Genomic DNA, 288358 nt, shown 5'->3' on the forward strand with positions numbered 1-288358 from the left:
GAAAAATGGACGTCTGCAAAACGACCTAAGTGCGGAAGTTATCATTGCACATGCGGAATTTATCATCGCATCACAGAATAGCAAATAAGTAGCAGATGACCATCGAGTTTAAGTGTTACAACTCAAAGAACCAAATGTATCAAAAAGCGAGAGTTGTAAGCACTTGGCAAAAGTAGCAAAAAGTAAAGCAACCACCCATATGGACCCGCTTGAAGACTATCAACTCATATGCTTCTCCCCCTTTTGCCAGTAATGACCAAAAAGGTTTGAAGACATAGAGCTTCTACTCGTTCCCATGAGGTGCAGCTGAAGCAGTAGGGTCGTCGTTGAGGTCCGTGCAGTGTCGACATGCGCTGAAGTTGGAGGAGGTGAAGTGACATCATCTTGGTCATCGATGACTCTGGCATTCACCGTCGCAGCTGAGGACGAATAGTCAGAGTCTTTAAGGGAGGGAGTCCGACGCAAGTGAGCATTCCTTGGAGGAGTTGAGTCAAACTTGAATCTTTCTGTGAAGCCATCATCTTGCAGATCAGCTTCAGCACTAAGCAATGTCAAACTCCTCCAAGACCTCTGACAGGTTTCATGTGTAACAAAGGCATTCTTGGTGGCAAGATTGCGAATGCGATTGATGTCCACCAAGAGGATTTGCATCTGACGCTTAAGCCAGCTATGATGCTTATCCTATTTCTGATGTAGCGCGACGAGAAGCTCTCGGTCATTGAGAACACGAGATCGCTTCTGAGGCCTTTGGGAAATGGTGCTTCCAGTGGCGTCATTTTGAGCGCGAGGTCACATGTGTTACCAGCCAAGGGATAAACACGAGAGACTGCCTGAACTCCTTCAATGGGCTGGGTGAAGCTTTGACGATCAACATTCTGAAGATAAATTGGATCCTTAGCAGGCTCTGGGTAAATAGCTTCAATAGACAGATCAACCTGTGGCAAGAATACAAGATGATTGCGCGCAGACGGCTGATAATTGAAGGCAGAGTGCAGCTTGATAAGACGCATTACCCATGGAGCATAGAACTTCAAACCAAAAATGTCGGAGCCAGATGCAGCCAATTGCCTGATGAAGAAGTCTTGAGCATTGAAGCTGATGCCATTGAAGATATAGAAAACCAAAAGTCTTCATTGCTCCTTCAAGCTTCACTGCAGATGAATGTCCTTTGACAGGCCATAGAGTTTTTCTGATGATATGGTAAATAGTGTGAGGAAGATACTCTAGGTCTTCAACAAAGAATTCAGATGGGTAGTCAGCGTCGTGAGGCAAAGGCTTCATCATGCTCAACATTTGGCTCATGTTGGGTTCTGGCTTCTGAAAAATGCTCTCCAAAGCATTCTGGTGTTGTTGACAACCTGGTTCATAGTATTCACCAGGAGTGGGCAGGGCTGTGAGCTCAATTATATCAAGAGCTTTGGCTTCATGATGGACATTGCCTGTCATCCACTCAAGGACCCAAGTCTTTGGATCCCTGTTGTATCCTCGAATGTGAAGAGTTGCATAAAACTGTAATAGAAGCTCTTCATTCCAGTGTTCCTTGTCTGTGACAAATTGCAGGAGTCCAGCGGACCCAAGTCTTTGGATCCCTGTTGTATCCTCGAATGTGAAGAGTTGCATAAAACTTTAATAGAAGCTCTTCATTCCAGTGTTCCTTGTCTGTGACAAATTGCAGGAGTCCAGCATCTCTGAAGCAATCCAACGCTTCTTCTAGCTAGGGCAGGCCAGCTATAGCTTTAGTGTCGAGACGCATATGTGGAAATATGCGCCCTTGATTGTATAAGACGCATGAATAGTAGCTGCGCTGCTGATAGCTCCAGAACCGATCCGATGAAATGCGAGGTTTGGAGTAAGGGTTCTTGGCACTGTTGAAGAAGGTGTTATGTGCCACGAAGCCATTCACATTGAAGACCCCAGGTGAGGTTGCAGTGCCTGGGAATCTTGGAAGTCTTGGCTTGGGCTTCTGGACTTGAGGCCTGTGCTCGACATGAAAGTCAAATTGTGGACCCGCAGCAGGTGGAGGAACCAGAATGGGCCATCGGACCATAACAGGCTGACCACGATCAAATGCCAGCTCAACAGTATGAGGTCTTGGAGGGGGTACATGAGCATTGGCATTGTCGTTGACATGGGCTGCAAGTGGCACAATAGCTTCAGGAGGAATGATTACGTCTGGTGCAGCATTGGCTTCAGGGGCCACATTGGCTTCAGGTGCTTCATTATTGGCTTCGGGCATGATGACATCAGTGTCGTCAGCAGTGTTGTTGGTGGTGGTGACGTTAGCTTCAGGCGCCACATTAGCTTCAGCCATGACAACGTCATTGGCCTCAGTGTTGATGTTGGTGGCCGCCTCAGTATTGGTAACCTCCACTTCAGGAGCTGGAGGGTCGGACACGTTCTCCTCGAGAACAACTTCAGGAATGGTTGGTGGTGTAGCAACTCTTTCATCATCACGTGGTGCTTCTTCTTCATCGGCTGATGCAGCCGGAATATCTTCAGCCGTTTTGTCTTCAGACTCAGAGGCGTTCACACTTGGAGTGGCTTCTGGAAACACTTGACGTGCAACAGATTGGTGGGGCACTTCTCCTTCTAGAATGCTTGGAAGAGTGACTTGGGGCCTTGGTCCTTTGCGAAGCCTGCGTAACGCTGGCGACGCCTGTGGAGATGGAGTTGGCTGAACCTCAAAGTCATTGTCATCTTGCACTGGTGAGGTGACTTGTGGTTGGGGAGAACTTGGGGTGTCTTGTTGTTGTGGGTGATCAGCCCACGATGCATCCTGAGCAGTTGGCGTCAGAGGACGACCAATGCTGATGAGCTCGCTGTGCGTGAGCACAGGCACTGATACCAAATTGTGATCGATTTGAGGAAGGACTTCATCATCTTCAACATTGTCATGAGGACCAATGTCTTCAGCTGCGGTGGGGTCAACAGCTGGATTGTCTTCAGCTTCAGGAGCCTCTGTGGAAGCAGGCTCATGAACTATCAACTGGCGCTCTCGATGTTCAGACACAGGACGAGCAACAGAAATTGGCTCGACAATAAGGGGCTCTGTGGTAGCAGCCCGGTCTCTCTTCTTTGTTTTCCTTTTCTTGGTTGGGGGAGCATCATCAGTGGTGGCTTTGGTCTTGCGCTTTCTGGCTTCGGCTTTAGCTGCTCTAGTTTTCTTGAATCCTGAAGCCACTGTGGGGACCTTAGGCTTTGAGCCTGTCATACTGGCTGGGAAGACAATGCGAGGTTCTTCCTGCCTTGATGCTTCTGGTTCTGCCACAGCTGGCTTCTTCTTCTTCTTGGCAGCCATTCTGGGGTCGATGCCTGGTCGCCCCAAGGCCTTGGGCTTTTCAGCTTCATTGTAGCCTTGAACACATTTGGCAGCAAGATCCTTCATGCGCTCATGAGAACCTTTTGCATCTTCTCGTTTCTTGTGGAATGCCTCCTTGAGCTCATGCATCATGACCTTGAAGTTTTGAATGTCTTCAACATTGAGCTTGGCCATGTGCTTCTTGAACTGAGCCTTTTCATAGTCGATCTTATGCTTCAGCTCAACAATTTTCTGAGCTAGAGCCAGCTCAGGAGCAATGGCTCCGTGGAAGGCAACGCTGAGGCCAATGGGAAGCTGAAGATCATCAAAGCTGACATCTGGGCTGTCAAACCACTCATCGATGAACTTGTTTAAGATTTCCACATCAAAGAGAGGAAGATCATTGAAGATTTCCACCTCTTGCTTGCTCTTGATCAACTGCTCAAGAGCGTCATCGCCAAGATCGTCATCGTTGGACAGATCAATGGTGTCATACTCCTTTCTCAAAACAGCAGCAGGGGTCAGTGCTTGACCAGTGGGTTGCATGGGCTTTTTCGACTTGGAGATGCGTGAGAGATCTTCAGACTGCACACTGGCTTCAGGAGGTGCAGTGGCCAGAGGCTTCGCCCGTGAGACCTTTGGTGCAGATGAGGGCTTTGAAGCCTTTGGTACTGAAGAGGGCTTTGAAGCCTTGGGTTTCATTTGCTTCACAGGCTTCGGTGGTGCAGGCGCTTCGTCAGAATCAGCGTCGTCTGCAGGTTGATCCACGTCTGCCCCTTGAACCATTATGTGAGTGATGAGACCTTCTAAGTTGTAGAAGGGCCCAACAAGATTGGGTTCAGCTTCTCGTGTGCCGTCGGCACGTGGTGCAGAGGAGCCTGGGTTGAAGTCTAATCCCAAAGACTTCTTGTTTTCCTTGGCCGAGTTCTATGCAAACTGATAGTTGCGCTTGAAGAGATTATCTTCTCGACACCATAACAGAGAGGATGGGTCGGCATTAGCAGGCTGAGGTCCACGAATCATGCGGGGGTAGAAGCCTTGAGCAATAGCTTCGGACTTCGACTTGGGCTGAAGACCTTTGTATATTATTTCTCCCAGGGGCCCTTGATGGCACTCTTCTCAGCATATTCGTCGGTGACGAATCTGTACTTGAACCATTCCTCTGCCCAATGTCTTCGAATCCATTGGATTCAGTTCTTGCGTTCTCCATAGGTCTCTTCTGGATCTGACTTGTATAGCTCATAGAGATCTGGTGGCAGGTCCTTAGGAGTGTTTCCACGGCGCTGTCGGCGGCCCTTCCTGACTGATTTTTCCGTTGCCATGAAATTTAGACTGAAAGGCTTCAACACTGTCAAAGTCTTCCATCTACTGGTAAGACAAGAACTGGCTTCAGGAGAATTTATATGATGATGTAAGAACTCTGCAAATGAATGCAGACTATGAGAACCAAGGGATTCTCCCACGGACATGTACCTGTGACAGCATTAAAGGTGCGGGGGAAGGGGAAGAGGTCATATGCATTCTCAGAAGATTTTGAAGATAAATCAGTTTAGAAGACATTGACCTCATAGTGTGAAGACATTCACTCATATGTAGAGAGTTGGTTCCAGATTTGTACGAATCCACGAATAAGTACAAGTGAGGAATCTAACTACTTTGTGAAGCATAAGTGAACATTCTAGGCATGCTATGAGATGCAGAATGAGATAGATCCAACTTGTGGGAACAGAGACCACTTGTGGTTGAAAAGGATGAATCTATCGGATCAAAAAGACTGTAAAAAGAGGTTTTATTTACCACACAAGGAACTGCTAGACGGAGTGGGAGAGGAGGCCAAGCAGTTCGATATTTCGTGCCCTAACTTGGCGACGCAGGACACCTACGGTGACGGCGGAGAAGACGATGTCCGCGGCCGGCGTGAGGACGGCGTTGGTGAGGTCGCGGCAGCTAAGCACTTTGTCGTCGGCGTCGTCGAGGGCTAGCGGTGGCGCTAGGGTTTGTGCGAGAGTGGAAGAAGAGATAATGACTGGGGTGAGGCGTGTATTTATAGAGACAGGGACGGCACAGCGTTATTACGCAGGTGCCCGTGGCGGTTCACATCTGAAGGACACGTGGCGATCATGCAACACATTGGAGGTTGTTCCATGTTCCCACGCACGCCTGGATTGTCGGGTGGTCGTTCCCGCTTCTCCGGGTTTCAGGTAAAAAGGATTGAGCATTTAAAAACAGATTTAATGTTTATCTCTGTATCTTCTGCTGACAACGACACAGCGAAGACATTCGACAGTTTCAATAGAATGCATATGGTTTGGATAGATAGACTTGAGACAGGAGCATAGAGAGGTTAGGGTCCGATCACATTCACTTAGTTCAAAAGATTCAACGTGAAGACATAGCTATAAGTGAATGCTGTAGAAGACAGAAACTAAATCAGTACATTGAAGATAAACATGAGGCCATGTTAACATTGAAGACAAACAAAATGCGAAGACTTTGCAAATGTAACGCCATGAGAAAACACTTCTAAGGGAAGAATTTGGTGGTGGCGTTACCCACCATATAGGAAGTATTAGACCTAGACATGGCGCACAATTATCGTGGCGCTCCAAAGTCAAATTCCATGTTAATGTATTCACACTCAGAATGTAAGTCTTCATTGATTGAAGATATACTTTACTTCGTGTGTTGCACATCTAAGTCATCAACATGCATAAGTGTTAGGATGTGTGCCTGATCACAGGACATTTGAGGATTCCAAGATATTTAGCTCACACCGTAACTTGCAAAACCTTTTCTCATCCAAGGGCTTTGTGAAGATACTTGTCAGTTGCTCTTTAGTGTTGATGTGTATGATATCAATATCTTCCTTCATGACATGATCTCTAAGAAAGTGATGACGAATTTCAATGTGCTTTGTCTTCGAGTGCTGAACTGGGTTGTTAGCAATCTTGATGGCGCTTTCATTGTCGCAGTAGAGTGGCACTTGCTTCATATGAATGTCATAGTCTTTGAGTGTTTGCTTCATCCATAGAAGCTGAGCGCAGCAAGATCCAGCAGCAATGTATTCAGATTCAGCAGTGGAGAGAGATACACAGTTTTGCTTCTTTGAAGACCAACATACAAGTGATCATCCCAGAAAGTGACATGTGCCTGATGTAGACTTGCGATCCACCTTGTCACCAGCATAATCAGCATCCGAGAATCCAACTAGATCAAACTCTGAGCCCTTTGGATACCATAATCCTAGTGTTGGGGTGTGAGCCAAATATCAAAGAATTCGCTTCACAGCTAAGTGATGTGATTCCTTTGGTGCCGCTTGGAATCAGGCAGACATGCAAACACTAAGCATGATATCTGGCCTAGATGCACATAAATAAAGCAAAGAACCGATCATGGAGCGGTATACCTTTTGATCAAACTCTTTACCATTGTCGTCGGGACCCAGATGGTGTTTAGCTGGCACTGGCGTCGTGTAACCTTTGCAGTCTTGCATTCCAAACTTCTTGAGGCAATCTTTGAGGTATTTCTCTTGAGATATGAAGATGTCATTGTGTTGCTGTCGTATTTGAAGACCAAGGAAGAACTTCAACTCTCCCATCATGGACATCTGATATTGTTCTTGCATCATGTATCCAAACTCATCATTGTATTTCTGATTAGTGCAGCCAAAGATAATGTCATCCACATATATTTGGCACACAAATAGTTCACCATCATATGTCTTCGTGAAGAGTGTGGGATCTAGGGAACCAGGTTTGAAGCCTTTGCTCTTCAGGAAGTCTTTGAGTGTGTCATACCAAGCACGAGGGTCTTGTTTGAGGCCATACAGTGCCTTGTTGAGCTTATACACCATGTCAGGATGTTTTGGACCTTCAAAGTCAGGCGGTTGTGCAACATACACTTCTTCTTCAATCTTGCCATTGGGAAAAGCGCTCTTCACATCCATTTGATACAGAAGAATGTTATGATGATTTGCATAGGCCAGCAGTATGCGTATAGCTTCAAGCCTAGCCACAGGAGCAAATGTTTCATCGAAGTCAATTCCTTCAACTTGAGTGTATCCTTGAGCAACGAGACGAGCTTTGTTTCTGACAACTTGACCATGCTCATCTTGCTTGTTGCGATATATCCATTTAGTGCCTATGATATTGTGCTTACGAGGATTGGGACGCTTGACCAGTTCCCATACATTATTCAGCTCAAATTGTTGAAGCTCTTCTTGCATATTTTGAATCCATTCAGGTTCCATGAAGGCTTCATCAACTTTCTTGGGTTCAGATATTGAGACGAATGCGAAGTGCCCACAGAAATTTGCTAGTTGTGTTGCCCTTGAATGAGTGAGTGGACCAGGTGCATTGATGCTATCAATTATTTTCTCAATCTGTACTTCATTTGCAACACGAGGATGAACAGGACGAATATTTTGCTCTTGCTGATCATTGTCATCGTTAGAAGGATTGTCTTCAGGCTGAGCATTGTCTTCAGGTTGATCAGGTGCAGAGATGATGAGTTCCTCTTCGGGCTGTGCTTCAGACGGTATGATTTCTCCAGTTCCCATAAGCTTGATGGATTCACTAGATGGAACTTCATCTAGCACATTTGGAAGGTGCTCTCTTTGCGAGCCGTTAGTCTCATCGAACCTCACATCCATAGTTTCAACCACTTTATAGTGAAAGTGGTTGAAGGCTCTGTAGGAGTGCGAATCCTTTCCGTATCCAAGCATAAAACCTTGATGTGCTTTCGGTGCAAATTTTGAAGTGTGGTGTGGATCCTTGATCCAGCACCTGGCACCAAATACTCTGAAGTAACTGACATTTGGCTTCTTACCAGTGGGAAGCTCATAGGATGTTTTGTTCAGAAGCTTGTGAAGATAAACACAGTTGATGATATGGCATGCAGTATCAATGGCTTCAGGCCAGAACTTTCTTGGAGTCTTGTATTCATCGAGCATCGTCCGGGCCATCTCAATGAGTGTTCTGTTCTTGCGTTCCACGATGCCATTCTGCTGCGGCGTGTATGGAGCTGAGAACTCATGAGTGATTCCCAAAGTATCAAGATAAGTGTCGAGGCCGGTGTTCTTGAATTCAGTGCCATTGTCACTTCTGATGTGCTTGATCTTGACGCCATAGTTGTTCATGGCTCGATTGGCGAGACGTCTGAATTCATCCTGCACTTCAGTCTTGTAGAGAACTATATGCACCCATGTATATCTTGAATAATCATCAACAATGACGAAGCCATAGAGACAAGCAGTAGTAGTAAGAGTTGAGTAGTGAGTGGGACCGAAGAGGTCCATGTGTAGCAGTTCGAAGGGTTGAGTCGTTGTCATGATTGTCTTCGAGGGATGCTTGGCCCTCGTCATCTTTCCAGCTTCGCAGGCACGGCATAAGTGATCCTTCTTGAACTTGACGCCCTCGATGCCTATGATATGCTTCTTCTTTGCAAGAGTGTGCAAGTTCCTCATGCCAGCATGCCCTAGCCTCCGATGCCAGAGCCAACATTCTAAAGCTTTTGCAAGAAGACATACGGCAAGTTGTGGTCCTGCTGAGAAATCTACCATGTACAAATCATCTTTCTGATACCCTTCAAAGACTAGAGACTTGTCAGATTCCATTAGAACAAGGCAACGATATTTTCCAAACATCACAATCATGTTTAAATCGCAAAGCATTGAGACAGCCATTAAGTTGAAACCAAGGGATTCAACAAGCATCACTTTATCCATGTGTTGATCCCTTGAGATTGCAACTCTACCTAGACCCAATACCTTGCTTTTACCAGTATCAGCAAATGTGATGTGACTCTTGTCAGATGGACGTAAGGTCGAGTCCATGAGAAGACTTCGCTTGCCAGTCATGTGATTAGTACATCCACTATCAATAATCCATTCTGAAGCAGCTGGTGTCATACCCTACAGTGCAGTTAGGGGGATAGGCTTCACGAAGAGAATTGAGAAGCATAAACATTTGACGAGTAAGTGGATTATGAAAGCTTAGATCGAGGTTAGGACTGATAGGGCAAGTAGCAAGCGACTCAGGAACAAAATACATAATAAGACCATTTGGGCATTTGATCTTGCGCCCTACAAGATGTTTAAGGTCCCCGGCAATAGCTTCAGACGCATTTGATTTTTGGCTGGAGACCCTTCCCTGCAGGAAAAAGTTAAGCTTTCTTAGCCACCCACATCTTCAAGGGTGGCTTCGAAGCAATGAGTCTAAGTGCAGCATTTGAGAACTTCGGCTTTGGGGCCCTAGCAAATAGTCTTGCAGGTGGACAATAGTACTCATAAGAATAAGTGGAGTAGTTCTTGGTCTTATGAACATGGCGGTTTGATGAAATGCGCTCATATTCATAGGCCTGAGTATGGTTTCCCTTCAAAACATTTGCGTTAGTGCGACTCAAATGAGTCCTCTGTCTGCATGAAGCCTTTGGACCATATGAAGCCCGTGGTCTCGGGTTTGTCTTCTTCACTTGTGGTGTCATGACGACATACACAGGAAGATTTTCCAGACACTTTTTCGGCACCCAGACCTTCTTCATAGGTGGCCCATACCTACAGTTAGTACCAATATACCTGGCAAACACTTCACCATTCTGATTCTTAAACAGTTTATTGTTTGCATCAAAGGATTCATCAATAACAATGGGATTAGCACAAGTGAAGCCACATAGGGTGGATGGATCCACTGAAGGTTCCTTTGCAGCAACCCATGTGGTTTTGGGGTACTGCTCAGGTTTCCAGTAAGAGCCATCAGCATTCATTTTCCTTTCGAACCCAACACCCTCTTTCCTAGGGTTTCGGTTCAGGATCTGCCCTTTGAGGACATCACATAGTGTCTGATGTCCTTTGAGACTTTTGTACATCCCTGTTTCAAGCAATGTCTTCAACCTAGCATTTTCATCAGCAATAGCAGTGGCATCCTCAGCAGAGGGGTTAGTTACCACATCAACAGTTGAAGATATTGCAACAGTAGCAGCAGTAGAACATCCAGCAATAGAAGTAGCATTGTCACGCTCAATGCATTTAAGACATGGTGGTTCAAATCCTTCCTGAGCGGAACTGGTCTGTTTGGCACGAAGTGACTCATTTTCCTTTTGAAGATCTTCATGAGCCGCTCTCAATTTCTCAAGATCTTGCTTCCTTTGAAGATCATCATAGGAAAGCTTTTCATGAGTCATTGAGAGCGTTTCATGACGACTTTGAAGTTCCTCATACTTAACATGAAGATTTTTTATGTCTTCAATTAAGGACTGAGATCGAGTCATTTCAGCATCTAACAGGTCATCGCTTTTGTCTAACAGTTTTTCAATATGTTCCATAGCTTTCTGTTGTTCAGTTGCAATTTTAGCAAGTGTTTTGTAGCTGGGTTTGGAACCACAATCAAAGTCATCTTCACTGGATGTTTGATAGTGAGTAGTGCATGAGTTTACCTTGGCACCGTGTGCCATGAAGCAGTAGGTGGGAGCGGAGTTGTCCTGGTCATTAGCATCGGCGTCAGTGATGAAGTCATTGTCTCCAATGTTGAAGATGGACTTGGCAACGTAAGCTGTAGCCAGACTTGCAACGCCAGAATCGGACTCCTCCTCAGACTCCACCTCCGCCTCCTCAGAAGTAGACTCCTCCTCTGAATCCATTTCCTTGCCAACAAATGCACGAGCCTTGCCAGATGAGCTCTTCTTGTGTGATGAAGACTTTGATGAAGACTTGGAAGAAGACTTTGAGTATTTCTTCTTCTTCTTGTCGTCAGAATCATATTCCTTGCTCTTCTTCTTCTTGTTGTTCTCATTGTCCCACTGCGGACACTCAGAGATGTAGTGACCAGGTTTCTTACACTTGTGGCATGTTCTCTTCTCGTACTCATGAGCAGAAGCTTCATCATTCCTTGAGCTGGATCGTGAGGACTTTCTAAAGCCTTTCTTCTTGGTGAATTTCTGGAACTTCTTCACAAGCATAGCAAGCTCCTTTCCAATGTCTTCAGGATCATCAGAACTGCAATCAGATTCTTCTTCAGATGAGGAAACAACTTTTGCCTTCACAGCACGAGTTCGTCCATAGTTGGGACCATAGATGTCTCTTTTCTTAGAAAGCTGAAACTCATGTGTGTTGAGCCTTTCAAGTATGTCAGACGGATCGAGTGTCTTGAAGTCAGGGCGTTCTTGTATCATCAGGGCTAGGGTGTCAAACGAGCTGTCAAGTGATCTCAGGAGTGTCTTGACGACTTCATGCTTGGTGATCTCAGTAGCGCCGAGGGCTTGAAGCTCATTTGTGATGTCAGTGAGTCGATCAAACGTGAGCTGAACATTCTCATTGTCGTTTCTCTTGAAGCGGTTGAAGAGGTTGCGAAGGACACTGATTCTTTGATCTCTCTGGGTTAAGATGCCTTCGTTGACCTTGGAGAGCCAGTCCCAGACTAGCTTGGATGTTTCCAGAGCACTCACACGGCCATACTGTCATTTGGTCAGATGACCACAGATGATGTTCTTGGCAGTGGAATCCAGTTGAACGAACTTCTTGACATCAGCAGCGGTGACACCTTCACCAGCCTTGGGAACGCCATTCTTGACGACATACCAGAGGTCGACATCAATGGCTTCCAGATGCATGCGCATCTTATTCTTCCAGTAGGGATATTCAGTTCCATCAAAGACTGGGCACGCAGCGAAGACTTTGATTATCCCTGCAGTCGACATAGCTAAAACTCCAGGTGGTTAAACCGAATCACACAGAACAAGGGAGTACCTTGCTCTGATACCAACTAAAAGTGCTAGTGATCGACTAGAGGGGGGTGAATAGGCGGTTTTTATGAAAGTCTTCAAAACATGGAAGTTTCAAAGACAAACAATAGAAATAAACCTATTACCATGCAGCGGAAGGTAGACTAAACTAAGCAAGCCATAGTCAAGTATTCAATGAAATGAAAGCATAAAGACTAATAGCAACTAGGTAGTGTAGATTAGGACGGAAGATTGTATGAAGCCAATCAGAACAAGCAGTCACACAGTGAAGACAAATAGATAATGCAAACGAGCAATGACTTCATAAGGACCCATCTGCAAATAAAGAGATGGGAAGGATAGAACCAGTGGCTCGTTGAAGACAATGATTTGTTGGACCAGTTCCAGTTGCTGTGACAACTGTACGTCTGGTTAGGGAGGCTGAGATTCAACTCAGAAGACCGCGTCTTCACCTTATTCCCCTTGAGCTAAGGACACCCAGTCCTCGCCCAATCACTCTGGTAAGTCTTCAAGGTAGACTTCCAAACCTTCACAGACTTCGTTCACCGGCGATCCACAATGACTCTTGGATGCTCAGAACGCGATGCCTAACCGGCTGGAGGATTCACAGTCCTCAAGTGTAATAAGTCTTCAGATCACACAGACAGGAAGACTTTAGTGATGCCTAACACTCTTTGGCTCTGGGTGTTTAGGGCTTTGTCCTCGCAAGGATTTCTCTCTCAAAGGCTTCGAGGTGGGTTGCTCTCAAACGACAAAGCCGTACACTAACTCTGAGCAGCCAACCAATTTATGGTGTAGGGGATAGGCTATTTATAGCCACTAGACAACCCGACCTGATTTGTCCGAAATGACCCTGGGTCACTAAGGAAATGACACGTGTTCCAACGGTCAGATTTCAAACACACACGGCAACTTTACTTGAGCTACAAGCAAAGCTGACTTATCCAGCTCTGGATAAGATTTGCTCTCATTGTCTTCGCTCGAAGACATAGGATTTTGGTTAAGCATCACTTCAATCATTCTGACTGGTTCACTTCGACCCCACTTAACAGTACGGTGGTTCCTATGACTCAACAAAGAAGAAAAAGAACGACAAAACAACTAAGTCTTTGCGCTCCATAGTCTTCACGCGATGTCTTCTCTTGTCACAGTCTTCAATGTGAATGTCTTCACATACCACCTTTGACTTCAATGTCATCATACATTTTTAGGGGTCATCTCTGGTAGGAAAACCGAATCAATGAGGGACTTCTACCTGTGTTATCCTGCAATTCTCACAAACACATTAGTCCCTCAACTAGGTTTGTCGTCAATACTCCAAAACCAACTAGGGGTGGCACTAGATGCACTTACAAAGGTGATAGTATTGAGTAGGATAATTAATTGAATATGCTATATCGTTCAAACGGGGGCCAACTCGCCCGACCATGGCCCTTCACGGGCCGTCGGATCCATGGGCCTTCTACGTCTCGTAGGATCCATGGGCCTTCTATGTCTCATAGGATCCATGGGCCTTCTACGTCTCATAGGATCCATGGGCCACCGACTCACTTATGGGTCTTGTACGGGCCTTTAATGGGCCGTAGATGGGCCTTTAATGGAAATCGTACGTTTTATGGGCTGACCATAACGGGCCGTTAATAGGCCGTATTTGGTGATGCTAGGAAAATGGCCCAACAGACTAACGGTCCACAAACGGGCCGAGTGTAACGACGGGCTGAATTTGGCCCACAAGCAGAAAATGACAGTAACGGGTCGTAAGTAACCGAATGCTGCAAATGAGCCCAAGAATAAATGGGCCCTCAGAAGGCCGAAAGTTAACTTGGGCTGGAAACGGCCCAACGGAATAACGGGCCGTTAATGGGTATAAAGTGATACACTGTTCATTACGGGTCAGTTTCACCACGGGCCGTTAATGGGTGTAAAGTAATACACTGTTCATTACGGGCCAGCTTCAGCACGGGCCGCTAATGGGCCAAGAGTTACAAAGGGCCTCATATGGGTCAAAAGACGTCATGGGCTATACATGGGCCAGAAGTGAAAACGGTCTGGAATCATATTGGATGGCCCAGATGATGCTACTAGGCCTAATTCGGATAGGGCATAACGGGCCTTGGGTTAGCGGGCTGTAAATGGGCTATATGCGAACAGGCCGTTAACAGGCTTTCCATGGGCCGGCCCGCCAGCTTTTGACCAAGTCAAACGGGCCGGCCTTTTCATAGGAATGGCCATTGTTGGGTCGTGCCACGTGTCGACGTATCATAGGCGCCTTCTGTCCAGTGAGTGGATGACATCTGTCCCAACGATGAGCCGACACGTGTTTCCTCTAGCCAATGATGATTTTACACGTGGAAAATCCCCATTGGTAGGGGTTGTTAACGGGTTATCGGATCCAAAGCCCGACCCGATAGCTTAACGGCGTTCCGTTATGGTGGATGCCACGTGTCGGTCACCCTTGACGAAAGCACTTCTGTGACGCGCGATTTATCGTCATGGAAGTGGACACTTCCGTGATGATAATTTTGGTAATGTCATGGAACACTTCTACGACAGCACAGGTATGACTATCTTGATTCTGTCATAAATTTGTCATGGATGTACATGCATGACAAAAAATGCGACCTACTGTGACAAACACGTATCATCACGGAAGTGTATTTTTTTTGTAGTGACTAGAGCTATAAGTATATGAAAGCTCAAAAAGAAACTAAGTGGGTGTGCATCCAACTTGCTTGCTCATGAAGACCTAGGGCATTTTGAGGAAGCCCATCACTGGAATATACAAGCCAAGTTCTATAATGAAAAATTCCCACTAGTATATGAAAGTGATAACATGAGAGACTCTCCACTATGAAGATCATGGTGCTACTTTGAAGCACAAGTGTGGTAAAAGGATAGTAACATTGTCCCTTCTCTCTTTTTCTCTCATTTTTTTTATTTGGGCCTTTCTCTTTTTTATGCCTCTTTTCTTTCTCCTTTTTATATTTATTTTTTTAATTTTCGTCCGGAGTCTCATCCCGACTTGTGGGGGAATCATGGTCTCCATCATCCTTTCCTCACTCGGACAATGCTCTAATAATGATGATCATCACACTTCTATTTTTCTTACAACTCAACAATTACAACTCGATACTTAGAACAAAATATGACTCTATATGAATGACTCCGACGGTGTACCGGGATATGCAATGACTCATGAGTGACATGTATGAAAGAATTATGAATAGTGGCTTTGCCACAAATACGATGTCAACTACATGATCATGCTAAGCAATATGACAATGATGGAGTGTGTCATAATAAACTGAACAGTGGAAAGTTGCATGGCAATATATCTCAGAATGTCTATGGAAATGCCATAATAGGTAGGTATGGTGGCTGTTTTGAAGAATATATATGGTGGGTGCATGATACCGACGAAAGGTGCGCGGTATTAGAGAGGCTAGCAAAGGTGGGAGGGTGAGAGTGCGTATAATCCATGGACTCAGCATTAGTCATAAAGAACTCATATACTTATTGCAAAAATCTACAAGTTATCAAAGAAAAGTATTACACGCATGCTCCTAGGAGGATAGATTGGTAGGAAAAGACCATCGCTCGTCCCCGGCCGCCACTCATAAGGAAGACAATCAATAAATAAATCATGCTCCGACTTCATCACATAACAGTTCACCATACGTGCATGCTACGGGAATCACAAACTTTAACACAAGTATTTCTCAAATTCACAACTACTCAACTAGCATGACTTTAATATCACCATCTCCATATCTCAAAACAATTGTCAAGTATCAAACTTATCATAGTATTCAACACACTCATAAGAAAGTTTTATTATTAATCTTGTACACCAAGCATATTAGGATTTTAAGCAAATTACCATGCTATTTAAGACTCTCAAAATAATCTAATTGAATCATGAGAGATCAATAGTTTCTATAAAACAAATCCACCACCGTGCTCTAAAATATATAAGTGGAGCACTAGAGCAAAATTATATAACTCAAAAGATATAAGCGAAGCACATAGAGTATTCTAAAAAATTCCAAATCATGTATGGCTCTCTCAAAAGGTGTTTATAGAAAGGATGATTGTGGTAAACTAAGAAATAAAGACTCAAATCATACAAGACGCTCCAAGCAAAACACATATCATGTGGCGAATAAAAATATAGCTCCAAGTAAAGTTACCGATAGAAGTAGACGAAAGAGGGGATGCCTTCCGGGGCATCCCCAAGCTTTGGATTTTAGGTGTCCTTAGATTATCTTGGGGGTGCCATGGGCATCCCCAAGCTTAGGCTCTTGCCACTCCTTGTTCCATAATCCATCAAATCTTTACCCAAAACTTGAAAACTTCACAACACAAAACATAAAAGACCACTTCAAGGTACAGTAATGAACTCATTATTTATTTATATTGGTGTTATACCTACTGTATTCCAACTTATCTATGGTTTATAAACTATTTTACTAGCCATAGATTCATCAAAATAAGCAAACAACACACGAAAAACAGAATCTGTCAAAAACAGAACAGTCTGTAGTAATCTGTAGCTAGCGCAAGATCTGGAACCCCAAAAATTCTAAAATAAATTTCTGGACGTGAGGGATTTATCTATTAATCATCTGGAAAAATAATTAACTAAATATCACTTTGCAAATAAAAATGGCAGCAGTTCTCGTGAGCGCTAAAGTTTCTGTTTTTTACAGCAAGTTCAACAAGACTTTCCCCAAGTCTTCCCAACGGTTCTACAAACACTAATTAAACACAAAAAACACAACCAAAACAGAGTCTAGATAAATTATTTATTACTAAACAGGAGAAAAAAAGCAAGGAATAAAAATAAAATTGGGTTGCCTCCCAACAAGCGCTATCGTTTAACGCCCCTAGCTAGGCATAACAAGCAAGAATAGATGTAGGTATTGCCATCTTTGGTAGGCAATCCATAAGTGGATCTCATAATAGATTCATAAGGTAATTTAATTTTCTTTCTAGGAAAGTGTTCCATGCCTTTCCTTAATGGAAATTCGAATCTAATATTTCCTTCCTTCATATCAATAATTGCACCAATCGTTCTAAGGAAAGGTCTACCAAGAATAATAGGACATGAATGATTGCAATCTATGTCAAGAACAATAAAATCTATGGGCACATAATTACTATTTGCAACAATAATAACATCATTAATTCTTCCCGTAGGTTTCTTAATAGTGGAATCCGCGAGGTGCAAGTTTAGAGAGCAATCATCAAAATCACGGAAACCTAACAAATCACACAAAGTCTTTGGAATCGTGGAAACACTAGCACCAAAATCACATAAAGCATAGCATTAATGATCTTTCATTTTAATTTTAATAGTTGGTTCCCACTCATCATAAAGTTTTCTAGGAATAGAAACTTCTAACTCAAGTTTTTCTTCATAAGATTGCATCAAGGCATCAACGATATGTTTAGTGAACGCTTTATTTTGACTATAAGCGTGAGGAGAATTTAGCACGGATTGCAACAAGGAAATACAATAAATCAAAGAGCAATTTTCATAATTAAATTCCTTGAAATCCAAAATAGTGGGTTTAGCAACATCTAGGGTTTTAATTTCTTCGATCCCACTTTCATCAATTTTAGCATCAAGATCTAAAAACTCCGAATTCTTGGAACGTCTTCTAGGTAAAGGTGGGCCATATTCAGTCCCATCATTATTAAGATTCATATTGCAAAACAAAGATTTAATAGGGGACACATCAATTACTTTTAGATCTTCACCTTTATTTTCATAGGAACTAGAAGAACACGCTCTTATAAAGGCATCTTTCTTAGCACGCATCCTAGCGGTTCTTTCTTTGCACTCATCAATGGAAATTCTCATGGCTTTGAGAGACTCATTGATATCATGCTTAGGTGGAATAGATCTAAGTTTCAAAGAATCAACATCAAGAGAAATTCTATCAACGTTCCTAGCCAACTCATCAATCTTAAGCAATTTTTCTTCAATCAAAGCATTGAAATTCTTTTGCGAAGTAATAAATTCTTTAATATTAGATTCAAAATCATAGGGCATCTTATTATAATTTCCATAATAATTGTTGTAGGAATTACCATAATTATTAGAGGGATTACTAGGGTAAGGCCTAGGATTAAAATTTTCTCTATACGCGTTGTTACCAAAATTGTTCCTACCAACAAAATTCACATCCATAGATTCATAATTATTCTCAATCAAAGTAGACAAGGGCATATCATTAGGATTAGAAGAAACACTCTTATTAGCAAATAATTTCATAAGTTCATCCATCTTTTCACTCAAAACATTAATTTCTTCTATCGCATGCACCTTTTTATTAGTAGATCTTTCCGTATGCCATTGAGAATAATTAACCATAATATTATCTAGGAGTTTAGTAGCTTCTCCTAAAGTGATTTCCATAAAAGTGCCTCCCGCGGCCGAATCTAAAAGATTTCTAGAAGCAAAATTCAATCCGGCATAAAATTTTTGTATAATCATCCACAAATTTAAACCATGAGTAGGGCAATTACGTATCATTAATTTCATTCTCTCCTAAGCTTATGCAACATGTTCATGATCAAGTTGCTTAAAATTCATAATATCGTTTCTAAGAGAGATGATCTTAGCGGGAGGAAAATACATAGAGATAAAAGCATATTTGCACTTATTCCATGAATCAATACTATTTTTAGGCAAAGACGAAAACCAAGCTTTAGCACGATCTCTAAGCGAAAAAGGAAATAGCTTCAATTTAACAATATCATTATCCACATCTTTCTTCTTTTGCATATCACACAAATCAATGAAGCTATTTAGATGGGTAGCGGCATCTTCACTAGGAAGGCCAGAAAACGGATCTTTCATGACAAGATTTAGCAAAGCAGTATTAATTTCACAATATTCAGCATCGGTAAGAGGAGCAATTGGAGTGCGAATAAAATCATTGTTGTTGGTATTGGTGAAGTCACATAATTTAGTATTATCTTGAGCCATCGTGACAAGCAAGCAAACTAACACACAAGCAAACAAAAAGCAAGCGGGCAAAAAGAGGCAAATAGAGAAAGAGAGGGAGGATAGAGAGAGAGGGGGTGAATAAAATGGCAAGGGTGAAGTGGGGGAGAGGAAAACAAGAGGTAAATGGCAAATAATGTAATGCGGGAGATAAGGGTATGTGATGGGTAGTTGGTATGTTGACTTTTGCGTAGACCTTCCCGGCAACAGCGCCAGAAATCCTTCTTGCTACCTCTTGAGCACTGCGTTGGTTTTCCCCGAAGAGGAAGAGATGATGCAGCAAAGTAGCGTAAATATTTCCATCAGTTTTTGAGAACCAAGGTATCAATCCAGTAGGAGGCTACGCGTGAGTCCCTCGTACTTGCACAAAACAAATAAATCCTGCAACCAATGCAAATAGGGGTTGTCAGTCCCTATAAGGCCACTTACGAGAGTGAGATCTGATAGATATGATAAGATAATATTTTTGGTATTTTTATGATAAAGATGCAAAGTAAAATAAAGGCAAAGTAAATAGCAAAGGAAATAACTAAGTAGTAGGATATTAATATGATGAAGATAGACCCGGGGGCCATAGGTTTCACTAGTGGCTTCTCTCGAGAGCATAAGTATTCTATGGTGGGTGAACAAATTACTGTTGAGCAATTGATAGAATTGAGCATAGTTATGAGAACATCTAGGTATGATCATGTATATAGGCATCACGTCCGAGACAAGTAGACCGACTCCTGCCTGCATCTACTACTATTACTCCACTCATCGACCGCTATCCAGCATGCATCTAGAGTATTAAGTTAAAACAGTGTAACGCCTTAAGCAAGATGACATGATGTAGAGGGATAGACTCATGCAATATGAAGAAGACCCCATCTTGTTATCCTCGATGGCAACAATACAATACGTGCCTTGCTGCCCCTACTGTCACTGGGAAAGGACACCGCAAGATTGAACCCAAAGCTAAGCACTTCTCCCATTGCAAGAAAGATCAATCTAGTAGGCCAAACCAAACTGATAATCCGAAGAGACTTGCAAAGATAACCAATCATACATAAAACAATTCAGAGAAGATTCAAATATTATTCATAGATAGACTTGATCATAAACCCACAATTCATCGGTCTCAACAAACACACCGCAAAAAGAAGATTACATCGAATAGTTCTCCACAAGAGAGGGGAGAACATTGATTGAGATCCAAAAAGAGAGAAGAAGCCATCTAGCTACTAACTATGGACCCGTAGGTCTGAGGTAAACTACTCACACTTCATCGGAGGGGCTATGGTGTTGATGTAGAAGCCCTCCGTGATCGATGCCCCCTCCGGCGGAGCTCGGAACAGGCCCCAAGATGGGATCTCGTGGATACAGAAAGTTGCGGCAGTGGAATTAGGTTTTTGGCTCCGTATCTGATCGTTTGGGGGTACGTAGATATATATATATAGGAGGAAGGAGTACGTCGTTGGAGCAACAAGGAGCCCACGAGGGTGGAGGGCGCGCCTGGGGGGGTAGGCGTGCCCCCCTACCTCATGGCCTCCTGTTTCTTTTATTGACGTAGGGTCCAAGTCTCCCGGGTCTTGTTCATTGAGAAAATCACGTTCCCGAAGGTTTCATTTCGTTTGGACTCTGTTTGATATTCCTTTTCTTCGAAACCCTAAAATAGGCAAAAAAAACAGCAATTCTGGGTTGGGCCTCCGGTTAATAGGTTAGTCCCAAAAAATAATATAAAAGTGGATAATAAAGCCCAGTAATGTCCAAAACAGTAGATAATATAGCATGGAGCAATCAAAAATTATAGATACATTGGAGACGTATCAGGGCGGCAGGGCATGGTGTGCCAACTGGCCGATCCGTCTCCCGTGTTCTGCTCTTCCTCGCCGGAGACCGTACCTTTGTCTTGAACCCCGCCCCCGTACATGGAGATCGCAGATGGAGGACGTCGGTCGCCACCGTAGAATAGGTTTAGGGTCGGGTTTCTTTTATTTTTCTGTCCTATAAAAGTTCAAAATGTAATGAAAATCTGTCGTGTTTGCATTAATCTCGGCTGGTGTATATGAACTTTCACAATAATATAGTATATTGTAGGAGTACTAGCAAGATGCATGTGCGTTGCACGGAACATCAAGACCTTGTGGGAGAAAAGGATGAACGAGGGAAGGCCTTATCTGCAAATGTGGGTAGGAGTGCGGGTAAATTGTCATAGTTTCCTTCCTATCCGTTAGATATAGATCGGACGCCCTATATTGCAGGATGGCAGGCACACCATCATCAAAAACTCTGCTTTTTATTGAACCGAGACAAAGCTAACATGCGAAGTAAATAAACACATAGGGTCTACATACATAATTTATCTTAGGAACTCCAATAGTACATCCACTACACATTCACGCATTTCACATCTTTCTACATCTACGGGAACCTACGAAAGGGTTAACGTAAATTGCCTCTCTCTCCTCCCTGATTTTCATGGTGGTGGGCCCCTACCTCCCCCCAATCTACAATCAACAGATCACATGTTTCACATTATGTTAATTACGTAACTGGGATTATGTAGGTGTAGCATTACTCGTCCAAAAAAACCAACTGAGCCAACCTCCCAGCATATCGTGCGGGAAAAGACCCGGCTGCGCCGTTTTAGTCGGGATTATCGGATTACTAGTAGTAGTATCGATGGATCGCGCAAAGCACCAAGTCTTTTTTAGGGGGCGAAGGACCTAGTTTAAAAGGAAAAAGGGGGTACACTCACAGCACCCCTGTCGCGATCGCATTGCACCCCACACACGTTCGGTCCTGCACACGGCTCACGCAAACGGAACGCGCTTTGGCTTGCCTCTTCACTGACACGTGGGACTGCACTTGGAGAAATTGGCCATGCACCAAACTCCCCCCGCCCACCGCGCGAACCCCCCCCCCCCAAAAAAAATTCCCCCCAAATCCCAAATTCAACCGCCCTTCGGCCAACTAGCCAATAATATTCCCCAAACCCCCTCCCCTGTCCCCCTCCACTCCATTCTCTCCGCCAAAGCTGCCCTCCCCGCCGCGCCGATACGTCGGCGTCGCGGTTCGTCGAGGGGACGGACGGCGATCCTCTCGCTCCCATAGTACGCTCTCGTAGACTGTCGTCCTCGAACCGCGCCGCCACCGCTGGCAACGTTCTTGTGGAGGCACACGGCGGTCAGCGCCGCCACCGCTGGCGACGTTCGTGTGGAGACGCACGGCGGTCAGCTTCTCCCACAGTACGCGCATTCTAGACTGAGGCCCCGTGCATGTCCGTGTAGCGCTGAATGTTAGCTGATAGACGCTGTTAATCTCACTGTTTGCCGAACTAGTTTACAGTCAATATGCTCTGCTTAAGAAGCTTCCTTGCCCTGTTCTGCACTCAATCTGCTTAGCTGAGATGGCATGCCAAGCCCGATTAGTTGCTAAAATATCCTGCCATATATTTATTGTGACATAGATTGCCATGGTCTAGTAGCCAATCTGTTAGGTGAAATAGCTCTACATCGTTTTATACTCGATCTTTGTTGCTGCGATGGCCTTCGATAGTTCGATGGCTGTGTGCTCGGCCTCATTGACTGCTGAAACAGCCTACCATAATTTAGCACTCAATTTTTTTTGCTGAATTAGCTTTAAATATATTTCGTTACTTAGATATGCTCGTCCAAATATCTTGCCATAGCTTTAGACATCGACCTAGGTATTTTTTATGGACTTCATAAAAAAGCATATATGTTTTTCCTGTAATATCTAGTAGAAGAACTAATTTGTATGTCTAACAGATGGAAAGGACTTGGATAACTTCTGCTCGAAGATTCTCCGTTGCATATGTCGAGGGGGTTGAAAACTTCATGAACTTTATCGGAGCTGAGTACGGTGGTCTGAAATCAGATGTGCTCTGCCCGTGTAGCAGTTGTATGAATTCAGTTACAAGACCCTAGTCAACTATGCAAAATCATCTACACTTGTATGGGATGTCGGTCACATATACTAGGTGGGTTCATCATGGTGAAGCCATGGACATCAACGTTACTGACTACGTGGAAGCAGCAGATCACCATCTTGATCTGCCTGATGCTCAGGTGGAAGAGGAGGAGGAGGAGGTGGTGGTGGTGGTGGCGGCGGAGCCAGTGAGTTTGACCAACATTGAAACAATTCTATGAAATGCTCGTGCATTTCGTGAACTTTCACCTACAGAAGAAAAATAGTGGGCCCGCATGTTGGAACAATGCAACATGGCCGTCACCCTAGGAAATAAGCTCTCAGTATTCTCAGCTATGGTCACCTTTCTTCACGTGAAGACATCTGAGCGGATGACCAACAAATCATTCAATGCGATGTTGGCTTCTTTCCGCAAAGCTTTCCCAGATGCATCTGAGCTGCCACACACCTATAGTAAAATGAAGAATTTCCTTCGTGCAGTTGGAATTGGATATGATATGATCCATGTTTGTAAGAATAATTGTGTTATGTTCCGGAAGGATTATGCCAACTTAAGTGAATGCCCAAAATGCAAATCATCAAGATGGAAAGATGGCGATGTTTTAGAGAGGATTCCTCATAATGTTCTGAGACATTTTCCAATTACACCAAGCTTGCAGAGGTTGTTTCGTGATGCTAAAACAAGAGATGATGTACTGTGGCATTCTAGGAACTAGGAGTATAGAGATCAGAATGTAATGAGCCATCCATCACATGGTAGTGAGTGGAAAAGCTTCAATCAGAAACACAAAAAGTTTGCTGCTGACCCAAGAAACATTAGACTTGGCTTAGCCTCAGATGGATTTAACCCATTTGGCCACCAGAGCGCCACATATAGCATGTGGCCAGTGAAGGAAATATGCCCTAGAGGCAATAATAAAGTTATTATTTATTTCCTTATTTCATGATAAATATTTATTATTCATGCTAGAATTGTATTAACCGGAAACATGATACATGTGTGAATACATAGACAAACAGAGTGTCACTAGTATGCCTCTACTTGACTAGCTCGTTGATTAAAGATGGTTATGTTTCCTAACCATAGACATGAGTTGTCATTTGATAAACGGGATCACATCATTAGGAGAATGATGTGATTGACTTGACCCATTCCGTTAGCTTAGCACTTGATCGTTTTAGTTTACTGCTATTGCTTTCTTCATGACTTATACATGTTCCTATAACTATGAGATTATGTAACTCCCGATTACCGGAGGAACACTTTGTGTGCTACCAAACGTCACAACGTAACTGGGTGATTATAAAGGTGCTCTACAGGTGTCTCCGATGGTACTTGTTGAGTTGGCATAGATCGAGATGAGGGTTTGTCACTCCGATTGTCGGAGAGGTATCTTTAGGCCCTCTTGGTAGTCCACATCACTATAAGCCTTGCAAGCAATGCAACTAATGAGTTAGTTGCGAGATGATGCATTATGGAAACGAGTAAAGAGACTTGCCGGTAACGAGATTGAACTAGGTATTGAGATACCGACGATCGAATCTCGGGCAAGTAACATACCGATGACAAAGGGAACAACGTAGGTTGTTATGCGGTTTGACCGATAAAGATCTTTGTAGAATATGTAGGAGCCAATATGAACATCTAGGTTCCACTATTGGTTATTGACCAGAGACGTGTCTCGGTCATGTCTACATAGTTCTTGAACCCGTAGGGTCCGCACGCTTAACGTTCGGTGACGATCGGTATTATGAGTTTATGTGATTTGATGTACTGAAGGTAGTCCGGAGTCCCGGATGAGATCGGGGACATGACGAGGAGTCTCGAAGTGGTCGAGACGTAAAGATTGTCACATCCCTAGTTCTAGTATGCTCTGACCTAGCTAGTCATGTGTTGCATCATGTTTAAATTCTTATGAATTTGAATTGGGGACTGTTGAAACCCTAGCACAGATGAATCTAACTAGGTTCAAATAAAAAAATATCATTTTCAATGATCCCAAAATTCCTTTGGAAAAGTTCATCATTTTTGAATTGGTCTAGAACCTCTGCCAAAAATGGTGCACATTTTCCTAGGTCACTTTGGATTTTTTGAATGAATTCATAAAGTATTTGAATTTGGGCATTTTTAATTGCTATAAATAATTAAAATGCCCAAATAATTCTGAAAGTGGTTGAGGGCTATTGGAAATATTTTCAAAAGTGCCCACAATTATTTTTAGGGTTTTTGAAAATGCCTTAGCATTTTATTTAAGTCAAAAACAATTACAGAAAATTAGAAAAGAGAACAGAAAAATAAAACAGAACACAAACTTACATGGCCTTACCTGAGAGGCCCAGCAGCAGCCAGCCCACCAGAGCCCAGCTGCCAATCGTCGCCCTCCTTGCGGCAGAAGGACGCGGGCGCGTGCCCGCCGCGCGTGGCCACACGCCGGCCACCTCCAGGCTGCCTGCCTGTGCGACGACCCCCTGGAGACGCCACGCACCCCCCAGGCCCTCTCACTCCTCCCCCCTTGCTCATCCCCTCCCCTGTCCCTCTCGCGCGCACCCACCCGAGCGCAGCCGTCGCCGCCGCTCGTTCCTGCTGTGCCCTGAGCCTCCCCCTCACCTCTCTGACATGCCCAGGGGCTCCGCCACCATCGCCTACACCCCCCTGTTGACTCACGCGACTCCAAACGCCACCGAACGCCGTCTTCGCCTTCGTCTTCAACCTCGGGCACCCGAGCCTGTCTCCGGTCGATTCGGCACCGCTAGGACCTCCCCGAGCTGGCTGACCCCCTCTTCGGCACCGCTGTGAGCTCCTACGCCCCTCTCCCCGTCGATGCGTCCATCCTCTAGTCGTGTTTACCACCTCGGCCGAAGCTCGCTGCCGCCGTCCATGGCACCGCCGTGGCCACAGCTGCTGCCACCCGCGTCCGAGCTCATCAGCACGCTCAACGCACCCATAGGAGCATGATGCACCCACCAACTCCTCCCCTAGTGCTCCATAGCCCCGTTTCCATCGATGGCCGAACCACGGTCGCCGCAAACCTCGTCGCCGGCGTTGATTTCGGCGACCATCTGGTCCAGCTCCACCACCCACACACGCGGCTAAGCCCCAGCTCTCCATAGAACCCAACCACGCCCCAAACCGTGGTCTATAGCGCGATCCCGACGCGCTCCGCCGCGTCTGGACTCGCCGGCGGCTAAACACCGGCGACCCCTGACCCGTTGACCGGCGTGGGTTGACCCCACTACCCGGTTTGACCTCCCCCTCTCTCTCACTGACTTGCGGGCCCCGCCCGACTAATTACCCTAGTTAGCACTAATTAACTAGCTAGGTTAGTTATTACAGTCACTGACTAGTGGGCCCTGCCCAGTTAGTTAGGGCTAACTAACTTAGTTAGTTGACTGGGTCACTGACTAGTGGGTCCCACTGGTCAGGATTGACCTGGTCGACGCCTGTTGACTGCCGACATCACCCTGACGTAGTGCTGACGCAATAATGTAATTTCTAGATTAAAAACAATTCTGGAAATTCCTGAAATTGCTTTAAACTTCCAAAAAGCATAGAAATTCAACCGTAGCTCAGAATGAAATAAATTATATATGAAAAATTATCAGAAAAATCCAATCTATCCATATGTACCATTTTCATGCATGTTAGAACAACTTGAGGCCACTGTTTAGGACAAATCAAATGAATGGTATTTAAATAACCACATGTGGAGTTTGAATTTGAACTTTGGGTTCAAAGCAACTTCATTTAATTGTGTTGCTAGTTGCATTAGCTCAATCAACAACATATTGCCATGTCATTGCCATGCATCATGTTGTGCATCGCATTGATTGTGTTCCTTCTCTGTTGCCGATGGTTGTCCCCTCTCGATAGACGTTGTACCGACGTTGTGATCATTGACACTGATGAAGACCCAATGATATCTTCAGAAGTGCCAGGCAAGCAAAACCCCTTTGCTCATTACGATACAATCCCACTCTCTCGCTCCTGCTCTCTTTTACTGCATTAGGACAACAACGATTCATCTGTTACTTGTTGCGGTAGTTGAACCCCTTATCCTCTGCATGACCTGTCATTGCCACAGTAAATAGATGAAACCCACTAGCATGAGTAGGAGTTGTTTGAGCCCTGATGTGCCTACTCATTCATGCTTGTTTGTCATGCCTGCTATTGCATAGAGTTGTGTCAGGTCTGATTCATCGGGGATGAATCGGAGGTGTGTGAACATGTCCTACTGTTGAGAGCTAAGTGTGTGAACATGATTTGGTAAAGGTATCGATGAGAGGCCATGTAGGAGTACATGGTGGGTTGTTTCATTGAAGCCGTCCTCAGGAACTGAGTTCTGTGTTTGTGATCCATGAAACAGCTACTACCACACATTGGGCCCTGAAATATAACCCCACTCGACTTACTAACCCCTCTCGTCCTCTGTCCGGGAGTTGCAACTAGTTTCTGGTGTTTGTAGGTTATGTGTTGGTGGCCGTGCGTAGCACTGACCCTAGGGATGGGCTATGATGCGGTAGATACACTGTGGCCGGGTATGCCGGGCACCCGTTTGGCGTCTCGGGACCCTGTACACATCGTTTGGGGCCGTTGAGGACACCCCGGCCGGATTTCCTTGCGGATGGAACCCGAATAGGCGATAAACCTGGACTAGAGACTTGTGTGGTTAGTCAGGTCGTGGTCTACACCCACGTCGGCTTTCTCTTGAAGTCTGCCGAGCACATGTCGTGTGCAGATGGTAAGTGGTGGAAACATGTGTGACGAAGTACACCCCTGCAGGGTATAAAACTATTCGAATAGCCGCGTCCGCGGTAAAGGACTTCTGGGTTGCCTATAACAGTTCATAGACAAGTGAAAGTGGATTCTCTAAAATGCGCAAGATAAGCGTGAGTGCTATGGATGGCATTCTCGTAGGGAGACGGGAGCGAATCCATAGTGGTGTATTGATATGGTGAATATGTGGACTCGTGTGCGCCACCTCAAAAGAGTTACTTGCAGTCGTAGTTTAAGATAGCCACCGAGTCAAAGCTGGCTTGCTGCAGTTAAACTCCACCACCCCCCTTTGTTCATACCAATGCATATGTAGCTAGTTCTGATGTAAGTCTTGTTGAGTACATTTGTACTCACGTTTGCCTATTTTATGTTTTGCAGAGAGACGTCAGTCTTGCTAGTAGTTTCGTGTGGACTTTGATGTTTAGCTTGATACCTCAGCTACGATCTTGTGCCCTCGGTAGGATCGGGTAGATAGTCAGGCTTCTCAGCCTTTTTCATTTGTAGATGTCTGTACTCATACATGCTAAGCTTCTGCATGTGCTTTGATTTGTATGCTATGATTGTTGGGTCATGAGACCCATGTTTGTAATATCTCACTCCTCGGAGCCTAATGAATAAATACTTGAGTCGTAGAGTTATGTTGTGATGCCATGTTGTATTTACACATATCGAGCATATTGTGTGTATGATTGAAATGCTTGGTATGTGTGGGATCCGACAATCTAGTTGTTTATCCTTGGTAGTCTCTCTTATGGGGAAATGTAGTCTAGTGCTTCCATGAGCCATAGTAGTCCGCTACAGCCCGGTTCACCGGAGTCCTGCTAGCCCAGCACTACTACTCAGGACACTTGACTGGCCGGCATGTGTTTCACTTTGTTCCTGTGTCTGTCCCTTCGGGGAAATGTCACGCGGTGACATCCGTAGTCCTGCCTAGCCTGCTACAGCCCGGGTTCCCGGAGTCCTATTAGCCCAGTGCTACAGCCGGATTCACACGCTGCTGACCGACATGCTTGATGTGATTCATGTATGCCTGTCCCCATAGGTTGGTGCCGCTTTGGGTTCACGACTAGACATGTCGGCCCGGGTTCTCTATCATATGGATGCTAGCGACATTATCATATACGTGAGCCAAAAGGCGCAAACGGTCCCAGGCCAGGTAAAGTAGCACCCGTGGGAATACCGTGCGTGAGGCCGGAAAGTGATATGAAGTGTTACATGCTAGATCGGTGTGACTTAGGATTGGGGTCTTGACAGCTTTGGTATCAGAGCCTGACTGCCTGTAGGATTACCAAGCCAAACTGGTCGAAGTTGAGTCTAGAAATGCTTTAGTTATATAAGGGAATTGATTGTGGATGGGAACGTAAGGCTCTTTTTACTCCTTTACCTTATGCCCTTCTGCTCTGAGTCAACCTCTTCTTTTCTACGGGGGTTAAGAACTAGGTTTCTCTTCTATCTCTCAGGATGACGTGTTACTAAACCGTAGTTGCCTAGGATTGTTGAGTTCAAGCCTTAGTTCAGTTCCTACTACTTCCATATGTTCATAGCTGGCCTCAGAACTTTGATATTGTGATGTTGAGTGGTTATGCCACCATTTGCAGGATGTCTCAAATCATTTTGAGCATTTACAGCCGTTATGCTGTCCGAGTCATCCTAGGTTTCTAAATAGTCTGATGCACTTGCAAATCTTTCCTCCATGTTCCCGTTGTATTTTTGGGCCAGATTAAGCACACTAATCGGTGTGTTGAGGTACTCTGTTGCCTTGACGTGTATGTTGGAGTTAGTATCACGACCCTAGGTATCCTCTAGATTTTAGCAATGCCTCCGTATCCCCAGTGTGATGATTCTGGCCATCATTCTTGAAAGCATCCCGTGATGCCATTCAGTAGTAGGTATTCTACTCCTGGGTTTTGAACCTGAGATTCACCCTACTTCATGTTGTTAGTATTGCTAGTTCCCTGAAGATATTAGTAACCTTGTGATAGTCCTCGAGGTCCGTGGTATTTCCTTCTTCCAAATACCATGAACCATTAAGGCGGAAGTTCTTTGAACCAAAAGATCACCATTAGAGTACTCTTGAGGAGTTCTCCATTCATAATTGTGATTCTGCCAGTTCTACCTTTCTGCATGGGTTATCTAGAAGAAATATGCTGAACTCGTTCGACATACTAATCTATGCATCCACGACTCAGAAAGTTATATGTTCCTTTGAGTTGCCCCCCTTCAGTTATATTCCGACCTTCATCTATCAGTTGATAGTCAAGAGTATGTGAGCATTCGTTCATCGGTGCCTATCATTCTTGTGGTCCATCAAGTCATTCCAGTTCAGAATGACTAGGAGAAACAAACTCCCGTACCTCATCCATTTCTAGGATTGGGTCAAAGTAGTTGTATTTCGCAGATCAAATGCAATCAAGCTATTGGTCTGTTCTACCCTGAAGTATTAATGTCACGAGAATTGCACTTTCCCTTATGAATTCTTGATGTAGTGATACTTCTCGCCATCATTATTCATTCCTCGGTGTCGTGTTGTCGCAACCGGAATACCGACCGGTGAATTGTGATGTGTGAAATCAATACTCCTAGCAACCATGTTGCTTGGTAGTTAATGGACATTAATATCATTCTTAGTGTGTTGGTTATCGAATCACTATTCTAGGATTGCTCGTGTTATCTTGTCCTTATTTCTGGTGCACTCTTCGATCTTTGAGTTAGAATTGAATCCCTTACTCTTCTGATCATGTCGTCTTGCCTTGAAAATCAAGATTGTTCTCGAGGTTAAAGTCATATCGATGGTTCGTGATTTTCCGGATATCTTCACGGAAGTATTACCAGGTTGTCACCTGACCACTATGTTAAGTCCGTGATCATATTGGTTTCCTCCAAACCACCCATTCTCCAAGATTCTGTTTTGGGTACCCTGAACTAGTCCGTTGAGCTAAACAACAACTTGCAGAGTTGGAAGATGAAAGCTTTTCCTACTTAGTTCATTTCAGAAGGGATATCCTTGTGTTGTGTGTGTGTTGAAGAAAGATGATATCTTCATCGATTGATCCTCGTGGTCAGTTCTTGAATCTATCGTCTTGTCCAACCTTGATTTGAGTGTGGGCTATCCTCAAATCAAATCAGAACCAACGATATTCATAATGTTGTCTACTCCTGGTTGACTCCTCGAGCATACACCATTACATCTTTGGTCTGACCAATACTATCACATTGTTCACATAATGGTGGAAGTCCAGTGATATGGAAATTCCGATGAGTTGCTATTGAGCCCATCAACAGCATTTTGTCTCCTCCATGATTTGTGTTGAACATCCAGCTAGTGTTGGAAACTTGTGTAAGAATTTTCTTCATGCCCCGTTCATGAAGTATATGTTTGGATGAAAGAAGTGACTTCCTTTGATTCACGTGCATTTGATGTAAGTTGCCGCCGTGAATTCGAGAAAGTTTGTTTTGCTTCCTATGGAATCATCCCAAGTCAGTCATGCATGTGCGAAGTATTCTATGGTCTGATAGACTAATCATCTTCATTCTATACGTATCCCTAGCACACCAAGCCACTGATTGATTTGTTCAAGGAGAAGAAGTCTCTTCTTAAGAGCAAGACTTATGCAAGGACTTCGATATCCTTGATGATGGCTCCCCACCTGGACTCGGTAGTGTTTTATTATAAGACTACTACGTGGTCATGCTTGTCTGGGATAGCATTTCACATGTTGTAGCAGAACCAGCTCATGTTCTGGAGCTTGCTATCGTAGTTCATCTCCCGAGAATCTCGCAATGTCATCTCGTCGATTTGTGTTGTAAACTTTCATTTCTCTTTCTAGACTCGATGAGTCTAGAATATCCTGACACCAACCAGATCTGAATCTCAGGCAGTTGTGATGGTTGGGACATTCTACCAAGAGCTATAATATTGGTCTCTCAGTAACCGGTAAAGTGGATGACGTGGCCAACACACCCAACCGGAAGACCTATTATTGTAGTATCTTGTTTGAAGGAGTTGGCCACCTCCCCATAAGGATCTCGTAGAATTTATTCCAATAGTAGTTCCTTATGGATTTTTGAGTTCCCGAAGTCCGACCTTTTACTTGATGTCCTAGATACCAAACCATATCAATAAATGGGTTATGCTAGCACATCAAGGAGAACATTAGAAGCAGAGTGCTAAATGTCTCTCGGTCGATCATCGAGATTTTGATCCCTTGGCCTCGCTAAGGTGAAATCTGAGAAGGTGTTATCTCCCTTTACATATGCATCGTCCATCACTATTCGTCATGGTAGTATGTTGTGTTGCGAGGATCCTTGACACAGATAGTGGTAAAACTTGATGATTATGGAATGCTCAAGTTCTTGAGAGCACGCGCAAGCACTAGGATTATCGTCAGCATTAATTGGGATCTCCTCTCAGTTTCTTCGATTATGCCATAACCTTTCTAACAGTGGAATCACTCTCTACTGTTGAGTTTCTCCCTAGTTACTAGAATCATTCCTAGCATTTGCATTTTGTTCCTAGCTTGCACCACCATTGTGCCATTCAACCTTGGACTACCCTTCTCGGTAATTCCTGAAAGTGCGTTATATCGACTAGAGGGGGGGTGAATAGGCGATTTTTATGGAAGTCTTCAAAACGTGGAAGTTATGAAGACAAACGATAGAAATAAACCTATTACCCTGCAGCGGAAGGTAGACTACACTAGGCAAGCCATAGTCAAGTATTCAATGGAGTGAAAGCACAATGACTAATAGCAGCAATGTAGTAAGGATCAGGTAGGAAGATATTATGAAGCCAAACAGAAAGCGCAGTCACTCAGTGAAGATAAAAGATAGTGCAATCATACAATGATTTCACAAGGACCAACAGTGAGTAAAGGGAAGGGAAGGATGAAACCAGTGACACGTTGAAGACAATGATTTGTTGGACCAGTTCCAGTTGCTATGACAACTGTACGTCTGGTTAGGGCGGCTAGGTATTTAAACCTGAGGACACACAGTCCCGGACACCCAGTCCTGAACACGCAGCTCAGGACACCCAGTCCTCACCGTATTCCCCTTGAGCTAAGGTCACACAAACCTCGCCCAATCACTCTGGTAAGTCTTCAAGGTAGACTCCCAAACCTTCACAGACTTCGTTCACCGGCAATCCACAATGTCTCTTGGATGCTCAGAACGCGACGCCTAACCGGCTGGAGGATTCACGGTCCTCAAGTGTAATAAGTCTTCAGATCACACAGACAAGAAGACTTAAGTGATGCCTAATTCTCTTTGGCTCTGGGTGGTTAGGGCTTTATCCTCGCAAGGAATTCTCTCTCAAAGGCTTCGAGGTGGGTTGCTCTCAAACGACAAAAGCCGTACTCTGAATCTGAGCAGCCAACCGTTTATGGTTGTAGGGGGTGGGCTATTTATAGCCACTTGGCAACCCGACCTGATTTGTCTGAAATGACCCTAGGTCACTAAGGAACTGACACGTGTTCCAGCGGTCAGATTTCAAATTCACACGGCAACTTTACTTGGGCTACAAGCAAAGCTGACTTGTCCGACTCTGGACAAGATTCGCTCTCAAAGTATTCACTCGAAGACATAGGTTTTGTTTAAGCATCACTTCAGTCATTCTGACTGGTTCTCTTGGACCCCACTTAACAGTACGGTGGTTCCTATGACTCAACAAAGAGGAAGAAAAAGACCTACGAAAGATCTAAGTCTTCGAGCTCCATAGGTTTCATGCGATGTCTTCTCTTGTCATAGTCTTCAATGTGAATATCTTCATATACCACCTTTGACTTCAATGTCTTCATACATTTTTAGGGGTCATCTCTGGTAGGAAAAACGAATCAATGAGGGACTTCTACCTGTGTTATCCTGCAATTCTCACAAACACATTAGTCCCTCAACTAGGTTTGTCGTCAATACTCCAAAACCAACTAGGGGTGGCACTAGATGCACTTACAATCTCCCCCTTTTTGGTGATTGATGACAAACTAGTTGAAGTTTTCAACGGGGAATATAGTCTGTGAAATTGTAAAGGATAAGGAATTGTCTTCATAAGTTGCAAGGGCTCCCCCTGAAGATGTGCATATAAGTAATTTGCTTTTGGAATGCAAATGCACATGGCAGGTTGTACTTGTGGAGATCCACTTCAACTTATGATGACAATCCACTATGCATGAGAAAGTATGTGAAGATAATGACATGCATAATGGAAAATGGACGTTTGCAGAATGATCTAAGTGCAGAATTTATCGTCGCACATGCGGAATTTATCATCGCAACACAAGGTGGCAAATAAGTAGCAGACGACCATCGAGTTTAAGTGTTACAACTCAAAGAACCAAATGTAGCAAAACGAGAGTTGTAAGCACGAAGCAAAATATAAAGCGCTCGCCCATATGGACCCGCTTGAAGACTATAAAACTCATATGCTTCTCCCCCTTTTGTCAGTAAGGACCAAAAAGGTTTGAAGACATAGAGCATCTACTCGTTCCCATGAAGAGTAGGTGAAGCAGCAAGGTCGTTGGTGGTGTTTGGCGGTGCAGAAGAGCTTGGAGCAGAGTCGAAGCATGCTGAAGGAGGTGACGGTGAAGTAGCATCGTCTTCATCCTCGATCACTCTCGCATTCACAGTTGCAGCAGAGGAAGAGAACTCAGAGTCTTCAAGGGATGGAGTTCGTCGCCGCACTGCCCTTCGAGGAGGTGTGGAGTCAAACTTGAATCGCTCAGAGAAGCCATCCTCTTGAAGATCATCTTCAGAACACATCAGCATCAGCCCTTTCCATGTGCGGCGAGAGGTTTCATGGGCAACAAAAGCATTCTTGGTGGCAAGATTGCGAATGCGATTAACATCCACCAAGAGGCTTTGAATTTGACGCTTCAGCCAGTCATGATGCCTATCCTGTTTCTGATGAAGAGCCACAAGAAGCTCTCGGTCGTTGAGAACACGGGTGCGCTTCTTGGGTTGTGGAGCAGTTGTACTGTCAGTGGCTTCAGTGAGAGCAGGATGCGGTGCACGTGTAGTGCCAGCCAAAGGATACACACGAGTTACGATTTCAATGCCTTCAACGTTCTGAGGAAAACTTTGATGCTCTGCATTCTGAAGACTTAGAGGTTCCTTGGCAGGCTCAGGATAGATGGCTTCAATAGACATATCCACATCAGGCAAAAAGATCTGATGATTGCGGGCAGAGGGCTGATATGAGATAGCGGAGTGAAGTTTGATCAGCTGCATCACCCAAGGGGCGTAGAACTTCAAACCAAACAGATCAGAGCCAGATGCAGCAAGTTGGCGAATGAAGAAATCCTGTGTATTGAAGCATTTTCCATGAAGAATGTAGAAGACCAAAGTCTTCATTGCACCTTCCAGCTTGGCATGGGGAGAATGTCCTTTGATTGGCCAGAGAGTTTGCCTTATGATGTGATAAATGGTTCTTGGCAGATACTCAAGGTCTTCAACGAAGAACTCCGTGGGATAAGCAGCATCTTGGGGCAATGGCTTCATCATACTGAGCATCTGACTCATATTAGGTTCAGTCTTCTGAAAGATGCTCTCAATAGCTTCACTATGAAGCTGACAGCCATGCTCGTAGAGATCGCCAGGAGTGGGCAAACCAGTGAGCTCAATGATGTCAAAGGCTTTGGCTTCGTGATGAACGTTTCCTGTCATCCACTCCAGGACCCAAGTCTTCGAATCTCTGCTATACCCGCGGATGTGAAGTGTGGCATAGAATTGGAGCAGCAACTCTTCATTCCAATGCTCTTGGTCAGTGACGAACGGCAGTAGTCCAACCTCTTTGAAGCAATCCAGAGCTTCTTCCAGACAGGGCAGACCAGCTATTGCTTCAATGTCAAGGCGCTTGTGTGGGAAGATGCGACCTTGGTTGTAAAGAACGCATGAGTAATAGCTTCGCTGCGGATAACTCCAGAACCAATCAGATGATATTCTTTCCCTTGAGTAGGGGTTCCTGGAGCTATTGAAGAATGTGTTGTCTGCTCTGAAGACATTGATATTGAAGGAGCCAGGTGTTGATGCAGGACCTGGGAACCTTGGCAATCTTGGGATTGGCTTCTGCACCTGAGGCCTGTGCTCAACATGATAGTTGAACTGGGGACCGACAGCAGACGCAGGAACAGAAGCGGCGGGATCAGTGGCTTCACTGACTTCTGGTGCTTTTGTTGGTGAGGGCTCCACATTAGCTTCAGCCATGACAGTGTCAGTGGCTTCAGTGGTGTTGGTGGTGGCAGCCTCAAGATGTTCAACCTCCACTTGACGAGCAGGAGGGTCGGTCACGATCACGTTCTCCTCGAGAACCGCTTCTTGGTGAGACAGGGGAGTGGCAACTTGTGGGACTTCTTCTTCAGCGGCTGATGCAGCCGGATTGTCTTCATCAGAGACTTGAGGCCTTGGACCTTTGCGAAGCCTGCGCAACGCGGGTGACGCCTGTGGAGTTGCTGTTGGCTGGGCCTCAAAGTCTTCTTCCTCTTGTGGGCGATCTGCCCATGAAGCATCCTGTGCAATTGGCGTCAGTGGACGACCAATGCTGATGAGTTCGTTGTGCGTGAGCACAGGCGATGATACCTGTTGGTGCTCTAGCTGAGGAAGGGTTGCATCATCTTCAACATGGTCATGGTGACCAATGTCTTCAGCAGCGATGGGATCAGCTGTTGGAAAGTCTTTAGCTTCATGAGCCTCTGTGAAAGCAGGCTTATGGACAGTCAGTTGACGTTCTTGTGGATCGGCGTCGGGGTGAACCATGGAAATGGGTTCAACAATCAAGGGCTCTGTGGGAGCAGCCCGTTCCTTCTTGGTCTTTCTTTTCTTCTTGGCGGGGGCAGTAGCAGAGGCTTCAGGATGTTTTCTCTTCCTTGCTTCAGCCTCAGCAGTCCTGGTCTTCTTCAGTTCTGAAGCGGTTGACCTGGCCTTTGGCTTCGGGCCAGTCATACTAGTTGGGAAGACAAGGGGATCTGCTTCCTGCCTTGGTGCTTCGGGTTCAGCCATAGCGGGCTTCTTCGTCTTCTTGGCAGCCATCCTGGGGTCGATGCCAGGACGCCCAAGGGCCTTGCGCTTCTCAGCCTCATTGTAGGCTTGCACACACCTATCAGCCAAGACCTTCATGCGCTCACAAGAACCCTGAGCTTCTGCACGTTTCTTTAGAAAGGCTTCCTTGAGCTCGTGCAGCATAATCTTGAAGTTCTTCACGTCTTGCACGCTGAGCTTGGCCATATGCTTCTTGAACTGAGATTTCTCAAAGTCAATCTTCTACTTCAGTTCAACAATGCGCTGGGCGATGGCTAACTCTGAAGCAATGGCGCCATGGAAGGCGACACTGAGGCCAATGGGTAGTTGCAGATCGTCAAAGCTGATGTTTGGCGTGCCAAACCATTCATCAATGAAGTTGTGGATGATTGTTACATCAAAGAGAGGCAGATCATTGAAGATTTCTGCTTCTTCTTTGCTCTTGATGAGTTGCTCAAGAGCGTCATCTGCAAGATCTTCATCACTTGACAGATCAATGGCATCATTGCGCAGAATGGCAGCAGCAGTTAGCTCTTGGCCGGTGTGTGGCAGAGGCATCTTGACCTTCTGGGGCTTGGAGATGCGTGACAAATCTTCAGACTGCACACTGTCTTCAGGAGGTGCAGTTGCCAGTGGCTTCGCTCATGAGATTTTTGGTGAAGTGGCAGGCTTTGAAGCTTTAGGCTTCTTCAACTTCTTTGGCTTCGGCGCTGCAGGCGCTTCATCTGATTCAGCATCAGCTGCAGGCTCATTCACGGTTGTCCCTTGAACCAAGATATGGGTGATGAGACCTTCAAGGTTGTAGAAAGGACCGACGACATTGGGTTATGCATCACGGGTGCCGTCAGCCCTTGGAGCAGAAGGACCAGGGTTGAAGTCTAGTCCCAATGTCTTCTTGTTCTGCTTCGCTGAGTTCTGGGCAAACTGAAAGTTGCGCTTGAACAGAATGTCGTCACGACACCATAGCAGTGACGATGGGTCAGCATCCGCAGGCTGTGGTCCACGGACCATGCAGGGATAGAAGCCTTGTTCAATGGCTTCATCTCTGGTCCTGGGTTGAAGATTTTTGTAGAGGATGTCTCCCCATGGTCGCTTGATGGCATTCTTTTCAGCATATTCCTTTGTCACAAATCTGTACTTGAACCACTGTTCTGCCCAATAGCGTCGAATCCATTGGATTCGTGTTTTGCGCTGATTGTAATCCTCTTCAGGATCTGTCTTGTACAGTTCTGAGAGGTCATCTGGCAGATCTCTTGATGTTTCTCCACGACGCTTTCTGCCACCTTTCCTTGCTGATTTCTCTGAAGCCATGAACTTTAAACTGAAAGGCTTCAATACGTTCAAAGGCTTCAAGGGCTTTCGCTTGCTGGACAGACAGGAACTGGCTTCGGGAGAATTGATATGATGCTATAAGATTTCTGCAAATGAATGTAAACTATGAGAACCAAGGGATTCTCCCACGGACATGTACCTGTGACAGCATTAAGGTGCGAGGGAAGGGGAAGAGGTCATATGCATTCTCAGAAGATTTTGAATATAAATCAGTTTAGAAGACATTGACCTCATCGTGCGAAGACATTCACTCATAGATAAGGAGTTGGTTCCAGATTTGTATGAATCCAGAGATCAGTACAAGTGAGGAATATAACTACTTTGTGAAGTACAAGTGAATATACTAGGCATGTTATGAGATGCAGTATGAGAGAGATCTAACTTGTGTGAATAGAAACTGCTTGTGGTAGAAAGTGACAAAGCCATAGGATCAATGGTGCCGTAAAAAGGAAGTTTTATTTACCACACTAGGAACTGCTAGACGGAGTGGAAGAGGAGGCCGAGCAGTTCGATCTTCCGTGCCCTAACTTGGCGACGGAGGACACCTACGGCGACGGCGTAGAGGACGATGTCCGCAGTCGGTGTGTAGACGGCGTCGGAGAGGTTGCGGCAGCGAAGCGCTTCGTCGTCGGCGTCGTCAAGGGCTAGCGGTGGCGCTAGGGTTCGTGCGAGAGTGGAAGAAGAGATAATGACCGCTGTGAAGTGTGTATTTATAGGTACAGGGGCGGCACTGCTTTATTACACAGGTGCCCCTAGCGATTCGCATCTGAGGAACACGTGGCCATCATGCAGAATTTTGGGGTTTGTTCCACGTCCCACGCATGCCTGGATTGTCGGGTGGACGTTCCTACTTCTCCAGGTTTCATGTGGAGGAATGAGCATTGAAAGCGGACTTAAGGTTTGTCTCTGTATCTTCTGCTGACAAGGACGCAGAGAAGACATTCGACAGTTTCAATAGAATGCATATGATTTGGAGAGATAGAGTTTGAGATAGAAAGCACAGAGAGGTTAGGGTCTGATCACATTCACTTAGTTCAAAAGATTCAACAAGAAGACATATCTATAAGTGAATGCTGTAGAGGACAGAACACTAGTGTATATGTATATAATCAACATAGTGAAGATAATCATGAAAACATGTTGAGATTGAAGCCAAACCAAATGTGAAGACATAGCAAGGTAACGCCATGAGTGAAACACTTCAAATAGAACATTTGGTGGTGGCGTTACCCACCGTATAGGAAGTATTAGACCCAGACACGGCGCACAATTATCGTGGCGCTCCGAAGTCAAATTCCACATTAATGTATTCACACTTAGAATGTATGTCTTTATTGATTGAAGATATACTTTACTTCGTGTGTTGCACATCTAAGTCATCAATATGCATAAGGGTTAGGATGTGTGCCTGATCACAGGACATTTGAGGATTCCAGGATATTTAGCTCACACCGTAACTTGCAAAATCTCTTCTCATCCAAGGGCTTGGTGAAGATATCTGCCAATTGCTCTTCAGTGTTGACGTGTATGATATCAATATCTTCCTTCACAACATGATCTCTGAGAAAGTGATGACGAATTTCAATGTGCTTTGTCTTCGAGTGCTGAACTGGGTTGTTGGCAATCTTGATGGCGCTTTCGTTGTCGCAGTAGAGTGGCACTTGCTTCAGATGAATGCCATAGTCCTTGAGTGTTTGCTTCATCCACAGAAGCTGAGCGCAGCAAGATCCAGCAGCAATGTATTCAGATTCAGCAGTGGAGAGAGATACACAGTTCTGCTTCTTTGAAGACCAACATACAAGTGATCGTCCCAGAAAATGACATGTGCCTGATGTAGACTTGCGATCCACTTTGTCACCAGCATAATCAGCATCCAAGAATCCAACCAGATCAAACTCTGAGCCCTTTGGATACCATAATCCTAGAGTTGGGGTGTGAGCCAAATATCGAAGAATTCGCTTCACAGCTAAGTGATGCGACTCCTTTCATGCCGCTTGGAATCGAGCACACATGCAAACAGTAAGCATAATATCTGGCCTAGATGCACATAGATAAAGTAAAGAACCAATCATGGAGCGGTATACCTTTTGATCGAACTCTTTACCATTGTCGTCAGGACCCAGATGATGCTTGGCTGGCATTGGCGTCGTGAAGCCTTTGCAGTCTTGCATACCGAACTTCTTCAGGCAATCTTTGAGATACTTCTCTTGAGATATGAAGATGCCGTTGCGTTGCTGTCGTATTTGAAGACCGAGAAAGAACTTCAGCTCTCCCATCATAGACATTTGATATTGCTCTTGCATCATAAATCCAAACTCTTCACTGTACTTCTGATTGGTGCACCCGAAGATAATGTCATCCACATATATTTGGCACATAAACAGTTCACCATCATATGTCTTCGTGAAGAGAGTGGGGTCGAGGGAACCAGGTATGAATCCTTTGCTCTTCAGGAAGTATTTGAGTGTGTCATACCAGGCCCGAGGGGCTTGTTTGAGGCCATACAGTGCCTTGTTGAGCTTGTATACCATGTCAGGATGTTTTGGATCTTCAAAACCAGGTGGTTGTGCAACATACACTTCTTCTTCAATCTTGCCATTGAGAAAGCCGCTCTTCACATCCATTTAATAAAGGAGTATGTTGTGATGATTTGCATAGGCCAGCAGTATGCGTATGGCTTCAAGTCTAGCCACAGGAGCAAATGTTTCATCGAAGTCAATACCTTCCACTTGAGTATATCCTTGAGCAACGAGACGAGCTTTGTTTCTGACAACTTGACCTTGCTCATCTTGTTTGTTGTGGTATATCCATTTTGTGCCTATTATGTTGTGCTTCCGAGGATCGGGACGCTTAACCAGTTCCCATACATTATTCAGCTCAAACTGTTGAAGCTCTTCTTGCATAGCTTGAATCCATTCAGGTTCCATGAAGGCTTCTTCAACTTTCTTGGGTTTTGTTATTGAGACGAATGCGAAGTGCCCACAGAAATTTGCTAGCTGAGTTGCCCTTGAACGAGTGAGTGGACCGGGTGCATTGATGCTATCAATTATTCTTTCAATCTGCACTTCATTGGCAACACGAGGATGTACAGGGCGAAGATTTTGCTCTTGCTGATCATTGTCGTTGTTAGAGGGAATGTCTTCAGGCTGAGCATTGTCTTCAGGTTGATCAGGTGCTAAGATGATAAGTTCTTCTTCAGGATGAGCTTCAGAAGGTATAATTTCTCCAGTTCCCATTAGCTTGATTGATTCACTGGATGGAACTTCATCTAGCACATTTGGCAGGTGCTCTCTTTGTGAACCGTTGGTCTCATCGAACCGCACATCCACTGTTTCAACCACTTTATAATGAAAGAGATTGAAGACTCTGTAGGAGTGCGAATCCTTTCCATATCCAAGCATAAAACCCTCATGTGCTTTTGGTGCAAACTTTGAGGTGTGATGTGGGTCCTTGATCCAGCACCTGGCGCCAAATACTCTGAAGTAACTGACATTTGGCTTCTTGCCAGTAAGGAGCTCATAAGATGTCTTGTTCAGAAGCTTGTGAATATAAACACGATTGATTGTATGGCATGCAGTATCAATGGCTTCAGGCCAGAATTTTCTTGGGGTCTTGTATTCATCTAGCATCGTTCTGGCCATCTCAATGAGTGTTCTGTTCTTGCGTTCGACGACGCCATTCTGCTGTGGCGTGTACGGGGCTGAGAATTCATGTGTGATGCCCAAGGTATCAAGATATGTATCAAGGCCAGTGTTCTTGAATTCAGTGCCATTGTCACTTCTGATATGCTTTATCTTGGCACCATAGTTGTTCATTGCTCGATTGGCGAAGCGTCTGAAGACATCCTGCACTTCAGTCTTGTAAAGGATTATGTGCACCCAAGTATATCTAGAATAATCATCAACAATGACAAAGCCATAGATACAAGCAGTAGTAGTAAGAGTTGAGTAATGAGTGGGACCAAAAAGATCCATGTGAAGCAGTTCGAAGGGTCGAGTAGTAGTCATGATTGTCTTCGAGGGATGTTTGGCCCTCGTCATCTTTCCTGCCTCACAGGCACCGCATAAGTGATCTTTCTTGAACTTGACGCCCTTGATGCCTATGACATGCTTCTTCTTTGCCATGGTGTGGAGGTTCCTCATGCCAGCATGCCCAAGCCTCCGATGTCAGAGCCAGCATTCTGAAGCTTTTGCTAGAAGACATATGGCAAGTTGTGGTCCTGCTGAGAAATCTACCACGTACAAATCATCTTTTCGATACCCTTCAAATACTAGAGACTTGACAGATTCCATTAGAACAAGGCAACGATATTTTCCAAATATTACGATCATGTTTAAATCACAAAGCATTGAGACAAACATTAAGTTGAAGCTAAGGGATTCAACAAGCATGACTTTATCCATGTGTTGATCCCTTGAGATTGCAACTCTACCTAGACCCAATACCTTACTTTTACCAGTGTCAGCAAATGTGATGTGGCTCTTGTCGGATGGACGTAAGGTTGAGTCCATAAGAAGGCTTCTTTTGCCAGTCATGTGATTTGTACACCCACTATCAATAATCCATTCTGAAGACGCTGGTGTCATACCCTACAGTGCAGTTAGGGGGATAGGCTTCACGAAGAGACTTGTGAAGCAAAAACATTTGACGAACCAGTGGGTTATGAAAGCTTAGATCCAGATTAGGACTAATAGGGAGAGTAGCAAGCGATTCAGGAACGAAGTACATAGTAAGACCATTCGGGCATTTGATCTTGCGCCCTACAAGATGTTTAAGGTCCCCAGCAATAGCGTCAGACGATTTTGGTTTTTTGCTGGAGACCTTTCCCTGCAAAAGAGAATTAAGCTTTCTTAGCCACCCACATCTTCAAGGGTGGCTTAGAAGCAATAAGTCTAAGTGCAGCATCTGAGAACTTTGGCTTTGGAGCCCTAGCAAACAGTCTTGCAGGCGGACAATAGTACTCATAAGAATAAGCGGAATAGTTCTTGGTCTTATGAACATGGCGGTTTGATGAACCGCTCTCATATTCATAGGCCTGAGTATGGTTTCCCTGCAAAACATTTGCGTTAGTGCGACTCAGGTGAGTCCTCTGTCTGTATGAAGCCTTTGGACCGTATGAAGCCTTTGGTCTGAGGTTTATCTTCTTCACGTGAGGTGTCATGATGACATTCGCAGGAAGATTCTCCAGACACTTTTTCGGAACCCAGATCTTCTTCATAGGCGGTCCATTCCTGCAGTTAGTACCAATGTACCTGGCAAACACTTCACCATTCTGATTCTTAAACAGTTTATAGTTTGCATCAAAGGATTCATCAATGACAATGGGGTTTGCACAAGTGAACCCAGATAGAGTGGATGGATCTGCTGAAACTTCCTTTGCAGCAACCCATGTGGTTTTGGGGTACTGCTCAGGTTTCCAGTAAGAGCCATCAGCATTCATTTTCCTTAGAACCCAACACCCTCTTTCCTCGGGTTTCGGTTCAAGATCTGCTTTTTGAGGACATCACATAGTGTCTGATGCCCTTTAAGACTTTTGTACATCCCTGTTTCAAGCAATGTCTTCAACCTAGCATTCTCATCAGCAATAGCAGTGGAATCCTCAGCAGAGGGGTTAGTTCCCACATCAACAGTTGAAGATATTGCAACAGTAAAAGCAGTAGAACATTCAGCAACAGTAGTAGCATTATCACGCTCAATGCATTTAAGACGTGGTGGTTCAAATCCTTCCTGAGCGGAGCTGATCTGTTCGGCGCGAAGTGACTCGTTTTCCTTTTGAAGATCTTCATGAGCCGCTCTCAATTTCTCAAGATCTTGCTTCCTTTGAAGATAATCATAGGAAAGCTTTTCATGAGTTGTTGAGAGTGTTTCATGACGACTTTCAAGTTCCTCATACTTAACGTGAAGATTTTTTATGTCTTCAATTAAGGACTCAGATCGAGTCATTTCAGCACCTAACAGATCATCGCTTCTATCTAACAGTTTTTGAATATGTTCCATAGCTTTCTGTTGTTCAGTTGCAATTTTAGCAAGTGTTTTGTAGCTGGGTTTTGAACCACAATCAGAGTCATTGTCACTAGATGTTTGATAGTGAGTAGTGCGTGTGTTTACCTTGGCACCGCGTGCCATGAAGCAGTAGGTAGAAGCGGAGTAGTCCTTGTCATTTGCATCGGTGTCGGTGATGACGTCATTGTCTTCAGTGTTGAAGATGGACTTGGCAACGTAAGTTGTAGCCAGACTTGCGACGCCTGAATCAGACTCCTCCTCAGACTCCACCTCCGCCTCCTCAGAAGCGGACTCCTCCTCTGAATCCATTTCCTTGCCAACAAACGCACGTGCCTTGCCAGATGAGCTCTTCTTGTGTGATGAAGACTTTGAGGAAGACTTGGAAGAAGAATTTGAGTGTTTCTTCTTCTTCTTGTCGTCAGAGTCATATTCCTTTCTCTTCTTCTTCTTTTTGTTCTCATTGTCCCACTGCGGACACTCGGAGATGAAGTGGCTAGGTTTCTTGCACTTGTGACATGTTTTCTTCTTGTAGTCGTGAGCAGAAGCTTCATCATTCCTTGAGCTTGATCGGGAAGACTTTCTGAAACCTTTCTTCTTGGTGAATTTTTGGAACTTCTTCACAAGCATAGCAAGTTCCCTTCCAATGTCTTCAGGATCATCCGAACTGCTGTCAGATTCTTCTTCAGATGAGGAGACAGCTTTTGCCTTCAAAGCACGAGTTCGCCCATAGTTTGGACCGTAGATATCTCTTTTCTTAGAAAGCTGAAACTCATGTGTGTTGAGCCTCTCAAGTATGTCAGACAGATCGAGTGTCTTGAAATCAGGACGTTCTTGAATCATCAGGGCTAGGGTGTCAAACGAACTATCAAGTGATCTCAGTAGTGTCTTGACGACTTCATGCTTGGTGATCTCAATAGCGTCGATGGCTTGAAGCTCATTTGTGATGTCAGTGAGTCGGTCAAATGTGAGCTGGACATTCTCATTGTCATTTCGCTTGAAGCGGTTGAAGAGGTTGTGAAGGACACTGATTCTCTGATCTCTCTGGGTTGAGACGCCTTCATTGACCTTGGAGAGCCAGTCCCAGACCAACTTAGATGTTTCCAAAGCACTTACACGGCCATACTGTCCTTTGGTCAGATGACCACAGATGATATTCTTGGCAGTAGAGTCTAGTTGAACGAACTTCTTGACATCAGCAGCAGTGACACCTTCTCCAGCCTTGGGAACGCCGTTCTTGACGACATACCATAGGTCGACGTCAATGGCTTCAAGATGCATGCGCATCTTATTCTTCCAGTAGGGATATTCAGTTCCATCGAAGACGGGGCACGCAGCGGAGACTTTAATTATCCCTGCAGTCGACATAGCTAAAATCCAGGTGGTTAAACCGAATCACACAGAACAAGGGAGCACCTTGCTCTGATACCAATTGAAAGTGCGTTATATCGACTAGAGGGGGGGGTGAATAGGCGATTTTTATGAAAGTCTGCAAAACGTGGAAGTTATGAAGACAAATGATAGAAATAAACCTATTACCCTGCAGCGGAAGGTAGAATACACTAGGCAAGCCATAGTCAAGTATTCAATGGAGTGAAAGCACAATGACTAATAGCAGCAATGTAGTAAGGATCAAGTAGGAAGATATTATGAAGCCAAACAGAAAGCGCAGTCACTCAGTGAAGATAAAAGATAGTGCAATTATACAATGACTTCACAAGGACCAACAGTAAGTAAAGGGAAGGAAAGGATGAAACCAGTGACACGTTGAAGACAATGATTTGTTGGACCAGTTCCAGTTGCTGTGACAACTGTACGTCTGGTAAGGGCGGCTAGGTATTTAAACCTGAGGACACACAGTCCCGGACACCCAGTCCTGAACACGCAGCTCAGGACACCCAGTCCTCACCGTATTCCCCTTGAGCTAAGGTCACACAGATCTCGCCCAATCACTCTGGTAAGTCTTCAAGGTAGACTCCCAAACCTTCATAGACTTCGTTCACCGGCAATCCACAATGTCTCTTGGATGCTCAGAACGTGACGCCTAACCGGCTGGAGGATTCACAGTCCTCAAGTGTAATAAGTCTTCAGATCACACAGACAAGAAGACTTAAGTGATGCCTAATTCTCTTTGGCTCTAGGTGGTTAGGGCTTTATCCTCGCAAGGAATTCTCTCTCAAAGGCTTCGAGGTGGGTTGCTCTCAAACGACAAAAGCCGTACTCTGAATCTGAGCAGCCAACCGTTTATGGTTGTAGGGGGTGGGCTATTTATAGCCACTTGGCAACCCGACCTGATTTGTCCGAAATGACCCTGGGTCACTAAGGAACTGACACATGTTCCAACGGTCAGATTTCAAACTCACACGGCAACTTTACTTGGGCTACTAGCAAAGCTGACTTGTCCGACTCTGGACAAGATTTGCTCTCAAAGTCTTCACTCGAAGACATAGGTTTTGTTTAAGCATCACTTCAGTCATTCTGACTGGTTCTCTTGGACCCCACTTAACAGTACGGTGGTTCCTATGACTCAAAAAAGAGGAAGAAAAAGACCTACGAAAGATCTAAGTCTTCGAGCTCCATAGGCTTCATGCGATGTCTTCTCTTGTCATAGTCTTCAATGTGAATATCTTCATATACCACCTTTGACTTCAATGTCTTCATACATTTTTAGGGGTCATCTCTGGTAGGAAAAACGAATCAAGGAGGGACTTCTACCTGTGTTATCCCTCAACTAGGTTTGTCGTCAATACTCCAAAACCATTAGGGGTGGCACTAGATGCACTTACAATTCCTGGTCAGGATCACCTTCAAAATTGGTCCTACCATGGGTCCCATCCATTTCTGATGATAAGCAAAAATCATTCCTTGCGTTGTCTTCAACAAGGTAGTCCACATCATCCATTCGAATCCGGATATGCCATTCGTTTGAACTCCGTCAAACGATCGATTGTCATTGCCTTAGGCTGGTATAGAGAGTTCCAATGATCTCTGTATCAAAAGTAATTCTTTTTGCCACTTAAGGGAATAATTTTATGAGTCACCTCTCCCAAGGTGCCCCGCTATGGGATCATGGAAATTGTTTCTTAGCTACTTTGAAACCCTCGTCAAATTGTTTCTTCCGTTCCTCCTGATGCATGTTTTACCTTCCAGCTCCAGAGATGTTTCTACGTCTCATTCCGTGAGTTGATCTGGTGATCATTAAGATGATCCTAAGTTGCTCGAACCACAAGAAGATCGATTCTTCTAAATTTTCCCTTTCTTCTCGTTGTCATGTTGGATGTAGTTCTCAAAGCAAGACGTCAAGATCAATGTGATGCAATATATCGGTATCTTCAAGAAGGGCAGTTGGATCGAGAAGACTGTGATAGTTTTGTGACCCCTCTGTCTTCTTACTTCACTTCTTGAATCTCGGGACGAGATTCTTGTTTTAGTGGGGGTGAGTTGTCACATCCCTAGTTCTAGTATGCTCTGAGCTAGCTAGTCATGTGTTGCATCATGTTTAAATTCTTATGAATTTGAACTGGGGACTGTTGAAACCCTAGCACAGATGAATCCAACTAGGTTCAAATAAAAAATATCATTTTCAATGATCCCAAAATTCCTTTGGAAAAGTTCATCATTTTTGAATTGGTCTAGAACCTCTACCAAAAATGGTGCACATTTTCCTAGGTCACTTTGGATTTTTTGAATGAATTCATAAAGTATTTGAATTTGGGCATTTAATTGCTATAAATAATTAAAATTCCCAAATAATTCTGAAAGTGGTTGAGGGCTATTGGAAATATTTTCAAAAGTGCCCACAATTATTTTCAGGGTTTTTGAAAATGCCTTAGCATTTTATTTAAGTCAAAAACAATTACAAAAAAATAGAAAAGAGAACAGAAAAATAAAACAGAACACAAACTTACCTGGCCTTACCTGAGAGGCCCAGCAGCAGCCAGCCCACCAGAGCCCAGCTGCCAGTCGTCGTCCTCCTTGCGACAGAAGGACGCGGGCGCGTGCCCGCTGCGCGTGGCCACACGCCGGCCACCTCCAGGCTGCCTGCCTGTGCGACGACCCCCCTGGAGATGCCACGCACCCCCAGGCCCTCTCACTCCTCCCCTCATGCTCATCCCCTCCCCTGTCCCTCTCGCGCGCACCCACCCGAGCGCAGCCGTCGCCGCCGCTCGTTGCTGCCGTGCCCTGAGCCTCCCCCTCACTCTCCGACATGCCCAGGGGCTCCGCCACCGTCGCCTACGCCCCCCTGTTGACTCACGCGACTCCAAACGCCGCCGAACGCCGTCTTCGCCTTCGTCTTCAACCTCGGGCACCCGAGCCTGTCTCCGGTCGATTCGGCACCGCCAGGACCTCCCCGAGCTCGCTGACCCCCTCTTCGGCACCGCTGTGAGCTCCTACGCCCCTCGCCCCTCTCCCCGTTGATGCGTTCGTCCTCTAGTCGTATTTTCTGTTGGGGAACGTTGCAGAAAACAAAAATTTTCCTACGGTTTCACCAAGATCCATCTAGGAGTTCATCTAGCAACAAGTGATTAGATGCATCTACATACCTTGTAGATCGCGAGCGGAAGCGTTCAAAGAACGGGGATGATGTAGTCGAACACGACGTGATTCAAATCACCGATGATCAAGCACCGAACGGACGGTGCCTCCGCGTTCAACACACGTACGGAACGGATGACGTCTCCTCCTTTCTTGATCCATCAAGGGGGAAGGAGAGGTTGATGAAGATCCAGCAGCACGACGGCGTGGTGGTGGATGCAGGGCGTCACAGTAGCAGGGCTTCGCCTATACTACGAGAGAGAGACGTAACAGGGAGAGAGGAAGCACCAAAGGCTGTGGTATGAAATCCCTCCTCTCCTCAACTATATATAGGAGGACCAAGGGGGGTGGTGCGCCAGCCCAGGAGATCTAATCTCCTTGGTGCGGCGGCCAGGGGAGGTTTCCCTCCCCCCCAAGGCACTCAGGGGTGCCTTCCACCACTTGGACTCCTCCCCATGGAAACCCTAGGCGCATGGGCCTATAGGGGGTGGCGCCCCAGCCCACTATGGGCTGGGTTCCCTCCTATTTCGGCCCATGGGGCCCTCCGGGATAGGTGGCCCCACCCGGTGGGCCCCCGGGACCCCTCCGGTGGTCCCGGTACAATACCGATAACCCCGAAACTTGTCCCGATGGCCGAAACAGCACTTCCTATATATAATTCTTTACCTCCGGACCATTCCGGAACTCCTCGTGACGTCCGGGATCTCATCCGGGACTCCGAACAACATTCGGGTTACTGCATACACATATCTTCATAACCCTAGCGTCACCGAACCTTAAGTGTGTAGACCCTACGGGTTCGGGAGACAAGCAGACATGACCGAGACGACTCTCCAGTCAATAACCAACAGCGGGATCTGGATACCCATGATGGCTCCCACATGCTCCACGATGATCTCATCGGATGAACCACGATGTCGAGGATTAATCAACCCCGTATACAATTCCCTTTGTCAATCGGTATGTTACTTGCCCGAGACTCGATCGTCGGTATCCCAATACCTTGTTCAATCTCGTTACCGGCAAGTCACTTTACTCGTACCGTAATGCATGATCCCGTGATCAACCACTTGGTCACCTTGAGCTCATAATGATGATGCATTACCGAGTGGGCCCAGTGATACCTCTCCGTTATATGGAGTGACAAATCCCAGTCTCGATCCGTGTCAACCCAACAGACACTTTCGGAGATACCTGTAATGCACCTTTATAGTCACCCAGTTACGTTGTGACGTTTGATACACCCAAAGCACTCCTACGGTATCCGGGAGTTACACGATCTCATGGTCAAAGGAAAAGATACTTGACATTGGAAAAGCTCTAGCAAACGAACTACACGATCTTTGTGCTATGCTTAGGATTGGGTCTTGTCCATCACATCATTCTCCTAATGATGTGATCCCGTTATCAATGACATCCAATGTCCATAGCCAGGAAATCATGACTATCTGTTGATCAACGAGCTAGTCAACTAGAGGCTTACTAGGGACATATTATGGTCTATGTATTCACACGTGTATTACGATTTCCAGATAATACAGTTATAGCATGAATAAAGACAATTATCATGATCACAGAAATATAATAATAATACTTTTATTATTGCCTCTAGGGCATATTTCCAACATTTTCCACCTCGGCCGAAGCTCGCTGCCGCCGTCCATGGCGCCGCCGCGGCTACAGCTGCTGCCACCCGTGTCTGAGCTCATCAGCGTGCTCAGCGCACCCATAGGAGCACGATGCACCCACCAACTCCTCCCCTAGTGCTCTGTAGCCCCGTTTCCATCGATGGCCGAACCACGGCCGCCGCAAACCTCATCGCCGGCGTCGATTCCGGCGACCATCTGGTCCAGCTCCACCACCCACACACGCGGCTCAGCCCCAGCTCTCTATAGAACCCAACCACGCCCCAAACCGTGGTCTGTGGCACGATCCCGACGCGCTTCGCCGCGTCTGGACTCGCCGGCGGCTAAACGCCGGCGACCGCTGACCCGTTGACCGGCGTGGGTTGACCCCACTGCCCGGTTTGATCTCCCCCTCTCTCTCACTGACTTGCGGGCCCCGCCCGACTAATTACCCTAGTTAGCACTAATTAACTAGCTAGGTTAGTTATTATAGTCACTGACTAGTGGGCCCTGCCCAGTTAGTTAGGGCTAACTAACTTAGTTAGTTGACTGGGTCACTAACTAGTGGGTCCCACTGGTCAGGTTTGACCTGGTCGACGCCTATTGACTGCCGACATCACCCTGACGCAGTGCTGACGCAATAATGTAATTTCTGGATTAAAAACAATTCTGGAACAATTCTGGAAATTCCTGAAATTGCTTTAAACTTCCAAAAATCATAGAAATTCAACCGTAGCTCAGAATGAAATAAATTATATATGAAAAATTATCAGAAAAATCCAATCTATCCATCTGTACCATTTTCATGCATGTTAGAACAACTTAAGGCCACTGTTTAGGACAAATCAAATGAATGGTATTTAAATAACCACATGTGGAGTTTGAATTTGAACTTTGGGTTCAAACCAACTTCATTTAATTGTGTTGCTAGTTGCATTAGCTCAATCAACAACATATTGCCATGTCATTGTCATGCATCATGTTGTGCATCGCATTGTGTTCCTTCTCTGTTGCCGATGGTTGTCCCCTCTCAATAGACGTTGTACCGACGATGTGATCGTTGACACTGATGAAGACCCAATGATATCTTCAGAAGTGCCAGGCAAGCAAAACCCATTTGCTCATTCCGATACAATCCCACTCTCTCGCTCCTGCTCTCTTTTACTACATTAGGACAACAGCGATTCATCTGTTACTTGTTGCGGTAGCTGAACCCCTTATCCTCTGCATGACCTGTCATTGCCACAGTAAATAGATGAAACCCACTAGCATGAGTAGGAGTTGTTTGAGCCCTGATGTGCCTACTCATTCATGCTTGTTTGTCATGCCTGCTATTGCATAGAGTTGTGTCAGGTCTGATTCATCGGGGATGAATCGGAGGTGTGTGAACATGTCCTACTATTGAGAGCTAAGTGTGTGAACATGATTTGGTAAAGGTATCGATGAGAGGCCATGTAGGAGTACATGGTGGGTTGTTTCATTGAAGCCGTCCTCAGGAACTGAGTTCTGTGTTTGTGATCCATGAAACAGCTACTACCACACATTAGGCCCTGAAATATGACCCCGCTCGACTTACTGACCCCTCTCGTCCTCTGTCCAGGAGTTGCAACTAGTTTCTGGTGTTTGTAGGTTATGTGTTGGCGGCCATGCGTAGCGCTGACCCTAGGGGTGGGCTATGATGCGGTAGATACACTATGGCCGGGTATGCCGGGCGCCTGTTTGGTGTCTCGGGACCCTGTACACATCGTTTGGGGCCGTTGAGGACACCCCGGTCGGATTTCCTTGCGGATGGAACCCGAATAGGCGATAAACCTATACTAGAGACTTGTGCGGTTAGTAAGGTCGTGGTCTACACCCACGTCGGCTTTCGCTTGAAGTCTGCCGAGCACATGTCGTGTGCAGACGCTAAGTGGTGGAAACATGTGTGACGAAGTACACCCCTGCAGGGTATAAAACTATTTGAATAGCCGCGTCCACGGTAAAGGACTTTTGGGTTGCATATAACAGTTCATAGACAAGTGAAAGGGGATACTCTAAAATGCGCAAGATAAGCGTGAGTGCTATGGATGGCGTTATCGTAGGGAGACGGGAGCGGATCCATAGTGGTGTATTGATATGGTGAATATGTGGACTCATGTGCGCCACCTCAAAAGAGTTACTTGCAGTCGTAGTTTAAGATAGCCACCGAGTCAAAGCTGGCTTGCTGCAGTTAAACTCCACCACCCCCCTTTGTTGATACCGATGCATATGTAGCTAGTTCTGATGTAAGTCTTGCTAAGTACATTTGTACTCACGTTTTCCTATTTTATGTTTTGCAGAGAGACATCAGTCTCGCTAGTAGTTCCGTGTGGACTTTGATGTTTAGCTTGATACCTCAGCTACGATCCTGTGCCCTCGGCAGGATCAGGTAGATAGTCAGGCTTCTCAGCCTTTTTCACTTGTAGATGTTTGTACTCAGACATGCTAAGCTTCCGCACGTGATTTGATTTGTATGCTATGATTGTTGGGTCATGAGACCCATGTTTGTAATATCTCACTCCTCGGAGCCTAATGAATAAATACTTGAGTCGTAGAGTTATGTTGTGATGCCATGTTGTATTTACACATATCGAGCATATTGTGTGTATGATTGAAATGCTTGGTATGTGTGGGATCTGAGAATCTAGTTTATTATCCTTGGCAGTCTCTCTTATGGGGAAATGTAGTCTAGTGCTTCCATGAGCCATAGTAGTCCGCTCCAGCCCGGTTCACCGGAGTCCTGCTAGCCCAGCACTACTGCTCAGGACACTTGACTGGCCGGCATGTGTTTCACCTCGTTCATGTGTCTGTCCCTTCGGGGAAATGTCACGCGGTGACATCCGGAGTCCTGCCTAGCCTGCTATAGCCCGGGTTCCCGGAGTCCTGTTAGCCCAGTGCTACAGCCAGATTCACACGCTGCTGACCGACATGCTCGATGTGATTCATGTATGCCTGTCCCCATAGGTTGGTGCTGCTTTGGGTTCACGACTAGCCATGTCAGCCCGGGTTCTCTGCCATATGGATGCTAGCGACATTATCATATACGTGAGCCAAAAGGCGCAAACGGTCCCGGGCCAGGTAAGGTGGCACCCGTGGGAATACCGTGCGTGAGGCCGCAAAGTGATATGAAGTGTTACATGCTAGATCGGTGTGACTTAGGATCGGGGTCTTGACAAATATCAATATATTGGACGACTATATTCGGACATCGGAAAGGTTCCGAGTGATTCGGGTATTTTTCGGAGTACCAGGGAGTTACGGGAATACGAGGAAGAAGTAATGGGCCTCATGGGCCAAGTGGTGGAAGTGAGGAGGCAGGGCGCGCGGCCCCCCTAGCCCAAACAGAATTGGACTAGGGGACCGGCCCCCCTTTCCCCTTTTTCCTCCCTCTCCTTCCTTCTCCTCTTCCCCTTTCCTTTCCTCCTCCTAGTAGGAGTAGGAAAGGGGAGTCCTACTCCTACTAGGAGGAGGACTCCTCCTCCTAGCGCGCCCTAAAGGGGCCGGCCGGCCTCCCCCTTGCTCCTTTATATACGGGGGCAGGGGGCACCCTAGGACACACAAGTTGATCATTGATCCCTTAGCCGTGTGTGCTGCCCCTCCACCATAATCCACCTCGATCATATCGTAGCAGTGCTTAGATGAAGCCCTGCGTTGGTAGCAACATCATCACCGTCATCATGCTGTCGTGCTGAGGGAACTCTCCCGTGAAGCTCCGCTGGATCGGAGTTCATGGGACGTCATCGAGCTGAACGTGTGCTGAACTCAGAGGTGTCGTGTGTTCGGTACTTAGATCGGTCGGATCATGAAGACGTTTGACTACATCAACCGCGTTCTCATAACGCTCGCGCTTACGGTCTACGAGAGTACGTGGATGATACTCTTCCCTCTCATTGATATGCATCACCATGATCTTGCGTGTGTGTAGGATTTTTTTTGAAATTACTACGTTCCCCAACAGTGGCATCTGAGCCTGGTTTATGCATAGATGTCATATGCATGAGTAGAACACGAAGAAGTTGTGGGCGTGGGTATATACATATTGCTTGTCGTCACTACTTGATTCTTGATTCAACGGCATTGTTGGATGAAGCGGCCCAGACCGACATTACGCGTACGCTTACGTGAGACTGGTTCTACTGACGTGCTTCGCACACAGGTGGCTAGTGGGTGTCTGTTTCTCCAGCTTTAGTTGAATCGGATTCAATAAACAGGGTTCTTTCTGAAGATCAAAAAGCAATTACTATACCGCGTTGTGGTTTTTGATGCGTAGGTAAGAACGGTTCTTGCTCAGCCCGTAGCAGCCACGTAAAACTTGCAACAACAAAGTAGAGGACGTCTAACTTATTTTTGCAGGGCATGTTGTGATGTGATATGGTCAAGACATGATGCTAAATTTTATTGTATGAGATGATCATGTTTTGTAACACAGTTATCGGCAACTGGCAGGAGCCATATGGTTGTCACTTTATTGTATGAAATTCAATCACCATGTAGTTGCTTTACTTTATCACTAAGCGGTAGCGATAGTCATGGAGGCAATAGTTGGCGTGACGACAACGATGCTTCGATGGAGATCAAGGTGTCAAGCCGGTGACGATGGTGATCATGATGGTGCTTTGGAGATGGAGATCACAGGCACAAGATGATGATGGCCATCTCATATCACTTATATTGATTGCATGTGATGTTTATCCTTTATGCATCTTATTTTGCTTGATTGACGGTGGCATTATAAGATGATCTCTCACTAAATTTCAAGGTACAAGTGTTCTCCCTGAGTATGCACCATTGCCAAAGTTCGTCGTGCCGAGACACCATGTGATGATCGGGTGTGATAAGCTCTACGTTCACATACAATGGGTGCAAGCCAGTTTTGCACACGCAAAAATACTTGGGTTAAACTTGACGAGCCTAGCATATGCAGATATGGCCTCGGAACACTGAGACCGACAGGTCGAGCGTGAATCATATAGTAGATATGATCAACATAGTGATGTTCACCATTGAAAACTACTCCATTTCACGTGATGATCGGTCATGGTTTAGTTGATATGGATCACGCGATCACTTAGATGATTAGAGGGATGTCTATCTAAGTGGGAGTTCTTAAATATGATTAATTGAACTTTAATTTATCATGAACTTAGTAATTGATAGTATTTTGCTTGTCTATGTTGTTGTAGATAGATGGCCCGTCCTGTTGTTCCATTAAATTTTAATGCGTTCCTTGAGAAAGAAAAATTGAAAGATGATGGTAGCAATTACACGGACTGGGTCCGTAACTTTAGGATTATCCTCATTGCTGCACAGAAGAATTACATCCTGGAAGCACCGCTAGGTGCCAAACTCACTGCAGGAGCAACGCCAGATGTTATGAACGTGTGGCAGAGCAAAGCTGATGACTACTCGATAGTTCAGTGTGCCATGCTTTACGGCTTAGAACCGGGACTTCAATGATGTTTTGAACGTCATGGAGCATATGAGATGTTCCGGGAGTTGAAGTTAATATTTCAAACAAATGCCCGGATTGAGAGATATGAAGTCTCCAATAAGTTCTACAGCTGCAAGATGGAGGAGAATAGTTCTGTCAGTGAACATATACTCAGAATGTCTGGGTACCATAACCACTTGACTCAACTGGGAGTTAATCTTCCTATTGATGGTGTCATTGACAGAGTTCTTCAATCACTGCCACCAAACTATAAAAGCTTCGTGATGAACTATAATATGCAAGGGATGGATAAGACGATTCCCGAGCTCTTCGTAATGCTAAAGGCTCCGGAGGTAGAAATCAAGAAGGAGCATCAAGTGTTAATGGTCAACAAGACCACCAGTTTCAAGAAAAAAGGGTAAAGGGAAGAAGAAAGGGAACTTCAAGAAGAACGACAAACAAGTTGCTGCTCAAGAGAAGAAACCCAAGTCTGGACCTAAGCCTGAGACTGAGTGCTTCTACTGCAAAGGGACTGGTTACTGGAAGCGGAACTGCCCCAAGTATTTGGCGGATAAGAAGGATGGCAAGGTGAACAAAGGTATATGTGATATACATGTTATTGATGCGTAATATCTTTTATGGTCATGCACCCTTGAAGAGTGGTATATTTTTAATGAATCTCGATAGTAGTGATACACATATTCATAATGTTGGAGCCAAAAGATGCAGAGTTGATAATGATAGTGCAACATATTTGTGGCACTGCCGTTTAGGTCATATTGGTGTAAAGCGCATGAAGAAACTCCATTCTGATGGACTTTTGGAATCACTTGATTATGAATCACTTGGTACTTGCGAAGTATATCTACTTAATGAAACATAAGTCTGAAATAATTGAAAAGTTCAAAGAATTTTAGAGTGAAGTGGAAAATCATCGTAACAAGAAAATAAAGTTTCTACGATCTGATCGTGGAGGAGAATATTTGAGTGACGAGTTTGGTATTCATTTGAAACAATGCGGAATAGTTTCGCAACGCACGCCACCCGGAACACCACAGTGTAATGGTGTGTCCGAACGTTGTAATCATACTTTACTAGATATGGTGCGATCTATGATGTCTCTTATTGATTTACTGCTATCGTTTGGGGTTACGCTTTAGAGACAGCTGCATTCACATTAAATAGGGCACCATCTAAATCCGTTGATACGACGCCTTATGAACTATGGTTTGGCAAGAAACCAAAGTTATCGTTTCTTAAAGTTTGGGGCTACGATGCTTATGTGAAAAGGCTTCAACCTGATAAGCTCGAACCCAAATCGGAGAAATGTGTCTTCATAGGATACCCAAAGGACACTATTGGGTACACCTTCTATCACAGATCTGAAGGCAAGACATTTGTTGCTAAGAATGGATCCTTTATAGAGATGGAGTTTCTCTCGAAAGAAGTGAGTGGGAGGAAAGTAGAACTTGATGAGGTAAATGTACCTGCTCCCTTATTGGAAAGTAGTTCATCACAGAAACCGGTTCCTGTGACACCTACACCAATTAGTGAGAAAGCCAATGATGATGATGATCATGAAACTTTAGGTGAAGTTACTACCGAACCTCGTAGGTCAACCAGAGTAAGATCCGCACCAGAGTGGTATGGTAATCCTGTTCTGGAGGTCATGTTACTTGACCATGACGAACCTACGAACTATGAGGAAGAGATGATGAGCCCAAATTCCGCAAAATGGCTTGAGGCCATGAAATCTGAGATGGGATCCATGTATGAGAACAAAGTGTGGACTTTGGTTGACTTGCCCGATGATCGGCAAGCCATCGAGAATAAATGGATCTTCAGGAAGAAGACTGACGATGACAGTAATGTTATTGTCTACAAAGCTTGACTTGTTGCGAAAGGTTTTCGACAAGTTCAAGGAGTTGACTACGATGAGACTTTCTCACCCGTAGTGATGCTTAAGTCCGTCTGAATCATGTTAGCAATTGCCGCATTTGATGATTATGAAATTTGGCAAATGGATGTGAAGACTGCATTCCTGAATGGATTTCTGGAAGAAGAGTTGTTATGATGCAACCTGAAGGTTTTATCGATCCAAAGGGTGGTAACAAAGTGTGCAAGCCCCAGCGATCCATTTATGGACTGGTGCATGCCTCTCAGAGTTGGAATGAACGTTTTGTTAGTGTGATCAAAGCATATGGTTTTATACAGACTTTTGGAGAAGCATGTATTTACAAGAAAGTGAGTGGGAGCTCTGTAGCATTTCTAATATTATATGTGGATGACATATTGTTGATTGGAAATGATATAGAATTCCTGGATAGCATAAAAGGATACTCGAATAAGAGTTTTTCAATGAAAGACCTCGGTGAAGCTGCTTATATATTGGGCATCAAGATCTATAGAGATAGATCAAGACGCTTAATTGGACTTTCACAAAGCACATACCTTGATAAAGTTTTGAAAAAGTTCAAAATGGATCAAGCTAAGAAAGGGTTCTTGCCTGTGTTACAAGGTGTGAAGTTGAGTAAGACTCAATGCCCGACCACTGCAGAAGATAGAGAGAAAATGAAAAGTGTTCCCTATGCTTCAGCCATAGGCTCTATCATGTATGCAATGTTGTGTACTAGACCTGGTGTGTGCCTAGCTATTAGTTTAGCAGGGAGGTACCAAAGTAATCCAGGAGTGGATCACTGGACAACGTTAACAAGCCAGGAACGGGCCCACTCTTGCGATGGGCCGAATTTGGCCCATTAGGGGAACATGCCAGTAACGGGCCAGAAGTAATCGAGGGCCCGAAAGGAGCCCAAGAACGTATGGGCCGTCAGTAGGCCGAAAGCTAACACGGGCTGGAAATGGCCCATGTGAATCATGGGTCATTAACGGGCACAAAGAAATTTACTGTTCATTCTGGGCTAGAGTCACCGTGGGCCTTTAAAGGGCCTAAAGATACGAAGGCCTCAAATGGGCCGAAAGACATCGTGGGCCATACATGGGCCGAAAGTGAAATGGGATGGTGTTATATTCGACGGCCCACATGATGTTGTTGGGCCGATTTCGGGTAGGCCCTAACGGGCTGTGAGTTACCAGGCCGTAAAATGGGCTATCTGCGAAGAGACCGTTAACAAGCTTTTCATGGGCCAGCCCGCTAACTTTTGACCAAGTCAAACAAGCCAGCCTTTGTAAGGTAAATGGGCCGGTGGTGGGCCGTCGCACGCGTCAACATACCATAGGCGCCTATCTGACCCACTGATGAGCTGACACGTGTTTCCTCCGGCCAATCAGAATGTTACACGTGGAACTTTCCCATTGGTCCGGGATGTTAATGGGTTATCGGATCCAAAACCGGACCCGATAGCTTAACGGCGACCCGTTACGGTGGATGCCACGTGTCGGTCACCCTTGTCGAAAGCACTTCTGTGACGCGCGATTTATCATCATGGAAGTGGACACTTCCGTGATGATAATTTTGGTAATGTCATGGAACACTTCTACGACAGCACAGGTATGACTATCTTGATTCTGTCATAAAATCGTCATGGATGTACATGCATGACAAAAAACGTGACCTACTATGACAAACACGTATCATCACGGAAGTGTCTTTTTTTGTAGTGTTAGAACCGGGACTTCAACGACGTTTTGAACGTCATGGAGCATATGAGATGTTCTAGGAGTTGAAGTTAATATTTCAAGAAAATGCCCGGATTGAGAGATATGAAGTCTCCAGTAAGTTCTACAGCTGCAAAGTGGAGGAGAATAGTTCTGTCAGTGAACATATACTCAAAATGTTTGGGTACCACAGCCACTTGACTCAGCTGGGAGTTAATCTTCCTGATGATAGTGTCATTGACAGAGTTCTTCAATCACTGCCACCAAGCTACAAGAGCTTCGTGATGAACTATAATATGCAAGGGATGGATAAGACGATTCCCGAGCTCTTCGCAATGCTAAAGGCTGCGGAGGTCAAAATCAAGAAAGAGCATCAAGTGTTGATGGTCAACAAGACCACCAGTTTCAAGAAAAAACGGAAGAAGGGGAACTTCAAGAAGAACAGCAAGCCAGTTGCTGCTCAAGTGAAGAAACCCAAGTCTGGACCTAAGCCTGAGACTGAGTGCTTCTACTGGAAAGGGACTGGTCACTGGAAGCGGAACTGCCCCAAGTATTTGGCGGAGAAGAAGGATGGCAAAGTGAAAGGTATATTTGATATACATGTTATTGATGTGTACCTTACTAATGCTCACAGTAGCACCCGGGTATTTGATACTGGTTCAGTTGGTAACATTTGCAACTCGAAATAGGGGCTATAGATTAAGCGAAGATTGGCTAAGGACGAGGTGATGATGCGCGTGGGAAATGGTTCCAAAGTCGATGTGATCACCGTCGGCACGCTACCTCTACATCTACCTTTGGGATTAGTTTTAGACCTAAATAATTGTTATTTGGTGTCAGCGTTGAGCATGAACATTATATCTGGATCTTGTTTGATGCGAGACGGTTATTCATTTAAATCAGAGAATAATGGTTGTTCTATTTATATGAGTAATATCTTTTATGGTCATGCACCCTTGATGAGTGGTCTATTTTTACTAAATCTTGATAGTAGTGATACACATGTTCATAGTATTGAAGCCAAAAGATATAAGTTTAATAGTGATAGTGCAACTTATTTATGGCACTGCCATTTAGGTCATATTGGTGTAAAGTGGATGAAGAAACTCCATGTTGATGGGCTTTTGGAATCACTTGATGCTTGCGAACCATGCCTCATGGGCAAGATGACCAAGACTCCGTTCTCCAGAACAATGGAGCGAGCAACATACTTGTTGGAAATAATACATACTGATGTATGCGGTCCGATGAGTGTTGATGCTCGCGGCGGGTATCGTTATTTTCTTACCTTCACATATGATTTGAGCAGATATGGGTATATCTACTTGATGAAACATAAGTCTGAAACATTTGAAAAGTTCAAAGAATTTCAGAGTGAAGTGAAAATCATCGTAACAAGAAAATAAAGTTTCTATGATCTGATCGTGGAGGAGAATATTTGAGTTACGAGTTTGCTCTTCATTTGAAACAATGCGGAATAGTTTCGCAACTCACGCCACCCGGAACACCACAGCGTAATGGTGTGTCCGAACATCGTAACCGCACTTTATTAGATATGGTGCGATCTGTGATGTCTCTTGTTGATTTACCGCTATCATTTTGGGGTTATGCTTTAGAGACGGCTGCATTCACGTTAAATAGGGCACCATCGAAATCCGTTGAGATGACACCTTATGAACTGTGGTTTGGCAAGAAACCCAAGTTGTCATTTCTTAAAGTTTGGGGCTGCGATGCTTATGTGAAAAGGCTTCAACCTGATAAGCTCGAACCCAAATCGGAGAAATGTGTCTTCATAGGATACCCAAAGGAGACTGTTGGGTACACCTTCTATCACAGATCCGAAGGCAAGATATTCGTTGCTAAGAATGGATCCTTTCTAGAGAAGGAGTTTCTCTCGAAAGAAGTGAGTGGGAGGAAAGTAGAACTTGATGAGGTAATAGTACCTGCTCCCTTATTGGAAAGTAGTTCATCACAGAAATCAGTTCCAGTTATTCCTACACCAGTAAGTGAGGAAGCTAATGATAATGATCATGAAACTTCTGATCAAGTTACTACCGAACCTGTAGGTCAACCAAAGTAAGATCCGCACCAGAGTGGTACGGTAATCCTGTTCTGGAGGTCATGTTACTTGACCATGACGAACCTATGAACTATGAGGAAGCGATGATGAGCCCAGATTCCGCCAAATGGCTTGAGGCCATGAAATCTGAGATGGGGTCCATGTATGAGAACAAAGTGTGGACTTTGGTTGACTTGCCTGATGATCGGCAAGCCATAGAGAATAAATGGATCTTCAAGAACAAGACTGACGCTGACGGTAATGTTACTATCTTCAAAGCTCGACTTGTTGCAAAAGGTTTTCGACAAGTTCAAGGAGTTGACTATGATGAGACCTTCTCACTCGTAGCGATGCTTAAGTCTGTCCGAATCATGTTAGCAATTGCCGCATTTTATGATTATGAAATTTGGCAAATGTATGTTAAAACTACATTCCTTAATGGATATCTTAGAGAAGAGTTGTATATGATGCAACCAGAAGTTTTTGTCGATCCAAAAGGTGCTAACAAAGTGTGTAAGCTCCAACGATCCATTTATGGACTAGTGCAAGCATCTCGGAGTTGGAATATACGCTTTGATAGTGTGATCAAAGCATATGGTTTTATACAGACTTTTAGAGAAGCCTGTATTTACAAGAAAGTGAGTGGGAGCTCTGTAGCATTTCTGATATTATATGTGGATGACATATTGCTGATCGGAAATTATACTGAATTTCTGAATAGCATAAAAGGATACTTGAATAAGAATTTTTCAATGAAAGACCTCGGTGAAGCTGCTTATATATTGGGCATCAAGATCTATAGAGATAGATCAAGACGCTTAATTGGACTTTCACAAAGCACATACCTTGATAAAGTTTTGAAGAAGTTCAAAATGGATCAAGCAGAGAAAGGGTTCTTCCCTATGTTACAAGGTGTGAAGTTGAGTCAGACTCAATGCCCGACCACTTCAGAAGATAGAGAGAAAATGAAAGCCATTCCCTATGCTTCGGCCATAGGTTCTATCATGTATGCAATGTTGTGTACCAGACCTGATGTGTGCCTTGCTATTAGTTTAGTAGGGAGGTACCAAAGTAATCCAGGAGTGGATCACTGGACAACAGTCAAGAATATCCTGAAATACCTGAAAAAGACTAAGGATATGTTTCTCATTTATGGAGGTGATAAAGAGCTCGTCGTAAATGATTACGTCGATGCAAGCTTTGACACTGATCCGGACGATTCTAAAGCGCAAACCAGATACGTGTTTATATTAAACGGTGGAGTTGTCGGTTAGAGCAGTTCTAAACAAAGCATCATGGCGGGATCTACGTGTGAAGCGGAGTACATAGCTGCTTCGGGAGCAGCAAATGAAGGAGTCTCGATGAAGGAGTTCATATACAATCTAGGTGTCATACCTAGTGCATCGGGTCCAATGAAAATCTTTTGTGACAATACTGGTGTAATTGCCTTGGCAAAGGAATCCAGATTTCACAAGAGAACCAAACACATCAAGAGACGCTTCAATTCCATCCGTGATCAGGTCCAGGTGGGAGACATAGAGATTTTAAAGATACATGCGGATCTGAATGTTGCAGACCCATTGACTAAGCCTCTCTCACGAGCAAAACATGATCAGCACCAAGGTTCCATGGGTGTTAGAATCATTACTGTGTAATCTAGATTATTGACTCTGGTGCAAGTGGGAGACTGAAGTAAATATGCCCTAGAGGCAATAATAAAGTTATTATTTATTTCCTTATTTCATGATAAATATTTATTATTCATGCTAGAATTGTATTAACCGGAAACATGATACATGTGTGAATACATAGATAAACAAAGTGTCACTAGTATGCCTCTACTTGACTAGCTCGTTGATCAAAGATGGTTATGTTTCCTAACCATAGACATGAGTTGTCATTTGATAAACGGGATCACATCCTTAGGAGAATGATGTGATTGACTTGACCCATTCTGTTAGCTTAGCACTTGATCGTTTTAGTTTACTGCTATTGCTTTCTTCATGACTTATACATGTTCCTATAACTATGAGATTATGCAACTCCCGATTACCGGAGGAACACTTTGTGTGCTACCAAACGTCACAATGTAACTGGGTGATTATAAAGGTGCTCTACAGGTGTCTCCGATGGTACTTGTTGAGTTGGCATAGATCGAGATTAGGGTTTGTCATTCCGATTGTCGGAGAGGTATCCCTGGGCCCTCTCGGTAGTGCACATCACTATAAGCCTTGCAAGTAATGCAACTAATGAATTAGTTGCGGGATGATGCATTACGTAAACGATTAAAGAGACTTGCCGGTAACGAGATTGAACTAGGTATTGAGATACCGACGATCGAATCTCGGGCAAGTAACGTACCGATGACAAAGGGAACAACGTATGGTGTTATGTGGTTTGACTGATAAAGATCTTCGTAGAATATGTAGGAGCCAATATGAACATCCAGGTTCCGCTATTGGTTATTGACCGGAGACGTGTCTCGGTCATGTCTACATAGTTCTCGAACCCGTAGGGTCCGCACGCTTAACGTTCGGTGACGATCGGTATTATGAGTTTATGTGATTTGATGTACCAAAGGTAGTCCAGAGTCTCGGATGAGATCGGGGACATGACGAGGAGTCTCGAAATGGTCGAGACATAAAGATCGATATATTGGACGACTATATTCGGACATCGGAAAGGTTCCGAGTGATTCGGGTATTTTTCAGAGTACCGGGGAGTTACGGGAATACGAGGAAGAAGTAATGGGCCTCATGGGCCAAGTGGTGGAAGTGAGGAGGCAGGGCGCGCGGCCCCCCTAGCCCAAACTAAATTGGACTAGGGGGTCGGCCCCCCTTTCCCCCTTTTCCTCCCTCTCCTTCCTTCTCCTCTTCCCCCTTCCTTTCCTCCTCCTAGTAGGAGTAGGAAAGGGGAGTCCTACTCCTACTAGGAGGAGGACTCCTCCTCCTGGCGCGCCCTACAGGGGCCGGCCGGCCTCCCCCCTTGCTCCTTTATATACGAGGGCAGGGGGCACCCTAGGACACACAAGTTGATCATTGATCCCTTAGCCGTGTGCAGCCCCCCTCCACCATAATCCACCTCGATCATATCGTAGCGGTGCTTAGGCGAAGCCCTGCATCGGTAGCAACATCATCACTGTCATCACGTCGTCGTGCTGACGGAACTCTCCCGTGAAGCTCCGCTGGACCGGCGTTCGTGCGACGTCATCGAGCTGGACGTGTGCTGAACTCGGAGGTGTCGTGCGTCGGTACTTGGATCGGTCGGATCGTGAAGACGTTCGACTACATCAACCGCGTTCTCATAATGCTTCTGCTTACGGCCTACGAGGGTACGTGGACGATACTCTTCCCTCTCGTTGCTATGCATCACCATGATCTTGCGTGTGCGTAGGAATTTTTTTGAAATTACTACGTTCCCCAACAGCCAGTGCTTGTTATCCCTTACAACATGCCTCCAAATGTCTGCACCAAAGAATCAAACTACATGATGGCCTTGCTCATCCCAGGTCCAAAAAGTCCTGGAAAGGATTTCGATTTATTCATGGAGCCTCTTGTTGAGGAACTTCAATAGCTATGGAGGGGTGTTCTCACTCGAGACCTATATAGCAGCCCACCAGCTGATTTCTTTTGGTGTGCTGTTATAATTTGGTGCATCCATGATTATCCGGCTTTGGGCACTATGTCAGGGCGAATGACACATGGTTGCAATGCATGTGTTCGCTGTGACGGGAATCCGCTGTCATACGCAATACTTAGCAAAATCTGTTACATTGGACACCGTCGTTTCCTTGCCAAGGACAAGCTGCATCCTACAAAATACCGAAGACATGTGTTCAATGCAAAGCATGAAAACTGCGATGCGCCAAAGAGGCTCACCACCGATGAGTTGCAAGTGGAATTATAGAAGGTCAGGCATATTACACCAGGAAACCATCCTGATAATGGTAGCGGGAAAGGAAGCGTGGCAGGGCAGAAGAGAGATTATTGTTTACCCGCAGGTCCACTTTGTGGGACTTGGAGTATTGGAAAGATTTGGATCCGCAGCATAATCTTGACGTGATGCACATCGAGAAAAATATATGTGACAACATTATCGGCACACTTCTTAATATTGAAGGCAAGATGAAAGATACCTTAAAATCTAGGATTGATTTGACACACCTGGATATCAAAAAGGATTTGCGGGTGCAAGATGAAGGTAAACCACGGGATATGGCACCAGTTGTGTATGTCTTGGACAAGGCAAAAACAAAAGAATTCTGCAAGGTCCTGTCACGTGTGAGATTCCCACATGGATTTGCTTCCAACCCTGAAAGGAGAGTCAGTGCAGATGGAAACAAGGTACAAGGGTTGAAAACTCATGACTGCCACGTCCTACTTCAAAGGGTTTTACCTGTTATCCTTAGAGGATTGGGCCGCCCTGACTTATACAGAGCAGTTGCAGAGTTGGGACAATTCTTCAGGGAACTCTGTAGTAGAAATATCAGGGTAGATGCTTTGGAGCGTCTTAGAGACAAGATACCAACTATCCTATGCGACCTTGAGAAGATATATCCTCCAGCCTTCTTTGATGTGATGGTACATTTGGCTGTTCATCTACCTGATGAGGCACTACTTAGAGGTCCAGTACAGTATGGCTAGATGTACCCTATTGAAAGGCGGCTCAGCACTTTCAAGGGCTATGTTAAGAACAGAGCTAGACCCGAGGGTTCCATTGCAGAGGCCTACATTTCTACAAAAGCATTGACATTCTGCTCAAAATACATTGAAACAGCTGATCAGCTTAGCGAAGAGGTGGGTGAAGACAATCCCGGGCTCAATGTTTTTGATTATTCTGTTCGAGTTACAGGGAAGAGTCAACAAGAGGACAAACCTAAATATTTGGACAAAATGGTTTGGTATGTGTTGAATAACTGTCCTGAGATACTACCTTATATCAAGCAAGTGCTAAGTACTGCGGCTTGCTACCTCTTGAGCACTGCGTTGGTTTTCCCTTGAAGAGGAAAGGGTGATGCGGCAAACTAGTGTAAGTATTTCCCTCAGTTTTTGAGAACCAAGGTATCAATCCAGTAGGAGGCCACACGCAAGTCCCTCGTACCTACACAAACAAATAAGAACCTCGCAACCAACGCGATAAAGGGGTTGTCAATCCCTTCACGGTCACTTACGAGAGTGAGATCTGATAGGGATGATAAGATAATATTTTTGGTATTTTTATGATAAAGATTAAAAGTAAAGATAACAAAATAAACGGTGCCAGAAATAACTTGTTCACGTGAGATTAATATAATGGAGAATAGACCCGGGGGGCATAGGTTTCACTAGTGGCTTCTCTCAAGATAGCATAAGAATTACGGTGGGTGAACAAATTACTATCGAGCAATTGATAGAAAAGAGAATAATTATGAGAATATCTAGGCATGATCATGTATATAGGCATCACGACCGAGACAAGTAGACCGAAACAATTTTGCATCTACTACTATTACTCCACACATCGACCGCTATCCAGCATGCATCTAGAGTATTAAGTTCATAAGAACAGAGTTGACATGATGTAGAGGGGTAAACTCAAGCAATATGATATAAACCCCATCCTTTTATCTTCGATGGCAACAATACAATACGTGTCATTTCCCTTTCTGTCACTGGGATCGAGCAATACAAGATTGAACCCAAAACTAAGCACTTCTCCCATTTCAAGAAAGACCAATCTAGTAGGCCAAACCAAACCGATAATTCAAAGAGACTTGCAAAGATAACAAATCATACATAAAAGAATTCAGAGGAGATTCAAATACTGTTCATAGATAATCTTGATCATAAACCCACAATTCATCGAATCTCGACAAACACACGCAAAAAGAGTTACATCGAATAGATCTCCAAGAAGATCGAGGAGAACTTTGTATTGAGATCTAAAGAGAGAGAAGAAGCCATCTAGCTAATAACTATGGACCCGAAGGTCTGAGGTAAACTACTCACACATCATCGGAGAGGCTATGGTGTTGATGTAGAAGCCCTCCGTGATTGATGCCCCCTCCGACGGAGCGCCGGAAAAGGCCCCAAGATGGGATCTCACGGGTACAGAAGGTTGCGGCGGTGGAAATAGGATTCCTTGGTGCTCCTGGATGTTTTCAGGGTATATGAGTATATATAGGAGGAAGAAGTAGGTCGGTGGAGCCACGAGGGGCCCATGAGGGTGGGGGCACGCCTCCCTGCCTCAGGGCCTCCTCGGTTGTTTCTTGACGTCCACTCCAAGTCCTCTGGATCATGTTTGTTCCAAAAATCACGCTCCCGAAGGTTTCATTCTGTTTGGATTCCGTTTGATATTCCTTTTCTGCGAAACACTGAAATAGGCAAAAAAACCAGCAATTTGCACTGGGCCTTGGGTTAATAGGTTAGTCCCAAAAATAATATAAAAGTGTATAATAAAGCCCACTAAACATCCAAAACAGAATATATAATAACATGGAACAATCAAAAATTATAGATACGTTGGAGACGTATCAAGCATCCCCAAGCTTAATTCCTGCTCGTCCTCAAGTAGGTAAATGATAAAAACAGAATTTTTGATGTGGAATGCTTTCTAACATATTCTTCAATGTAATTTTCTTTATTGTGGCATGAATGTTCAGATCCGAAAGATTCAAGATAAAAGTTTAATGTTGACATAAAAATAATAATACTTCAAGCATGCTAACCAATCAATTATGTCTTATCAAAATAACACAGCCAAAGAAAGCTTATCCCTACAAAATCATATAGTTTGGCCATGCTTCATTTTCGTCACACAAAATGCTCTCATCATGCACAACCCCGGTGAAAAGCCAAGCAATTGTTTCATACTTAGCCTTTTCGAACTCTTTCAACTTTTACGCAATATATGAGCACGAGCCATGGACATATCACTATGGGTGGAATAGAGTATAATGGTTGAGGTTGTGTGAGAAGACATAAAGGAGAAAGTCTCACATTGACGTGACTAATCAATGGGCTATGGAGATGCCCACTGATTGATGTCAATGCAAGGAGTAGGGATTGCCATGCAATGGATGCACTAGAGCTATAAATATATGAAAGCTCATCAAAGAAACTAAGTGGGTGTGCATCCAACTTGCTTGCTCATGAAGACCTAGAGCATTTGAGGAATCCCATCATTGGAATATATAAGCCAAGTTCCATAATGAGAAATTCCCACTAGTATATGAAAGTGACAAAATAAGACTCTCTATCATGAAGATCGGATCTTTGATAGAAGGTGTACCCAACAGTCTCTTCTGGGTATCCTATGAAGACACATTTCTCCGATTTGGGTTCGAGTTTATCAGGTTGAAGCTTTTTCACATAAGCATCGCAACCCCAAACTTTAAGAAACGACAACTTAGGTTTCTTGCCAAACCACAGTTCATATGGTGTTGTCTCAACGGATTTAGATGATGCCCTATTTAACGTGAATGCAATCGTCTCTAAAGCATAACCCCAAAATGATAGCGGTAAATCGGTAAGAGACATCATAGATTGCACCATATCTAATAAAGTACGGTTATGACGTTCGGACACACCATTACGTTGTGGTTTTCCATGTGGCGTGAGTTGCGAAACTATTCCACATTGTTTCAAATGAAGACCAAACTCATAATTCAAATATTCACCTCCACAATCAGATCGTAGAAACTTTATTTTCTTGTTACGATGATTTTCCACTTCACTCTGAAATTCTTTGAACTTTTAAAATGTTTTAGACTTATGTTTCATTAAGTAGATATACCCATATCTAAATCATCTGTTAATATTAGAAAATAATGATACCCGCCGCGAGCCTCAACACTCATCGGACCGCACACATCAATATGTATTATTTCCGATAAGTCAGTTGCTCGCTCCATTATTCCGGAGAACGGAGTCTTAGTCATCTTGCCCATGAGGCATGGTTCACAAGCATCAAGTGATTCATAATTAAGTGATTCCAAAAGCCCATCGGCATGGAGTTTCTTCATGCGCTTTACACCAATATGACCTAAACGGCAGTGCCACAAATAAGTTGCACTATCATTATTAACTTTGCATCTTTTGGCTTTAATATTATGAATATGTGTATCACTACAATCGAGATTCAATAAAAATAGACCACTCATCAAGGGTGCATGACCATAAAAGATATTACTCATATAAATAGAACAACCATTATTCTCTGATTAAAATGAATAACCATCTCGCATCAAACAAGATCCAGATATAATGTTCATGCTCAACGCTGGCACCAAATAACAATTATTTAGGTCTAAAACTGATCCCGATGGTAGATGTAGAGGTAGCGTGCCGACGGCGGTCACATCGACTTTCGAACCATTTCCCACGCGCATCGTCACCTCGTCCTTAGCCAATCTTTATTTAATCTGTAGCCCCTGTTTCAAGTTGCAAATATGAGCAACAGAACCAGTATCAAATACCCAGGTGCTCCTACGAGCATTAATAAGGTACACATCAATAACATGTATATCAAATATACCTTTCACTTTGCCATCCTTCTTATCCGCCAAATACTTGGGGCAGTTCCACTTCCAGTGACTAGTCCCTTTGTAGTAGAAGCACTCAGTTTCAGGCTTAGGTACAGACTTGGGCTTCTTCCCTTGAGCAACAACTGGCTTACTGTTCTTCTTGAAGTTCCCCTTCTTCCCTTTTCCCTTTTTCTTGAAACTAGTGGTCTTGTTCACCATCAACACTTGTTGCTCCTTCTTGATTTCTACCTCCGCAGCCTTTAGCATCACGAAGAGCTCAGGAATTGTCTTTTCCATCCCTTACATATTATAGTTCATCGTGAAGCCTTTATAGCTTGGTGGCAGTGATTGAAGAACTCTGTCAATGACACTATCATCAGGAAGATTAACTCCGAGCTGAGTCAAGTGGTTATGGTACCCAGACATTCTGAGTATGTGTTCACTGACATAACTATTCTCCTCCATCTTGAAGCTATAGAACTTGTTGGAGACTTCATATCTCTCAACTCGGGCATTTGCTTGAAATATTAACTTCAACTCCTGGAACATCTCATATGCTCTATGACGTTCAAAACATCTTTGAAGTCCCGGTTCTAAGCCATAAATCATGGCACACTGAACTATCGAGTAGTCATCAGCTTTGCTCTGCCAGATGTTCATAACGTCCAGAGTTGCTCCTGCAGTGGGTCTTGCACCTAGCGGTGCTTCTAGGACATAATTCTTCTATGCACCAATGAGGATAATCCTCAAGTTACGGACCCAGTCTGTGCAATTGCTACCATCATCTTTCAACTTAGCTTTCTCTAGGAACGCATTAAAATTCAAGGGAACGGTAGCACGGGCCATTGGTCTACAACAACATAGATATGCAAAAACTATCAGGTACTAAGTTCATGATAAATTAAAGTTCAATTAATCATATTACTTAAGAACTCACACTTAGATAGACATCCCTCTAGTCATCTAAATGATCACGGATCCATATAAACTAAACCATGTCTGATCATCACGTGAGATGGAGTAGTTTTCAATGGTGAACATAACTATGTTGATCATATCTACTATATGATTCACGTTCGACCTTTTGGTATCAGTGTTCCGAGGCCATATCTGCATATGCTAGGCTCGTCAAGTTTAACCCGAGTATTCTGCACGTGCAAAACTGGCTTGCACTTGTTGTATGTGAACGTAGAGCTTATCACACCCGATCATCACGTGATGTCTCGACACGGCGAACTGTAGCAACGGTGCATACTCAGGGAGAACACTTGTACCTTGAAATTTAGTGAGGTATCATCTTATAATGCTACTGTCGTACAAAGCAAAATAAGATGCATAAAGGATAAACATCACATGCAAACAAAATATGCGACATGATATGGCCATCATCATTTTGTGCCTTTGATCTCCATCTCTAAAGCACCGTCATGATCTCCATCGTCACCGGCTTGACACCTTGACCTCCATCATAGCGTCATTGTCGTCTCACCAACTATTGCTTCTACGACTATCGCTACCGCTTAGTGATAAAGTAAAGCAATTACATGGCGATTGCATTACATACAATAAAGCGACAACCATAAGGCTCCTGCCAGTTGCCGATAACTTTTACAAAACATGATCATCTCATACAACAATTTATATCTCATCACGTCTTGACCATATCATATCACAACATGCCCTGCAAAAACAAGTTAGACATCCTCTACTTTGTTGTTGCAAGTTTTACGTGGCTGCTACGGGCTTCTAGCAAGAACCGTTCTTACCTATGCATCAAAACCACAACGATTTTTCGTCAAGTGTGTTGTTTTAACCTTCAACAAGGACCGGCCATAGTCAAACTCAATTCAACTAAAGTTGGAGAAACAGACACCCGCCAGCCACCTGTGTGCGAAGCACGTCGGTAGAACCAGTCTCATGAACACGGTCATGTAATGTCGGTCCAGGCCGCTTCATCCAACAATACCGCCGAATCAAAGTAAGACATTGGTGGTAAGCAGTATGACTATTATCGCCCACAACTCTTTGTGTTCTACTCGTGCATATCATCTACGCATAGACCTGGCTTGGATGCCACTGTTAGGGAACGTAGCATGCAATTTCAAAAATTGTCCTAAGATTACGCAAGATCTATCTAGGAGATACATAGTAACGAGACGGGGAGAATGTGTCCACGTACCCTCGTAGATCGAAAGCGGAAGCGTTAGGTTAACGTGGTTGATGTAGTCAAACGTCTTCACGATCCAACCGATCCAAGTACCGAACGTACGACACCACCGTGTTCAGCACATATTCAGCTCGATGACGTCCCTCAAGCTCTTGATCTAGTAGAGGGTCGAGAGAGAGAGTTCCGACAGCACAACGGCGTGGTAATGGTGATGGTGATGTCATTCGCGTAGGGCTTCGCCTAAGCACTACAACAATATGACCGGAGGAGTAAATTGTGGAGGGGGGCACCACACACGGCTAAGAGAAATCTTGGTGTGCCTTTGGGGTGCCCCTGCCCCCGTATATAAAGGGGGGAGGAGGAAGTGGCCGGCCCTAGGGGGTGCGCCAAGGGGGGGAGTCCTACTTGGACTCCTAGTCCAAGTAGGATTCGCCCCCTCCTTCCAATCAACGGAAAGGGGAAAGGGGAAAGGAGGGAGAGGGAGAAGGAAAGGGGGGTCGCGCCCCCACCCCTTGTCCAATTCGGATTGGGCTTGGGGGGTGGGCGCCACCTCCTGTGGCAGCCTCCCTCTCTCCACTATGGCCCAATAGGCCCATTAAATTTCTCGGGGGGTTCTGGTAGCCTCCCGGTACTTCGAAAAATCACCGAACCTTATCAGAACCATTCCGGTGTCCGTATATAACCTTTCAATATATCAATCTTTACATCTCGACCATTTTGAGACTCCTCGTCATGTCCGTGATCTCATCCGGGACTCCGAACAAACTTTCGGTCACCAAAACACATAACTCATAATACAAATCATCATCGAACGTTAAGCGTGCAGACCCTACGGGTTCGAGAACTATGTAGACATGACCGAGACACATCTCCGGTCAATAACCAATAGCGGAACCTGGCTGCTCATATTGGCTCCTACATATTCTATGAAGATCTTTATCGGTCAAACCGCATAACAACATACGTCATTCCCTTTGTCATCGGTATGTTACTTGCCCGAGATTTGATCGTCGGTATCATGATACCTAGTTCAATCTTGTTACCGGCAAGTCCCTTTACTCGTTCTGTAATGCATCATCCCGCAACTAACTCGGGGTGACAAATCCTAATCTTGATCTATGCCAACTCAACAAATACCTTCGGAGACACCTGTAGAGCATCTTTATAATCACCCAGTTACGTTGTGACGTTTGATAGCACACAAGGTGTTCCTCCGGTATTCGGGAGTTGCATAATCTCATAGTCAGAGGAATATGTATAAGTCATGAAGAAAGCAATAGAAATAAAACTAAACAACCATTATGCTAAGGTAACGGATGTGTCTTGTCCATCACATCATTCTCTAATGATGGGACCCCGTTCATCAAATGACAACACATGTCTATGGTCAGGAAACTTAGCCATCTTTGATCAACGATCTAGTCAAGTAGAGGCATACTAAGGACACTCTGTTTTTCTATGTATTCATACATGTACTAAGTTTTCGGTTAATATAATTCTAGCATGAATAATAAACATTTATCATGATATAAGGAAATAAAAATAACAACTTTATTATTGCCTCTAGGGCATATTTCCTTCACCACATCTCTAGTCCATGCCATGCCAATCATTGAGCATCCTGAAATATTTATCTTGGATGGATATTAGTTCAATGAGCTATATGTTGTTATGAATTACCAAAACCACCAGGAGATTAGTTGCACTTTCACATATGCTGCTCGTCTTCAAGCCACAGACGGCCACATCAGCATGCATCTCCAAGTTTGACATGGTGACACGTGGGCTCTGGCTCATGCAGAGCATCGGCACATTTGCCATCTTCGTCGGCCATCGGAGGTGCCTGGTTGTGGATGCCGATAAGTTCCCAGGTGTTTTGAGGCAAGTTACGTGTACTACATTGAACATCTGAGCACGTCCTCTTACATCTGTATGTGTAACAACGAGAGAGTAGAGAGGGTCTCTGACGCCGTCGATTTCGTGAAGCCGGGGGAGAAGTTTGTCCTCGTCGCTGACCAACCTTTCACCATCATCCATCTTCTCTCCGGCTACACCGTCAATGTCTCAGACTCTCAACTGGCCTTGCAACAGTTGTCATAGGGCGCCGGCAAATCTTGGTTCAGCTCTGGGGGCAGTGATCCCGATGACTGACAATGTTGTGCTTTTGTTGTGCAATTGTTCTTGTTTTCCTCTAGTCTTTATGTTTTGTTATTTTAGATATGCGGATAAGAAGTAGGTTGATTCTAGGTTAGATCACCTTGGTGGAACTATTGTTTGCTGCATTAGAGTATCTCTAACTGATCCTCGATAATTTAAAAGAGCAAATGACTGAGTATCTTCTAAAGGAGTATATTTGATCCTCTAAAAAGCAAAAATATCATATAGCGAATGTTCTCTAAGAGATGGATGGCAAACAAACGTTTTGTGGCATTTTTAGGTGGTAGCGGATGGCATTTTCTGCCTGTTTTTACCGCAAAATTTTCTTCTTTTCAGAAACTACCATGAGTCTCTAAAGAAATTGTCATGCATCCCTATAGAAATTGCCAGCAAAAACATTCGCAAATGCCGCCCCTCCAGCAAATGTTGAATGTTGGCTGGCTATTGGGGTCCTAAAAAGGTGTTGTTTCTAACCGATCCCCTAAATTAATGCAGTAAAACTTACATTTGGCACATACATTTTGTCGAACACTTGTTACGCACATTCACGACGAGGGCGACGATGATGACCACGTCGGAGTCACGAGTCATCGTCCGCTGCTGGACGCATCACACACATCACACGTCCCCGCCTCATCATGTTACTGCTCGCTGCCTCACGCGCCACTCGTGCTCCACGGGTGGACGTCGAGCCGCCCGAGTGGTGAGAGTTGCGGAGCAGCCCGGGGTACCCGGAGGCTCCCTTTGCTACATCCTTATGACACGCTTCCTCTGGTGGCCAGATCGGTGAATCCGCAGCCACCGACGTCAAAGCCAGCTTCGAGGCCAGCTCCGGTGCAACCGGTAGGTGGGCGTGGATGCCTTCGTGCGGCTCAAGAGTCGGTGGGCGTGCCTGCATAAGAGCACCGAGGTGAAGCTGAGGACCTTTATAATTTGTTCTTCATCTCGTACTACAATGTAGTCTCTATTTACTCTCTAAGGAAAGATCGTGTCCTTGTTGAATTCTTGTTAGCATATCAACTATTTTTTCTTTAAAATAATTTTAGTTCGTTTACTGTTCTTGCTGGAATTACCAGGTCCTTCACCTCTCTAAACTTGCCTTCCTTTTTATGGATCATTGCAATTGTTCTACCAAATTTGCTCTAGCTTAGAACAAATAAAAAATTGCCATGGCAATTGTTGTTTGTACTACTAACATGACATGGAATTATTTTATCCGCATGGCAATTTGTAGAATTGTTTATTATAGTATAAGTGATATGTTTCTTATAGTATGATGGCATTTTTATAGATTTTTTATTGTGGTCATAGGATTTTTTCTGTAAGTGATATGTTGCGATGGAAACTCAAAACATTGGGCCATGCCAACTCACCCCAAAATATCATATAAGTGTTTGACTCATGTGCATTTTTAGTAATCAGATCATGGCATTTTTACTATTCAGAACATGGTAGTTTTATTTTAGGTACCATGGCATTTTTACTAGTTAAGAGGATGACGATTTTTCAAAATTAGACCGTGGAAATTTTCAATTCATGCAACCATCGTAAAATTATGCTTTGATCATGGCAACTATTTTTTCATGGCACTTTTCCTGGTTTTTTTCACATGTCAAAGTGTGTATATCTTCTGTTCTTGGTGGTTGTGGTGGTGGTGGTGGTGTGTGTGTGTGTGGGGGGGGTAGTATGAGTATTTTCTGAAATGTTTTCACATGGCAATTTTTTGCAATAATGTCCTAAATGTTGCCATGGCAATTTGATTCTCATGACAATTATGTAGATAATCATCATAACATCATAAAATGTTCGACAAAAAAGGTTTGGATGCACTCGAATTGTTTTTTTAATAGTAAAAAAATAAAAAAGTGAAACTTTTGTCGGAACAAGCATTCTCTATTGTATTACTCACGTGTAAAGTATCGCGACAAAATGACTTTCATGGTTTTCGTAATGAATAAAAACAAAACGAATACTATATTAATCTTACTAGTCACATAGTTTGTACCTGCAATTTTGTCTTTTTACCAACAATTCCACACAAGTTATTTTGTCTTGAAACTTTACACGTGAGTAATACACTAGAGAATTTTCTAGTGTATTTTTGGAACCTGGGTGCCATGGCGGTTTTTTTAGTTGGAGGATGCCATTTAAAAAAAAATAAACCATGCCAATTTCAAGTTATGTACATAACATGGTAGTTTTATCTTAGGTACCATGACAAATTTTTTAGCTAGAGGATGGCATTTTTAAGATTAGATCATGGCAATTTCAAGTTATGTACCATGGAAAAATTATTCTTCAGATCATGGCAATTTCATTAGTGACACCATTGGCAAAAATATTTTTCACCATGTTATTTTTTTGTCAAGTGGCACAAAAGGTTTTTTAGACCAACGACTTTTTCATTAGGCCATGGTATTTTTGCTATTCAGACCATGTCAATTTTATTGTAGCATGGCATTTATTTGTGCACCATTTCAAATTTGTGACATGCTATATCGTATATGTTATACACCATGGCATTATTTCAGACCATGGCATTTCTTATCATTTTTATACCATATCAATTTCAATTTATGTCATATGGCATTTTTTAACCTTTTTCAGTACATGGTAGTTTTTTTTGTCATGGCAATAATCTTTAAAACTAGTTGCCATGTAATCAACAAATATTTCCCTCCAAATCATGACAATTTTGTAATTGTATCCTTTTTGTCACATGGTATTTTTTTTTAAATAATAGTGTTTCATATATTCTCATGGGAAATTCTCGTATTTTTTTCTCGTCTCCAAAACATGGCTCGTTTTTGCAAATTACTCATATCGTTTCTTTTTCACATGGCAATTTTGTATGTGTTATTTTAGAGATTTGGCAAATTTGATGCTATATTGCATGCCAAATTTATGTTTTTGTATGTCCTTGCTTTTCTGATTTTAAGGCATTTTTAATGATTTTTCTAACATGGAATCAATTGTCCCATGTTTCTTAACTAACCAAAATAAATAGTTATTTTCTTTGGTAATTCATTAAGTTCTAAGATGGCCGGTAATTCACGGCGATTGCATACAAAAACTTATATACTGAAAAAAGAAAGTAAGATTCCCATTTCACCTCTATTTTGTCCAACCTTTCTTATATATGTCTTCCTCTTTCCTTCTTCTTTTTGATTTTTTCCTTCATTGGTTTTTTGCCAACATGGAATCAATTGTCCCATGTTTACTAACTTACCAAAAACAGTTATTTTTTAGTAAGTCATTAAGTTATTACCAAATAAGATGGCCGGTAATTCATGGCGATCACATACAAAAACTTGCTAAAATTTTTGCACATCAATTTAATAGATGTGCAATCACGGACTAATCATGGAGTAGCAGAATGTAAGGCGCGGGCAATTATCTAATCTAGATCGAATTACGTTCGTTTCAGATTTCGAAGGATCGGTTCTCTCTCTCCTTAGGGTGGGGCCCGCATGTCGGGTCCCAGGCCCGGAAAGCAAGCGAGCGGCCCACGCGGCCGAGGAAGAGGCTAGCGTGTGGGTGCGGCTCTCGGGTCGCCACGGCGGAAGACGGGATGTCGCCCCGTTGCGCCGGCGCGGGCGACACGAGCTCCTTCTTCGTTGCGCCGCTGGTGCTGTGGGCCGTGTCGGTGGGGTTCGAGATCGGCGCCCGGGGCCGCCGCGAGCTGGTGGCCGTGGCCGCCGTCTTCGCCTTCTTCCAGGCCGCCAACACCGCCGTCCGCGCCGCCGTCTCCCGCGACCCGCTCTTCGTCAACGCTGCCGTCTCGCTCCTCCACTCCTCACTCACCTCCGCCTCAGGTCCGGCTTCCCCCCCTCCCCCCCCCTCCCCGAACCCCTCATTCGTTCCGTGCTTTTCCCGTACGCGTGCTTTGAGTAGAAGAAAGCGTACGCCTAGTTGACCTCCAGCGATTTACGAATTTGGGGATAGAGAGGGCACATCATGAGTTAAACTCGTTGACGCTCGATGCAATCTATTCGGCCCTGGACAAAAGGGAGCAGCATGAGCTATGCACTATTAGTGTTAGTCTTGTTAGTTACTGCGGCACTGCTTCCTTGTGCTGTTGAGAATTGTCTCCATTTGAGCTTTGGTTGGTTGAAATTGTGCAAGATTTCTCAGAGACCATACTGCTTGCTACCTTGCTGTTTATGGAGGCTGTATAGTTCCAGTTTCCAAATAAATGTGGCAACCATGCAATGGCCTTGCGTGCAAATACTTCCATGTTTTTTCATACAAAATTGCCAACCCTTCAAAGAGTGGTAATGGTATAGCGTGTGTTTATAGGAGTTCACTAGTTGGGTGGCTAATATCTCTATTTTGTCTGCTAGTTGGGCGGCAAATCAGCACCTAGTGCCTAAACGCCAATTAGGTGGGCCTAGGAGGGATAAATTGGCCAGCAGGAAGGGTGTCATCTAGTGCCTGGTGGCCCTCTAGGTGCACTAGGCGGCTGACTTTTAGAACACTACCTTTCTCACAACATTACTTTTCATGTACTTATTGTCAGTAAATCTGTCGCACAGAATTGACAATGGCTAAGCAAATTTTTTTTTTTGGATAGAAATGGAAATTTTATGTCCTAGATGGTCGGTTAGGTGCCATTAGATTTACAGGTGCTAAATCTTTCTCTCAAGATAGTTAGGAAGTTGTAGAACCTTCCCTCCGCAGTATGTAAAACTGTTGACCCTTCTTTTAAACATAATGGCTCGTAGGTGTAATGCATATTCTCGAAAGCTTACTCTGTCCTGTTTTGGTAAATTTTTATCTCTTCAGTATGTTCCATTGATGCTGCAATATGTTATTTTAATTAATTCTTATTAGGCTTGTTGACCGACTTTATTTCACTGCTATCTTGATGTGCAGTTATCTTTGTTCTGTTGTGCCAATGGTGTACCAAGGGCCTTGAGAACATGTTTCAGCATGAATAATTAGTTGATAACAGTTGGATACTTGGATTGCAGCATATTCTGCTAAGTGCTTTTCATGTGGCTACTTTGCTTATGACCAATTGGATATGATCCGCTACCAGCTATACAGTGGACGGATATTCCTGGAATTCTCCTGCATCACCTTATTCTGCTCATTTGCTTTACGCTGGCTCTGTATCGGAATGAGACAATCAACTACCTGATTCACACTCTTCTGTGCGAGGTACATATATATCTTCTCATATTTCCTGGCATTTTATTTTGTTGACAAAGTTGGTTTACTTGGTCACTTCATATAGTTTTGCCTTATCATTTGCCATGGGGTTACTGTTTGCCCAGTTTGCCTCGAGAGAATCCTTTCCTTGCACTTATAAGTTGCATTGCACCTAAATTGTGACTAACAGACCATCTTAGTGGCCTTTGATGTAAATCAGTAAACTAGCATTGCTTTCCAACTCAGGATTGCGAGCTGCTGGCACAAGCATGTCCATAGCCGGTAGATGGCCACATTAATAAGTTGCAGCCCAATATTGAAGTAAATGAGGATACAAAGAGAACGTACAGAAGACCTTGCACTTTATCAATTCATCACAATTTAGGACAAATAATATGGTCACTCCATTCAGTATGACCTTGTGAGGCTAACTGTTTTGATTGCCCAGCTGGGCTTTGAACCACTCAATAGTGGCCATTGCAGTTTCTTCTTTAAGTTCACTAACATTGCTAGAATACAATATTTGGAGGTCTTGCACGGGTCGACGCATCACATTGCTAGAATAGAATATTAATGAGGCATTGATGTCTCGTTTTAATAACATCGGTACTGTAATCAGTGGGCAAGGTGTACATTTGGTTGCAGCAACTAATCTGAAGTTAGTAGGTATACACTTTTCTTTCACTTGTGAGTATTTGTACTATGGAAGGTCTGGGTACATTGTACCAAGGAATTACTAAATGTCAGCAAAAATAGGAGTACATTTTACCCTGGAAGCACTAATGTCAGCTTAAAAATTGTGAGTCGATATTTTACCCGAACACTAAATTTCAGGAAAAAATGTGACTACATTGTACCATGGAAATACTAAAATGTCAGTTAAAAAAGTAGGTCTCGCCGGGATTTGAACCCAGGTTGCCAGATTCAAAGTCTGGAGTGCTAACCACTACACTACGAAACCATTTGTTGAGTGTGGTACACTGATTGTGATATTTCTGTCATTTGGTTTACAGCCAGAATATTTGCCTTAACTTGATGGTTCCTGTTAATTTTCCTTCCCTTTTTTGAACTTATTCCATTTGCCACTTGGCAGCTAAATGGAGCAAGGAACACCTGACGACTACCTTCTTGTTCCAATAAATTTTAGCCGAAGGCTCCATAGCATGGTCATTGAGCTGCTATTAGGATTTACTAGGTGTTTAGTGTTTGTTTGGTGTTTTCTCTTCATCATTAAGCTTCAAGGATATATATTATGCACTTAAGAACACACAACATATGAGAGGAGATGCATTGGGAGAACCATTCGATAACAAAATTTATCTAGCTTCATCATGATTAGTCAGTAGTGGGTTTTCCACAATTTGTTCTATGGACCTTAAAAAATAAGCACATGGAAAAACACTGTTACTATTAGCACCACCCTCGTTGTGGTAGGGTCGCCCTTTTTACACATCTCAGATATCTCACTTCTGTGGATCAGCAGTTCAGTTCAGCCTTCACTGTAAGCAGTGCGGAAGGGATACATTTGGTTGCAGCGTCCAGCGACTAATCTGAAGTTAGTAATATAGGTCCTGGATGTGCCTTTCTTGATAGTTTAATGTAAATTTTGTCAAGGTTATAGTCACACCAATGTAAATCAGAAGACGGAGGTATGTTTCAAGTGCTATTAGCCTCTAGACTGAGTATTTGTACCATGGAAGGTCTTGGTACATTGTACAAGGGAAATACTAAATGTCAGCAAAAGTAAAAGTACATTCTACCCTGGAAACACTAAATGTCAGCAAAAATTTCAAGTCAATATTTTTTCCTGAATACTAAATGTCATAAAAAATGTGAACCCAGGTATTGATACATTGTACAAGGGAAATACTAAAATGCCAGCTAAAAAAGTAGGTCTCGCCGGGATTTGAACCCAGGTCGCCAGATTCAAAGTCTGGAGTGCTAACCACTACACTACGAAACCATTTGTTGAGTGTGATCCACTGATGGTTATATTTCTGTAATTTGGGTTACAGACAAAATATTGTTTCTTTGCTCGATGATTCCTGTTAAATTTCCTTCCCTTTTTCCAGACTTGCTTCAGTTTGGCACTTGGCAGCTAAATGGAGAAAGGAATATCCGACGAAGAGGAGAGGAGGGGCTAGCCGGCTAGCGTGTGGACGGGTGCGGCTCTCGGCTCGCCATGACGGAAGACGGGATGCCGCCCCGTCGCGCCGGCGCGGGCGACACGAGCACCTTCTTCCGCTGCGACGCTAGTGCTGTGGGCCGTGTCGGTGGGGTTTGAGATCGGCGTGCGGGGCCGCCGTGGCCGCCGGCTTCGCCTTCTTCCAGGCCGCCAACACGGCCGTCCGCGCCACTCTTCGTGAACACTGCCTTCCCGCTCCTCCACTCCCCCCTCACTTCGGCCTCAGGTCTGGTCCCTCTCTCTGTTTCACCCCCTCTCCGAATCCTCACATTTCGCCCTGTAGCTTTTCCCATACATGCGCTTTGGGTTAATCGACTAGAAGAAAGCGTACGTCAGTTGACTTCAAGCATTTTGGCCAGTTGACTTCAAGCATTTCACGAATTTGGGGATAGATAGGGTGCGGCAGATTAATCAGTTGGTAAACTTGTTGATGCTTGATGGAATTTGTTCGACCCTGGAGTCCTGAACAAAAGGGAGCAGCATGAGTTATTTACTCAGAGTTAGTCTTGTTAGTTACTGCGATACTGCTTCATTGTGCTGTCGAGAATTGTCTCCATTTGAGCTTTGATTGGTTGAAATTGTGCAAGATTTCTCAAAGCCCATATTGTTTGCTAGTTTATAGCATGTTTGACTTCTAGAGGTTGTCGGTTCCAACTTCCAAGTAATGTGGCAACCATGCAATGGCCTTGCGTGCAGATACATCCATGTTTTTCATACAAAATTGCCAACCCTTCAAAAGAAAGGTAATGGTATAAAGTGTTTTAGAGCTTGGACGGCAAATATCTCCATTTTGTCTTCTAGTTGGCCCTAGTGCCTAAACACCAATTAGGTGGGCCTAGGAGGAACAAATGGCTAGCAGGAAGGGTGTCACCTAGTGCCTGGGGGCCCTCTAGGTGCACTAGGTGGGTGACTTTTAGAGCACTACCTTTCTCACAACATTACTTCTCATGTACCACTACTTCGCAGGTACTCACTCTGTCTCAAAATGTAAGACATTTTTTTGATACAAAGGGAGTATAAAAACATCTTATATTTTGAGACAGAGGGAGTACTTATTACCAGTAAATCTGTCGCACAGAATTGACAACGAATAAGCAAAAAGATAGAAATGGAAATTTTATGTCCTAGACGGTCGGATATGTGCCATTAGATTTAGAGGTGCTGTTCTTTCTCTCAAGATAGTTAGGAAGTTGTAGAGCCTTCCCTCCGCAGTATGTAAAATTGTTGATCCTTCTTTTAAATGGATGACTCGTAGGTGCACTGCATATTCTCGAAAGCTTACTATGTCTCTTTTTGGTAAACATTTATCTCTTTAGTTTGTTCCATTGATGCTGCCATATGTTATTAATTCTTAGGCTTGTTGATCGACTTTATCTCACTCCTATCTCGATTTGCAGTTATCTTTGTTCTGTTGTGCCAATGGCGTACAAGGGCCATGAGAAATGTTTCAGCATGAAGAATTAGTTGGTAGCAGTTGGATTGGAGCATATTCTGCTCTGTGCTTTTCGTGTGGCCACGTTGCTTATGGCCAATTGGATATGCTCCGCTACCGACTATACAGTGGATAGATTCCTGGAATTCTGCTGCATCACATTATTCTGCTCATTTGCTTTACGCTAGCTCTGTATCGGAATGTGACAATCAACTACTTAATTCTCACTCTTCTATGCGAGGTACATATGTCTCTTCTCATATCTTCTGGCATTTAATTTTGGTGACAAAGTTGGTTTACTTGGTCACTTCAAATAGTTTTTTGTCTTATCATTTGGCATGGGGCTATTATTTCCCCAGTTGTCATTTGAGGAATAGGTGTGTACTCAAGAGAGAATCCTTTTCTTGCACTTATAAATTGTGTTGCACCTAAATTGTGACCAATAGACCATCTTAGTGGTCTGTGATGTAAATCAGTACACTAGCATTGCCTTTCCAACTTAGGATTGCGAGCTGCTGTCACAAGCATGTCCATAATCGGTAGATGGCCACATGAACAAGTTGTAGCCCAAAATTTATTGCAGTAAACCTGTTACCGGAATGATTATACAAAGAGAACGTAGAGAAGACCTTTTCACTTATCATTACAATTTGGAGCAAATGACATGGGCGGTCCATTCAGTATGACCTTGAAGGTTAACTGTTTTGATAGCCCAGCTGGGCCTTAAACCACTCGATAATGGCCATTGCAGTTCCTTCTTCATGTTCACTAACATTGCTAGAATACAATATTTTGAGTTCTTGCACGGGTCGGCGCATCACATTGCTAGACTAGAATATTAATGAGGCATTCATGTCTCACTTTAATTACAACGGTATCGAAATAAGTAGTTCAGTTCAGTCTCCACTGTAATAAGTGGGGAAGGTGTACATTTGGTTGCAGCGACTAATCTGAAGTTAGTAGGTATACACTTCTCTTTCACTTGTGAGTATTTGTATGTTCTGGGTACATTCTACCAAGGAAATACTAAATGTCAGCAAAAATAGGAGTACATTCTACCCCGGAACACTAAATGTCAGCTGGAAAATCGTGAGTTGATATTTTTTCCGAATACTAAATGTCCAGAAAAAAATGTGAGTGCATTGTACCATGGAAATACTTAAATGTCAGCTAAAAAAGTAGGTCTCGCCGGGATTCGAACCCAGGTCGCCAGATTCAAAGTCTGGAGTGCTAACCACTACACTATGAAACCATTTGTTGAGTGTAGTACACTGATGGTTATATTTCTGTCATTTGGCATACAGCTAGAATATTTTCCTTTACTTGATGGTTCCTTTTAAATTTCCTTCCCCTTTTTTTGGACTTACTTCCATTTGCCACTTGGCAGCTAAATTTATCCGACAAATACCTTTTTTAAAAAAAATTTAGCCAAAAGCTCCATTGTGTGGGTACGATAATTTTGTCTCATTGAGCTGCTATTAGGTGTTTAGTGTTTGGTTGGTGTTTTTTCTCCTCTCTCTTTTTTTTTTTGACTGAAAGACTATAAGGGAGGCCCCTACAGTATAATTGGTGCAACAAACCCTGGGTGGGTGTGAAGGCATCAGCCCCTTCCCACCACTAGGCTATGCCTTAATCTGCTTATTAAGCTTCAAGGATATATATTATGCACTTAGCACACAACATATGAGAGGAGATGCATTGGGACAACCATTGGATAACAAAATGTATATAGCTTCAACATGATTAGCCAGTAGTGGATTTTCCACAACTTATTCTATAGCACCTTAAAAAATAAGCACATGGCAAAAGCATTGTTTCTATTAGCACTGTTGTCGTCGTGGTTGAGTCGCCCTTCTTAACGTCTCCGATATCTCACAACTATGGTCAGTAGTTGTAACCATACATTCCCCTGCACTTCTTCCATCTAGCTCACTGCCTGCCGCTATCATCTCATCTTACCGCTCTGACTATCCTAGGACTGAATCTGCGCTTAACTGGTCCACCCCCTTCGACAATTTTACGACAGAGGTAATGCCGACTTAGCAACGAAGTTGTAGCCCAAACTTTATTGCAATAAACCTCTTGCCGGAATGATGATACATGGAGAACATAGTGAAGACATTTCCTATCCTTAGTTCCTTACAATTTGGAACATGTGGTCGGCATTCAGTATGACCTTGAAGGTTAATTGTTTTGATTGTCCATCTTGGCTTTCCACCACTCACTATTGGCCTCTGCAGTTCATTTTCCATGTTCACACACACTGCTAGAATACAAGATTTTGAGCTCTTGTACATATCTGCATCAGATTGCTAGAATAGAATGTTTATGAGGCATTGATGTCCCATTTTAAGAACAAGGGTATGAGCATCTATTGAAATAAGTAGTTCAGTTCAGTTTCCACCATAAGCAGTGGGGAAGTGGCACATTGGGTTGCAGCGTCTAATCTGAAGTTAGCAAGCATAGGTACCGAATGTTCCTTTCTAGATAGTGTACTGTAAATTTTGGCGAGGTTATAGTCACACCAATGTAAATCAGAAGACAGAGGTATGTTTCAAGTTTTATTAGCCTCTAGACTGAGTATTTGTACCATGGAAGCTCTGAGTACATTGTATACCAGGGAAATACTAAATGTCAGCAAAAATAGGAGTGCATTCTACCCTGGAAGCACGAAATGTCAGCTAAAAATTGAGAGTCAATATCTTTCCCAAATACTAAATGTCATAAAAATGTGAGTATATTGTACCATGGAAACACTAAAATGCCAGCTCAAAAAGTAGGTCTCGCCGGGATTCGAACCCAGGTTGCCAGATTCAAAGTCTGGAGTGCTAACCACTACACTACGAAACCATTTGTTGAGTGTGACTCACTGATGGTTATATTTCTGTCATTTGGCTTGCAGACAAAATATTGTTTCTTTACTCGACGCTTACTCTTAAATTTCCTTCTGTTTTTTTGGATTTGCTTCCGGTTGCCACTTGGCAGCTAAATGGAGCAAGGAATATCCGATGAATGACTTCTCTTTTCTTTCAATTCATTTTAGCCAAAGGCTCCATTGCGTGGGTACGATCATTTTGTGCCGTTGAGTTGCTATTAGGATTTACCAGGTATGAGGTACAATAAGTTGGAAAAAGTAACATGGTCAATACATTCTGTGTGGCCTTGAAGGATAATTGTTTTGATTGCCAGATGTGCTTTCAACCACTCACTAGTGGCCATTGCAAAGTTCCTTCTTCATGTTCAGTCACATTGCTAGAATACAATATTTTGAGTTTTGGAATGGGACTGCAACACATTGCTAGAATAGAAAATTAATAAGCTATTGATGTTCCATCTTAAGACATGAGTATACAACATCTATGGAAATAAGTAGTTCAGTTCGGCCTCCGCCATAAGAAGTGGGCAAGGGATACGTTCGGTTGCAGTGATTAATCTGAAGTTTGTGGTTATAGGTCCTGACTGTGCCTTTATTGATAGTGTACTGTAAATTCTGGCAAGGTTATAGTCATACCAATATAAATCAGAAGACGGGTGTTTTAAGTGATATTAGCCTCTAGACTGAGTATTTGTACCATGGAAGGTCTGGGTACATTGTACCAGGGGAATACTAAATGTCGGGAGTGGAGTACATCCTACCGTGGAAACACTAAATGTCAGCAAACAAAATTGTGAGTCGATGTTTTTCCCCAATAATAAATGTCGTAAAAACATGTGAGTACATTGTACATGGAAATACTAAAATGCCACTAAAAAAGTAGGTCTCGCAGGGATTCGAACCCAGGTCGCCAGATTCAAAGTCTGGAGTGCTAACCACTACACTACGAAACCAATTGATGGGTGTGATCCACCGATGGTTATATTTCTGTCATTTGGCTTACAGGCGAAATATTGTTCTTTACTCGATGCTTCCTGTTATATTTCCTTCTGCCTTGTTGGACTAGTTCCAATCGCTACTTGGCAGCTCAATGGAGCAAGGAATATCTGATGAATGACTTATTTTCTCTTCTCTTTTCAATTCATTTTAGCTAAATACTTCATTGCATGGATATGTCATTTTGTCTCGTTGATTGCTATAGGATTTACTAGGTGCTTGAGGTATGATAGTTTGGAACAAGTAATATAGTCTGTCCATTCAGTATGACCTTGAGGGATAATTGTTTTGATTGTCCAGCTGTGCTTTCAACCACTCGCTAGTGGCCATTGCAGTTCCTTCTTCATGCTCATTTTGACTGTACGGGTCTGCATCACATTGCTAGAATAGAATATTAGTGAGGCATTGATGTCCCATTTTAAGAACAAGGGTACGTGCATCTAGGGAAATAAGTAGTTCAGTTCAGTCTCCAGCGTAAGTAGTTGGGAAGGGGTACGTTTGGTTGCAGCTACTAATCTGAAGTTAGTAACTACGGTTACTGAATTTGCCTTTCTTGATAAAAGTCAGCTCGGTGCACATAGCTCCCGCTTGCGCAGGGTCCGGGGAATTTGCCTTTCTTGATAGTGAAATGTAAATTTTGGCTATAGTCACACCAATGTAAATCAGAAGACAGAGGTATGTTTCAAGTGTTATTAGCCTCTATACTGTGAATATTTGTACCATGGAAGCTCTGAGTACATGTACCAGGAAAATACTAAATGTCAGCAAAAATAGGAGTACATTCTACACTGGAAACAATAAATGTCAGCAAAAAATGAGAGTCAATATTTTTTCCCAAATACTAAATGTCATAAAAAAATGTGAGTACATTGTATCATGGAAACACTAAAATGCCAGCTAAAAATGTAGGTCTCGCCGGGATTCGAACCCAGGTCGCCAGATTCAAAGTCTGGAGTGCTAACCACTACACTACGAAACCATTTGTTGAGTGTGACTCACTGATGGTTATATTTCTGTCATTTGGTTTGCAGACAAAATATTGTTTCTTTTTTTTTGAGGAAAAAAATTGTTTCTTTACTCGACGCTTCCTCTTAAATTTCCTTATGTTTTTTTTTTGGATTTGCTTCCGGTTGCAACTTGTTAGCTAAATGGAGTAAGGAATTTCTGATGAATGACTTACTTCTCTTTTCTTTTCAATTCATTTTAGCCAAAGGCTCCATTGCCTGGGTACGATCATTTTGTGTCAGTGAGTTGCTCTTAGGATTTACCAGGTGTATGCGGTACAATAATTTGGAAAAAGTAGTATGGTCGATACATTCTATATGGCCTTGAAGATAATTGTTTTGATTGCCAGATGTGCTTTCAACCACTCACTAGTGGCCATTGCAGTTCCTTCTTCATGTTCAATCACCTTGCTAGAATACAATATTTTGAGTTCTTGTATGAGTCTGCAACACATTGCTAGAATAGAATATTAATAAGCCATTGATGTTCCATCTTAAGAACATGGGTATGCACATCTATGGGAATAAGTAGTTCAGTTGGGTCTCCACCATAAGAGTGGGGAAGGGATACCTTCGGTTTGCAATGACCAATCTGAAGTTTGTGGCTATAGGTACTGAATGGGCCTTTATTGATAGTGTACTGTAAGGTTATAGTCACACTAATATAAATCATAAGACAGGGATGTTTTAAGTGTTATGAGCCTCTAGACCTGAGTATTTGTACCGTGGAAACACTAAATGTCAGCAAACAAAATTGTGAGTCGATATTTTTCCCCAATACTAAATGTCGTAAAAACATGTGAGTACATTGTACATGGAAATACTAAAATGCCACTAAAAAAGTAGGTCTCGCAGGGATTCGAACCCAGGTCGCCAGATTCAAAGTCTGGAGTGCTAACCACTACACTACGAAACCATTTGTTGAGTGTGATCCACGATGGTTATATATCTGTCATTTGGTTTACAGACAAAATATTGTTTTACTCGATGCTTCCTGTTAAATGTCCTTCTGCCTTTTTGGACTAGTTCTGGTTGCCACTTGGCAGCTAAATGGAGCAAGGAATATCCAATGAGTGACTTATTTTCTCTTTTCTTTTCAATTCATTTTCGTTAAATACTTCATTGCATGGGTACGTCATTTTGTCTCGTTGATTGCTATAGGATTTACTAGGTGTTTGAGGTATGATAATTTGGAACAAGTAATATAGTCGGTCCATTCAGTATGACCTTGAAGGATAATTGTTTTGATTGGCCAGGTGTGCTTTCAACTACTCGCTAGTGGCCATTGCAGTTCCTTCTTCATGCTCACTCACATTGCTAGAATACAAGTTTTTGAGTGTACGGATCTGTGTCACATTGCTAGAATAGAATATTAATGAGGCATTAATGTCCCATATTAAGAACAAGGGTACGCGCATTTAGGCAAATAAGTAGTTCAGTTCAGTCTCCAGCGTAAGTAGAGGGGAAGGGGTATGTTCGGTTGCAACTACTAATCTGAAGTTAGTGACTATAGGTATTGAATTTGCCTTTCTTGATAAAAGGGCAGCTCAGTGCACCTAACTCCTGCTTGTGCAGGGTCCAGGGAATTTGCCTTTCTTGATAGTGAATTGTAAATTTTGGCGAGGCTATAGTCACACCAATGTAAATCAGAAGACAGAGAGGTGTGTTTCAAGTGTTATTAGCCTCTAGACTGTGAGTATCTGTACCATGGATGGTCTGGGTACATTGTACCAGTGAAATACTAAATGTCGGCAAAAGCAGGAGTGCATTCTACTCTGGAAACACTAGATGTCAGCTAAAATATTGTGAGCAATATTTTTCTCCAGTACTAAATGGCATAAACATGTGAGTACATTGTACCATGGAAAAACTAAAATGCCAGCTAAAAATGTAGGTCTCGCCGGGATTCGAACCCAGGTCACCAGATTCAAAGTCTGGAGTGCTAACCACTACACTACGAAACCATTTGTTGAGCGTGATCCACTGATGATTATATATCTTTCATTTGGCTTACAGACAATATTGTTTCTTTACATCTATACCCAAAGGGGCAGATCCAGTTAATCTCGGCCATCAAATCATGTCAATCCAACGACCTAGACTGCTTCAATGTCGAGCGCTCGACACGTTTAGCGTGCAGTTAATTTCATGCCAAATATAGTGCTAATCACATAATAACACGCAAATAATATCCTACTCAATATCCGCATGCACTTAATATACTTTTAAATTAACGTGCATTGCACGTACACATTGACTAGTTCTTATTAAATGTCCTACTCTCTTTTTGGACTTGCTGCTGGTTGCCACTTGGCAGCTAAATGGCGCAAGGAATATCCGATGAATGACTTATTTACTTTTTTCTTTTCATTTTATTTTAGCCAAAGGCTCCATTGCGTGGGTACGATCTTTTTGTCTCATTGGGTTGCTATTAGGATTTACTAGGTGTTTGAGGCATGATAATTTGGAAAAAAGTAATGTGGTTGATCCATTCAGTATGACTTTGAAGGATTATTGTGTTGATGGGCCAGCTGTGCTTTCAACCACTCGCTAGTCACTGTAAGTGGGACGACCTGCGGGCGTCCCGTGTGACGCCGTATCTACCCACATAATTTATGTTGGATTAAGTAGGCTGCCCACATAATTTATGCAGCACTACGCGGGCTGCCGCATACCCACTTACTCCACAGCGATGTGAGCAGCAGTGGCAAGCTAGTCGCAGTACAGAACAGTGTCCATAGGCTATAACTTGAGTAGTACAAAGATGCACCGCCAGTGAGCTCTCCTGCCTGCTATGACTTATACTCTGCCGGTCCTAACTTTCCTCTGACAGACTCCAACTATCACCAGGACTACTTATCCATGTACTAATGGTAGATGACTTATGCACTAGGATTTTAACTGAACAAATCTATTCTGCAGGATGAATAGTGAGGAATAACATGGGAATAATTACTGCTATACTGTCTGCATTCAGTTCTAGGCCATGCCGTGGTTTCATACTGACAGACATAACTTTGTTTCGAGGATACAACTCACATCTGACAGGATTGATCCTTTTCTTCTATTCAGGCTCTCATATGTGGAAGTAGACGGCGGCCCAGTGGAGGCCACGGCGGAGGTAATGCGGCGCAGGCCATGGCAGAGGTAGACGCCAGCGCTGCAGCAGCCATGGCGGCGCTGGATGGCAACATTGCGACGGCCAACGCGGAGGTAGAAGGCGGCACTGCGGCAGCCATGGTGGAGCATTGGAGCTGGACCGAGGCGTTGCGGTCAGAGGTACACGGTTGCATCATCGTCGTGGCTGTGAAAAGCGGGTTCGATGCGGGCGCCCGCCGAACAGCCCACATATCCCACATCTTCGGGCGCTCAACCCGTGGGTGTCCACGCACACATTATGTGGGTTTGGACGTGGGCACCACGGACAGCCCACATCCACATGCAGCCTGACTCGCTAGTGGCCATTGCAGTTGCTTCTTCATGTTCACTCGCATTGCTAGAATAGAATATTAATGTGGCATTGTTGTCCCTTTTTAAGAACTAGGGTATACGGCTATACGCATCTATGGAAATAGGTAGTTCAGTTCAATCTCCACCGTAAGCAGTGGCAAAGGGGTACGTTTGGTTGGAGCTACTAATCTGAAATTAGTAACTGTAGGTCCTGAATGTGCCTTTTTGAAAGTGTACAATATTTTGAGTTCTTGCACAGTGGCTCCTTCAGTCTGAAGTTAGTAACTGTAGTTTCCTTCCAGTGCATTGCTCCTAAATCCTAATGTCTGATATAGGTACTTTGGTATTTCAGACCACGTACGAGAATCTCTGTCAGGTGGTAGGCCTAACGTCTATGATCAAGGATGCCTAAGTAACTTTCTAGAAGTCTTCTGCACCAAGGTACAGGCTTCCAAGCACAAGTTCCAGACATACATACAAGAGGAAGTGAGAGCTCCACCAGCCAACCGTGTTGGGGAGGTAGAAGATGAACCAGCTGGTGCTCGCCATGCAAAAGTGGAAGATGACTGGATACTGGTGTTGATATTATGAAGATCTCATTCTCACGTCGATATGATTATGAAGACATTGATATTGAAACGGGGGGCAGTGGCAGCGATGAGATGGAAGGGACAGCCTTCGTTTCTAGACAAACAGCGAATACAGATGGACAGGTTCCGGCAGTTAAGAGAAGTGGTATGGCACTAGAGTCGGGGCTGAAGACTCTAGTCTACACTAGAGTCAGGCCCAAAGAACTGCGAAATTGCATATCTCATTGTTAGACATTACAAGTGTGTCAGCTTTAAAATACGTACTGTCATCTCGTAGAGAAGCTCTCAGTAGTCAGTGTGTGATCAGATAGATGCTGGTAGTATTATGTGGATAGCTAAGCTGATGAGCTGATTAATTCAGACCAAATCTGGAGAGGCATGAACAAAATGCCTTTCATGCTTCTTGAGCTGAACTGCTTCCATCAGTGCTTTCCACCATTTTGTGTCTGCGGTTTTTTCTATTAATGAATTGGTGCGGCACCCTACCTCATCTGGAATTTTTTGGTGTTATTTGTTTCGGATAGATGCTACCGATATGGATACCTAAGCTGATGACTGATTAGTTCAGGCCAAATCTGGAGAGGCAGCAACTGACTGCTGCTTTCATGGGTGTTTTCCACCAATTTGTTCATGGGTGTCTCATTTGGGTTTCTTTTTGCTAGTCTTATGATGATGTTGGTATGATTCTTTTTGTAACTTGATGATGTGGAAAACTCCCTCCGTTCTGAATTACTCGTCATAGAAATGGATGTATCTAGATGTATTTTAGTTCTAGATACATTCACTTCTGCGAGTAATTTGGAACGGAGGGAGTACTTATGATGCGACCTGTAATTCCCATGCCCCTGCTTTCATGTTCTCCCGTGTTCATTTCAGTCACTGCTCACCATGACTTTCCGAGGACATTCAAATTTGACTTGGATGCAGATCTAACTCGTGCAATATTGGTCCTGAATATTGTTACTGCTGAATTTAATTCTCACATTTGTTTCGTAAAAGTAGTCAGGCCATGAAGCATTTTCTACCTCGACTGAGCACATTCAGTTGGTTTGCGCTGCCGACATGAACTTCTGTTGACGCCGGATGCATATCCGTGGTTGACTGCTGATCGTGTCTCTGTCAGCGTTCCTGGCCGGGCTTCTGGATTCGGAACTCTGCGCTGGACGTTGCGTCCCAGACTCTGAAGACCTCAAAATTGTCTGCTCTGAACTGAGTGGATTTGCATGGTCCAGCGAAAATCCGGTGTTGTATGGTGTCAGCATTTTCATGGTCGTCTGCGGTTTCGTGCAAGGGTGTTTGCCTTATCAGGCGAACGCGTGGCTATAGTCTTAAAAAAGGGGCCTCGAGGTGCCTAGCCTTGAGGACCCGTGATGTCTGTCGTTACGTCCGGATATCATACTGGTGTTAGCTTATTCTGCCGACTCTAGCAATCGTTGTAACCATAGCTGTGCCTGACCGCTGATTGTGGCGCTGTTTTACCGGGGGTTCAGCTTCCCGTTTTCAGTGTTATGTCAACGTTCCTGGTTGGCCACAGATTCAGAATTCTGCTTTGGACCTTATGTTCGGTTTCAGTCAGTAGACGCCAACGCTCACGGAGACCTCAGAATTGTCTGCTCTGAACGGAATAGACCTGCATGGCCCGGGGGAAAATGCGAAGTTGCATGGTCTCAGCATTTTCTTGGTTATCTACAATGCAATTTTCTCCTTAGCGTTTCGCCCTTTTTTTTTTCTTAAACACGGTACATACGCAAGCGCTCATATACACACGCATACATTCATCCTTATGAATGCAGACACACACATCCTATCCCTATGAGCACCTCTGAAAGGCTTAGCCAACATATCATCTTGAAATTTACGAAATTATCGTAGGCATCTCGTCGTCGACGAAAACGTCTCCTTCCATTGAATGCGCATCACCGAAAATAGTGAAATAATTCAGGAATAAATGCGGTGTTTTGCCTGCTATGACCTTCATGATATCGCTATCGAACAAGTAACAATGTGCGCTCGGAAACAAAACCATTTTCCGGCCCTAGCTAGACGCCGTAGGTTCGGAGCCCGACGACGGCGCCCTACGATGCCTCCGACGCCGACGGCAGAGCTCCCCGCGCGAGCCGTGGCCGTGCCAGGGCCTCAAAACGGCAGGCAGCTTTGACCCCCATCCGTGACCCGGGTGTGAACTGGCTGACCCGTCGTCGTCCTCCCATCCCCTATCACTCATCAGTCACCTCTCAAGTTGCAGTGATCATCCACCGCCCTTTTACCCGTCGCTTGTCTCGCTGCGCGGCTTCACGCGCTTGGGTCAGCCGTGACCCCTGCTGGGCCGTTGACAACCACACCACGCCGATGGACGACGGTGGTGGCGGCGGCCTGGGCAGCTTGCCATTGGCCGGGAAGATGCCATTTGACGGCGGTGATGAGCGTGAGCGTGAGCGCGATCGCCGGTCTTTGCAGGTCGGTTTCCATGCATGCACGGTCTGGTCTCCGTCCCCGGTCCGCTTTCAGGCGATCTTCGCCTGATCGGACGTCTCCAACTTGCCCCTAGCTAGCTCTCCATAGGGATTAGCTAGCTGATGGCTGCGGCTTCGTCATGCGTGCCGACTCATGTACTCGAGAGGAAGAGGATAAAATCCACCAGCAACAAACCATCTCCTTTCACCCCGTAAGGCACGCCTAGATCAGCAATTTAACTGACAAAATTTGTATTATATATTTATTTATTTATTTTGCCGGAAAACTTTCGATCATATGCCATATTTGAGATGGTATTTTTTTCGTGGTGTATTATATGCCACATTTTAACATTTTTTTAGTACGTGTACAACTTTTATAAATTATAACGCGTATTACTATTTGTTTCAGTTTTTATGGACAACACATAGTATGTCATGTGCAACAATTTTTGGCAACTGTTTATATGTTATAACATGTAGTATTAAGCGAATCAAATCGTGCTTGGATAGTTATGAGGACAGTGGTATGCCCTGCCCATTAGAGTTTAAGTCACAGACTTTGACATTGGTGCTCGTATTTTTCTGGATTTATACCAACCTTTTGGCGATATATGTGTTCAATGAGAGGAGTTGTTCCCGTCGACTACGAAGGCGTCTGTGGCGACTTCGTCAATTTCAAAATAATGTGCCGGCTCGGTCTCTCGAAAATGTTCATAGAGGCAGGATGTGCGTGCGTGCGTTCATAGAGAAGAGTATGTGCCATAGTAGTCCTGCCATGCTTCCACTTTTGTTTCCTAAATCATGTCAGTCATGCCTCTAAAACTAGGTGCATACTAGCACCATGATTCTGTTTACTCCTGCAGCCATCTGTCTTAAAATATAATGCATAATGAATTTTCTTTCATGATCAAACTCTGCAAAGTTTGTTCAAATTTATAGAAAAATGTGTTAACATTACATGTTGATAACTAGATTCATGGATATGTTTGAAACATAGTATCAAGTACTAGTAACTGGATGTTCGAGACCACTGCAAGCCAGCTCGCGGAGGCAAAAGCTTCAAGCCGACGCGTTGTTCAGCAACTCGTCGCTCCAAGCCAGCTCGCCGAGGAGTGGCGCGTTGCTCCAAGCCGGCACGTCGGGGAGCACGGCGGCGCGGCCGTCGTGGCTATTGTGGACGACGCCGTGTCGTACGCTCCTCCCGTGCCTGCAACCGCGCTGTTCGCCGTTAATATTCGCGTAATCGAGCCTTGCCGACGGAGAAAGAAGCCGGTTTTGCGGAGATTAACGAGGCGGCGGCCAGCACGTCCGCACCCGCCGCCATCATCGAGAAGAAGTAAAACATGGAAGGTTGCCGTCACTTGAGTCCCATGAAGTCCACCGCCGAGGCGACGCCGACGTACACAACCAGTGTCTTGCCCGGTCATAGGCCACTGTATTAGTATTGGTATATGTGATGTTACAGTAACTAGCTATGTTACCACATGCCTCTCTTTTCTCATTAATTACCAATGTTTTAAATAGCGGGCTATGGAAAATAGCGACGGGCCTCAAAATCAGCTATAGCGGGCTATTTATGAAGGCGACCATTTAGCGGCACCCTACTAAAAAGGCTATTTAAAACTATGTTAATTACTCGTCGCATCATCTGTTTTGCCTAGAGATGTGTGATGTTACCGCTTATGTTACTCCTACTATGGGTAGTCTTATATGTGAGATCGTCAAAACATCCATGGAATAATAATTCCTCCCAACGGAACACCGATAAAATCTAATGTTGATGTTGAGTATATGTCTTCCGCGCCATCATTTATTGATAACACTCCCACCGGTTTGAGTTAATGCGAGAAACTGAACCTGTTCATATTGCGGATCACATACATCGAATGATTATTCCGACAGCCGTGCGTTGATCAAACTAGCTTGGCATATGCATTGACCACGGATATAGGCGACGGCGCTAGCTTGGCGGCGCTGCAGGTCAGATCGATTGACCATCAGTTGAAGCAGTATGTTATCGTAGAGCTTAACCACTGCCTAATTAGCTAGCTAATTAAGTATCTACATGGACATGGTCATGCTGGTTAAATACCTGAGGTCACATGGACATGGCCAAGAAGAAAACGATATCTATGCACGTAGTGGATACGTTCAAAAAAATTATCGCTTGTTTATTAACTTGTTGTATTTCCATACATGTTTGTCCATAATGGAATACAAAGTAAATTTTACTTTGTCGATCTCAAGATTCATATATTCAACATCTCAAATGTGCTAGTAGAGGTACGGTGCGTGTGCGCATTTACAAGGGTTAGTGTATTTGCGTATATGCGAGCATCTTTGTTTGTACAGTGTTTCTAAAAAGGAAAACTCAAAGACTTCTGTAAGACAAACAATTTTCTCATAAAAATCTTAACAACATATATGTTATTTTGAGCTAATTTTATCAGTAAGCTCATTGCTTCATTTTCATACTTATATTTAACCATACTTATCTTTAACCATACGCATGTGTCACTATGTTTATTAACTTGTGTCAAAATGCATGTTTCTTAATAAGTACTCCATCCGTCCCACAATGTAAGATGAACATGGCTTGCAAAAACGTCTTACATTGTGGGACCGAATAGTACTTCCCTCGTTTTTTTAAATTCGCATATAAGTTTGTCTAAAGTGAACTTCATAAAGTTTGACGAACTTTGTAAAAAAAACACATCAACATTCACAATACAAAATTAATATTATTAGATGCATCATGAAATAATTTTTGCATTATGTAACTTTTGTAATGTATATGTTGATATTTCTAATATACATTTGATCGCATTTTACCAAGTTTGACTCCAGTCAAATCTTATATGGGAAGTAAAAAAGAAAGGGAGGGACCAAGGGACTAGTGCAAGTTCGTTTTCGTTTCCCAGATACTTGCTCTAGATGCTCTGAATGCATAACTGACCGTGTCAATTGTTGGAAATATGAGCAATTTACCAAATAATTTTATTAACAGAAATACTAGATAAAGCATGACTAATATAGTAGAGATAAAACAAGTCATGCGTTTTGACAGAGAGAAGGTAAATAGCTTCTGCATATATGAACCGTAGCCTATCATATCTAAAGCAGACAGTATAGCAAGTAGCATATATGAAGTAGAACCTATCATGTGTAGGACAATGACTAGAACAAGGAACTGCGGCAGAACCTTTAACAGGAAAGATAAGAACACGTACGGGACAGCAGCAGCAGAAGCGCTGGACTTGGGGTCGGTGTCCTCGCCTGCCATGTCGTCGAGGAGGTCGTGGACGTCGGGAAAGAAGTCGTCGTCGGGGAAGTAGTCGTCGGTGACCGGATCGTCCGTGATGAAGCAGCCAGTAGTCGCACTGAGCGCTCCCCAAAAACCTTATCACCCTTCTCCCGTACAGGACTCAAAATGTGCGGTTTCGGAAGCCTACTGTCCCGACCTGCGGTGCACGCCGCAAGACGGGATGGGGAAGAACGTAGCAGTAGCGCAGTGGTCGGAACTTTGTGGCGAGAGGAAGAGGAGCTTCTGTTGTGTCTCTCTGGAAAGGAGCGACCTCTCTTATATAGGCACAGGAGAAGGACGCGAAGAGGCTGCGGCAGGAGGTGAAGCAACGAAGGAAGACGAAGCGAACAGGCAGCGGCCGAAGAAGCGCGCCGTTCGAATTCAGTGTCCACTACAAAAAACGTTTCAACTCCCACATGACCTTTCGTATACCCGTCGTGCGTGGCAAAAATTTAGATATTGGCTCGGCTCATTCCCGCAACCCGCGGCGCGGCGCGTCGTGACGAGGCGGGCGGCGGAGGAGGAGCGCGCGTGGATATCCCTCTTGTTCTCATGCTCGTAGAAATGGGGAAAGAACCTCCCTTATAAGGAGGTCCAACTCCCACTAAACTAGCAATGTGGGACTAAACTTTAGTAGTATCTCTTGCCTTGCACAAATGGGCTAAGTGGGCCTCTAGAATTTATTAGGAATTTCTGAAATAGTTATTGGGCTGCCCAAAATAGACTAAATTCCAGCAATCCCCCACCAGATCCCAGAGGCACACAGAAATTTGCCTTTGGTTCCAAAACACTGTTTTATATACCAGTACTGCAGTGGAGACTGTTAAGTTGAACTTCCACCTAGAACTCTATGCTACACTAGTAAGCAACTTGAACAGTGGACTGGGCCTTGAACTGCAAGTTTTCTGCGAATCTATCTTCACATAAAGCCTTGACCGATACGTGGCTACCGTGGATCTTCCCCGCGGGTGGAGCTTATGCGTCATACTCCGTGACCTTTCATGAGTTTACTAAAGAGAACCCTACTCTCATAGATTGCGACGTTTGACAATCAGGCTCATATAGGTGTGTTCTTCAAAAGATGTTCTGCAGGATAACATCTCTACTTAAATAAGCCACTTAGAACACATTAAGATACACATCAACCTGCCATGCAGATTAGGAGAGTATTGCATCTTCATGGAGTGGTATTGTGAATAGTAAGGATACTCTCCTCTCAGTTGACCAACAACTTGTCTTCCACATCTAATTCACGGGATCTCCGATCACAAAGAATAGGTTACCACTGTGAACCAACTCATATTGTGGGTCTCATACCCATCCCCCTTAATGCATTATCTATCACATTACGTGATAGACCCTTGGTAAAAGGATCTGTCAGATTTTTAGACGTTTGGATATAATCCAACGCAATAACTCCGGAGTTTTTCATTTTCCTGACAGACTTTAACCTTCTCTGAACGTGTCTTGATGACTTCATGTTATCCTTTGAACTGCTCACTTTCGTGATCACAGTTTGATTGTCGCAGTTCATAAGGACACCCGGCACAGGTTTCTCAACAACCAGCAAGTCATTCAAGAGCCGGCGAAGCCAATCTGCTTCAACCGTAGCTGTATCTAGTGCTGTGAGTTCTGCTTCCATTGTTGACCTCGTTAAGATGGTCTGCTTGCAAGACTTCCAAGAAACAACGCCACCTCCATGAGTGAATACATAACCGCTCATGGCCTTTATCTCATCAGCATCTAAGATCCAGTTTGAGTCACTATACCCTTCAAGCATCTTTGGATGCCCGGTGTAGTGAATTTCATAATTTGCAGTGCCTTTCAAATAACGCAAAACTCTTTCTAGAGTTTTTCAATGCACACCTCCTGGTTTTGAAACAAACCGACTCAGTTTGCTAACAGCAAAAGAGATGTCAGGTCTTGTAGCACTGGCTAAGTACATAAGCGAGCCAATAATCTGAGAATACTTCAATTGGTCTCTAGCAATTTTTCGATTTTTTCGAAGCAACACACTAGCATCATATGGTGTTGGAGAGGGCTTGCAGTCACTATAGCCAAAGCGACTCAAGATCTTTTCCACATAGTGAGATTGAAGCAATGTAATCCCACCATCATCGTCTCTCAACAACTTGATGTTCAGAATGACATCAGCCACTCCTAAATCCTTCATATCAAAACAACGAGAGGGGAAATCCTTGACCTCCTTAATAACATTCAGATTGCTTCCCGAAAACCTCCGTGATGAAGCAGCCAGTAGTCACGCTGAGCGCTCCCAAAAACCTTATCACCCTTCTCCCGTACAGGACTCAAAATGTGCGGTTTCGAAAGCCTACTGTCCCGACCTGCGATGCACGCCGCAAGACGGGATGGGGAAGAACGTAGCAGCAGCGCAGTGGTCAGAACTTTGTGGCGAGAGGAAGAGGAGCTTCTGTTGTGTCTCTCTGGAGAGGAGCGACCTCTCTTATATAGGCACAAGAGAAGGACGCGAAGAGGCTGCGGCAGGAGGTGAAGCAACGAAGGGAGACGAAGCGAACAGGTCGTATACCCGTCGTGCGTGGCAAAAATTTAGATATCGGCTCGGCTCATTCCCGCCCCGCCCCGCCGGACGGCGGAGGAGGAGCGCGCGTGGATATCCCCTCTTATTCTCATGCTCGTACAAGTGGGGAAAGAACCTATCTTATAAGGAGGTCCAACTCCCACTAAACTAGCAATGTGGGACTAAACTTTAGTAGTATCCTTTGCCTTGCATAAATTGGCTAAGTGAGCCTTTAGAATTTATTAAAAATTTCTGAAATAGTTATTGGGCTGCCTAAAATAGACTAAATTCCAGCGTCAATGCGTGTTAACGAGGACAGCTCGAAACAATCCATTTCTTGCGGTGAAAGGAAAGGAGAAACTTGCAAGTGCATCGGGCAAGTTCTAGAATAGCAGACCGTCGTCCATCATGTCCCCAGGCTTCCAGTTGGCTAGTTCTAATATGAACGGGACATCTTTCCCGCCATTCTTGCAGGCGCGCATGCACCAACATGGCGCTCTGCCATGCCATGCCATGCCATGCCAGCCTCGAGCATGCACTCGAGTAGTCCTCCTATTGACCTGAGGCGTGGTGTTTTTCGTGCACACAAAGTCTTCGTTCCTGACAGGCGCACAGCAAACATGTACATGTGTCAGTGACAAGGCACGCCTGCAGTACTGTTTCAGAGGAAAGAACAGTATAAGATTCTTTCTTTTGACGGAAGAAAAAAACTTGTAGTACGTACTAGATTCGAGGACAAGCATGCGACGCAACAGGAGTCTTGGCAAAATGTCAAAAAGGAGACGTGTGTGCCATGCATGCAAAAAGGAGAAGACGAGGGAAAAACGGAGCATCGCTGTAGCAGCAAGCATCTCTGGCATGCATGCATGCAAGGGCTTTTGTCATTTCCGTTTCTTGGGACTTCAAATCCACCAGCATGGAACGTTGAAGTTTGAGGCACGGCCATGAACCCGAGCTTTCAACTCTCGAACCCCAACAGTAGTACTGGTGCTCACACGAATTAATAACTTAGTACTGACCAACAACACCCTCTTTGTCTCCCCTTTCATGGTGCCTCACGATCAGCGGATGATTTTGTAATGCGAGTGTGTGTGTTTGGCAGAAGGTTTGACGACCAAAAGGTTAGGAGTTTGACGACCAACGATTGCTTCAAAGTGTCAGGCCCCAGGCAGTATTTTATCAGCTTAGTTCAGCACAAGCTGCACTAATCAAACGGATTCATGTCTTTTCTTTTGGGTTCATACGTCGGCAATGTGTTTGGCCAAACCAAACTGTTGCCTTGTCTTTTGGAAACAACTCTTGAATTGTTCTCTCTCTTCATGTTTTACTAATGCCATGGCTTGCTCTGCACACGTTGGGTTGCATATTTATGTACCAGCATGGCCAGAAAATGTCAAACAGTTTTGACGAGGGTGGCTGCTTTGCAGGCATCCCCTGCCGGTTCCTCGGCAAAGGAGATTTGACCTTATGAGCTGAACTTCGCATCTGCCGAGGCGTTTGCTTGCCATGTCTTTCCTCTTGACCACACAGGCTTATCTACACTGTAGCAAAGTTGAATTCTCCACCCTCTCTTTTTCGAAAGCAGCACGATTTTTCAGTCGTCAAGGCCCTTGCTTGATTTTTTCGGAATCCTTTAGTTGAAGAAGAATAAGCTGGGATCCCTCTCACTGAAATGAGTGCTATAACTTAGAAAAAGTACTATCATATTTGAGGGTTAGTTTTGTTGGGCGGCTTAAGAAAATAAGCTGCCTCTCACATGCTTTAAATAAGCCGCCCTTTTAATTTATTGAGATTTATAAATTAGTTATCTCATAACTAATTTTTTTTTTGTTTGAGGGCCATAACTACTAGAGTTTTAGAGTTTAAAAGACTCATCGAATAAAAGATGCAGCTTATGAAATTTTTTTAGGAAAAGGCGGTTTATTTTTTAAGCTGCTGAAATAACTGACCTTTAAAAGGTTTGGGACCGGGGTATGGGCAGATTTGATCATTTCTGCCTGACTGGCTTTCGGGTCGGGCTTCACAAATCCTGACATGTAAACTCCAAGCCCGACCTAGCCATACTACATAAACATTACACATACTCCCTCCATCCGAAAATAGTTGTCATCAAAATAGATGGAAAGGGATGTATCTAGAACTAAAATACGTCTAGATACATCTCCTTTAATCCATTTTGATGACAAGTATTTCCGGACGGAGGAGTATTATTTAACTTAACTATTTTTATTTATATATAAACAGTGTTGTACCAATCATGATCAGCCGTGTTGTGTTGTTTGTTTCTCGCTATTTTTGGTGATGTAGAGTCATTTGCAAGGTGGACCCGTAAACCTCCTACAATGATCCGGACTGTAGAAGCCATCCAACATCGATCTGTATCGGTCCGCGGAGCGGTTCGGACATGATTTCTTCCGCAAATCCGAGACAAAACACGGGGGAGGTTTGCAGGAGTCCGGACCGATTCCAAATCTGCTTCTGACTGCCCCGGCCCACCAAAAAACCCCATCCGCCCGTCCCGCACTTTCCATTCTACGCATCGCGCCGCTTGCCGCGCCGCATTCATGCCACCCCAGAGCATGCAGCGGCCGACATTGATGCTGCTATTTGACCGGACAGGAAGGGTGGCGTAGACGGAAGCGACCTCTCGGGCGTCGCTGCCGCTTCAATGCAGACGCCGCGTCCCGAGAAACCAACTCCGACTGCTGCGCCGCATTGAAGCAGGCCGACCGCCCCTCCGCCTGCCCTGGCCGTGGCTATTTAAGCCACACTCTGGAATCGTCCAGATCCGCACCCTCTAGAGCACCGCACCGTCCTGCTCCTCCTCTCCGAGCCCTTCCTCCTCTCTGAGCCCGCGGCAATGCCGAAGTCCTGGTTCTCCATGCCAGCAGGCGACATCGATGGAAGTTCGTCCTCAGGCGGATGATGGCGTCGCCGCCCTCGCTCACCTGGACCATCCGCATCCACGATGGCGGGCTTTTCCGGCAAGCAGGAGATAGTCCTCTCCCCCGGCGACTAGGAGGACCAGTCGCAGTAGCGGCCACGTTTACTCTCGGAGGCGGCTCTGATGGACGAAGAATTCGTCTATCAGATGGAGATCATGACGGAGCGCTTGCTCCGTCAGATAGGTCCGGCGCTACCGTCGCCTGTGCGCATGGAGGAGCCACCCTCCTCACCGCGGGTCTGTGTTAAGTAGGAGCCGACATCCCCACTCCAACAGGTGACAGACGAGCCAACATCCCCACGCCGACAGGTGAAGGACAAGCCAGCGTCCCCACCACGCAACCGGGGCCTCCACATCAGCGGCCACGTGAAGCAAGAGCCGGCGTCCCCCCAGCACTTCCGCCGCGTGAAGGAGGAGCCACACGGCTGCTACGCGCGGATTGACGAGCCCTCATCACCACCACGGCGCCAACGCCGCGTGAAGGAGGAGCTTGTTGGGGAACGTAGTAATTTCAAAAAAATTCCTACGCACACGCAAGATCATGATGATGCACAACAACGAGAGGGGAGAGTATAGTCTACGTACCCTCGTAGACCGTAAGCTGAAGCGTCATGAGAACGCGGTTGATGTAGTCATACATCTTCATGATCCGACCGATCCAAGTACCGAACGCACAACACCTCCAAGTTCAGCACACGTTCAGCTCGATGACGTCCCATGAACTCCGATCCAGCAGAGCTTCACGGGAGAGTTCCGTCAGCAGACGGCGTGATGACGGTGATGATGTTGCTACCGACGCAGGGCTTCGCCTAAGCACCGCTACGATATGATCGAGGTGGATTATGGTGGAGGGGGGCACCGCACATGGCTTGGAACAATCAACTTGTGTGTCCTAGGGTGCCCCCTTCCCCCGTATATAAAGGAGTGGAGGAGGGGAGGGTCGTCCCTCTACTATGGCGCGCCCTGGGGAGTCCTACTCCCACCAAGAGTAGGATTCCCCCCTTCCATGTAGTAGGAGTAGGGGAGAAGGAAATGGAAAAGAGAAGAGAATGAAGGAGGGGGCGCAGCCCCTCCCCCTAGTCCAATTCGGACTAAGCCTTGGGGGGGGGGGTGCAGCCTCCCCTCTATCTTTCCCCTAAAGCCCAATAAGGCCCATATACTCCCCGGTGAATTCCCGTAACTCTCCGGTACTCCGAAAAATACCCGAATCACTCGGAACCTTTTCGATGTCCGAATATAGTCGTCCAATACATCGATCTTTACGTCTCGACCATTTTGAGACTCCACGTCATGTCCCCGATCTCATCCGGTACTCCGAACTACCTTCGGTACATCAAAACACATAAACTCGTATTACCGATCGTCACCGAACGTTAAGCGTGCGGACCCTACGGGTTCGATAACTGTGTAGACATGACCGAGACACGTCTCCGGTCAATAACCAATAGCGGAACCTAGACATATTCTACGAAGATCTTTATCGGTCAAACCGCATAACAACATACGTTGTTCCCTTTGTCATCGGTATGTTACTTGCCCGAGATTTGATCGTCGGTATCTCAATACCTAGCTCAATCTCGTTACCGGCAAGTCTCTTTACTCGTTCCGTAATGCATCATCCCGCAACTAACTCATTAGTTGCATTGCTTGCAAGGCTTATAGTGATGTGCATTACCGAGAGGGCCCAGAGATACCTCTCCGACAATCGGAGTGACAAATCCTAATCTCAATCTATGCCAACTCAACAAGTACCATCGGAGACACCTGTAGAGCACCTTTATAATCACCCAGTTACGTTTTGACATTTGATAGAACACAAAGTGTTCCTCCGGTAATCGGGAGTTCCATAATCTCATAGTCATAAGAACATGTATAAGTCATGAAGAAAGCAATAACAGTAAACTAAAACGATCAAGTGCTAAGATAACAGAATGGGTCAAGTCAATCACATCATTCTCCTAATGATGTGATCCCATTTATCAAATGACAACTCATGTCTATGGTTCGGAAACATAACCATCTTTGACCAACGAGCTAGTCAAGTAGAGGCATACTAGTGACATTCTGTTTGTCTATGTATTCACACATGTATTATGTTTTTGGTTAATACAATTCTAGCATGAATAATAAACATTTATCATGATATAAGGAAATAAAAAATAACTTTATTATTGACTCTAGGGAATATTTCCTTCAGTCTCCCACTTGCACTAGAGTCAATAATGTAGTTCACATCTTTATGTGAACAAGATTACCATACCACTCTGGTGCGGATGTCACTCTGGTTGACCTACGAGGTTCGGTAGTAACTTGATCTGAAGTTACATGATCATCATCGTTAGCTTCCTCACTAATTGGTGTAGGAGTCACAGGAACAGATTTCTATGATGAACTACTTTCCAATAAGGGAGCAGGTACAATTACCTCATCAAGTTCTAGTTTCCTCCCACTCACTTTTTTCGAGAGAAACTCCTTCTCTAGAAAGGATCCATTCTTAGCAAAGAATGTCTTGCCTTTGAATCTGTGATAGAAGGTGTACCCAACTGTCTCCTTTGGGTATCCTATGAAGACACATTTCTCCGATTTGGGTTTGAGCTTATCAGGATGAAACTTTTTCACATAAGCATCGCAACTCCAAACTTTAAGAAACGACAACTTTGGTTTCTTGCCAAACCACAGTTCATATGGCATCGTCTCAACGGATTTAGATGGTGCCCTATTTAACGTGAATGCAGCTGTCTCTAATGCATAACCCAAAAACAATAGTGGTAAATCGGTAAGAGACATCATAGATTGCACCATATCTAATAAAGTATGGTTACAATGTTCGGACACACCATTACGCTGTGGTGTTCCAGGTGGCGTGAGTTGCGAAACTATTCCGCATTGTTTCAAATGAATACCAAACTCATAACTCAAATATTCTCCTCCATGATTAGATCGTAGAAACTTTATTTTCTTGTTACGATGATTTTCCACTTCACTCTGAAATTATTTGAACTTTTCAAATGTTTCAGATTTATGTTTCATCAAGAAGATATACCCATATCTTACTCAAATCATGTGTGAAGGTCAGAAAATAACGATACCTGCCGCGAGCCTCAACACTCATCGGACTACATACATCAGTATGTATTATTTCCTGTTGGGGAACATAGTAATTTCAAAAAAATTCCTACGCACACGCAAGATCATGGTGATGCATAGCAACGAGAGGGGAGAGTGTGTCCACGTACCCTCGTATACCGAAAGCAGAAGCGTTAGCACAACACGGTTGATGTAGTCGTACGTCTTCACGATCCGACCGATCAAGCACCGAATGCATGGCACCTCCGAGTTCTGCACACGTTCAACTCGATTACGTCCCTCGAACTCCGATCCAGCCGAGCTTTGAGGGAGAGTTCCGACAGTATGACGGCGTGCTGACGATGATGATGTTCTACCGACGCAGGGCTTCGGCTAAGCACCGCTACAATATGACCGAGGTGGATTATGGTGGAGGGGGCACCGCACACGGCTAAAAGATCCAAGAGATCAATTGTTGTGTCTATGGGGTGCCACCCTCCTCCGTATATAAAGGGGGGGGGGGGAGGGGGCCGTCCAAGGGGAGGAGGCGTGCCCAAGGGGGGCAATCCTACTCCAAGTAGGTTTTGCCCCCCTTTCCTATTCCAACTAGGAGAAGGGGGAAGGAGGAGGTGGAGAGAAGGAAGGAGAAGGGGGCCACCGCCCCCTTCCCTTTCCCAATTCGGATTGGGGCAAGGGGGGCCGCGCGCCACCTCCTGCCGCCTCTCCTCTTCCACCACTTGGGCCCATGAGGCCCAATAACCCCCCGGGGGTTACCGGTAACCCCCGGGTACTCCGGTATATATCCGATAACCTCCGGAACCATTCCGGTGTCCGAATGTAGTCGTCCAATATATCAATCTTCATGTCTCGACCATTTCGAGACTCCTCGTCATGTCCGTGATCACATCCGGGAAACTACCTTCGGTACATCAAAACACACAAAGTCATAATATAACCGTCATCGAACTTTAAGCGTGCGGACCCTATGGGTTCGAGAACCATGTAGACATGACCGAGACACGTCTCCGGTTAATAACCAATAGCGGAAACTGGATGCTCATATTGGCTCCTACATATTCTACGAAGATCTTTATCAGTCAAACCGCATAACAACATACGTTGTTCCCTTTGTCATCGGTATGTTACTTGCCCGAGATTCGATCGTCGGTATCTCAATACCTAGTTCAATCTCGTTACCGGCAAGTCTCTTTACTCGTTCCGTAATACATCATCCCGCAACTAACTCATTAGTTACAATGCTTGCAAGGCTTGAGTGATATGTATTACCGAGTGGGCCCAGAGATACCTCTCTGACAATCGGAGTGACAAATCCTAATCTTGAAATCCGCCAACCCAACAAGTATCTTTGGAGACACTTGTAGAGCACCTTTATAATCACCCAGTTACATTGTGACGTTTGGTAGCACACAAAGTGTTCCTCTGGTAAACGGGAGTTGCATAATCTCATAGTCACAGGAACATGTATAAGTCATGAAGAAAGCAATAGCAACAAACTAAACGATCAAGTGCTAAGCTAACGGAATGGGTCAAGTCAATCACATCATTCTCCTAATGATGTGATCCCGTTAATCAAATGACAACTCTTTGTCTATGGTTAGGAAACATAACCATCTTTGATTCAACGAGCTAGTCAAGTAGAGGCATACTAGTGACACTCTGTTTTGTCTATGTATTCACACATGTATCATGTTTCCGGTTAATACAATTCTAGCATGAATAATAAACATTTATCATGATATAAGGAAATAATTAATAACTTTATTATTGCCTCTAGGGCATATTTCCTTCATTTCTAACAAGTCTATTGCTCGCTCCATTGTTCCGGAGAACGGAGTCTTAGTCATCTTGCCCATGAGGCATGGTTCGCAAGCATCAACTGATTCATAATCAAATGATTCATAATCAAATGATTCCAAAAGCCCATCAACATGGATTTTTTTCATGCGCTTTACACCAATATGACCTAAAAGGCAGTGCCACAAATAAGTTGCACTATCATTATTAACTTTGCATCTTTTGGCTTCAATATTATGAATATGTGTATCACTACGATCGAGATTCAATAAACCATTCACCTCGGGTGTATGACCATTGAAGGTTTTATTCATGTAAACAGAACAACAATTATTCCCTGACTTTAAATGAATAACCGTATTGCAATAAACATGATCAAATCATATTCATGCTTAACGCAAACACCAAATAACATTTATTTAGGTTCAACACTAATCCTGAAAGTATAGGGAGTGTGCGATAATGATCATATCAATCTTGGAACCACTTCCAACACACATCGTCACTTCACCCTTAACTAGTCTCTGTTCATTCTGCAACTCCTGTTTCGAGTTACTAATCTCAGCAACTGAACTAGTATCAAATACTAAGGGGTTGCTATAAACACTAGTAAAGTGCACATCAATAACATGTATATCAAATATACCTTTGTTCACTTTGCCATCCTTCTTATCCGCCAAATACTTGGGGCAGTTCTGCTTCCAGTGACCAGTCCCTTTGCAGTAGAAGCACTTAGTCTCAGGCTTAGGTCTTGACTTGGGCTTCTTCACCTGAGCAGCAACTTGCTTGCCGTTCTTCTTGAAGTGCCCCTTCTTCCCTTTGCCCTTTTCTTGAAACTAGTGGTCTTGTCAACCATCAACACTTGATGCTTTTATTGATTTCTACCTTCGTCAATTACCATATCACGAAGAGCTTGGGAATCGTTTCCGTTATCCCTTGCATATTATAGTTCATCACGAAGTTCTAGTAACTTGGTGATAGTGACTAGAGAATTGTGTCAATCACTATCTTATCTGGAAGATTAACTCCCACTTGATTCAAGTGATTGTAGCACTCAGATATTCTATGCTCACTAGCTGAGCTATTCTCCTCCATTTTGTAGGCAAAGTACTTGTCAAAGGTCTCATACCTTTCGACATGGGCATGAGTCTGAAATACTAATTTCAACTCTTGGAACATATTATATGTTCCGTGGCGTTCAAAACATTTTTGAAGTCCCGGTTCTAAGCCGTAAAGCATGGTGCACTAAACTATCAAGTAGTCATCATACCGAGCTTTGCCAAACGTTCGTAACGTCTGCATATGCTCCTGCAATCGGTCTGTCACCTAGCGGTGCATCAAGGACATAATTCTTCTCTGCAGCAATGAGGATAATCCTCAAATCACGGGTCCAATCTGCATCATTGCTACTAACATCTTTCAACTTAGTTTTTCTCTAGGAACATATCAAAATAAATGGGGAGCTACATCGTGAGCTATTGATCTACAACATAGTTATGCAAATACTATCAGGACTAAGTTCATGATAAATTAAAGTTCAATTAATCATATTACTTAAGAACTCCCACTTAGATAGACATCCTTCTAGTCATCTAAATGGTCACGTGATCCAAATCAACTAAACCATGTCCGATCACCACGTGAGATGGAGTAGTTTTCAATGGTGAACATCATTATGTTGATCATATCTACTATATGATTCACGCTCGACCTTTCGGTCTCCAGTGTTCTGAGGCCATAGCTGCATATGCTAGGCTCGTCAAGTTTAACCCGAGTATTTCTGCGTGTGCAAAACTGGCTTGCATCCGTTGTATGTGAATGTAGAGCTTATCACACCCGATCATCACGTGGTGTCTCAGCACGACAAACTTTGCCAACGGTGCATACTCAGGGAGAACACTTGTACCTTGAAATTTACAGTAAGGGATCATCTTATAAAGCTACCGCCGAACTAAGCAAAATAAGATGCATAAAGGATAAACTTCACATGCAATCAAAATATGTGGCATGATATGGCCATGATCATCTTGCGCCTTTGATCTCCATCTCCAAAGTATCGTCATGATCACTATCGTCACCGGCATGACACCATGATCTCCATCATCTTGATCTTTATCAATGTGTCGTCACATGGTCGTCTCGCCAACTATTGCTTTTGCAAGTATTGCTATCGCATAGCAATAAAGTAAAGCAATTACATGGCACTTACATCTTATGCAATAAAGAGACAACCATAAGGCTTCTGCCAGTTGCCGATAACTTTAACAAAACATGATCATCTCATACAACAATTTATATCTCATCACGTCTTGACCATATCACATCACAACATGCCCTGCAAAAACAAGTTAGACATCCTCTACTTTGTTGTTGCAAGTTTTACGTGGCTGCTACGGGCTGAGCAAGAACCGTTCTTACCTACGCATCAAAAACCACAACGCGGTATAGCGATTGCTTTTTGATCTTCAGAAAGAACCCAGTTCATTGAATCCGATTTAACTAAAACTGGAGAAACAGACACCCACTAGCCACCTGCGTGCGAAGCACGTCAGTAGAACCAGTGTCGCGTAAGCGTACGTGCAATGTCGGTCTGGGCCGCTTCATCCAACAAGCCGCTGAATCAAGAATCAACTAGTGACGACAAGCAATATGTATATACCCACGCCCACAACTCCTTTGTGTTCTACTCGTGTGAAAGATCATGGATGTCGCCTAGAAGGGGGGGTGAATAGGCGTTTTAAAATAATTACGGTTTAGGCTTGAACAAATGCGGAATAAACCTAGCAGTTAATTTGTCAAACACAAAACCTACAACAACTAGGCTCACCTATGTGCACCAACAACTTATATTAAGCAAGATAAACAACTATGTGATAGCAAGATATATGACAAGAAACAATATGGCTATCACAAAGTAAAGTGCATAAGTAAAGGGCTCGGGTAAGAGATAACCGAGGCGCGCGGAGACGACGATGTATCCCGAAGTTCACACCCTTGCGGATGCTAATCTCCGTTTGGAGCGGTGTGGAGGCACAATGCTCCCCAAGAAGCCACTAGGGCCACCGTAATCTCCTCACGCCCTCGCACAATGCAAGATGCCGTGATTCCACTAAGGGACCCTTGAGGGCGGTCACCGAACCCGTACAAATGGCAACCCTTGGGCGGTCACCGAACCCGTACACTTTGGCAACCCTTGGGGGCGGTCACCGGTACCCGTCAAACTGCTCGGGGTGATCTCCACAACCTAATTGGAGACCCCGACGCTTGCGCGGAGCTTTACACCACAATTATTGAGCTCCGAACACCACCAACCGTCTAGGGCGCCCAAGCACCCAAGAGGAACAAGCTCAAGGGTACCAAGCACCCAAGAGTAATAAGCTTCTCAACTTGTAACTTCCACGTATCACGTGGAGAACTCAAACCGATGCACCAAATGTAATGGCAAGGGCACACGGAGTGCCCAAGTCCTCTCTCAAATCCCACCGAAGCAACTAATGCTAGGGAGGAAAATGAGAGGAAGAACAAGAAGGAGAACACCAAGAACTCCACTATCTAGATCCAAGGGGTTCCCCTCACAAAGAGGAGAAAGTGATTGGTGAAAATGTGGATCTAAATCTCCTCTCTCTTTTCCCTCAAAAACTAGCAAGAACCCATGGAGGGATTGAGAGTTAGCAAGCTCAAAGAAAGTCAACAATGGGGGCAAAAACGAGCTCAAGAGATTGGGTTCATTGGGGAAGAAGACCCCCTTTTATAGGCGGGGAAAAATCCAACCGTTATGCTCACAGCCCGCACAGAGCGGTACTACCGCTAGGGCGGAAGTACCCCTTTGAAAAACAACATCGAGGAGGCAAAAGACCAGTAGAACCGCCGGAGCGGTACTACCGCTCGTCCTCACGGTACTACCTCTCGACCTCACGGTACTACCGCAAATGGTAGCGGTACTACTGCTTGCGAGCGGTACAAAAAAATTACTTCTGTGCCTACTTCCGCTGAGCAAAACACGAGATTTTGGTCCGGAGCGGTACTACCGCTTAGGAGCCGCGGTAGTACTGCTCTGGAGCGGTACTACCGCTCAGGAGCCGCGGTAGTACTGCTCTGGAGCGGTAGTAAAAAATTACATCCGCTCTAGCCACGGTAGTACAGCTGCAGCCTTTACAAAAACAGCCATAACTTCTGCAAACGGACTCCGAATTCGAGAAACCAAGTTTGTTGGAAAGCTAGCGACAAGGGATAACACAATCTTGATATAAATACCAATAAGAAGCAAATGAGAAAAGGCCCAAAAGAAAATGGTGAGAACCCTTCCTCGGATAAGACCGGTAAAACCTCCAACACCGAAAACATCATAGAAGACGCATGTAAACTCCGTTTTCGATGAACTCAAGCTTGTCATCAAGATGACCATAAGATCTAATACTCAAAAAGAGAACCAACCAAGAACCAAGAAAGATGATGCAAGGATGCAATGGTTTGAGCTCTCTACGAATGATACGATCAAGCTACTCATCGAGAGCCCCCCTTGATAGTACAGCAATCGATCCTATAACCTGGTCTCCCAACTACCATCATGAGACCGGTAAAATAGAAAACCTATCAAGGGCAAACCTTTGCCTTGCACATGATCCACTTGAGCTAGATGATGACGATCTTGACTCCCTCAAGTTGGACCACCTTTCTTGATTGCGTTGGCTCGATGAAGACTAGTTGATTGCTCCCCCATACTCCACTATGGGTGAGCCACTCTTCCGCACATCTTCACAAGTCCATTGTCACCACAATGGACGGCAAGCTTCAAGCATTTGATCTCTTCGTGATGCTTCACTTGAATTTGCACACCGCAACCTAACCCCCGAAAAAACTCTCACAAAGACCATGGGTTAGTACACAAAGCGTAATGGACAATGCTTACCATACCATGGGATCACTTGATTCCTCTGTACATCTTGTACGCGTTGTGTGTTGATCAAATTGATTCACTCTTGACTTAGTCTTGATTCCTTCCAACTCTCTTCATTTGGATGATGTCTTGAAGGTAAACATGAATGATCAAACAATCTTCTTCTTCAAGACACGCTTGCAATAAGCTCAACTCTCAAATGACCAATCTTTGGATAATTCCTTGAATAGCACCTTGGTCGACACAAACTCTCCTTGAAACCAACACATGTACTCCAAGAAAAGCCTATGGACAAAACCTTAAAATATAACTCAAGGCAACCATTAGTCCATAGAGATTGTCATCAATTACCAAAACCAAACATGGGGGCACCGCATGTTCTTTCAATCTCCCCCATTTTGGTAATTGATGACAATCACTTTCAAGAGAGTTTATATAAGGAATTATGCATCACCATGCAATGCAACAACCAATGATGCATGCGTATGAGATGCAAATGCTTAGGAACAAAACCAAAGCAAGGAGAAAACTCTAAAGACTTCTCCACAAAACTCTCTGAAACTTCTCCCCCATTGGCATCGATTGCCAAAATGGGCGAAAAGCTTAGAAGGCCACTATAGATTGAGTTCCTCCATAAGTTGTGTATTTCTCAACAAGAGAGTGGAATGCAGTACACATATCCAACGGTAAATACTTGGAGGAAGACAAACTATATTGAGGCCCAAAGATTGCAAAAGAAAGATATGCCACAAAGACATAACAAAGAGAGAAACAAGCAATCAAGCAATCAAAAGATACCAATTGAAGCAAGCATTCAATGGATATCAATTGAAACAACTAGACCAAAGATCCTACGAGCCACAAGAGTAAAGATATTATGATATGAGCAAAGGAGTGTTCTAAAGAAACTAGAGAAGCTCCCCATGATTTGTGCACACATAAGAATTTTTGTATTTGGATACAAAGTGCACAAAATAGGATCATAGCTCCCCCAAAATCAATAGAAACTTACAACAAGTGCAAGTGAACATATAGGAAACTAAGCCTAGTACATGTAACAAACACATGGTTGAGCAATAAGTGAAAGAGGCAACTTAAGAATGGGCTCAACCAAAATGATGTGTGTGAGTCAAGGCAATGCACTTGAGAAGACTAAAGTACGGATGAGCATTAAGCATCAATAAAGTCTTGAAAGAATGAGGCAACACAGTGCAAGGCCTATCATTCACACACACAACAAGTAAATGGGTTCACAAGCTTACTAATAAGCATATAAAGAACCTATGCTTGTGACAACCCATGGTGAAGATAGAAGATGAAAGCCTCATCAAGACGAGGGATACCAATTAAGATGGCAAAAGCCTCATAAAGATAAGCATGACGAAAATAATCTTCACCACACAAGATTGCATCAAGATGCAACGAGATAAGACACACACTCAAGGCAAAAGCTTTCATGGAGCCACCAAAGAAATAACATAAGAAATACAAGGTGGATGTGAAAGAAAGGATATCAACTAGATATGCAACTTCTCTCAAGTGTATAAGATTCTAGGTAGACGAAATCATGATGATATATATCTACAAAGAAAGATATACACACGAAATAGTTACAAAAGGAAAGAACAAGATATCCACAAGGAAATCATAAATATACCAATAAGATATTTGCTTGAAAGCATAGCACATGGCTAGATATGGTCTTATTGTATATAAATGAATTCCTACTACACAACCATCAAAGACATCACAACTAGTAATATGAGATCATCGTTGAGATGCTTTGAGAAAGGAAACAAGTATCACAACATGGAATGAATATCATGCTAAGATGCAACCTACACAAGGTTGAAAGCAAGGAAGAATGCATGAAGAGATGCTTGTTACTGAGATATCATTGGAAGGATGTAGTAGATACCAATTAAGGGTAGATAGTAGTTCATTGATCATCCTAGCTTGAATCCAATAAGTACATGGTGACACCATCTTCCTTGTGAGTGAGCCAAGCGTCCAATGCATCTCCAATTGTTCCTAGAACAACAACACAAACAAAATGGTACCCAAACTCATTGGGACCAAAGAGTTAGAGAACCAACAATACATAGGAAAAACTCCACATAAATATGTGCACATAGATATGAAAATGAATTACATGCACATCTCATCCAATTTGAGAGTTGGTGGAGTTTCCCCTATATATTGGGTCAAAGAAGGAAAGCATGCCAAAGAAACTACATGAAGTTAATATGCATGCTCAAGACTTTCAAGAACCGATACCAAAAGAAAAAGAAATGCCAAGTGAAGAAAGGATACCAAATGAATAAATCATCACTTGAAGGATATCATTAAACGATACATCAAGGAATGAGATATCCATTGATACACAAAAAGAAAGATGTCAAACTCCCAAAAGAGAGAATGGTTCCAAACAAACCAAGTGCTCTACAAAGTTTCATGATGGCACAAAGTACCAAAAGAAACGATTTGCATTCCACCAACACACACTTGAAAAGGATCACAAGGTGAGTGTTCTAAGAAAAATAGGATAGCTCCCCCAAGCATTGTGCATTGTGGAGAATTTGCATTTGAATACAAAAATCACAAGATGGGATCACCACTTTAACTATATCTATACAAACAATATACAAGCTCAAGGAAATAACAAGATCCACAAGTGGTATGGAATACAATGGGAGTTGACACAATCCTAGGCAAGAAATACGGCAAATAAAAGCAAAGGCTAATGTAAAGATGATCAATAATTTCTACCACACAAGTGAGTACCAATTGTTAAAAGACAATAAGTTTTTGGAAATAATTCCCGGTGGTAGATTGCAAGGATATCCAACATCCTCTTCACACCAAACACAAGCAAATAGCAACGTGTAGAGCTAACATGCCACCTAGGAACAAGATAATTTACAATATCAACACTAGGTGACAATATCTCAAATGTACACATTTTCTAGGCTAGGAATATACACATAGCATATTACTCCCCCATAATGTGATACCAATTAAGGATAAACAAGAGGCAAATAAAAGGATCCAACAAGAGATAATTAATGGACTATTTAGAATTTGAATTTCTCATGAGAAGACATACCACATAGTGACTAGATAATCTTGAAATATAAATACTAGATGGTATTACTCATGTACACACATTTATAGGATTGTGAGGTGCACAAAGCACATCACTCCCCCATAATGGGATATTCCATTAATCTCTCACAAGAGCCAACTAAGAAATAAACAAGATGCAAAAAGGCTCAACACACAACACACACGTACATGATGTGCAAACCAACATACACATACTTGATTTCTCTCAAGATAAGCAAATTGGAAGCACAACATATACAAGCACATGCAAGGTACAAAACCACAACATGCTAAGGGGCAAGTAATTTTCAAGTAAACAATTTAAGCACGAGTTACCGCAAGGAGGAAGACTGGATATAAGATAGAAACTTGATAACCCGAATGACTTGGCTTGAGACAATAAGAATGATGAAGTCCCCTTAATTCTTCATAATGTAGCCAAGTCTCCAAAGACCTCCAACAACACCTATTGATCAAGTATGAGCTAGTTGGTCCCCAACCAAGTTGGGTCCTAAGAGGTTAGTCACAATATGGTTCTTTTCTTGACACCACTTTGAGCACCAACAAATTTGGCAAACACATTACCAAACTTATCCTTCCCAAGAGAATAGATATCATCAATTAGAATAGGGTCGGATAAGGTACCATTTGTGCATGAAGAAGCGACGTGACCTTTTTCACGACATAGGTAGCAACGTCTACTCTTTACTTTCTTCTCACTTGATTTCTCAACTTGAGAAGCATTAGCTTGAGTTTTCTTGGGAAGAGGCCTTTCTTCAACTTGAGGTTGAGAATGAGAGTGAACTTGTGGCCGCTTCCCTTGTTGCTTGTCACTAATGGGCTTCTTCTTCAATGGGCAAGATCTAACATGATGCCCTTCTACTTTGCACTTGAAGCAAACAATCTTGGCCGAATTCTTGACTTGTTCTTGGCCCTTCCTTTTGTTAACTTTGGACTTTTTCTTATTGTTGGAGTTGAATCCAAGTCCACCTTTGTCATTGGGGGATTTTTGCACTCAAGATATTGTTGAGTGTGAATTTCCCTTCATGACTCTTTTCCAAGTCTTTCTTCAAAGAAGTGACTTGGGCCTTGAGCTCTTTGATTTCCTCTGCATGGTTAGTCTCAACACAAGTACTAGAGGAAGTATAAGCTTCATCGTTAGAGCAACAAGGCAAGGAAAGAAATTCATCACAAGATGTACCAATGTTATGCATGGATGAATCACGAGGACTAGCACAAGGCAATATAGCATTTTGACCAAAAGTACTGCTAGTATCCACATGAGGCTCACTAGATGTTACCTTAGCAAGCATGGCCTCATGAGCTATCTTTAGCACATTATGGGATACTAGAAGATCATCATGAGAACTTGTGAGCTTTACATGATTTTCTTCCAACATCCCATAATTGCTAGATAGCAACTCAAGTTGAGCCCTTAGCTCAACATTCTCCTTCAAAATGGATGCTTCACAAGTAATAGAGTTAGTAGCACAAGCATCATCATTAACAACAAGATGAGAGGACAACTTGGAAAGCTCTTTTAAATAAGAAGCTCCAAGTTGAGCATGAGACTCGGTGAGTTTGATGAGCTCACCCTTAATGACCCTTGAGCCATTTTCGAGGTGCTCAAAATCCTCAAGGAGTCTAGCATGAGCAACTTCAAGATTAGCATTTTTAGTTTCAAAATTATTGGCCACCAAAAGAGCTCTATCACGAGATTCCCTCACTCTAGATAATTCTAGAGCAAAAGTCTCCTCAAGAGATTCCTTGGTGGTTTGTTCAAGTTCAAGAGCTTGAGAGAGGTCCGCAATCTCATTAGCGTAATCACGCTCATGACCTTCCATTTTATCAATGGTGACCTCATGCTCCTCAAGACGAGATTCCAACTCATCAATATATTTCTTGCCCTCAGTAGCAATAGACATGATTTCCATGAAGTTGGAACGAGCAAATTTATTCTTAAGAAGAGCTTTAAAAATCATTTCCCCCTTAATTTTTAAGGAGGCAACATCATCATTCTCTTCATCATAATCAACATCATCATCACTCTTGCCATCATCAATATCATCACAAGATATATTGGGATTCAAAGTGGGAGATACCTTTGAAGCCTTGGCCATAAGGCAAAATGCAATAGACGATGATTTCAGATCCCTTGAAGCACCATCCAAGACCACATCTTGTTCCATGGAGTGTTGGGTTTCCTCTACATTGTTAGCACAACAACTCGAGGAAATACATGCATTTTCATCATGGCAACAAGATATAGCAAGCATATCATCATGAGATTTAGTCAAGCAATTTTTACATGATATGCAAGGACTATCAACACAAGCATGTGAAATATTTGGAGTGCTCGAAGTGTTAAAGCCCAAAGAAGGAGCATTGCAATAAGATAGAGATGAAGGATCATCCACAATAAACATACTATCATCATTGCAATGACCAACACTACTCACCATATCATTACCTTGTGGCAAACCACATGTAGGTGAAGTAGAAGAAGTTGAGAAGACTGTACGACCGGAAGTGGAGGGAGAACAATCATCCCCACAAATCTTGGACACACCATATTTATCTTGAAGCTTCGCCCACAACTCATGAGCATCCCGGAACGACATGAGTTGAAATAAAACTACATTGCTCAAAGCATCGAAAAGCAATTAGAAGCTTGAGCATTGAGATAAGAATTTTTCTCATCCTCTAAAGATAATCTTTGGGGATCCTTTGGAGGAGAAAAACCCATATCTACAATTCACTCTAAATTTGGGTCCATGACCCTAAAGAGATTAAGCATGCGAATTACCCAAACATCAAAATTTGTGCCATCGAAACTAAGAGTGTCAGAGAATCCTAAACCCCTAGTCGACATCCTTACTCTCTAGGCGGTAAAGCCTAATAAAGAGAGACGAGGCTCTGATACCAATTGAAAGATCGTGGATGTCGCCTAGAAGGGGGGTGAATAGGCGTTTTTAAAATAATTACGGTTTAGGCTTGAACAAATGCGGAATAAACCTAGCGGTTAATTTGTCAAACACAAAACCTACAACAACTAGGCTCACCTATGTGCACCAACAACTTATACTAAGCAAGATAAACAACTATGTGATAGCAAGATATATGACAAGAAACAATATGGCTATCACAAAGTAAAGTGCATAAGTAAAGGGCTCGGGTAAGAGATAACCGAGGCGCGCGGAGACGACGATGTATCCCGAAGTTCACACCCTTGCGGATGCTAATCTCCATTTGGAGCGGTGTGGAGGCACAATGCTCCCCAAGAAGCCACTAGGGCCACCGTAATCTCCTCACGCCCTCGCACAATGCAAGATGCCGTGATTCCACTAAGGGACCCTTAAGGACGGTCACCGAACCCGTACAAATGGCAACCCTTGGGGCGGTCACCGAACCCTTACACTTTGGCAACCCTTGGGGGCGGTCACCGGTACCCGTCAAACTGCTCGGGGCGATCTCCACAACCTAATTGGAGACTCCGACGCTTGCGCGGAGCTTTACACCACAATTATTGAGCTCCGAACACCACCAACCGTCTAGGGCGCCCAAGCACCCAAGAGGAACAAGCTCAAGGGTACCAAGCACCCAAGAGTAATAAGCTTCTCAACTTGTAACTTCCACGTATCACGTGGAGAACTCAAACCGATGCACCAAATGCAATGGCAAGGGCACACGGAGTGACCAAGTCCTCTCTCAAATCCCACCGAAGCAACTAATGCTAGGGAGGAAAATGAGAGGAAGAACAAGAAGGAGAACACCAAGAACTCCAAGATCTATATCCAAGGGGTTCCCCTCACAAAGAGGAGAAAGTGATTGGTGGAATGTGGATCTAGATCTCCTCTCTTTTTTCCCTCAAAAACTAGCAAGAATCCATGGAGGGATTGAGAGTTAGCAAGCCCAAAGAAGGTCAACAATGGGGGCAAAAACGAGCTCAAGAGATTGGGTTCATTGGGGAAGAAGACCCCCTTTTATAGGTGGGGAAAAATCCAACCGTTATGCTCATAGCCCGCACAGAGCGGTACTACCGCTCCAAGGAGCGGTACTACCGCTAGGGTGGAAGTACCCCTCTGAAAAACAACAGCGAGGAGGCAAAAGGCCAGTAGAACCACCGGAGTGGTACTACCGCTCGTCCTCATGGTACTACCGCTCGACCTCATGGTACTACCGCAAATGGTAGCGGTACTACTGCTTGCGAGCGGTACAAAAAAATTACTTCCGTGCCTACTTCCGCTGAGTAAAACACGAGATTTTGGTCCGGAGCGGTACTACCGCTTAGGAGCCGCGGTAGTACTGCTCTGGAGCGGTACTACCGCTCAGGAGCCACGGTAGTACTGCTCTGGAGCGGTGGTAAAAAATTACATCCGCTCTAGCCACGGTAGTACCGTTGCGGCCTTTACAAAAACAGCCATAACTTCTGCAAACGGACTCCGAATTCGACGAAACCAAGTTTGTTGGAAAGCTAGAGACAAGGGCTAACACAATCTTGATATAAATACCAATAATAAGCAAATGAGAAAAGGCCCAAAAGAAAATGGTGAGAACCCTTCCTCGGATAAGACCGGTAAAACCTCCAACACCGAAAACATCATAGAAGACGCATGTAAACTCCGTTTTCGATGAACTCAAGCTTGTCATCAAGATGGCCATAAGCTCTAAGACTCAAAAAGAGAACCAACCAAGAACCAAGAAAGATGATGTAAGGATGCAATGGTTTGAGGTCTCTACGAATGATACGATCAAGCTACTCATCGAGAGCCCCCCTTGATAGTACGGCAATCGATCCTATAACCCGGTCTCCCAACTACCATCATGAGACCGGTAAAATAGAAAACCTATCAAGGGCAAACCTTTGCCTTGCACATGATCCACTTGAGCTAGATGATGACGATCTTGACTCCCTCAAGTTGGATCACCTTTCTTGATTGCGTTGGCTCGATGAAGACTAGTTGATTGCTCCCCCATACTCCACTATGGGTGAGCCACTCTTCCGCACATCTTCACAAGTCCATTGTCACCACAATGGACGGCAAGCTTCAAGCATTTGATCTCTTCGTGATGCTTCACTTGAATTTGCACACCGCAACCTAACCCCACAAAGAACTCTCACGAAGACCATGGGTTAGTACACAAAGCGTAATGGACAATGCTTACCATACCATGGGATCACTTGATCCCTCTGTACATCTTGTACGCTTTGTGTGTTGATCAACTTGATTCACTCTTGACTTAGTCTTGATCAACCTTGATTCTTTCCAACTCTCTTCATTTGGATGATGTCTTGAAGGTAAACATGAATGATCAAACAATCTTCTTCTTCAAGACACGCTTGCAATAAGCTCAACTCTCAAATGACCAATCTTTGAATAATTCCTTGAATAGCACCTTGGTCGACACAAACTCTCCTTGAAACCAACACATGTACTCCAAGAAAAGCCTATGGACAAAACCTTCAAATATAACTCAAGGCAACCATTAGTCCATAAAGATTGTCATCAATTACCAAAACCAAACATGGGGGCACCGCATGTTCTTTCATCGTGCATATAATATCTACGCATAAACCTGGCTCGGATGCCACTGTTGGGGAACGTAGTAATTTCAAAAAAATTCCTTAGCACACGCAAGATCATGGTGATGCACAAGAACAAGAGGGGAGAGTATCGTCTACGTATCCTCGTAGACCGTAAGCGGAAGCATTATGAGAACACAGTTGATGTAGTCATACGTCTTCACGATCCGACCGATCCAAGTACCGAACGCACGACACCTCCGAGTTCAGCACACGTTCAGCTCAATGACGTCCCATGACCTCCGATCCAGCAGAGCTTCACGGGAGAGTTCCGTCAGCACGACGGCGTGATGACGGTGATGATGTTGCTACCAACGCAGGGCTTCGCCTAAGCACCGCTACGATATGATCGGGGTGGATTATGGTGAGGGGGCACCGCACACGGCTTGGAACAATCAACTTGTGTGTCCAAGGGTGCCCCCTTCCCCCATATATAAAGGTGTGGAGGAGGGGGAGGGCCGGCCCTCTACTATGGCGCACCCTGGGGAGTCCTACTCCCACCGGGAGTAGGATTCCCCCCTTCCATGTTGTAGGAGTAGGAGAGAAGGTAAGGGAAAAGAGAAGAGAAGGAAGGAGGGGGCGCAGCCCCTCCCCCCTAGTCCAATTCGAACTAAGCCTTGGGGGGAGCCTCCCCTCTATCTTTCCCCTAAAGCCCAATAAGGCCCATACACTCTCCGGCGAATTCCCGTAACTCTCCGGTACTCCGAAAAATACCCGAATCACTCGGAACCTTTCCGATGTCCGAATATAGTCGTCTAATATATCGATCTTTATGTCTCGATCATTTTGAGACTCCTCGTCATGTCCCCGATCTCATACGGGACTCCGAACTACCTTCGGTACATCGAAACACATAAACTCATATTACCGATCGTCACCGAACGTTAAGCGTGCAGACCCTACGGGTTCGAGAACTATGTAGACATGACCGAGACACGTCTCCGGTCAATAACCAATAGCGGAACCTGGATGCTCATATTGGCTCCTACATATTCTATGAAGATCTTTATCGGTCAAACCGCATAACAACATATGTTGTTCCCTTTGTCATCTCAATACCTAGCTCAATCTCGTTATCGGCAAGTCTCTTTACTCGTTCCGTAATGCATCATCCCGCAACTAACTTATTAGTTGCATTGCTTGCAAGGCTTATAGCGATGTGCATTACCGAGAGGGCCCAGAGATACCTCTCTGACAATCGGAGTGACAAATCCTAATCTTGATCTATGCCAACTCAACAAGTACCATCGGAGACACCTTTAGAGCACCTTTATAATCACCCAGTTACGTTGTGACGTTTGGTAGCACACAAAGTGTTCCTCCGATAATCGGGAGTTGCATAATCTCATAGTCATAGGAACATGTATAGGTCATGAAGAAAGCAATAGCAGTAAACTAAAACGATCAACTGCTAAGCTAACGGAATGGGTCAAGTCAGTCACATCATCCTCCTAATGATGTGATCCCATTTATCAAATGACAACTCATGTCTATGGTTAGGAAACATAATCATCTTTGACCAACGAGCTAGTCAAGTAGAGGCATACTAGTGACATTCTGTTTGTCTATGTATTCACACATGTATTATGTTTTCGGTTAATACAATTCTAGCATGAATAATAAACATTTATCATGATATAAGAAAATAAATAATATCTTTATTATTCGCTCTAGGGCATATTTCCTTCAGAGCTGCCGCCCGCGATCGCCAATGCGCGTGGACGCATCCTTCACTATCTTGGAGGCGGTGGTTACAACCATGCCTCCGTCTCTCGGGCCGTGGTATCCGAGGCAGAGCGCGCGGCACGACGGCAGGTGAGGTACAACCGGTATAATGCCGGTCACCGCTCCGAGTTCGCCAAGACGGACGTGGCGCTGGAGTGGGTTCGAACGACCCCGACCTCGGCGCCGCATGGGCGCTCGATCGCTCCATCACCACCACAGAGACGTTTGCCAGGCGCCGTCGCCGCCTTGACAGCGAGCTCGCCAAGATCAGTGAGGAGTGGCCACTCAGCGGCTGCTCTGCGAACGCCGGTCGCGGCAAGGGCACCGCTAGGGCTCTGCAGGACTCATTGGTAGTGGCCGCGGCTGCCCTCCGCACGGCGCAACAAGAGGTGGAGCAGCTCCTTTGCGAGCGATAGACAGCCGCCGGGCAAGGTTGTCGCGGCCCTTCGGCGTCGTTCCACCGCTGGAGGGACCACCATGATGATGATGACGGAGACGGTGATGTGGCAGGGCAGGGCGGCCACACATATGAGGTGGTCGTCCAGTATAGGGTTTAGGTTTAGTTTTTAGTTTTTAGTTAAACGGTCGAAATATCGATTTTTATGTAAATTATATCCGAACCTGAATGAAAACCATCGGTTTGCACGAATTTCGTCCAGTTAGTTTGAGTTGTTGTGAAAATGTATGCGGCGAGCGTTGGATGGCTGCCTCCCGCATCCGTGTCCGATAACTGGTCTCTCCTGTTTACGGATGGATGCGGAAGGATTTTTGCGGGTTGCCGTTGGAGATGCCCTAAGGGTCGTAGACTCGCAGTGTAATGGTGATGTCGTTTTCAACATTGCGCTCTCCTTCTTAGTGAATCACATGCAGTTCTCTTACATGGTTTGAAAGAAAAATCATTTTTAGATATAAAAATATGAGTATGCATACATTTCAAACTAATTTGCGTATTTCAAACTTCTGCAGAGTTTTTGGAAACAAAATTAATATCACAATTCAAAAACAATAACCTCTGAGGAAATCACTACCTGAATTTCAGTACAGTAAGTTACGCAACTTGTATCACAAGAGAATCTACAGCTGGGCGTCTCAAACCTATCTCAAACGTCCGATCGGGCAGATGGATCAGCGACTGGTCATAAAAAACCGTCCCACCTAGGCGCCTCAAATCGGCCTCAAACGTCCGGATTGTCTAGCGCCCTCATATCCAGCCCAAGTTTAGGGCGGATATGGGGCGGCCCGGGCGCGTCCGGGCACATCCCCCACATCAGGCCGACCCATCACCGACCCCGCACCGTCCCCATAAAAAACCCGATCCGTCCCCTCTCTGAACCCTAGCTCTCACTCCATTCTCCTTTCTCGCTCCGCCTTTCCTCCCCCTCTCCGATTTTGATTGAATCCGGCATGATGTCGAGCTCCGGCAGCCACTTCAGCTCCAACGTTAACGTCGAGGAGGAGTTGGGCCTCCGCATTGCATTGGAGTGGTCCAAGGTGGGCACGGGGGGCAGCTCCGGATCTGCACCGTCACCGCTCACGCGCCAGCGCAGCACGGATGCTGGAGCTGGCCCCTCCCGGCCCGCGCACAGCTTCGCGAGGGATGTGCAGTCCGCTCCGCCCCCATGCCTTTCCCTTCCCCACCGGCCGCTGCTCCACACGGGCTGTGGTGGGTGCTAGTGCCCGCTCCGCCCGCACGTGTGCGCCGAAATCGGGGACGCGCGCCATCCGCCGTGAGAGGCATCGGGCAAAGTAGAGGGACGCGGCGGAGCAATCCGTGTGCCACGGTCACGGGTTGCCGGTTGAGCCCAAACGAGGACAAGCAACTCCTCACGTGGGTCTGCCGCCGGTTGCTGACGATGACGGAGACAGACCTTCATTCGCTACGGAGGAAGAACGCTAAGGCGCTTCGGCTTGCCATTGAGCAGTCGGAGCGCGAGGCGTCGGAGGCAGCGGTGGAGGCGGCTCGGGTGGCCAAGCTCAAGCGGAAACAGGATACGGTGATCCGGCAGATGAAGGGAAACTTATTTGTGATTCTCGCACAGGCCGCAAATAATAATGTTTTCTTAACCAAAATTTACAAGGATAAGTTCTACCTGATAAAGACAAGCATGGTTTTTTCCTATACGTTTCAAAACTTTGATCTATTTTGCCCCCTAAGTTTTATAGAATCAGTCCATACGTGCCAATGTTCTAGAAATTCTCTTGGGCACCAAAAAAGAACTGAAAAACGAGACCTTCCCATACAAAGTATCTGCCCGTGCGAAAGTGACATCTTTGCCTGTGATGACTGAGATGGTGACTGGTGGGTTTAGCTTTGCCACCAAACGAAACAAGAATTGTATTTCCTAAGAAATCCACGTGCACGTTTCTTCTTTTTGATTGATGGAGGACTGAGAAATCCACATGTGATGATTAGGCAGTGCTCCTACTAATTAAAGAGGAAGTACTCTATGATTGTCCTAGTCCCACCTGTGAAGCCGTCTCTGACGCTCCACCAGCACCAATCTGTTTTTTCTCACACTCATGTGCTTCTCTCGTGCAGGTGCGAGCAGGTCCCATGCAATGCACGCATCACTTCTGAGATGGCGGCGGCGGGCGGGCGGGCGGGCGGGCGGCGGGCGGGGACGTCGCCGCACGCATGCCTTGTCAGACAGTTAAGATATGCGCCTTGCCGGTCGCCGTTGCGTTGATCCGAGGAGGCGAGGACGGTGGGCGTCGTTTGACTGTACGTCGCCACCGCCCCGTGCCCCATCACCGGTAGCGACCACTTCCCCATTGCTGTCCAAACAAATAAGGAAACGGGAGGAGAATTTGTCACGGATACTACATGCATAGTATACTCCTGCTCCAGCCAAGGGCATCTACACCGCCAAACCTCAAACCGACCGCACACGTCCGGACTATAGAGCTCATTCAACACGGGTCTGTATCAGTCCGCAGGTTGTTCAGACGCATTTTCTCTCGTAAACCGAAAAAAAACGTGGGGGCTTTGTGGTCGTCCAGACAGCTGTTGTGCCTGTGCCTGACCGCCGTCCACAAAAAACCACCCACCCGCTTCTCCCACGTTTTTCATCGAACGCCTGCGCTACATTCATGCCGGGCCAGAGCATGCAGCGGCCGACATTGATGCCATGATTTGACCGGACGGAAGGACGGCGCAGATAGGCACGACCTCTCACTGCCAGCATTGAAGCGGCGCGCTGGCCGAGAGAGCGCCGCCTGGCTGAACACACCTCCTCACCGCATACAAACGGCCACAGACTGCACGCCATCCACTCTTAAACCCTCACATGTGTGCCGAGAAACCTACTCCGGCCACACGTCCGTTCGTGAGCCGCCCGTCATTAAACGCAACCCCGGTTGGCTTCGGTCGTCCACCTGCTATTTAAACGATGCCATGCGCCGGTCAAAAATCGCACCACACTCCGCTCCCATCTCCTTCTTGCACCATTTCTCCACAATCTCCATAGCATCCAGCGAGCAGGAAGAGGAGTTCTCCGGCATCAAAGCCGACTGGGTGGCCCATCGAGCCTGTCGGATACGAGCCAGACAACGCTCTGCTCCACCACCCTCGACGATCTAGGCCGCTGCAGGCTAGCTCGTAGATGCAGAAACTCCAAGGCAGCGTGTCGTCCAACAACTTGCTGCTCCAAGCCAGCTCGCCGAGGAGTGGCGATTTGTTTCAGGCCGGCACGCGGGGAAGCATGGCGGCACGGGCATCGTGGCTGCCGTGGACAACTCCGTGTCGTGTTGTTGCCGTGGCCTTGCCGAACCCTAGCTAGTCCTCTCTCTCTCTGCACCTCTCTGTCTCTCTCTGAACTAGATTACCAGAGGAAGAAGAAGGGATGGAAGGAGTGGACACATGAGTTTTCCCGGGCGCTCGAACGCCCGCTGCCGCACATACGACATATATTTTCTCGAGCTCGTACTTGATACCCTAGACCACAAGTGATTACAATGATCATCACCAGGCTTTTAAACCTGGGCCGGCGCTGGGGCATGATCCCCACGCCCTCCACCCAGCCGCATGCCCCGATCGGCCCGCTCGGACCACGCCCTCGCCGCGCACATAGCGCTCACGTCGCCCGAGCCCGCAACGATCTCACGCGTTGCCTGCGGATCCTAACCACCTAGGCCTACAGCTACGCACTGGTGTGCACGCACGCACACACACGCACGGCCACGGACCCGGCACGCCCTGGCTCGCACCCGACGCGTCCCGAGGTGGCTTATGCCCAACACTCACCCCCCTAAGCCACGAACTCAGAGGAGACCGACGTCCTCGACACCGCCGTCCGCCAGCAGCACGCGCTCCGGCGCGCCGTCGACATCATCGTTGTTGTAGCCGCCACCGCCCTGACGTCGCTGCCACGCCTGCCACCGTGCCGCCGTGCCCTTCGCGCGTACTCCCCACGTCTCCGCGCTCCCGGCCCGCGCTCCCGCCGCGCACGTACGCGGCCTGCGCAACCAGGTCCAGCGCCTCGACGCGGTCCACTCCCGCGGTCCCGACGCGCCCAACGCGTCCGATGCGTACCCATAACACGCACCGGTCGCGTCCGGCTCGCCGCCGCGCTTATGCCCTGCTCCGCTGCGCCGTCAACCGCAGCGCAGCACCTCCACGGTCGTCGCGCCGAGCTGCCGCAGCCTCTGCGCCACCACGCAGGTCCTCCGCGGCCTCCTCGCCTCCGCGACCGCCGTGCTAGTCTCGAGCACGACATCACACCGCACGGCCGTGAACTCGCTGTGCGTCAAGGTCACCACGCGCTCCCCACGTGCCATGGCCTCCATATCCGCCGCGGTCACCTCGTGCGCCGCGGACGCCGCCGTGCGCCACGGCCGCCCCTCGAAACCTGTGGCTCTGAATACCAATTGTTGTTGCCGTGGCCTTGCCGAACCCTAGCTAGTCCTCTCTCTCTCTCTGCACCTCTCTGTCTCTCTCTAAACTAGATCACCAGAGGAAGAAGAGGGATGGAAGGAGTGGACACAGGAGTTTTCCCGGGCGCTCGAATGCCCGCTGCCGCACATACGGCATATATTTTCTCGAGCTCGTACTCGATACCCTAGACCACAAGTGATTACAATGATCATCACCAGGCTTTTAAACCTGGGCCGGCGCTGGGGCATGATCCCCACGCCCTCCACCCAGCCGCATGCCCCGATCGGCCCGCTCGGACCACGCCCTCGCCGCGCACATAGCGCTCACGTCGCCCGAGCCCGCAACGATCTCACGCGTTGCCTGCGGATCCTAACCACCTAGGCCTACAGCTACGCACTGGTGTGCACGCACGCACACACACGCACGGCCACGGACCCGGCACGCCCTGGCTCGCACCCGACGCGTCCTGAGGTGGCTTATGCCCAACATGTCGTACCGTTCCTCTCATGCCCGGGGCCGCGCCATCCGCCGTCAACGTACGTATGCCCGCACCCTGTGGGTCGAGAAGGAAACCGGCTTCGCATAGATGGACGAAATAGTGCCCATCACGTCTGTGGTAGCCGCCATCATTGAGAAGTACAACACGGGAGGCCGCCGCTGCTTGGGTCCCATGAAGGCCACCACCGAGGCGACGCCGGCGTACACAGTTGGTGTCTTGCCTAGTCACAGGCCATCGTCGTCCCTTTCCCCTCCGGTTGAAGTACATCACGGGGGTTCGACTCCGATGAGCGGCATCGCCGAACATAGGGAAACGAGCCGCCCTTTGCGCTGAAGCATATACTCAGAGACTCACGGTATTCCGGCGAGCGGGCTTCTGGACATGGAGAAGACAATGGAGATCCACTGTGGTCGGCCGCAGACTAGTCAAGGCTATCCGGGTCGTGCGCATGGATATCCGTCGGCGCCAGCGTAGACTAGTTTTACCTTAGTCCGTTATAGTTTTTAGTTAAAAATGTCTAAATTGTAATGAATATCATTCGGTTTATTTGAAATGCATCGTATTGGCGTGAATTTCATCCGGTTGATACAAAAAGTTGTTGAAATACATGCAAACAGCGTTAGATGGTTGCTTCTTGCATCCGTATTCATGGACGGGTCTAATTGTTCACGGATAAATGTGGGAGAAAATCTACGAGTCGCCGATGGAGATGCCCTAACTACTGTAGGGACCATTCGCGAACACCCGCGTGCCTCCTGGCCCTTGCTTGCATCACAATCCTCGGAAGAAAAAACGGCCAGGACGGGACCCTACCGAAAGAGGATGCCGCTACAGTTCGGTGGGTCGCTTAATCTGTGTGCAGTGATGCTGGACGATGGACGAGTCGATCTCGCACGAGGAGAATGTGTGCGCCGCAATCGCAAGTGCCCCGAGCATACGCATAGATCACAATTCACAAAGGACTAGATCGATCGACAGCGAGTAGTAGGTTGGTACCGTCCGGAAGTGGCCAAAACTAAAGATTGGCACGCAGATCCGTAGGCCCCTTGATCGTCCGTCTTCCATTTCATCGCCGTCTTTATCCCGCCCGCCAGGCCCAGGGCATTCCTAGCGATCCACTCATCCTAGCTAGCTCGTGGTGGAGGTGCCTACTGATCTCATCTCATCCACGCCAATATGTTGATGTGATACGCATCATCGGCTTCATCCTCGGATAAGGAAATTAAAGCGTACGCTTCCAAATATGATTCCCTGCAGGGAGTGGTCTTTCTTTTTCGAGCAAAACTTTCAATTTATTCATCACTGTCAAGATACTTCAGAAATAAAAAATACATCCAGGTTTGTAGATTATCTAGCGACGACTGTAATTACTGGAACAAGTCGAAGGCACGTCGCGGTATTCGCTTCTCTCTTTTGAACCGGGCAAATCTTCTTATAGTAGACAGTCGGAAAGTCATACGATTCCGTGCAGCGAGTGGCCTTGGCCGCGTGCAATCATTGAGATATCCAATTCCGATGATGATGATGATGTGAAGTCACTTTGCTTACTAGCTATCCTTTGATTCCCGTCTTTTGGCAGGCCGATCGATGCAATCAGTTGTCACTGCAGGAGTGCCGAGCGTATGCGGATCGGAGATCAAATCTTCCACGGAATCATTGTCCTTTGTGTTCCGTTTTGTCCCGTTCTGCCACATTCGTTGCACCGTATCGTATCCTACAGTTGCATATCTCAGGCTTCGTGTATGGGAAATCAAAAATGGTGCGTGCTCTCTTGGGAGTGACCATTCCTGTAGCTACAGTGCTGTGGTACTGTCTCGGAGTCGGAGGCGAAGAACTGATTTGCATCCAAAAAACACATGACCGTCATGGAACACGTTCCGGGATAAAGAAATTGTATCAACATAGTACATGTGGCATGGAACACACTTACACATGTACGCCCACAAGATTTGGCCGGTTCCTCGTATGTCTCTACAGTTCCCCAAAAGGGTTCCCCGATCACGATCACAAAACATCTACTCGGCACACGGAGGGGAGTGGGAATGGGTACATTGGACGCCCTTGAGGAAGAAATTGCGGCACCCGCATGCGTCACCACGTCGGTACCAGATGAGCCGACATGGATTTCTCCCAAACCCAAAACACCACTACCTCACCGATTCGAAGCCTTCCAACCAGCTTGCCACCCACCAGCACGCGCTACCACGGTCTTGACGCCACCCTTGTCGTCTTACTGAGATTACGCGCAAGGAAACGGGAGCGGCAACACCGAAGCTGCATGGAGGTCACTACCTCCAGCATCATCGCGGTAGCCGGCCGGACGCGGCCGCAGGGGCACACCATGCCTCCCGGGTGTCGGTGTCAAAACCGGTCGATCTCGGGTAGGGGGTCCTGAACTGTGCGTTCGAGGATCGAAGGTAACAGGAGACAAGGGACACGATGTTTACCCAGGTTCGGGCCCTCTTAATGGAGGTAATACCCTACTTCCTGCTTGATTGACTTTGATGAGTATAGGGGTTACAAGAGTTGATCTACCTCGAGATCGTAATGGCTAAACCCTAAATGCCTAGCCTGTATGATTATGATTGGCTCTACGGAGTAAACCCTCCGGTTTATATAGACATCGGAGGGGCCTAGGATTGTACAAAGTCGGTTTACAGAGAAAGGAATCTTCATATCTGAACGCCAAGCTTGCCATCCACGCAAAGGAGAGTCCTATCTGGGCACGGGGGAAGGCCTTCTATCTTGTATCTTCATGACCCATCAGTCCGGCCCATGTCACATAGCCCGTACGCCCGGGGACCCCCTAATCCAGAACTCCCTCAGTAGCCCCTGAACCAGGCTTCAATGTCGATGTGTCCGGCGCGCAAATTGTCTTCGACATTGCAAGGCGGGTTTCTCCTCCGAATATTCCAAAGTAGCTGAACAAAAAAAACTATATCCGGCTCTGTGTAACAGTTACAACCCCAAACCACAAGGGTGAAATACTTAAGCAAAACAAGTCATGTCCACTGACAGCTTTTTCCCTTCGAATCCTGGGGCGATATATTGCTCTAACCTGCGGCAGAAACAACTCAAAACAAAAACAAAGGATTTTGTCGTGGTACGGTGGTCAAAACCTTCGGGAGATTATATAACGAATTTTTACCGACCAAAAGAAATATCGTGCAAGAAAACGGAGTTTGAAGGGCACACGAGGTGCCCATGAGGCAGGGGGCACGCCTAGGGGGGCAGGGCGCGCCCTCCACCCTCGTGGATGCCTCGTGTCCTTTCCGGACTACTTCTTATTTTCCTATTTTCTTAAGTATTCCAAAACGGAGAAAAAATGATGTCAGAACTGTTTTGGAGTCGGCTTACTTACCGTACCACATACCTAGTCCTTTTTGGAGTCTGAAACTTTCTAGAAAGTGTCCCTTATGTACTCCTCCGGGGTTACGGTGTCAATAACATTGGTTTCAACATTTATGAGATTACCTGAGATATAATGTTTGATTCTTTGACCGTTCACCACCTTCGGATTTGTGCCTTCGAAGTTGTTGATTTTTATGGCACCGGGACGATAGACCTCCTCGATAACGAAAGGACCTTCCCATTTAGAGAGGAGTTTTCCTGCAAAAAGTCTTAAACGAGAGTTGTATAACAAAACATAATCACCTACTCACGCTTTTGTATCCTTTTGTCATGCCATCTTTTAAATTTTTCTTTAAACAGTTTGGCATTCTCATAGGCCTGGGTTCTCCACTCATCAAGTGACCTAATGTCAAATAGTCTCTTCTCACCGGCAAGTTTGAAATCATAATTGCGCTCTTTAATGGCCCAATATGCCTTATGTTCTAGTTCGAGAGGTAAATGACATGCTTTTCCATAAACCATTTTATACGAAGACATACCCATAGGATTTTTATATGCAGTTCTATAGGCCCATAATGCATCATCAAGTTTCTTGGACCAATTCTTTCTAGATCTATTAACAGTCTTTTACAAAGTTAATTTAATCTCTCTATTACTCAGTTCTACTTGACTACTAGTCTGTGGGTGGTATGGAGATGCAATTCTATGATTAACATCATACTTAGCAAGCATTTTACGAAAAGTACCATGAATAAAATGTGAACCACCATCAGTCATTAAGTATCTAGGGACTCCAAACCTCGGAAAAATAACTTCTTTAAGCATCTTAATAGAGGTGTTATGATCATCACTACTAGTTGGAATAGCTTCTACCCACTTAGTAACATAATCAACAGCAACTAAAACATGTGTATACCCATTAGAGGAAGGAAACGGTCCCATATAATCAAAGCCCCAAACATCAAATGGTTCAATAACAAGTGAATAGTTCATAGGCATTTCTTGACGTTTACTAATATTACCAATTCTTTAACATTCATCAGAAGACAAGACAAACTTACGAGCATCTTTGAAAAGAGTAGGCCAATAAACACCGGATTGTAATACCTTATGTGCATTTCTATCTCCAGCGTGGTGTCCTCCATAAGCCTCAGAGTGACACTTGTGTAGGATCCGTTCCTGTTCATGCTCAGGTACACAACGTCTAATAACACCATCTACTCCTTCTTTATAAAGGTGTGGGTCATCGCAAAAGTAATGTCTCAAATCATAGAAAACCTTTTTCTTTTGCTAGTATGTGAAACTAGGTGGTATAAATTTAGCAACAATGTAATTAGCATAATCAGCATACCATGGAGCAGTACAAGAAGCATTTATGACAGCTAATTGTTCATCAGGAAAACTATCATCAATAGGGAGTGGGTCATCAAAAACATTTTCTAACCTAGACAAGTTGTCTGCAATGGGGTTCTCAGCTCCCTTCCTATCAATAATATGCAAATCAAATTCTTGTAGCAAAATAACCCATCTAATAAGTCTAGGTTTAGTATCTTTCTTTTCCATAAGGTATTTAATAGCAGCATGATCAGTGTGAATAGTTACTTTTGAATCAACAATATAAGATCTCAACTTATCACAAGCAAATGCAACTGCTAAAAAATATTTTTCAGTAGTAGCATAATTTCTCTGGGCACTGTCTAGAGTTTTACTAGCATATTGGATATCATTTAATTTCTTATCAACTCTTTGTCCTAGAACAGCACCTACAGCATAATCACTAGCATCACACATAATTTTAAAGGGTAAATTCCAATCAGGTGGCTGAACAATAGGTGCAGAAATCAAAGCTCCCTTAAGTATTTCAAATGCTTCTGCATAATCATCATCAAAGACAAAAGGAACATCTTTTTGTAAGAGATTAGTTAGAGGCCTAATTTTTTGAGAAGTCTTTAATGAACCTCCTATAAAAACCGGCATGACCAAGGAAACTTCTTATACCTTTAATGTCCGTAGGACACGACATCTTTTGAATAGCATCAACTTTAGCTTTATCAACTTCAATACCTCTTTTAGAAATTTTATGTCCCAAGACAATACCTTCATTAACCATAAAGTGGCACTTCTCCCAATTCAAGACAAGATTAGTTTCTTCACATCTTTGCAAAACTCGATGAAGGTTGCTTAAGCAATCATCAAAAGAAGTTCCATACATGGAGAAATCATCCATGAAAACCTCAACAATCTTTTCACAAAAGGTAGAAAATATAGTAATCATACATCTTTGAAAGGTAGCAGGTGCATTACATAAACCAAAAGGTATACTTCTATAAGCAAAGGTACTGAAAGGGCTAGTAAAAGTGGTATTTTCCCGATCCTCTTTCGACACAGGTATTTGAGAGAAACCAAAATAAACGTCTAGAAAGCAAAAAATGTGTATGTTTGGATAATATTTCTAGCATTTGATCAATAAAAGGTAAAGGGTAATGATCCTTTCTAGTAGCTTTATTTAAGTTGCGAAAATAAATTACCATTCTATAACCTGTAACAATTCTTTGTGGGATCAATTCGTCTTTATCATTAGGAACAACAGTAATACCTCCCTTTTTAGGGACACAATGGACATGACTTACCCACTGACTATCTGCAATAGGATAAATTATACCTGCCTCCAGAAGCTTTAGTATTTCATTTCTTACCATTTCTTTCATCTTAGGATTTAACCATCGTTGGTGATCAACAACCGGTTTAACGTCTTTCTCCAATTTTATTTTGTGCTGGCATAGAGTGGGACTAATGCCCTTAAGATCATCAAGAGTATATCCAATAGCAGCACGGTGCTTCTTCAGAGTTTTCAATAATTTATCTTCTTCCTGCTCTGAAAGGTTAGCACTAATAATAACATGATATATCTCCTTTTCATCAAGATAAGCATATTTAAGAGTATCAGGTAATGGTTTAAGCTCAAACAGGGGATCACCCTTGGGTGGAGGAGGATCCCTAGAATTTCAACAGGCAAGTTGTGTTTCAAAATAGGTCCCTGTTTAAATAATACTTCATCTATTTCCCTTCTTTCATTCATAAACATTTCATTTTCATGGTCTAGCAAATATTGGTCTAAAGGATCATTAGGAGGCACGGCAATAGAAGCAAGACCAATAATTTCATCTTTACTAGGCAATTCTTTATCATGGGGTTGTCTATGAAATTTAGCAAAATTAAAATCATGAGACATATCCCCTAAACCAACAGTAACAATATCCTTTTCGCAGTCTATCTTAGCATTAACAGTATTCAAGAAGGGTCTACCAAATATAATGGGACAAAAGTCATCTTGTGGGGAAGCAAGAACAAGAAAATCAGTAGGATATTTAATTTTCTCACACAAGACTTCAACATCTCTAACAATCCCAGTTGGTGAAATAGTATCTCTATTGGCAAGCCTAATAGTAACATCAATATCTTCTATCTCAACAGGTGCAATATCATGCATAATTTCTTTATATAAAGTATAAGGTATTGCACTGACACTAGCACCCATATCACATAAGCCATGATAACAGTGATCCCCTATTTTAACAGAAAAAACAAGCATGCCAACAACGGGTCTATGTTTATTTTTAGTATCGGGTCTAGCAATTCTAGCAGCTTCATCACAGAAGTAAATAACATGCCCATCAATATTATCGACCAAGAGATCCTTAACCATAGCAATACTAGGTTCAACTTTAATTTGCTCAGAGGGTGTAGGTGTTCTAGCATTACTCTTACAAACCACAGTTGAAGCTTTAGCATGATCCTTTATTCTAACAGGGAAAGGTGGTTTCTCAATATAAGCGGTAGGAACAATAGGATCAACATTATAAGTGATAGTCTTTTCTTCAACTTTAATAGGTTCAACTACTTTTACTTCAATGGGAGGATGATATTTAAACCACTTCTCCTTAGGGAGATCAACATGAGTAGCAAATAATTCACATAAAGAAGCTACTATCTCAGAGTCAAGTCCATATTTAGTGCTAAATTCATGAAAAGCATCGGTATCCATAAAAGATTTAACACAATCAAACTTAGGTGTTATACCTGACTCCTTACCTTCGTCGAGTTCACAATCTTCAAAGTTGCATTTAATTCTTTCCAATAAATCCCATATGAATTTAGTAGTCTTCATCATAAAAGAACTAGTACAAGAAGTATCGAGCATGGAGCGATTATTGAGAGAAAGCCGAGCATAAAAGTTTTGAATAATAATTTCTCTTGAGAGCTCATGATTGGGGCATGAATATAACATTGACTTAAGCCTCCCCCAAGATTGAGCGATACTTTCTCCTTCGCGAGGCCAAAAATTATATATATATAATTACGATCACGATGAACCAGATGCATAGGATAAAACTTCTGATGAAATTCCAATTTCAATCGGTTGTAGTTCCATGATCCAATATCATCACATAGGCTAAACCATGTCAATGCCTTTCCGTTCAAAGATAAAGGGAATACCTTCTTCTTGATAACATCCTCGGGCATACCTGCAAGCTTAAATAATCCACAAACTTCATCCACATAGATTAGGTGCATATCGGGATGTAATGTTCCATCTCCTGTAAAAGGATTAGCCAGCAGTTTCTTTATCATACCCGAAGGAATTTCAAAGTAAACAATTTCAGTAGGTTCAGTAGGTTCAGTAGGTTGAGGAGCAACTCTTTTCTCTACTAGTCGGGGTGAAGATACCCCGAACAAGCCCCTCGAAGGATTATTTTCCATAGTAACAAGTGACAGTAAATTTCAGCACACTATATAAATTTTTCCTTACGAAATTCCACCTGCCAAAAGAGCTTCACTCCCCGGCAACGGCGCCAGAAAAGAGTCTTGATGACCCACAAGTATAGGGGATCTATCATAGTCCTTTCGATAAGTAAGAGTGTCGAACCCAACGAGGAGCGGAAGGAAATGACAAGCAGTTTTTAGTAAGGTATTCTCTGCAAGCACATAAATTATCGGTAACAGATAGTTTTGTGATAAGGTAATTCGTAACGGGTAACAAGTAACAAAAGTAAACAAGGTGCAACAAGGTGGCCCAATTCTTTTTGTAGCAAAGGGCAAGCCTGGACAAACTCTTATATAAAGGAAAGCGCTCCCAAGGATACATGAGAATTATCGTCAAGCTAGTTTTCATCATGCTCATATGATTCGCGTTCGTTACTTTGATAATTTGATATGTGGGTGGACCTGTGCTTGGTGATAACCCACAAGTATAGGGGATCGTAACAGTTTTCGAGGGTAGAGTATTCAACCCAAATTTATTGATTCGACACAAGGGGAGCCAAAGAATATTCTCAAGTATTAACAGTTGAGTTGTCAATTCAACCGCACCTGAAAGACTTAATATTTGCAGCAAAGTATTTAGTAGCAAAGTATTTAGTAGCAAAGTAATATGATAGTAGCGGTAACGGTAGCAAAAGTAACAGTAGCAGTTTTATAGTAATTGTAACAGTGGCAACAGAAAAGTAACTAAGCAAAGATCAATATGTGAAAAGCTCGTAGGCAATGGATCAGTGATGGATAATTATGTCGGATGCGATTCCTCATGCAACAGTTATAACATAGGGTGACACAGAACTAGCTCCAGTTCATCAATGTAATGTAGGCATGTATTCCGAATATAGTCATACGTACTTATGGAAAAGAACTTGCATGACATCTTTTGTCCTACCCTCCCGTGGCAGCGGGGTCCTATTGGAAACTAAGGGATATTAAGGCCTCCTTTTAATAGAGTACCAGACCAAAGCATTAACACTTAGTGAATACATGAACTCCTCAAACTACAGTCATCACCGGTAAGAATCCCGATTATTGTCACTTCGAGGTTAACGGATCATAACACACAATAGGTTATTGACTTGCAAGATAGGATCAAGAACTCACATATATTCATGGAAACATAATAGGTTCAGATCTGAAATCATGGTACTCGGGCCCTAGTGACAAGCATTAAGCGTAGTAAAGTCATAGCAACATCAATCTCAGAACATAATGGATACTAGGGATCAAACCCTAACAAAACTAACTCGATTACATGATAAATCTCATCCAACCCATCACCATCCAGCAAGTCTACGATGGAATTACTCACGCGCGGTGATGTGCATCATGAAATTGGTAATGGAGGAAGGTTGATGATGACGATGGCGATGGATTCCCCTCTCCGGAGCCCCGAACAGACTCCAGATCAGTCCTCCCGAGAGAGATTAGGGCTTGGCGGTGGCTCTATATCGTAAAACGCGATGAATCATTCTCTCTGATTTTTGTCTCCTCGAACATGAATATATAGAGTTCGAGTTGAGGTTGGTGGAGCATCAGGGGGCCCACAAGGGAGGGGGGTGGGCGCGCCCCACCCTCGTGGACAGGGTGTGGGCCCCCTGATGTAGATTCTTTCGCCAGTATTTTTTATATATTCCAAAAATATTCTCCGTTAATTTTCAGGTCATTCTGGGAAACTTTTATTTCTGCACAAAAATAACACCATGGCAATTCTGCTGAAAACAGCGTCAATCTGGGTTAGTTCCATTCAAATCATGCAAGTTAGAGTCCGAAACAAGGTCAAAAGTGTTTGGAAAAGTAGATACGATGGAGACATATCACTTGGATACTATCCTTCCTTGGACAAGCATCCCACTTATGATTAACCCCCCTCGCAAGCATCTGCAACTACGAAAGAATAATTAAGGTAAACCTAACCACAATATGAAACATATGGATCCAAATCAGCCCCTTATGAAGCAACGCATAAACTAGGGTTTAAGCTTATGTCACTCTAGCAACCCATCATCTACTTATTACTTCCCAATGCCTTCCCCTAGGCCCAAACAATGGTGAAGTGTCATGTAGTCGACGTTCACATAACACCACTGGAGGAAAGACAACATACATCTCATCAAAATATCGAACCAATACCAAATTCACATGACTACTTATAACAAGACTTCTCCCATGTCCTCAGGAACAAACGTAACTACTCACAAATCATATTCATGTTCATAATCAGAGGGGTATTAATGTGCATAAAGGATCTGAACATATACTATTCCACCGAATAAACCAACTAGCATCAACTACAAGGAGTAATCAACACTACTAGCAACCCACAGGTACCAATCTGAGGTTTTGAGACAAAGATCGGATACAAGAGATGAACTAGGGTTTGAGAGGAGATGGTGTTGATGAAGATGTTGATGGAGATTGACCCCCTCCCGATGAGAGGATCGATGGTGATGCCGATGGTGACGATTTCCCCCTCCCGGAGGGATGTTTCCCCGACAGAACAGCTCCGTCGAAGCCCTAGATTGGTTCCACCAAGGTTCCGCCTCGAGATGGCGGCACTTTGTCCCGAAAGCTTCCTTTTGATTTTTTTTCCAGGGCAAAAGACACCTTATACCAGAAGATGGGCATCGAGGGGCTTCCAGGTGGTCCATGAGGCAGGGGCGCGCCCCACCCTCGTGGAGAGTGGGTGGCCCCCTTTGGTGCTTTCTTCGCCCAATATCTTTAATATATTCCAAAATTGACTTTCGTGGAGTTTCAGGACTTTTGGAGTTTTCCAGCCTAGGATTCCACATGCCGGAATTCTCCCTCTTCATGTAAACCTTGTAAAATAAGAGAGAAAATGCATAAGTATTGTGACATAATGTGTAATAACAGCCCATAATGCAATAAATATCGATATAAAAGCATGATGCAAAATGGACGTATCAACTCCCCCAAGCTTAGACCTCGCTTGTCCTCAAGCGGAAGCCGATATCGAAAAATATGTCCACATGTTTAGAGATAGAGGTGTCGATAAAATAAAATACGGACATGAGGGCATCATGATCATTCTTAGAATAGCAACCTATATATATTGCCATATGATTTCTTATGCTGAAGTAACAATCTATTCACAATGTAAAGTATGAATCAGAAACTTCATTGAAAAACTAGCAAATTATAATCTTAGTCATTGAAGCAATTGCAATTTATCATAACATCGGAAAGAGTCAATATAAGAGCTTTTCAGCAAGTCCACATACTCAACTATCATTTAGTCTTTCATAATTGCGAACACTCATGCAATATTTATGGGTATGAAGTTTTAACAGGACACGGAGAAAGATAGGGGCTTATAGTTTTGCCTCCCAACCTTTTACCTCAAGGGTAATGTCAACAATAATGCTTTATGAAAACCCACATCCAATTGGATATACATATCAGGATCTTTCCAATACATAGTGCTTGCCAAAGGATAAAGTGTAAAAAGGAAAGGTGAAGATCACCATGACTCTTGTATAAGGTATAAGACAAAAATAAAATATAGGCCATTCGCAAAGGGAAGCAGTGGTTGTCATGTGCTTTTATGGTTGGATGCACAAAATCTTAATGCAAAAGAACGTCACTTTATATTGCCACTTGTGATAGGGGCCTTTATTATGCAGTCCGTCGCTTTTATTTCTTCCATATCACAAGCTCGTATAAAGCTTATTTTCTCCACACTAATAGATCATACATATTTAGAGAGCAATTTTTATTGCTGGCAACAATGACAACTTACTTGAAGGATCTTACTCAATCCATAGGTAGATATGGTGGACTCTCATGGCAAAACTGGGTTTAAGGATATTTGGAAGCACAAGTAGTATCTCTACTTGGTGCAAAGAATTTGGCTAGCATGAGGGGGAAAGGCAAGCTCAACATGTTGGATGATCCATGACAATATAATTTATTCCGGATATAAGAAAACATAACCCATTACGTTGTCTTCCTTGTCCAACATCAAATTTTTAGCATGTCGTATTTTAATGAGTGCTCACAATCATAAAAGATGTCCAAGATAGTATATTTATATGTGAAAACCTCTCTTTCTTTAGTACTTCCTATTAATTGCAACGATGGGCAAAACTATGTTTGTCAACTCTTAACAACTTTTATTCATCATACTCTTTATATGTGAAGTCATTACTCTCCATAAGATCAATATGATCTCTTTATTTCTTTTTATTCTTTCTTTTTTCTTTTATTCCCTCAAGATCATAGCAAGATAACCAAGCCCTCGACTCAAGGCTAATCTTTATTATATATAGCCCACGAACTCGATTACATAGATAAGGATCAACACAAAAACTCAAAGCTAGATCATACTAAACTTTATTCTACTAGATCAAGATATAACCAAAAGGATCGAACTAAGAAAACGGTAAAGATAGAAGTGTGATGGTGATACGATACCGGGGCACCTCCCCCAAGCTTGGCAATTGCCAAGGGGAGTGCCCATACCCATGTGTTTATGTCTCTTTCTTCAGAGGTGGTGATGATGGAGTTGTTGATGACGTAGGCTTCTTCCTTAATTTGCGCTTGAGGATAGAATTTTGCTCCCTTAGGTCATCGATCTCCTGCTCAAGGTTTAATATCTTTTTGCATAGTTCATGTTTGCTCTCGTACAAGAGGCGAAAAGGGATAAACTCGATATTAGGTTTCTTTGCTCTATTAGGGAGGCTTGACTTTTTGAAATCCAGATGCATGTCCCCAGGTTGAGGTAATGGGACTTCATCTTCATCTGAGCTCGTCTCCTCCTTTCCCCTAGGATCATAGTCTTCTTCTTCCTCCGTGGTCCAAGCACAATGCTCCAAGTCCCCGTAGACCTTAGGTTCTGCAAGGAAATCAGCCACATAGCTTTCTCCCTTCGAATCCTGGGGTGATATATTGCTCTAACCTGCGGCAGAAACAACTCAAAACAAAAACAAAGGATTTTGTCGTGGTACGGTGGTCAAAACCTTCGGGAGATTATATAACGAATTTTTACCGACCAAAAGAAATATCGTGCAAGAAAACGGAGTTTGAAGGGCACACGAGGTGCCCATGAGGCAGGGGGCACGCCTAGGGGGGCAGGGCGCGCCCTCCACCCTCGTGGATGCCTCGTGTCCTTTCCGGACTACTTCTTATTTTCCTATTTTCTTAAGTATTCCAAAACGGAGAAAAAATGATGTCAGAACTGTTTTGGAGTCGGCTTACTTACCGTACCACATACCTAGTCCTTTTTGGAGTCTGAAACTTTCTAGAAAGTGTCCCTTATGTACTCCTCCGGGGTTACGGTGTCAATAACATTGGTTTCAACATTTATGAGATTACCTGAGATATAATGTTTGATTCTTTGACCGTTCACCACCTTCGGATTTGTGCCTTCGAAGTTGTTGATTTTTATGGCACCGGGACGATAGACCTCCTCGATAACGAAAGGACCTTCCCATTTAGAGAGGAGTTTTCCTGCAAAAAGTCTTAAACGAGAGTTGTATAACAAAACATAATCACCTACTCACGCTTTTGTATCCTTTTGTCATGCCATCTTTTAAATTTTTCTTTAAACAGTTTGGCATTCTCATAGGCCTGGGTTCTCCACTCATCAAGTGACCTAATGTCAAATAGTCTCTTCTCACCGGCAAGTTTGAAATCATAATTGCGCTCTTTAATGGCCCAATATGCCTTATGTTCTAGTTCGAGAGGTAAATGACATGCTTTTCCATAAACCATTTTATACGAAGACATACCCATAGGATTTTTATATGCAGTTCTATAGGCCCATAATGCATCATCAAGTTTCTTGGACCAATTCTTTCTAGATCTATTAACAGTCTTTTACAAAGTTAATTTAATCTCTCTATTACTCAGTTCTACTTGACTACTAGTCTGTGGGTGGTATGGAGATGCAATTCTATGATTAACATCATACTTAGCAAGCATTTTACGAAAAGTACCATGAATAAAATGTGAACCACCATCAGTCATTAAGTATCTAGGGACTCCAAACCTCGGAAAAATAACTTCTTTAAGCATCTTAATAGAGGTGTTATGATCATCACTACTAGTTGGAATAGCTTCTACCCACTTAGTAACATAATCAACAGCAACTAAAACATGTGTATACCCATTAGAGGAAGGAAACGGTCCCATATAATCAAAGCCCCAAACATCAAATGGTTCAATAACAAGTGAATAGTTCATAGGCATTTCTTGACGTTTACTAATATTACCAATTCTTTAACATTCATCAGAAGACAAGACAAACTTACGAGCATCTTTGAAAAGAGTAGGCCAATAAACACCGGATTGTAATACCTTATGTGCATTTCTATCTCCAGCGTGGTGTCCTCCATAAGCCTCAGAGTGACACTTGTGTAGGATCCGTTCCTGTTCATGCTCAGGTACACAACGTCTAATAACACCATCTACTCCTTCTTTATAAAGGTGTGGGTCATCGCAAAAGTAATGTCTCAAATCATAGAAAACCTTTTTCTTTTGCTAGTATGTGAAACTAGGTGGTATAAATTTAGCAACAATGTAATTAGCATAATCAGCATACCATGGAGCAGTACAAGAAGCATTTATGACAGCTAATTGTTCATCAGGAAAACTATCATCAATAGGGAGTGGGTCATCAAAAACATTTTCTAACCTAGACAAGTTGTCTGCAATGGGGTTCTCAGCTCCCTTCCTATCAATAATATGCAAATCAAATTCTTGTAGCAAAATAACCCATCTAATAAGTCTAGGTTTAGTATCTTTCTTTTCCATAAGGTATTTAATAGCAGCATGATCAGTGTGAATAGTTACTTTTGAATCAACAATATAAGATCTCAACTTATCACAAGCAAATGCAACTGCTAAAAAATATTTTTCAGTAGTAGCATAATTTCTCTGGGCACTGTCTAGAGTTTTACTAGCATATTGGATATCATTTAATTTCTTATCAACTCTTTGTCCTAGAACAGCACCTACAGCATAATCACTAGCATCACACATAATTTTAAAGGGTAAATTCCAATCAGGTGGCTGAACAATAGGTGCAGAAATCAAAGCTTCCTTAAGTATTTCAAATGCTTCTGCATAATCATCATCAAAGACAAAAGGAACATCTTTTTGTAAGAGATTAGTTAGAGGCCTAATTTTTTGAGAAGTCTTTAATGAACCTCCTATAAAAACCGGCATGACCAAGGAAACTTCTTATACCTTTAATGTCCGTAGGACACGACATCTTTTGAATAGCATCAACTTTAGCTTTATCAACTTCAATACCTCTTTTAGAAATTTTATGTCCCAAGACAATACCTTCATTAACCATAAAGTGGCACTTCTCCCAATTCAAGACAAGATTAGTTTCTTCACATCTTTGCAAAACTCGATGAAGGTTGCTTAAGCAATCATCAAAAGAAGTTCCATACATGGAGAAATCATCCATGAAAACCTCAACAATCTTTTCACAAAAGGTAGAAAATATAGTAATCATACATCTTTGAAAGGTAGCAGGTGCATTACATAAACCAAAAGGTATACTTCTATAAGCAAAGGTACTGAAAGGGCTAGTAAAAGTGGTATTTTCCCGATCCTCTTTCGACACAGGTATTTGAGAGAAACCAAAATAAACGTCTAGAAAGCAAAAAATGTGTATGTTTGGATAATATTTCTAGCATTTGATCAATAAAAGGTAAAGGGTAATGATCCTTTCTAGTAGCTTTATTTAAGTTGCGAAAATAAATTACCATTCTATAACCTGTAACAATTCTTTGTGGGATCAATTCGTCTTTATCATTAGGAACAACAGTAATACCTCCCTTTTTAGGGACACAATGGACATGACTTACCCACTGACTATCTGCAATAGGATAAATTATACCTGCCTCCAGAAGCTTTAGTATTTCATTTCTTACCATTTATTTCATCTTAGGATTTAACCATCGTTGGTGATCAACAACCGGTTTAACGTCTTTCTCCAATTTTATTTTGTGCTGGCATAGAGTGGGACTAATGCCCTTAAGATCATCAAGAGTATATCCAATAGCAGCACGGTGCTTCTTCAGAGTTTTCAATAATTTATCTTCTTCCTGCTCTGAAAGGTTAGCACTAATAATAACATGATATATCTCCTTTTCATCAAGATAAGCATATTTAAGAGTATCAGGTAATGGTTTAAGCTCAAACACGGGATCACCCTTGGGTGGAGGAGGATCCCTAGAATTTCAACAGGCAAGTTGTGTTTCAAAATAGGTCCCTGTTTAAATAATACTTCATCTATTTCCCTTCTTTCATTCATAAACATTTCATTTTCATGGTCTAGCAAATATTGGTCTAAAGGATCATTAGGAGGCACGGCAATAGAAGCAAGACCAATAATTTCATCTTTACTAGGCAATTCTTTATCATGGGGTTGTCTATGAAATTTAGCAAAATTAAAATCATGAGACATATCCCCTAAACCAACAGTAACAATATCCTTTTCGCAGTCTATCTTAGCATTAACAGTATTCAAGAAGGGTCTACCAAATATAATGGGACAAAAGTCATCTTGTGGGGAAGCAAGAACAAGAAAATCAGTAGGATATTTAATTTTCTCACACAAGACTTCAACATCTCTAACAATCCCAGTTGGTGAAATAGTATCTCTATTGGCAAGCCTAATAGTAACATCAATATCTTCTATCTCAACAGGTGCAATATCATGCATAATTTCTTTATATAAAGTATAAGGTATTGCACTGACACTAGCACCCATATCACATAAGCCATGATAACAGTGATCCCCTATTTTAACAGAAAAAACAAGCATGCCAACAACGGGTCTATGTTTATTTTTAGTATCGGGTCTAGCAATTCTAGCAGCTTCATCACAGAAGTAAATAACATGCCCATCAATATTATCGACCAAGAGATCCTTAACCATAGCAATACTAGGTTCAACTTTAATTTGCTCAGAGGGTGTAGGTGTTCTAGCATTACTCTTACAAACCACAGTTGAAGCTTTAGCATGATCCTTTATTCTAACAGGGAAAGGTGGTTTCTCAATATAAGCGGTAGGAACAATAGGATCAACATTATAAGTGATAGTCTTTTCTTCAACTTTAATAGGTTCAACTACTTTTACTTCAATGGGAGGATGATATTTAAACCACTTCTCCTTAGGGAGATCAACATGAGTAGCAAATAATTCACATAAAGAAGCTACTATCTCAGAGTCAAGTCCATATTTAGTGCTAAATTCATGAAAAGCATCGGTATCCATAAAAGATTTAACACAATCAAACTTAGGTGTTATACCTGACTCCTTACCTTCGTCGAGTTCACAATCTTCAAAGTTGCATTTAATTCTTTCCAATAAATCCCATATGAATTTAGTAGTCTTCATCATAAAAGAACTAGTACAAGAAGTATCGAGCATGGAGCGATTATTGAGAGAAAGCCGAGCATAAAAGTTTTGAATAATAATTTCTCTTGAGAGCTCATGATTGGGGCATGAATATAACATTGACTTAAGCCTCCCCCAAGATTGAGCGATACTTTCTCCTTCGCGAGGCCAAAAATTATATATATATAATTACGATCACGATGAACCAGATGCATAGGATAAAACTTCTGATGAAATTCCAATTTCAATCGGTTGTAGTTCCATGATCCAATATCATCACATAGGCTAAACCATGTCAATGCCTTTCCGTTCAAAGATAAAGGGAATACCTTCTTCTTGATAACATCCTCGGGCATACCTGCAAGCTTAAATAATCCACAAACTTCATCCACATAGATTAGGTGCATATCGGGATGTAATGTTCCATCTCCTGTAAAAGGATTAGCCAGCAGTTTCTTTATCATACCCGAAGGAATTTCAAAGTAAACAATTTCAGTAGGTTCAGTAGGTTCAGTAGGTTGAGGAGCAACTCTTTTCTCTACTAGTCGGGGTGAAGATACCCCGAACAAGCCCCTCGAAGGATTATTTTCCATAGTAACAAGTGACAGTAAATTTCAGCACACTATATAAATTTTTCCTTACGAAATTCCACCTGCCAAAAGAGCTTCACTCCCCGGCAACGGCGCCAGAAAAGAGTCTTGATGACCCACAAGTATAGGGGATCTATCATAGTCCTTTCGATAAGTAAGAGTGTCGAACCCAACGAGGAGCGGAAGGAAATGACAAGCAGTTTTTAGTAAGGTATTCTCTGCAAGCACATAAATTATCGGTAACAGATAGTTTTGTGATAAGGTAATTCGTAACGGGTAACAAGTAACAAAAGTAAACAAGGTGCAACAAGGTGGCCCAATTCTTTTTGTAGCAAAGGGCAAGCCTGGACAAACTCTTATATAAAGGAAAGCGCTCCCAAGGATACATGAGAATTATCGTCAAGCTAGTTTTCATCATGCTCATATGATTCGCGTTCGTTACTTTGATAATTTGATATGTGGGTGGACCTGTGCTTGGTGATAACCCACAAGTATAGGGGATCGTAACAGTTTTCGAGGGTAGAGTATTCAACCCAAATTTATTGATTCGACACAAGGGGAGCCAAAGAATATTCTCAAGTATTAACAGTTGAGTTGTCAATTCAACCGCACCTGAAAGACTTAATATTTGCAGCAAAGTATTTAGTAGCAAAGTATTTAGTAGCAAAGTAATATGATAGTAGCGGTAACGGTAGCAAAAGTAACAGTAGCAGTTTTATAGTAATTGTAACAGTGGCAACAGAAAAGTAACTAAGCAAAGATCAATATGTGAAAAGCTCGTAGGCAATGGATCAGTGATGGATAATTATGTCGGATGCGATTCCTCATGCAACAGTTATAACATAGGGTGACACAGAACTAGCTCCAGTTCATCAATGTAATGTAGGCATGTATTCCGAATATAGTCATACGTACTTATGGAAAAGAACTTGCATGACATCTTTTGTCCTACCCTCCCGTGGCAGCGGGGTCCTATTGGAAACTAAGGGATATTAAGGCCTCCTTTTAATAGAGTACCAGACCAAAGCATTAACACTTAGTGAATACATGAACTCCTCAAACTACAGTCATCACCGGTAAGAATCCCGATTATTGTCACTTCGAGGTTAACGGATCATAACACACAATAGGTTATTGACTTGCAAGATAGGATCAAGAACTCACATATATTCATGGAAACATAATAGGTTCAGATCTGAAATCATGGTACTCGGGCCCTAGTGACAAGCATTAAGCGTAGTAAAGTCATAGCAACATCAATCTCAGAACATAATGGATACTAGGGATCAAACCCTAACAAAACTAACTCGATTACATGATAAATCTCATCCAACCCATCACCATCCAGCAAGTCTACGATGGAATTACTCACGCGCGGTGATGTGCATCATGAAATTGGTAATGGAGGAAGGTTGATGATGACGATGGCGATGGATTCCCCTCTCCGGAGCCCCGAACAGACTCCAGATCAGTCCTCCCGAGAGAGATTAGGGCTTGGCGGTGGCTCTATATCGTAAAACGCGATGAATCATTCTCTCTGATTTTTGTCTCCTCGAACATGAATATATAGAGTTCGAGTTGAGGTTGGTGGAGCATCAGGGGGCCCACAAGGGAGGGGGGTGGGCGCGCCCCACCCTCGTGGACAGGGTGTGGGCCCCCTGATGTAGATTCTTTCGCCAGTATTTTTTATATATTCCAAAAATATTCTCCGTTAATTTTCAGGTCATTCTGGGAAACTTTTATTTCTGCACAAAAATAACACCATGGCAATTCTGCTGAAAACAGCGTCAATCTGGGTTAGTTCCATTCAAATCATGCAAGTTAGAGTCCGAAACAAGGTCAAAAGTGTTTGGAAAAGTAGATACGATGGAGACATATCACTTGGATACTATCCTTCCTTGGACAAGCATCCCACTTATGATTAACCCCCCTCGCAAGCATCTGCAACTACGAAAGAATAATTAAGGTAAACCTAACCACAATATGAAACATATGGATCCAAATCAGCCCCTTATGAAGCAACGCATAAACTAGGGTTTAAGCTTATGTCACTCTAGCAACCCATCATCTACTTATTACTTCCCAATGCCTTCCCCTAGGCCCAAACAATGGTGAAGTGTCATGTAGTCGACGTTCACATAACACCACTGGAGGAAAGACAACATACATCTCATCAAAATATCGAACCAATACCAAATTCACATGACTACTTATAACAAGACTTCTCCCATGTCCTCAGGAACAAACGTAACTACTCACAAATCATATTCATGTTCATAATCAGAGGGGTATTAATGTGCATAAAGGATCTGAACATATACTATTCCACCGAATAAACCAACTAGCATCAACTACAAGGAGTAATCAACACTACTAGCAACCCACAGGTACCAATCTGAGGTTTTGAGACAAAGATCGGATACAAGAGATGAACTAGGGTTTGAGAGGAGATGGTGTTGATGAAGATGTTGATGGAGATTGACCCCCTCCCGATGAGAGGATCGATGGTGATGCCGATGGTGACGATTTCCCCCTCCCGGAGGGATGTTTCCCCGACAGAACAGCTCCGTCGAAGCCCTAGATTGGTTCCACCAAGGTTCCGCCTCGAGATGGCGGCACTTTGTCCCGAAAGCTTCCTTTTGATTTTTTTTCCAGGGCAAAAGACACCTTATACCAGAAGATGGGCATCGAGGGGCTTCCAGGTGGTCCATGAGGCAGGGGCGCGCCCCACCCTCGTGGAGAGTGGGTGGCCCCCTTTGGTGCTTTCTTCGCCCAATATCTTTAATATATTCCAAAATTGACTTTCGTGGAGTTTCAGGACTTTTGGAGTTTTCCAGCCTAGGATTCCACATGCCGGAATTCTCCCTCTTCATGTAAACCTTGTAAAATAAGAGAGAAAATGCATAAGTATTGTGACATAATGTGTAATAACAGCCCATAATGCAATAAATATCGATATAAAAGCATGATGCAAAATGGACGTATCAACTCCCCCAAGCTTAGACCTCGCTTGTCCTCAAGCGGAAGCCGATATCGAAAAATATGTCCACATGTTTAGAGATAGAGGTGTCGATAAAATAAAATACGGACATGAGGGCATCATGATCATTCTTAGAATAGCAACCTATATATATTGCCATATGATTTCTTATGCTGAAGTAACAATCTATTCACAATGTAAAGTATGAATCAGAAACTTCATTGAAAAACTAGCAAATTATAATCTTAGTCATTGAAGCAATTGCAATTTATCATAACATCGGAAAGAGTCAATATAAGAGCTTTTCAGCAAGTCCACATACTCAACTATCATTTAGTCTTTCATAATTGCGAACACTCATGCAATATTTATGGGTATGAAGTTTTAACAGGACACGGAGAAAGATAGGGGCTTATAGTTTTGCCTCCCAACCTTTTACCTCAAGGGTAATGTCAACAATAATGCTTTATGAAAACCCACATCCAATTGGATATACATATCAGGATCTTTCCAATACATAGTGCTTGCCAAAGGATAAAGTGTAAAAAGGAAAGGTGAAGATCACCATGACTCTTGTATAAGGTATAAGACAAAAATAAAATATAGGCCATTCGCAAAGGGAAGCAGTGGTTGTCATGTGCTTTTATGGTTGGATGCACAAAATCTTAATGCAAAAGAACGTCACTTTATATTGCCACTTGTGATAGGGGCCTTTATTATGCAGTCCGTCGCTTTTATTTCTTCCATATCACAAGCTCGTATAAAGCTTATTTTCTCCACACTAATAGATCATACATATTTAGAGAGCAATTTTTATTGCTGGCAACAATGACAACTTACTTGAAGGATCTTACTCAATCCATAGGTAGATATGGTGGACTCTCATGGCAAAACTGGGTTTAAGGATATTTGGAAGCACAAGTAGTATCTCTACTTGGTGCAAAGAATTTGGCTAGCATGAGGGGGAAAGGCAAGCTCAACATGTTGGATGATCCATGACAATATAATTTATTCCGGATATAAGAAAACATAACCCATTACGTTGTCTTCCTTGTCCAACATCAAATTTTTAGCATGTCGTATTTTAATGAGTGCTCACAATCATAAAAGATGTCCAAGATAGTATATTTATATGTGAAAACCTCTCTTTCTTTAGTACTTCCTATTAATTGCAACGATGGGCAAAACTATGTTTGTCAACTCTTAACAACTTTTATTCATCATACTCTTTATATGTGAAGTCATTACTCTCCATAAGATCAATATGATCTCTTTATTTCTTTTTATTCTTTCTTTTTTCTTTTATTCCCTCAAGATCATAGCAAGATAACCAAGCCCTCGACTCAAGGCTAATCTTTATTATATATAGCCCACGAACTCGATTACATAGATAAGGATCAACACAAAAACTCAAAGCTAGATCATACTAAACTTTATTCTACTAGATCAAGATATAACCAAAAGGATCGAACTAAGAAAACGGTAAAGATAGAAGTGTGATGGTGATACGATACCGGGGCACCTCCCCCAAGCTTGGCAATTGCCAAGGGGAGTGCCCATACCCATGTGTTTATGTCTCTTTCTTCAGAGGTGGTGATGATGGAGTTGTTGATGACGTAGGCTTCTTCCTTAATTTGCGCTTGAGGATAGAATTTTGCTCCCTTAGGTCATCGATCTCCTGCTCAAGGTTTAATATCTTTTTGCATAGTTCATGTTTGCTCTCGTACAAGAGGCGAAAAGGGATAAACTCGATATTAGGTTTCTTTGCTCTATTAGGGAGGCTTGACTTTTTGAAATCCAGATGCATGTCCCCAGGTTGAGGTAATGGGACTTCATCTTCATCTGAGCTCGTCTCCTCCTTTCCCCTAGGATCATAGTCTTCTTCTTCCTCCGTGGTCCAAGCACAATGCTCCAAGTCCCCGTAGACCTTAGGTTCTGCAAGGAAATCAGCCACATAGCTTTCTCCCTTCGAATCCTGGGGCGATATATTGCTCTAACCTGCGGCAGAAACAACTCAAAACAAAAACAAAGGATTTTGTCGTGGTACGGTGGTCAAAACCTTCGGGAGATTATATAACGAATTTTTACCGACCAAAAGAAATATCGTGCAAGAAAACGGAGTTTGAAGGGCACACGAGGTGCCCATGAGGCAGGGGGCACGCCTAGGGGGGCAGGGCGCGCCCTCCACCCTCGTGGATGCCTCGTGTCCTTTCCGGACTACTTCTTATTTTCCTATTTTCTTAAGTATTCCAAAACGGAGAAAAAATGATGTCAGAACTGTTTTGGAGTCGGCTTACTTACCGTACCACATACCTAGTCCTTTTTGGAGTCTGAAACTTTCTAGAAAGTGTCCCTTATGTACTCCTCCGGGGTTACGGTGTCAATAACATTGGTTTCAACATTTATGAGATTACCTGAGATATAATGTTTGATTCTTTGACCGTTCACCACCTTCGGATTTGTGCCTTCGAAGTTGTTGATTTTTATGGCACCGGGACGATAGACCTCCTCGATAACGAAAGGACCTTCCCATTTAGAGAGGAGTTTTCCTGCAAAAAGTCTTAAACGAGAGTTGTATAACAAAACATAATCACCTACTCACGCTTTTGTATCCTTTTGTCATGCCATCTTTTAAATTTTTCTTTAAACAGTTTGGCATTCTCATAGGCCTGGGTTCTCCACTCATCAAGTGACCTAATGTCAAATAGTCTCTTCTCACCGGCAAGTTTGAAATCATAATTGCGCTCTTTAATGGCCCAATATGCCTTATGTTCTAGTTCGAGAGGTAAATGACATGCTTTTCCATAAACCATTTTATACGAAGACATACCCATAGGATTTTTATATGCAGTTCTATAGGCCCATAATGCATCATCAAGTTTCTTGGACCAATTCTTTCTAGATCTATTAACAGTCTTTTACAAAGTTAATTTAATCTCTCTATTACTCAGTTCTACTTGACTACTAGTCTGTGGGTGGTATGGAGATGCAATTCTATGATTAACATCATACTTAGCAAGCATTTTACGAAAAGTACCATGAATAAAATGTGAACCACCATCAGTCATTAAGTATCTAGGGACTCCAAACCTCGGAAAAATAACTTCTTTAAGCATCTTAATAGAGGTGTTATGATCATCACTACTAGTTGGAATAGCTTCTACCCACTTAGTAACATAATCAACAGCAACTAAAACATGTGTATACCCATTAGAGGAAGGAAACGGTCCCATATAATCAAAGCCCCAAACATCAAATGGTTCAATAACAAGTGAATAGTTCATAGGCATTTCTTGACGTTTACTAATATTACCAATTCTTTAACATTCATCAGAAGACAAGACAAACTTACGAGCATCTTTGAAAAGAGTAGGCCAATAAACACCGGATTGTAATACCTTATGTGCATTTCTATCTCCAGCGTGGTGTCCTCCATAAGCCTCAGAGTGACACTTGTGTAGGATCCGTTCCTGTTCATGCTCAGGTACACAACGTCTAATAACACCATCTACTCCTTCTTTATAAAGGTGTGGGTCATCGCAAAAGTAATGTCTCAAATCATAGAAAACCTTTTTCTTTTGCTAGTATGTGAAACTAGGTGGTATAAATTTAGCAACAATGTAATTAGCATAATCAGCATACCATGGAGCAGTACAAGAAGCATTTATGACAGCTAATTGTTCATCAGGAAAACTATCATCAATAGGGAGTGGGTCATCAAAAACATTTTCTAACCTAGACAAGTTGTCTGCAATGGGGTTCTCAGCTCCCTTCCTATCAATAATATGCAAATCAAATTCTTGTAGCAAAATAACCCATCTAATAAGTCTAGGTTTAGTATCTTTCTTTTCCATAAGGTATTTAATAGCAGCATGATCAGTGTGAATAGTTACTTTTGAATCAACAATATAAGATCTCAACTTATCACAAGCAAATGCAACTGCTAAAAAATATTTTTCAGTAGTAGCATAATTTCTCTGGGCACTGTCTAGAGTTTTACTAGCATATTGGATATCATTTAATTTCTTATCAACTCTTTGTCCTAGAACAGCACCTACAGCATAATCACTAGCATCACACATAATTTTAAAGGGTAAATTCCAATCAGGTGGCTGAACAATAGGTGCAGAAATCAAAGCTTCCTTAAGTATTTCAAATGCTTCTGCATAATCATCATCAAAGACAAAAGGAACATCTTTTTGTAAGAGATTAGTTAGAGGCCTAATTTTTTGAGAAGTCTTTAATGAACCTCCTATAAAAACCGGCATGACCAAGGAAACTTCTTATACCTTTAATGTCCGTAGGACACGACATCTTTTGAATAGCATCAACTTTAGCTTTATCAACTTCAATACCTCTTTTAGAAATTTTATGTCCCAAGACAATACCTTCATTAACCATAAAGTGGCACTTCTCCCAATTCAAGACAAGATTAGTTTCTTCACATCTTTGCAAAACTCGATGAAGGTTGCTTAAGCAATCATCAAAAGAAGTTCCATACATGGAGAAATCATCCATGAAAACCTCAACAATCTTTTCACAAAAGGTAGAAAATATAGTAATCATACATCTTTGAAAGGTAGCAGGTGCATTACATAAACCAAAAGGTATACTTCTATAAGCAAAGGTACTGAAAGGGCTAGTAAAAGTGGTATTTTCCCGATCCTCTTTCGACACAGGTATTTGAGAGAAACCAAAATAAACGTCTAGAAAGCAAAAAATGTGTATGTTTGGATAATATTTCTAGCATTTGATCAATAAAAGGTAAAGGGTAATGATCCTTTCTAGTAGCTTTATTTAAGTTGCGAAAATAAATTACCATTCTATAACCTGTAACAATTCTTTGTGGGATCAATTCGTCTTTATCATTAGGAACAACAGTAATACCTCCCTTTTTAGGGACACAATGGACATGACTTACCCACTGACTATCTGCAATAGGATAAATTATACCTGCCTCCAGAAGCTTTAGTATTTCATTTCTTACCATTTATTTCATCTTAGGATTTAACCATCGTTGGTGATCAACAACCGGTTTAACGTCTTTCTCCAATTTTATTTTGTGCTGGCATAGAGTGGGACTAATGCCCTTAAGATCATCAAGAGTATATCCAATAGCAGCACGGTGCTTCTTCAGAGTTTTCAATAATTTATCTTCTTCCTGCTCTGAAAGGTTAGCACTAATAATAACATGATATATCTCCTTTTCATCAAGATAAGCATATTTAAGAGTATCAGGTAATGGTTTAAGCTCAAACACGGGATCACCCTTGGGTGGAGGAGGATCCCTAGAATTTCAACAGGCAAGTTGTGTTTCAAAATAGGTCCCTGTTTAAATAATACTTCATCTATTTCCCTTCTTTCATTCATAAACATTTCATTTTCATGGTCTAGCAAATATTGGTCTAAAGGATCATTAGGAGGCACGGCAATAGAAGCAAGACCAATAATTTCATCTTTACTAGGCAATTCTTTATCATGGGGTTGTCTATGAAATTTAGCAAAATTAAAATCATGAGACATATCCCCTAAACCAACAGTAACAATATCCTTTTCGCAGTCTATCTTAGCATTAACAGTATTCAAGAAGGGTCTACCAAATATAATGGGACAAAAGTCATCTTGTGGGGAAGCAAGAACAAGAAAATCAGTAGGATATTTAATTTTCTCACACAAGACTTCAACATCTCTAACAATCCCAGTTGGTGAAATAGTATCTCTATTGGCAAGCCTAATAGTAACATCAATATCTTCTATCTCAACAGGTGCAATATCATGCATAATTTCTTTATATAAAGTATAAGGTATTGCACTGACACTAGCACCCATATCACATAAGCCATGATAACAGTGATCCCCTATTTTAACAGAAAAAACAAGCATGCCAACAACGGGTCTATGTTTATTTTTAGTATCGGGTCTAGCAATTCTAGCAGCTTCATCACAGAAGTAAATAACATGCCCATCAATATTATCGACCAAGAGATCCTTAACCATAGCAATACTAGGTTCAACTTTAATTTGCTCAGAGGGTGTAGGTGTTCTAGCATTACTCTTACAAACCACAGTTGAAGCTTTAGCATGATCCTTTATTCTAACAGGGAAAGGTGGTTTCTCAATATAAGCGGTAGGAACAATAGGATCAACATTATAAGTGATAGTCTTTTCTTCAACTTTAATAGGTTCAACTACTTTTACTTCAATGGGAGGATGATATTTAAACCACTTCTCCTTAGGGAGATCAACATGAGTAGCAAATAATTCACATAAAGAAGCTACTATCTCAGAGTCAAGTCCATATTTAGTGCTAAATTCATGAAAAGCATCGGTATCCATAAAAGATTTAACACAATCAAACTTAGGTGTTATACCTGACTCCTTACCTTCGTCGAGTTCACAATCTTCAAAGTTGCATTTAATTCTTTCCAATAAATCCCATATGAATTTAGTAGTCTTCATCATAAAAGAACTAGTACAAGAAGTATCGAGCATGGAGCGATTATTGAGAGAAAGCCGAGCATAAAAGTTTTGAATAATAATTTCTCTTGAGAGCTCATGATTGGGGCATGAATATAACATTGACTTAAGCCTCCCCCAAGATTGAGCGATACTTTCTCCTTCGCGAGGCCAAAAATTATATATATATAATTACGATCACGATGAACCAGATGCATAGGATAAAACTTCTGATGAAATTCCAATTTCAATCGGTTGTAGTTCCATGATCCAATATCATCACATAGGCTAAACCATGTCAATGCCTTTCCGTTCAAAGATAAAGGGAATACCTTCTTCTTGATAACATCCTCGGGCATACCTGCAAGCTTAAATAATCCACAAACTTCATCCACATAGATTAGGTGCATATCGGGATGTAATGTTCCATCTCCTGTAAAAGGATTAGCCAGCAGTTTCTTTATCATACCCGAAGGAATTTCAAAGTAAACAATTTCAGTAGGTTCAGTAGGTTCAGTAGGTTGAGGAGCAACTCTTTTCTCTACTAGTCGGGGTGAAGATACCCCGAACAAGCCCCTCGAAGGATTATTTTCCATAGTAACAAGTGACAGTAAATTTCAGCACACTATATAAATTTTTCCTTACGAAATTCCACCTGCCAAAAGAGCTTCACTCCCCGGCAACGGCGCCAGAAAAGAGTCTTGATGACCCACAAGTATAGGGGATCTATCATAGTCCTTTCGATAAGTAAGAGTGTCGAACCCAACGAGGAGCGGAAGGAAATGACAAGCAGTTTTTAGTAAGGTATTCTCTGCAAGCACATAAATTATCGGTAACAGATAGTTTTGTGATAAGGTAATTCGTAACGGGTAACAAGTAACAAAAGTAAACAAGGTGCAACAAGGTGGCCCAATTCTTTTTGTAGCAAAGGGCAAGCCTGGACAAACTCTTATATAAAGGAAAGCGCTCCCAAGGATACATGAGAATTATCGTCAAGCTAGTTTTCATCATGCTCATATGATTCGCGTTCGTTACTTTGATAATTTGATATGTGGGTGGACCTGTGCTTGGTGATAACCCACAAGTATAGGGGATCGTAACAGTTTTCGAGGGTAGAGTATTCAACCCAAATTTATTGATTCGACACAAGGGGAGCCAAAGAATATTCTCAAGTATTAACAGTTGAGTTGTCAATTCAACCGCACCTGAAAGACTTAATATTTGCAGCAAAGTATTTAGTAGCAAAGTATTTAGTAGCAAAGTAATATGATAGTAGCGGTAACGGTAGCAAAAGTAACAGTAGCAGTTTTATAGTAATTGTAACAGTGGCAACAGAAAAGTAACTAAGCAAAGATCAATATGTGAAAAGCTCGTAGGCAATGGATCAGTGATGGATAATTATGTCGGATGCGATTCCTCATGCAACAGTTATAACATAGGGTGACACAGAACTAGCTCCAGTTCATCAATGTAATGTAGGCATGTATTCCGAATATAGTCATACGTACTTATGGAAAAGAACTTGCATGACATCTTTTGTCCTACCCTCCCGTGGCAGCGGGGTCCTATTGGAAACTAAGGGATATTAAGGCCTCCTTTTAATAGAGTACCAGACCAAAGCATTAACACTTAGTGAATACATGAACTCCTCAAACTACAGTCATCACCGGTAAGAATCCCGATTATTGTCACTTCGAGGTTAACGGATCATAACACACAATAGGTTATTGACTTGCAAGATAGGATCAAGAACTCACATATATTCATGGAAACACAATAGGTTCAGATCTGAAATCATGGTACTCGGGCCCTAGTGACAAGCATTAAGCGTAGTAAAGTCATAGCAACATCAATCTCAGAACATAATGGATACTAGGGATCAAACCCTAACAAAACTAACTCGATTACATGATAAATCTCATCCAACCCATCACCATCCAGCAAGTCTACGATGGAATTACTCACGCGCGGTGATGTGCATCATGAAATTGGTAATGGAGGAAGGTTGATGATGACGATGGCGATGGATTCCCCTCTCCGGAGCCCCGAACAGACTCCAGATCAGTCCTCCCGAGAGAGATTAGGGCTTGGCGGTGGCTCTATATCGTAAAACGCGATGAATCATTCTCTCTGATTTTTGTCTCCTCGAACATGAATATATAGAGTTCGAGTTGAGGTTGGTGGAGCATCAGGGGGCCCACAAGGGAGGGGGGTGGGCGCGCCCCACCCTCGTGGACAGGATAAAACTTCTGATGAAATTCCAATTTCAATCGGTTGTAGTTCCATGATCCAATATCATCACATAGGCTAAACCATGTCAATGCCTTTCCGTTCAAAGATAAAGGGAATACCTTCTTCTTGATAACATCCTCGGGCATACCTGCAAGCTTAAATAATCCACAAACTTCATCCACATAGATTAGGTGCATATCGGGATGTAATGTTCCATCTCCTGTAAAAGGATTAGCCAGCAGTTTCTTTATCATACCCGAAGGAATTTCAAAGTAAACAATTTCAGTAGGTTCAGTAGGTTCAGTAGGTTGAGGAGCAACTCTTTTCTCTACTAGTCGGGGTGAAGATACCCCGAACAAGCCCCTCGAAGGATTATTTTCCATAGTAACAAGTGACAGTAAATTTCAGCACACTATATAAATTTTTCCTTACGAAATTCCACCTGCCAAAAGAGCTTCACTCCCCGGCAACGGCGCCAGAAAAGAGTCTTGATGACCCACAAGTATAGGGGATCTATCATAGTCCTTTCGATAAGTAAGAGTGTCGAACCCAACGAGGAGCGGAAGGAAATGACAAGCAGTTTTTAGTAAGGTATTCTCTGCAAGCACATAAATTATCGGTAACAGATAGTTTTGTGATAAGGTAATTCGTAACGGGTAACAACTAACAAAAGTAAACAAGGTGCAATAAGGTGGCCCAATCCTTTTTGTAGCAAAGTACACGCCTAGACAAACTCTTATATAAAGAAAAGCACTCCCGAGGACACATGGGAATTATCGTCAAGCTAGTTTTCATCATGCTCATATGATTCACGTTCGTTACTTTGATAATTTGATATGTGGGTGGACCGGTGCTTGGGTACTGCCCTTCCTTGGAAGCATCCGCAACTACGAAAGAAGAATTAAGATAAACCTAACCACAACATGAAACATATGGATCCAAATCAACCCCTTACGAAGCAACACATAAACTAGGGTTTAAGCTTCTGTCACTCTAGCAACCCATCATCTACTTATTACTTCCCAATGCCTTCCCCTAGGCCCAAACAATGGTGAAGTGTCATGTAGTCGACGTTCACATAACACCACTAGAGGAAAGACAACATACATCTCATCAAAATATCGAACGAATACCAAATTCACATGACTACTTATAACAAGACTTCTCCCATGTCCTCAGGAACAAACGTAACTACTCACAAATCATATTCATGTTCATAATCAGAGGGGTATTAATGTGCATAAAGGATCTGAACATATACTATTCCACCGAATAAACCAACTAGCATCAACTACAAGGAGTAATCAACACTACTAGCAACCCACAGGTACCAATCTGAGGTTTTGAGACAAAGATCGGATACAAGAGATGAACTAGGGTTTGAGAGGAGATGGTGCTGGTGAAGATGTTGATGGAGATTGACCCCCTGCCAATGAGAGGATCGATGGTGATGACGATGTTGACGATTTCCCCCTCCCGGAGGGATGTTTTCCCAGCAGAATAGCTGCGCCAGAGCCCTAGATTGGTTCCGCCAAGGTTCCTCCTCGAGACGGCGACACTTTATCCCGAAAGCTTCCTTCTGATTTTTTCCAAGGCAAAAGACACCTTATACCAGAAGATGGGCATCGGGGGGCTTCCAGGTGGCCCACGAGGCAGGGGGCACGCCCTCCACCCTCGTGGATAGTGGGTGCCCCCCTCTGGTGCTTTCTTCGCCCAATATTTTTAATATATTCGAAAACTGACTTTCTTGGAGTTTCAGGACTTTTGGAGTTGTGCATAATAGGTCTCTAATATTTGCTCCTTTTCCATCCCAGGATTCCAGCTTCCAGCATTCTCGCTCTTCATGTAAACCTTGTAAAATAAGAGAGAAAAGGCATAAGTATTGTGACATAATGTGTAATAACAGCCCATAATGCAATAAATATCGATATAAAAGCATGATGCAAAACCGACATGTCATAGACCATGTTGATTGCGGCGACGCCATGGTGAGCAAACTCCCCAACGTCACCTGGCCCAGAGGGGCCTTCGTGGATACCGTCAAAACGTGGCAGCAGGAGTGGTTCTACAGCATTGAACCTTGCAGCACCAAGTGGGCGGCCGCTCCTGCTTTCAGATCCGGACCTCCGCTCCGGCTCGCGTCATGGAACAACAAGGGTCTGGATTGGGGATCATCCGATGAGGTGTTGTGGCTGCAAAAGTGCATCAAAAGTAACATAGAGAAGGACACCAGCCTCACTGACGTGGTCCAGGTGATGCTCATCCGCCGAACCCTTCCTTGCCAACGCCGGCCTCTCCGCATGTGGGAGTTCAATCCAGAAGGGCCGCGGACCCTGCAGCGATTCTTCGGCATGACGCGTGAAGCAATCTAGAAGCTGCTCTTCAAGACTCAAAAGTCGTGGCCACAGACGTCCAAAGAGATCGGCCTTGACTGCAATCATCCGGCTTCCCCGGTAAGTGTCATATGTCCAAACATAACTTAGTTCATTAATAAAAAAGGGGGGGTGTACTAAGACTTTCGTCTTATAACAGGGCTGGACAAAGAAGGCAGAACAGATCAGGTGTCCGGCTCCACTCCCCGAAAACCCAGCTGAAATGAAGATGCTGGTTCCGGTGCCCTATCAAATGCCGAAGAAAAAGTTCAAGAAAAAGAGCAAGGAGGCCAAAGGTGGCCTCCGCCGAAAGGGTATTTCAGACATAGTGTCCGGAGAAACGAAGCTCACTCCTCCCATTAGTAGGATGAATATGAGGAGGAGGAGGAGGCAGAGAACGATTCTCCCCCTAAGGGGAGAAGGAAGAAATGGGCGGCCTCTGTAGATCCAGAAACGGAGGCACCCAAGAGGGGGAAGATATCCCTCCCGGATGGCTTAGATTCAGATGCTGACATCATCCCCAAGTGGCGCCCCAGGCAGAAGCCCCTTGCCGCATCGTAAGTGTACGAGGGTGCCTTTCATATGCCCAATCTTTATGATTGTATTTTAACATATTATATGGTGTAGTCTGGCCCGCGATCTTCCCCAACAATCATCAGAGGGGAATTCATTAGACCCGAAGATGATGGAGAGCGAGTCGCCGTCGCGAGCCTCCCCGCCTATCACCACGGACGACACTGAAGTGTTGTCCCGAAGGGACTCTCCGGGCCACGAGGTGGTACGAGAGGCCGCTGAAACGGCGCTAGAGGGTAATGCCTTGGCCGCCGAAAACACGGGGGGAGCAATCCCCACGGAGACTGACGGCGGGGGCCTTGACCAGTCCGGCCCCCGGCCAAACACTATTCCGGAAACCCAAGTGGCTCCGGAATTATGATAGGCGACCCCCCGCAAGGGAGGGGGGGATGCCAACTTTCACGGCAACCTCCACTAATCCGGAGGCGCCGAACATACTGATGGAGGCACTTCAACGTTCTTCCGTCGTGGAGGAGCACTGCACCCTGATGGATGTGGTGATTGAAAAAGTTCAGTCCGCCAAGAGCGGGCTAAATGAGGCCGTCACTAGCCGGATAACAGGCTTCGAGGTATATGATGTAATATTCCTGACCACTTTTCATATGAAAAAGATGCCTGTGTATAGATGGTAGCCCCTGAGACTCTGGTCGTCTGTTGAAAAAAAGGGTGGAACAGAGGATCGATATATTTCACAGGAGATAATGTACTTTTATATGTTGAGACGCAGGCTTCACTGTTAGCAGCAACTGCCCAGGCCGCTGAAGTATCCGAGCTTAAGCGTAAGCTGGGGCTAGCTAATGAGGATCTCGTCCGTATCAACAAGAAATTTGATGAAGCCTAAGGTATGTTTCAGAATATTTCGTTCATGCCTGTATTAATATGCAGATCTTGAGTCAAAGCTCATGCGCTGCTGTGTGCATGATTCCAGGCATTGCTGCTGCGGTCGAGGCCCTTAGTGGTGAACTTGCCCAGGCCAAGGAGCAGGCAAGGGTGAACAAAGCGGCCGTTGATAAAGCGGTCGAGGACTTGAAGTACGAGCAGGTCGTCCGCTGCCAATACGTGGAGCGGGTGACCGAAGTGGAGCAGGCGCTTAAGGACGCCGCCAACAAGTGTGAGTCCCTAGAGGAGAAGAATAAAGCCCAGGCGACCGACCTTCCCAAGGCCCTTAAAGAGGTCGAGGAGGCACGAGCCGAATCCCGAGCAGCGCACGAGGAGATCAAGCAGGCCGGACAAATTGTGGCTGGTATGCCTTTTTTTTTACAGAGTAAATTCAGAAATCAGAAGTATGTCTTGCTCACTCGACTGTGGATTGGTCCAGATGCCTTTGCGGATCTTCCAAAGAGCGCCGCCGATGTTGCGCAGTTTTTCCGGGCCCAGGGGGGGCACACGACGGAGTAGCTATTTTGGTCATAGTTCGCGACGCAGGAGTGCCCAACGTTGTTGAATGACCAGATTGCATAGTGGTCCGAGTTGCACAGGATGTCCGGATTGGCCATGAGGGAAGCCATAGTCCGGCCGTGGCTAGCCGAACCCGTCCCAAGCAGCTATTTTGGTCTGATGCAGCGACTTGTTGATGCGCTTCCCCGTATTGACGTGGTCACGCGGTCGTCATGTATAGAAGGTGCGCGGCTGGCCTTTGCCCGTGTCAAGATGCATTGGGCAAAAATGAAAGCCGCCATCGTGGCAGTTGAGGGCCCGCCCGGAGGCAAGGATCATCGCACGCCAGAGCGCTATTTTGAAGACGTCCTAGAGGGTGCCCGCTTGATAGAGGGCCAGTGCTCGAAGGACATCATATTCGAGTGAATGTATCTGAACTGCCCAGGCATTGTATGAGCCAAAGTTTTGTAATATATTTATGTTGTTTATTTTAAAGTGTTTTTCCTCCTGTGCGGCCGTTTTTATCCCTAGGAGTTTGCCAGTCGTCGGCTTCAGCCCCCACGTAGATACTACAGGGGTGTTCGGGCTAGCGCATAACCACACTTGACCCAACGTCTTGGTCCGTGAAAGAGGTGTTAGTGCGGCAAACCAGGCAATCGGACTATGCGGCTTTATTACTCTCACTTAGCCATAGGAGTTTGACAATGGGACTGTGAGATAGCCCCTAGTGCGCGTGCGGCTATCCGAACTTGGATGCCTTAAGCACATGACTGGAAAGAGCCAGTCCTCCGTGTAATACGGAAGAAATCACTAGAGATTTGGTAGGTCGCCGAATTGCTGACCAGCTCTCGTTGCATCATGACAGTCAGTTTTCGGCTTTCTCTACTGAGGTGTTTGACCGGATGAGCCAGAAACACAATCGTAGTAGTTCTCCCTATACTACATTAGCCGAACTAGCGGAACATAAGGTGGTAACCACTGGAGCCAGGCAACCCAACTATTGACCAAGGACATGATTCGGAGCCGATGCATATAGTGCCATATTCGGGATGCCAAAGCATACTATAAAAGTGTTCGGACTTATTTTGAAAAATATACGTGGCCGGATAAAGCCCCTGGCAATTTGAATCATGCCGAGGTATATACAATAACCTAACGTAAAGAGGGAATACAGATTAAGAAATAAGCTAATACCGAACAGGGCTGGGCAAAACCGTTTCCATTTATAGTCTGATTGATACGTCAAAATGTATTTTTACAAAGGATGCGATAAGCATCTAGGCTATTTTACATGTTGGGCCCAAGGGAAAGTAGTATACAGGTCCTAAAATGGGAAAGATGATCTTGAAGATCCTTTGGATACTCTGCCGCACGTCTGCGCTGCTTGTCACCTTAGTGTGTGATCCTTTGTGAGTATAAACGGTCGAGCATACATGAGGGGCCTGGAAAAAGGGCCCTTGGTATCATCAAAAAGTTATGTGGGTTGTAAAGAACCTGAAAAATAAAAATAAGAAGAAAAAGAAAAAAATGATGGTCCGGATACGGTCGAACCGTATTGTGGACCTTATTTTTAGCAGGCCTTCGTCCTAGCCCATGGTATCTTTAGTGCGTATTATGTACGCGTGGTACATATGCCGCTATCAGGTTGGGGCTTTGACGGAGGCTGAATTGCTAGTCTAGATCTGGACGAGCCGGACTTCCATTCTGCATGGTAGACCGGACTCGTTTGACAGTGTCCGGGGGCTTGTTTGTAGATGTAGTATTCGGCTTAATGAGGCCACCCTGCACTTCGGCTGCGAGGGCCGCGGTATGCTCCTCGCTACGGAGGGAGCGCTCCATGTTTCCATTAACTGTTATAACGCCATGTGGTCTAGGCATCTTGAGCTTTAGATAGGCATAGTGCGGGACTGCGTTGAAATGGGTGAAAGCGGTTCGTCCGAGCAGTGCGTGATAGCCGCTGCAGAAGGGGACGATGTCAAAGATCAAGTCTTCGCTTAGGAAATTATCTGATGAGCCGAAGACGACTTCCAGCATTATGGATCCTGTGCAACAGGCCTCTATGCCGGGTATCACCCCTTTAAAGGTGGTTTTAGTGGGCTTGATTCTTGATGGATCAATACCATTTTACGGACAATGTCCTGATAAAGCAGGTTAAGACTGCTGCCGCTGTCCATAAGGACTCGCGTGAGGTGGAATCCGTCGATAATTGGATCGAGGACCAATGCGGCCAAACCTCCGTGACGGATACTGGTCGGATGGTCTCTGCGATCAAAAGTGATCGGACAGGCTGACCATGGGTTGAATTTTGGGGCAACTGGCTCTATGGCATAAACGTCCCTTAATGTGCGTTTGCGCTCCCGCTTAGGGATATGAGTAACGTAGATCATATTCACCGTTTTTACCTTGGGGGGAAATTTCTTCTGACCCCCTGTGTTCGGTTGGCGAGGCTCCTCATCGTCGTCCTCGCTGGGCGGTCCTTTCCCCTTATGTTTGGTGTTTAGCTTATCGGCCTATTTAAAGACCCAACAATTTTTGTTGGTATGATTGGCAGGCTTGTTAGGGTGCCATGAATCTGGCAAGGCTGATCGAGTATTCTATCCAAACTAGATGGACCATCCTTGTTTCCTTTGAATGGCTTCTTCCGCTGACCGGGTTTAGAGCCACTGAATCCGGCGTTGACCATCGTATCTTCAGTATCTTCATTGTTGTTTTGATTCTTGTGTTTGTTGCGCCATGGCTTACCATTGCCGTCTCTGGCTTTGGAGGTGCCAGGGTCACTGGTGTTGTTGCTTCTACGAGCTAGCCAGCTATCTTCTCCCGCGCAAAAGCGGGTCATAAGTGCGGTGAGAGCTTCCATGGACTTCAGCTTTTCTTGGCCGAGGTGTCTAGCGAGCCACTCATCATAGACGTTGTGTTTAAAGGCCGCGAGGGCTTTGTCTTCCTGACAATCGACAATTTGGTTCTTTTTAATTAAGAACCTGGCCCAGAGTTTCCGGGCTGAATCTCCGGGTTGCTGGACTATGTGACTAAGGTCATCTGCGTCCGAATGCCGAACATAGGTGCCTTGGAAGTTGTCTCTAAAGGTATCCTCCAGATCTTCCCAGTTACCAATAGAGTATTCTAGGAGGTTGTTTAACCAGTGCCATGCTGGTCCCTTGAATTTGAGGGGGAAGTACTTGATGGCATGGAGATCATCACCGCGGGTCATGTGGATGTCGAGAAGGAAATCTTCAATCCATACTGCGGGGGTCTGTCGTTCCGTCATATGATTCAATGTTTACGGGTTTAAACCTTTCTGGGAACTGGTGCTGCATTACCTCATCAGTGAAGCATAAGGGGTGTGCGGCGCCTCTGTATCGGGCAATGTCACGATGCAATTCGAATGAAGTCTGTATGCGGTTTTCGGCCCTGGTGAGGTTATGCCTGTTAGGACGCTCGTCTTCTCGTGTTGGGGCGCGCCCCCTTGATCCGTAGATTGATCTGGTTTGGCCTGCTCTATTATTCAGGTCTTGTCATAGATCGTAGGTGTATCCTGGAGCCGCTGCCTCTCTGCCCTTACAGCGAGGTGGTGCGGGTTGGTGTTCGGCGTGGGTGGTTGCTTTGTCACGTCCACGTGGTGGCCGATCTGGTTCATCGGCGCGGTCATGTTTTGACGGGTTTGGCTTGATGGCCTCCTTGTCGAATTGTGGCAGTAGCCGACGCTTCGGATAAGTTTTTGTTGGGCGTTGAAGGCCATATTCTTCGGCAGCTAGGACCTGCGTCCATCTGTCGTTGAGCGTATCCTGTTCAGCTTGGAGCCTTTGTTGCTGCTTTTTTAGGCTTCTCACACTGGCGATTAGCTGGCGCTTAAAGCGCTCCTGCTCGAGTGGTTCCTCTAGCACGATGAAGTCTTCGTCACCGAGGCTCACATCGTCTTCGGAGAGCGGTAGATAATTACTGTCCTCCGAGTCCTCGTTCCTGAACGGATCGTCGGGGTTAACTTGCCCCTCCTCCACATTGTCTTGTTCGGACAGGGGCTTCGTGGTCTTCGGCACCCTCCGGAGTGTTATCGTCTCTGGTGCCGGTATTTCTATCTTTTTCGTGATGTGATCCTTCCTGCCGTCATCGTCATCCTCTTTGGGTGTATCCACCATATACATGTCATATGTGGAGGTGGCCGTCCAACGTCCGGTAAATGGTGGGTCTTGGCCTTTTTCTTCTCCGGCATTGTCGTCCATGCCGTCAATGTCTTCGAAGGCGTAGTCCAGCATGTCGGTTGGTGGGTGGGACGTAAAATTCCCCTCTCTCAACCCCTAGTCTGGGCTGGGCGTAGTTCAGAAGTGCTCCTTCTGTAATGGTGAGGGGTCGCATTAAGTCCAGAGCCTCGTCTAATAGCGAGGTTGTACTGGGAAACGAGAGTCCGCGGGGCTGGCCGGGGGAAGGCCTCCTGGCCATGCTTGCTTGGCGCGGACCTTGAGAGTTCCGATCTGGAGTCCGGGGGCGAGTCTAGCCTTTCAATGATAGGGGTAACCCGGTCTAATCCCGAATTTTCCATGGACACAATCGCCTCCAGATCCTCGATAGTGCGGTTCGCAGCAGAGAGTCCGGTGGGCTCTAAACTCCCATCTTTGGACCTGGTGGTTTGCTCCGGATCTAAGGCCAGAGTGGTGGTCAGGGCCGCAAACTCTTCGAAGATCAAGTCTCCTCGAATATCAGCGACATAATTTAGGTTCCTGAAAATCATCTGATGACTAGGCGCGTAGCTGTTGATTTGTTCGAGGTGGCCAATTGAGTTGGAACGCAGAACGAAGCTGCCGAATACGAAAATTTGGCCGGGGAGGAAAGTCTCCCCCGAAACAGCATCACTGTAGATGATCGATCGAGCCATCGAACCTTCTGCCGACGACATAGTGGAACTCTCAATGAAAGCACCAATGTCGGTGTCAAAACCGGCCGATCTCGGGTAGGGGGTCCCGAACTGTGCGTCTGAGGATCGAAGGTAACAGGAGACAAGGGACACGATGTTTACCCAGGTTCGGGCCCTCTTAATGGAGGTAATGCCCTACTTCCTGCTTGATTGACTTTGATGAGTATAGGGGTTACAAGAGTTGACACCGAAGGGGCCTAGGATTGTACAGAGTTGGTTTACAGAGAAAGGAATCTTCATATCCGAACGCCAAGCTTGCCATCCACGCAAAGGAGAGTCCCATCCAAACACGGGGGAAGGCCTTCTATCTTGTATCTTCACGGCCCATTAGTCCGGCCCATGTCACATAGCCTGGACGCCTGCGGACCCCCTAATCCAGGACTCCCTCACTAGGCCTAACCGAGCTAGATCGAGCCCGCAAAGCGTCCGCCGCCACGCTGCAGCAAGTGACGATAGTGTCACCACCACCCAGTATCTCGACGCATCACCTCCACCTCCATGGGTAACACCATCGACAGAAGAGCCGTCGGCCCGCCCGTGCTCAGATGGGGCCCAAAGGGGCCCATATCTGCGCCGAGCGGGCACCACCAGCCGGCACCTCCGTACATCTCCGCTGCTAACGGCAGCGCCGTCATGCTGCAGACCCCCACGCCAGTGGCAAGTCGCCTGGCGCTGCTTGGAAACACCCCCCAGAGCCACGCCGCCCCGCACTGGAACGCCTCTGAGAGGGGAAAAGCCAGGTGCCACCGGCGCCGGCACCGCCCAGGCCTTGCCCGACGACCGACGCCGGTGATGGTGCAGGAAGAGGGAGCGGGGGAGGGCTCTTGCAGAGGGGGCCAAAGGCGTGACCGGTCACCCGCGGGGGGCGACACGATCACGAGAGGGGGCCATGTCTCTATAGTTCTACTCAGTAGTCTACACCCTAGTGAAAGTATCTAGTGATACCAATTCCCACATGTTCCCATATTCCAATTCAAAAAAGACCAATTTAAATGTTTCAAAAAAAGTGACAAGCACAACCCACCAGGGCGCGCCGCCTCCTGGTGCGCCCAGGTGGGCTGTGCCCACCCAGTGGCCCCGCAGACCCTATCTCCGACACTATAAAATCACATTTTTCCAAGAAAAAATCAGGGAGGAAGAATTATCATGTTTCACGATACGGGCAAAAACCTTCGACGTCCAACAATTATCAACTTCAGCCTACTCCTTCTGTGTTGCCTCACCAGACGCCCAAGCAGGGATCACTGCATGCTCCCCACTCTCCACGTCGTTCTTCTACGCATCGGTCATCGCTGCAGCTTCCTCGGCAGCTCCGGGGCCGGCAGACGCTCAGGCTGCCTCGCCTCTTCATCTGCGCGCCACCAACCGCCAAGCTTCGCCGCGCGGGACGGCTCCTGCTCCTTCCGCCATCCTCAGTGACCCGATCTCTACCGAATACAATGACGGCGCCGCTCGTCGCCGCACCTGAGGTTAGGCCGTTCCGACATGGATTTAAATTCTTTAATCGTATTCTCAACATGTACCACACCGAGATCACACGACCTACCTTCCCGCTATGCCATGCACCAACGATTCCTCTCTGGACAATCTGCAGCTCTACACATGTTAATCCCAACATCACGCTAATATCCAATGCTTTAGACCACCACTTCTCGGTCAAACCAGATTTTCAGGCAACTAAGCTTACAGAGCGAGTGTTCCGCTCCTTTCTACTGTCAAAAGAGGTTAGATTTGAAATTTTGAAACGATCGCCACTGGAATTCAAATGCCTATCCTTACACCTTTTTGACCAGCTCACAACGGCCACTGCGCATGAACAGCGTCTACTCGCCCAACTCGGGCCGACCACGCTCGGCCAAAAAATGCTGGAGCACCATGCTCGCCAGGATTCGATCCTTGGCCCACACCCGTCTACCCTTGGCACTCAACGCACACACCCACACTCCACTTCCAAACCCCAGGACATGTCTTTGCCCTTAGGTCCAAACCATGGTTGCACCACCCCCACGAACACAATGGCACCAACTACCTGCCACCACCCTGCCGCGAATATAGCCACGTTATCTGCACCTGTGCTTTTGACCGTTGCTAAAAATGAGGAGATGGGTTGCATGTCTGCCCTCGCCTCGGCCCAGGTAGCTGCTCATGGTCAACAACCCCAGTCCGTGACCCTAGACACATATGCCCATACTCCACCGCATAAGCCCACCGCACGCTTAGTGCATGCACCGCAAGACTCAGTCTCCGGGGCCCCCCCAGCCGGTCCATGAACACCAGCCGCATGCCCCCATGCCGCTTGCATGCATGCATGTGCAGCCCGCGCTGCACGTCCCTGCCCGCCACACCCTTCCAACACTGCTCGCATCAGCCGAACCTGATCCATACCCTGCCTCACAGTCACATGTACCCTCACCGCCTGATCCCTGTACCATGCCCCATCCTTTGACTGACTGCTCAACGCCACGCATGGATAGGCCGCTGACGCCTAGGTCGTATCGAGACGTCCTTATCTCCCCTCCATCACACACGCATGCACCACATAGCTCTCCCCCTATAAATAACGCATGCACCGCACAACTCCCTCACTCAGTCCACCTCTTCTCTCCGCCTCTACAGACCCGACGCCGCTGCTTCCGCTGCCTAGCTCTGGACCATCAGGTCTAGCACTGCCGAGACCCCATTAGGTGTGCCCGCTGCTGATGCTCCGGCCACAAAGCACGGCGGTGCCGCTCGGTTCGCATCCTCCCGTTCTTCCCATCTCTCCCAGCAAACCCCACCGCCTCTAACCCAACATTTCACCTGCAACCCAACTCGCCACCAACTTCCAGCATGGCCAACCCAGCTGCACCTTCCCCGACCATCCGCAACGGTGCTGCCGCCGGCTAGCCGTGCGATGGTGCCGGCCCCGACGCCCCCTTCATCGGCATCCCTGTCGCTCACCACTCCACTCCCCACTCCATGCCTCAAGACAACTCCACCACGAACCCCGCTCTCCACTCAGCTAGACCTAGACGCCCTGCGTGCTCGCCTAAACGAGGCACGTGCAGCAGCCGCTTTCGGCCCGTCTCCTCTGCATGCTCGCGTCGATCTCACCCCATGCCATTCTGGCCCTCATCTTGAGCACGCACCCCTCATTGTCGCGCCTCCATGCCTCGTCAATGACGTCGGCCACATCGCCTTCGCCCACCTCCACACTCCCATCCACAACCCTCCGACGCTCATCCATGACGCCATCTTGGCTCACGCCGGCAACCCTAGCTTCAGCATTGCGGGCTCTTGGCGTGGGGCGGGTTGCGTCACTTTTGAGTTCGCAAGCATGCGGGACTACCTTGTCAGCCTCGGTTCCCTTGACTTTCGTGGCAACCAGATCACACTCAAGCTGGTCGAGCTTGCTGATAGGGCGTCACTAGTCTTCGACCAGCTAATCGAGGTCCGGGCTGTGGAATTCCCGCACGAGATCTGGCACGACGCTAGGATCCGATGGGCTCTTAGCTGCCTTGGAGACGTTTGCTCCGCCGACCACTACTGCCTCGAGGGGCATGACTTCATAGCAGTTCGCGCCCTCGTCATAGTCGACTGACGCAAACGCCTACCGGACTCCCTACCAATCCAGCTCCCTCCCTCCAACGACATCAAAGTCGTCAAGATCACCAAGCTCGCCACGATCCTCGACCCGATGGGACCCTCTGACCCATCGCTGTTCTCCTCCGACTCGGACTCGGACGCGGACGACCACCACTTCAACCGCGGCAACAACCCACGCAATGCCTCTACGGGCAATGCTGACGAGCTGCCTCGCGGCCCGCTGCCGTCCCCTGTCCTCGCCACCACACCACCTACTCCCAACAACGTCGGCGGCTCCACCGACCTGCCGTTGCACGTCTCATCCGAGGACGAGGGGCCTGCGGTGGGGGGATCCCCATCCTCAACATCTCATCCGACAGTGACTCCGCCCCCCCATCGCAGTGAGCCTCGCCCCTCATGGCAGCCCATGCATGCCCTGTCGCCGACTCCTCCTCCACGACTGCCACCATCACGCGCCCCACACCACGCGTCGCTGCGGCTGTCGGGGGCATCCACCTGCTGGCGCCCCCGCTTGCATTTGGTGGCGACGACGGCATCTTCGACGCCCCTCCTCTACCCTCCGCCCTGCAACTGTCGTCGGTGTTCTGCCAGTACGACAGCTCCACCTCGTCAAACTTCGACGGAGATGATGCCGCCTTCACCTTCTCGGCTGGGGCCTCCTCCCCTGGTACAGTCCCTGCTCAGCCTTGTCCTCCCTCCACTAAAAATCCTCAAATCTCGCATACCATATCCGTGACCACAACCGCATTGGAACCTGCAAATTCAGCCACCCACAAGTCTGTGCTTCGCAAGCTGCGCCACTGCGCCAAACGTTCGGTGGACAAGACCAAAAGCCTCCGCCGTAGCTCCCGCCTGGCCGCCAAAGAGCCCTCTGTCTTCACTGACATGACTACTAGGGCTGTCAGGGCAAAAGCCGCACATCTCACTGCGTCGGACATCGCAAAGGCTCTCAAGGACGCCATCCACCACGCCCAACTTGATGTCCCAGAGGCCCCGCCTGCTTCTGCCGCAGCCCTTGCGGAGATTGCCTCACTCTATGGGGCTGGCGGTGAGGCTGCTGCTTCCGTTGCTCATGCTGATGATAGCAGCGACGACGGCGGTGCTGACGCCTTGCCATGATGCACCTACTCCTCCATGCACGCCCATGTGGCGTCCTATCGGCGACTTGCCGCCCCTACCGCGAATCGACTGATCGGGTCTACCTATCCCCTCGCTTGTGTGTCTGGGGCAAACCTTGCATCTGCCTCATCTACCTCTTAGTCTATTGCTTATTATCGTTTCATATCAGTAGCTTGTTCTCGTCTAAGTGCACGGTGTACTTCTACCTGTATGAGTAACACCACCCTATCTATCTGTTCATGGAACGTAAGAGGACTTGATGACGTGTCAAAATGCGTTGATATCCTCTCCGAACTTATCAACATTAGCCCCCACTGCGCCCTTTTACAGGAATCAAAACTAAATGAAATTACTGAACAAAAATTCAGAATCTTTCTTACCTCGCTCTCTCGACCAAAAAGTGTTTTTACCGGCCGACGGCTCGGCTGGTGGAACAGTTTCAGCTTTTAACTCAAACTACTTCACAGTACTCTCTCACACACACCATAACTTTGCCACATCGATCAAACTCACGTCCCTCGCGCACCCACAACCCTTCATCATCACTAACATCTATGCTCCTGTAAGCCGCAACCTCAAACAAGCATTTCTCGATGAGCTCAGGCTGATCAAACAAGATGATCACACGCCTTGGTTAATAGTAGGAGATTTCAACCTTGCCCGGTTTTCCCATGAAAAAAATAACCGAAACTTCCGCCAACGAGAAGGAGATGCTTTTAACAACATGATCAATGACCTAGCCCTACTCGAACTCCCACTGCTTGACAGATGCTTCACTTGGTCCAACAAACGCTTTGCGCCAACCTTAGAACGACTAGATCGAGCTTTCTTTAATCTGCCGTGGAATAATTGCTTCCCTAACACAACCTTATCCTCACTGCCATGTATCACATCCGATCACGTCCCCCTAATCCTACGCATTCAAACAGGTGTGCCCAAACCGCGCCACTTTAGATTCGAGTCTTCATGGACTCTCACCACAGAATGCCATGACATCGTCCAAAAATGCTGGGCCACCAACCGTCGCTCGGCCCAACGAATAAACTCAGCAGCTGCCCTGTCCAAAGCCCTGAAAACAACACGTTCCTCTCTCAAACAATGGGCATCCAAACGATCACCAGCCCACCTCCGCGAAGCAGCTGCAAAACAAGTCATAAATCTCATTGACCTAAAAGAAGAAGCCCACCCGCTCTCAAAAGCCGAACACAGGTTGAGACTTGTTGTCTCAAATGCCCTAGGCACAACTATTTCCGAAAAAATGGCCTTCTGGAAACAACGAGGGAAAGTGCGCGCTGCTATTCACGGTGAGAACACACAATACTTCCATGCCGCCGCCTCCGAGAGGCTTCACAAGAACACGATAACTTCTCTCCTACAAAACGGGACGGAGTTCCACTCTCATGCCCAAAAAGCAGTCATTCCTCAGAACCACTTCACATCCATTATCGGCTGCGCACCGCCTACCTCATGGTCCTTCCATCCACACCAATACTACCCCCAACCGCTACCCTAACTCCTCAACCTGGAATCTGCCTTTACTCATGACGAAATAAAAGAGGCATTCATGCAAGTGAACCCCCTAGCTAGCCCTGGACCGGACAGTTTTGGCCCCCTTTTCTATAGAAAATACTGGAATCTCGTTAAAAACCACATCTTCGCGTTCATGACAGACTTCCAAGACCTCTCTGCCCAAACTGAATGTTTAAACCGAGCCCACCTAATTCTGCTGCCAAAAAAAGATGAAGCAAATACACCAGACTCCTACCGCCCGATCTCTCTCCAAAATTGCCCCGTCAAAGCCGTCGCAAAGGTCCTGACCAATAGACTAAAACCGCTAATCCCATTGCTTATTCACGGAAACCAGACTGGCTTCATCTCAGGCCGTTGCATCGCGGAAAATTTTGTCTATGCTGCGGATCTTATCGGCTCCTGCCATTCTCGGAAAGCCCCAACCATGGTCATAAAACTAGACTTCAGCAAAGCCTTCGACACTCTCTCCTGGGAAACCCTCACCACCATCCTCCACTGCCACGGCTTCCCGCCAAAATTCTCGGCATGGATCCAGGATATCCTCTCAACAGGAAAAACGGCCGTCATGTTGAATGGGATCCCAGGAAACTGGATAAACTGCAAGAACGGACTTAGACAAGGAGACCCCATATCACCCTACCTATTCATCATCATTGCTGACCTCGTTCAACAAATGATCACACAAGACTGCGACCTCCTGCACCTCTCACACCCCCTGTTCTCACACCTACCACCAACCGTTCTACAATATGCCGATGACACCCTCGTCATCCCCAAGGCATCCAATGATGCGGCCATACAACTAAAGCACATTCTCCAAAATTTTGCCATGGCTACACGCCTCACGATAAACTACACAAAAACTACTTTCGTGCCTATGCATGTCTGCCCTTTTGTGGCAGACTCCATTGCCACCGCCCTGCAGTGTACAACCTCAACCTTTCCACAAATCTACCTAGGACTACCCCTGGCACCAACCCGTTTACCTCCAAATGCCTTTCTACCCATTATCGAACAATGCCAAAAATTATTGACAGGTTGGCAAGCTAAAATCCTCTCCAAGGGTGACAGGCTCATCCTACTGTTTGTTGTCCGCGACTCTATCCTAGTATACTTTATGTCCGTCTTCCTCATGCCCAAAAGCATGCTAAAAACTCTAGACTCTATCCGTCGGGCATTCTTCTGGGCCGCAGAGGAAACTTGCACCGGTGCTCAATGCTTAGTTGCCTGGAAAAATGTTTGTAAGCCAAAAAAGTTCGGTGGTCTAGGTCTAAAAAATCTTCATGTGCAGAATAATTGTCTACTAATGAAATTTGCTGTCAAAGCTCTGCTTCCGGACCAAACTCCGTGGCTAGATTGGATTGACCTACAACACCCAAATGCTCTCATCACTCCACAAACCGCCACTCTTTCTTATGCCAAACCATAAACCACCAACTACCAGCTTTACACACCATCTCCTTTGTCATCACAAATTCTCGAACCAACACCTATTTTTGGCTAGATATTTGGCTACACCAACAATCACTCGCTACTCTGTTTCCCTGCCTCTACTCGCATACCACTACCCCCCTCGCTCATGTGGCTGCTATTTTGAACCACGGTTTAGAATCAATCCTAAGGAACCGCCAAACATCTAATGTCGCTTCCGAGTTGTGCTCTTTGTTGTCTCTCCTGCAGGATTTCCAGGTGTCGCCGGGACCGGACGAGCGCTACCTATACGGTGGCCTTCATTTCTCTACACGGGCCGCCTATCAGCTGGTCATTGCTGACACTGATGACGACGCACACGCCGTCGCCATCTGGTCTTCATGCGTTCCAAACCGTGTGAAAATCATTGCATGGCTTCTGTTTCGTGGAAAACTCAACTCCAAAAGCAACCTACTCCAAAAGCACATCGTGGCAGACTCGCTATGTCCCCGATGTGGTTTTGATGGAGAGACCAGCTCGCACATCTTCATCGACTGCCCACTCGCCCAGAGAATATGGCAGCGGACCGGACTATCACCACCCAAGTCCATCGACAACCTTTGGGAATGCCGGCTCCCCAGCCAGGTAGACGCATTAGTATGGCACTCCATACTCCTCATTATCCTATGGAAGATGTGGGACTCCAGAAATACCATGACTTTCAAGCAACAGAACCACCACATCATATTCACCCACAAGCGAATCATCGATGACCTTATGCTATGGACGCATCGGATGAAGAAGCCGGCGCATAAGCAGGCTGCCTCCGCATTGCGTTTGAGGGAGTCCTGGATTAGGGGGTCTCCGGATAGCCAGACTATCTCCATTGGCCGGACTGTTAGACTATGAAGATACAAGATTGAAGACTTCGTCTCGTGTCCAGACGGGACTCTACTTGGCGTGGAAGGCAAGGTAGGAAATACGTATATGGATATCTCCTCCTTTGTAACTGACCTTGTGTAACCCTAACCCTCTCCGGTGTCTATATAAACCGAGGGGTTTTAGTCCATAGGACAACAATCACAACATACATTCATACCATAGGCTAGCTTCCAGGGTTTAGCCTCTCTGATCTCGTGGTCTTGTAACACCCATATCTTCAATATTAATCAAGCAGGACGTAGGGTTTTACCTCCAACAAGAGGGCCCGAACCTAGGTAAAACTTCGTGTCCCTTGCCTCTTGTTACCCTCCGGCCTAGACGCACAGTTTGGGACCCCCTACCCGAGATCCGCCGGTTTTGACACCGACATTGGTGCTTTCATTGAGAGTTCCTTTGTGTCGTCGCCGTTAGGCTTGATGGCTCCTACTATCATTGATAGCGATGCGGTCCAGGGTGGGACTTTTCTCCCCGGACAGATCTTCATATTCGGCGGCTTTGCACTGCGGGCTAATTCACTTGGCCATCTGGAGCAGATTGAAAGCTATGCCCCTGGCCATCAGGTCAGATTTGGAAGTTTGAATTACACGGCCAACATCCATGGGGACTTGATGTTTGACGGATTCGAGCCACAGCCGGGCACGCCGCACTGTCGTGATGGGTATGACCTAGCTCTGCCACCTGATGGTACCCCAGAGGCCGCGCCCACATCAGCTCCGACCCTTAGCTCGGAGCTAGCTGCACCAATCGAGGACGGGTGGCTAGACACCGCCTCAGGGGCTGCAGTCCCAATGGCGATCAAGCCGAACACCAGCATAATCCTATGCGCAGCCCGTGACTCCAAGGTGCCGGACTCCTTTTCTGACTCCGAACCACCCGCGCCCCCGCCAACCGAATCTGATTGGGCGCCGATCATGGAATTCACCGCCGCAGATACCTTTCAGCACTCGCCCTTTGGCGACATTCTGAATTCACTAAGGTCTCTTTCTTTGTCAGGAGAGCCCTGGCCGGATTATGGCCAACATGATTGGGATGCAGACGACGAAATTCGTTGCCCACCCACCACCCACTTAATAGCCATTGTCAATGACTCAACCGACATGCTCGACTTCGACTCTGCAGACATCGATGGTATGGACGACGATGCGGGAGGCGAAGAGGAACCACCGCCCACAGGGCGCTGGACGTCCAATTCATCATATGACGTATACATGGTGGACACACCAAAGGAAGACGACGAGGAACGGAAGGACGCACCGAAGGCTTATTCCCTCGAGAAGTAGTCAAAGCGGCGGCACAAGCCCTGCCCCAAATCATGCCTCGCAAGAAATAACGATAACACAGACCCAGCGTTGGGGCAGGGCAAACCACTGCCAGACCACGGAAATACGGAGAATCAAACCAAACAAACCAATTCTGTCAAAGATAATAGTCCGGACGACACAACGCCGGACAGGCACCCGGAGCAGCAAAAGGACAGCGCAACCAGATCCATCTATGGACCACGCAAGCGCGCCCCAGCATACGATATAACACAACAAACATTCGAACAATGCGGTACACCCAGATACAGGGGTGCCGCACCCCCCCTATGTTTCACCGACGAGGTGCTGGATCATGAATTTCCAGAGGGATTCAAACCTGTAAACATAGAGGCATACGACGGAACAACAGACCCTGGGGTCTGGATCGAGGACTATATCCTCCACATCCATATGGCTCGAGGAGATGATCTCCACGCCATCAAGTACTTACCACTCAAACTCAAAGGGCCAGCTCGTCATTGGCTTAAAGGCCTCCCCGAAAACTCCATTGGAAGCTGGCCAGAGCTCGAAGACGCTTTTCGGGAAAACTTTCAAGGGACTTATGTCCGACCTCCGGATGCGGATGATTTGAGTCATATAACTCAACAGCCCGGAGAGTCAGCCCCCAAAGCTTTGGAACAGGTTCCTTACTAAAAAGAACCAAATTGTTGACTGCCCGGACGCCGAAGCCTTGGCAGCTTTTAAGCACGGCGTCCGTGATGAATGGCTTGCCCGACACCTCGGCCAAGAAAAACCGAGAACAATGGCAGCATTAACAAGCCTCATGACCCGCTTTTGCGCGGGTGAAGACAGTTGGCTAGCCTGATGCAGCTCAAGTGACCCCAGTACATTTGAAGTTAGAGATGGAAACGGGAAATCACGACGCAATAACAATAACAAATGCCGGAATAAAAGAAACAGCATGAAGAGCACGGCAGTAAACGCCGGATTCAAAAGCTCTCGGCCAGGTCAGCAAAAGACACCCCCTAAAGGCGACAGAGACGAACTGTCCAGCCTAAACAAAATTCTGGACCAAATATGTCAGGTCCATGGCACCCCTGGCAAACCAGCCAATCACACCCATAGAGAATGTTGGGTCTTCAAGCAGTCCGGCAAGCTCAACGCCGTACACAAGGGGGATGATACACCAAGCAAAGATGAGGATGAGCCTCTCAAGGAAGACACTGGGGAACAAAAGAAATTTCCACCAGAAGTCAAAACAGTAAACGTGTTACACGTGATCAATGGCAGAAACAAAACGGCACTCCCAGCAAAATACGCCCGAAGGCCTATCATTGCGGAGTCCTGCCACTGGTCGTCTCAGCCGATCACTTTCGACCAGCGTGCAGGATGGGATGCCCTGGTATTAGACCCAATAATTGACGAATACCACTTCACACGAGTCCTGATGGACGGTGGCAGCAGTCTAAACCTGATATACCAGGATACAATCCGCGAAATGGGGATAGACCCAACAAAAATTTGCCATAGCAATATTACCTTTAAAGGAGTAATGCCAGGCCCAGGGGCTCATTGCACGGGCTCCCTGCTACTAAAAGTTATATTCGGCTTCACCGTTAACTTCCGTAGCGAACATTTAACCTTCCACATCGCTCCATTTCAAAGTGGATATCAAGCACTACTCGGACACGAAGCTTTCGCTCGCTTTAATGCAATACCACACTACGCTTCCCTCACACTCAAGATGCCCGGTCCACGTGGCATCATTATAGTGAACGGAAGTATTAAGCGATCTCTGCGCGCCGAAGAGCGTGCGGCTGCCCTGGCAGCCGCACACTAAAAATGGCCTCACCAACTAAAGCATTTAGCAGGTCGTCACGACCTCGGACACGGCTAGACAAGTCCGGCGCAGCCATATGCAATTTATACCAGATCAATGATCACACCCCTATTACTACAAGGGGCTCAACGTGCGCAGACAAGCGGCAATTCTTACTTACCTAGAATTATACATGATTTCTTTAAAAACTATCTTTTTGCACGACAGCTTTTTCACCTAAGCTCCTCTCTTTTACAGATGATCATCGTGCTACACCCGTCCAGGATACGGCACAACGGAGACACATGCCCAGACGTGCAGCAGGGACCCGCTCCAAGGATTCTTTTCAGATTAAGACCCTGCGTAAACCTTTTTTTACCGTCTCTTGTTGATACATATCCACCGCATTCTCAGCACAGTTGAGAAGTATGCTGGCGTCTTGGCATGTGTCCACGTCAGAATAATGCACATACCTGGACACAAGGGGTTTCTTATGAAGGGCACTATTTGGGCCCGGTTTATACCATAAAGACCGAATACCTTAGGGAGTGTTCGGCGTCGCGAGTTTGGCCTTATATGCATCAGCTCCGAATCATTGTCTTCGGTCAAATGTTGGGTTTGCCCGGCTCCTGTGTTTTGGTGCCTTATGTTTCGCTTTACCGGCTAAGGTAGCACCAGGAGAACTACTACGATTGTGCCCTGGTTCATCCGGACGAGCACCTCAGTAGAGAAAGCTGAAAACTGACTGTCATGATATAGCGTGAGACTGGTCAACCACTCGGTGACCTATCGGAATGTTAGAATTCCTCCGCCTTAACGAAGGGCCATTTCCCGGCCAGGCATGTACGCACCCCGCGATCGGGAGAGTGCGGAGCCACCGGGGGCTATCTAGTAGCCCCACTGTCAAACTCCTATGGCTAAGTGAAAGTGTTAAAGCATTATAGTCTGGTTGCCTTGCTCGCTACGCTATCACCTCCTTAATAGGACCAACACGTTGGGTTAAGTGTGAACATGCGTTTTTTGCGAGCACCCCCGCATTTTATGCGTGGGGGTTGAAGCCGACGGCTGCAATCTTTCAGGTTATACACAAGTATACATAAACGGCCGCACAGGAGGCATCATACTACTTTCAGGCAAAAGTATAAAAATAACCTTATAAAAAATTCATAAAAGCATTGTGCTTACAATGAGAATACATATCACTCAAACATAATATTTTTCGAGCACTGGGCCTCTATCAAACGAGCACCCTCGAGAACCTCCTTGAAATAGTGTTCGGCAGCCACCCGGCCTATGGCCGAACCCTGCGCCGCAACAGTGGTAGCGTCCATCTCCGCCCAGTATGCTTTAACACGGGCAAGGGCCATCCGCGAGCCTTCTATGCACGCTGACCTCTTCATGGCATTAATGCGCGGCACCGCATGAAGGAACTGCTGCACTAAGCTGAAATAGTTGTTTGGCTTTGGCCTTTCCGACCGTAGCTGATCCACAACGGACCTCATGGCGAGTCCGGAAAACCTATTCAGTTTGGCCCATTCGGCTAGCTGGTCAGTCAATGAAAGCGGACGCTCTGGAACGTGGAATTGCGTCCAGAACAGCTTGTCCACTTCACGATCTGTCTGACCTTGGAAGTACTTGGCTGCATCGGCAACACTCGCCACCAAATCCATATACGCATCTGCCGAACTCCATAGCCGATCTAGAGGGGCATACCGGGGATCTCCGAACTTCCTGCGTAACATGAAGGGTTTCCCAGCCGCAATATCCCCGGCTTCCCGCAGCTCCTCCTTCTTCGCTCTCATAGCAGAACGGGTGTCTTTGTCTACCGCCGCGGCCTTCTCAAGGTCCGTTGCCTTCGCTCGGTTTTATTTCTCAAGGAACCGGCAACGGTCGGCAGTGTCTTTTAATTCTACGGCCATCTTGGCCATCTTCTCCTGGCTCTCGCAATGTGCGGCCTTCTCGGCTTTCAACTCTTCGTCCGCCTTCAAAGCAGCCGCATTACTAATCCTTGCTTGTTCCTTGGCTCGGGCAAGTTCCGCCCGCAAGGCTTCCACGGTGGTAGCTCCATCTGCAGTCACAACATATTAAAGATACTGGCATTATGCTGCTCTTACTATGTGGCGTTCACCGGATAATAACACTTATCCTGTGCCTCGTCAAGCCTCTTGTTAACAAGCTCGATGTCGGCGTCTGCCGCATCCAGTTGCCGTTTTAATTGGGCAAACTCCCTAGTCCGGCTAGCCACCGGAGCTCCCACCACCTGCACATAGAGGCAGTTTGGTTATTGCCTGGGAATATGATCCTCTGTTCGCCGCCGTTCTCGATGACAACCAAAGTCTCAGGGGCTACTATCTACACAGGCCACACCTAACATGTGCAGTACTATCACATATTATCTCACATACCTCAAAGCCTGTCAATAGACTCATAAAGGCTTCATGTAATCCGCTTTCAGCGGACGAGATTCTCTCCATCACCGTACCCATCAGCGTACGGTGCTCTTCTGAGATGGCCGCTCGCCCCACCAACTCCCTCAGAACGTCCGACCGCACACCAGACGGTGTCGGACTCTTTCGTATGCTCTCTTCAGGAGCCGGACACTGGGGACTTCGGGGGTCTACGGGATTATCTTCTGGCCTCACCGGATCCGGAAAGGCCCTCCGCGATGACACTTCGGGGTCGCCCGCTTCTGGAGCGGAGGACTCCGGGGGAGGCGTTTCGCTCTTCATCATCTCTCAAAGAAGATCCCCGAAGACGAGCTCATTTGAGAGGGGCTGAGGCCCGAACTGCAAGATAGATGCGGTGGTTATTTCCTCAGAGGAAAAAGATAGCGTACCCTTACTATTAAAATATTTTGGATCACTTACGACTCGTTGGAGGGCTGATCCCCCCGCGGACTCTGTGCGGCAAAAACACCCCCCAAGGCAGGACCCTCAGTGAGAGACCTCTTCTCCCGTTTGGAGGCTTCGGCTTCCGGATCCTCGGAAGCAGTCCTTTTCCTCCCCCGATCGTCCTCCTTCGTGGAGACGCTCGTTCCCTCGGTTGGAGCGGATAGCGATGGAGGCCCGCGTCCGCCCGTATTATCTCCCTCGGTATCTTCCTTCAAGGGCTCCGGGCAAGGTGCGACCTCGAGTCTCACGTCCTCGGTAATATCCGTACATTCCACTTGAGGTCCGAAGAATGACTTGTACATCTCCTCATGCGTCAGGCCGAGGAAACTTTGAATGGCACGTGGTCCCTCTGGGTTGAACTCCCACAAGCGCAGGAGCCGGCGTTTGCAAGACTGGACTTGACGGACCAGCATAACTTGTATTACCGCAACAAAATTAAAATCTCCCTAGAAGAGATCTCGGATGCGGCTTTGCAGTATAGGCACGTCCTTGGCTGGACCCCAGCTCAGACCCTTGCTAATCCATGACATCAGTTGTGGTGGGGGGCCCGGGCGGAAAGCGGGGGCAGCCGCCCACTTGGCACTTCTAGGAGCCGTGACGTAAAACCACTCTCGTTGCCATAATTCAGACACCTCTGGAAAGGAACCTTTCGGCCATGGAGCTCCTGCCATCTTGCCTATTGATGCACCTCCGCACGCTGCATGTTGCCCCTCGATCATCTTCGGTTGTACTTCAAAGGTCTTGAGCCACATGCCGAAGTGAGGGGTCACACGGAGGAAGGCCTCACACATGACTATAAATGTCGTGATGTGGAGAAAGGAGTCCGGAGCTAGATCGTGGAAATCTAGCCCGTAATAGAACAGCAAGCCCCTGACGAAGGGATCCAGAGTGAGGCCTAGACCTCGGAGGAAGTGGGAGACGAACACAACGTTCTCGTTGGGTTCGGGAGTAGGGACGACCTGCCCTCGAGCAGGCAGCCGATGCGAAACCTCGGCGGTCAGGTATCTGGCCTCCCTCAACTTCTTAATGTCCTCTTCCTTCACGGAGGAGGGCATCCATCGGCCTTGAAGGCTGGATCCGGACATGATTGAAGATCCGGAGCACCTAACCTAGGCTTTGGGTGTTAGAAATCGAGGCGGGGGAAGGGTTTGGTTGAGCATGAGAGGGAAAAAGCGAAAACCTTGTCCCCTTATAAAGAGGGTGAATACCAAGCGTCCTCTCCGTAGCCGTTTGGGACTTGCCTATAATCTAGGGGTCCTAGACACGGTTGGATTACCCACGACCGCATTAATGAGAATCCCGTAATTAGGGGAACACGATCTCCGCTTCGGCAAGGCGTGTCAAGAAACCGCCTCGCGTTATGTGTGGAGCTGGTTAAGAGAAACGGTTCGAATAATCACCGGGCCATGACATGACGTCATGCTGTCAAAACAAGCCAGCAAATTAGATCTGCAAAAAAATTATTCTCTCTACGGTGGAATGTGGAACTTATTTTGCAGGGTCGGACACTATCCTTGTATTCAAATTCTTCTGTGATGTATTCGGAGAAGGAACCCGCCTTGCAATGCCAAAGACAACTACGCACCGGACTCATCATCATTGAAGCCTAGTTCAGGGGCTACTGAGGGAGTCCTGGATTAGGGGGTCTCCGGACAGCTGGACTATCTCCATTGGCCAGACTGTTAGACTATGAAGATACAAGATTGAAGACTTCGTCTTGTGTCCGGACGAGACTCTACTTGGCGTGGAAGGCAAGCTAGGCAATACGTATATGGATATCTCCTCCTTTGTAACCGACCTTGTGTAACCCTAACCCTCTCCAGTGTCTATATAAACCGAGGGGTTTTAGTCCATAGGACAACAATCACAACATACAATCATACCATAGGCTAGCTTCTAGGGTTTAGCCTCTCTGATCTCGTGGTAGACCTACTCTTGTAACACCCATATCTTCAATATTAATCAAGCAGGACATAGGGTTTTACCTCCATCAAGAGGGCCCGAACCTGGGTAAAACTTCGTGTCCCTTGCCTCCTGTTACCATCTGGCTAGACGCACAGTTTGGGACCCCCTACCCTAGATCCGCCGGTTTTGACACCGACAGCGTTCCTATTTCTTATCACGATTACACATGCTTATGTAATTCACCTCTTGCTACCTCTTGAGCACTGCGTTGGTTTTCCCCGAAGAGGAAGGGATGATGCAGCAAAGTAGCGTAAGTATTTCTCTCAGTTTTTGAGAACCAATGTATCAATCCAGTAGGTGGCTACGCGCGAGTCCCTCGTATCTTCACCAAACAAATAAATCCTCACAACCAACGCAAATAGGGGTTGTCAATCCCTATAAGGCCACTTACGAGAGTGAGATCTGATAGATATGATAAGATAATATTTTGGTATTTTTATGATAAAGATGCAAAGTAAAATAAAGGCAAAGTAAATAACAAAGGAAATAACTAAGTAGTAGGAGGTTAATATGATAAAGATAGACCCGGGGGCCATAGGTTTCACTAGTGGCTTCTCTTGAGAGCATAAGTATTCTACGGTGGGTGAACAAATTACTGTTGAGCAATTGACAGAATTGATCATAGTTATGAGAATATCTAGGTATGATCATGTATATAGGCATCACGTCCGAGACAAGTAGACCGACTCCTGCCTGCATCTACTACTATTACTCCACTCATCGACCGCTATCCAACATGCATCTAGAGTATTAAGTTAAAAACAGAGTAATGCCTTAAGCAAGATGACATGATGTAGAGGGATAAACTCATGCAATATGATAAAAACCCCATCTTGTTATCCTCGATGGCAACAATACAATACGTGCCTTGCTGCCCTACTGTCACTGGGAAAGGACACCGCAAGATTGAACCCAAAGCTAAGCACTTCTCCCATTGCAAGAAAGATCAATCTAGTAGGCCAAACCAAACTGATAATTCAAAGAGACTTGCAAAGATAACCAATCATACATAAAAGAATTCAGAGAAGATTCAAATATTATTCATAGATAGACTTGATCATAAACCCACAATTCATCGATCTAAACAAACACACCGCAAAAAGAAGATTACATCGAATAGATCTCCACAAGAGAGGGGGACATTGTATTGAGATCCAAAAAGAGAGATGAAGCCATCTAGCTACTAACTATGGACCCGTAGGTCTGAGGTAAACTACTCACACTTCATCGGAGGGGCTATGGTGTTGACGTAGAAGCCCTCTGTCGGTGTCAAAACCGGCGGATCTCGGGTAGGGGGTCCCGAACTGTGCATCTAGCACAGATGGTAACGGGAGGCAGGGGACACGAAGTTTTACCCATGTTCGGGCCCTCTCGATGGAGGTAAAACCCTACGTCCTGCTTGATTAATATTGATGGTATGGGTATTACAAGGGTTGATCTACCACGAGATCAGAGAGGCTAAACCCTAGAAGCTAGCCTATGGTATGATTGTTGATGTGTATGTTGGCCTACGGACTAAAACCCTCCGTTTATATAGACACCGGATAGGGTTAGGGTTACATAGAGTCGGTTAAAATGGTAGGAGATCTGAACATCCGTATCGCCAAGCTTGCCTTCCACGCCAAGGAAAGTCCCTTCCAGACACGGGACGGAGTCTTCAATCCTGTATCTTCATAGTCCAGTAGTCCGGCTTGAAGGTATAGTTTGGCTATCTGAACACCCCCTAATCTAGGACTCCCTTAGTAGCCCCTAAACCAGGCTTCAATGATGACGAGTCCGGCGCGCAAATTGTCTTCGGCATTGCAAGGCGGGTTCCTCCTCCAAATACTTCATAGAAGATCTTGAACACAAAGATAGTGTCCGGCTCTACAAAATAAGTTTCCACATATTGCCATAGAGAGAATAATAATATTAACACAAATCTAATCTGCTGACGTATTCCGTGGTGCGACACACCACGGCCAAGCCTTTATCCCAATCGTTTCATTATCCCACATTAGCGCGTTATGCGAGGCGGTTTCCTTGGCACGTCTTGTCAAAGCAGAGATCGTGTCCCCTCATTTTGGGATTCTCATCAATACGGGCGTGGGTAACCCAACCGCGTCTTTGATTACGGCGCTTGGAGATAAGCAAGTTTTACCAGGCTGGTGGGGACACATAATCGCGTCCACCCATATAAGGGGATAAGGATCCACCTTTTTACCCACGCCTTCTTCCTCCTCTGCCTATCCATTCTTGCGCACTCGAGCTCCAGCGCCCAAGTCCGCACTACCACCTCAACCCTCTCCAGTCATGTCCGAAGCGGGAGGCAAGTGGATGGTCTCCTTCGTCACGGAGGGACACATCAAAAAGTTGAGGAAGGCCGGATATCTGGCCAGCGACATCACATACCCACTCCCCGAGAAGGGGCAGCTCATCCCCACTCCTAGGCCCCATGAGAGGGTGGTATTTCTCCCCCATTTCCTCCGCAGACTGGGCTTCCCTCTGCATCCATTTGTCCGGGGGCTCATGTTCTACTACGGCCTAGATTTCCACAATCTGGCCCCGAACTTCGTCCTCAACATCTCGGCGTTTATCGTCGTGTGCGAGGCATTCCTTCGCATCCGCCCTCATTTCGGCTTATGGCTAAAGACCTTCAATGTCAAGCCGAAGGTGGTGCGCGGCAGCCAGGCAGAGTGTAGCGGTGCCATGGTTGGCAAGATGGCCAACGTCCTGTGGCTCGAGGGCTCCTTTGTGGAGACCCTGAAGGGGTGGCAATCGGGATGGTTTTACATCACCGAGCCGTGCGACCCCGAATGGGTCGCAACCCCGAGTTTCGGTCCGGACCCCCTATGTGGCTCACCTCCTGGAAGGAGACCGGCCTGTCATGGGGTAAAAAAGGAGAGCTGACCGGACTCCAAACATGCATCCAAACCCTGGTGGACAAGAAGCTCAAGCTTGTTAACGTAGTCCAGGTTATGCTCGTCCGCCTGATCCTCCCGTGTCAACGATGGGCCTTCAACCTGTGGGAGTTCGACCCGGCGCAGCATCAAACTCTAAACAGGCTCTTCGACACGACGTACGAAGATGCCTGGAGGGTGCTTTTCCAGGGCGTCGAGGCTCCCGCATCCGCCGCCGAGGATCATGGATTCAGTACTCAGCATCACGCTCATGCGGTAAGCCATTTTTGTCCTCTTACAGGGTATCAGTTTTTCATGGTTTGACTCTATGCGGGATCTGAGTTCCCTTATCTTTGATAGGATTGGGTGGCGACGTCCGGACAGGTCAACGGTCCGGCTCCTCTGCCCGAAGGCCCAGCGGACGCTCGCTTGGCGAAGCTGCTGGTTCCGGCGCCCTATGTGGTGCCGGAGAAGAAGGCCATGAAAAGGGCCACGGGGACTCGAAAGAGTGCCCGGCGTCAGGAGGTGTCGGATTCGTCATCCGACAGTCCCGAAGCGCCTTCCTCTTGTGAAGACGAGGAGGAAGAAGAAGAGACCTCTCCCCCTCCAGCGGGAGGAGAGAAGAAAAGGAAGGCCGCCCTCCCCGAGGAGGCCGGAGGGTCCAAGAAGGGGAAAACCCTTCCTCCGGACTGCTCCACCGACGCCGCCGACGACGAAGAGGAGTGGCCCAGGGCCAAGCCCCTGGCGAAATCGTAAGTGTCCGGATACCGGGGTAATTCATAGTATTCATTTTTCGCACAGCTTTTCCTTATGTCGAATATGTTTGTGCAGCCCACCCAAAGACCGGCTTGACGCATCGTCGAGCGGCTCGCTGGACCCGTCGGAGGTGAACTCACTTCCGACGGCTTCATCCCCCCGCCCTGCGGACGACACCGAAGTGTTGTCCCAACAGGTTCCAAGCCGGGAGGAGGTGGTCCTGGGGGCGCCGCAAGGCGACCTCCCGGACTCCAGGAGTAAAGGGGATGAAACCCCCCAGGGCTCCAAGTCCGGCTTAAGGCCGGACACAGCTCCGGAATCTTCAAGGGTTCCAGAGTCCGGCGGACGACCTCCTTCCAAGAGGAACAAGCCTACCATGCCGGTGACCTCCGCCCATCCGGAGGCGCCGGACAAAATGTTGGAGGCGCTCCAAGGTGCCTCCATCAACGAGGGGCACCGCACTATTATGAGTGCGGTGATCCAGAAGGTTCAGTCCGCCAAAAGCGGACTGACTGAAGCTTGTACAAGCCTTTTAACAGGCTTTGAGGTAAGTAAAGAATGTTCAAATAATGTTACCGCATAGACAGTAGCCCCTGATGCTCTGTTGGGCGTTCGGGAAGAAAAGCCGAATAGAGGATCAAAGAATTCGCAGGAGTCTAACAAAAGGAGTCAATATGCATATGCAGGCTTCTCTGCTAGCGTCCGCCGCACTGACTGCGGAAGTGGACGTGCTGAAGTAGAGTCTCGAGAAGGCCGAGCAAGAGCTCGGGCGTGCCAAGAAGCAGCTCGAGGAGAAGGAAGGTAAGAAATACCATGTTTGAATATGTATATAAAAAAGGTGCAATTGCAAAAAATGACAGGATTGACATGGCTATTGCAGGGGCCACGTCTGAGGTGGCGACCCTTAAGCAAGCACTGCTCGAGGCCGAGAAGAGTGCGGCCGTGGAGCGCACCGAGCGGGAGAGGTATGAGGCTGAGGTTGGCAAGGTGCGGGAAGAGCTCCAGGTTCTCATGAAGAAACATGAGAGTTTGGAGCTTGACTCGAAGACGTGAGCGTCCGAGCTCGCGGCAGCTATAGAAAATGCCAAGTCTGCCAAGGCCGAGTCCCAGAAGACCCTCCAGGAGTTGGATGAGGTGAAGAAGATTGCGGCGGGTAAGGCATTCTTTATGCAAAGCAAACACATAAACGTGAGTTACCTGTTACTTACCCGAATCCGGAGCTCTCCAGGAGCGTTCGCAGATCTTCCCCGAAGTGTATCTGATGCCGCCGCATTCTATCGAGCCGAGGAGGGCAGCTCGACGGAGAAGGTGTTCTGGTCTTAGTACGCTGGGGCCGGACACCCCGTGTCCCTGAGCGACCAGCTGAAGCAACTGGTCGAGCTCCACAAGGCGGCCGAACAGGCCATGAAAGGCCTCCTAGTTCGGCCGTGGCCTGGAGAGGCTCCGCCTGGGAGCTATTTCGGGCTGGTGCGGCGGCTGGTGGAGGCCTGTCCGAGGCTTGAAGACATCAAGCGCTCCATCTGTATTGAAGGTGCCCGTAGGGCCCTTGCCCGTGCTAAGGTGCACTGGGGCAAGCTGGATGCGGAGAAGCTTGTGAAGGACGGGCCACCTCCGGGGAAAGAGCATCGCAAGCCCGAGAATTATTATAAGGATGTTCTGAAGGGTGCCCGTCTTGTTGCAGATGAATGTACCAAGGATGTATTTTTTGAGTAAAACCCGCTCGTGTTATCCTGTGCGCTGAAAACTTGTTCATATGCGCTAAGCAATGCTGCTTGAATTTAAAATATCACCTTCTGTGCGGCTGTTTATCAATACTGAGAGATGGCGAGTCATCGGCTTCTGCCCCCATGCCGCTAGTGCTGGGGTGTTCGGGGATAAACCTGGGCGCTCTTTTTCCCATATTTGGGTCCTTCGAGGGAGGCGCTCAGCCCAACGAACGAGACAATCAGACTATAATGCGTGAACACTCTCACTTAGCCATAGAATTCTATAATTTTAAATTTTGGCGAAGCCCCTAGTATGCGGAAGACCGATTTCGGGGCGCTATCCACGCCTTGGCCGGACAGAGCCGACTCCTCGCCCGAAGCGGCATAAGTCTTTAGGGACTCGAAAAAACCTCTCGAACAGCGACCAGCTCTCGCTTCATCATGACAGTCAGTTTTAGCTTTCTCCACTGAGGTGCTCGGCCCAGCTCAACTGGGGCACAATCGTAGTGGTTCTCCTAGTGCTACCTTAGCCGATATAGCGGAACGTAAGGCACCAAAACATAGGAGCCGGGCAAACCCAACTATTGACCCAAGACATGATTCGGAGCCGATGCATATAATGCTATAAGTTCGGGGTGCCGCACTTGTTAAAGTGTTCGGACTTCTCACACCATGTTGAGGGGTACTGAAGCCCCTGGCGTATTTTGGCCGTACCAAAGTGTACGGGTGCAACATGTCATTTAAGGAATATATATATATATATATATTAAAAAAGGGTAATGCAAAAAATGGACAAAAGCTACGCATTGTTCACTGAAATAGCTGCGATCAAAGCAGAACGATACAAGTGACGCGATAAACGAAAAGTTGGACTATTTAACATGTTTGCTTCAGGGGCAAGCTGCGGGATAGTATGCGAAACAGGTATACTGCTCCTGATAGAGACCACCTAGGATTTCCGTAATGCGGCATGGCTTGTCTGCTTCCCTGGTCCTTGCATCATTTGTGCGGCAATTGAACTACTGAACAAGCCTTCCGAAGAGTAGAGCCCTGGAAGTAAGAGAAAAGTATAAAAAAGGCCGGCAGCCCCTGGTGCAGTTTAAGCCGTGTTTTGGGCATGCCGTGATGGTGCCCCTCCCCCTATGCCCATGGTATTTCTAGGGCGTAGTTATGTACGCGAAGTACTGGCATCGCCTTTTTGCAGGTGTTGGGGTTGGGGCCACATTGCTACGCCTGCTCGGAACATGCCAGGCGGTCTTGTTGTAGGTTACTCCGGGCGCGCTTGACTGTGTCCGGACGTTTAATGGCCGGACTGGAGAACTGCCTGGAGAGGCTGCTTTGTGCTTCCGCTGCAAGGGCTGCCGTGTGCTCCTCCGTTCGGAGGGAGCGTTCGGTGTTTCCATTGACCGTAATTACTCCTTGAGGGCCTGGCATCTTGAGCTTAAGGTATGTGTAGTGCGGGACCGCATTGAACTTGGCAAATGCGGTTCGCCCGAGCAGTGCATGGTAGCCACTGCGGAACGGGACTATGTCGAAGATTAACTCCTCACTTCGGAAATTATCCGGAGATCCGAAGACCACTTCAAGTGTGACTGAGCCTATGCAGCTAGCCTCTACACCTGGTATTACGCCTTTAAAGGTCGTTTTGGTGGGCTTAATCCTCGAGGAATCTATGCCCATTTTCCGCACTGTATCCTGGTAAAGCAGGTTCAGGCTACTGCCGCCGTCCATAAGGACTCTAGTGAGATGAAATCCGTCAATAATTGGGTCGAGAACCAATGCGGCGAATCCGCCATGACGGATGCTAGTGGGATGGTCTCTTCGATCAAAGGTGATCGGGCAGGAGGACCATGGGTTGAACTTTGGGGAGACTGGCTCTACCGCATATACGTCCCTTAACGCGCGCTTCCACTCCCTTTTGGGGACGTGGGTGGCGTATATCATGTTCACCGTCCACACTTGTGGGGGAAAACCCTTCTGTCCATTGTTATTCGGCGGCCGGGGCTCCTCGTCGTCGTCGCTATGCAACCCCTTGTCTTCATTGTCAGCGCTTAATTTGCCTGCCTGCTTGAACACCCAGCAATCCCTGTTGGTGTGATTGGATGGCTTTTTGGGGGTGCCGTGTATTGGGCACAAGCGGTCGAGTATTCGGTCCAAGCTGGACGGGCCCCTAGGATTCCTTTTGAATAATTTTTTCCGCTGACCGGATTTAGAGCCTCTGAATCCGGCATTAACTGCCGTATCCTTAGCATTGTCTCCGTTGATGCGACGCTTCTGTTGGTTGCGACCCGACTTGCCACTAACGCCCCTGATGTCCAAACTACCAGGGTTCTTGGTCATATTGTTGCTACGAGCAAGCCAGCTATCCTCTCCCGCGCAAAAGCGGGTCATGAGTGCCGTGAGTGCTGCCATAGATTTCGGCTTCTCCTGTCCTAGGTGCCGAGCAAGCCACTCGTCACGGATATTATGCTTGAAGGCTGCTAAGGCCTCTGCGTCGGGACAGTCGAGTATTTGATTTTTCTTTGTTAGAAACCGTGTCCAGAATTGCCTGGCCGATTCATCTGGCTGCTGAATTACGTGGCTTAGGTCGTCAGCGTCTGGGGTTCGCACATAGGTGCCCTGAAAATTGTTGAGGAATGCGGCTTCCAGGTCCTCCCAACAGCTGATTGACCCTGTTGGCAGGCTGTTAAGCCACTGCCGGGTTGGTCCTTTAAGCTTGAGTGGGAGGTATTTGATGGCGTGGAAATCATCGCCGTGGGCCATGTGGATATGAAGGAGATAATCCTCGATCCATATCGCGGGATCTGTTGAGCCGTCATATGATTCGATGTTTACGGGTTTGAAACCCTCGGGGATTTGATGATCCATTATTTCGTCTATGAAGCACAATGGGTGTGCGGCGCCTCTGTATTGGGCGATATCATGACGTAGCTCCAATGAGCTTTGTCTACTGTGTTCGGCCCTGCCGAATTTGTGGCCGGCGTGACGATTATCGTCTCGAGCCGTGGGGTGCCTACGTGATCCGTAGATCGATCTTGTTTGCCTTGCCTTGTCCTCCAACATGTCTCGTAAGTCCCGCGCATATTCCCGTGCCTTGGTACGGGGTGCGGCTTGGGTGGAGGGCCATGAGGCCTCTCTGTCGCGGCCACGAGGTGGCCTGTCGGCCGCGTCGAGTGCTTCCTCCTCTAATCGGGGTAGCAATCTGCGCTTCGGGTAGCACTTGGAGGGGCGTTCGGGTTTATGCTCTTCGGCCGCGAGGACTTCAGTCCATCTATCGACTAGCCGATCTTGATCAGCTTTAAGCTGCTGCTGTTTTTTCTTGAGGCTTCTTGCCGTGGCCATAAGCCTGCATTGAAAACGCTCTTGTTCAACGGGATCCTCCGGCACGACGAATTCATCGTCGTCGAGGCTTGCCTCGTCTTCGGAGGGAGGCATACAATTATCGTCCTCGACCTCTCTGTCGGCCGCTCTCTCATGAGGGCTGGTTTCTCCATCCTCCTGTGCTAAATCTTGCTTGGGGGGATGTTCTTCGGTGCTTTCCGGGGTACTATTATCTCCCATGCTGGAATCACCGTTTTTGTGTTGGCGGGATTTTGAGCGCGCCGCTGACGCCGGCACTTTTGCTGTTTCTTGGAGGGGTCATCCTCCGCTGTTTCATCGCCCTCTCCCTCTTTTGGGGTGTCCACCATGTATATGTCATATGACGAGGTGGCTTTCCAGGGCCTAGTAGGCGCTGGTTCTTCATCATCTCCTTCATCGGCGTCCATACCGTCGATGTCTTCGGAGTCGAAGTCGAGCATATCGGTTAAGTTGTCGACAGTGGCTACAAAGTGGGTGGTGGGTGGGTTTTGAATTTCTTCATCGTCCGTACCCCAACCTCGCTGACCGTAGTCCGGCCAGGGCTCTCCCGACAAAGAGAGAGACTTCAGTGATTTCAGGATATCGCCGAAAGGCGAGTGCTGAAAGACGTCCGTGGCCGTGAACTCCATGATCGGTGCCCAATCGGATTCGCTCGGCAGGGGCGTGGAGGGTTCGGAGTCCGGAGAAGAATTCAGCTCCATGGAGTCACGAGTCTTGCAGAGTACGGGGCTGGTGTTCTACTCAACCGCCGTTAGGATCGCAGCCCCCGAGGCGGCGTCCAACCGCCCATCATCTATCGGCGCGTTCGGCTCCGAACCAGGGGCCGGAGCCAATGCAGGTGCGGCCTCCAGGGCACTGTTCGACGGCAGAGCTAGATCATGCTCGTCGTGACAGTGCGGCGCACTCGGCAGTGGTTCGAATCCGTCGAAGATCAAGTCCCCGCGGATGTCGGCCGTGTAGTTTAAACTTCCGAATCTGACCTGACGGCCAGGGGCGTAGCTTTCGATCTGCTCTAGATGGCCAAGTGAATCGGCCCGCAGTGCAAAGCCGCCAAAGACGAAGATCTGTCCGGGGAGGAAGGTCTCACCCTGGACCGCATCGCCATTGATGATCGTAGGAGCCATCGGGCCTGACGGCGACGGCACAGAGGAACTCTCAATGAAAGCACCAATGTCGGTGTCAAAACCGGCGGATCTCGGGTAGGGGGTCCCGAACTGTGCGTCTAGGCCGGATGGTAACAAGAGGCAGGGGACGCGAAGTTTTACCCAGGTTCGGGCCCTCTCGATGGAGGTAACACCCTACGTCCTGCTTGATTAATATTGATGGTATGGGTATTACAAGAGTTGATCTACCACGAGATCAGAGAGGCTAAACCCTAGAATCTAGCCTATGGTATGATTGTTGATGTGTATGTTGTCCTACGGACTAAAACCCTCCGGTTTATATAGACACCGGATAGGGTAAGGGTTACATAGAGTCGGTTACAATGGTAGGAGATCTGAACATCCGTATCGCCAAGCTTGCCTTCCACGCCAAGGAAAGTCCCTTCCGGACACGGGACAGAGTCTTCAATCTTGTATCTTCATAGTCCAGGAGTCCGGCTTGAAGGTATAGTTTGGCTATCCGAACACCCCCTAATCCAGGACTCCCTCACCCTCCGTGATCGATGCCCCCTACCGCGGAGCTTCGGAATAGGCCCCAAGATGGGATCTCGTGGATACAGAAAGTTACGGCGGTGGAATTAATGTTTTGGCTCCGTCTCTGATCGTTTGGGGGTATGTAGGTATATATAGGAGGAAGGAGTATGTCGGTCGAGCAACAGGGGGGCCACGAGGGTGGAGGGCGCGCCTGGGAGGGGGGGTAGGCGCGCTCCCTACCTCGTGGCCTCCTCTTCTCTTTCTTGACGTAGGGTCCAAGTCTCCCGGGTCTTGTTCATTGAGAAAATCACGTTCCCGAAGGTTTCATTCCGCTTGGACTCCGTTTGATATTCCTTTTCTTCGAAACCCTAAAACAGGCAAAAAATAGCAATTCTGGGCTGGGCCTCCGGTTAATAGGTTAGTCCCAAAAATAATATAAAAGTGGATAATAAAGCCCAATAATGTCCAAAACAGTAGATAATATAGCATGGAGCGATCAAAAATTATAGATACGTTGGAGACGTATCAAGCATCCCCAAGCTTAATTCCTGCTCGTACTCGAGTAGGTAAATGATAAAAACATAAATTTTGATGCGGAGTGCTACTTAGCATAATTTTAATGTAATTCTTCTTAATTGTTGTATAAATATTCAGATCCGAAAGATTCAAGACAAAAGTTCATATTGACATAAAAATAATACTTCAAGCATACTAACTAAGCAATTATGTCTTCTCAAAATAACATGGCCAAAGAAAGTTCATCCCTACAAAATCATACGGTTTAGTCATGTTTCATTTTCGTCACACAAGAATGCTTTCATCATGCACAACCCCGATGACAAGCCAAGCAATTGTTTCATACTTTAGTAATCTCAAACCTATAAACTTTCACGCAATATATGAGCGCGAGCCATGGACATAGCACTATGGGTGGAATAGAATATAATGAGGGGGGTTATGTGGAGAAGACAAAAAGGGAGAAAGTCTCACATCAACGAGGCTAATCAATGGGCTATGGAGATGCCCACCGATTGATGTTAATGCAAGGAGTAGGCATTGCCTTGCAACGGATGCACTAGAGCTATAAATGTATGAAAGCTCAACAAAAGAAACTAGTGGGTGTGCATCCAACTTGCTTGCTCACGAAGACCTAGGGCACTTAAGGAGGCCCGTTGTTGGAATATACAAGCCAAGTTCTATAATGAAAAATTCCCACTAGTATATTGAAGTGACAAAACAAGAGACTCTCTAACATGAAGATTAAGGTGCTACTTTGAAGCACAAGTGTGGCAAAGGATAGTAACATTGTCCCTTCTCTCTTTTTCTCTCATTTTTTGGGCCTTCTCTTTTTTATGGCCTTTTTCTTTTTTTTCTTTTTTTGGGCCTTCTCTTTTTTTATGACCTTTTTTCCTCACTTGGGACAATGCCCTAGAAAATGATGATCATCACACTTCTATTTATTTACAACTCAATGATTACAACTCGATACTAGAACAAAAGATGACTCTATATGAATGCCTCCGGTGGTGTACAGGGATATGCAATGGACCAAGAGTGACATGTATGAAAGAATTATGAACGATGGCTTTGCCACAAATACTATGTCAACTACCTGATCATGCTAAGCAATATGGCAATAATGAATGTGTCATGATGAACGGAATGATGGAAAGTTGCATGGCAATATATCTCGGAATGGCTATGGAAATGCCATAATAGGTAGGTATGGTGGCTGTTTTGAGGAAGATATAAGGAGGTTTATGTGTGAAAGAGCGTATCATATCACGGGGTTTGGATGCACCGGCAAAGTTTGCTCCAACTCTCAATGTGAGAAAGGGCAATGCACGGTACCGAAGAGGCTAGCAAGGATGGAAGGGTGAGAGTGTGTATAATCCATGGACTCAACATTAGTCATAAAGAAGTCACATACTTATTGGAAAAATCTACAAGTCATCAAAAACCTCGGTACTACGCGCATGCTCCTAGGGGGATAGATTGGTAGGAAAATACCATCGCTCGTCCCCGACCGCCACTCATAAGGAAGACAATCAAATAACACCTCATGTTTCAAATTTGTTGCATAACGTTTACCATACGTGCATGCTACAGGAATTGCAAACTTCAACACAAGTATTTCTCAATTTCACTACTACTCAACTAACACGACTTTGATACTATTACCTCCATATCTCAAAACAATCATCTAGCATCAAACTTCTCTTAGTATTCAAAACACTCTTAAGAAAATTTTACTAACTTTGAATACCGAGCATATTAGGATTTTAAGCAAATTACCATGCTATTAAGACTCTCAAAATAATCTAAGTGAAGCATGAGAGATCAATAGTTTCTATAAAACAAATCCACCACCGTGCTCTAAAAGATATAAGTGAAGTACTAGAGCAAAAATTATATAACTCAAAAGATATAAGCGAAGCACATAGAGTATTCTAATAAATTCCAAATCATGTATGGATCTCTCAAAAGGTGTGTACAGCAAGGATGATTGTGGTAAACTAACAAGCAAATACTCAAATCATACAAGACGCTCCAAGCAAAACACATATCATGTGGCGAATAAAAATATAGCTCCAAGTAAAGTTACCGATAGAAGTAGACGAAAGAGGGGATGCCTTCCGGGGCATCCCCAAGCTTTGGCTTTTAGGTGTCCTTAGATTATCTTGGGGGTGCCATGGGCATCCCCAAGCTTAGGCTCTTGCCACTCCTTGTTCCATAATCCATCAAATCTTTACCCAAAACTTGAAAACTTCACAACACAAAACTTAAAGTAGAAAATCTCGTGAGCTCCGTTAGCGAAAGAAAATAAAAGACCACTTAAAGGTACTGTAATGAACTCATTCTTTATTTATATTGGAGTTATAACTACTTTATTCCAACTTATCTATAGTTTATAAACTATTTTACTAGCCATAGATTCATCAAAATAAGCAAACAACACACGAAAAACAGAATCTGTCAGAAACAGAACAGTCTGTAGTAATCTGTAGCTAGCACAAGTTCTGGAACCCCAAAAATTCTAAAATAAATTTCTGGACATGAGTAATTTATCTATTAATCATCTGCAAAAATAATTAACTAAATATCACTTTCCAAATAAAAATGACAGCAGTTCTCGTGAGCGCTAAAGTTTCTGTTTTTTACAGCAAGTTCAACAAGACTTTCCCCAAGTCTTCCCAACGGTTCTACTTGGCACAAACACTAATTAAACACAAAAAACACAACCAAAACAGAATCTAGATAAATTATTTATTACTAAACAGGAGCACAAATCAAGGATAAAAATAAAATTGGGTTGCCTCCCAACAAGCGCTATCGTTTAACGCCCCTAGCTAGGCATAACAAGCAAGAATAGATCTAGGTATTGCCATCTTTGGTAGGCAATCCATAAGTGGCTCTCATAATAGATTCATAAGGTAATTTAATTTTCTTTCTAGGAAAGTGTTCCAAGCCTTTCCTTAATGGAAATTTGAATCTAATATTTCCTTCCTTCATATCAATAATTGCACCAATCGTTCTAAGGTAAGGTCTACCAAGAATAATATGACATGAAGAATTGCAATCTATGTCAAGAACAATAAAATCTACGGGCACATAATTCCTATTTGCAACAACAAGAACCTCATTAATTATTCCCATAGGTTTCTTAATAGTGGAATCCGCAAGGTGCAAGTTTAAAGAGCAATCATCAAAATCACGGAAACCTAACAAATCACACAAAGTCTTTGGAATCGTGGAAACACTAGCACCCAAATCACATAAAGCCTAGAATTCATGATCTTTAATTCTAATTTTAATAGTTGGTTCCCACTCATCATAAAGTTTTCTAGGGATAGAAACTTCCAATTCAAGTTTTTCTTCATAAGATTGCATCAAGGCATCAACGATATGTTTAGTAAACGCTTTATTTTGACTATAAGCGTGAGGAGAATTTAGCACGGATTGCAACAAGGAAATACAATCAATCAAAGAGCAATTTTCATATTTAAATTCCTTGAAACCCATAATAGTAGGTTTAGCAACATCTAGGGTTTTAATTTCTTCAATCCCACTTTTATCAAATTTAGCATCAAGGTTATTACTGGAGCTAGTTTTGTATTGCCCTAGGTTATTACTGTTATATGATGAATATCATCCAACTAATACACCGATCCAATGTCTATGATTTTCCTATATATTGATCTTGGTTAGTTACTACAGCTACTGTTACTACTACATTTGCTACAAAATCAATGCTACCACTGTTACCATTACTATTGTTGTTGCTACTACTATCAAACTATCATACTATTGTGCTACTAATCACTTTGCTGCAGATAATTAATCTCCAAGTGTGGTTGAATTGACAACTCAGCCGCTAATACTTGCAAATATTCTTTGGCTCCCCTTGTGTCGAATCAATAAATTTGGGTTGTATACTCTACCCTTGAAAACTGTTGCGATCCCCTATACTTGTGGTTTATCACTATTCTCCCTCTTTGTTTAATCCTTGCATATTATGAGAGAAAAGGCATTAGAATTACTCCACAAACTGTTATATTGAATAAAAACACTATAGATAACTGTAGGGAAACATGATGCAAAATGGACGTATCAGCGTCTGGTCCTCCTCGTCGCTGGAGGAGATGACAATCTCCTCCTTGCTAGAGGAGCCGGGCGTCGTGGATGCCGATGGGCCCGGAGAGCGTGGGCAGCAGGCCAAGAACCATCGGACAAAGAAGTCCCACCGCTTCCGCATGTCGGTGCGGAGAACCAGGACTTCGGCGTCGCCGTTGGGCTCAGTGAGGAGCAAGCGCTCGGGGACGGTGATGGGGAGGGGGAGGGGGTGCTCGAGGAGGGGGAGTGAGGTTGTGTGTGTTGCTGGTGGATGACTTAAATAACCACATATGACTAGGCCAGGTGAAGGGGCACTCAACCTGCTTCAATGTTGCGCAGTGCCCAGAGTTGCTTTCTCGGGACGCGACGTCTACACTAAAGCGTCGACGCCCGAAGTGTGACGTCTATTAGTGCCACCCTCCCGCCCGATCAAATCACGACATCAATATAGGGCGATGCATGTTCCGGACTAGCATGAATGCAGCATGGCAAGCAGTGCAGACGTTCGATGGGAAGAGCAAGAGAGGCGGGTGGGGGTTGTGGTGGGCCAGGGAAGTCACACGCAGGCATGGTAGCGGTCCGGAAGCCCTCAAAGTCCCTCCCCCACTTTGTATCCGGTTTGCGGGAAAAAACACGTTCGGACAAGCAAGCGGACTGGTACGTCCATTTTGCATCATGTTTTCCTATGGTTATTTATGTGTTTTTGATCAATATTTCACTTTATGGTGCAATTCTAATGTCTTTTCTCTCTTAATATGCAAGATCAACATGAAAAGGGAGATTGTGGCAGCTGTAATTCTAGACCAAAAAAAGCTACAACAGATATACCTATTCTCCGGAGCTCCAAATTACCAGAAATTGTAATGGAATTATTTTGGAATTTATAAAAAGTACTGGGAGAAAGAAGTACTGGAAAGGATCAACCATGGGCCCACAAGACAACAGGGCGCGCCTAGATGTCTTGTGGGGCCATAGATGCCCTCTGGTGCCCTCCTTTTGCTATATGAGGCAATTTGCCATAGAAAAAAAATAGAAGAACACTTTCGGGGCGAAGAGGTGCCGTCTCGAGATGGAATCTGAGCAGGAACACTTTTCCTCTCTTGCAGAGCGATTCCACTAGGGATACTTCTCTCCGATAGGGAGAAATCATACCGATGTTCCTCTCATCATTGGAGGACTCATCTCCATAAACATTTTCACCAGCAACATCTCATCTCAAACCCTAGTTCGTCTCTTGTATTCAATCTTTGTCTCAAAACCTAAGATTGGTACATGTGGGCGGCTGGTAGTGTTAATCACATCTTGAAGTTGATGCTAGTTGGTTTATTTGGTGGAATATCATATGTCATATCCTTAATTATATATTACACTTATCTAATCTTGAACATGAATATGATTTGTGAGTAGTTCCATTTGTTCTTCAGGACATGGGAGAAGTCTTGCTATAAGTAATCATGCAAAGTTATCATTCATTCAATATTTCGATGATGTGTATGTTGTTCTTTCTCTAGTGGTGTCGTGTGAATGTCGACTACATGACACTTCACCATGTTTGGCCTATGGGAAGGCATTGGGGGTAGTGAGTAGATAAAGGATTTTGAGAGTGACAGAAGTGTAAACCCTACTTTATGCGCTATTCCATGAGGGGCTGATTTGGATCCATATGTTTCATGATATGGTTAGATTTATACTAATTCTTCTTTCGTAGTTGAGGAGGCTTGCGAGAGGGGTTAATCATAAGTGGGTTGTTTGTTCAAGCAAGAAAAACACCTTAGCACTAGTCCACCCACATATGAAATTATCAAAGTAGTGAACGGAAATTGACTAAACATGGTGAACGTGACTAGATGAGAATTACCATGTGTCCTCAAGAACGCTTTGTTCACTATAACTAGTACTTTTGGCTTGTCCTTTGGTATAAAAAAGATTGGGCCACCATGCTGCACCCTTATTACTATTTTCACTTGCTACTTGTTACGGATTATCTTGCAATCCAACTATCTGTTACTACTATCTACAACACTTGCAGAGAATACCTTGCTGAAACCGCTTGTCAATTCCTTCTGCTCCTCGTTGGGTTCGACATTCTTACTTATCGAAAGGACTACGATTGATCACCTACACTTGTGGGTCATCACGGACTGATACACACCCGCGTTGGATGGCAAGACACGTTCGGACCTCACAGTCCGGACATATGTGGGCGGTTTGAGGGCCGACATTAGAGATGCCCTAACATACAAACCAATTGTGTGGAAGAGGATTTGTTGCATGTGCTTTCATTTTTGGATTCCAATTATGAAACTTTTATACATTTTGAATGAGATATCCAAATTAAGTTATATTTTCATAATCGTGTTTCTTGTGACGAGGGCTTTCAAATAAGACCCAACTTGAATACATTTTTGATGAATCTCAAAAACAGATATTAAGTTTCAACTCTTAAAACTTAGTATGAGTGAACGATAAAATCACATTTTTGTGGCTAGAACCGACAAAAAATATCTTAAAGTTTTATTTCTAAAACTTGGTAAGAGCGAGCGAGAAATTTACAAATTTTAGATGAAAAATCATAAGCTTCAACACTGAAACTTAAAAATTCCGACACCCACATGCGGGATACAACTACTTCACGAATCAGGAGGCAATCGAGCGGTCGGGCATGGCTTGGAAAGTGCGTGCCCGCCTCCACATGTGCATGCCCCTGCGAATTTCCGCCAATTGGGTGAGAACCCCACATGACAATATTACCAACAACAATGCTGCATCTAAAGTTGTTTTCACAGAATTACCTTTACAAGCTAATGCCACAATTTTTTAATTGGACATCAGCGAAAAAGGGAGGCCCAACATGAAATTGGGGGGGGGGGGGGGGTAGTATGGTCAGAGGAGGCCTGCACATTTTTTTGTGTAGATCATTTGTATGTTTCGGATTATTGATGTTTGTAGTATCCCCGTATATGACTCTATATTGAACCAACAAGTTACACTGGTTAATGTTTATCCGCAAGGTGGCACCTGATCTTCCCTGACTCGTCGACGAGGCATGGCCCCCTCTCCTTCATCTGTTGCTCCCATGACGGGAAGGGGAGGGGATCCTTGGGCTTCGATAGTGGTGGTAGGATTAGCAATAAATTTAGATTTGTCGTCGATCAACTGTGACAAGATGATTGCGACATCATCATCTTGGAGTAAGGTCTCTCTGCTTCACCCTGGTTCTGGTGGTGTGTCTTATTATCATTAGGTGTGGGTGTTGGATCATGTGTCTTTAAATTCGTTTCTTTGGGTCTGGCTTTCTTCTTCTGCAGGTTTGTCTCGGTGTCGTTGTCCTACGGATCGAACACCATGATTTTGCATTTTTCTTCTCTGGTTGTAGTTACGAAAACCGAAGGTTGGCGAGCCTCAGTCTTGTTGGAGAGTGTGTGAAATTTATGCTCCAAACTTCATCTATCCAAACCTGGGGCATTCTACATTCCCTCTACGTTGTTTTGTTCTCTCGAGCGATGACTTGCTACGCAAATCACGACCATCGACATATTTTGGTCTCTTTCACTGATAACCAACAAGTGTAAGGGATCACAACAATTTTCGAGGGTAGAGTATTCAACCCAAATTTATAGATTCGACACAAGGGAAGTCAAAGAATATTTGCAAGTATTAGCAACTGAGTTGTCAATTCAGTCACACCTGGAGATTAATTATCTGCAGCAAAATGATCAGTAGCACAATAGTAGATAGCTTTGATAGTAGTGGTAGCAGCAACAGTAATGGTAATGGTGATAATAATAGTTTTGTAGCAGTGACAATAGTAACAACACCAGTAGTAACTTAGCAAGATCAATATGTAGGAAAATCGTAGGCATTGGATCGGCGATTTTTTGGATGATATTCATCATATAACAGTCATAACCTAGGGCGATACGGCACTAGCTCCAGTTCATAAATATAATGTAGGCATGTATTCCGTTAATAGTCATACATGCTTATGGAAAGAACTTTCATGACATCTTTTGTCCTACTCTCCCGTGGCAGCGGGGTCCTATTGGAAATTAAGGGATATGAAGGCCTCCTTTTAATAGAGCCCCAGAATAAAGCATTAACACATGGTGAATACATGAACTCCTCAAACTATGGTCATCACTGGGAAGTGTCCCGACTATTGTCACTCCAGGGTTGCCGGATCATAGCACATAGTAGGTGACTATAACTTGCAAGATCGCATCTAGAACATGGATATAATGGTGATAACATAAACGGTTCAGATCTGAAATCATGGCACCCGGACCCAAAGTGACAAGCATTAAGCATGGCAAAGTCATAGCAACATCAATCTCAGAACATAGTGGATACTAGGGATCAAGCCCTAACAAAACTAACTCGATTACATGATGAATCTCATCCAACTCCTCACCGACTAGCGAGCCTACGAAGGAATTGCTCACTCCCGGTGGAGAGCATCATGGAACTGGTGATGGAGGAGGGTTGGTGATGACGAAGATCGAAGGTTCCCCTCTCCGGAGCCCCAAATGGACTCCAGGTTTGGCCTCCCAATGAGGAATAGGAGGTGACGGCGGCTCCTTATCGTGAAACGAGATAATTCTTCCTCCCTGTTTTTTTTTGAAAATATATGATTTTATAGCGTCGGTTTCAGGGTCTGTGGGGCCACTAGGTGGGGACAACCCACCTGGGCGCGCCTTGAGGGGGGTGCGCGCCCTAGTGGGTTGTGCCCACCCAGGTGCCCCCTCCGTTGGTCTTGGCTCCAGACATTACCTTTTATTGAATAAAAAATCCTCGCAAAGTTTCGTTCCAATCAGAGAACTTTTATTTCTGCATAAAAACAACACCATGGTAGTTCTGCTGAAAACAACGTCAGTCCGGGTTAGTTTCATTCAAATTATGCAAATTATAGTCCAAAACAAGAGAAAAAATGTTAGGAAAAGTAGATACGACGGAGATGTATCATTCACTAACTTTCTGTCCACTACTTCTACAAGATTCTAAGTTTCGGCCAGTTTACTCTGGTCGAACGGAGGCCCAATGGCGGTAACAAGTTTTGCTCACGACGCCTCACTCGTGGATGCAGGAGGAAGAACACTTCGTCGCGCTAAGCATCTAGATCTAGATCTATTTCTAATTTTGTATGGGTGTTTATGCAAGGACATGAAATATTAAATCAAAATGAAATTCACATTTTAAGAAAATAAGAGGAAAAGGTTTTTGTGCACTGGAGCGCTACTCGAACTATAGCTGCACTAGAAGACAAGCACATGCAGCAACAACGAGCTAAATCACCCTCTCCCATTCCAAGGATAATTCCTTAGGAATTGAAGGGCGATCTCACGAGCCATCAAGAGTGTTTCCTTCCACTGCCGTCCTCTTGTGGCTCCCCTCGATCGTTGGTGGCGAGGCAGGTCGCCGGATCCATGCGCACGGATCGTGTAGCTTTAGGTTTTAGGCCCTACTATCTTAGTTTTTTGGGTCATTCGTCGTCTTGGCTTTGCGGGTGGCGATGACAGCGCTGAATAAAGAAGCTTCAGATCCTTCCTCAAGTGATCGATCCTATGGTTGGGGATGGATTTGGAAACTAGTCTGTTCAAACAAGGATGGTGTGGCGGCGGTAGCATCCTAATGGTGGATTTGTGTCCTCGAGCTCTGCCGTGGCGACCATGTTTGCTCCACCACTGCCACAGAGCTTGGGAGGGAATCCAGAGGCATCCACTGCTAGGAAAACGCCTATAGGCAATCACTTAGTAGTGGCACAGGTTATCTGGCACGCGCTGCTGCTAATGAGTAGTAGCGCGGGGTATAAACCCCGCGCTGCTACCTGATACGTCTCCAACATATTTATATTTTTTTATTGTTCCATGCTATTATATTATCAATCTTGGATGTTTTACATACATTTACAAGCAACTTTATATCATTTTTTGGGACTAACCTACTAACTTAGTGCCCAGTGCCAGTTGCTGTTTTTTGCTTGTTTTTTTATTTGCAGAATATCAGTACCAAACCAAGTCCAAATGCCACAACACTTTTTGGAGATTTTTTCTGGTGATAAGAGACCCTGGAAGCTTCTAGAGGCCAAGAGAAGATGTAGGAGTGGTCCACTAGGCACTAGGGCGCACCAGGGGCCTCTGGCGTGCCCTAGTGGGTAGTGGGGCCCACGGCCCTACGTTTGACCTACCTCCACCACTATAAATACTCTAAAATCCGAAAACCCTCAGGGCAGTCCACAAAAAACATTTTCCGCCACCGCAAGTTCCAGAACCACGAGATCCAATCTAGAGGCCTTTTTAAGCACTCTGCCAGAGGGGAAACAATCACGGAGGGGTTCTTCATCACCCTTGCTGCCCCTCCGATGAGGCATGAGTAGTTTACCACAGACCTACGGGTCCATAGTTAGTAGCTAGATGACTTCTTCTCTCTTTTTGATCTTCAATACAATGTCCCCCTTGGTGTTCTTGGAGATCTATTTGATGTAATGACCTTTTGCGGTGTGTTTGTTGGTTTATACCCTTGCTATGAATTGTGAGTTTATGATTAGATCTATCCATGAATATTATTTGGGTTTTCTTTTTAACTCTTTTATGCGTGATTATTATAGCTTCATATTTCTTCTCCGATTTATTAGTTTGGATTGGCCAACTAGATTGATTTATCTTGCCATTGGAAGAGGTGCTTTGTAATGGGTTCGATCTTGCGGTGCTCAATCCCAGTGATAGAAAGGGACATGACACGTATGTATCGTTGCTATTAAGGGTAAAAAGATGTGGTTTATTCATACGTGAGTTCATCTTGTCTACATCATGTCAGCTCGCTTAAAGCATTACTCATTTTCCATGAACTTAATACACTAGATGCATGCTGGATAGCGGTTGATGTGTGGAGTAATAATAGTAGATGTTGGCAGGAGTCGGTCAACTAATCTTGAACGTGATGCCTATATACATGATCATTGCCTTGGGTATCGTCATAATTATTTGCTTTTCTGTCAATTGCCCAACAATAATTTGTTTACTCACCGTATGCTATTTTCTCGAGAGAAGCCTCTAATGAAAACTATGGACCCCAGGTCTATTTTCTATCATATATTAAAACAAAAATACCTTGCTGCAATTTTATTTCATTTTTTATTTTGTATTTTAGTAAGCTCTATGTATCAAAACATGTACAATTTAATATTGCTCATAACAGTTGAGGGACTGACAACCCCTCTACACATTGGGTTGCAAGTATTTATTGTTTGTCTGCAGATGTTGTTTACATAGTGTTACTTGGTTCTCCTACTGGATTGATAACTTTGATTTCATAACCGAGGGAAATACTTATCTCTACTATACTGCATCGTCCTCTCCTCTTCAGGGAAATGCCAACGCAGCTCACAAGTAGCACTATCAAATACAATGTTTATAAGAGCTCTGAAATCCCCATCTCCTCCCCCGAATCCCTCGTCTTTCCCGTCCCTCTCCCCCTCTCTCCCTAGACTCTCCCATGGCGCTCATGCACATGCGCGCCTCCTCCTCCATGTCGCCCAAGGAGGTCGCCGCCTCGTACCGCCGGTGTCCAGGAGCTCGCTGGTCTTCCCCCACGCCTCTATGCCACCTCGTCGGAGCACCTCACCACCGGCAGCGAACCCTGCTGCTCCCTCCATCTCCTTTCTTTCTCCCTCGTTTCTGTTTTTTCCTCTCTCCCTCGTTTATCTTTTTTCCTCTCTCCCTCTGGTTTGACTCATCCTCCCATGGCCATGCGTCGTCGCCATGGATGGCTAAGAGCTCTCTGCCCTAGCCGCTAAGAGGAGCCCTACACCGCCGCCTTGCTCTGCCCTGGATCCCGTCCCTCTCCAGCCGCCGATGCTGGATTTGATCCGTTGTTGCCCGTCCGCGCCTCCGGCAACCCCTGCCTTCGCTGGATCAAACCATCACCACCATTGACAGCACACACAAGATCGAGAAAATCTGTATATTGCGTAAATACACAGAAAAATAATAATAATTTTTTAAATTAATAGTAGAAGTACGGGTCCCAAACAAGCGCTACAGATAATTAGTAGTAGTGCGGGCACCCGCACTACTACTTGAAGTTTAACCCGCGCCAGTACTAGGCCTTTCCCTAGTAGTGATATGAAAAATGGTGGATCGTGTTCTGGGTTTGTGATTCGTGGCTGGCAGGTATGTTTTTTCATCCTCTGACGTCTTAGTCATACAGGGGTGCTATATTTGAAGTTCGATGGCGTGTCCGACGTGTTGACCTAGTCATATTTGTTCAACTGCAACGGCTTCGCCTTCGGTGAGTCACGTTGGAGGTCCGGAAAGCTGCATATTATCGATTGAGCCGCTTTGAGCTCTGGTGAGGAGGTCGTCATTTTCTCCTTTGATGGCCGTTGTGGTGGTGCCGGAAGCCAGTGGTGGGAGTTGGTCAAGCTCAGGACATTTTTGGTCTTTATTCCTTCTTGGCTGGTGCTATTTTGTGCAAAGGGTAGAGTTGTCCTGTATTTTTAGTTTTAGTTTTGTCACACACACTATCCCCTTTATTGATTAACATGGTAAAGCCAGACACGGGCAACGCGTAATATGACTCCACCTCTCAAGTGGCCATCCCATCAACCATCACAGAATAAAGCATCCTTTGCCAAAGTTGGCCAAACAGCGAGCCATCGGTTAAATCAGCAATCACCCGTCACCGTCGCATGCCAATCACACGATTCGGTTCTTCTTCCCGAAATATGAATTTCTGACGGCCCATTTCACTCGTCGTTCAGTGTCCGTAGAGTGTAATCCAACTCTTCCGTCAACTTAGCCCAGTTGGCTAGTTACCTGGTTACCTAGATGGCTATTCCCTTCGTTCTTAAATATTTGTTTTTTTGAAATTTCAAATGAACTACCACATACGGATGTATATAGACATATTTTAGAGTGTAGATTCACTCATTTTATTCCGTATGTAGTCACTTGTTGAAATATCTGGAAAGATAAATATGTAGGAACGGAGGGAGTAGTTACCCAGTTGCATGCAGTTCATGCATCCGCGGCGGGTCCTGCTTTAGATCAGCCACCCACTATACTGTACCACTTGGTTGTCGTAACTCGCAAGGCTAGGATTTTGCTTCTAGAATCTTTCAGGGAGTCCAGGTACTCTGTTGCCTTCGCTCGTAGTGAAGGAACCCCACGGAATTTTTCAAGAAACCAACGAGCCCGGGCATCCGAAACACGAGCGCCGCCCGTCCCACGGCGACAGGACAGCTCGTGATTCGCGACGGCAGTGGATAGAGCACGAAGGGGGTAGCCGACTTCCGTGCAGGGCCCCAGGCGGGTTAACGGCGTGATCTGGACCGAACTACCGACGGCCGCGGGGGCCTCCACGTACGCCGCCCCAGCACAGCGGAACGCACCGTTGGCGGTGGGTGGCGGCATCGACGTCGATCGTGATCGTCCCACGCGCGGCGCGCGATGAGCGGGAGTGCTGTCGCTGTCCGTCCGTAGCGGGCTCCGGTTCTCGGGATCGTAAAAGGCCATGGGAACTGCCGTACATCGACGGAAAATGGCATGTGTCTTATGAGTGAACCGTGGTCCATGCGGCACCCGCCGTTTAGAGCTTATCGGCTGCGTGGTGGTGCCTCTTCAATTAGTTAGTTGTACTATGAGCATCAGATGTCGTCTAATTGTGCTGATGTGGAATGCTCAGTGCGAATTATGCAGAGTTTTTTTTTTTTGTTGCGGAGGAATTATGCAGAGTTCTTTTATACTAAAGGGGGCAGAGAATCCTCAGCTGAATTATATTATAGTATTAAGCAAATGTCAACCATTTACAATCGAGGAAATTACATAAACACGACGACACGGGGGATCTGCCATTTAGGTGACATCGTAGAATCAACCACAAAAAATTCATATTTAGATAATTCGAAATTTTAGAAAAAATGACAACACACCTGTGGGGTATGCCTACAACTCAAAAAAAAAGACAAATTCAGTTATGAGTAACTAGCAAAAGAGCTCGTGCGTTGCAACAGGAGAGAAAACATAACACACGCTCTTAACTCAACAACCATCACTCAAGACCACAATAGGTTCATCTCCTTTAGTTTTGCGAGACATCATATTTGTGTTGTCGCTTATCCTCCTTCTCACCCTCGCCGGCGATGGCCTCGGTGTTCACACAAAACAACAAAAAATGTGTGTTGAATATGATTAATCCTAAGGCGTCTCTCTCTCCGTCTCTCCTCTCTCTCTCTCTCTCTCTCACTCTCGCGATGAGAAATCTGTTGTTTTCCCCTGCAACATTTTTCAGAGGTATGCATGTGTAGTTATCGATGTTTTCTTTTCCCTATATGATTATAGTGGGTTGTTTATTTGCAATCTGGATCGCCGTTGGTATGAAAAAAATGGATCTTGCGCTATAAATTATAAGTTTGCTTCCATAACAATATTTTAAAAATATTTAACAGGTAAAATTAACATCATATTTAGATTCCACACATTTTTCTAATAAAATTTCATATATAATATGTTAAAATCGAAGTTACGATTTAAAAGATACAGATAATTTAGAAAATCATTTGGTTTGACTCAAATATATTGTAAAATAATATTTAAGAATACTTAACTGGAAAAAATAACCTCATATTTATATTCTACATATTTTTCTAATCAAATTTCATATATAACATGTTCAAATCGGAGTTACGGTTTAAAAGATATGGATGATTTTAAAAAGCATTTGTTTGACTTAAATATGATCCGCAGATGAATTACCTAAAACATCAGGGAGGGGGTTGAAAAATGTAAAATAACGGTTTGGGTGTGACTTAAATCCGGACGGCGGGTTGATTTCAAGAAAAGACAGGGACTTTTGTGTAAAAATACAAAAATAACGATTCGTTTTAACTTAAAACAGGACTGCGGGTTGAATTCTCTGAAATAGAGGGACTTTTCTGAAAAATGTCATGATGGACGAAAAATAAACCCAATTTGCTTTATTATTAGGTAAAGATGTCAACTTTGGGTGAATAGTATTCCTCTGTCTCAAAATAACTGTCTCAACTTTGTACTAACTTTAGTGCAAAGTGTACTAAGGTTGAGACACTTATTTTAGGACGGATGGGGTATTTGACACTGTTCATATCTGATTTTTTTATTCTTTAAGTGTAGTTCAAATTAGAAGCTGGAAACTTTTGAGGTTGTACATCAAACATGGATGTGTTTGTAAATATTTTCGGAATTTTTAAACATGTTTTGTACCTTTAAAAAGTTTGATCTCACATACTTGTGGCAACAACTATTTCCTTCAAGGGTTTGTAAATAAATAAAAATTAAGGGTTCATAGTTCGCCTTGGAACTTAAAGGAAATATTATGTGGGGTGGTGGGTACGTGAGTGGACGGCGAAATTGGCAATAAATTTCGACAGTGATGAGCTATCCTAGAAAGGTTATAAAATAGCTAGTTCGCGTAAAAGAACATAACAGTTCATAATTTACGCAAGCATACCTTAGTGTAAGGGCATATTTATCTCTTAGTAGTTTTGGTGATTGATGACAATGCTTTTGAGGATTAATCGTGTGCATTGAGCATTTCAGATATATTATGTCTAGGCACAAGATGATTTGGTGCCCCTCGAAGAATATTGAAGACGGCGTTTCTCTATGTTTCTTTTCGGTGGTTTGAGTCGTAGGAAAGCCGTACTATTAAGAGGGGGTCCGCATTGGAAAGGTTTGGGAGGAATCAACACATACACGTCTGTTCCTTTTGCACCACCTTTCCTTTGGCTCTTTGGAGCATCCTCTGTTTCTCATTGTCTCTGCAAAATGGACTCCTAGTGTGGCTGAACTGGGGCATGTGGTAGTAAAGCTCTTCGGAGCGGTAGTACTGCAGGCCCCTGCCGTAGTACCGGCCGCGAGTGCGGTAGTACCGTAGGTGCCCATGGTAGTACCGCTCCTAGGGCGTGGTAGTACCGTGGCCTCAGGCCAGGCCCAGCAGCACGAGCGGAAGTAGGGGCGGATGTAATTTTTTACATCCGCGCCCTATGCGGTAGTACCGCTCCAGTTTTGCGGTACCACCGTGTCGGATTTTTGCACAGATCTTAACTCAGGGAAGTTGCCACGGATGTATTTTTATATATCCGTGCCTTCCCAAATCTGGACTATCCCTGCCTTGCAGTAGTACCGCGCCAGCGGTTCTACCGTCCTCTGCTTCATCGCATCAGGGCTGTTTTGGATACTACTGCGTGGCGGTAGTACTGCAGTGCCCTGCGGTAGTACCGCGGGCCCGGACGATAGTGTCGCGTCTCCGGTGCGGTAGTACCGTGCATCGCAGGCTGAGTTGGTGGATAACGGTTGGATTTGTTCTTCCATTATAAAAGGGAGTCTTCTTCTCCGAGTTGACTTACCTCTTCCACCCCCAAGCTCCATTGTTGCTCTAAGCTCCATTTTCGCCCGATCTCTGTCCCTAGCCAATCAAACTTGTTGATCTCCTAGGGATTGGTCGAGAAGGCCTAGATCTACACATCCACCAAGAGATATTTGATTCCCCCCACTAATCCCTCGCGGATCTTATTACTCTTGCGTGTTTGAGCACCCTAGACGGTTGAGGTCATTGCGGAGCCATACTCTATTGTGGTGATGCTTCGTGGTGTTGTTGGGAGCCTCCAATTAAGTTGTGAAGATTGCCCCAACCTTGTTTGTAAAGGTTCGATCGCCGCCTTCAAGGGCACCAATAGTGGAATCATGACATCTCGCATTGTGCGAGGGTGTGAGGAGAATATGGTGGCCCTAGTGGCTTCTTGGGGAGCATTGTGCCTCCACACCGCTCCAACGAAGACGTACTTCCTCTCAAAGGGAAGGAACTTCGGTAACACATCCTCGTCTTCACCGACTCCACTCTTGGTTATCTCATCCCTTTACTCGTGCAAGCTTATCTTGTGTTACATCCCTTGCTTGCTTGTGCACTTATTGTTGTTGCATCATATAGGTTGCTCACCTAGTTGAATATCTAGACAACCTACTTTGATGCAAAGTTTAAATTGGTAAAGAAAAGCTAAAAAATGTTAGTTGCCTATTCACCCCCTATAGTCAACTATATCGATCCTTTCAATTGGTATCAGAGCCTCGTCTGTTTATTAAGGACTTTGCCGTCCGAAGAGTATGGTTGACACCGTAGAGGGTGAGGAGGAGCACCCCGGTGTGATTCCTTCCTCGTCTACGGCCGATGGGGGAACCTCGGTCTCACGTGAGGAGCTCAATGTGGCCTTGGACACATTTAAAAACTCCATGACAGCCGAGGTCAAAGGCGTGCTAAGGATTTTCTTGATGGTCTTAAATTTTCCACCGCATCATTGGAAGTGGTTGATCCCACTAACAAGGTGACGGTTGCTAACTCTGACAAGGGGGGAGCTTCTAGTGATAAAGTTCCTTTGTCTAGTGGTAAAAGTGGAAATGGCATCTTTGCGCATATGGAACCTCCACTTACCTTTGGAGGACCGATTCCCTCCACTCATTTAAATCATGCCAGTTCTCCTCCTAAGATTGTGAAAAATGAGGATTTTGACGCTTGGGTCTATCACTTTAAACGTCATTTAAATCATGTTTATATGAACCTTTGGAGAATCATTGAGCAAGGTTTCTATCCGCATGACCCAAGAAACTTCACCCAAGAGAAGCCCCGGATCATCAGTTCAACGAGAATGCTCTCTTCATCATCCAAGATGCAATCCCTCCCAAAGATATTGCGCATCTCCGACCATTCACTGTGGCAAAGGGAGCATGGCACCATGTTGTTTCCCTTTACGAGGGAAGCGCAAGCATTCAACGCTCCAACTATGAAGTGGTGCAAGATGAAGCCGATGAATTTGCTATGAATGAAGGTGAAGAACCTCGTGAGCTCTACGGGAGACTAACCATACTCGCGGCCTCACTCCAAGATCATGGGAGCAAGGATACAAATGACAATTGGATCAAGCAGAAATTTCTCAAAGCCATGATGCCTTACCATAAGGTCATGTCCTCCGTCATCCGTCAAAGGCCGGACTTCCACACCTTGTCCTCAAGTGAAGTGTTGGATGAGTTTGTGGCAACGAGTATCTTGGACAAGACTGCCGACAATGCGATATTGCGTTCTCAAAGAGCAAACAAGCCCAACCTTGCTTTGAAAGCCAAGGTTAGTGTGGAAGAAGAGGAGGAAGAGGAAGAAGAGGAGAGCAACCCCGAGGATACAAAATATGATTATCATGAGCACATGGCTCTCGCTTCAAGACAATTTTGGATCAAGAAGAACTCAAGGCCCAACTTCAACAAGAGCAACTCAAGTGGCGCAAAGGGCAAGCAACATGTGAGGACTTGCTACAATTGTGGCAATGTGAGCCACTTTGTTGCGGAGTGCCCCTATGAGAAGTGGGAAGACAATGGTGGCAAGCTCATCCGGAAGGACAAGGCCAAGTCTTTCCCCAACAAGAACCACTTCACTAAGAAGGCTCCTCCCAAGGGATTGGTGGCACAAGAAGAGTACAATGAGGATGATGATGATGAAGACGGTGAGATGGTTGCCATGGCCTCCGTGGCCATTGCGACAAGCCAACGGGAGTCCCTATTTGACTCACCCAATGAGAACATCATTGCCAAGTGCATCATGGCTAAAGCCACCAACAAGGTAACCCCCAACATCAAAACTGCCATCATTACTCATCCTTCTTTGACGGATTGCATTGATGAAAGTGGGGGGTCCAACGTGGAGGAAAATGAGTTTGAGTCTTTTATGAGTAAGCTTAAGAGTAAATCCAAGAAGCACTTCGTTGCTCTCTTGGAACAACTTGGTGAAGCCAATGACATAACCGAGGCTCAGGAAGACACCATCTCTAAGATGGAGGCGCATAGTCGTGACTATGCCGATGAGATATCGGATCTCTCTAGTGCTCTTGAGGAAGAGCGTGGTCATCGCTTGGCTCTTGAGGAGTCACACAACGATGACCTTGCTAACTTAAAGGAAGATCTTGATCATGCTCTTGCTGTGTCTCGTGTGCAGGCCAAACTTGGTGTTGATCTTGCTAGACTCTGTTGGAAATATGCCCTAGAGGCAATAATAAATTAGTTAATATTATTATATTTCATTGTTCATGATAATCGTTTATTATCCATGCTAGAATTGTATTGATAGGAAACTCAGATACATGTGTGGATACATAGACAACACCATGTCCCTAGTAAGCCTCTAGTTGACTAGCTCGTTGATCAATCGATGGTTACGGTTTCCTGACCATGGACATTGGATGTCGTTGATAACGGGATCACATCATTAGGAGAATGATGTGATGGACAAGACCCAATGCTAAGCCTAGCACAAGATCGTGTAGTTCGTTTGCTAAAGCTTTTCTAATGTCAAGTATCATTTCCTTAGACCATGAGATTGTGCAACTCCCGGATACCGTAGGAGTGCTTTGGGTGTGCCAAACGTCACAATGTAACTGGGTGGCTATAAAGGTACACTACAGGTATCTCCGAAAGTGTCTGTTGGGTTGGCACGAATCGAGACTGGGATTTGTCACTCCGTGTAAACGGAGAGGTATCTCTGGGCCCACTCGGTAGGACATCATCATAATGTGCACAATGTGATCAAGGAGTTGATCACGGGATGATGTGTTATGGAACGAGTAAAGAGACTTGCCGGTAACGAGATTGAAAAAGGTATCGAGATACCGACGATCGAATCTCGGGCAAGTATCGTACCGATAGACAAAGGGAATTGTATACGGGATTGATTAAGTCCTTGACATCGTGGTTCATCCGATGAGATCATCGTGGAGCATGTGGGAGCCAACATGGGTATCCAGATCCCGCTGTTGGTTATTGACCGGAGAGTTGTCTCGACCATGTCTGCATGACTCCCGAACCCGTAGGGTCTACACACTTAAGGTTCGATGATGCTAGGGTTATAGGGAAAGTATGTACGCGGTTACCGAATGTTGTTCGAGTCCCGGATGAGATCCCGGACGTCACGAGGAGTTCTGGAATGGTCCGGAGGTAAAGATTGATATATAGGAAGTATGGTTTTGGCCACCGGAAGTGTTCCGGGCATCACCGGTAGTGTACCGTGACCATCGGAGGGGTCCGGGGGTCCACCAGGTGGGGCCACCAGCCCCGGAGGCATACATGGGCCAATAGTGGGAAGGGACCAGCCCCTAGGTGGGCTGGGGCGCCTCCCCACCAAGGCCCATGCGCCTGGAGAGAAGAGGGGGCAAACCCTAAGGGCAGACGGGCCCTAAGGCCCATGCCTGGTGCGCCTCCCTCTCCCCCCCACTTGGCCGCCACCCCAGATGCGGATTGGGGCTGCCGCCACCCCTAGGGTGGAAACCCTACGTGGGGGCGCAGCCCTCCCTCTCCCCCTATATATAGTGGAGGCAAAGGGGCATCCCAACACATGAGGTCCTTCTCCTGTTGGCGCAACCCTACCCCTCTTCCTCCTCATCTCTCGTAGCGCTTGGCGAAGCCCTGCTGGAGTCCCGCGCTCCTCCACCACCACCACGCCGTCATGCTGCTGCTGGATGGAGTCTTTCCCAATCTCTCCTTCTCCCCTTGCTGGATCAAGGCATAGGAGACGTCACCGGGCTGTACGTGTGTTGAACGTGGAGGTGCCGTCCGTTTGGCGCTAGGATCTTCGGTGATTTGGATCACGACGAGTACGAATCCATCAACCCCGTTCTCTTGAACGCTTCCGCTTAGCGATCTACAAGGGTATGTAGATGCACTCTCCTTCCCCTCATTGCTAGATTACTCCATAGATTGATCTTGGTGATGCGTAGAAAATTTTGAATTTCTGCTATGATCCCCAACAGTGGCATCATGAGCTAGGTCTATGCGTAGTTTCTATGCACGAGTAGAACACAAAGTAGTTGTGGGCATCGATTTTGTCAATTTACTTGCCGTTACTAGTCTTATCTTGATTCGGCGGCATCGTGGGATGAAGCGACCCGGACCGACCTTACACGTACTCTTACGTGAGACTGGTTCCACCGACTGACATGCACTAGTTGCATAAGGTGGCTAGCGGGTGTCTGTCTCTCCCACTTTAGTCGGATCGGATTCGATGAAAAGGGTCCTTATGAAGGGTAAATAGAAATTGGCATATCACGTTGTGGTTTTCGCGTAGGTAAGAAACGTTCTTGCTAGAAACCTATAGCAGCCACGTAAAAACTTGCAACAACAAGTAGAGGACGTCTAACTTGTTTTTGCAGCATATGCCTTGTGATGTGATATGGACAAAAGGATGTGATGAATGATATATGTGATGTATGAGATTGATCATGTTCTTGTAATAGGAATCACGATTTGCATGTCGATGAGTATGACAACCGGCAGGAGCCATAGGAGTTGTCTTAATTTATTTATGACCTGCGTGTCAACTTAAACGTCATGTAATTACTTTAGTTTATTGCTAAAGCGTTAGCCATAGTAGTAGAAGTAATAGATGACGAGACAACTTCAAGAAGACACGATGATGGAGATCATGATGATGGAGATCATGGTGTCATGCCGGTGACAACAATGATCGTGGAGCCCCAAAGATGGAGATCAAAAGGAGCAAATGATATTGGCCATATCATGTCACTATTTGATTGCATGTGATGTTTATCATGTTTTACATCTTATTTGCTTAGAACGACGGTAGATTAAATAAGATGATCCCTCGCAATAATTTCAAGAATTGTGTTCCCCCTAACTGTGCACCATTGCGAAGGTTCGTTGTTTCGAAGCACCACGTGATGATCGGGTGTGATAGATTCTAACGTTCGAATACAACGAGTGTAAGCCAGATTTACACACGCAATACACTTAGGTTGACTTGACGAGCCTAGCATGTACAGACATGGCCTCGGAACACGGAAGACCGAAAGGTCGAGCATGAGTCGTATAGAAGATACGATCAACATGGAGATGTTCACCGATGTTGACTAGTCCGTCTCACGTGATGATCGGACACGGTCTAGTTGACTCGGATCATGTTTCACTTAGATGACTAGAGGGATGTCTATCTGAGTGGGAGTTCATTAAATAATTTGATTAGATGAACTCAATTATCATGAACATAGTCTAAATTGTCTTTGCAAATATGTTGTAGATAAATAGCTCATGTTGTAGCTCCCTATTTCAATACGTTCCTAGAGAAAGATTAAGTTGAAAGATATTGTAAGCAATGATGTGGACTAGGTCCATAGTCCGAGGAGTGTCCTCACTGCTACGCAGAAGGCTTACGTCTTTGATGCACCGCTCGATGTGCAAACCCCTACAACGTCGTCTGTGGATGTTGTGAACACCTGACAGACACATCCTGATGACTACTTGATAGTTTAGTGCACCATACTTTACGGCTTAGAATCGGGATTCCAATGACGTTTTGAACGCCATAGAACATATGAGATGTTCCAAGAGCTGAAATTGGGATTTCAGGCTCATGCCCGTGTTGAGAGGTGTGAGACCTCTGACAAGTTCTTTAGCCAACAAGATGGAGGAGAATAGCTCAACTAGTGAGCATGTGCTCAGAATGTCTGGGTGCTACAATCACTTAAATCAAGTGGGAGTTAAACTTCCAGATAAGATAGTGATTGATAGAGTTCTCTAGCCACTATCACTAAGCTACTAGATCTTCATGATGAACTATGACATGCAAGGGATGGAGTTGATCCCGGAGCTGTTCGCAGTGCTTAAGACCGCAAAAGGTAGAAATCAAGAAGGAGCATCAAGTGTTGATGGTTTAACAAGACCACTGGTTTCAAGAAGGGCAATGGCTAAAAGGGAAACTTCATGGATGGCAAACCAGTTACCGCTCCAGTGAAGGAACCCAAGGTTGAACCCAAACCCGAGACTAAGTGCTTCTATTGTAAGGAGAACGGTCACTGGTAGCGGAAGTACCCCAAATGCATGGTAGATAAGAAGGCTGGCAACTTCAACAAAGTATATACGTGTTATTAATGTGTACCTCACTAGTACTCCTGGTAGCACCTGGGTATTGGATACCGGTTCAGTTGCTATTATTGGTGACTTGAAGCAAAAGCTACGGACTAAACGGAGACTGGCTAAGGGCGAGGTGACAATGTGTGTTGGAAGTATTTCCAAAGTTGATAAGATCACCATCGCACGCTCCATCTGCCTTCGGGATTAGTATTGAACCTAGATAAATGGTATCAGGTGTCTACGTTGAGCATGAATATGATTAGATCATGTTCATTGCAATACAGTTATTCATTTAAATTAGAGAATAATGGTTATTCTTTTTACATGAATAATACCTTTCATGGTCATGCACCCTATGTGAATGGTTCATTGAATCTCGGTTGTGGTAATACCCATGTTCACGCCAAAAGATGTAGAGTTAATAATGATAGTACCACTTTCTTGTGGCACTGCCGCTTAGGTCATATTGGCGTAAGATGCATGAAGAAACTCCATGTCGATGGATGTTCGGAGTCACTTGATTTTGAATCGCTTGACACATGCGAGCCATGCCTCATGGGCAGGATGACTAAGACCCCATTTTTAGGTACAATGAAACGGGCAAATTACTTGTTGGAAATCATGCATGCTGATGCGTGTGATCCAATGAGAATTGAAGCGTGCTGTGGATATCGCTATTTTCTCATCTTCACTGACGATTTGGGTAGATATAGGTATATCTACTTAATGAAGCACAAGTCTGAAACATTTGAAAAGTTCAAGCGATTTCAGAGTGAAGTTAAGAATCATCATAACAATAAGATCATGTTCCTACGATCTGATCAAAAGGAGAATTTCTGAGTTATGAGTTTGGCAAACACTTAAGACATTGTGGAATTGTTTCACAGTTGAAGCCACCTGGAACACCACAAGATAATGGTGTGTCCGGACGTCGTGATCGAACCCTATGAGATATGGTGCGATCTATGATGTCTCTTACCGATCTACCGTTTTCATTTTGAGGTTATGCGTTAGAGACAGCTGCATTCACTTTAGATAGGACATCATCTAAGTCCGTTGAGACGACGTCATATGAACATTGGTTTGGCAAGAAACCAAAGTTGTCATTTCTGAATGTTTGGGGATGCGATGCTTAGGGCTTCAGCCGGAGAAGCTCGAACCCAAAGCGGACAAACACATCTTCATAGGATACCCAAGGGTGACAATTGGGTATACCTTCTATCTCAGATCCGAGGGCAAATTGTTTGTCGCTAAGAACGGGTCCTTTCTTGAGAAGGAGTTTCTCTCGAAAGAATTGAGTGGGAGGAAGATAGAACTTGATGAGGTTGTCAAACCTTTACTTCAACCAGAGAGTGATGCAACACAGAAAGATGCTTTCTGTGGCGCCTACATCTGTTGAAGAGGAAGTTAATGATAGTGATCATGAAGCTTCGGATCAAGTTGCTATCGAACCTCGTAGGTCGACAAGGATATGTACTACTCCTGAGTGGTACGGTAATCCTGTCTCAGATATCATGTTGTTGGACAACAATGAACCTACGAGCTATGGAGAAGCGATGGTGGGCCCATATTCCGACAAATGGTTAGAAGCCATGAAATCTGAGACAGGATCCATGTATCAGAACAAAGTATGGACTTTGGTGGACTTGCCCGATGATCGGCAAGCCATTGAGATAAATGGATCTTTAAGAAGAAGACGGACGTGGGCGGTAATATTACCGTCTATGAAGCTCGACTTGTGGGAAAGAGTCTTTTCACAAGTTCAAGGAGTTGACTACGATGAGAATTTCTCACCCGTAGCGATGCTTAAGTCCGTCGGAATCATGTTAGCATTAGCTGTATTTTTCGATTATGAAATCTGACAGATGGATGTCAAAACGATTTTTCTTACCAGTTTTCGTAAGAAAGAGTTGTATGTGATACAATCAAAGTTTTGTCGATCCTAAGGATGCTAAAAGGTATGCTGGCTCCAACGATCCTTCTATGGACTAGAGCAAGCATCTCGGAGTCAGAATATATGGTTTGATGGAGTGATAAAAGCTTTTAGGTTTATACAATGTTTGCTAGAAACTTGTATTTACAAGAAAGTGAGTGGGAGCACTACAACATTTCTGATAAGTATATGTGGATGACATATTGTTGATCCAAAATAATGTAGAATTTCTGGAAAGCATAAACGGTTGTTTGAAGAATGTTTTTCAAAGGAAGACCTGGATAAAGCTGCTTACATATTGGGCATCAAGATCTATAGAAATAGATCAAGACGCCTGATGATACTTTCAAAGAACGCACACCTTGACATGTTTTTGAAGGAATTCAAAATAGATCATTCAAAGAAGGGGTTCTTACCTCAGTTGTAAGGTGTGAAGTTGAGTAAGACTCAAAGCTTGACCACGGCAGAAGAAAGAGGAAGGACGAAGGTTGTCCCCTATGCTCTTGTCATAGGCTCTATACGGTATGCCATGCTGAGTACCGCACCAGATGTGTGCCTTGCCACATGTCTGGCAAGAGGGTACAAAGGTGATCTTGGATTGAATCACCAGATAGCGGTCAAAATTATCCTTAGAGGAATAAGGAAATGTTTCTCGGTTATGAAGGTGATAAAGAGTTCGACATAAAGAGTTACGTCGATGCAAGCTTAACACCTATCCGGATAGCTCTGAGTAGAGATACCAGATACGTATATTGGAGCAACAAATTGGAATAGCTCCAAGTGGAACGTGGTAGCAGCATCTATGACATAAAGTTTTGCGAAATACATAGGGATCTGAATATGGCAAGACCCGTTGACTACAACCTCTCTCACAAGCATAACATGATCAAACCCAGAACTCATTGAGTATTAATCACATAGTGATGTGAACTAGATTAGTGACTCTAGTAGACTCTTTGGATGTTGGTCACATGGCGATGTGACCTATGAGTGTTAATCACATGGCGATGTGAACTAGATTATTGAATCTAGTGCAAGTGGGAGACTGTTGGAAATATGCCCTAGAGGTAATAATAAATTAGTTAATATTATTATATTTCATTGTTCATGATAATCGTTTATTATCCATGCTAGAATTGTATTGATAGGAAACTCAGATACATGTGTGGATACATAGACAACACCAAGTCCCTAGTAGGCCTCTAGTTGACTAGCTCGTTGATCAATAGATGGTTACGGTTTCCTGACCATGGACATTGGATGTCGTTGATAACGGGATCACATCATTAGGAGAATGATGTGATGGACAAGATCCAATCCTAAGCCTAGCACAAGATCGTGTAGTTCATTTGCTAAAGCTTTTCTAATGTCAAGTATCATTTCCTTAGACCATGAGATTGTGCAACTCCCGGATACCGTAGGAGTGCTTTGGGTGTGCCAAACGTCACAACATAACTGGGTGGCTATAAAGGTACACTACGGGTATCTCCGAAAGTGTCTATTGGGTTGGCACGAATCGAGACTGGGATTTGTCACTCCGTGTAAACGGAGAGGTATCTCTGGGCCCACTCGGTAGGAAATCATCATAATGTGCATAATGTGATCGAGGAGTTGATCACGGGATGATGTGTTACGGAACGAGTAAAGAGACTTTCCGGTAATGAGATTGAACAAGGTATCAGGATACCAACGATCGAATCTCGGGCAAGTATCGTACCGATAGACAAAGGGAATTGCATACGGGATTGATTAAGTCCTTGACATCGTGGTTCATCCGATGAGATCATCGTGGAGCATGTGGGAGCCAACATGGGTATCCAGATCCCGCTGTTGGTTATTGACCGGAGAGTTGTCTCCGCCATGTCTGCATGACTCCTGAACCCGTAGGGTCTACACACTTAAGGTTCGATGATGCTAGGGTTATAGGGAAAGTATGTACACGGTTACCGAATGTTGTTCGGAGTCCCGGATGAGATCCCGGACGTCACGAGGAGTTCCGGAATGGTCCGGAGGTAAAGATTGTTATATAGGAAGTATGGTTTTGGCCACCAGAAGTGTTCCGGGCATCACCGGTAGTGTACCGGGACCACCGGAGGGGTCCGGGGGTCCACCAGGTGGGGCCACCAGCCCCGGAGGCATACATGGGCCAATAGTGGGAAGGGACCAGCCCCTAGGTGGGCTGGAGCGCCTCCCCACCAAGGCCCATGCGCCTGGAGAGAAGAGGGAGCAAACCCTAAGGGCAGATGGGCCCTAAGGCCCATGCCTGGTGCGCCTCCCTCTCCCCCCACTTGGCCGCCACCCTAGATGGGGATTGGGGCTGCCGCCACTCCTAGGGTGGAAACCCTAGGTGGGGGCGCAGCCCTCCCTCTCCCCCTATATATAGTGGAGGCAAAGGGGCATCCCAACACATGAGGTCCTTCTCTTATTGGCGCAGCCCTACCCCTCTTCCTCTAGTATCTCGTAGCGCTTGGCGAAGCCCTGCTGGAGTCCCGCGCTCCTCCACCACCACCATGCCGTCCTGCTGCTGCTGGATGGAGTCTTCCCCAACCACTCCTTTTCCCCTTGCTGGATCAAGGCGTAGGAGACGTCACCGGGCTGTACGTGTGTTGAACGCGGAGGTGCCGTCCATTCGGCGCTAGGATCTTCGGTGATTTGGATCACGACGAGTACGACTCCATCAATCCCGTTCTCTTGAACGCTTCTGCTTAGCGATCTACAAGGGTATGTAGATGCACTCTCCTTCCCCTCGTTGCTAGATTACTCCATAGATTGATCTTGGTGATGCGTAGAAAATTTTGAATTTCTGCTACGATCCCCAACAGACTCAAGGAGGAGTTTGATATACTTGACAAGGCTCACAAGGCCTTGAAGAGTACTCATGCTAGTCTTAAAGAATCTCATGATAAACTCCAAGTGAGGCTAACCAAGGAGAAAGCCACTTTTCCTCATATGGTTTTAATTGATAATGCAAATGTTACTAACCCTTGTTGTGAGCATGTGCATCTTGTTGAGGAGAATGCAAAGTTGAAGGAGAAATTTGAGAAAGGCCTTGTGTCGTGCATACAAGGTGAGAACAACCTCAACGATCTTTTGAGAAATCAAAAGGAAGTTGTGGCCAAGGAAGGGATTGGGTTCGCACCCAAGTCCAAGAAGAAGAAGAATAATGACAAGGCCAAACGACCTCCTCCCCTCATGCAAACTTTTTTCAAGGAGGGAGAGGGTGCCCCTAAGGAGAAGAAGAACAATGTGAAGGGTGGTGATGTCAAGAAGGGCAATGCCACCCCTTCCAACAAAGCCGATGACTTTAACCCTTCCTATGTGTTATGTCGTGCTAGTGATGGGCATGTTTATGCTAAATTTGTTGGTTCTCCTTATGAGTACATTGAATGGTCTATTTGGGTTCCTAAGACCCTTGTCACTAACATCAAAGGACCCATTACAAAATGGGTACCTAAAACCAAGCATTGATCTCTTGTAGGTGTTTGCTTCCGGTGGGGGATCATGGTTGCTCGATAGTGGAGCCACTAATCATAGGACCGGAAGAAAGGACTTGGTGGTGGATGTGAAAAAGATTACATCTATGCCCACCAATGTCGAGTGGGCTGATGCCTCGTCCTCTAAGGTATTGGGGCTTGGCAAGGTTGTCATTTCTCATGATCTCATGACCGAGAAGGTCATGCTTGTTGAGTCCCTTGCATACAATTTACTTTCCGTTCGTCAACTTGTAATCATGGGCTTTGCCACCTTCTTTGATATTGATACCATGGCCCTCTTGTGGAGCAAGACTCTTAAAGTAGCCTTTGTTGGGCATGTAGAGAACGGTCTATATGTGATTAACTTTTCGGAGTGACCCACTACGACCGCGACATGCCTAATGGCTAAAGTTGACGTGGGGTGGCTTTGGCATCGCCATTTAGCCCATGTCAATATGAGATCTTTGCAAAGTCTTCTCAAGGGGGGCCATGTCCGTGGACTAAAAAATGTTAATTTTTCCAAAGATTGTGCTTGCAGTGCTTGCATTGTAGGAAAGCTACGTCAGAAGGCTCACCCTCCCACAACTATCATTTACTCAAAGAGGCCTTTGGAGCTCCTTCACTTGGATCTCTTTGGGCCTCCATCCTTTGATAGCCTTGGGGGTAGAAAGTATTGCTTGGTGATTGTGGATGACTATTCAAGATACACTTGGGTGTACTTCTTCAAGAGGAAGAGTGAGACCCAACAAACCGTCATTGACTTTGCAAATGAAGCTCAACGTCAACACAATGCAAAGATCTGACAATAAGAAGTGACAATGGCACCGATTTCAAGAACTACACCTTGGATGAATTTCTTAGTGATGAGGGGTTCAAACATCAATATTCCGCACCTTACACACCTCAACAAAATGGTGTAGTGGAGAGGAAGAACCAGACGTTGATGGATGCGGCAAGAACCATGATGGCGGAGTTCAAGTCTCCATACAACTTTTGGGCCCAAGCCATCAACACCGCGTGTCATGCATCCAATCGGCTCTACCTCCGCAAAGGCTTGAACAAGACTCCATATGAGATACTCACCGGTAAAAAGCCCAACCTCAAGTACTTCTGGGTGTTCGGGTGTAAGTGTTTCATTCTCAAGAAAGGTGTTCGTTTGTCTAAATGTGAGGCTAGAGCCATGAGGGCATATTTGTTGGTTATGCTACAAACTCTCATGTTTATCGTGTGCTCAATAAGTCCATGGGACTTATTAAGGAGACGTGTAACGTGGAGTTTGATGATAATAACGGCTCCCAAGTGGAGCAAAGTGGTACTTGTGATGTAGGTGATGAAATTCCTCCCCACGCCATAAGAAGAATGGGTGTTGGTTTTATCCTACCCATTGAGGAACCCCTTGTGGCCGATGGAGAAGGACAATGTTCCACTCAAGTGGAACCATCACCAACCCAAGACCCACATGCTTTCGAAGAACAAAGTGAAGGCCCTCAACCTCATGAACAAGACCAAGGGCAAGATCAACCTCAAGATGGCGTTGAACCACCAAGTGATGCCCAAGGTCAAGTTCTCTCCTCCGAGCAAGTTCAAGATCAAGAGCAAGCTCAAGATCAAGAACAAGATCAAGACGAAGCTCAAGATGATCAAGTAACCGCTCCTCAACTCACTCCTGAGGAGGAATTGGAGCGTCGTGCCGCCAAGATTGCATCCAAGCTATCTACCAAGGGTCATCTCATGACAAATGTGCTTGGAAGCATACGAAATGGGGTAAGCACTCGTAGACAATTGGCAAACTATTGTGAACATCACGTGTTTGTCTCTTGTGTTGAACCCCAAAAGGTCTATGAGGCGCTCGAAGATCCAGATTGGCTTAATGCCATGCATGAAGAACTCAACAAATTCGAGCACAACAAGGTGTGGAGATTGGTGCCAAGGCCAACGGGGAACCATGATGTCATTGGAACCAAGTGGATATTCAAGAACAAGCAAGATGCTCATGGAATTATTGTCCGCAACAAGGCTCGCTTGGTAGCTCAAGGCTACTCCCAAGTCGAGGGTATCGACTACGGTGAAACCTTTGCTCCCGTTGCTCGCCTTGAATTTATTTGTTTGTTGATTGCTTATGCTTCTCATCATAACTTCAAGTTGCAACAAATGGATGTCAAGAGTGCTTTTCTTAATGGTCCTATTAATGAGTTGGTGTATGTCAAACAACCCTGGGGTTCGAGGATCCCTATTTCCCCGATCATGTGTACCAACTCGATAAGGCACTCTATGGCCTTAAACAAGCCCCATGTTCATGGTATGACCACCTTACCGAGTTGTTGCAAGATCGTGGGTTTGAAATTGGGAAAATCGACCCCACTCTTCTTACTAAGAAGGTCAAAGGGGAGTTGTTTGTGTGCCAACTATATATTGATGACATTATCTTTGGTTCTCCTAACAAAGCTTTCAATGAGGAATTTGCCGCTCTCATGACCTCAAAGTTCAAGATGTCCATGATGGGAGAGTTGAAGTTCTTTCTCGGGTTCGAAATCAAGCAACGAAGATAAGGAACCTTCATCAACCAAGCCAGATACACTCAAGACATGCTCAAGAGATTCAAGCTAAGTGAAGTCAAGCCAGCTTCCACTCCAATGTCCGTCAAATGCTAACATGACATAGATCCCAATGGTAAAGCGGGGGATCAAAAGGTATATCTCTCCATGATTGGCTCCTTGATTTACCTTTGTGCATCTAGACCGGATATCATGTTGAGTGTGGGAATATGTGCACGGTTTCAAGCCGCACCTAAGGAAAGTCACTTTGTGGCGGTCAAGCGAATCTTTCAATATTTGGCTCATACCCCAAACTTTGGCTTATGGTACCTAGAGCAAACTTCAACCTTGTAGGCTATTCGGACTCCGATTGGCTGGGAGACAAAGTGGATAGGAAGTCAACTTCCGGAGGGTGACAATTCCTTGGTTGCTCTTTGGTGAGTTGGTCTTCTAAGAAGAAAAGTTGTGTGTCTCTCTCGTCCACCGAAGTGGAGTATGTGGCCGCTGGTAGTTGTTGTGCACAACTTCTATGGATGAGGAAAACTTTAAAGGATTACTGTGTCATTTGTGACAAAGTGCCTCTTTGGTGTGACAATGAAAGTGCCATCAAGATTTCTCTCAACCCGGTGCAACACTTCAAGACGAAGCATATTGAGATTCGGTATCACTTCATCCGAGATCATATTAGGCGAGGGGAGATCGAGCTCAACTATGTCAACACTCATGATAACCTTGCAGATATCTTCATGAAGCCTTTGGATGAAGCAATATTTCGCGAGTTAAGGCATGAGCTAAATATCATTGATTCGAGCAATGTTGCTTGAACCCTTGCACACCCCACCATACTCAACTTGTTGTCTTGTTTAGATATAGGCATGGACATAGGGGGAGTGTTGTTCTCTCAATGAACTCTCCCTCCCCCCATTATGCATAAATTGATCAAGTCTTTCACATTAGCCATTTTTTATGGTACTTGTGCTTCAAAGAAGATTTTTTATCATGGGCCCAAGGATAATTCTTCGCGGTGCCATACCAATTAACTCACACATAGGTGGCTCTGGCCACCGCCCTCTCCTTGGAGAGGTCGAGTTTCGTGTTTGTGTTGCCTTCTGTTTGTTCCTTGTCACGTGCTTGCCTTTGAGTTGTCTCGTGGGTGTCTTTTGAGTGTCCAGTTGCTTGTGTGTTGTGTTGCTACAACCTTATTTCTCTTTGCTTGCCGAAACTTGCATTTTCTTGGGGTTACAATACTACCGTGGCAAGCCACGGTACTACCACAGGAGATGGGGTGCTCTGTGTGCGCACAGGTGCATCTCCGGCACGGTACTACCGCTTCCATTTGCGGTAGTATTTTTTTACTACCGCTGGAAGAGCGGTACTACCGCCTTGGCTACGGTACTTCCGCCTAGGCGGTACTACTGCGATGACCCGCGGTACTACCGTGCCGTCGCGAGCAGGTGGGGGTCAACAGCGGGCAGGGCGGTTCTAACTCCCCCATACCTATTCAATTCCTTCTCCCCACTTTGTCTCTCTCTCTCTCTCTCCTTCCCAAGAACGCCGCCAGAGGACCTCGCTGGATCTTCGCTTCCGGCCACTCTCCTCGTATTCCGACCGGTGGGATCGATCCCCACTTCGCCCTCTTGCCATGGAACAAGGTTTCTCCCCAAATCCCTCTCTCGTTGCTATGTTGTTTTGCTTTTAGGTTTTGGGGAGATGCATGTTGTTCTTGAGATTTTATGCTAAATCTTTGCAAGAGTAGGATGTAGGAGAGGTGTAATGCAGTAGAAATGCCATTTGGAATGTTGCCACACTGTGTTTTCGATCAACCTTAGTACCGCTCCAAACCTACGGATGTGCCTAGATCCGTTTCGTGCCAGATTGGGTTCCGAGCGGTACTACGGCACCTCCCGTGCGGTACTACCACCTTGTGCGGTACTACCGCTCCTCCGGAGCGGTACTACCGCCCGAGGCACAGAAGTAGAATTTTACTTCCGCTCCAGGCACGGTACTACCATGTGATACATCTCCAACATATCTATAATTTTTGGTTGTTCCATGCTATTATATATTCTTTTTTGGATGTTTAATGGGATTATTTATACACATTTATATTATTTTTGGGACTAACCTATTAACCGGAGGCCCAACCCAAATTGCTGTTTTTTGCCTATTTCAGTGTTTCGCAGAAAAAGAATATCAAACGGAGTCCAAACTGAATTAAACCTTTGGGAGCTTGATTTTTGGAACAAACGTGATCCAAGGACTTGGAGTGGACATCAAGCAATCAACAAGGAGGCCACGAGGCAGGGGCGGGCCTACCCCCTGGGCGCACCCTCCACCCTCGTGGGCCCCTCGTGGCTCCACCGACCTACTTCTTCCTCCTATATATACCTATGTACCCTGAAAACATCAGAAGGCACCACGAAAACCTAATTCCACCGCCGCAACCTTCTATACCCGTGAGATCCCATCTTGGGGCCTTTTCCGGCGCTCCGCCACATGGGGCATTGATCACGGAGGGCTTATACATCAATACCATAGCCCCTCCGATGATGTGTGAGTAGTTTACCTCAGACCTTCGGGTCCATAGTTATTAGCTAGATGGCTTCTTCTCTCTCTTTGGATCTCAATTCAAAGTTCTCCTCGATTCTCTTAGAGATCTATTCGATGTAATCTTCTTTTGCGGTGTGTTTGTCGAGATCCGATGAATTGTGGGTTTATGATCAAGATTATCTATGAACAATATTTGAATCTTCTCTGAATTCTTTTACGTATGATTGGTTATCTTTTCAAGTCTCTTCGAATTATCAGTTTGGTTCGGCCTACTAGATTGATCTTTCTTGCAATGGGAGAAGTGCTTAGCTTTGGGTTCAATCTTGTGGTGCTCGATCCCAGTGACAGTAGAGGAAACGACACGTATTGTATTGTTGCCATCGAGGATAAAAAGATGGTGTTCATATCATATTGCATGAGTTTATCCCTCTACATCATGTCATCTTGCTTAAAGCGTTACTCTGTTCTTATGAACTTAATACTCTAGATGCATGCTGGATAGTGCTCGATGTGTGGAGTAATAGTAGTATATGCAGGCAGGAGTCGGTCTAATTGTCACGGACGTGATGCCTATATACATGATCATACCTAAATATTCTCATAATTATTCGCTTTTCTATCAATTGCTCGACAGTAATTTGTTCACCCACTGTAATACGTATGCTATTTTGAGAGAAGCCACTAGTGAAACCTATGGCCCCCGGGTCTATCTTCTATCATACAAGTTTCCAATCTATTTTATTTTGCAATCTTTACTTTCAATCTATATCATAAAAATACCAAAAATATTTATCTTATTATTATTATTATCTCTATCAGATCTCACTCTTGCAAGTGGCCATGAAGGGATTGACAACCCCTTTATCACGTTGGTTGCGAGGTTCTTATTTGTTTGTGTAGGTACGAGGTGACTCGCGCGTGGTCTCCTACTGGATTGATACCTTGGTTCTCAAAAACTGAGGGAAATACTTATGCTGCTTTGCTGCATCACCCTTTCCTCTTCAAGGGAAAACCAACGCATGCTCAAGAGGTAGCAAGAAGGATTTCTGGCGCCGTTGCCGGGGAGATATACGCCAAGTCAAGACATACCAAGTACCCATCACAACTCTTACCCTTCGCGTTACATTATTTACCATTTGCCTCTCGTTTTCCTCTCCCCCACTTCACCCTTGCCGTTTTATTCGCCCTCTTTTTCCTTTCGCCCTTTCTTTTGCTTGCTTCGTCATTATGGCTAGTCCTTTATCTACTCATTTATCTCCCGAGAATGAGGTCCTTAATTTTAAACAAATGGAGGGAGAAAATCTAAAAGATGCTTGGTTCAGAATTTGCAATGCGCAAAATAGATCTATTAGGAAGCAATCTACTTCCGTTCTTCTTCATAATTTTTATGTAGGCATCACTCCTTGGAATAGATATATTCTTGATACCATTACCGGAGGAAATTTCTTGGGTAGCCATACTTTTTATTCTTATAGTGCTATGACAGATTTGTTTGGCCCACCACCTCTTTTGGTTAATGGAACTATTTTAACTTTGGAACATGTGATGCAACGGCTTGAAATTATTGAAATAAAGTTGCCACCATAGAGTTGATTGAAAATTTGGATAGAAAGATCCATAACCAAACTACCCAATACGGATCTAAGGTAGGAGTTGCTCTTAAACTTTTTAAAGAAAAGGAACCTATGGTTAATGAAAAAATAGATCAAGACTCCACTAGAATTGATAAAATTGAGGATATTATTACCAACCTAGGGTCTGCCTTTTCTTCCGTGAAAAACACTCCTTATAATGCTAACATTGCCAAATTGATGTATGTTCCTAAAAATAAGGGTGAAACTTCTAGTAAGAGAAATGCGAACCTCAAATCCATAAGTGTTCACCCCAACTTTCTCACTATCCTTAAGGAACCTTTTGCTACAAATGATTTTCTAGATTTTTTGCCTAGGAGCTTGATAATTAATAAAAATAAAAAAACTCCTAGGAGTTATAGGTGTCTTATTGAATAATTTCCTACCAAAGATGGCAATACCTAGATCTATCCTCGCTTTTATGCCTAGCTAGGGGCGTTAAACGATAGCGCTTGTTGGGAGGCAACCCAATTTTTTTTATTCCTTGCTTTTTGTTCCTGTTTAGTAATAAATAATTTATCTAGCCTCTATTTTGGTTGTGTTTTTTGTGTTTAATTAGTGTTTGTGCCAAGTAGAACTGTTGGGAAGACTTGGGGAAAGTTTTTTTGATCTTGCTGTAAAAAACAGAAACTTTAGCGCTCACGAGAATTGCTGCCATTTTTTATTGGAGAATGCTATTTATTTAATTATTTTTGAAGATGATTAATAGATACATTACTCACGTCCAGAAATTTATTTTAGAATTTTTGGGGTTCCATAAGTTTGCGTTAGTTACAGATTACTATAGACTGTTCTGTTTTTGACAAATTCTGTTTTTCGTGTGTTGTTTGCTTATTTTGATGAATCTATGGCTAGTAATGGAGATTATAAACCATAGAAAAGTTGGAATAAAGTAGTTTTAACACCAATATAAATAAAGAATGAGTTCATTACAGTACCTTGAAGTGGTGTTTTGTTTTCTTTCGCTAACGGAGCTCACGAGATTTTCTGTTAAGTTTTGTGTTGTGAAGTTTTCAAGTTTTGGGTAAAGATTTGATGGATTATGGAACAAGGAGTGGCAAGAGCCTAAGATTAGGGATGCCCAAGTCACCCCAAGTTAAAATCCAAGGACACCAAAAAGCCTAAGCTTGGGGATGCCCCGGAAGGCATCCCCTCTTTTGTCTTCGTTCATCGGTAACTTTACTTGGAGCTATATTTTTATTCACCACATGATATGTGTTTTGCTTGGAGCGCCTTGTATGATTTGAGTCTTTGCTTTTTTAGTTTAACACAATCATCCTTGCTGTACACACCTTTTGAGAGAGACACACATGAATCGGAATTTATTAGAATACTCTATGTGCTTCACTTATATCTTTTTGAGCTATATAGTTTTTGCTCTAGTGCTTCACTTATATCTTTTAGAACACGGTGGTGGTTTTATTTTATAGAAATAATTGATCTCTCATGATTCACTTATATTATTTTGGGAGTCCTTTAGAACAACATGGTAATTCGCTTTTAGGCATAATAAAAACTTCCATATAAGTGCATTGGATACTATGAGAAGTTTGATACTTGATAGTTGTTTTGAGATATGGAGATGGTGATATTAGAGTCATGCTAGTTGAGTAGTTGTGAATTTGAGAAATACTTGTGTTGAAGTTTCTGATTCCCGTAGTATGCACGTATGGTGAACCGTTATGTGATGAAGTCGGAGCATGATTTATTTATTGACTGTTTTCCTTATGACTGGCGGTCAGGGACGGGAGATGGTCTTTTCCTACCAATATATCCCCATAGGAGCATGCACGTAGTACTTTGTTTCAATAACTAATAGATTTTTGCAATAAGTATGTGAGTTCTTTATGACTAATGTTGAGTCCATGGATTATACGCACCCTCACCCTTCCACATTTGCTAGCCTCTCTATTACCGTGCACTTTTCGCCCGTATCATACACCCACCATATACCTTCCTCAAAACAGCCAACATACCTACCTATTATGGCAGTACCATAGTCATTCCGAGATATATTGCCATGCAACTTTCCACCGTTCCATTTGTTATGACACGCTTCATCATTGTCATATTGCCATGCATGATCATGTAGTTGACATCGTATTTGTGGCAAAGTCACCTTTCATAATTTTTTCATACATGTCACTCTTGATTCATTGCATATCCCGGTACACCACCGGAGGCATTCACATAGAGTCATATTTTGATCTAAGTATTGAGTTGTAATTCTTGAGTTGTAAGTAAAAAGAAGTATGATGATCATCATTATTAGAGCATTGTCCTAGTGAGGAAAGGATGATGGAGACTATGATTCCCCCACAAGTCGGGATGAGACTCCGGACGAAAAAAAGAGGCCAAAATAAAAAAACGAAGGCCCAAATAAAAAAATGAGAGAAAAAGAGAGAAGGGACAATGTTACTATCCTTTTTCCACACTTGTGCTTCAAAGTAGCACCATGATCTTCATGATAGAGAGTCTCCTATGTTGTCACTTTCATAAACTAGTGGGAATTTTACATTATAGAACTTGGCTTGTATATTCCAATGATGGGCTTCCTCAAATTGCCCTAGGTCTTCGTGAGCAAGCAAGTTGGATGCACACCCACTTAGTTTCTTTTGTTGAGCTTTCATACACTTATAGCTCTAGTGCATCCGTTGCATGGCAATCCCTACTCACTCACATTGATATCTATTAATGGGAATCTCTATAGCCCATTGATACGCCTAGTTGATGTGAGACTATCTTCTCCTTTTTGTCTTCTCCACAACCACCATTCTATTCCACCTATAGTGCTATGTACATGGCTCATGCTCATGTATTGCGTGAAAGTTGAAAAAGTTTGAGAACATCAAAAGTATGAAACAATTGCTTGGCTTGTCATCGGGGTTGTGCATGATTTAATATTTTGTGTGATGAAGATAGAGCATAGCCAGACTATATGATTTTGTAGGGATAACTTTCTTTGGCCATGTTATTTTGAGAAGACATGATTGCTTAGTTAGTATGCTTGAAGTATTATTATTTTTATGTCAATATTAAACTTTTGTATTGAATCTTATGGATTTGAATATTCTTGCCACAATAAAGAGAATTACATGGATAAATATTCTAGAAAGCATTCCACATCAAAAATTCTGTTTTTATGATTTACCTACTCGAGGACGAGCAGGAAATAAGCTTGGGGATGCTGATACGTCTCCAAGGTATCTATAATTTTTGGTTGTTCCATGTTATTACATTACCTGTTTTGGATGTTTATGGGCTTTATTGTGCACTTTTGTATTATTTTTGGGACTAACCTATTAACCCAGAGACCAGTGCCAGTTTCTGTTTTTTCCTTGTTTTAGAGTATCGCAGAAAAGGAAAATCAAACGGAGTCCAATTGACCTGAAACTTCATGGAACTTATTTTTGGGCCAGAAGAAGCCCACGGAGTATCAAAGATGGACCAGAAGAGTCCCGGACTGCCCACAAGGCTGGGGGGCGCGCCCACCCCCCTGGGCGCGCCCCTGCCTCGTGGACAGCCCGGAGATCCACCGACGTACTTCTTCCTCCTATATATATCCATATACCCTAAAAACTTTGGGGAGCAGAATATATTAGGAAGCATTCCACATCAAAAATTATGTTTTTATCATTTACCTACTCGAGGACGAGCAGGAATTGAGCTTGGGGATGCTTGATACGTCTCCAGCTTATCTATAATGTTTGATTGTTCCATGCTATTACATATTCTGTTTTAGATGCTTAATGTGCTTATTTATACACTTTTATATTATTTTTGGGACTAAACTATTAACCGGAGGCCCATCCCAAATTGTTGTTTTTTGCCTATTTTAGTGTTTCGCAGAAAAAGAATATCAAACGGAGTCCAAACGGAATGAAACCTTTGGGAGTGTGATTGTTGGAACAAACGTGATCCAGAGGACTTGGAGTGAACGTCAAGCAATCAACGAGGAGGCCACGAGGCAGGGGGCGCGCCTACCCCCCTGGGCGCGCCCTCCACCCTCGTGGGGCCTCGTGGCTCCACCGACCTAGTTTTTCCTCCTATATATACCTACGCACCCTGAAAACATCAGAAGGCACCACGAAAACCTAATTCCACTACCACAACCTCCTGTACCCGTGAGATCCCATCTTGGGGCCTTTTCCGGCGCTCCATCGGAGGGGGCATTGATGACGGAGAGCTTCTACATCAACACCATAGCCCCTCCGATGATGTGTGGGTAGTTTACCTCAGACATTCAGGTCCATAGTTATTAGCTAGATGGCTTCTTCTCTCTCTTTGGATCTCAATACAAAGTTCTCCTCTATTCTCTTGGAGATCTATCTGATGTAATATTCCTTTGCGTGTGTTTGTCGAGATCCGATGAATTGTGGGTTTATGATCAAGATTATTGATGTCTACTACACAACCTTCTTCTTGTAGACGTTGTTGGGCCTCCAAGTGCAGAGGTTTGTAGGACAGTAGCAAATTTCCCTCAAGTGGATGACCTAAGGTTTATCAATCCGTGGGAGGCGTAGGATGAAGATGGTCTCTCTCAAACAACCCTGCAACCAAATAACAAAGAGCCTCTTGTGTCCCCAACACACCCAATACAATGGTAAATTGTATAGGTGCACTAGTTCGGCAAAGAGATGATGATACAACTGCAATATGGATGGTAGATATAGGTTTTTTTAATATGAAAATATAAAAACAGCAAGGTAACTAATGATAAAAGTGAGTGAGGGAGTCCTGGATTAGGGGGTCTCCGGACAGCTGGGCTATATCCTTTGGTCGGACTGTTGGACTATGAAGATACAAGATTGAAGACTTCGTCCCGTGTCCGGATGGGACTCTACTTGGCGTGGAAGGCAAGCTAGGCAATACAGATATGTATATCTCCTCCTTTGTAACCGACCTTGTGTAACCCTAGCCCCCTCCGGTGTCTATATAAACCGGAGGGTTTTAGTCCGTAGGACAACATACAATCATACCATAGGCTCGCTTCTAGGGTTTAACCTCTCTGATCTTATGGTAGATCTACTCTTGTAATACTCATATCATCAAGAACAATCAAGCAGGATGTAGGGTTTTACCTCTATCAAGAGGGCCCGAACCTGGGTAAACATCGTGTCCCCTGCCTCCTGTTACCATCCGCCTTAGACGCACAATTCGGGACCCCCTACCCGAGATCCACCGGTTTGGACACCGACATTGGTGCTTTCATTGAGAGTTCCACTGTGTCGTCACCATAAGGCTCGATGGCTCCTTCGATCATCGCTAGCGATGCGGTCCAAGGTGAGGTTTTCCTCCCCGGACAGATCTTCATATTCGGCGGCTTTGCACTGCGGGCCAATTCGCTTAGCCATCTGGAGCAGATTGAGAGCTACGCCTGTGGACATCAGGTCAGATTTGGAAGCTTGAACTACACGGCCGACATCGGCGGAGACTTGATCTTCGACGGATTTGAGCCCATGTCGTACGCGCCGTACAGTCTTGACGAGCATGACGTAACTCTGCCGTCGGACAGTATTCAAAAGATTGCATCCGCAGCTACTCCGTCCATCAATCCGGATCAAGTCACGCCATCTGAGAGTGGAGGGATAGACCCTGCCATGGAGGCTGCACTCTCAGTGGTGATAGGGCTGGATACTGACTTCACCCCTTACGAGAGTCGTGTCGCCAAACCACTAGATTCATCTCCGGCCACGGACTCCGAGCTGCTCATATCCATGCCCGTTGAGTCCGACTAGGCGTCGATCATGGAGTTCACCTCCGAGGATATCTTTCAGTACTCACCCTTTGGGGATGTGCTAAATTCATTAAGGTCTCTCTCCCTGTCAGAAGAACCTTGGCCGAACTATGTCCGGCTAGAATGGGATGCGGACGACGAAAAAATTCGCTGCCCACCCACCACCCACTTAGTAGCCACTGTCGACGACTTAACCGACATGCTCGACTTTGGCTCCAAAGACTTCGACGGTATGGACGACGAAGCCGGAGACGAACAGGATCCACCGCCCTCGGGGCACTGGACCGCCACCTCCTCATATGATACATACATGGTGGACACCCCAAAAGAAGCCAATGGCGACGAGAAAGCGGAGGATGACCCCTCCAAGAAGCAACCCAAGCGCCGACGTCAGCGGCGCCGCTCTAAGTCCCGCCACAGCAAGAGCAGTGATACCGGCACAGGAGATACTAACACTCCGGATAGCACAGAAGACAACAACAATCCCCTCCAGCACGGTGCAGAGCTAGAGGAAGAACAAGCTAGCCCCCAGAGCAGGCAGCAGATGGAGAACCGGAGGAAGACAATTACATGCCTCTCTCCGAAGACGAGGCGAGCCTCAACGTCGACGAGTTTATCGTGCCTGAGGACCCCGTCGAGCAAGAACACTTCAAGCGCCGACTTATGGCCACGGCAAGTAGCCTAAAAAAGAAACAGCAACAGCTTCAAGCTGATCAAGACTTGCTAGCAGACAGATGGACCGAAGTCCTTGCGGCCAAGGAGCATGAACTCGAGCGCCCATCCAAGAGTTACCCAAAATGCAGGTTGCTACCTCACCTTGAGGAGGAAGCATGGAAACCTCATTCACCAGTGTACGATGCGGCTGACCGGCCACTACGCGGCCGAGCCAGAGAGGCGTTTCAGCCTAAAGTTCAGACCGCACCCCGTCGCCACTCAGTCAAAAATACTAAGGCCTGGGGCAACACAGAGGACCTGCGAGACATCTTGGACAGTAAGGCAAAAATCGCAAGGTCAATATACGGGACACGAGTACGCGCCCACACGGGACGATGATCGTCACGTCGGATACACCAAGAGTAAATTCTGCCGGGCCGAATACAACAGGCAAGACTCATACGGACTACGTCGGGATATAGCCCGGCACAGAGGCGCCGCACACCCCCTATGCTTCACTGATGAAGTTATGAATTATGAATTCCCGGAGGGTTTCAAACCCGTAAATATCGAATCATACGACGGCACAACAGATCCCGCTGTATGGATTGAGGATTTCCTCCTTCACATCCACATGGCTCGCGGTGACGATCTACATGCCATCAAGTACCTCCCACTAAAACTCAAAGGACCAGCCCAACATTGGCTGAATAGCTTGCCAGCAGATTCAGTTGGCAGTTGGGAGGATTTCAAAGATGCATTTCTTGACAACTTCCAGGGCACTTATGTGCGGCCGCCGGATGCTGATGACCTGAGCACATAACCCAGTAGCCAGGGGAATCGGCCAGACAATTCTGGACACGGTTCCTGACTAAGAAAAATCAAATTATAGACTGTCCTGATGCAGAAGCCCTAGCAGCATTCAAGCACAACATCCGCGACGAGTGGCTCGCCCGCCACCTCGGCCAGGAGAAGCCGAAATCTATGGCAGCCCTCACAACACTCATGACCCGCTTTTGCGCGGGCGAGGACAGCTGGCTAGCTCGCAGCAACAACACATCAAGGAATCCGGATACCTCGGATACCAAAGACGTTAACGGTAGGCAGCGTCGTAATAGACCAAAGCGCCGCAATAACGGCGATAACACCGAAGATACGGCAGTCAATGCCGGATTCAGAGGCTCTAAATCCGGTCAGCGGAAAAAGCCATTTAAAAGAAATACTTTGGCTCCGTCCAGTCTGGATCGCATACTGGATCGCTTGTGTCAAATCCACGGCACCCCTGACAAGCCAGCCAAACACACCAACAGAGAATGCTGGGTGTTCAAGCAGGCCGGCAAGTTAAATGCCGAAAACAAGGACAAGGGGCTGCATAGCGATGACAAGGAGGAGCCCCGGCCGCCGAACCCAGGAGGACAGAAGGGGTTTCCCCCACAAGTGAAGATAGTAAACATGATATACGCAACCCACATTCCCAAGAGGGAGTGGAAGCATGCACTAAGGGATGTCTACGCGATGGAGCCCGTCGCCCCAAAGTTCAACCCATGGTCTGCTTGTCCGATCACCTTCGATCGCAGGGACCACCCCACTAGCATCCGTCATGGCGGATCCGCCGCATTGGTCCTAGACCCCATCATTGACGGATTTCACCTCACTCGAGTCCTTATGGATGGCGGCAGCAGCCTGAACCTGCTTTATCAGGATACAGTGCGAAAAATGGGTATCGACCCCTCAAGGATCAAACCCAGCAAAACCACCTTTAAAGGCGTCATCCCAGGTGTAGAGGCCCATTGCACAGGCTCAATCACACTGGAAGTGGTCTTCGGATCACCGGATAAATTCCGAAGCGAAGAGTTAATCTTCGACATCGTCCCATTTCGCAGTGCCTATCATGCACTGCTTGGACAGACAGCATTTGCAAAATTCAACGCAGTGCCGCATTATGCATACCTCAAGCTCAAGATGCCAGGACACCGCGGGGTCATAACTGTAAATGGAAACACAGAACGCTCGCTCCATACAGAGGAGCACACTGCGGCCCTTGCAGCTGAGGCACAAAGCAGCCTGCTCAGGCAGACCACTCATTCGGCGTTACAGCCCCCGGACACCTTCAAGCGAGTCCGGAACAATCTGCAACAGGATCGTCTGGCGCGATCAGCGCTTGCCTAGCAATCCATCCCCCGTCCCAGTCCCAGTGCAGCGACGAAATTCGTGCCGCGCGTACATAACTACGCATTGAAAATACCATGGACATAGGCGGGGGCACAATCAGGACACGCCCCGCATTGTGGCTTAACCACACCAGGGGTTGTATACCTTTGACATTCCTTTCTCTTTCAGGGCCTAACTCTTCGGAAGCCCTTTCCGGCAGTGCGATTGCCGGACACATTCCAGAAGCAACAACCAAGGCGGCAAGAAGCTAGGATGAACACGGGAACCACCAGGTGGTCTCTAGTAATACTTGATATACTCGCTTTTCACTATTTATGCGTAGCTTGCCTTGGGATAGGACATTTAGAATTGTCCTACTCTATGCTTATTGCACTACTTGTACCAGTACGCTTCGACGTATTATTCAAATAACAATGCATATTATTACTCTGTCACTGCGCCATTTAAGTTTTTATCTTTCTCTTATATGTCCATTTACGACATTCCGCACCTGCACGATCGGGTGCGATCAGTACGCCAGGGGCTCTCGTTTACCCTATAATACGGCGCAAGAAGTCCGAACACTTTCGACAGTGCGGCACCCCGAACTTATAGCATTATATGCATCAGCTCTGAATCATGTCTTGGGTCAAATGTTGGGTTGCCCGGCTCCCATGCTTTGGTACCTTACGTTCCGCTATATCGGCTAAGGTAGCGGTGGGAGAACTACTGCGATTGTGTCTCGGTTCTTCCGGACGAGCACCTCAGTAGAGAAAGCCAAAAACTGACTGTCATGATAGGGCGAGAGACTGGTCGCTGTTCGAGAGGTCTCAAGTCCTTAAAGACTTTTTCCGCTTCGGGCAAGGAGTCGGCCTTGTCCGGCTTAGGTGTGTATAGCGCCCCAAATTCGGCCCTCCGAATACCAGGGGCTTCGCCAAAAATTTAAAATCATAGACTTCTATGGCTAAGTGAGAGTGATAAAGCATTATAGTCCGATTGCCTGGTTCATTGCGCTGAGAACCTCCCTTGAAGGACCCGAAATTGGGGTAAAGAGTGTTCAGATTTACCCCGAACACCCCAGTACTAGCTACATGGGGCCAGAAGTCGACGACTGGCCAACTCTCAGATTTTATAAATGGCCGCACAAAAGGTAATATTTTAAATTAAGAAAGCTTCGCATGGCGCAAAAGAACTCGTTTCATATTGCAGGATCACATGGGCATGTTCATTCAAAGATTACATCCTTGGCACACTCATCTGCAACTAAGCGGGAACCCTTCAGGACGCTCTCATAGTAATTCTCGGGGCAGCGATGCTCCTTGCCCTTCGGCGGCCCCTCCTTCACAAGCTTCACGGCGTCCAGCTTCGCCCAGTGCACCTTCGCCCGGGCAAAAGCCCTGCGTGCACCTTCGATGCAGACGGACCTCTTGATGACCTCAAGCCATGGGCAGGCTTCCACCAGCCGCCTCACCAGACCGAAGTAGCTGCCGGACAGGGGCTCGCCAGGCCACATCCGGACTATAAGGCCCCTCATGGCCTATTCGGCCGCCTTGTGAAGTTCGACCAACTGCTTCAGCTGGTCGCTCAAGGACACGGGGTGTTCGGTCCCAGTATACTGAGACCAGAACAACTTCTCCGTTGAGCTCCCCTCCTCATCCCGGTAAAACTCCGCGGCATCTAGTACACTGCGGGGAAGATCTGCAAATGCTCCTGGAGAGCTCCAAACTCGGGTAAGAAAAAGGAAAGTCTCCTTCACATGCTTGCTTTGCATATTGAATGCCTTACCCGCTGCTATCTTCTTCACCGCATCAATCTCCTAGAGGGCCTTGTGGGCTTCGGCCTTGGCGCTCCGGACTCTTTCAAGCGCCTGCGCGAGCTCGGATTCTCGCGTCTTGGAGTCAAGCTCCAAGGACTCGTGCTTCTTGGCGAGAGCCTCGAGCTCTTACTGCACCTCGCCCACTCGGGCTTCTTGTTTCTCCCGTTCAATTCATTCTTAGGCCGCTTTGTCTTCGGCCGTGGACAACGCCTTCCCCAGGGTCTCCACCTCGGTCGTGGCCCCTGACAAATTCATGATGATCCTATTACTTTACACCGAACTTCTTTTTAACTATATAAACTGGGGTATATCTTACCATTGCTCTCTTTGAGCTGCCCCTTGGTAAGGCCGAGCTCGTCCTCGGACCGCTTCAGGGCCTGCTTCAGCGCAGAGACCTCCGCAGTACATGCGGCAGCGCCAGCAGGGAAGCCTGCACATACACATAGACATACTCTAATTAGACTCCTGAGTTATCTTTTGATACTCTATTCGGCTTTTCTTCGCGAACGCAGAACAGAGCATCAGGGGCTACTATCTATGCGGTAATATTTTTATATTTTGAATGCTTACCTCAAAGCCTGTTAGGAGGCTGGCACAAGCTTCGGTCAGTCCGTTTTTCGCGGACTGAACCTTCTTGACCACCGCACTCATGATAGTGTGGCGTTCTTCATCGATGGAAGCGATGTGAAGAGCTTCCGGCAAGTTGTCCGGTGCCTCTAGTTGGACAGAGGACACCGGAACGGATGGTTGGGGGACCGCCTACCGGAGTCCGGAACCATCGAAGGTTTCGGCACAGTGTCTGGCTGGGGCCCGAACTCGAAGCCCATAGGAGACTCGCTCCCTTGGTACTCAGGGTTCGGGAGGTCGCCGTGAGGCGCCCCCAGGATCACCTCCCCTTGGGTCAGTGCCTTTTGACACACCACCTCGGCATTGTCCGTAGGGCGAGGGGTGGAAGCCGTCGGAGGAGAACCGCTGTCCATATCTGACGAGCCCAAAGAGCCGCTCGACGAGGGTACATCGAGATGAGCTCGGGCTGGACTGCATAATCATGTTCGGCATAAGCAAAGGAAGTACAATAAAACATACCATGAAGTACTATGGTGTCCGGACACTTATGACTTCGCCAGGGGCTTGTCCCTGGGTAGCCACTCGTCGCCGCTGTCGGCGGCCGTCGTGGCACAGTCCGGAGGGAGGGTCTTTCCCTTCTTGGACCCTTCGGCCTCCCTGGATGGGTCGTCCTTCCTTTTCTTGTCTCCCACGGCTGGGGGAGAACTTTTCTCCTCCTCATCGTTTCCGTGGGAGGAGTGCGCGTCGGACTCATCGGACGATGAGTCCGATAGAACCACCTTGCGCCGGAGACCCTTTCGGGTCCCCGCGGCCTTCTTCTTGGCCGTCTTTTCCGGCACCTCGTAAGGTGCCGAAGTCAGCATCTTCGTTAGAAGAGCGTTTGCAGGATCTTCGGGCAGGGGGGCTGGGCAATCAAGCTGCTCCGTTGTCTTTATCCAGTCCTGTTAATGACATGAAAGCTTAGATCCAGCACATAACCAAACCAGGGCACATAAATACCCATAGAGATATAAAATCCTATCGGATGGGCGCGGCGCTTTGCGCTGAGTCCGCGGTCCTCAGTGAGGGAGGGAGGCATCTCGGCGCCCTTGAACAGCACCCTCCAGACGTCCTCGTGCATCGTGTCGTAGAGCTCACGTAGCATCTGGTGTTGGGCCAAGTCGAACTCCCACAATACAAATGCCCATCGCTGGCACGGAAGGATCCGGCGGAGGAGCATGATCTGGACCACGTTGACGAGCTTAATTTTCTTGTTTGTCATGTTCTAGATGCAGGTCTAGAGTCCGGTCAGCTCTACCGGAGAACCCCAGGACAGGCCCTTCTTTTTCCAGGAGGTGAGCCGCGTGGGGATTTCGGATCGAAATTTGGGGGCCGCCACCCAGTTGGAGTCACGCGGCTCGGTGATATAGAACCACCCCGATTGCCACCCCTTTATGGTATCCACGTAGGTACCCTCAAGCCAGGTGACGTTAGGCATCTTGCCCACCATGGAGCCTCCGCACTCTGCTTGCTGGCGACCCACCACCTTCGCTTTGACATTGAAGGTTTTCAGCCATAGGCCGAAGTGGGGCCTGATGCGGAGGAAGGCCTCTCACACGACGATAAACGCCGAGATGTTGAGGATGAAGTTGGGGGCCAGGTCATGAAAATCCAGCCCGTAGTAGAACATGAGCCCGCGGACAAACGAGCGGATAGGAAATCCCAGTCCACGGACGAAATGGGTAATAAAAACTACCCTCTCATGGGGTTCGGGCGTGGGGACGATCTGCCCCGCATTTGGCAGCTGGTGTGCGATATTCGCCGCTAGGTATCCGGCTTACCGTAACTTTTTGATGTTTTCCTCCGTGACGGAGGAAGCCATCCACTTGCCTCCTGCTCCAGACATGCTTGGAGTCGTTTGAGAGGAAGAATGCGAGCTTGGGCTCTAGAGCTTGAGTGTGCGGGAATGGGTAAGCGAGAAGGAAGAAGGCGTGGGTGTAAAAAGTAAATCTTTGTCCCTTTATAAGGGCAGAGGAGGCGATGAGTCTCCCCACTTCCCTGGCAAAACCGCTTATTCCCCAGGCATCGCAATTGATGGCGCGGTTGGGTTACCCATGTCCGTATTGATGAGAATCCCGTGATAAGGGGAACACGATCTCTACTTTGACAAGACATATCAAGAAAACCGCCTCGCGATATGTGCGGAGCTGGTTGAGAAAAGCGGTTCGAATAATAACCGGGCCATGAAGTGATGTCATACTATCAAAACGGTTTAGCATATTAGATTTGTGGAAGTATCATTCTCTCTATGGTGGTATGTGGAACTTATTTTGCAGGGTCGGACACTATCCTTGTATTCAAACTCTTCTGTGGTGTATTCGGAGGAGGAACCCGCCTTGCAATGTCGAAGACAACACTGCGCGCCGGACTTATCGTAATTGAAGCCTGGTTCAGGGACTACTGAGGGAGTCCTAGATTAGGGGGTCTCTAGACAGCCGGACTATATCCTTTGGCCGGACTGTTGGACTATGAAGATACAAGATTGAAGACTTCGTCCCGTGTTCGGATGGGACCCTACTTGGCGTGGAAGGCAAGCTAGGCGATACGGATATGTATATCTCCTCCTTTGTAACCGACCTTGTGTAACCCTAGCCCCCTCCGGTGTCTATATAAACCGGAGGGTTTTAGTCCGTAGGACAACATACAATCATACCATAGGCTAGCCTCTAGGGTTTAGCCTCTCTGATCTCGTGGTAGATCTACTCTTGTAATACTCATATCATCAAGAACAATCAAGCAGGACGTAGGGTTTTACCTCTATCAAGAGGGCCCGAACCTGGGTAAACAACGTGTCCCCTGCCTCCTATTACCATCCGCCTTAGACGCATAGTTCGGGACCCCCTACCCGAGATCCATCGGTTTTGACACCGATAGTGAGCACAAACGGTATTGCAATGCGTTGAAACAAGGCCTAGGGTTCATACTTTCACTAGTGCAAGTTCCCTCAACAATAATAACATAATTGGATCATATAACTATCCCTCAACATGCAACAAAGAGTCACTCCAAAGTCACTAATAGCGGAGAGCAAACGAAGAGATTATGGTAGGGTATGAAACCACCTCAAAGTTATCCTTTCTGATAGGTCTATTCAAGACTTCGTAGTAAAATAACATGAAGCTATTCTTTCCGTTCAATCTATCATAGAGTTCGTACTAGAATAACACCTTAAGACACAAATCAACCAAAACCCTAATGTCACCTAGATACTCCAATGTCACCTCAAGTATCCGTGGGTATGATTATACGATATGCATCACACAATCTCAGATTCATCTATTCAAACCAACACAAAGTACTTCAAAGAGTGCCCCAAAGTTTCTACCAAAGAATCAAGACGAAAACGTGTGCCAACCCCTATGCATAAGTTCAGAGGTCACGAAACTCGCAACTTGATCACCAAAACATACATCAAGTGGATCACATGATATCCCATTGTCAGCACAGATAAGCACATGCAAGACATACATCAAGTGTTCTAAAATCCTTAAAGACTTAATCCAATAAGATAACTTCAAAGGGAAAACTCAATTCATCACCATAGAGTAGAGGGGGAGAAACATCATAAGATCCAACTATAATAGCAAAGCTCGCGATACATCAAGATCGTACCACCTCAAGAACACGAGAGAGATAGATCAAACACATAGCTACTGGTACATACCCTCAGCCCCAAGGGAGAAGTACTCCCTCCTCGTCATGGAGAGCGCCGGGATGATGAAGACGGCCATCAGAGAGGGATTCCCCCCTCCGGCAGGGTGCTGAAACGGGTCTAGATTGGTTTTCGGTGGCTACGGAGGCTTCTGGCGGCGGAACTCCCGATATATTCTGCTCCCCGAAGTTTTTAGGGTATATGGATATATATATAGGAGGAAGAAGTACGTCGGTGGATCTCCGGACTGTCCACGAGGCAAGGGGCGCGCCCAGGGGGGGTGGGCGCGCCCCCCACCCTTGTGGGCAGTTCGGGACTCTTCTGGTCCATCTTTGATACTCCGTGGGCTTCTTCTGGCCCAAAAATAAGTTCCATCAAGTTTCAGGTCAATTGGACTCCGTTTGATTTTCCTTTTCTGCGATACTCTAAAAATGGAAAAAACATAAACTGGCACTGGTCTCTGGGTTAATAGGTTAGTCCCAAAAATAATATAAAAGTGCACAATAAAGCCCATAAACATCCAAAACAGGTAATATAATAGCATGGAACAACCAAAAATTATAGATACGTTGGAGACGTATCAGCATCCCCAAGCTTAATTCCTGCTCGTCCTCGAGTAGGTAAATCATAAAAATAGAATTTTTGCTGTGGAATGCTTTCTAGAATATTTATCCATGTAATTCTCTTTATTGTGGCAAGAATATTCAGATCCATAAGATTCAATACAAAAGTTTAATATTGACATAAAAATAATAATACTTCAAGCATACTAATAAAGCAATCATGTCTTCTCAAAATAACATGGCCAAAGAAAGTTATCCCTACAAAATCATATAGTCTGGTTATGCTCCATCTTCACCACACAAAGTATTTAAATCATGCACAACCCCGATGACAAGCCAAGAAATTGTTTCATACTTTTGGTGTTCTCAAACTTTTTCAATCTTCACGCAATACATGAGCGTGAGCCATGGATATAGCACTATATGTGGAATAGAAGGGTGGTTGTGGAGAAGACAAAAATGGAGAAGATAGTCTCACATCAACTAGGCGTATCAACGGGCTATGGAGATGCCCATCAATAGATATCAATGTGAGTGAGTAGGGATTGCCATGCAACGGATGCACTAGAGCTATAAGTATATGAAAGCTCAACAAAAAGAACTAAGTGGGTGTGCATCCAACTCGCTTGCTCACGAAGACCTAGAGCATTTTGAGGAAGCCCATCATTGGAATATGAAAGCCAAGTTCTATAATGAAAAATTCCCACTAGTATATGAAAGTGATAACATAGGAGACTCTCTATCATGAAGATCATGGTGCTACTTTGAAGCACAAGTGTGGTAAAAGGATAGTAGCATTGTCCCTTTTCTCTTTTTCTCTCATTTTTTTATTTTTTTATTTGGCCTTTTCTCTCTTTTTTGGCCCTTTTTTTTTAGTCCGGAGTCTCATCCCGACTTGTGGGGGAATCATAGTATCCATCATCCTTTCCTCACTGGGACAAGGCTCTAATAATGATGATCATCACACTTTTATTTACTTACAACTCAAGAATTACAACTCGATACTTAGAACAAAATATGACTCTATATGAATGCCTCCGGTAGTGTACCGGGATGTGCAATGAATCAAGAGTGACATGTATGGAAGAATTATGAACGGTGGCTTTGCCACTAATACGATGTCAACTACATGATCATGCAAAGCAATATGACAATGATGGAGCGTGTCATAATAAATGGAATGGTGGTAAGTTGCATGGCAATATATCTCGGAATGGCTATGGAAATGCCATAATTGGTAGGTATGGTGGATGTTTTGAGGAAGGTATATGGTGGGTTTATGGTACCGGCGAAAGTTGCGCGGTACTAGAGAGGCTAGCAATGGTGGAAGGGTGAGAGTGCGTATAATTCATGGACTCAACATTAGTCATAAAGAACTCACATACTTATTGCAAAAATCTATTAGTTATCGAAACAAAGTACTACGTGCATGCTCCTAGGGGGATAGATTGGTAGGAAAAGACCATCGCTCATCCCCGACTGCCACTCATAAGGAAGACAATAAATAAATCATGCTCCAACTTCATCACATAACGGTTCACCATACGTGCATGCTACGGGAATCACAAACTTTAACACAAGTATCTCTCAAATTCACAACTACTCACTAGCATGACTCTAATATCACCATCTTCATATCTCAAAACAATCATCAAGTATCAAACTTCCCATAGTATTCAATGCACTCTATATGAAAGTTTTATTATACCCCACTTGGATGCCCATCATATTAGGACTAGTTTCATAACCAAAGCAAACTACCGTGCTGTTCTAAAGACTCTCAAAATAATATAAGTGAAGATGAGAGTTCATCTATGTCTTCAAAATAAAACCACCGCCGGGATCTAAAAGGATGTAAGTGAAGCACTAGAGCAAATGACAAACTACTCCGAAAGATATAAGTGAAGATCAATGAGTAGTCGAATAATTATGCAACTATGTGAAGACTCTCTAACATTTAAGAATTTCAGATGTTGGTATTTTATTCAAGCATCAAGCAAAACTAAATAAAATAAAATGATGCTCCAAGCAAAACACATATCATGTGGTAAATAAAAATATAGCTCCAAGTAAAGTTACCGATGAACGAAGACGAAAGAGGGGATGCCTTCCGGGGCACGGGGCATCCCCAAGCTTAGGCTTTTGGTTGTCCTTGAATATTACCTTGGGGTACCTTGGGCACCCCCAAGATTAGGCTCTTGCCACTCCTTGTTCCATAATCCATCGAATCTTTACCCAAAACTTGAAAACTTCACAACACAAAACTTAACAAAAAAACTCGTAAGCTCCGTTAGTATAAGAAAATAAATCACCACTTCAAGGTACTGTAATGAACTCATTATTTATTTATATTGGTGTTAAAATGAATGTATTCCAACTTCTCTATGGTTTATAAACTCTTTTACTAGCCATAGATTCATCAAAATAAGCAAACAACACATGAAAAATAGAATCTATCAAAAACAGAACAGTCTGTAGTAATCTGTAACTAACGCAAACTTCTGGAACCCCAAAAATTCTAAAATAAATTGCTGGACGTGAGGAATTTATCTATTAATCATCTGCAAAAAGAATTAACTAAATAGCACTCTCCAATAAAAAAATATCAGCAATTCTCGTGAGCGCTAAAGTTTCTGTTTTTTACAGCATGATCGCAAAGACTTCCCCCAAGTCTTCCCAAAGGTTCTACTTGGCACAAACACTAATTAAAAGCATAAAACCACATCTAAACAGAGGCTAGATGAATTATTTATTACTAAACAGAATCAAAAATCAATGAACAAGAATAAAATTGGGTTGCCTCCCAACAAGCGCTATCGTTTAACGCCCCTAGCTAGGCATGATGATTTCAACGATGCTCACATGAAAGATAAGAATTGTAACATAAAGAGAGCATCATGAAGAATATGACTAGCACATTTAAGTCTAACCCACTTCCTATGCATAGGGATTTTGTGAGCAAACAACTTATAGGAACAGTAATCAACTAGCTTAGGAAGGCAAAACTAGCATAACTTCAAAACTTTAAGCACATAGGGAGGAAACTTGATATTATTGCATTTCCTACAAGCATATATTCCTCCCTCATAATAATTTTCAGTAGCATCATGAATGAATTCAACAATATAACCAGCACCTAAAGCATTCTTTTCATGATCTACAATCATAGAATTTTTATTACTCTCCACATAAGCAAAATTCTTCTCATCCGGAATAGTGGGAGTATCATAAGAAACTCGAATACTATAAATTGTTTACACATTAAAAGAGTAATGTTCAGGAAAAGGGTAATCATAATCATGAAAAGTTTTATAAATATAATCATCACTACTTTTTATAGCATATGTATCATCACAATAATTATCATAAGTAGCAACTTTGTTCTCATCATAATCGATTGAAACCTTTTCCAAGATAGTGGAATCATCACTAAATAAAGTCATGACCTCTCCAAATCCACTTTCATGATTATCATAATAAGATTCAACATCCTCCAAAATAGTGGGATCATTACTTCCTAAAGTTGACACTCTTCCAAACCCACTTCCATCAATATAATCATCATAAGTAGGAGGCATGCTATCATCATTATAAATTTGCATATCAAAACTTGGGAGACTAAAAATATAATCTTCATTAAACGTAGCATCCCCAAGCTTGGTACCAACATTAATTGCAGCAAATATATTCTCAAAAACATCATCTTCATCAAACATAGCATCCCCAAGCTTGGTCCTTTTCATATCATAAGCATAATCACTCTCATCATTAATAGTATGGATAGCACCAATAGTATAGAAATTATCACATTCTTCCAAGCAAGTGCCAAAAAGATTTTCAAGATCATAAGAAGTATCATTATCTTCCCAATCATAATCATCACAACAAGCAATAGGCATAACGAGATCATCATCAAGTGCATCATCTTCCACAATTATATTTTCATGAGGAACAATAGTAATAGGGGCAGCATTATTTGGGAGGGATACCTTTTTACCTTTACTTCTCCGTTTTTTATTTTTCTTCTTCACATAATGTGTGGGTTCAATCCTCTTTTTGGAGGTCCTTATTAATGAGATTGGTTGAATAGAAGTCTCCTCCTCGTTACCTGATTCATCATAAGAAATAATAGGAGGATATTGGGAAGTCTCTTCCCTTTCATTAGTATTCTCTTCATCTTCTATTTATTTTCTTTTCTTTATGTAATTGGCAATATAAGGATTTTCAATACAATTCACCGCACAATACATATAAATTTCCTATAGATCAAAATCAAGAAGTTTATCACGGGCAAATACTAGAAGATAGTTAGTTATACATTTCATTTCTTCATAGCCCATAAGCAAACTAAGTTCATTATGATGTGCAAGGGAAATCAAGTCATCATAATTTTTGGAAACGATTAGATCATGAAATTTTTTGCATCGGATGGTTAAATGACCACGTTCATTGCAAAGTTCACAAGTACGGCTAAGAAAATTTAAATTTTCAGCACTAACATTTAGCCTTTCTTGCAACCATTTAGTTTGCAAATACTTATGCCTCTTGCAAAATTTATTTTCCCTATTTGGTATGTACTTGCAAATTCTATGCACTCCACAAAAATCGACATTCTTATAAGAGATATTTTCATCATAACTAGTGCAATCATCATTAGTACTATGGATATTCAAGGAGTTCATACTAACAACATTGCAATCATGCTCATCATTCAAAGATTTAGTGCCAATCCTTTTAATGCATTCTTCTTCAAACACTTTGGCACAATTTTCCTTTCCATCATACTCACGAAAGATACTAAAAAGATGAAGCGTATGAGGCAAACTCAATTCCATTTTTAGTTTCTTTTATAGACTAACTAGTGATAAAACAAGAAACTAAAAGATTCAATTGCAAGATCTAAAGATATGCCTTCAAGCACTAACCTCCCCGGCAACAGCGCCAGAAAAGAGCGTGATGTCTACTACACAACCTTCTTCTTATAGACGTTGTTGGGCCTCCAAGTGCAGAGGTTTGTAGGACAGTAGCAAATTTCCCTCAAGTGGATGACCTAAGGTTTATCAATCTGTGGGAGGCGTAGGATCAAGATGGTCTATCTCAAACAACCCTGCAACCAAATAACAAAGAGCCTCTTGTGTCCCCAACACACCCAATACAATGGTAAATTGTATAGGTGCACTAGTTCGGCAAAGAGATGGTGATGCAAGTGCAATATGGATGGTAGATATAGGTTTTTGTAATATGAAAATATAAAAACAGCAAGGTAACTAATGATAAAAGTGAGCACAAACGGTATTGCAATGCGTTGAAACAAGGCCTAGGGTTCATACTTTCACTAGTGCAAGTTCCCTTAACAATAATAACATAATTGGATCATATAACTATCCCTCAACATGCAACAAAGAGTCACTCCAAAGTCACTAATAGCGGAGAGTAAACGAAGAGATTATGGTAGCGTACGAAACCACCTCATAGTTATCCTTTCTGATCGATCTATTCAAGAGTCCGTAGTAAAATAACATGAATCTATTCTTTCCGTTCAATCTATCATAGAGTCCATACTAGAATAACACCTTAAGAAACAAATCAACCAAAACCCTAATGTCACCTAGATACTCCAATGTCACCTCAAGTATCCGTGGGTATGATTATACGATATGAATCACACAATCTCAGATTCATCTATTCAAACCAACACAAAGTACTTCAAAGAGTGCCCCAAAGTTTCTACCGGAGAGTCAAGAAGAAAACGTGTGCCAACCCCTATGCATAAGTTCACGAGGTCACGGAACTCGCAACTTGATCACCAAAACATACATCAAGTGGATCACATGATATCCCATTGTTAGCACAGATAAGCACGTGCAAGACATACATCAAGTGTTCTCAAATCCTTAAAGACTCAATCCGATAAGATAACTTCAATGGGAAAACTCAATTCATCACAAGAGAGTAGGGGGGGAGGAACATCATAAGATCCAACTATAATAGCAAAGCTCGCGATACATCAAGATCGTACCACCTCAAGAACACGAGAGAGAGATAGATCAAACACATAGCTACTGGTACATACCCTCAGCCCCGAGGGAGAACTACTCCCTCCTCGTCATGGAGGGCACCGGGATGATGAAGATGACCACCGGAGAGGGATTCCCCCCTCCGGCAGGGTGCCGGAACGGGTCTAGATTGGTTTCCGGTGGCTACGGAGGCTTCTGGCGGTGGAACTCCCGATCTATTCTTCTCCCCGAAGTTTTTAGGGTATATGGATGTATATATAGGAGGAAGAAGTACGTCGGTGGATCTCCGGGATGTCCACGAGGCAGGGGGCGCGCCCAGGGGGTGGGCGCGCCCCCCACCCTCGTGGGAAGCCCGGGACTCTTCTGGTCCATCTCCGATACTCCGTGGGCTTCTTATGGCCAAAAATAAGTTCCGTGAAGTTTCAAGTCAATTGGACTCCGTTTGATTTTCCTTTTCTGTGATACTCTAAAACAAGGAAAAAAACAGAAACTGGCACTAGGCTCTGGGTTAATAGGTTAGTCCCAAAAATAATATAAAAGTGCATAATAAAGCCCATAAACATCCAAAACAGGTAATATAACAGCATGGAACAATCAAAAATTATAGATACGTTGGAGACGTATCAATTATCTATGAACAATATTTGAATCTTCTCTGAATTCTTTTATGTATGATTGGTTATCTTTGCAAGTCTCTTCGAATTATCAGTTTGGTTTGGCCTACTAGATTGATCTTTCTTGCAATGGGAGAAGTGCTTAGCTTTTGGTTCAATCTTGCGGTGCTCGATCCCAGTGACAGTAGGGGAAACAACACGTATTGTATTGTTGCCATCGAGGATAAAAAGATGGGGTTTATATCATATTGCATGAGTTTATCCCTCTACATCATGTCATCTTGCTTAAAGCGTTACTCCGTTCTTATGAACTTAATACTCTAGATGCATGCTGGATAGCGGTCGATGTGTGGAGTAATAGTAGTAGATGCAGGCAGGAGTCGGTCTACTTGTCACGGACGTGATGCCTATATACATGATCATACCTAGATATTCTCATAATTATTCGCTTTTCTATCAATTGCTCGACAGTAATTTGTTCACCCACCATAATACTTATGCTATTTTGAGAGAAGCCACTAGTGAAACCTATGGCCCCCGGGTCTATCTTCTATCATACAAGTTTCCAATCTATTTTATTTTGCAATCTTTACTTTCAATCTATATCATAAAAATACCAAAAATATGTATCTTATTATTATTATCTCTATCAGATCTCACTCTTGCAAGTGGCTGTGAAGGGATTGACAACCCCTTTATCGCGTTGGTTGCGAGGTTCTTATTTTTTTTGTGTAGGTACGAGGTGACTCACGCGTGGTCTCCTACTGGATTGATACCTTGGTTCTCAAACACTGAGGGAAATACTTACACTGTTTTGCTGCATCACCCTTTCCTCTTCAAGGGAAAACTAACGCATGCTCAAGATGTAGCACCGTGCCATCCCGGCACGGTACTACCGCGGCTAGAGCAGCAGTAAAATTTTAGTTCCGCTTAGGGGTGCGGTACTACTGTTGACTTTGAAACTACCTTGTGGCAACTACCCAATCTTCTTCTACATGTTTCACTCACCTGGCTGTGGTCTTTGTTTTGATTCTTCTCGTTTCTCTCATGTGTTCTTGTGTGTGTCTTAGGTGCTGGCTCCGGTTCACAGGCTCGGCACTCGAATCCCAGTCGTGACATAGGCTCGAAGTGTATGCGTAACCAAGAGGCTCCGGAGGGCTCCAATGCCCCACAATGCCGCACCAAGACCACTGCATCCAAGATGAAGGAGCCCACTATGAGCATGGATGAGATGCCTCTCTCTGAGTTCATCCATCGGAGGAGGATCAACCCCTATGTGCAACCTCTCGTGAGAATGTTCGAGGATGTGATCTTTTCTGGACCAAGAAGCAGGCTCTCATCTACCTATATGCGATTAAGTCCAAGCAGAACATCTATGTTCCTTTTCAATGGTTTGACTTGAATCATATGAGGAAGGACCGACCATACTTTGGTGAGGCATTGGATGTCGTGGAGCAGTTTGGCATTGAAGACTTCATCTCGTTCCACAAGGATTTTGACCCCGAAATCGTGGCTCAATTCTTTACATCTGTTCACTTCCATCTGGATGAGGCAAGGACCATGACTTGGATGACAAATGGGAAGAGGTTGTCTGCTACATGGAAGGAGTTCATGAATATGTTGAACGTTCTTGATAAGGGGCTCAATGAGCCCATTGGTGCCCTCCCTCATGCTAACTCAGAGTCCGCCAACAAGAATAAGCTTCAGCCCTACTATGTGGAGAAGAAGTTGGCCAACAACAAGAAGACATGGGTGCTCAACTCCTACCTTGATGTCATGTACCGCATCTTCCGCAACACCCTCTTTCCACACATTGGTGACAAGGACAATGTGCATGCTTATCTCGTTGATATGATGCTTCTTTTTGAGAAGGCCCGTGTCCAAGTTCCTAGCATTCTTGATGTTTCTCACATCGTGTGGTGTGAACTCCAGTTTGTGATCCTCAATCGCAAAGTGCCTATCTATGGACCATATCTGCAGCTCCTGATCTCACAGACTTGGGAGAAGCTCTTTCCTCAAGACGAGTTTCATGCTCCAGACTGGGTTCATCATGAGCCCATCCGACTATGCCAGAAGAACAAGTGGGCCAATACCACTACCAGGGCTGAGGCTGCAAGGATGGAGGGTGATGAGGAATAGGCTGAGGAGGAAGTGGCTGTTGGTCGTGCTGAGGGGTCTGCTTCTCCTTCTGCTGAGCCATCTTGGGCTAAGAAGCTCAAGGACAAGATGAAGACTCTTGTCTACATGCAGGCTAAGGGACAGTACATGACTCATGTTGCTCAGAAGCAGAGTCGCCAGAGTGACAAGAGGGTCTTGAGGACGTTCAGCGAGCACGTGTCGAGCGGGTCCAAGAGGGTCACCACTCCTGAGGCTGCCTGGATGGCGAAGCAGGGCTACCAGTGGTCTGAGTCAGAGGAGGGGGAGGAGCAGCCAATTCCAGCTGCCGAGACTGATGAGGAGTTTGATGAGTGATCCCTGGAGCTGAGCTACCACATGTGCCTTAGTGAAAATAACATCAAGTCAGGAATTTAACATCAGGAAGCAATGTTTAGAGCACGATAACAACAAGCTACATGAAAATATCATGGCAAAGCAAGGCATGACATGAAGATACTCAAAGCATACAACAAAATTCCCTTACTGACCATAAGCCAAAAGGGATCAGAAAATACAATGGCAACCATGTGAACATAGCAATTATCGTTAACAGATTCAGACTTAGCAGAAAACTGGAACACGGCAAAACAGATATCAAGTAGGCATGTTTACGAGCTCGATGCACTCACCACAAGGCATTGCATGATAAACTAAGTATACACCCAGCAAGTAGACATGGCATAGAAGCTAAACATGGCAAGAGCAACATCATAGCATGCATGGATCGACTACAACATCCTCAGCAAAAATGCTTAACACGTAAACAATCTGCCAGGAACATTTTATAGCAAAAGTAGAGCTCGATTGAGTCAAGCTAGGGTGCTCCATAATTGCAAACAAAGACATGGATGGATAGAGCACCACAATATCTACAAAACATCCTTACTGATCATGCTCAAAAGAGGCATGGATCACTCTGTAGCAACATGGATACATGGCATAAAAATATTGACAGGACAAAGACTTAGAAGATTTCTAAGTCCCTGAAATCAGTAACATCACGAGGGCTACTTTGCATGCTTGTGCTAGTCACCACAAAGATCACAAAAATACATGGCATACAACCCTGTAAAGATGGCATGGCATACTTCAAATCACATGTAGGGCTCAAGTTCATAGGATGCACACAACAATCATGGCAAAAATGACAAAAGTGCAATTACTGATAAGAGTCTGAAACTAACAGAAACTAGCACTCTTGCAATAGCATTTAGGGCATCAAGATGAGCTCAAATGAACATGATGCAATGAGATGAAATGAAGTACTCGTCGAGACGAACAATTCGATATGCTACACGCCCAAAACGGAGCTACGGATGATGAGATAGGATGCTATGAAGAATGCCAACAAATGACGGGGAGTTGGAGAGAAAGTCAACTGAGATCTAGGGTTCGTCGGGCATGCGAACCGAGGTCAGATCCGAGCTCGCCGGAGCTCTTGCCGGCGTCGACGGGCGGTGGCGGCCGGAGTGCGCCATGGGGAGGAGGAAGAGGAGGCCGGAGCGGGATCTGGCTAGCGCGGCGAGGGCGGCGATGGTGCACGGCGGCGCCGGTGCGGTGGCGGCTGCCGGCGAGCGGGCGGGCGGCGGCGCGAGGCAAGCGCGGCGGAGAGGGCGGCGGTCGGCGACGTGGGCCACGGGGGCCCTCCTCGGACACGGGCGGGCCGGCGGCGGGGAGATCCGGCGGGGACACGTGGCAGCCCCTCAGTGGCTGCTGGCGGCGGCGGCGAAACGTCCGCTAGGTGGCGGACATGTCCGGCAGCGGCGGGGAGAGTTTCGCTAGGGTTTCGTCCGGATTTCAGGGGAGAGGGGCCTTTTTATAGGTAGGAGGAGCTAGGAGGCTCCAAATTGAGCATGGTTTTCGGCCACGCGATCATGATCGAACGATCTAGATGATGGAGGAGGTTTAGGTGGGTTTTGGGCCACTTTGGAGGGGTGTTTGGGTGCAACACACATGAGGCCTTCTCGGTCCCTTGGTTAACCATTGGAGTATCAAACGAAGTCCAAATGGCACGAAACCTGACAGGCGGTCTACCGGTAGTAAACCAAGGCCGCTTGGCAAGTCTCGTTCCAATCTGAGAATGTTTAACACCCGCACACGAAAAGAGGTAGAAAGTGACACCGGAGGACATAGGAGCGCCGGAATGCAAAATGGACAACGGGGAAAATGCTCGGATGCATGAGACGAACACGTATGCAAATGTGATGCACATGATGACATGATATGAGATGCACGAAAAGACAAAAGCACACGAAGACAAAAACCCGAGAACGAGGAAATATCATAACTTAGTGCCGGAAAAGGCAAGAGTTGGAATACAAATATGGCAAGTTACATACGGGGTGTTACAACACTCCACCACTACGAAAGGATCTCGTCCCGAGATCTGAGATCTACGACTGGAAAAACTCCGGGTACTCAGAACGGAGGTGGTCCTCGCGTTCCCAGGTGGCTTCGCAGTCGGAATGATGTGACCACTTGACTTTCAGGAATTTGATAGACTTGTTGCGAGTCTTGCACTCAGCTTCTTCAAGAATAGCAACGGGGTGCTCGTGATAAGACAAGTCTTCTTGGAGATCAATCTCTTCGAAGTTGACGGTGCAGTAAGGAGTCTTGAAACACTTGCGGAGTTGAGACACGTGAAACACGTCGAGCACGTTTGCAAAGTTGGACGAAAGCTCAAGTTGATAGGCGAGATCGCCTCTTTTGCCAATGATCTTGAAAGGACCCACGTATCTAGGGGAAAGCTTCCCTTTGATACCGAAGTGACAAGTACCTTTCATTGGAGAGACGCGGAGGTAGACATGGTCTCCGATCTCGAAAACCAAGTCACGATGTTTGCCATGATTGTTGTGTGCATCCTATGAACTTGAGCCCTACATGTGATTTGAAGTATGCCATGCCATCTTTACAGGGGTGTATGCCATGTATTTTTGTGATCTTTGTGGTGACTAGCACAAGCATGCAAAGTAGCCCTCGTGATGTTTCTGATTTCAGGGACTTAGAAATCTTCTAAGTCTTTGTCCTGTCAATATTTTTATGCCATGTATCCATGTTGCTATAGAGTGATCCATGCCTCTTTTGAGCATGATCAGTAAGGATGTTTTGTAGATATTGTGGTGCTCTATCCATCCATGTCTTTATTTGCAATCATGGAGCACCCTTTCTTGACTCAATCGAGCTCTACTTTTGCTATAAAATGTTCCTAGCAGATTGTTTACGTGTTAAGCATTTTTGCCGAGGATGTTGTAGTTGATCCATGCATGCTATGATGTTGCTCTTGCCATGTTTAGCTTCTATGCCATGTCTACTTGCTGGGTGTATGCTTAGTTTATCATGCAATGCCTTATGGTGAGTGCATCGAGCTCGTAAACATGCCTACTTGATATCTGTTTTGCCATGTTCCAGTTTTCTGCTAAGTCTGAATCTGTTAACGATAATTGTTATGTTCACATGGTTGCCATTGTATTTTCTGATCCCTTTTGGCTTATGGTCAGTAAGGGACTTTTGTTGTATGCTTTGAGTAGCTTCATGTCATGCCTTGCTTTGCCATGATATGTGTCTGTAGCTTGTTGTTATCGTGCTCTAAACATTGCTTCTTGATGTTAAATTCCTGACTTGATGTTATTTTCACTAAGTCTATAACCTGTTATCTTTTGCACTTTTGCCATGCTTGTTTGAACCTGCTATTGAGTGAATTAGCCGTAGCTCAGTGTTCATCTTTTGTCAAGCATCTTGAGTGGATCCCTGCCATGTATTTTGTTGCTATGTTATAGTGCTGTAGCATGATGTTCTTGATGCATTTAGACGGCCTCGTGCTGTTAATCGCAGACCGGTGCCATATTTGTTTTGCTTGTCATTTGCAAACCGTGCATCCGATTCCAGTGATCTTTATATCGATTTCGACCGAAATCAACTCCTCTTTCCAGTGGCTCTCTTGGTTTTCCAAGTTGAGGCCAGGTTCAATCATTTCCTTTCCGAAGCATGCATATGCATCACATACTGCGTCCCGCATCTCATGCCATGTTTTGCATCATGTTGCTTGTGCATTGCACGTGGTTGATTGTGTCTCCCTTTGCTTGTTGTTCTTGCTTGGGTAGAGCCGGGAGACGAGTATGTGATCGAGGAGCCCGTTGAGTACGTTTATGAGGATCAAGCTAACGCCAACTCGGAGAACTTTGCAGGTAAGATGACCATACCCTGGAAATCACTTCTATATTTGCTTGCTAGATGCTCTCTCTATTGGTATGCCTATGCTACGATGCCTACCACTTGATTATCAAGCCTCCCATATTGCCATGTCAAACCTCTAACCCACCTTGTCCTAGCAAACCATTGTTTGGCTATGTTACCGCTTTGCTCAGCCCCTCTTATAGCGTTGCTAGTTGCAGGTGAAGTTTGGAGTTTGTTCCTTGTTGGAACATGTTTATTGTTGGGATATCATTATTATATCTTGTCTACTTTAATGCATCTATATACTTGGTAAAGGGTGGAAGGCTCGGCCTTATGCCTGGTGTTTTGTTCCACTCTTGCCGCCCTAGTTTCCGTCATACCGGTGTTATGTTCCTTGATTTTGCGTTCCTTACATGGTTGGGTTATAATGGGAACCCCTTGAAAGTTTGCCTTGAATAAAACTCCTCCAGCAAGGCCCAACCTTGGTTTTACCATTCGCCACCTAGCCTCTTTTTCCCTTGGGTTCCATGGACTCAAGGGTCATCTTTATTTTAAACCCCCGGGCCAGTGCTCCTCTGAGTGTTGGTCCAAAACAGAGCCACTTGCAGTGCCACCTCGGGGCAACTTGAGGGTTGGTTTTAGTTGTACGTAGTGTTCATACGGTGTGCCCTAAGAACGAGATATGTGCAGCTCCTATCGGGATTTGTCGGCACAGCGGGTGGTCTTGCTGGACTTGTTTTACCATTGTCGAGATGTCTTGTAACTGGGATTCCGAGTCTGATCGGATTGTCTTGGGAGAAGGAATATCCTTCATTGACCGTGAGAGCTTGTGATGGGCTAAGTTGGGACACCCCTATAGGGATTTGAACTTTTGAAAGTTTTGCCCGCGGTTATGGGCAGATGGGAATTTGTTGATGTCTGGTTGTAGATAACCTGAAACTTAACTTAATTAAAATGAATCAACAGAGTGTGTGGCCGTGATGGTCTCTTTTCGGCGGAGTCCGGGAAAAGAACACAGTCTCGTGTTATGCATGACTGTAGGTTGTTCTAGGATCACTTCTTGATCATAGTTTCTCGACCATGCCTTTGCCTTCTCTTCTCGCTCTCTTTTGCGTATGTCAGCCACCATATATGCTAGTTCTTGCTGCAGCTCCACATCATACCTTTTACGCTTCCTATAAGCTTAAATAGTCTTGATCGTGATGGTGTGAGATTGCTGAGTCCCCGTGACTCACAGATTCCTTCCAAAACCAGATGCGGGGACCGATGATACCGCTCCAGGAGATTGGACTGAGCTCAAGTGGGAGTTCGATGAGGACTCAGGACGATACTACATTTCTTTTCCAGACGATTAGTAGTGGTGCCCAGTTGGGGCGATTGGGGACTTTGTCGCATTTGGGGTTGTTCTTTATTTTGCTTCCGTAGTCGGACCTTGATTGTATCTGGATGAATGTAATGATATTTATGCTATTGTGTGACGTGGCGAGTGTAAGCCAACTATGTACCTCTTTACCTTATTCATGACATGGGTTGTGTGAAGATTATCTCACTTGCGACATTGCTTACAATGCGGTTATGCCTCTAAGTCGTGCTTCGACATGTGGGAGATATAGCCGCATCGTGGGCGTTACAACGGTAGTACCGCTCCTAGGGCGTGGTAGTGCCGTGGCCTCAGGCCAGGCCTAGCAGCACGAGCAGAAGTAGGGGCGGATGTAATTTTTTACATCCGCGCCCTACGCGGTAGTACCACTCCAGTTTTCCTGCACTACCATGTCGGATTTTTGCACAGATCTTAACTCAGCAGAAGTTGCCACGGATGTACTTTTATATATCCGTGCCTTCCCAAATCTAGACTATCCCTGCCTTGCGGTAGTACCACAAGGGGGAGCGGTAGTACCGCGCCAGTGGTTCTACTGCCCTCTTCTTCATCGCATCAGGGCTGTTTTGGATACTACTGCGTGGGCGGTAGTACTGCAGTGCCCTGCGGCAGTACCACGGGCCTGGGCGGTAGTACCGCATCTCTGGTGCGGTAGTACCGTGCATCGCAGGCTGAGTTGGTGGATAACGGTTGGATTTCTTCTTCCACTATAAAAGGGAGTCTTCTTCTCCGAGTTGACTTACCTCTTCCACCCCCAAGCTCCATTGTTGCTCTAAGCTCCATTTTTGCCCGATGTCTCTCCCTAGCCAATCAAACTTGTTGATCTCCTAGGGATTGGTTGAGAAGGCCTAGATCTACACATCCACCAAGAGATATTTTATTCCCCTCACTAATCCCTCGTGGATCTTGTTACTCTTGGGTGTTTGAGCACCCTAGACAGTTGAGGTCATCGCGGAGCCATACTCCATTGTGGTGAAGCTTCATGGTGTTGTTGGGAGCCTCCAATTAAGTTGTGGAGATTGCCCCAACCTTGTTTGTAAAGGTTCGGTCGCTGCCTTCAAGGGCACCAATAGTGGAATCACGGCATCTCGCATTGTGTGAGGGCGTGAGGAGAATACGGTGGCCCTAGTGGCTTCTTGGGGAGAATTGTGCCTCCACACCGCTCCAACAAAGACATACTTCCTCTCAAAGGGAAGGAACTTCGGTAACACATCCTCGTCTTCACCGACTCCACTCTTGGTTATCTCATCCCTTTACTTGTGCAAGCTTATATTGTGTTACATCCCTTGCTTGCTTGTGTACTTATTGTTGTTGCATCATATAGATTGCTCACCTAGTTGCATATCTAGACAACCTACTTTGATGCAAAGTTTAAATTGGTAAACAAAAGCTAAAAATTGTTAGTTGCCTATTCACCCCCCCCCCCTTTAGTCAACTATATTGATCCTTTCACCTAGGCTAGGTCAGGATTTGCATAGCTCAAGCCAAACATGCCAAGCTTGGCTCAACCTAGCTTGTGGCCTAAGAAAGCGATAATTTGTAGTTTTAACATAATAATGAATCATTTGGAAGCAAGTATATAAGGGAATCTTCCGCACCTACCTGCAAACCAGACATCGCATTTGTCCACGGACACGAGGACCAGTCCGCGGACATTGATGTGGGAGCCGGTCATCTAAATCTAGACACTATCCATCAGCGAAACCATGCCCCCTCCCACCACCTTGGGAACTACTATTCAGATCATTACTCCATAAGAGTCTGTCTCCCCACTCACAAGCACTTGGCTCATGTATGTCGTCGCTACATTCCTCCACCACATGGCCCATACGTCCACAAAAGAAACAGAAATCTGGTAGTTTCTCATAGTACACTGGATAATTTATCCTCTCTTTTAGAGTAATCAACACAAACCTCACCAAGGGCTGATTGACATCGATGAAAACCCTTGCACGGAGTGAGCTTGATGGGTTTATCTTCCCTTCATTTACTACCACTGTAAAGGGTGGTTTTCCCACCTTGTTTGCCACCTTCTCTGCAAGTTCTTTCTTTCTTGTTAACCCATACGGAAGAGAGATGGAGGAGGTAGAGGAGAAAGGGGTAGAGAAGTTAGAGGGAGAGGTAGGGGTACATGTGAAGGTGAGAAAGAGATGTTTGATAACATGGATTATACACCAGGGATGGTTAATGAGTTGGGTAGGGGAGTTAGGAAGAGGCTGGTTAGAGATGATGGCACTATAAATGTGAATGGGCAACCAGTGCCGAACTTAGTAGGGAAGGTCGTTGGTACTATTTTTATGCTTGAGAATGGAGCACAGGAGGAACCTGGGGCGTCGCTACTACCAGCGGGTACTCTAGGGAAGTGCCTATTGTCAAAAGGAGAAGGCAAGTTGATGGTGGTGACCAAGGAGATTCAGATGTGTCCGAAACGGCGGCCTCCCTATAGGAGGACTGCCAAACCCAATGAATATCATCAGTTGGAACTCTCGGGAAGGATACCCGGACAGTTTGAGAGCTAGCAACATTTGTGACAAATTGTTTTTTCGTGAAACTAGACAAAATGTGGAAATAATGAAAGGTAAAAGCGGTCGGCTTGGCCTCCCTGGTTTTGAGGGTGTTGACAGTATAGGTTTAAGCCGCTGGTTAGCTCTTCACTGGCATGAATATTGCTCGGTTGATATTATAGATAAATATGACCGCTATATTGATATTGTGGTACACATTACAAAATCAAGTGAATAGTGGAGGTTGACTTGTGTGTATGGAGGACCTCGAGCTGAAAAGTCGCCATCTAATGTGGGTGACGCTTCAAAGTTTAAGTACTGTTTCAGATCTGCCATGGTTGGTAGTAGGTGACTTCAATGAAGCCTAGTGGGACTTTGAACACTTCTCGGCAACATCGATACCGAAAGCACTGATGATTGCCTCCCGAGATGTTCTACAGATTTGTAGACTTGTTGATCTTGGCTTCGTGGGTGTGCCGCATACATATGATAATAAGAGAGCGGGCAATGCAAATGTCAAAGTGAGGCTAGACAGGGTCGTGGCCACCAATGGATGGCATAACATGTATGCTTCACATTCGGTTCAACATCTGACTACTCCATGTTCTGACCATGTTCCTTTGATGTTAAAGAGTGAGCCCGAAACTTCATTTGCCCAATCAAGATGTGGGTAGTATGAAATTTTGTGGGAACGTGATGCAGCTCTACCAGAGATCATTAAAAATGCTTGGAACTTGTTTGGTATTGTACAGAATCTGGCTCAACTGCATGATGCCCTGGGTTGTACTATGACTACTTTGAGGTCATCGGGTCGAGCAAAGTTTGCAAAGGAACTAGAGAAGTCTCGTGCCCAGCTTGCACAATTGATGAACATGAATGCAGACCGTCAAGAAATATGGAAGGTAACTGATAGAATCAATGAATTATTGTACAGAGAGGAAACGATGTGGTTACAACGGTCCCAAATTTCTTGGTTGAAAGAGGGGGTCGCAACACAAAATATTTCCAAAGTAGAGTTATTTGGAGGGAAGGGAAAAATAATATCAGAGAATTAAAAGATGGCAATGGAGTCTCACATTCGGCTGTGCAGGCTTTGAGTAAAATGGTCACAGAATATTTCCAAATAGTGTACTTGACGGACCCTCACCTGAATGCCTCGGCTTATTGAACTTAACTATGACAAGAGTTACTGAGATGGATAATGGAAGGTTAACTAACCATTTTAACGATGAAGATATAGCTAATGCATTGTTTCAAATAGGGGTGTCGGTGTCAAAACCGGCGGATCTCGGGTAGGGGGTCCCGAACTGTGCGTCTAGGTCGGATGGTAACAGGAGGCAGGGGACACGATGTTTTACCCAGGTTCGGGCCCTCTTGATGGAGGTAAAACCATACGTCCTGCTTGATTAATATTGATGATATGGGTAGTACAAGAGTAGATCTACCACGAGATCAAAGAGGCTAAACCCTAAAAGCTAGCCTATGGTATGATTGTTGTTCGTCCTACAGACTAAAACTCTCCGGTTTATATAGACACCGGAGAGGGCTAGGGTTTACACAGAGTCGGTTACAATGGTAGGAGATCTACATATCCGTATCGCCAAGCTTGCCTTCCACGCTAAGGAAAGTCCCTTCCGGACATGGGACGAAGTCTTCAATCTTGTATCTTCATAGTCCAGGAGTCCGGCCGAAGGTATAGTCCGGCCATCCGGACACCCCCTAATCCATGACTCCCTCAGTAGCCCCTGAACCAGGCTTCAATGACGACGAGTCCGGCGCGCAGATTGTCTTCGGCATTACAAGGCGGGTTCCTCCTCCAAGTACTTCATAGAAGATTTTGAACATAAAGGTAGTGTCCGGCTCTGCAAAATAACTTTCCACATATTGCCATAGAGAGAATAATATTTACATAAATCTAATCTGCTGACGTATTCCGTAGCGTGACATCACACCACGGCCAAGTCTGTATTCGAATCGTTTTATTGTTCTAGCTTAGCGCGTTTAGCGAGGCAGATTCCTTGGCACGTCTTGTTAAAGCAGAGATCGTGTCCCCTTATTCCGGGATTCTCATCAATACAGGCGTGGGTAACCCAACCGCGCCATTGACTACGACGCTTGGGAGATAAGCGAGTTTTACCAGGCTGGTGGGGGCGCATAGTCGCGTCCGCCCATATAAGGGGATAAGGATCCAACTTTTCATCCAGCCTTCTTCCTCCTTTGCCTATCCATTTCCGCGCACTCGAGCTCCAGCGCCCAAGTCCGCACACCCCACCTCAACCTTCTCCAGCCATGTCCGGAGCGGGAGGCAAGTGGATGGTCTCCTCCATCACGGAGGGACACATCAAAAGACTGAGGAAGGCCGGATACTTGTCTAACGACATTGCGCACCGGCTTCCCGAAGAGGGGCAGCTCATCCCCACCCCTAGGCCCCATGAGAGGGTGGTGTTCCTTCCCCATTTCCTCCGCGGACTGGGCTTCCCTATCCACCCATTTGTCCGGGGGCTCATGTTCTACTATGGCCTGGATTTCCACGATCTGGCCCCGAATTTTGTCCTCAACATCTCGGCGTTTATCGTCTTGTGCGAGGCTTTCTTCCGCATCCGCCCCCATTTCGGCCTATGGCTCAAGACTTTCAATGTCAAGCCGAAGGTGGTGCATGGCACCCAAGCGGAGTGCGGAGGCGCCATGGTGGGCAAGATGCCCAACGTCCTATGGTTCGAGGGCTCCTTCATGGAGTCCCTAAAGGGGTGGCAGTCGGGGTGGTTTTACATCACCGAGCCGCGCGACCCTGAATGGGTCGCAGCCCCCGAGTTCCGATCCGAACCCCCTACGTGGCTCGCCTCCTGGAAAGAGACGGGCCTGTCGTGGGGTAAAAAAGGAGAGCTAACTGGAATCCAAACATGCGTCCAAACCCTGGTGGACAGGAATCTCAAACTTGTCAACGTAGTCCAGGTTATGCTCATCCGTCGGATCCTCCCGTGTCAACAATGGGCTTTCAACCTGTGGGAGTTTGACCCGGCGCGGCACCGAACTCTGAGCAGGCTCTTCGACACGACGTACGAAGATGCCTGGAAGGTGCTTTTCAAGGGCGCTGAGGCCCCCGCATCCGCTACCGAGGATCGCGGATTCAGCACGCGGCATCACGCTCGTGCGGTAAGCTGTTTTCACCTTTTACAGGGTATTAGTTTTTCATAGTTTGACTCCATACGGGATCTAAGTTCCCTTACCTTTGACAGGATTGGCAGGAGATGTCTAGACAGATCAACTGTCCGGCTCCTTTGCCCGAAGGCCCAGCGGACGCTCGCTTGGTGAAGCTGCTGGTTCCGGCACCTTACGTGGTGCCGGAGAAGAAGGCCAAGAAGAAGGCCACGGGGGCTCGAAAGAGTGCCCGGCGCCAGGAGGTGTTAGATTCACCATCTGATGACTCCAAGGCGCGCTCCTCCCATGAAGACGAGGAGGAGGAAGAGGAGACCTCTCCCCCCCAGCGGGGGAGGGAAGAAAAGGAAGGCCACCCCAACCAGGGAGGCCGAAGGGTCCAAGAGGGGTAAGACCCCTTCTCCGGACTACTCCACCAACGCCGACGATGGCGAAGAGGAGTGGCCGCACAGGGCCAAGCCCCTGGAGAAATCTTAAGTATCCGGATACCAGAGTGATTCATAGTATTCCCCCATTGCACAGTTTTTCCTTACGTCGAACATGAGTGTGCATTCCGCCCAAGGCCGGGCTCGACGAGTCGTCGAGCGGCTCCCTGGACTCGTCGGATGTGAATTCGCTTCCGACGGCTTCCTCCCCTCGCCCTACGGACGGCCCCGAGGTGGCGTCCCAACAGGTTCCAAGCCAGGAGGAGGTGGTCCTGGAGGCGCCGCAAGGCAACCTCCCGGATTCCAGGCGTAAAGGGGATAGAACCCCCTAGGGCTCCAAGTACGGCCTTGAGCCGGACACCGCGCCGGAACCTTCAACAGTTCCGGACTCCGGTAGGCAGCCTCCTTCCAAGAGGAGCAAGCCTACCGAGCCGGTGACCTCCGTCCAACCGGAGGCACCGGACAATTTGCTGGAGACGCTTAACGGCGCCTCCATCGACGAGGAGCACCGCACTATTATGAGTGTGGTGATCCAGAAGGTTCGGTCCGCCAAGAGCGAACTAACTGAAGCCTGTGCCAGCCTTCTAACAGGCTTTGAGGTAAGTAAAGAATATGTAAAAATATTACCGCATAGACAGTAGCCCCTGATGCTTTGTTCGGCGTTCGAAAAGAAAAGCCGAATAGAGGATCTAATAATCGCAGGAGTCTAACATAATCAAGTCAATATGCGTATGCAGGCTTCGCTGCTGGCCTCCGCCGCACTGACTGCGGAGGTGGATACGCTGAAGCAGAACCTCGAGCGGTCCGAGCAAGAGCACGGCCTAGCCAAGCAGCAGCTCGAGGAGAAGGAAGGTAAGAAATACCTTATTGAAATATGTGAAAGGTGCAATTGCAAAAAGTGACAGGATTAACGCGGCTATTGTAGGGGCCACAACTGAGGTGGCGACCCTTAAGCAAGCGCTGTCCGAGGCCGAAAAGAGGGCGGCCACGGAGCGCCCCGAGCGGGAGAAGCATGAGACGCAGGTTGGCGAGGTGCGGCAAGAGCTCCTGGCTCTCATGAAAAAACATGAGAGTTTGGAGCTTGACTCGAAGACGCGAGAGTCTGAGCTCGCGGCGGCCATTGAAGATGCCAAGTCTGCCAAGGCCGAAGCCCAGAAGGCCCTCCTGGAGGTTGAGGCAATAAAAAAGATAGCGGCGGGTAAGGCATTCTTTATGCAAAGCAAGCACGTAAAAGTGAATTACTTGTCACTTACCCGAATCCGGAGCTCTCCAGGAGCATTCGCAGACTTGCCCCGTAGCGTGCCGGATGCCGCCGCCTTCTACCGAGCCGGGGAAGGAAGCTCGACGGAGAAGGTGTTCTGGTCTCAGTATGCTGAGGCCGAACACCCGGTGCCCTTAAGCGACTAGCTGAAACAGCTGGTCGAGCTCCATAAGGTGGCCGGACAGGCCATGAAGGGCCTCATAGTCCGGCTGTGGCCTGGAGAGGCCATGCCTAGGAGCTACTTCGGGCTGGTGAGGCGGCTAGTGGAGGCCTGTCCAAGGCTCGAAGTCATCAAGCGCTCCGTATGCATCGAGGGTGCCCGTAGGGCGCTTGCCCGTGCGAAGGTGCACTGGGGCAAGCTGGATGCTGAGAAGCTTGTGAAAGACGGGCCACCACCGGGCAAGGAGCATCGCAAGCCCGAGATGTATTATGAGGGTGTTCTGAAGGGTGCCCGCCTTGTGGCGGATGAATGTTCCATGAATGTAATTTTTCAGTGAACTCGCTCGTTTTGTCCTATGCGCTGAAAACTTGTTCATGTGCGCCAAGCAATGCTTTTTGAATTTAAAATATTACCTTCTGTGCGGCCGTTTATCAAATTTGAGAGATGGCGAGTCGTCGGCTTCTTCCCCCATGGCACGAGTGCTGGGTGTTCGGGATAAACATGAGCGCTCTTTTTCCCATTCTTGGGTCCTTCAAGGGAGGCGCTCAACACAACGAACAAGGCAATCGGACTATAATGCTTGAACACTCTCACTTAGCCATAGAATTCTATAATTTTAAATTTCGACGAAGCCCCTAGTGTTTGAAAGACCGAGTTCGGGGCGCTATCCACGCCTAGGCCGGACAAAGCCGACTCCTTGCTCTAAGCGGCATAAGTCTTTAGGGACTCGAAAACCTCTCGAACAGCGACCAGCTCTTGCCTCATCATGGCAGTCAGTTTTAGCTTTCTCTACTGAGGTGCTTAGCCCAGCTCAATTGGGGCACAATCGCAGTAGTTCTCCTAGTGCTACCTTAGCCGATATGACGGAACGTAAGGTACCAAAACATAGGAGCCGGGCAAACCCAACTATTGACCCAAGACATGATTCGGAGCCGATGCATATAATGCTATAAGTGCGGGGTGCCACACTTGTGAAAGTGTTCGGACTTCTCACACCATGTTGTGGGGTACTTAAGCCCTTGGCGTATTGGCCGTACCAAAGTGTACGGGTGCTACATGTCATTAATGAACATATATTCGTAAAAAAAGAGGTAATGCAATAATAGACGGAAGCTATGCATTGTTTATTTTAAAAAGCTGCGATCAAAGCAGAACGATACAAATAGTGCGATAAGCAAAATATGGGACTATCAAATATGTCCTTTCCAGGGGCGAGCTGCGGAATGTTATGGGAAACAGGTATACTGCTCGTTATAGAGACCACCTTAGAGTTCCGTAGTGCGGCGTAGCTTTCTGCTTCCCTGGTTGTATTGTTTGTGCGGCACTTGTACTGCCGGACAAGCCTTCCGAATAATGGAGTCCTGAAAATAAGAGAAAATTAAGAAATCGGCAGCCCCTAGTGCGGTTTAAGCCGCGTTTCGGGCGTGCCGTGATGGTGCCCCTCCCCCTGTGCCCATGGTATTTCCAGAGCGTAGTTATGTACGCGGAGCACTGGTTTCGCAAGTTCGCGAGAGCTGGGGTTGGGGCCGCATTGCTACGCTTGCTCTGAATGTGCCGGGCGGTCTTGATGTAGGTTACTCCGGGCGCGCTTGACGGTGTCCGGACGTTTAATGGCCGGACTAGAGAATTGCCTTGAGAGGCTGCTTTGTACTTCCGCTGCAATAGCCGCCGTATGCTCCTCCATTCGGAGAGAGCGTTCGGTGTTTCCATTGACCGTGATGACGCCTCGAGGGCCTGGCATCTTGAGCTTGAGGTATGCGTAGTGCGGCACCGCATTGAACCTGGAAAATGCGGTTCGCCCGAGCAGTGCGTGATAGCCACTGCGGAACGGGACTATGTCGAAGATTAACTCCTCGCTTCGGAAATTATCTGGAGATCCGAAGACCACTTCAAGTGTAACTGAGCCTGTACAGTTGGCCTCTACACCTGGTATGACGCCTTTAAAGGTCGTTCTGGTGGGTTTAATCCTCGAGGGGTCGATGCCCATTTTCCGCACTGTATCCTGATAAAGCAGGTTCAGGCTGCTGTCGCCGTCCATAAGGACTCTAGTGAGGTGAAATCCGTCAATAATTGGGTCTAGAACCAATGCGGCGAATCCGCCATGACGGATGCTAGTGGGGTGGTTCCTTTGATCAAAAGTGATCGGGCAGGAAGACCATGGGTTGAACTTTGGGGCGACTGGCTCCATCGCGTATACGTCCCTTAGCGCACGCTTCCGCTCCCTCTTGGGGATGTGGGTTGCGTATATCATGTTCACCGTCCGCACTTGTGGGGGAAAACCTTTCTGTCCACTGTTGCTCGGCGGCCGGGGCTCCTCCTCGTCATCGCTATGCAGCCCCTTGTCTCTGCTTTCGGCATTTAACTTGCCTTCCTGCTTGAACACCCAACAATCCCTGTTGGTGTGATTGGCTGGTTTTTCGGGGGTGCCATGTATCTGGCATGAGCGGTTGAGTATTCGGTCCAAACTAGACGAGCCCAGAGTATTTCTTTTGAATGGCTTTTTCCGCTGACCGGGTTTAGAGCCTCTAAATCCGGCATTAACTGTCATATCCTCAGCATTGTCGCCGTTGATGCGGCGCTTTTGCTTGTTGCGACGCGACCTGCCACTGCTGTCCTTGGTATCCAAACTACCAGGGTTCTTGGTCATGTTATTGCTGCGAGCTAGCCAGCTGTCTTCTCCTACACAAAAGCAGGTCATAAGTGTCGTGAGGGCTGCCATAGATTTTGGCTTTTCCTGTCCTAGGTGTCGTGCAAGCCACTCGTCGCGGATATTATGCTTGAAGGTTGCTAGGGCCTCTGCGTCCGGACAGTCGACGATTTGATTTTTCTTGGTTAGGAACCGTGTCCAGAATTGTCTGGCCGATTCCTCTGGCTGCTGAATTATGTGGCTTAGGTCATCGGCGTCTGGTGGTCGCACATAAGTGCCCTGGAAATTGTCGAGGAATGCGGCTTCCAGGTCCTCCCAACAACCAATTGATTCTGCTGGCAAGCTGTTAAGCCAATAACGGGATGGTCCTTTAAGCTTGAGTGGGAGGTATTTGATGGCGTGTAGGTCATCACCGCGGGCCATGTGGATATGAAGGAGATAGTCCTCGATCCATACCGCAGGATCTGTTGTGCCATCGTATGATTCGATGTTCACGGGTTTGAAACCCTCGGGGATTTGATTATCCATTACTTCATCTATGAAGCACAGTGGGTGTGCGGCGCCTCTGTATTGGGCTACATCACGACGTAGCTCAAACGAGCTTTGTCTACTGTGTTCGGCCCGGCCGGATTTACTGTATCCGGCGTGACGAGTACCGTCTCGTGCCGTGGGGCGCCCACGTGATCCGTAGATCGATCTTGTTTGCCTTGCCTTGTCCTCCAATATATCACGCAGGTCTGGCGCATTTTCCCATGCCTTGGTAGTTTTTGAGCGGCGCCGGGGTGCGGCTTGAGTGGAGGGCCGAGAGGCCTCTCTGTCGCGGCCACGGGGTGGCCGGTCGGCCGCATCATGCGTTGGTGATGTAGGTTTAGGTGCTTCTTCCTCTAATTGGGGTAGCAACCTGCGCTTTGGGTAGCTCTTGGAGGGGCGTTCGAGTTCATACTCTTCGGCCGCAAGGACTTCAGTCCATTTGTCGGCTAGCAAATCTTGATCAGCTCTAAGTTGTTGCTGTTTTTTCTTGAGGCTGCTCACCATGGCCGTAAGCCTGCGTTTGAAACGCTCTTGTTCGACGGGATCCTCCGGTACGACAAATTCGTCATCGTCGAGGCTTGCCTCGTCTTCGGAGGGAGGCATATAATTATCGTCCTCGACCTCTCTGTCTGCCGCTCTCTCATGAGGGCTGGCTTCTCTATCCTCCTGTGCTGAATCTTGCTGGAGGTGGTTGTCTTCAGCACTGTCCGAGGTGTTATTATCCCCTGTGCCGGAATCACCGTTTTTGTTTTGGCGGGATTTAGAGCGACGCCGCTGACGCCGGCGCTTAGGCTGCTTCTTGGAGGGGTCATCCTCCGCTGTTCCATCGCCATTGCCTTCTTTTGGGGTGTCCACCATGTATATATCATACGACGAGGTGGCTTTCCAGTGCCCTATAGGCGCTGGTTCTTGATCGTCTCCTGCATCGGCGTCCATACCGTCGATGTCTTCGGAGTCGAAGTCGAGCATGTCGGTTAAATCATCGACAGTGGCTATGAAGTGGGTGGTGGGTGGGCTTTGAATTTCTTCATCATTCGTATCCCAACCTTGCCGACCATAGTCCGGCCAGGGCTCTCCTGACAAAGAGAGAGACTTTAGTGAATTCATAATATCGCCGAAGGGCGAGTGCTAAAAGATGTCCGCGGCGGTGAACTCCATGATTGGCGCCCAATCGGGTTCGATCGGTCGGGGCGCGGAGGGCTCGGAGTCTGGAGAGGAGTCCGGCTCCTTGGAGTCACGGGCTTCGCAGAGAATAGGGCTGGTGTTCGGCTCGATCTCCGTAGAGATTGCAGCCCCCGACGCGGTGTCTAACCACCCATCCTTGGTTGGTGTGATCGGCTCCGAGCTAGGGGTCGGAGCGGACACAGGTGCGGCCTCCAGGGCACTGTTCGGCGGCAGAGCTAAATCATGCCCATCGTGACAGTGCGGCATGCTCGGCTGTGGCTCGAATCCGTCGAAGATCAAGTCTCCGCGGATGTCGGCCGTGTAGTTCAAACTTCCAAATCTGACCTGATGGCCAGGGGCGTAGCTTTTGATGGCCAGGGGCGTAGCTTCTGAGTACGAAGATCTGTCCGGGGAGAAAAGTCTCACCCTGGATCGCATCGCTGTTGATGATCGGAGAAGACATCGGGCCTAAAAGTGACGACACAGAGGAACTCTCAATGAAAGCACCAATGTCGGTGTCAAAACCGGTGGATCTCGGGTAGGGGGTCCTGAACTATGCGTCTATGTCGGATGGTAACAGGAGGCAGGGGACACGATGTTTTGCCCAGGTTCGGGCCCTCTTGATGGAGGTAAAACCCTACGTCCTGCTTGATTAATATTGATGATATGGGTAGTACAAGAGTAGATCTACCACGAGATCAGAGAGGCTAAACCCTAAAAGCTAGCCTATGGTATGATTGTTGTTCGTCCTACGGACTAAAACTCTCCGGTTTATATAGACACCGGAGAGGGCTAGGGTTTACACAGAGTCGGTTACAATGGTAGGAGATCTACATATCCGTATCGCCAAGCTTGCCTTCCACGCCAAGGAAAGTCCCTTTCGGACACGGGACGAAGTCTTCAATCTTGTATCTTCATAGTCCAAGAGTCCGGCCGAAGGTATAGTCCGGCCATCCGGACACCCCCTAATCCAGGACTCCCTCAAGGGGCTTTAAAGGAACTGGGACCAGACGATTTTCCTGCCCGGTTTCTTCAGCGCAATTGGGACACACTTAAGGTGAGTGTTATTCCTTTTGTGAAGGAGTTCTTTGATTCATGTGTGATGCCGGATGGGGTGAACTCCACATCCATTGTGCATATCCAAAAATTTCAAACCCAACCAAGCTATCGGAGTATAGACCAATTAGTTTATATAATGTTATTTACAAAGTCGTTTCCAAGTGTTTGGTAAATGTGATGAGGCCTATTTTGGATGGGCTTGTCTATGAGGAACAGGGTTCTTTCGTTCCTAGTAGGATGATCACAGACAATGCGTTGGTTGCTTTTGAATGCATTCACCACATAAAACAGGAGAAAGATCCCACAACGAGTTTTTGCACTTATAAGTTGGACTTATCAAAAGCATATGACAGGGTGGACTGGATGCTCTTGAAGCAGGTGATGCAAAAGTTAGGGTTCTCACACCGATGAGTCGATTGGATTATGGTGTGTGTCACATCGGTGAAATACTCAGTAAAATTTAATGGGACCCTCTTGGATTCATTTGCACCATCGCATGGGCTTCAACAAGGTGATCTGCTATCCCCATTCTTGTTCTTGTTTGTTGCTAATGGACTGTGTGCTATATTACAGAATGGACTCCAGTCAAATAATATTTCCCCTGTTAAGGTGTGACGACGTGCGCCTGGTATTTCTCATCTGTTGTTCACGGATGACACATTGTTATTCTTCAAAGCCTCTCATACTGAAGCTGCTAGAATAGAGGGGGGCTTGATCTCTATGAACATGCTACCGGCCAACTTTAAAATTATGACAAGTGTTCTATTTTATTTAATTCGGCCTGTCCAGTGGAGGATCATGAGCAGGTTAGAGAGGTGTTAAAAAATTATAGCTCATGTTTTGAGAAAAATACCTTGGGCTCCCTACTCCTGAAGGGCGCGTGTCCAAGGTATGGCTCCAAAACTTGCAAGCCAGCTTAGCGAAGTGGCTAGTATAGTGGGGTGATGGTTTTCTTGCACAATCGGGAAGGGGAGTTTTAGTCAAATCGGTTGCCCAATCACTACCAACTTATATTATGGGTGTATTTAAGTTTCCATTTTCAGTTTGTGATGATCTCACTAGAATGGTGAGAAGCTTTTATTGGGGATCGAGAGATGGGAAGAGGAAAGTCCATTGGAAAGCTTGGAATTTTTTGATACAACTAAAGAGTAAAGGTGGTCTCGGATTTAGAGACTTTCGTATGTTTAATCAAGAACTACTCGCAAGACAAGCATGAAGACTCCTTGTTAAACCAGGTAGCTTGTGTGCTCAGTTTTTAAAGGCTCGTTATTATCCAAATGGTAACCTCGAAGACACAGTCTTCTCTGGTAATGCATCCTCATCATGGACAGGAATCAGTCATGGCCCGGAAATATTGAAGAAGGGTTTGATATGGAGGATAGGGAATGGTAGAAGTGTCCGGGTATGGAGAGACAATTGGATTCCTAGGCCATTTTCTTAAAAACCAATCCCCCCACAGGGAAGGTGTAGGATCCGATTTATTTCAGATCTTATAAATGAAACTGGAGCTTGGAAGGTGGATCTTCAAGAATATTTTATGCCCTGTGATGTGGAGGAGATACTTAAGATCAGAACCTCTCAATGCGTAGAGGATGATACTTTTCCTGGGGTCCAGGGAAGATGGGAATTTTCTCAGTGAAAAGAGCATATAACTTGGCACTCGAAGAAGCTTCTTTGGAGGCTACTGTGGGCTCAAGTAGCGTACCTGATGGAAGTCGTGCCTATTTGGAAACTGCTGCTATCATGCAACATTCCTCCCACGGTCATCAACTTCGCTTGTAGACTGTCCACCGACTCCTTGCCTACATGGAAGAACAAATGTAAAAGAAATCTGGAAGTGGTTGTAGTATTCCCAGTTTGCGGAACTAAAGAAGAGGGCAACTATCACCCATTTTGTCGATGCCCTTTGACATGGGAACTTTGGCGCTGCATGTCATCAGTGTGGTCTCTACAAAGGTTACAAGAAGTTCATAATAAAGGAAAGGAATGGATGTTGTCTCTGCTTGATCAAGCTTCTGAATTATTAAGGAGCATGATAGTGATGACGTTGTGGAGAAGTTGGTATGTTCGCAATGAAATTGTCCATGACAAAACCCCCTGCCAATAGAGATTCTCATGCAACTATTTGGACTCCTTGCTAGCTATAAGGAATGTACCTTTTGCAGACCCTTGCAAGGGAAAGACGCCGGTAACGATGTTGTCGCAAGTTGTTGTTCCCTGTGTTAACTGAGCGGGAGTTTATCCTACTTGGATCCCTCCTCCTGTCGGGAAGATCAAGTTGAAATCAGATGGGTCATTTGCATCAAATGGAATGGCGGGTGCTGGTATGGTGTTGCGAGATGAGTTGGGAGCCATCATTTTTTTCAGCATGCAGATCCTTGTTCTCCTGTAGAGATGCCTTGGAAGCAGCATTGTGTGCGTGTATCGAGGGATTATCATCTTCTTTGATGAGAACCGAGTTACTTGTTGAAGTGGAGGTGGATTCCCTATAGTTGATCAAGCTTGTGCAGTCCAGTGACAATGATAGATCAATTTATGCTTATCTAGTCAGAGAGGTCAAGCATATGATGAGCATCCGTGAGACTAGTATTACTCATATCCGTAGACCCCAGAATAAAGTTAGTAATTGTTTAGCTATTTTTGCTAGAGAGGAAGGTAGAACTATGACATGGTTAGGCTCTGGTCAGCCTAGAGCTTTAGAACTTGCTTCTTATGATTGTAATCTTGGTGGGGTTTGAGTAATGTAAGTTTCAATTCGCAAAATAAAATCTAGCCACTATATGTCTGACAGTAAAAGGACAATTTCAAATTCAAATACGTTTGATCCATAGTGCGGTGGATCACACCAGCACCGTATCACCTCATCGGAATCACAACCAAAAAGAGGCAAGGATTCTTAGTTTGTACAGGCCCGATCACAAAAGGATATCGGTCCGGCTGTCCATGCAAAGAATAGGATTTTTGCCATGCGGGACTACCAGTCTGAGCCTCCACGCTCAATCTGTCGTTGATGAAGCTATGTACCTAGGGTAGGGTCATAGGCCTGACCTAGACACCCTCCCTAGGACTCCATCCTAAAACCAGAAGCATTCGAGGGATAGCATCATTCACTCGACTGCCAGATATTCCACTCGGAAGATTCAAAGTCACTCGACCACGACAATTATCACTCGAGGGCAGAAGATCTAAAGTCACTCTGCATGACAACGGTCGAACGTTTTCTTCATAGACTTAATAGGCATTTATGTCATTTAAGTGCTAGCGTTACCAGTAATGCCCCCCTCTTGATGTACCTTAAAACCCTTGTAACGTGGGCTGGCTGGGGTCGAGGCGCACTCTATATAAGCCACCCCCTCCACTAGCACAAGGGTTCGCACCCCCTGTAAACACACACATACATAATCCAGTCGATCGCCTCCGGGCACCGAGACGTAGGGTTGTTACTTCCTCCACGAAGGGCCTGAACTCGTAAAACTCGTGTGTACAACTTCGCCATAGCTAGGATCTTGCCTCCTCATACCTACCCCCTATTATACTGTCAGTCCTAGATCCACGACAGTTGGCCCCTACCGTGGGGCAGGTGTCTTAGCGACTTTTTGGTGGAGTTGTGATTCTTTCGATTCTCATCATCATCATTTCTGCCGGCGGACTGGTTGAGGGCCGCGAGATCCGTCTCAGCGCGCTCGTGTTCATCGCCGACGACTCCGACTGGCTTCAGGAAGCTCCACTCGACGTCGATGCGCTCCCCGTCCGCAGGGCGACGCACTTTCGCGCATGCGTCCGCGGCGTCCTTCTCTGGCAACCGTCGACCCAGCATTGGTCGGTTCCTATGGTGTCCTCGTCCCCCGCTCCTCGCCGGCACAAGCGTTCCGGTCGGTCGCGGCTCCAGCGGTGGATGAGACATGCGGTGGCTCGCCAGTCGGCCACCTCACAAGTCGCAGCAATCGAGCCCGATGAAACTCTCTACGGCCTGTTCGACCTGTCGACTGGCTCCGTCGAGACCGCGTCCGAGTGCGACAACAACAATCCCGCGGCGGAAGTCTTGATGGTCAACGGACCATCGAGTCCTCCTGGCTTCCCCCACGATGACGGTGGTGATGGTGGCGGCGATCCGTCACACGTTCACGAAGAGTACCACCCCGTGCCCCTTTCTTCGCAACGGAGGGAGGAGCTTCGCCACCGCAACATGGATGCACTTCACACTCCTATCATTGGAGAAACCCCCGAGGCACGGGCCTTGGAGTAAGAGCGCCTGGCCAACTTGGGTGAGCGCACTCGACTGGAGAACCTACAGCATGCACTCGACGAGCGTGCTTGGTAGCGGATCCCTGAATCCAGTCGACGGCAGCTTTTTCCGCCTCAAACTCAGGTATACCGCACTCCGATTCGAAATCTAACAGATGTAGCCCGAATAGCATAGTCAATCCAGCCTTCCCAGTCGGAGGCCGGCAGAGGTTTGATGCAGATCCGGGCCTTGCTCCAAGCAGCTGGAGAGCAGAACACGGCAGTGTCTCAGTCACGGAATAGGGTTCATAGCAGGTCTGTGATAGCAGATACGATATAGTCGGCCCACAACCCAAGATCGCCCCCGCGGCATGAAGGACGTGGGCACAGGCAAGATCATGTTGGGGATAGTTGCAGAAATTAAAAAATTTCTACACATCGCCAAGATCAATCTATGGAGTAACTAGCAACGAGAGAGAGGGGAGTGCATCTTCATACCCTTGAAGATCGCGAGTCGGAAGCGTTGCAAGAACGCGGTTGGAGGAGTCGTACACGTAGCGATTCAGATCACGGCCGAATCCGATCTAAGCACCGAACAACGGTGCCTCCGCGTTCAACACACGTGCAGCCCGGTGATGTCTCCTGCGCCTTGATCCAGCAAGGAGGAGGGAGAGGTTGAGGAAGAAGGCTCCAACGGCAGCATGACGGCGTGGTGGTGATGGAGTGGCAGTTCTTCGGCAGGGCTTCGCCAAGCTCACGCGGAGGAGGAGAGGTGTTAGGGAGGCGAGGGGCTGCACCTTGGATGTGGTGCTGCAGCCCTCCCCTCGCCCCTCTATTTATAGGGAGAAGGGGGAAGGGGGGCCGGCCCCTCTAGATGAGATCTAGAGGGGGGCGGCGGCCAAGGGGGAGGGGGCTTGCCCCCCAAGCAAGGGTGGCGCCCCCCTTTAGGGATCCCCCAAACCCTAGGCGCATGGGCCCTAGGGTGGGATGGCGCCCAGCCCACTAGGGGCTGGTTCCCTTCCACCTACAGCCCATAAGGCCCTCCGGGGCAGGTGGACCCTCCCGGTGGACCCCCGGAACTCCTCCAGTGGTCCCGGTACAATACCGGCATAGCCCCGAATATTTCCTGTGACCGTATGATGACTTCCCATATATAAATCTTCACCTCCGGACTATTCCGGAACTCCTCGTGACGTCCGAGATCTCATCCGGGACTCCGAACAACATTCGGTAATCACATACAAATCTTCCTAATAACCCTAGCGTCATCGAACCTTAAGTGTGTAGACCCTACGGGTTCGGGAACCATGCAGACATGACCGAGACAACTCTCCGGCCAATAACCAACAGCGGGATCTGGATACCCATGTTGACTCCCACATGTTCCACAATGATCTCATCGGATGAACCACGATGTCGAGGATTCATGCAATCTCGTATACAATTCCCTTTGTCAGTCGGTACATTACTTGCCCGAGATTCGATCGTCGGTATCCCAATACCTCGTTCAATCTCGTTACCGGCAAGTCACTTTACTCGTTCCACAACACATCATCCCGTGACCAACCCCTTAGTCACTTTGAGCTCATTACGATGATGTCTTACCGAGTGGGCCCAGAGATACCTCTCCGTCATACGGAGTGACAAATCCCAGTCTCGATTCGTGCCAACCCAACAGACACTTTCGGAGATACCCATAGTGCACCTTTATAGCCACCCAGTTACGTTGTGACGTTTGGCACACCCAAAGTATTCCTACAGTATCCGGGAGTTGCACAATCTCATGGTCTAAGGAAAAGATACTTGACATTAGAAAAGCTTTAGCAGACAAACTACACGATCTTGTGCTATGCTTAGGATTGGGTCTTGTCCATCACATAATTATCCTAATGATGTGATCCCGTTATCAATGACATCCAATGTCCATGGTCAGGAAACTGTAACCATCTATTGATCAACGAGCTAGTCAACTAGAGGCTCACTAGGGACATGTTGTGGTCTATGTATTCACACATGTATTACGATTTCCGGATAACACAATTATAGCATGCACAATAGACAATTATTATGAACAAGGAAATATAATAATAACCATTTTATTATTGCCTCTAGGGCATATTTCCAACAGATCAGAACAGAAACAACGAGCAATATGATCACCGCCTCGGCCACGATGACCGTCGTCGAGTGCCCACGCCTCCTCCGAGGAGTGGTTCATATGTGCCTCGGCGGCATGATAACAGACGCCCTCACAGCGGCGAGCGAAGAATACCAGTCGACCCAAGGGAGCCATGCTTTGATGCAAGATCTATTCTCGTCCAAGCTCTGGTTGACAGGAACAGAGCACACACAGAAGGCCATGACAGAGATTATCCGACTAGCAGTAGAGTGCACGTTTTAGGTCCCGAGTGTTTCAGCAGAGCCATCAGGGCTACAGTGATTCCTCCCAATTTCAGGTTGGCGACTGGAGTCAACAAATTTACGGGTGAGTCTAAGCCTGACACTTGGCTTGAGGACTACCGAGTGGCTGTACAAATTAGTGGTGGCAATGATGAAGTCGCCATGAAGCACCTTCCTCTGATGTTGGAAGGATCGGCCAGAGCATGGTTGAACCAGTTGGCACCCGGCAGTATATTCAGTTGGGATGAACTCGCCTGAGTGTTTGTTAGGACTTTTGAAGGTACTTGCAAGCGACCAGCGGGGTTGACTGAATTGCAGAGTTGTGTGCAAAAACCGAATGAAACCCTGAGAGACTACATTCAGAGATGGATCACGTTACACCATACAGTGGAGAATGTGTCAGATCACCAAGCAGTTTGTGCCTTCAAGGAAGGCGTCAAGTATCGGGAGTTGAATCTGAAATTCGGTCGGACAGGAGATATGTCCCTGACTCAGATGATGGAGATTACCACCAAATACGCTAACGGCGAAGAAGAAGACCGACTCCGGAGTGGCAAGCATAAAACAGTCGCCCAGGACACCGGTGGAGGTACTTCCAATCGGAAACAGAAGCGTAAGGCCGAACCGGTTGCTCCTGGTGAGGCTTTAGTTGTGGCTCAAGGAAAGTTCAATGTGAAGCCCAAAGGGTCCTGGAACCCCAAGAAAGTGAAAGATCAAGACGGAAATGATGTGTTGGATTTGCCATGCCACATTCACACCAAGAAAGATGAAGAGGGTAATCTGATTTATCCTAAGCACACCACTCGGCAGTGTCGACTCCTGATCCAGCAGTTCCGAGAGAAACAACCCAAGGAGAAGGAAAAAGAGTCGGACAGGGGTGAGGATAAGGAAGAGGATGATGATGGTTTTCCCAACGTCAACTCCACTCTGATGATTTTTGCTGATGTTGAGAGCAAAAGTCGACTGAAAGTTATCAACAGAGAAGTGAACATCGTTGCTCCGGCAACACCAAGTTATTTGAAGTGGTCCCAGACTGCCATCACATTCGACCAGTCTGACCATCCAGCACGTATAGCCACCCCTAGGAGGCAAGCGTTGGTGGTCAACCTAGTTGTTGAAGGCACTTGACTGACTAAAGTGCTGATGGATGGTGGTAGCAGCCTGAATATCCTTTATGCTGAAACCTTGAAGGGAATGGGGATTCCGATGTCCAAGCTCAGCGAAAGCAATATGAGTTTCCATGGCGTTATACCCAACAAGAAGGCTGAATCTCTCGGCCAGATCGCCCTTGATATGGTTTTCGGTGATTCCAAGAATTACCGCAAAGAAAAGTTGACATTTGAAGTATGGATTTCAAGAGTGCTTATCATGCCATTCTGGGTAGGCCTGCCTATGCACGTTTCATGGCTCGACCGTGTTACGTGTACCTCAAATTGAAAATGCATGGTCCCAGAGGAGTGATCACTATCACTGGCAATCGGCAGAAAGCAGAAGAATGCTTCTAGAAGGGCTCAAAAATCGCCGATGCATAAATGGCAGCAGTCGAAATGCAAGAATACCAGAAAAATGCAGATCCGAGTGATTTGCAGCGCTCCAAGAAGCCTGCCACAGATTCTGCATTTCAGTCGTTCGATGAAACCAAGCCGATTCATATTCACTCGACCGATCCTAATGCTGCTCCTACTCATATCTCAACTTCACTCAACAGCAAATAGGAAGAAGCGCTCATCCAGTTCCTCCGTGAGAACTGGAACATCTTTGCATGGAAACCTTCTGATATGCCAGGTGTACCCAGGGGACTGGCTGAGCATCGTTTGCAAGTCGACCCGAAAGTAAAACCAGTCAAAGAACATCTTCGACGGTTGATGTCTACTACACAACCTTCTTCTTGTAGACGTTGTTGGGCCTCCAAGTGCAGAGGTTTGTAGGACAGTAGCAAATTTCCCTCAAGTGGATGACCTAAGGTTTATCAATCCGTAGGAGGCGTAGGATGAAGATGGTCTCTCTCAAGCAACCCTGCAACCAAATAACAAAGATTCTCTTGTGTCCCCAACACACCCAATACAATGGTAAATTATATAGGTGCACTAGTTCGGCGAAGAGATGGTGATACAAGTGGTATATGGATAGTAGATAATAGTTTTTGTAATCTAAAAATATAAAAACAGCAAGGTAACTAATGATAAAAGTGAGCACAAACGATATTGCAATGTGTTGAAACAAGGCCTAGGGTTCATACTTTCACTAGTGCAAGTTCCCTCAACAATAATAACATAATTGGATCATATAACTAGCCCTCAACATGCAACAAAGAGTCACTCCAAAGTCACTAATAGCGGAGAACAAACGAAGAGATTATGGTAGGGTACGAAACCACCTCAAAGTTATTCTTTCCAATCAATCCGTTGGGCTATTCCTATAAGCGTCACAAATAGCCCTAGAGTTCGTACTAGAATAACACCTTAAGACACAAATCAACCAAAACCCTAATGTCACCTAGATACTCCAATGTCACCTCAAGTATCCGTGGGTATGGTTATACGATATGCATCACACAATCTCAGATTCATCTATTCAACCAACACATAGAACCTCAAAGAGTGCCCCAAAGTTCCTACCGGAGAATCACGACGAAAACGTGTGCCAACCCCTATGCATAGGTTCATGGGCGGAACCCGCAAGTTGATCACCAAAACATACATCAAGTGAATCACGTGGTATCCCATTGTCACCACAGATACGCACGGCAAGACATACATCAAGTGTTCTCAAATCATTAAAGGCTCAATCCGATAAGATTACTTCAAAGGGAAAACTCAATACATTACAAGAGAGTAGAGGGGGAGAAACATCATAAGATCCAAATATAATAGCAAAGCTCGCGATACATCAAGATCGTGCCAAATCAAGAACACGAGAGAGAGAGATCAAACACATAGCTACTGGTACATACCCTCAGCCCCGAGGGAGAACTACTCCCTCCTCGTCATGGAGAGAACCGGGATGATGAAGATGGCCACCGGAGAGGGATTCCCCCTCCGGCAAGGTGCCGGAACGAGTATAGATTGGTTTTCGGTGGCTACGGAGGCTTCTGGCGGCAGAACTCCCGATCTATTGTGATCCCCGATCATTTTAGGGTATATGGAGATATATAGGCGGAACAAGTATGCCAGGGGGGCCACGAGGGGCCCACGAGGGTGGAGGGCGCGCCCAGGGGGTGGACGCGCCCCCTGCCTCGTGGCTTCCTCGTGGCTTCCCTTACGTGGACTCCAAGTCTCCCGGGTTGCTTTCCTTCCAAAAATAAGTTCTGTGAAGTTTCAGGTCAATTGGACTCCATTTGGTTTTCCTTTTCTGCGATACTCTAAAACAAGGAAAAAAACAGAAACTGGCACTGGGCTCTGGGTTAATAGGTTAGTCCCAAAAGTAATATAAAAGTGGATAATAAAGCCCATAAACATCCAAAACAGAGGATAATATGGCATGGAGAAATCAAAAATTATAGATACGTTGGAGACGTATCAACGGTCCGTCGTACATAAGAGAAAAGCAATTGGTGAGGAAATGGCTTGGCTCCTGGCAGCTGAGTTCATCCAAGAGATTTACCACCCCGAGTGGCTCGCCAATGTTGTTATGGTCCCCAAGAAGGACGACTCACTTTGCATGTGCATTGACTTCAAGCATATCAATCGGGCCTGCCCGAAAGATCATTTTCCTCTTCCCCGCCTCGACCAGATTGTCGACTCGACTGCGGGGTGTGAGTGTTTGTCTTTCCTAGACGCCTATTCCGGGTACCATCAGATCCGACTGTATGGGCCCGATGAGATAAAAACAGCTTTCATCACACCATTCGGGTGTTTTTGTTATGTCACCATGCCGTTCGGCCTCAAGAACGCTAGAGCTACATTCATGAGGATGATTCAGAAGTGTCTGCTCACTCAAATCAGTTGGAATGTAGAAGCATACATGGATGACATTGTGGTCAAGTCGCGTAAAGGTTCCGACCTGCTGACTGACCTTGCTGAAACCTTTGCCAATCTGAGAAGATATGATATCAAGCTTAACCCATCAAAGTGCACATTCGGAGTTCCTGGCGGAAAGTTACTCGGCTTCCTCATTTCCGAACGAGGGATCGACGCGAACCCAGAGAAAGTTGGTGCCATACTCCGGATGAAACGCCCCGTGCGTGTGCATGATGTCCAGAAGCTTACTGGTTGTTTGGCCGCCTTGAGTCGATTCATTTCTCGCCTCGGTGAAAAGGCATTGCCTCTTTACCGACTGATGAAGAAACCTGACAAGTTCGAGTGGACCCCTGAAGCTGACGCAGCGTTTGCAGAACTCAAAGCCCTGCTTTCCACCCAGTCGGTGCTTGCTGCCCCAATCAGCAAAGAGCCTTTACTGCTTTATATTGCAGCCATAGGACAAGTTGCCAGTACAGTACTCACGGTCGAGCGGGAAGAAGAAGGAAAAGCCTATAAAGTTCAGCGCCCAGTATACTATGTTTCTGAAGTTCTGACTCCATCAAGCAAAGATATCCACATTATCAGAAGCTTGTCTATGGGATTTACATGACCACGAAGAAGGTTGCACATTATTTCTCTGATCACTCCATTACAGTCGTCAGCGACACACCATTGTCAGAAATTCTGAACAACAGAGATGCAACCGGTCGAGTGGCAAAGTGGGCGATTGAACTCCTTCCCTTGGATATCAAGTTTGAGGCAAAGAAAGCTATCAAGTCCCAGGCAATAGCAGATTTCCTCGCCGATTGGATCGAACAGCAACTGCCGACTCAGATTCACTCGGACATTGGACCATGTTCTTTGATGGATCTAAGATGGTGAATGGTTCTGGTGCGGGGGTAGTATTGGTATCCCCCCAAGGTGACAAGCTCCGCTGTGTTCTCTAGATTCATGTTGATTCCTCCAACAATGAAGCTGAATATGAGGCACTTTTGTACAGGTTGCGTATGGCCATTTCACTCGGCGTCCGTCGCCTCATGGTCTACGACGACTCAGATTTGGTGGTGAATCAAGTGATGAAGGAGTGGGACGTCAGAAGCCCGGCTATGACTGGCTATTGTAATGCAGTGAGAAAGTTAGAGAAGAAGTTTGAAGGTTTAGAGCTCCATCACATACCTCGACTGAAAAATCAAGCAGCAGATGATTTGGCGAAGATAGGTTCCAAGAGAGAAGCCATTCCCAGTAATGTGTTTTTGGAACATATCCATACACCTTCAGTCCAGGAAGATCCTTTCACTGAAGAGCCCCCGCAACCAAAGAGCGCCACTGATCCAACTGAAGTCGAAGTTCCAGCCGTGGTCGACTTGGTCATGGAGGTTTTGGTCATCACTCCCGACTGGACAGTGCCGTACATCGCGTACATCCTTAGGAAGGAACTCCCAGAGGATGAAGAAGAGGCCCAACAGATCGTCCGCCGCTCCAAAGCTTTTACTGTGATAAGAGGGCAGCTGTTCAGAGAAATTGTAACTGGAGTCAGCCAGAAATGCATAACACTAGAAGAAGGTCAAGTGATCCTCAACAACATCCACGCAGGGACTTGTGGTCACCATGCGTCCTCTCGGACCATTGTGGCCAAAGCATACCGAGCAGGATTTTATTGGCCACGGTCAAATGAGATGGCACAAGAGATAATCGACAGATGTGAAGGTTGTCAGTTTTATTCCAACATGTCTCACAAGCCTGTGTCAGCCCTGAAGACCATTCCACTCGTCTGGCCCTTCGCTGTTTGGGGTTTGGAATGGACCTCTGAGAACGGGTAGGAGCGGCTTCACTCATGTACTCATGGCAGTCGACAAGTTCACCAAATGGATTGAAGCCAAGCCTATCAAAAGTCTTGAAGCCAGTACTGCGGTCAGTTTCATCAGAGAGTTAACATTCAGATATGGTGTTCCATACAACATCATCACTGACAATGGGTCGAACTTCGATTCTGATGAGTTCAGAGCCTTCTGCGCTTCCCAAGGCACTCGAGTCGACTATGCTTCAGTCGCCCATCCCCAGTCGAATGGACAAGCTGAAAGAGCAAACGGGTTGATTCTCAAAGGACTGAAACCCCGACTGATGTGTGATCTCAAGCACGTGGCAGGCGCCTGGGTCGATGAACTTCCATCAATGCTTTGGGGTTTGAGGACAACTCCTAATTGGTCGACTGGCCGAACTCCATTCTTCTTGGTCTATGGAGCTGAAGCTGTACTTCTGAGTAACTTGCTTCACAATGCACCCAAAGTCGAGCTTTTCTCAGAAGATGAAGCAGAACAAGCTCGGCAAGACGTAGTTGATCTCCTAGAAGAGGAAAAAGATATGGCCCTGATCCGGTCAACCATTTATCAGCAAGACTTGCGTCGATTCCACGCCAGAAACGTGAGGGGTTGAGCATTTCAGGAAGGAGACTTGGTTCTTCGAGTAGATCAACAGAAGCCACACAAACTCACCCCTACTTGGGAAGGTCCCTTCATCGTCACCAAAGTTCTCCACAACGGAGCATACCACTTATACAATGTCGAGCACAAGAAAGACGAGCCACGCGCTTGGAATGCAGAGCTGCTCCACCCCTTTTACACTTAAGCATTTAGACTATTGAGATGTAATAAGAGATACCCTTTAGTTTGATTATCAAAGACACAATTTTACAGTCTTTTAAATGATTGTTGTTCCTTTTTATATATTCTAAATCCCCCATTGGGTGCCTTAGCTGCGAATCCGCTTCGCCTAAGTTTGAAAAATCCTACCGAGTGGTGAGCAAGCCTCTCACTCGGAGGCTTAGCTGCAAATCCGTTTCGCCTAAGTTTGAAAAATCCTACCGAGTGGTGAGCAAGCCTCTCACTCGGGGGCTTAGCTACAGTCCAGTACTCGCCTAAGTTTGAAAAATCCTATCGAGTGGTGAGCAAGCCTCTCACTCAGGGGCTTAGCTGCAGTCCAATACTCGCCTAAGTTTGAAAAATCCTATCGAGTGGTGAGCAAGCCTCTCACTCGGGGGCTTAGCTGCAGTCCAGTACTCGCCTAAGTTTAAAAAATCCTACCGAGTTGTGAGAAAGCCTCTCACTCGGGGGCTTAGCTGCAGTCTAGTACTCGCCTAAGTTTAAAAAATCCTACCGAGTGATGAGCAAGCCTGTCACTCGGGGGCTTAGCTGCAGTCCAGTACTCGCCTAAGTTTAAAAAATCCTACCGAGTGGTGAGCAAGCCTCTCACTCGGGGGCTTAGCTGTAGTCCAGTACTCGCCTAAGTTTAAAAAATCCTACCGAGTGGTGAGCAAGCCTCTCACTCGGGGGCTTAGCTGTAGTCCAGTACTCGCCTAAGTTTAAAAAATCCTACCGAGTGGTGAGCAAGCCTCTCACTCGGGGGCTTAGCTGCAGTCTAGTACTCGCCTAAGTTTAAAAATCCTACTAAGTGATGAGCAATCCTCACACTCGGGGGCTTAGCTGCAGTCCAGTACTCGCCTAAGTTTAAAAAATCCTACCGAGTGGTGAGAAATCCTCTCACTCGGGGGCTTAGCTGCAGTCTAGTACTCGCCTAAGTTTAAAAATTCCTACCGAGTGGTGAGCAATCCTCACACTCGGAGGCTTAGCTGCAGTCTAGTACTCGCCTAAGTTTAAAAATCCTACCGAATGATGAGCAATCCTCACACTCGGAGGCTTAGCTGCAGTTCAGTACTCGCCTAAGTTTAAAAAATCCTACCGAGTGGTGAGCAATCCTCTCACTCGGGGGCTTAGCTGCAGTCCAGTACTCGTCTAAGTCTGAAACACATCCTCATCCGCAAGGACGATGAGGTGCAGGTCGATTGCAACCTTCTCTTCGGAGCTGCGCCACAAATACAATGTGTGCTCCATCCTCATCCGCAAGGACAATGAGGTGTAGGTCGACTGCAACCTTCTCTTCGGAGCTGCGCCACAAGTACAATGTGCTCTCCATCCTCATCCGCAAGGACAATGAGTTGTAGGTCGACTGCAACCTTCTCTTAGGAGCTACGCCACAAATACAACGTGCGCTCCATCCTCATCCGCAAGGACGATGAAGTGCAGGTTGACTGGGACATCCTCCTTAGAACTGCATCTCAAGTACAAAGACTATTCCGAGTGAAGAACAAGTTCCACTCGAAGGCAAACGCAAACACATTCAGAAGAACCAAGTTCAGATAAATCGTAAAGTTACAAAACAAAGATAAAAGTACTCGGGCATCAGGCCCGAAGGAGTTTAACGGTTACAAAACCACTCGACATTCTGAGGCAAATTTAAGGCAAGGTATAAAGTTTGTTCAATCCGCATGAGGAGGGCTTGCAGGCTCGACGAACTCATATAGATCAATTCCATCAGCGATTCGAGTGGCAGCAGCAATGAAGGTTTCCATGAAGGATTGGAAGTCGTGCCTTTTGGTGTTGGAAACCTTGATCGCCGCCAGCTTCTCTTCTCGAGCTTCTTTGCAGTGGACCCTAACCAGCGACAGAGCCACAATGGCACCGCATCGGGCAGAAGACTTCTTCCATTCCTGCACTCGATCAGGAACCTCATTGAGTCGAGTCATCAGGGACTCGAGGTCATTTTGAAGCGTTGCCCTTGCCAGAGTGATGTATCAATGCGTGACACCGCCACCTTCAGGCGAGCAAGATAGCTCGTAACGCTGGCAACGCGAGATTCCAGTCGGAGCACGTTCATGGCAGCTTCATCACCAACAGGAGAGAGGATGGGGTCCAAGCCTGTCTCGATCCGTCCAGTTTCTTCTTCAAAGTTTTGGCAGAATTCTACAGATTCAAGGAGTTAATGAGTCGACCGGTCCGCGATGACTTGGAAACAGTAAATCAGTCATATAAAGAAAAGTACCTTCAATCATAAGGAAGAGCTTCCTGGCGAGTGCTTTCAGATAAGCTTCCGGGTCGTCTCTCCTGCGGGACATGCTTTCCAGCTGCTCGTTCAGAGTCACTTTATCTTTCTTCAGACGAGTCGTCTCTTGGTTAGACTCGGTAAGAGATGTCTTCATCTTGGTGATCTCCTCCTCTAGCGCACTGACCGAAGCCAACTTCTTGTCAGCCAGTGCA

General features: G+C 45.5%; 1 protein-coding gene and 8 non-coding genes across 13 annotated transcripts; 1 reads left to right on the forward strand and 8 right to left on the reverse strand.

Moving 5' to 3' along the window:
* Nucleotides 1–77674: 77674 nt before the first annotated feature.
* Nucleotides 77675–92376, forward strand: LOC125545385 (uncharacterized). 5 transcript variants are annotated; one of them, XM_087513561.1, is made up of 7 exons: nt 77677–78020; nt 79179–79368; nt 81432–81770; nt 82942–83217; nt 86020–86083; nt 90924–91130; nt 91654–92376. In XM_087513561.1, the coding sequence occupies exons 1-2, from the start codon at nt 77777–77779 to the stop codon at nt 79346–79348; spliced, it is 414 nt and encodes a 137-aa protein (XP_087369687.1). In that variant the 5' UTR covers nt 77677–77776; the 3' UTR covers nt 79349–79368; nt 81432–81770; nt 82942–83217; nt 86020–86083; nt 90924–91130; nt 91654–92376. The 5 variants fall into 5 exon arrangements, with proteins under 5 accessions (XP_087369688.1, XP_087369687.1, XP_087369686.1 ...); XM_087513560.1 differs by lacking the exon at nt 86020–86083; XM_087513563.1 differs by lacking the exon at nt 86020–86083 and having other exon boundaries at nt 77679–78020; nt 79081–79368.
* Nucleotides 80249–80320, reverse strand: TRNAQ-UUG (transfer RNA glutamine (anticodon UUG)). Its single transcript has one exon. It is a non-coding gene; the product is annotated as a tRNA-Gln (tRNA).
* Nucleotides 81251–81322, reverse strand: TRNAQ-UUG (transfer RNA glutamine (anticodon UUG)). Its single transcript has one exon. It is a non-coding gene; the product is annotated as a tRNA-Gln (tRNA).
* Nucleotides 84157–84228, reverse strand: TRNAQ-UUG (transfer RNA glutamine (anticodon UUG)). Its single transcript has one exon. It is a non-coding gene; the product is annotated as a tRNA-Gln (tRNA).
* Nucleotides 85755–85826, reverse strand: TRNAQ-UUG (transfer RNA glutamine (anticodon UUG)). The gene has a single exon. It is a non-coding gene; the product is annotated as a tRNA-Gln (tRNA).
* On the reverse strand, nt 86733–86804 carry TRNAQ-UUG (transfer RNA glutamine (anticodon UUG)). Its single transcript has one exon. It is a non-coding gene; the product is annotated as a tRNA-Gln (tRNA).
* TRNAQ-UUG (transfer RNA glutamine (anticodon UUG)) lies at nt 87755–87826 on the reverse strand. The gene has a single exon. It is a non-coding gene; the product is annotated as a tRNA-Gln (tRNA).
* On the reverse strand, nt 88696–88767 carry TRNAQ-UUG (transfer RNA glutamine (anticodon UUG)). The gene has a single exon. It is a non-coding gene; the product is annotated as a tRNA-Gln (tRNA).
* On the reverse strand, nt 89744–89815 carry TRNAQ-UUG (transfer RNA glutamine (anticodon UUG)). Its single transcript has one exon. It is a non-coding gene; the product is annotated as a tRNA-Gln (tRNA).
* Nucleotides 92377–288358: the final 195982 nt, after the last annotated feature.

This window comes from Triticum urartu, chromosome 3A, assembly GCF_056163025.1.
Source record: "Triticum urartu cultivar PI428250 chromosome 3A, HENAU_Tu73, whole genome shotgun sequence".
In the NCBI taxonomy this organism is placed as follows: Eukaryota; Viridiplantae; Streptophyta; class Magnoliopsida; order Poales; family Poaceae; genus Triticum; species Triticum urartu.

Coding starts and splice junctions, on each gene's coding strand:
- LOC125545385 (XM_087513562.1), top strand. CDS start 77,777: ATGTCGCCCCGTTGCGCCGGCGCGGGCGACACGAGCTCCTTCTTCGTT. Junction 78,021..79,178: donor CTCACTCACCTCCGCCTCAG/GTCCGGCTTCCC, acceptor CTTGGATTGCAG/CATATTCTGCTAAGTGCTTT.